The following is a 243,793-nucleotide window of genomic DNA, read 5'->3' as shown; positions in this document are numbered from 1 at the left end:
TGGAGCAAGTGGGAACATTGGAATACGACCAGAAAATTGGAACAAGACCGGTTAAAAGAAGAATCGCATATCCAGGACTGGTTTTGAAAATGCCCGAGGGGTAGTTACAGATCGGACACAAAACGAGAAAAAAATATGGATGAGGAAATTAAACGCTTTAGGTTTTCAAAGTTGTGAGATAAGCACCCATGGACACCGTGGAAGGACGAGATAAATAGGCTGAATGCGTTTGGTTGTAACGAATATATGTAAGTTGAACTTCTTTTGCACCATACGTAGCCAAGCGTGCCAATCGGAGGTGCACTCGTTGCGCTCTTTACACACTGCACAATGTAATGAGCGAGTTGGCGTGACGGAATAAGAATGCGCCGAGAGAGAACGGCGACATAGGGGAATGACTGAGAATTATGATAAGTGGGGGGGGGGGGCAAATGAATGAAGCAATGTACGTATGCTGAACTTCTTTCGCACCGTACATAGCGAACCGTGCTAATCAGAGGTGCGGGGAAAGGACAGCAAACTAAGGACATGTCCCAAGAGGGTCAGCTGTAGCAGTGACGATGATCGGTCTGCAAGGGATAGCGGAAGGGAAGAGGAAAGGAAACGGATTGGTTGGTGGGATAATGTTGAGCAGTCGGACTCGACACTCCATGACAGCCACGGAAGGTTCTACAAGATGAAGGGCATCTGTCATGACATCAGCCCTCGCTTATCACTAGGTGGGCAGATATAAAAGCCAGCGAGGATGCTAGTACCTGTCTCCATGCGAATCTTTAACAGCAGAGCAGACCGTTCATAGAGCTGGGGACCCCGGCAGTGATTATTCTCGCCAATGAGCCAGAAATGCACCAGTTCGATTCCTGAAACAGCCGCACAGTAATCCTGGCACCGAGTTACCAAAGCGCAGCATTTTGAAATAAAAATGGACGTTGAAGAGAAGTCTGTTGCAGCATTCCCAAGAGCAGCTAATCGTGTCCTGTCATTGTTGCTCGCATTTCAAATTCGAACCTCGCCTGCAATTGAACTGTATAAAATCTGTACCCTACTTGGCCTCGGTGTACTAGGAAAACTGCATTTTAATAAAGGACACTGGGAGGTGACCAATCTTTACCGCAATGGTGGTATATGCCTGTAATTCAGCAACTTGGTGATGGGGTTGGTTGTGTGGATCATACAGAGATGGATGGAATCATCACATACGTGAGACATTCGCCACCTGGAATTCAATATGCCTGCGGGCTGCAGTATAACAGTTACGTTTCCGACCGTGCTTGTAGAATTTGCGCGTTATCCATCGCGTGCCCTGGCTTGCCACGCACACCGATTTCCTCTCGCATGCAAACAAAAAAACTCAACCAGAAAGGTTACCAACCATCCCAAGCAGAGCTTTCTCCTGAAAAATAGTCCTGAGGATTTGCTCGGTGAATGAAGCATCGTGAAAACTGCAGGTGACGGGGCGGCCTCTCTTCAGGCTTGAGCTTCCCGGACGGAGGCCGAAGCCGACCAGGGCCAGCCACGAGAACCCTCCCCTCCCTCCCTCCCTCCTCACGGAGCCCAGGAGTTGCGCCCCTCGCTGGTCCTCGCCGCCACCCGGAGCTGCCCGCCCGTCTTCCCCGCGCCGCCGCCGGCGCGCCTCCCCTGCGACGGCTCGGAGGCCGGGTCGGGACGCGACCCCGAGAGGTCGCTGCGGGAGCCGGAGAGGCGCGCCAGGTTGGGTTGCGACGAGGAGAGGGCCGAGGCGTCCGTCGCGCGAGCGCGGGCCGCCGTGGACGCACGGTGCCGGGTGGGCTGGGCTTGCGTTGGCGCGCGGGACACGCGCTCGGCCCTCACGAACAGGCCGTAGCCCGGGTTGCAGTGGAAGTAGGGGCGGCCGTGCACCGAGCCGTCGTTTCTGCCTGCGGATGCCACGCAAAGACACGAGAGACAAAGATCTCCCCCGTGTAGCCTTAACGGACTGTTGGAGCAAGTGCTGTCACAGCGAGCACCTGTGAAGGCCGGCACGGCACACGAGGGGGTGGGTTGCCAGCGCCACGCCCGGCCGCCTTTGTCTCCCCAGTGGCGATGTTTACACACGCAGCAGGTGCTCGTTTGAGGCCGAATAAACCTAGGAGAGGCCCAGGATCAGTTCAGATATTCGTCACTTTGGTGGTCGCCGGGTTTGTAGTGCAGCGCGCCAACCACTACACTACCGCTCCCACAAAGCAAAAAAACACATACGTCACATACGTGTGCTTGTGAAGATAAAGATATCCCGTAGAGCCATACAACATTCATGGGCAAGTCCTGTTGGCAAGGACATCTACCTTTTTGGCCTCGTGGAATGCGGGGGGGGGGGGGGGGGGGGCAAACGTTGCGAGCGAAAATGTATTTTTTGGATTGACGGACAAACGGAACGCCGAGCTTTTATAACAGATGTCGACCTTATAGAGGCCCAGATGTTTCACTCCTGATATTGGCGGTGGCTGGGAATCAAACTCACGTCACAGGTTCATAACAAGTCATAATTACGCAGTGTTCGCCAACCACTACACCGCCTCTACCCACGCACAGCTACCTAACAACCACCGCCGTTCACTACAAAGTGGCGGTGACCTCACCACGGTGCGGTGAGGCCACGTGAATGCCGAAGGCACGCTGCCAAGAGGTCACAGAAAACCAGGTGCCATGTGTTGACTGAGGTGACTGGCAGATACACTCGCTGTGCTCCCCCACTGTGCCAACTTTCTGCGTTTTATCCGCACCCGGAGCTTTTCTCGTTGTTGTGAGCATCGCCCCTCTGCCCTCCATTGCTGATGGAGAGCGACTGCCTCAAAATCCCCAGCAGCGTCCTTCATGAACCTCCTACACAGAGGCCGATCTTAACACTGCTCGTACCAGTCATCGGCAAGTCCAATCTGCTCCACATCCTTCTGTATTACGTTAGTCCGTGCCAAGCCTATTTAGCCCCATCTATCTGGCCGAACAGAAGCTGCTTGGGCATGCAGTGGCTGGGCATGCGGGCTCCATGACCCAGCCAATGCAACCTCACCCGCCTGAGGAGCTCACTGACGGGACTGCGTCCAGATCTTTCAAGGATCTGCGAGTTCCTCACACAATCCAGTCTTGTAAAACCCACGATAGATCGTAGGCATGCTGGCCTGAATGTTTCAAACTGGTGCAGATGTTCCTTTAGGGGGCTCCACTTCTCGCAAGAAGAAAGGGAGCGAGCATAACTGAGGCTGAGAAGGCTTTTACAGGCCAGGTAGCTTCCACACAGCGTTATGCAGCTGATGAAAAGATAATGCCACCCGACTGATTCAGAGTGCGATACAGATACACGAAGAAAAGATCCCCCGTATAGCCTTAACAGACTGCAGGGGCAAGTGCTGTTAGTGAGCACCTATAAAGGCCGGCATGGCACATGAAGGGGAGGGTGGCCAGCACCACGCCCGGCCGCCTTTGTCTCCCTAGCGGCAATGTTTACACACCACACCAGGTACTCATTTGAGGCTGAGTTGACCTAGGGGAGGCTCAGGACCGGTTAAGATAATCGTCAGTTATGTTGGCCATGAGCGGGAATCGAACTCAGGTCGCCAGGTTCGTAGCGAAGCGCGCTAACCACTACACTACCGCTCCCCACTGTATCTTTGATACAGACACACACACACAAGCACACATATCACATATACATTCATACACCATAACAACAGTGGTCATTTACCACATTGGTCCATCTCTTCTCTAGCTTGTGACGTGCCCATTTAGCTCCATATATCTGGCCAAACAGGAGCTGTTTTTGGCATGCGTGGGCTGGACATGTGGGCTAAATGACCAAATCAATGCGCCCTCATCTGCCGAATGTCACAGATATTACAATGTGCCATTTACCACTGCACCTTCGCTCACATACGCACATTGCGCGAACACTTGCCAATGGGAAATCCGTAGGGCGAACATTTCCATAGAATGCTACTCAATTTTATCGGGGCTCATAGGCCGAGCCGAGTCCCAATAAGGAACTTTATAAAACTCGCAACTCTCACAGTCATGCACTGCTTAACCAAACGGCCACCCAACTGTATGCATTGTGATGACAGATTAAACACAGTAAAAAAAAACGGGATATTAAAAGGCAATGTGTAGAGACACGTGGGTCCTCCATGAGCGGAATCACCACAGCCCAGCGGTGGAATGACCTGAGCATGATATCGATGAGAAGTCAAGGTCTGAAAGATTGCCTTTATATTTTCCCTTCAGGGCAATGTTTTTTCTTTAATGTATTTTTAGAATGACTTTTTGTTATTATGTTTGAGATCCGTGTGCTTGTGTGTGACTGTGCATGTACGTTACGTGACTGTGTGTGTGCTTATATATGGAGGGGGTGTTTGTAACTGGTGTGAATGCGTGTGTCTGTATTAGTGGCACAGCACGTGTGCGCGTCTACATATTTATGGGCGATTTATTATGCGTGCTGAGTTTTGTGTGCGAGTGTGTAAATTAAAACCAATCTTCGTGCCGCAATAATATTGAGACGACCCCGTTCGCATGCAGATGATGTCAGTGTCAGGACGTATTCCACGTTGCGAGAATGGAGGAGGATGCTGCTGCACGCGGTGTGGCCTACTCCTATACTTCGAGAGCAGCGGGAGGCAACCAAAAAACCACGAAGAGGCATTTTTTTCGAATTCAGTAAAGAAACTCCATCTTTCGAGAACCGCAACGCACGTGAATGCGAGACGGTGGTCCTCAATGAATAACGTCACGACGCTGTCCCTTAAAGAGCCGCGTGCAGGTTGCCGACTCCTCATCCAGACGAGGATGCCCGTCAACGGCACCGTGCGCCTTCGTCAGATCTGTCGTGGTCAGATCTGTCGTGACGCGGGCCTAACTCTGCAGGAGGCACTCTACGGCAGCGGTGGAACGAGGACCACTGGTTGACGAAAAGGGCCTTCGTCGCCTTCACGTTGCTGATATTGACGACGATGATGAGTTATAAGTAGACACAAACACTCAACACACTGTGCATGCCACCCTCTACGCTCCCAGTCTCTACCGTCTCTCTGTGTGCCTCCCTCACCCTGCGCCTAGTTACACAATCCAGTCATTTTCCCTTTCTGATCCCCCTTCATTGGAACAAACTCTCGCTGCATATTAAACAATCATCTTTACTGTAACCTGCTTCCATTTGTCCCTTGAAACAACCCCCATCTCTACTCCCGAGCCCATCATCCTGCCACCGCTACCCCCCACGCCCACAGCTATGACCAGGCCTACCAACAACCCCTCCTTTATCACTCCCACCTGTCCCCCTCCGAACTGTTACCATAACTATACCACTACACTTTTTTAATTTTCACCAGAATCATCTTACGTACAATTTTGTAATTATTGTACAGCGCCTTGGACGAAGGCGCTGCATAAATCTATATCAGGTAGGATAAAGAGATGAGGCCCATGACGATACGATGCCACTACCCAGACCTCCCTGTCCCTTCACCACTACCCAGACCTCCCTGTCCCTTCACCACTACCCAGACCTCCCTGCCCCCTCGCCACTGCCACCGCCGATCAATTCAAATCGCTATCGTAAATAATAATACTCGCGACTTTGCGAGTATTATTATTAACGCCGCTCCCACACAACCTCAATGACTGGCGGCACCTGTTTAGCTTCTTCCACCCGGCACTGGGTGGTCTATAGTCTCAGGACAACTCCATCTCTCGTCGTGTTCACGGGGGAATCTCAAGACAAACTACACGGCTTCGTTCGTCCACAAACACGATCACATTCACTGGCAGTTGATGAACAAAAAATATATTTCCGGAGGTTAATAAAATTGTGATGCTCATAGTGTGCAGTTTGTAGGTTTTGAAGCTGGTAAAATCTATTCATCACTTGTATTGTGACGTATTCTCCGAAAGTCCAAGATAAACCAGTGAATTGAATCCTCCAAAAACCTTCCTATTGACATTCTGATTGTAATGAGCAAACAGGTTGGATATTTAGAGCTTTCTGTTGGAACAGTGACAATAATTTCCAGAACATATTTATTCACGATTTTCATATGGCAATGGGTAAATACTTTAAACAAAAAAGTCTAAAGTTCGCTCATGTTAAAATGAGAATGGGAGAGCTGTTAGCCAGTGGTGGAGATTCCATATTGCTATGGCGAAGGGCCCAGTCTCCGCAAAGCACACAACCCACTGTTGAATTCCCACAAAGTGACATTCATCTTATCTGCTCTAGAAGGATGATGGGCAAGTCGACATTCGGGTAGGATTCAGTCCAGTCACCCGATCCTGGACAAACAGTAGGTAAAACACGGGAGCGAGTGGTCTACACTCATCTTGCAGCGCTTCGAATATTGTGCTCCCCAACGAGGTACTGCACAAGCACAGGCTCTGCATCCCTGATGGACTGCCTTGGAGATTACGGAGCCGTTGACGCGGCCGCTTCGCCCGCAACTGGTCGACCGTGGGGTTTATTTATTTAGAAATCTGCGAGACCCCCCCCCCCCCGCGCGGGGGCAAGCAGTCGTGTCTGGCTTCGCTGACAGCGGCGAGTGGTCGTCCTCCTGGGGTGCTCAGACTTCCGGAGATTTTTCCTGTTTCAAATTACGTTATTATTGAAAAGAAGAAAAAAAAACGCCGCATCCCTAACGATAGCCAGCGTTGCCACGATATTAAAATATTAACGAAAGTGCAAACAGAGAGAGGGCAAATTTCAAGGTTTTTTTTGTGTGGTTATTATCTCACTTCTCCTCCATCTTCACTCCCGTTTATTGCCGTGCGGCACCCGCGCGCGTGAACTTCCCCAGAAGCTGCGTGCGGCTCACAAAGTCGCGGTTCGGCCATCCCCGGCACTACGTCGGCAAGTCCCAAACCCTGTCCACAAGCGCAGAGACCGGCAGCTTCAAAATGAGATGAACTCAGATTGTTACTTCCCTTTGCGTAAACGCAAGTTTTGCACGCATTTTCCTCCCATCGTGTGACATCAAATGTGCGGTTTTTTTTGTTGCCGATGCAGAGTATAAAGTCGTCCGCCGTATTAACTATCCTGAGATTGTCCACAATATAACCAGATTCTCATGAATAGCAACGTGGGCAGTGCGACCCAGACATTGCTCCTGCTATCTAAATGTCAAATGCACTGACAATGCTGGACTTGCTGCCTTCGTTTATACAACGTTCAAAGACCCCTACAGATGGACGTTGCGAATTAATGAATGGATGGGCAAAAAACATATAAATGAACACTCAGTAATTTCAAGTTACGTAACGCGATAAAGCGGCTATTCTCAGGAGACAGAAGAGTCCAAACAATAGTGGTGGGTCAACATAGTATCGATTCGTCAAATGTGATCAATCTTAAGCTCATGATACGAGCACAACATCGCTGGGTACGTTGATTTTGATCTGATTGTAAATGTATGTCATGAGTAAACGTGACCCCTGTAGCCATTAGATTTAAGCAGTCCAGCCCAATTATATATTACACACACAGTATGTACTGCCAGTAAAGACGAGTACATGTATAATAAGTCTGTTTGTATAGTTATTACTCTGTGCTCTTTTGCACCCAATTTAGTTAAGATCGATTGGTCGGTGAATCAAGAATAAATCACACACGCGGTTTATGGCTGGTTCTGGGTGATCTGTAAGCAGTGCTGGGTGTAGTAGTGGTAGTGCTGGGTGGTCTAGTGGTAGTGCTGGGTGTTGTAGTGGTAGTGCTGGGTGTTGTAGTGGTAGTGCTGGGTGTTGTAGTGGTAGTGCTGGGTGTTGTAGCGGTAGTGCTGGGTGTTGTAGCGGTAGTGCTGGGTGTTGTAGTGGTAGTGCTGGGTGTTGTAGTGGTAGTGCTGGGTGTTGTAGTGGTAGTGCTGGGTGGTCTAGTGGTAGTGCTGGGTGGTATAGTGGTAGTGCTGGGTGTTGTAGTGGTAGTGCTGGGTGTTGTGGTGGTAGTGCTGGGTGGTCTAGTGGTAGTGCTGGGTGGTCTAGTGGTAGTGCTGGGCGTTGTAGTGGTAGTGCTGGGTGGTCTAGTGGTAGTGCTGGGTGGTCTAGTGGTAGTGCTGGGCGTTGTAGTGGTAGTGCTGGGTGGTCTAGTGGTAGTGCTGGGTGGTCTAGTGGTAGTGCTGGGTGTTGTAGTGGTAGTGCTGGGTGTTGTAGCAGTAGTGGTGGGTGTTGTAGTGGTAGTGGTGGGTGTTGTAGTGGTAGTGCTGGGTGGTCTAGTGGTAGTGCTGGGTGGTATAGTGGTAGTGCTGGGTGGTCTAGTGGTAGTGCTGGGTGGTCTAGTGGTAGTGCTGGGTGGTCTAGTGGTAGTGCTGGGTGTTGTAGCGGTAGTGCTGGGCGATGTAGTGGTAGTGCTGGGTGGTCAAGTGATAGTGCTGGGTGTTGTAGTGGTAGTGCTGGGTGGTCTAGTGGTAGTGGTGGGTGTTGTAGTGGTAGTGCTGGGTGGTCTAGTGGTAGTGCTGGGTGGTCTAGTGGTAGTGCTGGGTGTTGTAGCGGTAGTGCTGGGTGGAATAGCGAGCCCAGGTAATACTGTGTAACCGACTGACGGTGTAGAAAGTAGGTTAGCTTTGAGGCATTACCCCTGCAAAGGTCAACTGAAGCATCCCTCTGATCTGGATTCAGCGAAATTGAGATCACATTCGCACAACGTCCTTTTACAGCCAGAGCGCGGTGCCCCATGCCGAGACCATCCACCCCGCTGCCCGCCGCGTGAGTTACGCGCAGATGGATGGATTCCTGGGAGTTGAACCGTGGACCCTGGCGGTGCGCGCTCCGCTCCTGACAGACGAATCAGACCCCCCTGAGAGCCACCAAGCCACCTCGAAAGTTCGCGGCTTTTTTTCTTCTTCTTCTTCTGCAACTTTCGCATATAAAGTTTCATCCATATTTCCCAGAGTAATTACACGTCAAGCTATACGCTCGCTCGCCCGCCCTCTCAGTGTGTGTTGATTACAAGTTAGTAGAATTGGAATTTCGTTAAACTAATTGCGTGTAGCACTTCTTTAATCATTATTTTTGGTTTGCACTATAATTACGGTAAAAATAAAGTGTCAGGCGGTTATTTCGGAAACTATCAAGTTAAACTGGGGGGAAAACAATTAAGATTAATGCGCACGCTTAAGATACGAGCGCACATGTGCACACGCATGCCTGCACGCGAGGCACAGGGCCACACAAGACAAAGATCCCCATTATAGCCTGAACAGACTTTTTGGGGCAAGTGCCGTTAGCGAGCGCCTATTAATCCCGGCACGGTAGCGGCCAGCACCACATCTGGCCACTTTTGTCTCCCAAGTGGCCAGATTTGTATACATTGCACCACGTACTCATTTGAGGCTGAGTCGACCTAGGAGAGGCCCAAGGACCGGTTCAGATAATCGTCACTATTGTTGGCTGTAAGTGCGATTCGAAATCGGGTCGCCGGGTTCGTGGTGCCGCATGCACACTCCCACACTTTGTTTAGCCGAACAGACAGTCAGGGGCCAGTGTTGTTTGCGAGTGCCCATTAAGCCCACACGGCACACAGGCAAGCGGTGTGGCATGCAACGCAGCCGGCAGTCTCAGTCCCTCCAGCGCCAGTGCGTAAGTGCGGATGAGCGCAATGCAAAGATGAACTCAATTTTAAGCTGAACTGACCTAGGTCAAGGGGTGCAAACAAAAACATCAATAACAGTGCACGTGGCCTGGGTTTTGAGCCACGGCCATGGGACCATGAGAGCACGGTTGTCTACGTCCGGTGTGTACAGTGAAAACTAAATTCAATAATAGCGCGCGTGGCACGAGTTTTGAACCACGGCCACCGGACCGTGCGCACGGTTGTCTGCGTACGGTGCGAAAGAGATTCAACGTACGCACGTACATACATCACGGCACATTGTGCAGATCACCCTGCCGCCAATGTTGTGTTTAACATACAAAGAGAGAGGACGGCGTGACGGGAGCTGTGGCGACCGGCAGCGTTTCGTGGCGCGCAGGCAGCATTGCAGAAGCGTCTGCCACAACAGAGCGGCCCGGGGGGTGCCTTGCACGTGGGAGAGCGCCCAACAAGCAGGGCACCGCTTAAGGCCACAAACTCTCCAATTTGTTTTTTTCATCAGTCACTTGAATAAAGTGTACGAGCACAGCACCCAGAATCTCATCAGATATTGCAGCCTAAGCAGGGTTCAGCCTGAAAAGCGCTCAGGATACGTTACAAAATCACAATCCTGTGCCACCGAGCCGTCTCTCAAGGGTCTCCCACCCCCCCATACCGCTCCTCCACCCTTCCCACACCACTGACTACAGCAAACGAGAGCACATCCAATAGCCGTCATGGCTGAGCGGCGTTTCTCTGTAGCTGCCACCTGGAACTCTCTCCCACTGTACACACGCAACAGAATCTAAGCACCGACCACCTTCACCTGTCCAGGCTCTCACCTGTCCAGGCTAGCAAACGAGAGGCTTTTCTCTCTGGCTCCGCAATATTGAGTTCTCGATCTAACATTGCGTCCGATTTGTGAAATACGTTCGTGTTTATCATTATCATTAAGATGGGCGACGACTATGTGTAACAGGTGTTATAAGCTTCTGCGGGGCTGCGTGCTTGATGGGCAGTGCAGAATAATTAATTGTGGGACTGTACTTCTGTGCTTCCATGCCTGTCTTCCCTGCCCTTCACCATCCCACGCTGACCAATATGGTCAAATAACCCCCACGATCTAAACGGCATGGGGAGGACCTCATCCAGCAGTGGATTAAAGAAGGGCCTGCACATGTACTTTAAGATGTATTGATATCCAGAGACCAAGCACGCTGACAGGCGCTTCCCTCTGATGGGTGTGATGATAAAGACCACACATTGTCATCATGAGCTCCAAAGCGCTTTGTAACTAACATATAAACTCAGGAGTAAATCGGCTATCACACCAGGTCAGTGAATACAATTCAGCCGAGCAGTCGGCAGCCAAGTCGTCTACATTGCCTTGAGGTCTGGGGAAATTGGCGCTACAATTGGGACCAAACTCTGCACTGGCTGGCTTTGGGGGTGGATGCCGATGTGAACGGCTGTGGTATGGAGGGCCCTGATGTGGCCGTCCGTGCCAGTGCAGTGCTAGTGGCTGCTGGTGGCTGTCGGGACCCTGAGAGGGCATTTAGTTTCTGCCCACGTGGAGACAGCTGTGCCTCTTATTGGGTGGAAAATGAAATGGGAGCCAGAAGAATGAGATTAACACGAAGCTTTGCTAAAGGTCTTGACATGTCAGACATTCTGGTGAGCAACGGCAATGGAGATTTCAACATTTCCATATTCAAAAGCTCAGTTGTTTATTTTTTTGGTATTAATTATTTAGCCCTTGCCACCCTTTTCACAGGTGTGCAACTGCATGCAAGCGCATGCACGTACGCACGAAGGTGCTCGTATATGCACTTGTGTGGAGCAATGGTGTGGCGGTGAGCGCAATGCGCGAAGAACCGACCGACCTGGGTTTGATTTCCAGTCGCGGCCAACATCGGCGGCCGGTGGTTATCTAAACCGGTCCTGGGCTCTCCCTTTGTCGACTCGGCTTTCAGCGAGTATATGGGGAAGTGTGTAAACATCAGCACTGGGGAGATAAAGACGGCGGGGCATGGTGCTGTCCACAGCACCTCCTTGTGCACAGCACTGGTTCTAATAGGTGCTCGCTTGCAGCACTGTAGCTCTGTAGCCTTTGAAGGCCACACACGGGGCGATCTTTGTGAATGAACCTCGCGCGCGTAGAACTGCGTCACGCTCACCTGCGGGCAGGTCCAGCTCCACGCCGACCCAGGTCCCCGGCGCAAACTCCGCGCTGCCCAGGAAGCGCACCGTGCCGGTCTGCAGCTCGCTGCGGTCGACGCTCACCGCCACCCCCACCGCGAGCCAAGGGGGGAGCTCCTCCTCCTCCTCTTCCTCCTCGCCCACCTGGCCCACGCCGCCGCGACTGCGCCCGTCCCGCCACGGGCCCTCGCCATCGCTCGCCAGCGAGGCCGGCGGTCGCGCCCGGCCCTTCCCCGCGCCCTCGGCCGCACCGAGCGGCGGCGCCTTGCTGGGCGCCGCTTTGCCGGGCGCCGCGGCGGGCGACGCGCCGTCCGAGGCGTCGCCGCCCCCGGAGTCCGTGTCCGAGTCGGAGGCCTCGGGCTCGACGCAGGACAGGAGCTCCTCCAGGCTGTCCGCGCTCGAGTTGCGGCGCTTGAGCGCGGGCGCGGCGCGCCTCTCCGCGTCGCGCTCCCGGTCGCTCCTCGCGCTCGCCGCCTCCCCCAGCTTCTCCTCGGCCGTCGACGGGCCCCTCTTTGCGGCGGGCGTCGCCGCGCCCGGCCCCGCCACGCCGTCCTCCTTGACGATGGTGGAGAAGGAGGCGAGCGAGGAGGGCCTCACCTTTTCGATCTTGAACGACGCCAGGCCCGGGAATACTGCTGTGGCGGGCACGGTGGGTGCTGTGGTGGGCACGATGGGTGCTGTGGCGGGCCTGGTGGGTGCTGTGGTGGGCACGGTGGGTACTGTGGTGGGCCTGGTAGGAGCTGTGGTGGGCACGGTGGGTGCTGTAGTGGGCCTGGTGGGTGCTGTGGTGGGCACGGTGGGTGCTGTGGTGGGCACGGTGGGTGCTGTGGTGGGCACGGTGGGTGCTGTGGTGGGCCTGGTGGGTGCTGTGGTAGGCACGGTGGGTGCTGTGGCGGGCCTGGTAGGAGCTGTGGTAGGCACGGTGGGTGCTGTGGCGGGCCTGGTGGGTGCTGTGGTGGGCACGGTGGGTGCTGTGGTGGGCACGGTGGGTGCTGTGGTGGGCCTGGTGGGTGCTGTGGTGGGCCTGGTGGGTGCTGTGGTAGGCACGGTGGGTGCTGTGGCGGGCCTGGTAGGAGCTGTGGTAGGCACGGTGGGTGCTGTGGCGGGCCTGGTGGGTGCTGTGGTGGGCACGGTGGGTGCTGTGGTGGGCACGGTGGGTGCTGTGGTGGGCCTGGTGGGTGCTGTGGTGGGCACGGTGGGTGCTGTGGTAGGCCTGGTGGGTGCTGTGGTGGGCACGGGTGGTGCTGTGGTGGGCGCTGTGGTGGGCACGGTGGGTGCTGTGGTGGGCCTGGTAGGAGCTGTGGTAGGCACGGTGGGTGCTGTGGCGGGCCTGCTTGGTGCTGTGGTGGGACCGGTGGGGGCCGTCTTCTGACTCAGGGTGGTGGCCGAGTGTTTCGAAGGGTCCTGCTCACTCGTCCCTTTAGTCACCTCAGCTTCTGCCGTCATCTTGGTTGGCGCGGTGGCCGACTGAACATTTGCCGAGGGTCTCGTCAGCGTTGCAACTGGAAGGGATCCGTTTGCTGTCTGCGGGACATCAGCAGCCGCCGCGGTTTCTGCGTGCGTGCCGCCTTCAATCCCCACCGCCGCTCGCGACGGTGGGGATCTTGCCGCGACCTTTACCGGCGACGGTGCCGCCCGTGCCGCGGGCGCGCCCAAGCCTGCCGGAGCAGTCCCCGCCCCCGCAGGCGCGGCGCCTTCCGGTGCCGCCGTCGCCCCAGCAGCGGAGCCGCAGGCGGGCGGCGCAGGCTCCGGGTTCGGCTCCGTCGCCGAGCGCTCGGGCACCGTTGCGGCCGTCGCAGGCTTCCGAGCGCCGAGGGCGTTCGCGGGCCGAACGTCTGCCGCCGCCCCCGCAATCGTCGCTCCGGGGGGCGGCGTGGTAACCCCCGCGCGTGCCGGAAAATCTGCCACGGTCAATTCCTCTTTGGGTCTCGCCGAGGGGTCCGACCGAGCGACGGACGAAGGATGCGGGGACGCCACCGGTGCGGTGGACTGCACGGGAAACGCTGACAACGACGAATGTGCTGCAGCAGCCTCTGCAGCTGCAGATGGTGATTTAGCAGCCTCTGACATTAGTGATTGTGTTTTAGCAGCCTCTGACATTAGTGATTGTGTTTTAGGTGCCTCTGATACTACTGATTGCGTTTTAGCAGCCTCTGCTGTTACCGGTAAAGATGCGTCTGCTCCTGGTAATGCCGAGGGAGATTTCCCTACCTTTGCTTTGACCGACGGAGGCTCAAGTGCCTCTACATCTACTGCCCGGGTTTTAAACCCCTGCGACGTGAGCGTTGAAGCTGGCGCTGCAGCTCGTGGGCAGGTAGGATCATCGGGCGTTACCGACCGTACCTGAGACGTTGCCGTCGCTATAGGCAGGGCGTGAATTTCCATCTCTGGTGCCTTCTTTACCACCGATGTCACATCTGGTGTTACTGATGCAGGCTTAATAATTACCTCTGGCATTACTGATGGAGCCTTATCCACGTCTCTTGTCACTACTGGAGCCTTAACCACCTCTGGTATGACCGACGGAGCCTTAACTACCTCTCTTGTTACTAATGGAGCCTTAACTACCTCTCTTGTTACTAATGGAGCCTTAACTACTTCTGGGGCCTTAACTACCTCTGGGGCTTTAACTACCTCCGCCGTCACCGTTGGAGGCTTAACTATCGCTGGTGTCGCCGAGGGCCCTTGAGGCGCTGCCAGGGTGATGGACGGCACCCCTCCTCCGTATTGCGGCACCTTGGACGGCAGCGCAACGAGCCCTGCGCCGGCCGGCTTGGGCGAGGACGCCGGTGTGGCCGTCCTCGGCCTCGAGGCCCCCGACGCGGCCGGCCGCGCCAGGGTTGCGGGGGGGGCGCCGCCGGCGGCCGCCGGGACCTCAGGGTGCGGCGGCGGCGGCAGCCGGTCTCTGCTCCCGCTGAGGGCGCCCAGGCGGGAGGAGGTGCGCTCCTCTTTGGCGATCTGTCGGGGAACACGGACGAGAGGACTTGAAGCCGACCAGCGGCGGAGGGGAAGTCTCGCACGCCGCTCGATCTGCAGAGCGGTGTCGCGCGCGAAAAGCGAATCGTGACGCACGGCAGATTAATGGGACAAATCGAGAGCCAGCATGCGGCATCGCAATTCACGTCATGCGCAGCGCGATTACGAATACAATTTGGATCTATCTTTCATATAAATGCAACCGCATCTCGAGCCGCTGTACAAAAGCCATGCAGGTTACTTGTTGATTTTGCATCGCAGTTATAGGCAAAATGGAAAAAGGAGGTTCGCGAGGCTGGACAGAACGATTGCAGAAAGCTGGGAGCACGGATATCTGGGGGAAGGGAATTCCAGACTATGGTGGCAGCAGAGGAGAATGAGTGATCTCAAACTCAACTAAGGTTGACTGGGGGGCTTCAACAGAAAACTTTGGGTGCCGGAGCGGGGAGGATTGTGCATGGAGAGGAATGAGAGGAGAGCGGTAAGAACGTTTTGTCACCAAACAAAAAAACTCGGGCTATTTTTTTTTAAAATTGTATTCACATGAACCGTAATGACACTGCTAAAGCCCACTGGACGTGCACTGCTTTTTGCCACGTTCACATAGGCCCGTGGCCGTAGCTGCAGCTTTGCTCAGGTCTGGCTTCTGGATCTCGTGGGCGAGCTCAAAGCCGTGGTTACCTTGAGCTTAAGCTGGGCACTGATTTGTAGTAGGTGGCATTGAGCGGCTCAACTCTGGTGTCATCCCGTCCATGATGTCCACAAACCACACATTAAGATTATGGGTCGATGATGACGATGATGGGACTATTCGTAACAAAAATAGGAATACTTACGTGGATAGTGATAATTAATAATGGTATCCGGTGTACTGATGATTGCATGAATGACTATTGTGAGGCCACTGAAGTTAATGGTACGAAACCATAGCTGATAGGATGGGCATAATGATGGCATTATGACAGTGATAAGACCAATATAATATATCTAAACAATGATAAAGATGAGGTTAGTTCTCCAGACTATCTGGCACAATGAAGTCCTTAACAAACCCTTCAACGTCAACCGTTCAAAGCGCGGTCACACTACAATGCCAAAACCTTCACAATGCCAGCAACATGATCGGCATTGGTGAATCCACTGCTGGATGAAGCCCTCCCCAGGCTGTCACCTCTTATAATCCTGTGATCCTGTAACAATCCACCTCGGACCCTGCGCATGGTGTTTGTGTGTTAGGCACACGGAGCTACGGTGCGGGGTCTTTCAGCTTGTTATGGTCGGACAGACGGGCTGCGATTGAGAGGCAACAATCACAATGTATAGCGATCAAGTTATAGCTACGCCACCGATGTCCAACGCCCCGCTGATTGAACAATGCGTAAGCGATGGCTCCATACGTTGGAGGCGACAGTATTCCGAGATTGAATAGTGTCTATCGAGGTTAGTGGGAGACACGTAGTCTGCCACGAAAAAAAATATATAGTTTCTCCCAATTATTTTAGCAGGCTATCTATATAGCTGGATCAACCTGTACATTTACAAACACACATCACAACAGAGCTTAGAACGCCTCTGCTCCTGAGCTGGTGACTATCGCGAGGCTGTATTGTGGGATACGCACAATGCATGCGATGTCATTGGCGTGCAAGGCATGCTGGGATTCCTTCGAAGCTTTGATGATGACGAAGACTCAATTTTAAGTAAAAATTATCTATTGTTTCCAACATCTGCACACGTTTCGTCTCACTGTTGCATTTAAAATGCTTGAATGGTGCCACACAGTTTATGCAAAGTGGTGACGTCCATAACAGGCTGTTGAGCAACCTTTTGAGTATTTAACAAAGTTGTACGCCATGAATGAGACCCATTTAACTTCAAGTCTCACATGACACCGTTGTGTGCTTGCCAAGGGTCTAGCCGGGCGTTAGTGGCTATGCACGTGGCACTGTGGAGGCGAGGGTTGGTGGATCAGCACACAAATATTGTGAAACTCGTTTCCCTTGGGCGTCAAGGAGGAGCGATACCCTGACGTGCCATGAGAAGGCAGTACAACAAGTGGACTAACCGCCATCTTTTTCTACCTGTACGGGGATATAGTGTTGCCCCCTCAAATGCTCCGGTTTCCTGCCTCATTTTTTTTTTATATCTTAAAATAAAAACCCGATGCAGGACCCTGCTGTAAAAGAGGACTACAACGCAGTGTGGCTTTGCTGGATAGATAAGTAAATTCTATTTTAACAATTATTATTACAGCGAATATTTGGAGGAAGTGTTGCAATTTGATCTTGAAACTGGATTTCTAGGTCGATACACGGGATATGAAATATGATGGAAGGATCCATCCCGGCTAATCGTTGACGGGGCAAATTCACGTTTCATTTCGGATGAGCATTGTTCATAACCGGTCGGAACATCTTTGAAAATTTTTACTGAAATTGAAGGTACGCGTACATGGGACAGCAGTGGAGAGATGTTAACTACCTAGCCTGCTATACAGGAGGTCGTGGGTTCGATCCCGACTCTGACACCTGCATGTTTGGAGTTTGCGTGTTCTCCACGTGGTCGCAGATCCTCCGGTTTTTCCCTCCACATTTAGAAACGTACGTTGAGAGTATTTGGCTGCTATCAATTTCCGCACGGTGAGTCACCTTGTAGAGTTGTCATTTGTGATAGCCAGGTCGCTTATGAAAAAGAGCTATATAATTCAGTGAGACCTTACCTTTTAAAATAAAAAAAAAAGATTTTTTGAATACATTTTGATTTAAAGCTTGCGTGACTGCAGGGATTCATATTCTTGGTTCTTTCGGTAAAGTCACGTATAAGGGAAACAATAAAATAATAAAAATATAAAACAATAAAATTCTCACGACGTTTCAACCACAGCAAGAAAATTTTCTTGCTGTGGTTTTCACACCTGATGATGATTGCTTGTGCTGCAGTCGAAACGTCGTGAGAATTTTATTTTTTATATTTTTATTATTTTATTGTTTCCCTTATACGTGACTTTACCGAAAGAACCAAGAATAGTTTTTGATTAGTTTAGTATTATGAACAATCGCAAACATTTAAAAAGAGAATTGTCCACATGGCCTCGTGGGTCATGGGCATTGAGCAAGTAGAATGGAGAACATGAGGACTGCACTCTAACTGAATAGAGTGTCAAGGGGAGGGAGAGTGGGGACCGTTTTCAGATGATAGCCACGCTCACGGCCACGGTAACACCGCAGCAGGGGGTGCGGAACGTTTCCTTTTCGAGAGCCGAATAGGATGTAGGCGTTGGCACGGATGATTATCCTTCCGATATTAGGAAGCCGCCGGAGCTATGCACGTTTAAATCTAGATCGAAAACGAACTTCTTTGGAACCGAATCTTGACTTAAAGCTTTCGTGACTGCAGGAATTCATATTCGTTGGGTCTTTCGGTAAAGTCACGTTGATAGGTTAAACAAAAAGGTTAAAACATTTTTTTTGTACCTATCTTTACCGAAAGACCCAAATAATATTCTTTAGAACTGCTTTTTGTGTTTAGTTTGTCGTCCTTCCCCCGCACCTCCGATGAGCACCGTCGGCTACGCACGGTGGCGGAAGAAGTTCAAACGTACGCACGTACAGCTTGGCAGCCACCACCTGTCAGTGTACCAAGTCTCCCAATGAAGCTACCGAACTGAATAACGGCATACCCCTATGCAGTGCGATCGCACACGCAACATCCCCGAACAAAAAGCATCGCCACTCGGCGCGGAGGGAATACAATAGCAAGGGCTGATGCTCAAGCCCTGCACTGAGAGATTCGAGAATCCATGGCTGCGCCTCCATCTCCCGGGCCACCTCGCGTCCAGCTACTCCCGGCAGCATCCCACTCAAGCAGCACCCCGGCTCAGGCCCTGTGGAGCTGGAAATGTAACCCCCCCGCCCCCTCCACCGCGCACCGGGTAATGACAACGGAGAGTGCAGCAGTCCTTGGGATAAAAAAAAAAGAGCAGAGCCAGGGAAATCGCCCCCCCCCCCCTCCGTCGCCCCTTCCTCATCAAATGGCACCGTGGTTTGCGACATGTTTCTGGAACATCCTCCACTGGCTCAAGCATCGTAAGACCGTTTAAGATGGGTCCTGGTCACCGACGTTTGGTAAAGGAGTATGCTGTGCACGCGAGAGAACACCCGCACGCGCACATCGGGATTTTGGCTTATCAACGATTTTACCGGAACCACATCTCAAAAAATTACGCAAATAGCGGGAACAATGCGCCGCCTCGTCCAAATCGACGGTGCGGTCGACTTGCCTAATTCTTTACGGGATTTGTGAAGTATCATCGGGCGTTATCATCGGGCGATTTGACAGAATATTCTGGCAAATCGGCCGATGATGCTGGATGTAATTACCAGAGAAACGCCGTACTACTCAGATTGTAAATGTTGTGGATTTACTCTCCAACACACCGGTGGGCTGAAGTAGCAACAAATTGCCGTTTTGTTTACATGACAAATCCCTTACTAATTGGCCGTGTCGGGCGGTGGGAGGGTTACGACGCATTTATATTTACGCGATCTAACTCAAAAACCTTTATCATGAATAATATTGGTCGCGAAAGCCTACGTGTTAAATTGCCGAATTCTACCCGTCGTACTACGGGCACCAGCGCTGCCCCAAACCATTCTGACCATTCCGTAATGATGAGAAGCTCGTCAGACAGGGAAGTATCTCCAGGCTGGACACAAGAGTAACAATCAGGCATGCAGACGGTGAGTTTCTGACAGCAAAAGGTGCGATTGTGACCATCTGACGAGCGAGGTCCTCCCATCATGCATCACATGTCACGTGACATGAGCACACTGGGTGGATTTAGAACACCAAAGGAAACAAAGAGGCCGCTTTATCATTGGACAGGAGCAGCATCACAATGTGGCAACTGTGTGCAGCCTTCATACGCGATGCACAATTTGTGTCGTAAACCCTCCTCCACCCGACACAGACAATTATTAACGTTGTCACGGGAACAATCGTGCCGATTAATTGCTGCTGCTTCCGCAGCACCACCGGTGTGTTGTTAATAAACTGGCACTTTTGTTCACGTGACAACTTCATTAATTGGCCGTGTTGAGTGGTAGAGGGTTTTACGACACAAATTTTATTTACGTGTTCCATTCCCCCCCCCCCCAAAAAAAAACTATTATCAATTGTAAAATTGGTCGTGAAGGCCTGAGTGTTAAATGCATTGTCATCCTTGTTATGAATCACCGGTGCAGCGCCGTGTCGCACCACGAACCCACTCGGCCTGGTTGAGGCCCGCATCCGGCAGGATCGACAAAAAATGGCCATGCAAGCAGAGACCGATATCCTCGAGCAAGCAAAGGCAGGAAGCGTCGATCGAGTGCGGGGGTTCAAAGGAAGGAGGCGTTCGAGGGGTTGGGGGGGGGGTGTGGAGGGGGGGAGTTGGTAATGACCTGGGGAGCTGCCCCTGTGCCCAGGGCCCGAATCCACGGAGAGAGCCACCAGGGACCGGCCGCTCTGCAGGAGGGAGGAAAGAGCAAAGCACCACGAGACCCACGGTCACCACCATCAGCGAGGAAACCCAAGACGGGGGGGGGGGGGGGGAGGGGGATGAGGGAGCGAGGTGCGCGTTGCCGTTACCCGGCTTACGCTCTCGCTGAACTCCCGAGTGCGGCGCAAGCTAGGAATGATGGCAGCGTCGACGGCAATACTTGCGGGTGGGCGTGCGTGCGCGGTCCACGACACAATCAGCTGCGGCGCCGTAGCCGCCGCGTCTGTGGCCAATTCGCCCCCCAAAATGCGCTCCGGCCTTGTGAGACCTCTGAAGCCAAAGCAGGTTTGAGTCCGGAGTGCGCTTGGATGGTTGCTAACCACGCACGCATAAGAGGGCGGTGCAGGAAGGGCCAATGTTGTACTTTACTTCTGTGCTCCTGCGTCCATGCTCCCCGCCTCCACCAAACCCACACTGACCAGTGTGGTGGAGCGTGGTGGTAACCCGCACGGCATGGGGAGGGAGGCCCTCATCCAGCAGTGTACTGACAAAGGGGCTGTAATTGTACTTGCTGTAACGACACACGTAGGCTGTGTGTCCTGGGCTCTGTGACATGAGTTTGAAGCTTTATTAAGAATAATGAAAAATAAACTTAAACTAGAATTGAAGCTTTCGTGACTGCAGAAATGACTATACTCATTGTTTTTTTCGGTAAAGTCACGTACATGGAAATAAAATAAAGTTTAAACGAATAAAGTAAAATTAGATTAAAATAAATCACGACTGTTTACGTTGGTATGTTCAACCCAGAGGACAAAAGATTGAGCAGCCGACTGGTCTGCATCACATTATGTTTCTAAGGTTTGTTCAGTTCGCGTCTCCCATCTTCTTGCTGTGTTTGCCTCCGTGCAGTTTGGCGTTCGCTGCGTGCTATGTGCGCGGTGTCCCTCTGTGCGTTCCCTTGCTGTGTGTTTTACCCCATTTCCACCTGATGCTGAGCGCTTGTGTTGCGTTCGAAACGTCGTGATTTAATTTAATCTAATTTTATTTCTTTACATTTTATTTTATTTCCATATACGTGACTTTACCGAAAAAAGCAACGAGTATAATAAACTTAAAATTGACTTTTAGTGACGTAATCATAGCACTGCGACGAAGCATTAAACAAGAACGGCGATCGTGTTACTTTGCATCGATGTTACGAGAGAACTGCGTAGCCGCACGTCAGTCGCTTACTTACAAATGCTGATCATTAATGGAGATTAAGCTCACGTCTAATGCCCAGGATGCACAGCCCACGGACATATCTGCACGGTAACCAATTGCTTTTTTGGTCAATATTTCCACCACCCCCCCCACCCCCACCCCAAAAGAGAAGCTCCAACCAAAACAGCAAAGCGGTCATCGTTAGTCTGAGCAGCTGCCAATGAATGGGCACCAGTTTATACCGGGTGTTAGTGCGTCCAGCGATGCAAACGTAGTGGGACCATCAGCACAGTGGCTCACACACACTTCACAATCGGCGAAATGAATACAGACATGTGCAAACAAACGGTGTGTGTGCGCGCACGGTGCGTGTGCACGGTGTGTGTGTGCAGTGAGTGTGTGTGTGTGTGCATTGTGTGTGTGTGCACGGTGTGTGTGCGCGCACGGTGTGTGTGTGCAGTGAGTGTGTGTGTGCATTTTGTGCAGTGCGTGCACGATGTGTGTGTGTTTGTGCACGGTGAGTGTGTGTGTGCATGGTGTGTGTGCACGGTGTGTGTGTGTTTGTGCACGGTGAGTGTGTGCACGGTATGTGCGTACACGGTATGTGCATACACGGTGTGTGTGCACGGTGCGTGCGTGCGCAGTGCGTGCACGGTGTGTGTATGCAAGGTGTGTGTATGTGCACGGTGTGTGTGTGTGCACGGTGTATATGTGCATGGTGTGTGTGTGTGTGTGCACGGTATGTAGTTCGTGAAGCCTTCATTAGCTGTACCGGGGGAATCTCCATTGGTACAGATATAATGGGAGGCTGATCGATGCCCGGGTGCGGTCAAGGGATGACTCCCTATTGCTCAACCACGTTATGTATGCCGGTGATTTGGTAATAGCTGCTCATTCAAAGGAGGAGTTGAAGACGCTGCTGCTGAGACTGGAGCGTGCCACTAAGAGGTTGGGGACTTACCATCAGCCCCACCAAAACTAAGCACCTGCCTGGGTATTTTGTACCATCGGACACTCCACCCCCACAACTCCCAATCGGTGATGGGGCAGTTGTGGAGAGAGTGGAACGTTTCCCATACCTGGGCAGTGTGCTTATGACCGGCTCCAGTTTAACAGCAGAGGTCTCACTCCGAATCAGTCGAGTGGCAATATCTTTTCACCGGTTGTGTAACGCTGTGTGGAAGCTACTTGGTCTGTCGCTCCGCACTAAGCTTCAGGTCTTCTCGGCCACGGTCATTCCCTCCCTTCTCTACGCTTGCGAAACATGGACCCCCTTAATGGAACATCTTTGCCGGTTAGAAACATTTAGGCTAGCCTGCCTACGATCCATCCTGGGTTTAACCAGGCTGGATTGTGTGAGGAGCTCACAAATCCTTGAAAGATCTGGGCAAGGTCCCATTGGTGAGCTCCTCCGGCAGGCAAGGCTGTGTTGGCTGGGTCATGTAGTCCGCATGCCCAGCCACCGCATGCCGAAACAGCTTTTGTTCGTCCGGATCGAGGGGGCTAAATGGGCGCGGCACGGGCTAGAGAAGAGATGGAGTGATGTGGTACAGGAGGACGTGGAGCTGAGTGGACTTGTCGATGACTGGTACCAGCGGTGTCAAGATCGGCCTCTGTGGAGGAGGCTCGTGAAGGACGCTACTGGGCAGTTGGAGGCAGTCACCCTCCAATAACAACGGAGGGCGGAGGAGCGACGCTCACAACAACGAGCGGAGCGCCGGGTGGCTAAAGCACAGCAGGTTGGCACAGTAGGGGGCACAGGTGGTGCATCAGCCAGTCATCTCAGTCATCTCAGTCAGTCGACCCGTGGCACCTGGGTCTGCCCCGTGACCTCCTGCCAGCGGGCGTTCCAAACTTCACGTGGCCTCAAGGTGCACATGGCCTGGCACAAGCGTCGTGGTGACGTCACCGCCACTTAGTGGCGAATGGCGGTTGTTGTGTTGTGTGTGCACGGTGTGTGTGTGCACGGTGTGTGTGCACGGTGTGCGTGTGTGTGCACGGTGTGTGTGCACGGTGTGTGTGTGCACGGTAAAGTGCGGAGGTGAGATCAAGATGTGAAGAAGGAGGACAAGGGATGAGCAGGGACGGGTGGGGGAAGGAACAGCAGCAGGGTAACGGTGAGTGTATGGAATGTGTCGAGGTAAGTTACTTTCAGCCAGCAACGATTCATGCCCACGAGGGGGTGGTGTGGTTGGCACCACCACTCAGTCGCCTTTGTCACCCCGGTGCCGCAACCAGCTACTTAATTTGAAGGCTGAGTTGACTCAGAGGAGGCTTGGGACCGGTTCTGATGACACTTGCCAGCGATGTTATCTATGGTTGGGAATCGAACTCGGGCGACCGCGTTTGTAGCACGATGCGCTAACCCCGACACTACCGCTCCCTACCCTGTCTGAATAGGCACTGTGCTCGCAAAGGCTGCACGTGAAATCTCTGTCTTTGGCGCAGAGTGAGGACAACAACTTGTCACGAGTTTCTTTTGCCTGCCCAGCTTGAAACGAAAGCGAGCATCCCAGGAGGGTTAGCCACCACCGACACTTTCCCAACAAGCTTCCAACCGCACCCACGTCCGGCGCCTCTCAGGCCAACGCTGATCGCCACGTTCTCAACTCTTGCCAGAGTCCCGACGAACAGACGATACCCGCCTGTGAAGCAAACCGCCTTCGTGCAGACCCTGCGCTACCAAACGTACCGATCATTGCCAGTACGGCATTGTCAGCTGCCGTGTGCAGATTGAATGCTGACATTGTTTCAAGTCGCACACAAAAACGGACGCAATGGAGTTGCCACCCTTGCCTCACTGTCACGCCACGGCGAGACGCAGGTCCGGCAGAGGGAAAGCTTGCAGAGGCAACGTATGGCAACCGGAGCAACACTACAGAATGTTGGGGCAAGTACCGTTAGTGACCACCGATACACGAGAGGGTGGCTGGCCAGAACCACGCCCGCGGCTGCCTTTGTCTCCAAAGTGGCGATGTTCATACATCGTAGCAGATACTCATTTGAGGTTGAGTCGACCTATGGGAGGCCCAGGACTGGTTCAGATCATCGTCAATGGTGTTGGTGGCCGTGAGAACTCGAGTCGCCAGGGTTCATAGCGCAGAGCGCTCATCGCGACTCTACCGCTGCCCACACTAAACACACAGACAGCACATACACAGACACTACCGCCTTCCACACTAAACACACAGACAGCACATACACAGACACTACCGCCTTCCACACTAAACACACAGACAGCACATACACAGACACTACCGCTGCCCACACTAAACACACAGACAGCACATACACAGACACTACCGCCTTTCCACACTAAACACACAGACAGCACATACACAGACACTACCGCCTTCCACACTAAACACACAGACAGCACATACACAGACACTACCGCTGCCCACACTAAACACACAGACAGCACATACACAGACACTACCGCTGCCCACACTGAACACACAGACAGCACATACACAGACTCTACCGCCTTCCACACTAAACACACAGACAGCACATACACAGACTCTACCGCCTTCCACACTAAACACACAGACAGCACATACACAGACACTACCGCCTTCCACACTAAACACACAGGCAGCACATACACAGACACTACCGCCTTCCACACTAAACACACAGACAGCACATACACAGACACTACCGCCTTCCACACTAAACACACAGACAGCACATACACAGACACTACCGCCTTCCACACTAAACACAAGGACAGCACATACACAGACACTACCGCCTTCCACACTAAACACACAGACAGCACATACACAGACACTACCGCCTTCCACACTAAACACACAGACAGCACATACACAGACTCTACCGCCTTCCACACTAAACACACAGAGAGCACATACACAGACACTACCGCTGCCCACACTAAACACACAGACAGCACATACACAGACACTACTGCCTTCCACACTAAACACACAGACAGCACATACACAGACACTACCGCCTTCCACACTAAACACACAGACAGCACATACACAGACACTACCGCTGCCCACACTAAACACACAGACAGCACATACACAGACACTACCGCTGCCCACACTAAACACACAGACAGCACATACACAGACACTACCGCCTTCCACACTAAACACACAGACAGCACATACACAGACACTACCGCCTTCCACACTAAACACACAGACAGCACATACACAGACACTACCGCCTTCCACACTAAACACACAGACAGCACATACACAGACACTACCGCCTTCCACACTAAACACACAAGACAGCACATACACAGACTCTACCGCCTTCCACACTAAACACACAGACAGCACATACACAGACTCTACCGCCTTCCACACTAAACACACAGACAGCACATACACAGACACTACCGCTGCCCACACTAAACACACAGAGAGCACATACACAGACACTATCGCCTTCCACACTAAACACACAGACAGCACATACACAGACACTACCGCCTTCCACACTAAACACACAGACAGCACATACACAGACACTACCGCCTTCCACACTAAACACACAGACAGCACATACACAGACACTACCGCCTTCCACACTAAACACACAGACAGCACATACACAGACACTACCGCCTTCCACACTAAACACACAGACAGCACATACACAGACACTACCGCTGCCCACACTAAACACACAGACAGCACATACACAGACACTACCGCTGCCCACACTAAACACACAGACAGCACATACACAGACACTACCGCCTTCCACACTAAACACACAGACAGCACATACACAGACACTACCGCCTTCCACACTAAACACACAGACAGCACATACACAGACACTACCGCCTTCCACACTAAACACACAGACAGCACATACACAGACTCTACCGCCTTCCACACTAAACACACAGACAGCACATACACAGACTCTACCGCCTTCCACACTAAACACACAGACAGCACATACACAGACACTACCGCCTTCCACACTAAACACACAGGCAGCACATACACAGACACTACCGCCTTCCACACTAAACACACAGACAGCACATACACAGACACTACCGCCTTCCACACTAAACACACAGACACTACGCACACAGACACTACCGCCTTCCACACTAAACACACAGACAGCACATACACAGACACTACCGCCTTCCACACTAAACACACAGACAGCACATACACAGACACTACCGCCTTCCACACTAAACACACAGACACTATGCACACAGACACTATGCACACACACCCATTATGCAGCGTGATGTCAAGTCGGATGACTGCGTAGCAGTGTGCACACAAGCCAGCACCGGACAGCAGCAGCAGCAGCAGCAGCCAGCAAAGCTGGAGTAAAACATCGGACATCGTGGCCGAACAACACTTTGGAACAACCCGGAAACACAGAGATAGCAGTACAACAGCAGCACCACCGTGAAAACCTGCGTAGTTGTAAATAATCATCTCTCGAACGTACAATTTCAATGCGTGTCGCACTCATTGCATACAAAGTGATTGCCACAAATGAACCACAATACCTTACTCATCTCGTAAAGGAGCAAAAACCATCATCACACGAACTCTGGTCATCCTCGAAGCGGCTTTTGGCTGGCCATTGAACAAAGACGGTCACTGCATCGCGCGCTTTCAGATGAGCTTCTGTGGCCGTCTGGAACGCTCTTCCATCCGATATTAGGAAGCCGCTGGAGCTACGCACTTTTAAATATAAATTGAAAGCTCATTTCTTTCAAAATACTTGTTGTGTTTAGTTTTGATTTAAAGCTTTCGTGACTGCAGGGATTCATATTCTTGGTTCTTTCGGTAAAGTCACAAAGAAGGGAAACAATAAAATACTATTTTTATTATTTTATTGTTACCCTTCTACGTGACTTTACCGAAAGAACCAAGAATGTTGTTTAGTTTGTTGTCTTTTCCCCATGCCTCCGAATCGCACAGTTGGCTGCATACGGTGCGAAAGAAGTTCAACAAACATACACATATATACATTCCACTGGGAACGGTAACCGATTCCTGCCTTTCAGAGCCGACAAATGATTATGACAAATGGTTACCGGTTTACCAGTGTACCGATTAACAACCCTAACAAGGACCACATGTCTGTAGCTGGCTGTGAATTCAACTCAAAGAGTGCAGGGAAATCTTCCACAACTCGTATGGCCCACTATGTGATCACAAACTGGGCACATTACATTTCACCCAAACCACGTTGCCTAATGAATGAATGCAACTGTAGTTCTATACTTCTACATTGTGGCTTGGTGAAGACTGGGAGCAGACTGGGAGCAGTCTTCACCAACCCGCACTGCACACACGTGGTCAAGAATTTGTACTGACCCACTAACTGTGGGAGGCCTTCCTCCGGCAATGGATTGGCAAAGGGCTGTGCGTGGACACTGCCTGCAACCCAGATCTCCCTTGCAAAAATAGTTCAGTCCCAGTGGATTCTCTCCTGAGGCCCGAGTATACAAAATGTATGTAAAATCCGAAAGGCAGCAATTGGGGTAGGCTCCGACACTGCATAGGTGAAAATGAAGAGGATTTATGCGCAGCCTCACGAGACTGTAACGCTGGGCACGTGGCAGTGAGACCGTTTGGGATTACATCATCACTCCCACTCCACCAGCCAATCAACTGCCAGGAAAAAAAAGTTGCCATGCAACATGGTCGCCGTGACGTCACTGGTCCATGCGGTAAGCCATATATTTATGTAATTAATGCGTTTTAACATGATGTAAGCGTGATTACGTGAATTTAGTTGTGCGGGCACGTGAGAACGCGCGTGTACAATTGTTCGAGTGCGTTACTTTGGGTGGGACGGACTTTATGTCAGCGTGTTCGAGAGAGTTTTTGTGTTTGTGTCCATTTTGTATCAATCATGTGCATGCCAGCCTCAACAGGTGCTTACTCACAGTTTTGTTACGAGGCAATGTAACAGCACGTGCCCTGTGCGAGCAGAGCATTTGGGATGCGATTCGTGCACACGTGTTTTTGCGTGAGAGAGTATGTGAGAGTGTGTGGCTGCGTGCATGCGTCTCTGCATTTGTATTTGTGGTGGCCAGGCGAGGTGTATTCTGGTGTGGGGAGGACGAGTGTAAGCGGTTCGCGCACTGCGCTACAAACCCAGAAACCCGAGGTCAATTCCCGCTCACAGCCAACACCAGTGACGATTACAATTATCTCATCCGGTCCTGGGCCTCCCCTAGGTAGACTCAGCCTCAAATAAGTACTTGGTGTGACGTTTAAACATCGGCACTTGGGACACCAAAGGCGGCCGAGCGTGGTGCTGGCCACCCATCCCCTCAAGTGCCGTGGCCGAGTTTCTTCGGAGCTCGCTAACAGCACTTGCCCCCAAGGTGTGTTTAGGCCATAGCGTGTGTCTGCTTGTGAGAGCACGTGTGTGTGTGTGTAGAATATGAGCAATTTCTTTATCGCAAGTCCCGTGTGGAACTGCAGTTAGGACAAAACAAGAATTCCTTAAATCTATCATTACTCAGGCCGTTGATAATAAAGCTCATGTACATACTCGTACAGATGTGTGTAGTTGTGCGTGCAGAATCAGAATCTTTAAATATACTGGAGGAGTTCGATGAGCTATAAAGCATTTTTTTCCACAGATGCTCAGTCGGGGCAGGTCAGTAACGTTACAACAACAAACACAACAAACACAAGGATTGCAAATTAAAGGCAAGCAGTGGGTGCAGCAGGTGGGACAGCAATATGCGTAGCAGGTGGGACAGCAATATGCACAGCAGTGTGTGCAGCAGGTGGTGCAGCAGTTTGTGCAGTAGTGTGTGCAGCAGTGTGTGCAGCAGCGTTCGCAGCAGTGGGTGAAGGCGGTCGCAGCAGTGGGTGAAGGCGGTCGCACCTTGGGCGGGGATATGAGCTGGTTCTGCCGGAGTGGCGTGAGGGGCTTGAGGTAGCGAGGGCTTGGCCGGGACCCCACGGGGGACCCCTCCGCTGCCCCCCACTCTGTGGAACGTGGTTATGGGGGGGGGGGCACAAGGGACATGGCAGTGGGAAGGAAGTTACATTAATAATGCAACGCGCGCACCGCCACTTACGCGGAGCCGTGAATCCATTATACGCTCTACATGAGTCCATTACACACAACTGCAGAGATCCCTCACGTAGCCTCCACAGGCTGTCGGGGGCAAGTGTTAGCGAGTGCACGCGAAGGCCGGCTCGGGTGGGTGGCCAGCACCACGCCCGCCGGTTCTATCTCCCCAGTGCTGACGTTCAAGCATCGCACCGGGAATTCATTGACAACTAGAAACGAAACGACTTTTATTTCACCAGGTAAGCTCCACCGACATTTTCAGAAGTCACCTGGCCACAATTGATTGCTCAATGGAATGGCTTATCATGCGCATATTCATAGCATCGAAATACTTCCAAATCCAAATTCATGCTTCTAAATGTGGAGGGAAAAACCGGAAGACCCAGGATAAATCCACACGACCATAGGGAGAACATGCAAACTCTAAATATACCGGTGCCAGGGTTGAGATCGAATCCACGACCTCTTGCATGCTAGGCGAGGGTTGTTAACATCTCACCACCGTGGCGCTCTGAGTAGACCTGGTGCAGGTTCAGGACTGATAGAGACATTCGCCACCGATGTTGGCCTTGAGCGGGAATCGAACTCTGGTCGCTTGAGGCAGGTTCAGGACATGTGTGGATATGCAGCAGTGATGATGATGATTGTGGCCCGATCGCCGAGTTTGTAGCGCAGTGTGCTAACCGCTGTGCCACCGCTCCCCACAAATTGCACCATTACGCAGCACTCTACAAACAACGCTGTTTGTTCGGCCACCAACCTGCACTGACAAACACACGGCCTGTGGCTCAATGCGTGTCGGTGAAGAAGAGGCGCACAGACGTGACAGCAGAGGATTATAGGCCCTCTGCACTCCATGCCTCCGTAGCCGCAAGCGCTTGGAGGCGGCCGAGAGGTCACCCACAGGCCTTGCGAACACGTGTCACACATCGACCGTTGCTGTCGAGACTCCGGGATAGAGGGAAGAGGGCGCTAACTTGGGAGCGTGCCCGGAGAGACGCTAGGGGGGGGGGGTTCACGCTGGAGGGTGGGTGTTGGCTGCTAAGCGCGCTGTCACAGCATACGTGCCCACACTCGCTCGATCACGTGTGCGCCGCGTGTGCTGCATGCGGCGCACACAGGATCAGGGCAATGGGGAATGTGCTACATCCTGTGCACTGCAAGCACCGCGTTGGTGAGATGTTAACTCCCTCGCCTGGCATTCAGAGGGTCGTGGACTTTTCGACGGGTCCTCCGGTTTATTCCCTCCATATTTAGAAACATGCGTTTTTGGAGCATTCGGCTGCGATAAATTTCCACGTGACAAGCCACATCATCGGGCTATCATTTGTGGCCAGGTCGCTTCTCAAAAAGAGAGCTAACGCAGCTCAGCGAGGCCTTACCCCGGAAAAATAAAGAAGATAAAAGTTCCGTTTAAAGCTGCCGGCGACGATGCGCGCGGCGCGTCCTGTCCACTGCGGGCGCTGGGTGTGTGCTCGCCTGACAACTGGCTGCGGGCTGCGCTGGGTGTGCCCAGCGGACGCCGCTGTACCTTGTCCCATGTGGGGGGTGGACGTGCGGGAGGAGGCAGCGTTCTGCGGCGGCGACAGCTCCTGGCAGCTGCGTCGCATTGCTGACGAGAGCTCCAGGGTGCTGCCGGGGAATCGCTGATGGGGAAGGTAGAAAGGAGGGTAAAAGGTGTGGCCACGCAATTCATTGACGGAGGGGCCCCTCCGCTAGGGGGGACCCCGAAAGGGTGCTTGGTCTACTCTTCCACGTTGACCACCACAGGCGACCTGTCAAACGGCTGAGCTCTGACGTAGCCGTTAACGTTGCGGGCTTGGACCGAGGGTACGGGAGGAGTGAGTTTGAGAAATGTGACCCTCCTTGTTTCAAAAACTTCACAAGAGAGCACCTTCATGTATTCACGTTCACGTGCGCACACACAAGTACAACGAAAACTCAACTAACAGCACTGTGATTAACAAAGTTTTTTGGGGTTAGATCTCGTCAATGTAAATGTTTCGCTAGCCCACCACCACTACCCGACACATTCAACTAGTAAGGTTTGGTCAAGTGACAAACCTGACTCATCGGCTGTGTCTCGTGGTGGTGGGTTAACGACACTTAAATAGATATATACAGTAAAACCTTGGATTGCGAGCACAATTCGTTCTGGAAACGTGTTTGTAATCCAAAGCACTCATATATCAAAGCGCTCGTATATCAGTTGTGATCACGTGACGCTCGGCAGACAAAGCGTATACGTGCTACTCGTATTGCAAGACCTCGCTCGTTCATCAAATTCATATTTATTTTAAGAAATTTCTCGTCTTGCAAAACACTCGCAGACCAAGTTACTCACAATCCAAGGTTTTACTGTATATCCGCGATCTAACCCAAAAACCTTTTTGATTTAAAGCTTTCGTGACTGCAGTGATTCATATTCTTGGTTCTTTCGGTAAAGTCACATTGAAGGGAAACAATAAAATAATAAAATATATAAAACAATAAAATTCTCACGACGTTTCGACTGCAACACAAGCAGTCATCATCAGGTTTGAAAACCAACGGCAAGAACATTTGAAAGAAGTGGCGGTTTGTATTTATTTTTAAACGTTAGCGCCACGGATAGCGATTTGACAGTTTGTTTAGATGGACGAGTCCATCTATGTTCGGAAAAGAAGAGGGGGGAGACGAAAAATTAATGTATGCTGTCTGAAAGCCACCGTAAGCGTGAACAATCAATTAAGACCAGAAATGGTTTATCAAATCCTTCCAATGATTGCTAAGCCAGAATCCATCTTCTCGGTTGAAATTGTCTCTGTGTTTGTATATGTGGATAACCTCATGAACGAATCTCTCATGGTAGCCAGATGGCTTGTTTCCCTTCAACATGGCTTTACCGAAAGAACCAAGAATACCAAAAACCTTTATGATGAAGATTTGTCGTGAAAGCCCACGTGTTAAACAGCACTGTGGCCAAAAGAGGAAAAGGCATAACAACAGGTGATGTTCCGGGTATTGGGCCTTCTTCAGAGCACGTACAATGAGAAAATAAAATTAAAAAGCTGACGAGTGCACAAAGGAGCATGGAGAGATGATGCGTGCCTTGATTTACGCTGAGACACGGAGAGAGGAACACACACGGACTATTACACACGGAGAGTGGATTGTTTTTTCATTCATTTAATCTGTAAGGGACATTTCCCAACCGATCTTCATGTAATGGAGTGAGCAACGTGGAGCTTCAACCACCATAAGACAAGCCGAAGTGAATTATTAATGTCATGTAATTACCCATTACTTTGACCGATAGCAGCTTTGACATTTGGCCATGGCACGCATTAGTGATGCGTCCGTGTTTTTCAGTGTAACAGAACGGCAAGTAGGACTCGTTTAGCTGGGACGCAAAGCCCTTTGCAGAGACACTGCACAATGAGCTGGAGTCACTCTGGGCCTCTGTATAGTCAGATCCTGTCCAGACGTTTACGCACACACAGGGACCTCTTTCGTCTCACAGACTGCACGGGGACTGCGCTGTTGGCGGGAGCCTTGCAAGCGTCGCAAGAAACGTTCAAAGTCATACAAAATATAAAGACGTATCCGCGAACAAGCACCCGCTACCGCAATTCATGCGCAAATATAACCTTTTATTGAATGCTTAATTTATTTAAAATTTCACGAATATTTTTGCCAAGTATTTCACTCATCATGCTATCAGGGGCGGAGAAGCGACGTGCAGTGGTTTGTGCACTACACTGTAATCCCAGCGACCCCTTTACTATGAGTCACTGTGTTAAGTAATTAAAACCACTTATCAGGGTATGTAAACGCTCGCCATCTTGTTTGGAGTAGAGGAGGCCTACTGAGGTGAGGTAGAAGTAATCACGTGCTATCATCTGCAGGCATCTGTCCCTGAAATACTTTCAACTAAACTATGAACTCAACTGTCTTTAATTTCACCCAGGTAAGACCCACTGAGCTGTATAGCTTTTTTTCAGGAGCGATCTGGCTATACGAATGATAGCTCAACGAAGTGGCTCATCGTGTGGAAGTTTAGAGCAGCCGAACACTCCAAACGCCACGTTGATTCCAAACGTCGAGGGAAAAAAACGGAAGACCCTGGAGAAAAATCCACACGACCACAGGGAGAACATGCAAACTCCAAATATACAGGCGTCAAGGGTCGGGATCGAACCCACGACCTCCTGCATACCAGGTGAGGGAATTAACATTCATAACTGGCGGCGCCCCCCTTTGATTCCCTGCGGACTAAACCACATTTATGTGAACCATGATGCGACAACAATAACACAATGTGGATATGACTGGCACTAAAATGCAACACTTGCAATGCATATTATTATAAGTAATGAGTTTAAACGCAGAAGAATTTCTAACCTGTGTATTAAAGTGCGGCAGAATTGTTAGACTGTAAAATGAGACTGAGTTGAGTAAAAACAACCGCCCAGATTGAGCTGTCATCACCGAGCGTGAAGCTACGACTGGACGCAGACGTTCATGAATGATGCTCAACTTGACCCGACATGGAAAGCCACGCCGTGCTGATTAGTAATGATTTTTTTTAAACGTTTTTCACTTCCCGTCAGAATGCCAAATCGCAGACGCTACTTCACATTCACGAGTTCCGAGAATGAGCGACGCAGGCCACGTCGGGCCGATGTGGGTCTAGTCCATCACAGATGCGCATTGATCACACGTTGACCTAGAGATGTTTCTCTCCATCCGCAAGTGGTGCCTCACAACCCGCGCACACACTAATCCACGGGAGGAGACCCATCTCGCTCTCAACACCGTCACAGACATCAACCGCCAAGGCACACCTTGACGCGTTCGCTACCCACAGTTCCCGAACGATAGCTGCAATGTTAACTTGAGCATTCGGCTCACGGCAAAAATTCGCAATGTTAAACCCTAACACTTACTTCTTGCGCTAAAACATAATCCCAACGTGGATTCATGTCCTGATCTTTATGTTATGCCTAACCGTATTCCTATAGACCCTTCTGTCAATCCACTGCTGGATGAGGCACTCCCCACATCGTGTCAGTCGTGGGGGGGTTGTTTGACCATACTTCACCAAGTCTGATAGCTGGGAAATAAACTAATGTCGCTCAGTTCATCATGAAGTGCACTGACCACCGCGCCACCACTCCCCCAACAACGATCTAAGCTAATTAATAATGCTCATGTTGGCCTCGTCGCTATGCTTACTAAATCATTAACACGAACGTTAAACCAAACACTCGTGCTCAACAAAAATCTTAACCTAAACCTAACGCTAATCCTCGAATTCTCGCTATCCTAAACGATACACATAATCTTCTTAGTTCTTTCGGTAAAGTCAAGTAGAATTGAAATAAAATAATAAAAATAAAACATAAAATAAAAATTCTCACGATGTTTCAACCACAACACAAGTAGCCTTCCTCAGGTGAAGAGACATTGAAGACTTGGTTCATCAAGGACTGCATACTGATGTACCCCCCCTGGTGAGACACTGCTTAACCAACACATACTTCACCTGGAATGGGACTTTCTACAAACAAACTGAGGGCACCCCAATGCCCCCCCCCCCATCTCCGGTTGTAGCCAACGTTTTCATGGAAAAATTTGAGACTGATGCCATCCAGACTGCCACTCTACACCCGACCTGATGGAAGAGGTACGTGGATGACACTTTTGTCATCTGGTCACATGGCCGTCCGCTCTAGACAAATTCCTCGACCACATTAATTCCATACACCGAGCCATCAGATTTACCATAGAAGTAGAAAAAGATGGCAAGCTAGCTTTTTTGGATGTCCTAATTAAAAGGAGACCTGATGGTTCAATGAGCCACTCTGTCTACAGGAAAGCTACCCATACGGATGCTTACTTAAAACCGGATTCCCACCACCATCCATCCCAGAAGAATTCCCTCATCAAGACTCTATACCATAGAGCCCAATGCATCTCCGACCAGGAACACATTACCAGTGAACTCAAGCACGTACACCAAGCTCTCAAGGCTAATGGTTACTCCGACAATCCGCAAAGCCATCACTCCAACCATGAAAAAGGATCCTCTTGAGGAGCCATTCAAATCTATCACCTTACCCTACATTACGGGGGTCACAAAAAAGATCTCCAAAATCCTGAATAAACACAAGATCCAGGTCCGATTCTACACAGTACATAAAATCCGTGATCTGGTTTCGTTGGTAAAAGATGTGGTTCCAGACATACAGTACCCGGGCGTCTACAAACTAAGTTGCCTCTGTGGTAGCAGCTATATTGGAGAACCAAACGACATATCTCGGACCGCATCCGAGAACATAAAGCAGACTTGAAACACGGTAGGACGAACACCTCAGCCGTGGCAGATCACTGTTATAATTCAGTGGGCTCACATGACATTGACTTCTCCAAGACGGAGGTTCTCTGCAAGCCATCCGGCTACCATTAGAGATTCGTTCATGAGGCCATCCACATATACATATACAAACACAGAGACAATTTCAACCGAGAAGATGGATTCTGGCTCAGTAACCATTGGAAAGACGTTATAAACCATTTCTATTCTTGATTGATTGTTATTTTACGGTGACTTTCAGACCGCAGTCCATTTGCTGGCACTGCCTCTTAGTACCTTTCACACGACGGTCAATGGTATGGTTTATAGAATGTTGTATAATAATACAATAATATAACAGTGTAATGTTTAACATAATTCATAAGGCAATATATAGTATCGTAATTGTATAGTGAAGATACAGCAGTGTGGTACACAGTAGGGTTGGTAGAATAATACATAATGTAATATTACAAGTCTAATATTTTATAGTCTAAAGTATAGGGTAGTGTATAGTAACGCATTGTATAATTCAAGGTTGGGGTTTGTCTATGGCAGTGTATATTAAGGTGTATAGTCGTGTAATTTACAAAAAAAGTTTAGTTTGAGGCATATCAATATAATGCATAATGTTAGAGCTTACATTGGGCTGTGTATACGATATTATACAATGTAGTTTAGATTGGAAGGCACAATATTTTAACGTATAGTAGTCTAGTTTGTAGCATAGTAGTAACGCAACACAGGACAGAGCAGCGCATCGTTGCTGTTTCTTCTCTCCCCCCTCCTCCGTTCCAAGGATAGATGGACTCGTCCGTCTTAACAAAGCTCGTCGCTTTCCGTGGTGCTAACGTTGCAAAGAAAAAAGAAACCGCCACTTTTTTCCGACATAGTTACATGCTAATCCCTCACACTAACATCATGCTAATCCCCCAGTTACATGCTAATTTCTGACTTTAACATCATGCTAATCCAACACATTAACACAGCTACTTCAATGCTAAATTATTCTGTTGATAAGTAAACTCCTTGGTCAAGGCGCTCTGCTCCTCCCACCCAGCTTAAAAGACGTGGCCAACGCTTGGCTGTGTTCACTGAAGCGCTGTCTTCCCGACAGTTCTGTCTCTTCACCTGAGGAAGGCTACTTGTGTTGTGGCCGAAACGTCGTGAGAATTTTTATTTTATTATGTTTTATTTTCATTATTTTATTTCAATTCTACGTGACTTTACCGAAAGAACCAAGAAGATGAATCCCTGCAGTCACGAAAGCTTTAAATCGAAAGATACACATAATATTTATGCCAAAGTTATTTTGGCATAAAGGGGCACCACGGTGGCGAGATGTTACCTCCCTCGCCTGGTTACGCAGGAGGTCGTGAGTTCGATCCCGACCCTGATGCCTGCTGTATATTTGGAGTTTGCGTGTCTCTCTCCCCGTGGTCGCGTGGATTTTTCTCCGGTTTTTCCTTCCACATTTAGAATCAACGTGCATTTTGAGAATGTGGCTGCCGTAAATTTCCACATGATCAGCCACTTAGTTGAGCTATCAATGGTCGCAGGTAGCTTCTGAAAAAGAGCAATAAAGCTCAGTGGGTTTTACCTGGTAATATAAAAATATTAATAGTTCCACATTTTTATTTCTGACCTTATAATTAATCGAAAGTTCCACACAATTAACACAAGTGTTTAACCTAACAGAATCCCCAACGCTAATTTAAATGTTAAACCAGGGTTGTTGAGTGACGATAAATCGGTGTCTTTGTTCAGAAAGTCCGCAAAAGTCAGGGACCAGGAATCGCTTTCAGTACCCTGTCGCCCCTCAGTACCATCTATGGCTGTCATAGGCAGGGGCGTATGCACAATCCGCATACGCCCCTGCCATCTAGATCATTCCATTCAGGTCACCGCTACATAAGCTCCGTCAGGTGCCGCGAGTGAAAGAGCTCTACAAACATAAATTAGATTAGTTTAACACGTAGGCTTTCGCGACCAATATTATTCATAATAAAGGTTTTTTGGGTTAGATCGCGTTTATTTATAAATGTGTTGTAACCCTCCACCACCCGACACGGCCAATCAGCAAAAAAAGTGTCACGTTGACAAAAGACAAATAATTCACTACTTTAGCCCACCGGTGTGTTGAAAAAACTGTAAATGTGGATTCACTCTTCAACACACCGGTGGGCTAAAGTAGTGAATTATTTGTGTCTTTTGTCAACGTGACACTTTTTTTGCTGATTGGCCGTGTCGGGTGGTGGAGGGTTACAACACATTTATAAATAAACGCGATCTAACCCAAAAACCTTTATTATGAATAAATTAGATTAGCAGAATTTTAGTACGAAACGCATCGATTGGCACGCGCGAGCGTGCTAACCGCACGGCGGCGTCCACCTTGAGCAAAGTGTAACGGCGCAGCCCTGCAATTTACTCACTCACGCCACTGCTGGCGGAAGGGTCTCCTCCCTCTAGATGGAGCTCTGGAGGTCACTGTTTTTTGCCTACTCTTTCACACTGACCAGAGGTGGGCGTACCCCACAGTTTAACCCCACATGCGCGACCTGCTGGCCCAACTGTGGCGTAAGAAGCGTACCCATCGATTCAACTGCTGCGCCGGCAAAAGGCGGAATTGAACCGGCGACCAACAGATCGCAAGTTTAGCGTGCTAACCGTTACACAACACCAGCTGCCTTCGTTGCTCAGTTAAAAAGTTAGAACAAGTTATGTTTATTGCTCTCGACATTCACACGTGTGCGGCAAACCGGTAACCAGTCATCGGTGTGATTGTTTTCTTAATTGCCCCACACTAAACTCAGTGCATTTCACGCTCGATGATCCATGGGCAGATTATTTGGGTTAGGGATTCACCACGCGCACGAAGCAAGGACTAATTTTGACAAACGTTGGTCAAGAACGATCGGCTGCTCACTCGTCGGGAGTCAGCGACCCAGCGCCCACTCGACCACAAACATCTGCAAAGTCAAGAACAACGCGAGGTTGTTGAATTATGTCCTCAATGTGCAATAACTTAATGTACATAACTTAACTTGATTTACGTAAAAAAAACGGTGTAGAAGAACGATCAGGTTTTACATTTTCACCCCGTTCTACCAAAGTAAACCATAAATATATTCCAATTCATGACTGTGTTTTGTGTTATCCGTGTTTTTTCATGATAAAAGTTTTTGGGTTAGATCGCGTTATTTATAAATGTGTCGTAACCCTCCACCACCCGACATGGCCAATCAGCAAAAAGACAAAAGACAATTAGTTCACTACTTTAGCCCACCGGTGTGTTGAAGAGTGAATCCACAACATTTACAGTTTGAGTACGACGTTTCGCTGGTAATTACATCCAAAGACTAATTAGAGAATCCATTGAAATTGAGAGGAATAAAAAAAAATAACTTTAATCGCTCTGACAGCTACAGGCTTAGGGCGGCCTGGAAGCGTATTATTAAATAATACATATTACAATTCCTTATAGGGGAAACATATACTAATTAACGGATTACTAACATAGCATATAATCACTAACACACATTACAACTAATTACTAATCTACAACTCATTACTAATCATAACCATTGACTGATTACTAATCGATTACATAATTACAATACTCCCTCCCCCTCCACCTCAAATCACTGCACCTGAAATGAGTTAAATGATGACGTCACCCTGCTGCTCTATTTAAGACCGGGAGCAAGCAAGGGCTTTACCATGCTGGCGAATTGCCCGATGATGCTGGATGTAATTACCAGCGAAACGTCATACTCAAACTGTAAATGTTGTGGATTCACTCTTCAACACCGGTGGGCTAAAGTAGTGAATTATTTGTCTTTTGTCAACGTGACACTTTTTTTTTGCTGATTGGCCGTGTCGGGTGGTGGAGGGTTACGACACATTTATAAATAACGCGATCTAACCCAAAAACCTTTATTATGAATAATATTGGTCGCAAAAGCCTATGTGTTAAACTATCCGTGTTCTGTTTGATCTGGGCCATGCCTCCGTATCACTACCCCAGAAGATTCAAAATTGACCGTAATTTTATTCATATGAAGCAGACAGAATCCTCGGATTCTTCGGGAAGATGCCCTGGTGAAGCACTCTATGTATGCAAGTGGAACTTCTTTCACACCGTACGTAGCCAACCGTGCCAATCGGAGGTGCGGGGGAAGGACAGCAAACTGAACACAAAAAGAAGTCCCAAAGAAATGAGTTTTCGGTCTAGATTTAAAAGTGCACAACTCCAGTGGCTTCCTAATATCGGAAGGAAGAGCATTCCAGGCGGCCGCAGAAGCGCATCTGAAAGCGGGCGATGCCGTGACCGTCTTTGTTCGATGGCCATCCAGAAGCCACTGCTGCTGCCTTGGACATTGGATAACATGGAACAAAAGCTTATTATTCTGTTGACGGTGCATGTGTTATTGTTAAGGATAACCGGTGATAAGAATAACCGGTGACTGTTCCGCCACTTCTGGGTTATGACTCTTACCTGTGCTAGAGCACGCATATTAGAATGACAAACGTAATTCAACCACTGTAGCAGCGGTGGCCAACGGAGGATGACTGGAGTTCCCGTGATGATGGTTTATGCCCCTGTCGACGACGTGATTCACGAGGGGGTGGCTCTCACCTTACTGTCTTCATCCTCGTAGCCACTGCTCAGGTCCAGACGGCTCCCAGAGAGCTGAACGCACGCACACACGGAATGCGATGGTGAAGCATGATTGTTCCTATTCTATTGTGTCTGTGTATATAGCTGCATGTGCACGTACATTCCCCCCGTACTACTGGGATCTGAAGTAGGGGGGCATGGGGTGCCATGGTGGTGAGATGTTAAATACCTCCCCTGATATACAAGAGGTGGTAGGTTCGATCCCGACCCCGACATATTTTGAGTTTGCGTGTTCTCCCCGTCCTCTGGTTTTTCCCTCCACATTTAGAAACGTGCATTTAGAGTATTTGGCCGGTATACATTTCCACGTGATAAGCCACTTCGTTGAGATTTAGCATAGACATTTACTGAACAATAACCATGGACGATGCTAGGATGGTGGTGCTGCACTGCACCACAAAATGTCCTTCAAGTTCACTTTCCTTAGTGGTGAATCACTGCTATGGCCCCCTCTTAACAGCTATCCTGCCCGCCCCCCACATCCGCGAGGGGTTGCAGCCAGGCCTGGATAGAGCCCTTTACCTTTGACCATATCACATGGAAAGCACCCATCTCCGAAGCTAAGCAGGCTTGAGCCTGGATCGTGTTTGCAAGGACAACCACTGGGCATAAAATTGGATTAATATCACAGGCTGCTGCTGCTGCTATCCCAGGGCTACTTCGTGGGCAGCCGAGGGCAGTGCTGCAAAATCCATTGCTGAACTGTACTATGCTCCCACCGTCATCCTTGCTTCCTGCCTTTGCCAAGCCGCAATGACCGGTGTGGAGAAGCGTTGAAAAGTAACCCTCACGGACCCCACAGGTGATCTTCATCCAGCAGAATGAAAAAAAAAATGGTGTACCTGTGTTTGTGTGTCTGTAGCGGAATTGTCGTGTGTTAGTGCAATGCGCTACGAACCCGGTGACCCGAGTTTGGCTCCCACTCACGGCCAACATCAGTGACGATTATCTGGACCAGTTCTGGGCCTTCCCCCTAGGTCGATTCAGTCTCAAATGAGTACCTGGTGCGGTGTGTAAACATCGCCTCTCGGGAGGCAAAGGCGACCGGGCGAGGTGCTGACCCACCAACCCGATCATATGCCGTGCCGGTCCTCATAGGTGCTACTCGCTAACAAACCCTTGCCCAAACAGTCTGGTAAGGCTATACCGGGGATCTTTTGTCTTTGCACAAGTGTGTATACGTGGGTGTGTAAGTGTGCGAGTACTCTGTGCGTGCGAGTTACCGCGTGCACGTTCGGGGTACTGCAGCTCTTGCGAACGTGCTTCCCCTTGGCTGTCAGACACTCCATCAGAGCCACCTCCTACACACGAACACACACGTGCACCCGCACGACGACATCGTCATCAGCGCTCACCGCTGAGCTCCAACGCTCTCGGCAAGCACCCGTCCTCGCCCACGACTGCTCAACACCGCGCGTCGGCCCGCTTCGAGCGACGCCCCGTCGCTGTCGGCGCCGCCGGTGGCCGCGCGTTGCGGCGCGGCGTGCGAGTGAGCGGTGCGCCGCGCGCCTGTCTCAGCCGCTCCATGTTGAGCAGGTTTCCGAGCGCCAGGATGCGCCGCGTGTACTTGTCCATGTAGCTCTCTCCGTCCTCGCCGCCCTCGCCCCGCGCGGCCAGGAGAGCGAGCGCCGCGCCGTCCTCCCACTGCTCCGACGCCTACGCAGCAGCAGCAGCGGTGGCGGCAGCAGCAGAATGAACACGATCAGCATAAAGCGGAACCAATCGATGCATGGCATTAACACACAATCAACACATTCAACAATGTAAACATTACCAACACCGTCACGGGCAGCATTAACGGCAACACCGTCAACACCGTGAATACCAACCACTTAAACATAAACAACACCTACACCACCACCAAATAAAATGACAAAGATCCCCCGTGTGGCCTGAACAGATTGCCGGGGCAAGTGCCGTTAACGAGCAGCAACTATGAAGGCCGGGACAGCACACGAGGGGGTGTGTGGCCAGCACCACGCCCGGTCGCCTTTGTCTCCCCTGTGGCGATGTTTACACACTGCACCAGGTACTCATCTGAGGTTGAGTCGACCTAGGGGAGACCCAGGACCGGTTCAGATAATCGCCACTGTTGTTAACCGTGAGTGGGAATCGAACTCGGGTTGCCGGGTTTGGAGCGCAGCGTGCTCACCGCTACTACACTACCGCTCCCCACACTCCAGCACCAGGAACACAAACATCAGTACTGTGCACGTTAAGACTTTGATCTCGGGTCACCCCCTTTCAGTGCCCATCGTTCCTATCGAATCGTGCTGTGATACCGATCGCCCTGTTATCCGCCCGTACACTCTTCCAGTTGTCAGTACTGTTGCATCGATAAGAAGAGTCGCCTAAAGTTAACTGCAAATACATCCAATAATCCGCCCTTATCTGTGGATTTGACATGGCCTGAAACTAGTGGACAACCTGTAACAGACGAAAAGTACCAATGAGTTCTGTCAAGGGCCAAGTGTATATATGTATAAGTGTATCTATATTGACAGTTTCAGGCACAGCACAGGAGACATTCATCATTCTTTGCTACTACTGTGATAGCCCGTTCTACGTTAGGCCCCTTCGACAGAGCCGCATGTGGTGGATTAAAGAGCCGCATGCTGCTCAAGAGAGGCCAGTTGGCCACGGGTGCTACAGTGGTTGAATTGCGAACATCATTCCATTATCCGTGCTCTAGCACAGGTGTAGTGTAATAGCGCCGGCTGGTGACCAGCAGCCGCAACTGCGGTGGACAAACAGTACACACGCCAGTGTGTCGGCAGGGCGGAAGGACTGGGGCAAGGGTCACAAAGGGCCCCATCTGGAAGCCCCTGGAACCTGCTGGTGGGTTCGAGAAGGGAGGCGCGGCCAGGGCAGAGCCAGGCCGCGCTGGTAGGATAAAAGGGGCCGAGAGCGGGGAGCTCGAGGCTGCCGTTGTGGGAACTGGATCGTCGCTGTTGTCGCTGTCGTCTCGTCGCCATCGTCACTGCCATCTTCGCTCGACATCGCGCTGATAGGTAAGCCTGTCAAATGTCTTGGTCAGCGCCGCCGATGCTAGACGGTTAGTGTTGTGTCATAGGCTAGCGAGCACGGAGTGCGTGCAGGCGAGATCGTGTGTGTTAATAAAAGAAGGTGCCTCTACAAATATCGTCTCCGAAGTCACTGCGCTACACAGGTAAGAGTAGTAACCCAGAAGTGTTGGAACATTCACCCGTTATCCTCAACCACCAACAAAACCACAAACACCGTCAACAGAATAATAATAATAAAAACACATATCTCCACGCTTCTTTGCGCACTTTTAGGCTTTTGTTCCATTTGATCTTACGTCCATTCTTGTGATCCACAAGTAAGAGCAGGTAGCATCCACTGACGAAGCGAAACAAATCATACTTGTCACATTAGGTTGAGATCAGAGTTCAGAGGTCGCCGTCGGTTTGTTCTGCCGGGGGGCGGGAGTTGAAAGAATGTTCGAAAAGCCTCCCCTGCCGCCACCGTCCACCCAAGAACACAAACGGCCAACCGCCACAGGTAGTCCCAAACGACAGGCCGCGTGTGGTGGGGGTAAAGTGTGGGTGACTCCCACCTCTCCCCAAGATGTGTGGCCAGCAATGGAAGAGCAGACCAAAGTACCACTCTAGAGGGGGCCGCTCGAGAGCTCGCTCCAGTGGAGGCCTTTCCGCCAGGAGTGGCACGAGCGAGAGGTCACTGGGCCTGTGACTTACTCTACTCAAACGAACGCAAGGGGGCAGTGATTTGAGTGAGCAGAGGAGAGCTTGGGGGAAAAGTGGGGAGCGGGAGGCTGCACGTGCCTTGGGGATGTTGGAGACCACCTCGTAGGTAACTGCGCTGGCCTGCAGCACGGAGCCCTTAAAGGACATGCGGCGCTTGAGGTATTGGCCAATGCTCTGCGGGATAGGAGAAAACGCACGGCAAGCGCTCCGTGAGTTCGGCTCGGCGCAACACGGCAACACGAGCCAATGGAAGAGAGCAGCAAAACAACACAATTACAGCAACACAACTTTTTGCAATAAAGCTACACAATTCATTAAATCAACACCGCTGCAGAGAACAATGCGGCAACACAACTCTATGCAGCAGTATAATAAAACAATACGTACATAGTAATAAGCAACACAAGGGATATCTGAAGACAATAAAACTATATTTTTTCACGAAGTAAAACATATAAATCATCATAAAATAATGTGCTAATGCACTGAAATTTTTTTTAAAGACAAAACAAACACATCTCGACTGAACAGCACATTACCACGAAACCTAACCAAGACAAGACACCACTACAATCACCACCACCCAAAAATAACATCGCTGTGAAGCCAGTTGAAGGCAAAAATACAACAGTGCAATTATTTTCAAGATACAACAAGGCTCAAAAAGAGGGCCTTTATTCCGAGCGTCCCATTCCTTTTTTGATGATGAGCGTGCGTGGGTGCATGTCAATGTGTAGTCGGGAGCAAAGTGCTATTTAGGGCACTGCGCACTACAAACCTCATGACCCGAGTTCAATTACCGCTCAAGGCCAACACTGGTGAGGACAATCCCATACTGTCCTGGGCCTCCTCTTAGTCGACTCGGCCTTAAATTATCAGCTGGTATGTTGTGTAAACATCAGCACTGGGGAGACAGAGGTGGCTGGGCGTGGTCGTGGCCACCCACCCACCGCTCCGTGTGCCGTACCGGTCTTAAAAGGTGCCCACTAGCAGCACTTGCCCCAGCAGCCTGTTAAGAGGCTATACGGGACCCATTTGTCTTTGTCAATGTTTATTCATGCATATCCAATGTGTAGAAGTCCGTGCCCACGCACGCACGTCTGAGCAGGCCTACGAGTGTGTACATGTCCATGTGTGTTTGTACAAATAGGTGTGCACGTGAGTTTCCATGGACGAGCGTGGTGGGTCTGCACGCGTGTGTGCTCATGTGTCGTTCTGCACATGCATTCGTGTGTGTCCGTGCATGTGCGTATCCATAAGTCCACGTACGTCTGCCCACGCGTGTGTCAATGCATTTGCATGAGAGTCTGTGCCTGTGAATTTTAAACCATATCCTTTTCCCGATTGTGCCACGTCTCAAGATGATGTATGAATGTGCAACTTCTTTCGCACCGTACGCAGCCAGCCGTGCTAATCGGAGGTGCGATGGATAATCCAGTGGGATCTCTCACACAGCAGGGCAACACTTCATGCAAAAAAATGGCCCACACAAGTGGATATCAGAGAGCTACCTCTGAGAGCCCTTCAGATGACCTGTGGTCCACACAGTGGGCGGCACCACTATTCCACCAGGAGAGTAATGTTCGTCGCATGACAGTGAAATTGATATTTTTTTAATCTTACAATCGGAATTTTTGCAAAAAACTAATTTAATGTGATGGGGCTTATTTTTGTGAGGTCATTGGTAACCGCGCCGTGACCATGGGCTCACTGTACTTGAGGACCCGGTTTCTTAACGGGAAATTGACTAGAGTCACACCTCTGATCCACCTCGTCTTTGTGAAACTGTAAATGCATCTGCAAAAGTGTGTGTGTGTGTGTAGCGTCTCTCTCCACGTATCCGCGGGTCAGCGTGTGTGTGTGCGAGCCGTATGAGGAGCGGTAGTGTAGCGGTTAGCTTGCTGCAATACGAGCCCGGTGCACCGAGTTCGATTCCCGCTCACGGCCAATATCAGTGGCGATTATCTGGACCAGTTCTGGGCCTTCCCCCTAGGTCGATTCAGTCTCAAATGAGTACCTGGTGCGGTGTGTAAACATCAGCGCTGGGGAGCTAAAGGTGCCTGGGAGTGGTGCTGGCCATCAACCACTTCGTGCGTCCCCGTGCCGGCCTTCATTGGTGCTCGTTAACAGCACTTGTTAAGGCTACACGGGGGATCTTTGTCTTTGTGTGAGCCGTACCGGCTTCGCTCCAACGGTGAGGCAGATCCTCTTGCGGAGGACGACCTCCACGCTCGACGGGGCGCTCATCTGCACCGTCACCTGCGCAACAGGGACAGCATCGCAACGTCAAACGTCAGCTCAGCCAGCACCACGCACGCGTTCAATGCAGCAACCATGCCATCATAATAATAATAATAATAATCATTCACAGCCTTTTGTCGATCTACAGCTGGATGAAGGCCTTGTCGGTCTTAAGAGGTTTGTACGACCGAATTTCATCTCGCTTACTCGGTGACGGTTAGTGGAGGTGGAGAAGGCCCAGGACTGGTACAGATATAATTCACTGTTGCTAGCCATGTTCAGGAATCAAACTACGGTAGCCTGGTTCATACTCCACGTTATGTTGAACTTCTTTCGCACCTTACGTAGCCAACCGTGCTAATAGGAGGTGCGAGGGAAGGACAACAAACTAAACACACAAAGCAAGTTCGAAATAAATGCGCAATCGCTCCATCCAACCGCATGGGAGTTGAGGTGAAGAGCCCTGCACGAGAGGAAAACCCCGCTGTTGAATACTCATCACGGCATGAATTTGAAACCTTCTCGAGGCCTTTACCCACCACTGGAACTCTCACCACAGACGTGCACAAGCGAGAAACCGCTGCTGACACGTGCATCGCTGCTGAGGCTATACTCTAACCAAGTGCTTGACACCACAGGTCTTTATGAGATAAGCCCAAAACCGTCAGTCACAGTACTGTGCCTGTGATGGTTATTGTGACAGTGTAGGGTCATAACTTATGGTTCTACCACTCAGGGCGCTTGTATCATCTACCGTCAAATCATAATTTTTGCAAGGTATTATTATTATTATTCAAACTGAGCTATCCACCTACTGTCCCCAGTCTGGAACACCTTTCCCCAGCCATCTGTGCTGCTGAGTCTCTGCCTCCATTCAAGTCCAGGTTCAAGACCTCGTCATGTCTTCTGCATGACCAATCCCTTCCTGTCTATTAAGTATCGATAATTATAAATGTCTCCGATTCCCAGGATGCCCGTGTCCCGCTGGTCTGCACAGGGACACGTGGCGCTGTCGTGCGAGTCCACGTTGTATTTTACTGCGACGGCCACACGGTGGGAAGGCTGGGAGGGGGAGAGCTGGGAGTGCGGTTGCGGCCGCACCTTGATGATGGCGTAAACGACCTCGTTGGGAGGAGTGACGCGGTTAAGGTGCGGCGAGTCGTGCACGGACGCGTCCCACGATGCCACCACCTGCACCTGTTGTACGCACGCACAACAACAATAACAACAACAACGTGTGTCATTCGCCACGAAGTGGCAGTGATGTCACCACGGCGCTTGTGCCAGGCCAAGTAAAGTGTGGAACGCTCGCTGGCAGGAGGTTACAGGACAGCCGCAGGTGTCGTGGGTTGTCTGAGCAAGATCACTGGTTAATGCACCACCTGCGCTCCCAGTTGTCAACTTTCTGCGTGTACGCCGCCCGGCACTCCGCTCGTTGTTATAAGCGTTGCTCCTCTGCCCTCCGTTGTTGTTGGAGGGCGACTGCCTCAAATTTCCCAGCAGCGTCCTTCACGAGGCTCCTCCACAGAGACCGATCTTGACACTGCTGGCACCAGCCTCTGACAAGTTCAATAAGCCTTAAATGCTCCCGTACATCATCAGCCTATTGCTTCTCTAGTCTATGCCATGTAGCTCTCGAGAACCGGCCAAACAGAAGCTACTTGGGCATGCGGCGGCTGGACAAGTCAACGAAATGACCTCAACAACTCGACAATCAAAGAAGGAGGCCATACACATGCATACAACAACCACCATGGTGCTTGTGCCATGCAATGTGCACTTTGAGGCACGTGAAGTGTCGAAGGCTCGCTGGCAGCAGATCATGGGACAGACCCAGGTGCCATAGGTTGACTGACTGAGATGACTGGCAGATGCCCCCTTACTGTGCCTACAAACATACACACACAGACACAGGCACAACTGCATACACATTAGCAGGAACACAATCATGACAGCAAAGCACACAAGCTGCAAGGTGAACACCTGCAGGCACGCGCACACACACGCACACACGCGCACACACGCGCACACACGCACGCACACACACACACGCACGCACACACACGCGCACACACACACACACGCGCACACACGCACGCACACACACACACACGCACACACACACACGCGCACCCCCCACACGCTCCAAGTGGAGGCACACATTCAGACTTGTGACCACACTCACCCACTGTACTTGCCCAGGCAGTCAATCTGGACTGTATTTTTTAACAGCTGCCAGTACAGGTGATGCTATTTACAGTGATAAGCCATGAAGTTGAGGAACCCATAGCAAGACAGGTGCATATATGAACACGATCAGGGTAATTGGGGCCAATACTTTAGCCCAGGCAAGTGGCCCCTGCATAGGTTGTCCGGCCTGGCACGGCCCCCCTCCGAGATCTGGGTCTAAAAAGCTACGCTTCGAAATTCGAAAAGGACTCGCCGCCTTCGTCACTTCAGTGTCGTCGCAAGCGCACGAGCACAGCACGGTGCTGTGTTCGTGCGCATCCCTTCATGAATCCACTGCCGGACGAGTGGCCTCCGCATGTCGTGCGGGTCGTGGGGATTATTTGACCGTACTTCACCACGCTCTAGTCGGCGTGGGTGGGTTGGCGAAGGCAGGGAGCGCAGACGCGGGTGCGAAGGAGCGAGGTGCTGCAGTGCACTTGTGCTGCACTGCTCTCTGCTCCACACAAAAGAGCACTTATCCACCAGCGCCTATAACAACCTGGCATGCATGTTTGGCGGTCGCCTAGTCCAAGCGCTGTCCAGGTTAGACGCTGCTTAGCTCTCGAGATATGATGAGATTGCGCGCATGCCGTGCCATTTGGGTCGGGAGCATTTAGGGTTCTGTTGAGTAATGTTCTCCGAAGCGGGGGGTGTGTGTTTGTGTGCGTGTGTGTGCACGCATCCTGGTGTGGGAAGGGCGAGTGTAAGCGGTTAACGCGCTCCGCTACAAACCCGGCAACCCGAGGTCAATTACCGCTCACGGGCAACATCAGTGACGATTATCTGAACCAGTCCTGGGCCTCCACAATGACAAATCAGCCTCAAATGAGCACCTGGTCCGGCGTGTAAACATCGCCACTCGGGAGACAAAGGTTACCGGGCGTTGGCGCTGGCCACCCAATGCCTCGTGTGTCGCGCCGGCCTTCATGGGTGCTACTCGCTGACAGCACTTGCCCCAACAGCCGGTTAAGGCCACACGGGAGACCTTTGTCTTCGCGAACGCACCCGGTGAATGTTTATTGCGTGTGGCAGCAGGTGAGCGCTCAGCCCCGTGCGCAAGGTGAGGCCGAGCTCCCACCTGATCGTCGTCGTGGCGCACGATGGGCAGGTAATAGAACTGGCTCCCGTACTCCCCGGGCAGGAACGCAGTGAGGCCCGGCAGCGACTCCTCCGAAAAGTTCTCACCGCAGCTCAAGTCCTCTGCAGCGAAACCGCAGGCGCCGATTAACAACGGCGCGGGCCTCTCCACTCCACAGCGTGGGCTCAGCACACGCAACGGGCTAGCGGCCTGACACGCGCGGAAATTAAAACGCACGCACGGCTTCTTGACTTGACGCGCGCGTGTTCAGACGACGCGCGGTTCAACAAATGCATGGCCTGCACAGCATTTAGCCACGAGCATGCAGAATGAAAGATTTGTGAAAGTACCCACGAGCATGCGCTGTAGTAAATCACACACGGCGGAACTTCTCTTATCTCCGTGACTGGTCCCCACTATGCGTGGATCATATTATCCGAGGAGCAAACTGCAGAGGGGAAAGAAAAAAAAGGAATACCAGGAAGAATGTGCCACTAATTCTGGGTCACTTCCTCTTTGAATGTTTCAGCACTTGTGTGTAATTTTACTCGAATTGGCATGAAGCATCAGATGACCCGGAAGGCCGCAGTGGTTCAGAGACCTCTTCCCGGTGACTAATCCACGCAAAAGGCTCAGATAATAGAAATAATATACCGATGGTTCTAGGTACCATCCTCTTACCAGAGGCTGGGATAATGGGGGATGATGGGAAGGTCTGTGGATTACTTAGGGTGCGTGTTTTGAAAGGAAAATGTATGATAGGAACTCCGATAATAGGTGTTTTAATCAAACACAGCTCAGCACACGCAGCAATAAACCACAGACATTACCCAGAACAGCATAATAATGGCAAAGAGCCACATTTGATCCATAATTAATTTTTGGGCCAGCTTGCATAAGTATATTGTATGTTATGAACCCTCCATTGTTTAAGGGCGCCCTATACATCTAAATTGTTCGTTGTTGTAACATTCTGACCTGCTTCTACTGGACATTAGTGAAAAAAATATGTACAGCTCATCGGATTCCTCCAGTCTGAATAAATATTCTGAAATCATTATAATACATTAAAATGATGTGGTGGTGGTGGTGCTGCTGCTGAAGCAGTAGTAAATTGGCATGTTTGTTCACTTACTAACCTTATTAATTGGCTGTGTTGGGTGGAGGAGGGTTCAATCTAGATTTGAAGTTTTTGTGACTGCAGGGATCCATACTCTTTGGTTCGTTCGGTGAAGTCACGTAGGTAGAAAATAAATTTAATTAAGGAGGGTTTACAACTCACGTCTTTTTTCACACGACCTGATCCAAAAATCTACTACGAATCAATATTGGTTGCGAAAAGCGTGAAGTGTTCAGCCCCATTTGACTTGTGCTGTCACAGCAAGCACCCACTGAGGCTGGTGAAAGTAATGGAAAGTGAACGTGAAACGTGAGGGAGCAAGACGATTCTATGGACTGTAGCCATCAGTGTTACCCAGCAGTAGAGAGAAAATACAAAAGTAAGAGACCGTTTTGGCCAGGAGGCATGGAAACCCAGCACCCATCTCACAATCAAGAGGGCATGAGTTACAATCCCGGGTCAGGGGTCGTCTCAGCTCATTCGCTGGTTCTCAGCGGAAGACAAAATTGGTATCACTTTGCGAAATGTGGAGACTCCCAACGAATATGGAATGCTGACCGGACTTTCACCGCTGATCAATGTTAATGTTGTACATTAAATCCTTGACGGAAACATTTGTCAATTAAGGCTTTTGTTGTTGTTGTATTCAACAATGACTAAGCGTGGTTGAAAACCATCAAGTATCAGAATCTTCAATTATTCATTTATCCTGGAGGAATACGATGAGCTATGGATATGCTCCCTTGGACACATGTCCAGTAGGGGCGGGTCAGAAAGTTTCAACAAGAAAGAGCACACAAAAAACTATTGGAGTGCAAATTATAGGACAGGTATAAAATAAATAAATATAATAACAATTAATTAAGTACAGTGGTACCTCGGTATACGTCGTGAATTCGTTCCAGAAGGTAGGACGACTCATACCGGAAGTGACGTGTACCAAACGAATTGTTCCCATAAGATATGAAGGGAAAGGAAATAATCTGTTCCAGAGTATAAGAAATGATATTTTATATGGCATAGTATACATCAATGGGGTTGTATTAAATAATTTAGACACTACTTATACTAAAATGCATACATAAATTAAAATGACAAAAAACACGTTACAGCAAGGGGGTTGTGCACTGAACGAGATCTACAGGCAGACTGAGGAGCGGCGCTTTGTCCAAGTCGTAAACGGGGTAGACGCGGGGAAGCGGCGACTCATCCCGACCCATACAAGCTCTAGTAAGCGCGTCGTGTCCCAAGCAAGACGTCGTATCACAAGCAAGACGTCGTATCTCAAGACGTCGTATCCCAAGCAAGACGTCGTATCACAAGCAAGACATATCCCAAGCAAGACGTATCCCAAGCGAGAAGTATCCCAAGCAAGACGTCATATCCCAAGACGTCGTATCCCAAGCAAGACGTCATATCCCAAGACGTCATATCCCAAGCAAGATGTCATATCCCAAGACGTCATATCCCAAGCAAGATGTCATATCCCAAGACGTCATATCCCAAGCAAGACGTCATATCCCAAGACGTCATATCCCAAGCAAGACGTCGTATCCAAAGACATTTTTTTCTCGTCAAAACACGACGTGTACCAAATTCGACGAGACTGAGCGTAGACGCGGACCGAGACGACAAGGAATAATCGCGTGACGAGGAGAATGATCTCACAAAGTCCACAGACGAGGCCTTGACTAAAACTCCGCGGGATGTCGTCGACTCGACTAAGACCGAAATAAATCACCGAACACTCATCGACGCTTTCCAACGAAGGTTTAACACACCGATTCTTTATCTCTGTCTGTCCATCTGGAACAGTGGCGGGGGGGGGGGGGCATGATATCTCTCATTCAGCATGATCCAATATGAATTCAACTTCAGTATAACGTTGCGTTGCTATTAGAAACTCACCCTGTTGAAAAGGAACTGATTTTCATCAAAGAAGTAGCCAAACTTTGAAGGCAAACCAGGGCAAAAATGACTACGTGCAAATATGCGAACAGGTCTTGCCCCGCACAGCTCCCACCAACGGCTTCCCTACCGATAATGAAAAACATGCCAAGGAACCGGCGAGCGTTGCAAGTGTGAAGCCATAGATGCACGCGCCCGGGTTTTTTTCCACAACTTATTTAAGCACGGCGACACTTTCTTTGACCTCTCACCGTGCGCACGGCAAGGAGCGGTAGAGGCACAATTTGTTCCCCCCGAGAATTCGTGTTCATTCAGAACGGATCGCTTGGGAAATGGGAATATTTGTGTAATTGCAACAATATATTTAAGGCTGTAAGATTACAATTAGTTTTTTTTTGCTGAATGCATGAAAACTGAGGCATAATACTACTTATTGTCGCCAATTAAACCATAACCATTTAATTGGAGTTAAAGATCGCTGTGTTATAGCCTTGTATGGCTAAAATGGTTTCAGATTCAACTTATTAATTGTAATGCTGGCTGATGAAGTGCCATGGGGATTATACAGTGTAGGCCTAATCCACTGCAGCTTTAGAGGCATCAGGAGTATTAACGGTCGCAATAACGATCTCGAAGGAATGCTCCGCCCTTCAGCCGATGTTTTCAAGTTAAGAATGGCATTAGAATGGCAGCAAGAAAGCCGACCTCCGTTGACATGTGAGAGGGGGGACTCAACCGTGCTGATCGGAGGTGCGAATGTGCGCAAAGAATTAAGAAGAGATGGATGCTAGACGTCACACTGATGGAAAGAGGAGACAATATATATTCGGTTGAAAATGCCACAATTTTAACCCGTGGGTAGGATTGAGAGCAACGCACGTCGTTAGGCAGTGGCAGGTGGGCGAGATTAAGAAATGAGTGTGCGGCCAAAGGATGGAACGTGCTCGAGAGAATGTCCACCACCGTTATGGATCAACGGGAACTTGGTGGTGGCCCATCCAAACACTATCCGCCCCCCCGAGCGGGTCATTCAGGGCCACCTGACAAGGCTCCAATGCGCACAGATTTACCGTTCAGATCCAGGAAGAGCACCGGAAAATGCTGCTCCATACCAGGGGCCGGCGTCCTGTGCACAACCACAGGCACAAATCACATGCACATACACAATTACACAAAGATCCCCCGTGTAGCCTTTAACAGACTGTTGTGGCAAGTGCTGTTGGCGAGCACCTGTGAATTCTGGCATGGCACACGAGGGGGTGGATGGCCAGCACCACGCCATACACACACAACAACCGTCACCACGGCGCTTGTGCCAGGCTAGATGCATATACACACATATAAATGTATATGGTATATACATTTATATGGACGCATGCATACAAGTGCCTATAGCCAAAACACCAAGTTTGTGGTTGAGTGGTGCAACGGTTGTGTGTGCACTGTGCCATCAACCCAGCGACCAGAGTTCAATTCCCTGCCATGGCTAACATCGCTGGCCATGGGCACCCACTCCCCCTTCACGAACCCGCATTGACCAGCGTGGTGAAGTATGGTCAAACAACCTGCACAACCGAGAGGTCTTCGTCCAGCAGTAGATTGTTGCTGGAATGGTAAACGATGATGATTATTATTGTTGTATATCATTTTGGGCGAAAGTTTCCAGTGAACACTCGCTATGACTGGCACGACAACAACAAACGCCACTAAGTGGCGTTGACATCACCACGACGCTTGTGCCAGGCCATGTGCACCTTGAGGCCACGTGAAGTGTCGAACGCCCGCCGGCAGGAGGTCGCGGGGCAGACCCAGCAGGTGCCACGGGTCGACTGACTGAGATGACTGGCTGATGCACCACCTGTGCCCCCTACTGTGCCAACCTGCTAGGCTTTAGCCACCCGGCACGACACACACACGCACACAGGCGTAGGGGTCAGCACCATGCGCCTGACCCCCCACCGTCTCCCTGTGGCTCACGGTGACGCCGACAGTTACAAAGTTTTCATTTGAAGCGAGATGTCCTCAGGGTAACTCATGCAGGGTGTAGATAAACATCTATAATTCACCACTGGACAAAGACAGAGATCACCCGTATAGCCTTAACAGGTTGCTGGGGCAAGTGCTGCTGTCCGCGAGTAGCAGCACCCATGAAGGCCGGCACGGCACACCACGAAGTGGGTTCAGTGTGGAATGTACAGTAACCACGTAAACCCTGCCGCCTTTGTCTTCCTAGCGCTGCGGAATATTTTTTCACAGAACCACACGTAAATGGATGCTCTGCACCGTGGCAAGGAGTGCTGTGGAGAAGAACGCTCATTCATGGATGCCAGTGTTGACTTTCACGAAGGAAAAACAACACCATGGGAGTCCCCTTTCACCACCATCAGCGTGGTACTTGCACCAGGCCAGGCGCATGTGCAGTGGAAAAACGTGGCCAGCTGGAGGTCACTGAACAGACCCAGCTGGCGTGGGTTACATATTTCAAGATGCTCAATGTGTTTGTGTATTCAGTTGCGTGTTAGGTTGTGGTGGTTCAGTTAATATGCGCGTGTGTGTATGCAACCCCCTGGACTACGATGACAACCGCCATTCAGTTATTGGCCGTGACGTCACCACGGCGTCTGCGCCAGGCCAGGTGCCCATGTGAAGTGTCAAAGCTCTGCTGGCAGGTCATGGAACAGACCCAGGTGCCATGGGTTGACTGACTGAGATGACTGGCAGATGCACCAACTGTGCTCCCCGATGGGCCAACTTTCTGCATTTTATCCGCCAGGCACTTTGCTCATTGTTGTGAGTGTCGCTCCTCTGCTCTCTGTTGTTGCTGGAGGGCGATTGCCTCCAACTCCCCAGCAGCATCCTTCACGAACCTCCTCCACAAAGGTCGATCTTGACACTGTACCACATCAGTCCATCTCTTCTCTAGCCCATGCCGTGCCCATTTAGACCCAGTCTATCCCTGCCAGAATCTGTTTTTAAAATGCAGTGGCTGGGCATGCGGGCTACATGACCCAACCAATGCAGCGTTGCTTGCTGGAGGAGCTCACGGATGGGACTCCGTCTAGATTTTTCACACAATACAATCTAGTTGAACCCAGGACGGGTTCACCCACATACACAAACATGTACCACGTATACAAAGAAACAAGGACTATAAAACAAAGCCAGTGAACATGGTCAGTGCATGTAAGGCAGGAGTGGGGAACATTTTCATTACCGAGAGGCGAATAGGATTTTTAAACGGCTTTAGTAAGGCCACACAATAACTCACTGCCAGTGGCCTCGTGCAGCGTTGAAATTAGAAACGCAGAATTTTTGCCAGGTTGAAAAAAAATCCCCCTTGAGTACTCGATTAGGGCAGGCAGAGACCCCTTGCCGTGACGGATAAATATCGCGGTGCGGATCGTTTCAAAGCGGTAGATTTTGTGCGGCCGCGGGCCGCATCAAATGAAGCCAGGGGCTGTACGCAGCCCGCGGGACCGTCGGATCCCCCCGCGGTCGATGCGAGGGATCACGGCCGTAGATCAAAGCCACCGTTGGGGGCAGCCGCAAAGCAGGTTGCTGAGAGAGGTGGCTTATATATTGAGATGCGCAGTGAAAAGAGGCGAGCGGAATGCGCGGGAGTCGAGACGAACGACGAAGACTGGCCGCCGGGCCAGAGCCACCGGTGACAAAACGCGCGGCAGGTTTCCGGCCGTGCGGCGGTGGACAGAGAGCGAGGCCGAGCGGTGACGCACCCCTCGGCGGGGGCCCCGGGCACTCCGCTGCCCGGGGCGGGGACCAGGACGGCGTTGCGCTCCTCCGTGAGGCCGACCCACTGGGACACGAGCCGCGACTCCCTCTCCTTCTCCACCTCCGACTTGTCTGCGTGCGCACGCACACACACACACACGACGACACACCGCGGCCCCCCACACACCGACATGTTTATATGCCGCAGGGGCTGCTGGGGAAAGTGCGGATCGCGATCGTCTACGAAGGGCAGCGTGGCATGTCGGGCGAGGTCACAATCGCGTGGCAGCGTGGCAACACCGGTGCTAATGCCGACATGCTGAATCGTTAAATCATTTCAAGAACCGGATACAAATTGTCTGTTGGCTGTTTCGAAGGGGTAGGCCTCATGTGGCCGTCGGGGCGTGTGAAAGTAAATCAAGCGCCATAGTTTCTTCATCCTTGACCTACGGCAATTAAAACTGGGGTTATGTGAGATGCAGTGATGGTGGACGTGGCTGCAACGGTTGAAGCGTGTGCGACATGAATTGAGCTGCAGAGGTTACACGTTCGGGTTTTAAGAGGTGTTCGGATAATACGAGTTAAGGACGAGAATTACATCGACATTCTCTTGCAAGTTCATTATTTTATTTTTTCAACAAATAAATTATGGCAGGTGTCAATGTGCCTCTGTACAATGCTTGCTTAAATCCGCCTAGTTATTTCAATGCTAAATTCTCCTGTTTGATTTGACTGGTCACTAGCAAATCACTCAGTTATTTCAATGCTTAAATCCGCCTAGTTATTTCAATGCTAAATTCTCCTGTTTGATTTGACTGGTCACTAGCAAATCACTCAGTTATTTCAATGCTTAAATCCGCCTAGTTATTTCAATGCTAAATTCTCCTGTTTTATTTGACTGGTCACTAGCAAATCACTCAGTTATTTCAATGCTTAAATCCGCCTAGTTATTTCAATGCTAAATTCTCCTGTTTGATTTGACTGGTCACTAGCAAATCACTCAGTTATTTCAATGCTTAAATCCGCCTAGTTATTTCAATGCTAAATTCTCCTGTTTGATTTGACTGGTCACTAGCAAATCACTCAGTTATTTCAATGCTTAAATCCGCCTAGTTATTTCAATGCTAAATTCTCCCGTTTGATTTGACTGGTCACTAGCAAATCACTCAGTTATTTCAATGTTTAAATCCGCCTAGTTATTTCAATGCTAAATTCTCCTGTTTGATTTGACTGGTCACTAGCAAATCACTCAGTTATTTCAATGCTTAAATCCGCCTAGTTATTTCAATGCTAAATTCTCCTGTTTGATTTGACTGGTCACTAGCAAATCACTCAGTTATTTCAATGCTTAAATCCGCCTAGTTATTTCAATGCTAAATTCTCCTGTTTGATTTGACTGGTCACTAGCAAATCACTCAGTTATTTCAATGCTTAAATCCGCCTAGTTATTTCAATGCTAAATTCTCCTGTTTGATTTGACTGGTCACTAGCAAATCACTCAGTTATTTCAATGCTTAAATCCGCCTAGTTATTTCAATGCTAAATTCTCCTGTTTGATTTGTACTAAGTGCCTCGGTGAATGTGTATGCTCTGACTTCAACGTAACTATTTCTGTGAGCAGTTACAAGCGAATCACTCAGCCATTTCAATGCTAAATTCTATGCTAATCCCGTTATCAAGGGGTGCCTCTGCGGATGTGTATGCCTTAATTTAGCTATTTCAATGCTAAATTCTATGCTAATTCCTTTTAACAATGGGTGCCTCTGCGGATGTGTATGCTTTAACTTTTAACATAGCTATTTCTGTGACCAGTCACAAGCTAATCATTCAGCCATTTCAATGCTAAATTTTATGCTAATTCCTTCGTCAAGGCTCTTTGTTCCTCTCACACAGCTTAAAAGCCGTGATCTGAACGTGGCTCTCTCACTCCAGCGCTGTCCTACCAGACAGTCTCGCTCCCTTCACCTGATGAAGGCCGCTTGTGTTGTGGCCGAAACGTCGTGAGAATATTATTGTGTTATTTTATTTTATCAATTTATTATTTTATTCTCATTCTACGTGACTTTACCGAAAGAACCAAAGAAGATGAATCATTGCAGTCACGAAAGCTTTAAATCGAAATTTAAATCGAAATTTAATGCTTGAGGAATGCGCTTTGTCTATGGGTTTCCTCAAGAAGGCGTTTCACAAAGAAACACGCAAACGAGTCGTGGGCAGGTGATGAGGCGACACCTGGTTTAGCGACGAGCTCCTGTATCTCAGCGTCCAGGTATTCCCGTCTCACTGACAACGCCTCCGACCACCGCTCGCGCAACGCCAGCAGCCCATCCTCCTGTGAACGAAGACATGGGTGACCCCGTGCAGCCCACAACAAACCGTTGACATTTTACGAGCAGCTATGAAATCCCGCTTTTTCTCCCCAGTGATGACATTAACGTAAGGTAAGCAAGGCAAATTCACACATGGTATGAAAGGCACATTTTCACAAGTAACACAAGGCATACTTACACATGGTACGCAAGGCAAACTTACACAAGGTACACAAGGCACACTTACACATGGTACACAAGGAACATTTACACAAGGTTCACAAGTTACATAGTATGAAAGGCACAAGGTACTCATTTAACGCCGAGGCGAGCCATGTTAGGGTTCAGGATCGTTCAGATAATCGGCACCAACGTTTGCCGTGGCCAGGAATCGAACTCAGGCTGCTGGGTTTATGAACCCGGTGAAAAAAGACAACTATCTATGTATAGTCACACGTACACACGGAACTATAAGCCCTTTCCCACACCGACAAAATGTGCAAACACAAATACTAAACTAAAAACTATTTTTCATTTTACCAGGCAAGGCCCACTGAGCTACGTAGCTCTTTTTCAAAGCGACCTGGCCACAAATGATATCTCAACGAAGTGGCTCATCATATGCACATTTATAGCAGCCAAATACTCCAAACACACGTTTATAAATGTGGAGGTGCAAAAACCGGTGGCACCGGAGAAAATCGATGCAAACACGGGAAGGACATACAAACTCAAAATATACAACAGGCGTCACAGGGTCGGGATCTAAACCATGACCTCATGTATACCAGGCGAGGTAGTTAACATCTCAAGTAGAAAAAGATCCTCAGTCTCGTGTCAGTGGCAACGGCTCGCCCATCCCATTAGCACGGTTGGCGACGTACGGTGTTAAAGAAGTTCAACATACGTACGTACAATATTCTGGGGCAAACACCTGAATGTCACAAATGCAGTGGGTGGGCCCAACCACCGTCTTTCCCGTGCTCCTATGACCGTATAGCACCAGGCACTCATTGGCAGGCTGAGTCACCCTGGAAGAGGCACACGCCAGGCTTAGATATACCAACTACCACTGGGCTTTGAGTGTCAAGGACAGGAAATTAAATTAATCTATGTGCCTGGGATCATAGTGTGCAAAGCACTGCCTCACCGCGTACCAACATGAAAAACAACAGCTGCCATTTTGGGTATGTATGCATGCATGTTGAACTTCTTTCGTGCCGTACGTAGACAATCGGAGGTGCGGGGAAGGACAACAAACCATGTCACCACAGCGTTTGTGCCAGACTGTGTGCACATTGAGGCTACATGAAGGGTCAAAGGCTCGCTGGCAAGAGATCAGAGGGCAGACCCAGGTGTCACCTGATCTCCCCACTGTGCCGACATTCTGCGTTTTAACTCACTGGCGCTCCACTCATTGTTGCGAGCATCGCTCCTCTACCCTCCGTTGTTGCTGGAGGACGACTGCTTACAACTGCCCAGTAGCATCCTTCATGAGCCTCCTCTCCATAAAAGGCAATCTTGTATGCATGTATGTTGAACTTCTTTCGCACAGTACGTAGCCAAGCGTGCTAATCGGAGGTGCGGGGGGAAGCACAACAAACTAAAGCACAACAAACTAAAGCACAAAAAGTGGTTCTTGAGACCGCTGGTACCAGTCATCCGCACGTACATACATGCACACGTACATGTGAAAGCGAGACCTACAGGCGTGCACACTGTAACTCATGCATTCACGCTGCTCAGGCACGCATCCCACCATACCTGGTAACTCACAATAGAGGTCTTTTTGGGTTAGAGCGCGTAAATATATAAATGTGTCGTTAAACCCACCACCACCCGACACAGCCACCTAGTAAGGGTTGTCACGCAAACAGAACGTGGCTAATTCGTCACTAGTACAGCACACCGGTGTGTTGGAGAGCCAAATCTGGCTGTCGCCTGATGAAGCTAGTTGTAATTACTGGCGAAACGTCGTACTCAGATTGTGTATGTTGTGGCTTGGCTCTCCAACACACCGGTGTGCTGTACTAGTGACGAATTGGCCACGTCCTGTTAACGTGACAAACCTTACTAATTGGCTGTGTCGGGTGGTGGCGGGTTTAACGACACATTTATATATTTACGTGATCTAACCCAAAAAAACCTCTATTGTGGATGCTATCGGTCGCGAAAGCCTGCTCCGTGTTCAACTTACCTGGTAACTGTCCACGTCTTCACGGTCCTTCTGTGAACAGGCACAAAAAACGCACAAAGCATGACCTCTTGAGTGCAAGTTTCCTCATGGACATCTCAGGAGTGACACAAGAACAGAAAGAAAAAAATGAAACCCACAGCCAGAGAAAGGAATGCGAATTGTCAACCTACCCATTATAATCGCATAGCTCTGTGGCCAAGAAGGAAAAGTCGCAAATGCAAAGAGGGGCCAAATCACGTGTTGTTGGGAAGGCAGTCGCTAGCAATGTATTTGAGTTACACCTGGTGTGGGGTTATTCTTCAATAAGATCGAGGCTGGTTACCGGATCTCCATCATGCAGAGCTCAGAAGAAACACGGCCAAAACTACCACAGGGTGCTCCGTCATTCCATCTGAACGAGCGATTTGCTCTCGAGCTACCGACGACTCATGTCTCAAAAATACCGGTCGCAATCAGGGTGTTGTTTCGAGGTCGTACGGGCTGTAACGAAGTGCCGGATCGCTCTCTTTCGACCCACCGCGTAGCTTATTCCGCCCACACCCCTCTCACCGAACGCCACCCTACATTCTGTCAAGACGCTCGAACTGCCCCAAAGTGCATCGCCGCATTGGTAAGCGGCAAACACAACCGAATCGCCGCACTGCTCACCGCTGCCCGTGACGTAGCCCCGCAACAAACCTGTCCTACGCACGGCCTCCGCCCACCCAAACGCTCGTCCAGCCTCAACGCTGCCTAGCCACTGCGACGCCGATGCATACCCGGGCGATTCGGGGCGCCCGGGGCGCCCCGCGATTTCGCGAGCTCTCGCGCGTTTCGGGGCGGAAGCACACGGGCCCCGGGCGCGCCGTCGTCACCTGCGAGCCGGCGCCCTTGGTGCTGCGCGCCTCGATGCAGCCCACGGAAACGGAGAGGATGCTCTCGGGCACGATGGGCAGGTTGCCGGAGCCCTGCACGGGGCTGACTCGCGCCAGCACGCGGCGCGAGCGCCCCTGCCGCAGGGCGAACACGCCGCCCGTGGACCGGTGCGCGTCGCCGCGGACCTCCACGGGGACGTAGTCGCCCTGCTCGCTCACCTCCTGCACCTGCACCCAGAGCTCCACGCGGCGCGTCACGTCGCTCCACCTGCGACGGCACGTCCTCCGTCGTGTCAGGCGATCGCCGGGGAAGCGCGAGCGCCAACGCGGGTGCAACACGCGTACAGCAACAAGCGCCGGCCCGCACACTGACGTGCTCTACATCGAGACACCTAAGCAGGGCCACCGAAAGGGTTTTTTGGAGGCCCGGGGCAAGATGCCAGATAGGGTCCCCGTTCTGTGGCCCCCTCGGCTTTTTCCGATCTGAGGCTCAAGGGAAAACTGCCGACTCTCTACAGCCCTGCACTTATGAGCTTGTCACGACTCCTAGCCCCCAAACTGCCGATTCCTTTCTCAGAACAGAATACGCTTCCTAGCGGGAGCGCGGCATCAGGTGGAACTGCGGAATCGTGCGGTGGGAGGGCAGCAGGTGAGCTGCACGGAGCCCAGTGGGGCATTCAGGCAAGAAGGGAGGACCCCATGGGGGTTCCCGATCGACATCATGATCACCATCATCTCTCTCGCGCGCGCGCCTCTCCACAGGTGTGATGGGCTCACACCTGGGACCCAGCACACATCTTAAAATGCAAATGGCTACACACGTGCAAATGCGAGACACTCCTGTAAAACAGTCTCGAGGCCCAGGCCTCAGCGAGTAAATAACAGAGGACAAAGCAATGACGTTACGCTGAATCAACCTGACTCGCGTTGCAGGGACCCCTCTACTTACGAACGAGTTAGGTTCAAGAGGTCTGTTCGTACGTCAACTTTACTCCTGTCGATTCCAAACATGTCATACGGCATGTACACTAATCATGGGGAAAGTTGTATAATCTCCTGTAGATGCAGATGCCACTGGTTCTTCACGTTCTGAAACTATAGACGCTACCACCACCATCTATTGCGCGGTGGTTGAACTTACGACTGTCGATCCGAACAGGCAACTTGGACATACGGACCAGGTTTGTTCCTATCTCTGAAAGTTTGTAAGTCGAATGTTCGTAAGTAGAGGAGTCCCTATAGTTCATTGTGCATCAAACCAAGGAATGAAAGGATTGGTAGGATTCTAGCACTTTTACTCTCATGCCACTGCTTCCCCCGTGAATATTAAACCCACAAGCAGAATCATAATATTTATATATACACTGGAGGATTCCAATGAGCTATAAAGCTCTTTCTAACAGATGTCCAGTCGGAGTGGGTTAGAACGTGACGAGAACAAACAGTACAAAAGCACAATAGAAGTGCAAAGTATAACAATTAAATACGTTACCCATTTCCTAATATGAATATACCACGCACACAACACATTTAACATAAACACAATCTAAACAAATATACAATGCGGTACAAAAACACGCAACCTATCATACACACATCCACAAAACATGTTACACACAACACACAATTTAATCACACCGATATATACATAGTACGGTAAAGCCTTGGATTGCGATTAACTTGGTCTGCGAGTGTTTTGCAAGACGAGCAAACTTTTTAAATAAATATTAATTTGATAAACGAGCGAGGTCTTGCAATACGAGTTGTACGTATACGCTTTGTCTGCCGAGCGTCACGTGATCACAACTGATATACGAGCGCTTTGATATACGAGTGCTTTGGATTGCAAACACGTTTCCAGAACGAATTATGCTCGGAATCCAAGGTTTTACTTTACAACACAAGCACGAAACACATGCAACACATTTTTCTATACAAACATTTTGCATGAAGAGTACACAAATATCATACGCAAAGATATACATTACACATACAGAGCATATACATCCAACAAAAAGACAAAGATCCCATATAGCCTTAACATACTTGTTGGGCAAGTGCTGTTAGCGAGCACCTATGAAGGCCAACACGGCACACTGAAGGGTCGGTGGCCAGCACCACGCCCGGCCGCATTTGTTTCCCGAGCGGCGATGTTTGCACACCGTACCAGCTACTCATTTGAGGCCGAGTCGACCTAGGGGAGAACTTGGACCGGTTCAGATAACCGCCACCGGTATTGTCCGTAATCGGGAATCGAACTCAGGGCGGCGGATTCGTAGCACAGCGCGCGGACAACTATACCACCGCTCCCCATACGCACATCACACAAACGCACAAAGACGCGCAATGCGCACGCTTGCTGTAATCGAAACCCACATGTCTGGGTTGCGTTCCAATCCAGACAAAGCCGTGCTCCTGGGACAGGTGTCAACGCCGCGAGTCCTTGCGAGTTCGCGTCAACCCTCAGGCTGCTGGGCCTGACAGAGCCGCCCCCCCCCCCCCCCTTGCTCGTCACCCAAAGCCTCGCAACTGCAACGAGCCCCGCACCCCGTGGGGTCTCATCGGCCGTGCAGAAATTTGAACCCGCAGGTGTTTCAATATCTGGCACAAAAAACGTGAGCACCACCCCCACCTCCTGCCCCCCGCCCCCCCCCAGCCTCCCCAATTACAGCAGCCTCTCTCACGGGGGCACTTCCACTTGTCAAACCGCCACAGTCCGTTCCCGGTGGTTGTGGCGTAAAAAGCTGGTTCCATTTAAACCATTACCGTGAGAGGTGGCTGGGTGGCTCAAGGCGGGGCGGGGGGGGGGGGCGGTGTGGCAGATGATGGCTGTGTGTGGAAACAATGATCAAGCGCCGCTGAGACCCTGGGTTCAAATCCCAGGCGTCTACTCAATATGCAATCATGCGCATCAAGAGTTGCGAGTTGCACGATGCCCCCCACCACCCGCCCGCCCCGAGGCAACCTGACAGCAACAAAAATTATCCGGGCAGGGCGAATTACCCGTCAGTCGTAATAATCCTGCACTTTGCAGGGTTGATGGAGCACGCAAACACTGCAAAGCGTTTGAGACGTCGGGACCGTGACGGGAACCCAAGGATCTCAGCAGTGCCGGTTCAGCTCTCTGATATTTGGGGGTTCACCAGGCCAGCTCGTAGAGCTGTATTTGTGACACAGCATAAACGTGACTTGTCAGGAACCCACCCCCCGCCCCTTCCCCCACACTTTCCTGCCCTGTCAGCATCACAGCTCCTGCAACAACAGCAACAACAACAACAAACTGCCGCCATTCGCCTCATCAAGCGTTACGGCGACATCACCACGGCGCTTGTGCCAGGCCAGGTGCACTCTGAGGCCACGCTCTTGCAGCACACACTAACCCCCCATCTGTGTAGCCTGTAACAGACTGTTGGGACAAGTGCTGTGATCGAGCACCAATGAAGGCCGGCACGGCACACGAGGGGGTGGATGGCCAGCAATACGCCCGGCCGCCTTTGTCTCCCCAGTGGCGATGTTTACACACCGCACCAGGTACTCATTTGAGGCCGAATCGACCTAGCGGAGGCCCAGGACCGGTCCAGCTGATCGTCACTGGTGTTGGCCGTGAGCGGGAGTCAAACCCGGCTCGCCAAGTACGGAGCGCAGTGCGCGAACCGCTACACTGCCGCTACCCGAAAACACTTACGCACAACACTTCTCACCTGTCTTGCAGGGACCTCGTTTTTTCCTGCAGGACCGTGGGCTCCCACTGAGGCACCTCGTGGCCAATCTGGCTGGCACCGAGCCGGTGGCCCCAAACGTCCACGGAGAGCGCCTCCTCTGTGAGCACGTCCTGCAGCTCCTCCGACACTGGCAGCGAGAACTCCTGCGTGGCGAACGCGCGCGCAGCGAAGATAAAGACAAGATGCCCACCGTGTAGAGGCTTCCGACATTAGCACGGTTGGCTACGTGCGGTGCAACAAAAGGTTCAACATACATACATGCAGATGCTTGGGGCAAGCGCTGTAAACAAGCACCCGCGATGGCCGTCACGGCACACGAGGGGGTGGGTGAGCAGCACCACGCTTGACAGCCTTTGTCTACCCAGTGCTGATGTTTAGGCACTGCACCAGCCAAGCTGAGTTTGAGAAGGGCGGCTGAGAACCAGCTCACATATTTGTCACCAATTTTGTCTGCGAGTGCGAATTGAACTCGGATCGCCGGGCAATCCTAGCGGAGTGCGCTCAACACCGCACCACCGCTCGCAAGGAAACATACATACTCGTATGCGTCAACACAAACATAAACAAACACACTACACAACACCGGCCACCATTTGCACTTCGGGTTGGCGAAGCCACGGCACTTGGTGCAGGCCAAGCGCAGCTTGAGCGCACAGACTCCCCCCCGTCGTGCGGAACATGGGAGTTATTTGACCGTACTTCACCACCCTGGTCAGTGCAGATTGGTGAAGGCGGGAGGGAGCATAGCATTTTTTAGTACAGCAATGGATTGTGCAGCAGTGCCCTCATCTGGCCAAGGCGCAGCACCGCGGCACCTGTGGATGACGCGTGTGTGGCTGTTGGTCACCGTGCAGCACAAACGGGTCCCCCTATCCAGCACGGTGCCACGTACGCACGGTGCTGTAAAAGTGCCACCATGCGCCGGCACGCCACTTGCGCACCGGCACTTGTTTGAACGGTTCCTACTCCTAGGCTGCGGTGATTCCGCAGGGAGGGAACGGCAGTGACCGTGGGATGCTGCAGGCTAACACCAGGCCCCATAGCGGCGCTTCTACGCTCACATTTCCGCCGTTGCCTGTACATGCACACACGCACGTACAGGACGTCACAAAGACACCACATGTAGTCTGCACATACTCTTGGGGCAGGCGCTGTTAGCGAGCACCTTTGAAAGGTTGGTACGGCACACGAGGGGGGTGGGTGGCACCATACCAGACTGCCTTTGTATCCCAAGAGCAGATGTTTTACACGGCACACCAGGTACTCACTGAAGGCTGAGTCGACACAGGGAAGGCCCAAGACAGGTTCAGGCATTCGTCACCAATGTTGGGCGTGAGCGGGAATTGAACTCGTGTCACCGGTAGCGCGTTGCGCTAACCACTACAATGTACAAGGCTGAACAGACTGTAAGGGCAAGTGCTGTAAGCGAGCACCTATAAAGGCCGGCACGGCACACGAGGGGGTGGGTGGCCAACTCCACACCCGACCGCCTTTGTCTCCCCAGTGGCGATGTTTACACAACGCATCAGGTACTCATTTGAGGCTGAGTCGTCCTAGGGGAGGCCCAGGACCGGTTCAGATAATCGTCACTGGTGTTGGCCAAGAGCAGGAATCGAACTGGGGACGCCGGGTTCGTAGCGCAGCGTAGCGCTAACCGCTACTACACTACCGCTCCCCACACTACAATGTACACGCGCACACAGGCACGCACCTGAGTGTGGTCGAAGCGGACCGTGGCTGGGCCTGAGCAGGCCACGGGGGACGGAGAGTCGGGGTTGATCTGGGGCGGCACCGTCACGACCTGCTTGTGGCCCCACACCGAGTACTGGCAGAACACGAAGTGAGCGAGCTCGGCCGGTAGCCCCACCGCCTCCTTGATGCGCACCTACAGCACAAGGCGTACGCGCCCAGCGTGAGCACGCGCGCCCGCACGCCCGCACACAAAACACCAACACTAAGGGGCGCCACTTTCCCATTCGCCCTGCTACAAACACTCGTTCATCGCTCGACGGTCAAACCGAAATGTATTTTTTTACTTGTACAAATTATGCAGGCGACTAAATTGATTGTAATGTTCGTTTGTGTAGTCACTGGTGGCGAGGCTGAGACTATCAACTCGGCACAGGTGCCACGGTGGCGAGACAATGACTACCTCGCCTGGTATGCAGGAGGTCGTGGGTTCGATCCCGACCCTCACGCCTGTATATTTGGAGTTTGCATGTTCTCTGCGTGGCCACGTGGATTTTCCCTCCACATTTCGAAGAAACATGCGTTTAGAGTATTTGGCTGCTATAAAATATCCACGTGATAAGCCGCTTTGTTGAGCTATCATTTGTGGCCAGGTGCGTTTCTGAAAAAGAGCTACATAGCTCAGTGGGGCCTTACCTTGTAAAATAAAAAAAGTTTTTTTTAATTATATCTGGAATTTTTCCCCGGGCCTTCAAAAACCTTTCGATGGCCCTGCTTAGGTGTATCCATGTACAGTAACGTCAGAGTGCGGGCCAGCGCATCTCTCTGTACGCCTATCGCACCCGCGTTGGCGCTCGCACGCGCTTGCAAGCACCGACGCGCACGAGCGTTTAACTTATCAAACTGGGATTTGTGCACATTTTTTTTGTACGCAGCATAAACACACGGTGCTTTTTTTCTTGAAGATTTCAATTGTTTTTATAGAAGATGTTTAAATTTGCGTGCATTCTATTTTTAAATGTGTCTTGTAATTTTATTGTTTTGTTGCGGTTGCACCCGAATCAAGAGCCGAATGGCTCACAGGGTAAAACAAAATAAATGAAATGGGGAAAAAAAACCGAAGTGAAATGAAAACTAGATACAGTAAAACCTTGGATTGCGAGCATAACATGTTTACGGAAACGTGTTTGTAATCCAAAGCACTCGTATATCAGTTGTGATCACGTGACGCTCGGCAGACAAAGCGTATATACGTACTACTCGTGTTGCAAGACCTCGCTCGTTTATCAAATCAATATTTCATTTAAATATTTTGCTCATCTTGCAAAACACTCGCAGACCAAGTCACTCGCAATCCAAGGTTTTTTTACTGTAGTTTAGTTTAGCTCAATACGTTTCAGCACCCCAGGTTAATCACAGGCAGCAAAGCTCAGCGCTGCGACCTCGGAGCCGCACGGCCAATCCCCTGAGCCAAGTGCCCCTCGCGGGAGCGCACCTTGAAGACCAGCTGGCGGATAAAGCCGGCGTCCCCGCTGTCGCTGCTGCCATCCGACTCATCCGAGGGGTCATCCCCGCCTGCCATGCGGTCAGGGTCCGGCCCGCTCACCCGCTGCAGCTCCATGTGCAGGCGGCCTGCAACCTGTGCCCAGCGCCGCACACAAAGACAGCCTTAACAGACTGTTGGGGCAAAGTGTGCTGTCAGCGAGCACCTATGAAGGCCGGCACGGCACACGAGGGGGTGTGTGGCCAGCACCACGCCCAGCCGCCTTTGTCTCCCCAGCGGCGATGATTACTCACTGCGCCAGGTACTAATTTGAGGCTGAGACGACCTAGGGGAGGTCCAGGACCGGTTCAGATAATCGTCACTGGCGTTGGCCTTGAACGGGAATCGAACTCGGGTTGCCAGGTTAGCAGCGCAGCAAAGCGCGCTAACCGCTGCGTCACCACTCCCCACACACGCACAGACACACACCGCAAAGCCTCAGGAGTCAAAAGCCCGCGATTCATGTCACGACGGAAACCATTCTGCTGCCGCCGTGTGACAGCGTGACAGATGCGGTGGTGGGGGAGTAGGAGTACAAAACATTCCCCCGCCATTCGTCTCAATGCATTCGGCCACTTGCGGAACGCATTCTGCATGGCTGGATGCACTGGAGTGGACAGGACTGAAGAGCAGCTGGGGCAGGGCCAGCGAGAGGTGGAATGTCCCCAGAAAACATTGTCTCCGCACGGGGGGGGAGGGACACAGCATTCTGTTGCACGAGGGGGAGTGAACCGGGGGGGGAGAGGAGGCGTTGCGAGATATTTCACACTTTCCTCGACTTTCAATGCTTTCTGAATAACGGTGAAAGCATTTAGGCAGTGGCTTGGTCCGTGTGTTCATAACAGGAGGGGCGAGCACAATAACTGTCATATGATCCAATATAAATGAAACTGTTTGGTTGAACTTGTGTTGCTGTTGGGGACTACCTTGATTGAAATCCAAACCAATCGATCAAAGAGGTTGTTGTTTTGTCCAACACATGGAGACATCCACCGGAACAAAAAGCACCGTCGAAAAAAAGGCAAATGCATGCCGCTCCATAATCCAAACTTGTATTCAATCCGTTCGCAAAGTTGTCAATCAGGTAACAAAATTAAGGTTTTTTTCCTTACTCTTCCCGTTTCCCATTCATATTTGATGTGATAATGACAACACTAAAGTCATTTACAACACGTTTTTCCGACACACAACTGTAAAACACAACAGATCATGTGTACTATGTGATTATTCGTACTTGTGACAGCTATTGAAGCTGTCCTGAACACGCTTGTTCTTCATTTGAAGGTGGACCAAGATAAAAACGATGAATTAATGAGGTTGATCATGAAAAGCAACTTACCAATATACATACAAAAAGTTAAGGTTATAATCTGTGCACATTGCCGGCTATGATGCATAGATCTATAAATATGACATTGGTGAAAAATTTGGAATAAAAATAACCATGTGAGCAGAGCAGCATTGAGAGACAGGAAGAGGAATGTACAGCGTTAGAGAAGACCACATCGACTAAGAGCGGGCTTGGTCAGGACAAGTCACTCATAGGCCCATGAGTGAGCACAACGCCAGATTGGCAGACAGAGGAGGGGACGTGCCCGAGAAAACTTCCACCACGGGGATGGAGCAATGAAATCAGCTCGCGTGCAGGAGCTATAAGGATCGCTACATCGCACGACTGTGAGATATTAAACGAAACAGCTTGATTAATACTACCAGGTAAGGCTCTCACTCGGCTGCATAGCTCTTTATCAGAAGTGACCTGACCACAAACGGTAGCTCAACGAAAGTGGCTTATCATGTAGAAACGTATCGCACGTTTCGCAATGTGGAGGGGGAAAAACCAGGGGCCCCGGAGAAAAAATCCAAGCGACCACGGGGAGGCAGACATGCAACCTCAAAATACACGGGCACCAGGGTCGAGATCGAACCCAGGGATCTCCTGTAAACCACGCGAGGTAGTTAACATCCCGGCAGCTTGGGAAGGCCCGCACGCAGCAGCCGGCCAACTGACGAAGGCTGACGACAACGAGGACAGCGGCTCGCGCCCTCCCGGGGGCTGACGCGCGCGCGGCCACTCGTGCGGCCACTCGCCTCGCCCTGCTGGTTGACGATGGGCGCGGCGTAGGCGAGCCGCACGTCGTGCATCAGGCTCTCCAGGAAGAGGTTGGCCACGCCGATGAGGTCGTGCTCCACCTGCGCCTCGAAGAAGGGGTCGTCCGCGCCGCACTCCCCCGCGCCCTGAGGACGGCAGCGACGGAGGAGGAGGAGGAGGAGCCGGGCGAGCGGTGTTACCGCGACGACAGGCGGCAAGGGCGCGCGAACCTCCCGCCGCACGCGCTCAGCACCGCGATCCGTCCCACCGTACGCCGTTACCCCCGAGCGAATGTGGACACCACCGGAGCGCCCGGTGTCCGCTTTAGGCCGAGTCGACCTGCAAAGGGGCCGCGCCCACCGTGCCCGGGTTCGGACACCGAACAGCTCGGTGTGGCAGGAGGTATTCGCGCCATTCTTGTCGGGCGAGGCTATCACGAAGGTAGCCGTAGTTGCGCAGTACGGGGTGACGTCGCTTTTACCCAAGGGGCACCTCCCATGCCGGGTTCAGATACTGAAAGGCGCCGGCGAGGCCCAGGGACCCGGAATGAGCCAAAATGCACAAGGAGCACCCAACCGTCCCAGCTGAGGCCCGAGCGATGGCTGGGGAAAGCGCTGTTGGAACCACCCAGGCAGGTGTGCCCACTTGGTGGGGAGAAGGTGGAGGTGCCATGCCCCACTCACAGCGAAGATATACGAGCAGGTGGGCACGGTGAATTGCCATCAGATGTCGGTTCACAGATGCTGTGGGCACCACAGTACACACGCATGTACCTGAACACAGGTCAGTAGGTATTCGCGGCAAGCTTATTCCGCAAGGCCATCACGAAGGTGGCGGTGTTTCACAGACGTGGTGTGCTTTTATCCAGTTAAATAATTTTCCATGCAGGAAACATTTTTACTGCTGCAGCGCATTTGGGAAAGTGCAGCCTGGTGTGCGTGCGTGCGTGTGTGTACCATGTGTGCGTCACATGTGTGCGTGCGTGTGTGTACCATGTGTGTGTGGGGAGCGGTAGTGTAGTGGTTAACGCGCTGCGCTATGAACCTGGCGACCCGGGTTCGATTCGCGACGATTATCTGAAGCGGTCCTGGGCCTCCCCAAGGTCGACTCAGCCTGAAATGAGCACCTGGTGCGGTGTGTAAACATCGCCACCGGGGCGACAAAGGCGGCCGGGCGTGGTGTTGGCCACCCACCCCCTCGTGTACCGTTCCGGCCTTCAGCACTTGCCCCAACAGTCTGTTAAGGCTATAACGGGGGATCTTATGTACCATGTGTGTGTACCATGCGTGTGTACCATGTGTGTGTACCATGCGTGTGTACCATGCGTGTGTACCATGCGTGTGTACCATGCGTGTGTACCATGTGTGCGTGCGTGCGTGCGTGTCGGGTCACCAATGGGTCGTAGTTGCTCTGCTTCCAGTTCTGGTAGAGATCCCGCATCACCACGAGCCGATTCTCCAGCTTCTCCAGCGACCACAGCTGCGTGCCCTGCCCCTGCCGCCGCACCTGCACCGCCGGCTCGCTCACCAGCATGCCGCGCTGCACCCGGCGCACACGTCAGCCAAACCGCACCGCACCGCGTCTGCTCCGTTGCGCGGTCCTCGGCCGTCTCCTCAAACTTCATTGATCATGAAGCGTCGGCGAAGGACCGTTGCGCGCAAACGTGCGACCTCTTGCGACAGCGTTCGCCTGAACTGCTCTTGCTGCCGTACACCGGCGTCACGAGTAAGTTGTTTAATCCACGGTTCATGTGGGTGGGGTGGGTGGGGTGGGGGGGGGCACCACGGACGGGAGGGGGGGGGGGGTGGCGCCATTCCTTTGAGGGTCGCAGTCCACTGCGGACCTCGACCCCCAACTGAATGTGAAATAAAACCTCCTCCAATCTACTGCCCTCCTTCTTCTTCTCCTTGCCTGTGCCGCATGTTAACTTGCCGCGTCGTGCTTTGTGCTCGCGCTGTGTGCTGCAGTCTATTTGACGCTCGCCGCTGACAGAATCCTCGTCCGCGCAGACCGCGGTAGAGGGCACCACGTCACCAATCCTGGATCAATTTTCAAGATAACGCTCTCGCGAATCGGACGCAACGTTCCATCGAGGGACTCGCAGAGCCCGAGCTCAAAGTCCCTCATATGCCAGCATGCACAAGTGAGCCTTGAGCTGCTGCTAGAAGGTGGGTTGGTGCTTGGTCGCTGATTGTGTCCAGTGGGAGAGAGTTCCAGACTAAAACTATACAAATTTTTTATGAAGCTATTTTTATTTTACCAGGTAAGAAGCAATGAGCTATGTAGCTCTTTTCCACAAGCAACGTGGCCATAAATGATAACTCAACGAAGTGGCTTATCACGCGGAAATGTATAGCAGCCAAATACTCTAAATGCACGTTTCTCTAAGTGTGGAGGGAAAAACCGGAGGACCCTGAGAAAAATCCACGCGATCACGGGGAGAGAGACACGCAAATTCCAAATATACAGCAGGCGTCAGGGTCGGGATCGAACCCACAACCTCCTGTATACCAGGCGAGGTAGTTAACATCTCCTAGCCACCGCGACACCCTGGTGCACCTAGCAAACTTCAAGGGCCGCCCCTCCCCCCGGCGGCGCCGCCGCGAGCGTGGCTCACCTTGCTGTGGGCGCGAAGGCTGCCGGCGGGAATCTGCAGCGTCACCTGGAAGTCGGTGCATCTGCTCATCTCCTCGCTCAGCAGGTTCGCCTCCCACACGAGGGCGTCGGCACGCACGATCTGCTCGCGCAGTCGCGCCAGGCTCTGCCTGAACTGTTCATCCCTGGCGCAGGAGAGCGAAAGGTTTCGGGGAGTCGCAAAGAAAGACAAGAGGGGAGAAACGTTTAGTCGGGAAACCAACAGTCCCGAAGGGCGATTCATTTTTTTATTTATAAAATAGTAGACTCTCGATTATCCGCGTTCGGTTTATCCGATTTGCGAATTAACCGCGCACCTGAGATTTTGAGAAAAAATTAATACCTCATGGATTTTTCCCTTGAACCCCAATTAATAATGTAAAGGTAGTTATACATTGTTATTCTGGGAAATGTTTATTACAAGTCACGTGCTTAAACCAAACAAATATATGTGCTCCAGTTAATCAGAAATCCATGTGATTGCCTCTACAGTACAGTAGTTGCATATCTTTATAACAGTGGGCTAAGTTTGATTGATGTTGATTGGCGTGCCTCTGCTGTCATCCACTTAGTGGAGCGAGTCTTCTGCGCGGCAGCAGGAAAGTGTCATCACTGAGAACGCGCATCGATCGGTCGATCGTTAGTATGCGTTCAAACAATCGAAAGAGTAACAATCGAAATGGTCAGTTGTGCTTCATTTTGAGTGATTTATCCGACCATTTATTGTGCGAGTTTTAATTTATGAAACTGTGCAATGCCAGAGAAACCCCTATATTAGCGTTTTTTGGCAAAATGGTATTTTTGGATTATCCGCAATTTTGAATTATCCGTGGCCATCCTCCCCATCATTCACACGGATAATCGAGAGTCTACTGTATGAGCATTTATTTTTTTTATTTTTCAAGAGCCAAGGGACACGGTGGGAACCTCAAAGGGTGGGCGAGACGGCGTGTAACAAGATGTGCAATTGACATAGCGAGTCACTGCACCCTCGTGATTAGCGAAGGGACGAGTGAGGGCACCTGGACTCGCTGCCCTACCATGGCAGGGGCATAGATCAGGGACACAAATTATTTCAAGGGGGAAGGATATAGGAAAAGAGGGCAGGGAAGCGGGTGAAGATTGTTTCTTAGGGGGGGGAGTGAGAGAAACATGAATTCCTGGGGGAAAACTCAGATATTCAGCGGGGAACGTACAAGGTGCGTACGGCCCTCCGCGTGACGACGGCACCTCACCTCTCCTGGGCCCACAGGCTGAGGCGGTGCTGCGTGCTGGGCAGCATGGAGAGGCGCGGGGAGGCCCCGTGGCGCGCGCCGGGCCCCGCGTGCCTCTCGGGCGCCAGCGCCTCCCGCAGCGAGCGCAGCTCCGTCTCGTACATGGCCCTCTGCTCGAGCAGCGCCGCCTCCTTGTCCTGCTCGTACTGACGCTCCAGCGTGCGCACCACGCTCTCCACCTCCACGCGCGCTGCCGGGGGACGCAGGGGACAGCGCTGCTCAACGACCGCTCGCGCAAACTCGAGCCCCGCAGCGAGTGTGACGACGACGACGACGACGATGACGACGATGGTGATGATGGTGATGATGGTGAATGGCGGTTGCTTTGTGTGAATATATGCATCTACGATCATTTTTCATAAATTAATGTATATTCAAATAGCGGTAGTGTAGCTGTTAGCGCGCTGTGCTACACGCCCGGTGACCCGAGTTCAATTCCCAATGATGGTCAATACCGGTGACGATTATCTGAATCTGTCCTGGGTCATCTCCTATGTCGGCTCAGCCTCAAATGAGTATGTGGTGCGGTGCGTAAACGTTGAAACTGGGAAGACAAAGGCTGTCGGGTGGGGTGCTGACCACCCACCCCCTCTGGTACCTTGCCGGCCTTCACAGGTGCTCACTGACAGCATGTGCTCCAAAAGTAAGTTATGGCTAAACAGGGGATCATTATACTCTTTGGTTTTATTCGGTAAAGTGACGTAGGTAAAATAAAATAAAAGAAAACAAATAAAAAAAACAATTGAATCACGACGTTTCGGAGGCAACACAAGCTTCCGTCTTCAGGTGGAATAGTCACAGCAGAATATCTGTGTCAAGTGCACAGCTCTGAGATGATCGGGTTTATATATATGTTAAGGGGGGGGGAGGAGCCAGAAAGGAACGTGGGTGGGTGGGAGGGCTGAGTTAAGCCGTTTTTGAAAACGAAAGAAGCAGCTAAAGTTTGGCATACCACCACTGAAAATTGCTGTACAATTAAAAGGTAGCTAACGTTTGACTTGATTTATAACATCTTTCCAATGGTTGCTTAATTTGAAAGCATCCTCTCGGTTAAAGTTGTGTCTGTGTTTGTATATCTGGATGGCCTCGTGGACAAATCTCTGGTAATAACCGGGAGATTTGCAGAGTACCTTGGTATCGGAGAAAACAATATCATGATAACCCACAGCGTTGTAACAGTGATCAGCCACGGCAGAAGAATTCGTTCTGCCGTGTTTTAAATCTGATTTGTGCTCGCGAATTCGGTCAGAGATATGTCGTTTCGTCTCCCTGATATAGCAGTCACCGCAGATACAACTCAATTTGTAAACACCGGGGTACTGTAAGGGGGATCATTGTCTTTATCATACATTCGTGCATCTACATGTGTGAGTCTGCGTATGTGTAGATGTTTTTAAACACAGTTGCTCACCATGGGCCCAAATGCCCTAAACGTCAAGCGGCCAAGCGACCGTCAACGTTTCTCGAATTGAGAAAAATTCTAAGAGCTTGGGGGAAAAAAAAAATAGACAATGGGGAGGGGCATTCCCCAACGTGTATTTGGGCACGTGCGTGCGTGCGAGCAGCGGGCACCGCTCGTGCCGACAAACCCACCGCTGCTCGACGTCGGAGTCTGCGCGATCACCTCCATCTGAGCAAACTCGAAGGTGCAGGGGGGTTCGGGCGAGTCCTGGGCCTGCCCTCGACCCTCCGCCGGGTCCTCCCACTCCTCCGGCTCTTGGCCTTTCCCGGCAGCCGCCTCTCCGCTCCAGCCGGGAAAGCCCGTCGCCGCGGGGCTCGCGGCCCTCCGCTCACGGTGGCACCGCGGCAGGTTCACCCTGCACGAGTGCGCGCAAAGCCCGACGGGTTGGTGGTCAAGGTTGGGGTCAGGCTTTTCTCAACAGGCGACCCGCAGTCCAGATGGAGCACGACAAGGCCCCTGGGGAGAGCCGAGCTACGGCCTGCCAAGAGATGCGGCTCGCGGTATCGAGGTGTTAACTACCTCGCCTCGCATGCAGGAGGTCGTGGGTTCGATCCCAACCCTGCCGCGCGCTGTACATTTGGAGTTTGCGTGTCGCTCTCTCCATGGTCGGATTTTTCCCCTGGTACTCTGGTCTTCCCTCCACAATTTAAAAACATGCGTTTTAGAGTGTTTGGCTGATAGACATTTCCACGCGATAAGTCATGTCGTTGCGCTTTCATTCGCTTCTAAAAAAGAGCCGTGTAACTTTCTTTCTTTAGAGAAATATTTTTTTTTAATTTGTAAAGGGAAACAAATTATAGTGAGATGAGAGAGAACACATTCCTGTGGAGGGAGCTGGTAGGAACGTTGGGTTGCTCGATCAATGGCCAGGGTCAACGGCGGCACCACCACATGGTGTATTCCGCACAATATGCCCGACTGTTAGGGCGGGCACAAGCCGGCGTGAGTAGGTTAAACGTTGAGTTTTATAAGGGCACCACGGGGTGACCAGCCCCTCCCCACCCAGCCCCACCCCTCCCACCCAGCCCCACCCCACCCTCCCCACCCAGCCCCACCCCTCCCTTCCCACCCTCCCCTCCCAGCCCCTCCCTCTCCACCCAGTCCCTCCCCACCCTCCCCTCTCCACCCAGCCTCATCCCTCCCATTTTTGGATGCACGACGGACGGACGGACACAATAATCCCCTGTGGGCTGGTGTAACCAGGAGGTTCCTACCAGTATAAACAAGAGCTAGAGATGCGAGGACTGTAGACAAGAGATACAGACCAGTGAGACAGAACAGAGATAAAGCGATGTAAATCACAGACCTGGAAGCAAGTTGTTACGACGTCACGATGCCATGTGACATCACAACGGCTGTACAAGTGATACACGGTGTCACGTGGCCCATCGGTCCATGCAAACGTTTACAGTGGCCAGTTGAAGAAGCCTGGGTTAGAGTTGCATGTATGTATGTAAAATTTATTTCGCACCGTACGTAGCCAACCGTGCTAATCAGAGGTGCTGGATGTATGCATGTGTCTGGATGGTGCCAGCAGGTTATCCAGTGCAGCTGATAACAGGAGCGGAGATACCGGCAGAATATGTCATCCTGACATTTTTTTCTTTTGAATTAATAATAACAAGAACTAAAAATACATTACGATCATGAAGCACCTTTCTACAGGTTAATTAAGGTGCCGAGTACGTTTCAAAAACGCAGGACGGGTTTCACAGCGCGAGAGGGCGCAACTCACGAGGCCATTTTCAACGGGGGAAATTAAACCAATTGAGCTCAATAATTTGACTGAACCATTACGAACACAACACAGACTGCACGATTTGTCTCACAACACGGCACACACTGCAGCACCTCGATGGGGGCGGTTCAGCCTTTGATGAGAGCAGTTGCGTTCAACCAATGTGTACGAGCTCAGCCGCCGATGGAAGAGGCTGCACGTTGACTCGAGGCAATGAATGCCCACAATGCGGGAAGCCAAGAGCGGCTGCTTTACCCACAGACTGACTCCCGGCACAGGAGCTGGGAATTTCCACCACTGCCGACACCCGGACACTCATGTCAGCGGAAAGCCTCGCTCACTTTCGTATTCAAGACGCTAACCGTGGCCAACCCAGTATCACAATTCTTTGGGATCCATCATCCTGCCAGGTGAAGCTCAGAATGGAATATCCCTTGCTATCAAAACAATGCATTAAGCAATACATTTAGTTGAAATCAGCATGAAAGCACGTATCCGTGTAAAGCCTAATCCAATGATTTCATGATTTTTTTTGCAAACGGGATGAATTTCTGCATGGCTCCCAGATTGCGTATGTATCTGTATCCATTAAAATGATGATGATGATGATCATGAGGACGACGACGACGGAGCGGCACCTGAAGAAGTGGTTGTTGCCCCAAAGGATGCGGTCACCGTGCCACAGCTTTGTGGACACCGTCACGGCGGCACCGTTCACACACGTCCTGGCCCAGCGACGCAAAGCGCACGCACAAAAAAACAACGGGACCAATTTGAGCGAGGCACAGGTAAAGAAGGTGAATTGTGCTTTAAAATGTTAGACACGGTTATACGAGATATGTAATATGTAACTCTTCTGGAAAGGAAAGTGACTGGGCTAGCCACGATCGGGTGGGTGTCTGTCGCATACTGCAAGTGTGTGTGTGTGTCTTTTTAACAGATGCGGAGCACAGGCCCACAGGCCCAAAACGCCAAGCATCCATAAACAAACAGCACAATCAGCAGTGCTAGTGGATAAGAGTGAAGAGGTTCGTGGATAAAGCGCGACTGTGAGAGCTCAGCGAGCGAGGGGCTGAGTGGGCGTGGTACCGTGCCCCCTCCCGCGGGGTCAGGGTGACCGTGCCCTCGCCGTCCATGGTGATGGTGCAGTGCTGCGCCAGGATGCCCAGGCCACACAGCTGCACGTCCTGCGAGTCGTCCGCCCCCACCAGGGTGTGCTCCTGCTCGCGTACGCACGCACGCATGCAAAGACAAAGATCCCCCGTGTAGCTTTAACAGACTGTCGGGGGCAAGTGCTTTTAGAGAGCGCCTATGAAGGCCGGCACGGCACACGAGGGGGTGAGTGGCCAACACCACGCCCGACCGCCTTTGTCTCCCCAGTGGCGATGTTTACACACCGCACCAGGTACTCATTTGAGGCTGAGTCGACCTCGGGGAAGAGGTTCAGATATTAGTCACCAGTGTTGGCCGTGAGTGGGAATCAAACTCGGGTTGCCGGGTTTGTAGGGCAGCACGCTAACCGTTGCACTACGGCTCCCCAGGAAACGACAGGGCCCGCACAAGATGAACACAAAGATACGTCAATTTGCCTTTGGGATTGTGAGCGTGCCACATCAATCGAAGTCTCCATCACAAACAACGGGCCACGTGTTTGGCCCGTTTCGCCAATGACGTGAGCGTGCAATTGCGGGCAATTGCGTGATAGGTATGAAAAAGGTCCCATGTTGTGTGATAGATGTGTACACCGAGGTGGTCCAACACATAGTTGGAGGTGGTCACAGGCGGCGGGACAGCGTGCAACCGCTACCTTAAGGTAGTAGACCAGCAGCTCGTTGAGGGCCGGGTCTGCGTTGAGGTTGACCAGGAAGCTCTTGTCGTCGCCCACCTTGATGCCCGAGGAGGCCAGAGAGATTCCGAGGCTCTCCAGCTGCCGCTGCCGTTCCTTCAAAAGCGCAAAGGCAAAGGTCCCCCAGGCGGACGTTAATTGACCGTTGTGGCAAGGGGTTATAGCACATGTACACGCGGACACATTCAAATACAACAACCGCCATTCACCACTAATTAGCGGTGGCATCACCACGGCGCTTGTGCCATGCTTGGTGCACTTTGAGGCCGCGTGAAGTGTCGAAGGCTCGCCGCTGGCAGGAAGTCACGGAACAGACCCAGGTGCCATGGGCTGACTGACTGAGATGACTGGCAGATACGCCAACTGTGCTGCTCACCGTGGGTGAATTGAAAAACAAAGCTCAAAGACCCCCCCCTGTATAGCCTAAACAGACTTTGTTAGGGGGCACCTATGAAGGTCGGCATGGCACACAAGATGGTGGGTGGCCAACAACATTCCCAGCAGCCTTTGTCTTCCCAGTGGCAATATGTACGCACTGCACCAGATACTAATTTGAGGCCGAGTCGAGCTACACACGTAAATATACAGACACACACTCAAATACACTCATGTACCTACACAGACACGGCAGCCATCATCCAGCGGTGGATTCATCACGGTTGATGTGCGAGCTATGCTCTTTCAAATCTAGACTGAAAACTCATTTGTTTAGAACTGCTTTTTGTCTTGAGTTTGTTGCCCTTCCCCGTGCCTCCAATAATCACGGTTGGCTATGTACGGTGCGAAAGAAGCTCAGCATACACACACATACACACCTGTGCAACCTCCTCGGTTTTGCGTAGCTTCTGCTCCCAAGTGACGGTCATCTCCTTCATCAGCTTCTCGCTCTCCTGCAGTCGCTCCTGCAGCTCCGGGGCCTTCATGGACTGTGGTGGAGGGAGGCACACATAGACGTCGGGAGACGCCGGGAGACGCCGGGAGACGCCGGGAGACGCCGGGAGACGCCGTGAGACGCCGGGACACGCCGTGAGATGCAGTGAGACACCGCCGTGAGATGGCTACCGTGAGATGCCATGAGACACTGTGAGATGACGCCGTGAGATGCTGTGACGACGCCGTGACAACGACCCCCTGTGTGGCCTAACAGGGGCTGTCAGGGCCTACGCTGTCAGCAAGCGCCTGTGAAGGCCGGCACGCCGTGTGAGGAGGTGGAGTGGCCGGGAAAAAACTACAAATTTACCCTCTTGAAATCGTGCCAAATTGATTGCAATACTTGGCGATAAAAACCTAGAGAAAGCAGACTCTTTGAAAATACCAAAATGCATTTTCCCATACTGCTAATTAAATAATGAAAAAGGACAAGGATTTGCATTTAGCTGGCCCTGAAATGCCTACGCATCTCAGAGTGCCTTACGATGGCATCACATTGCTGTGTAGTTCTCTTCCAGTTAACTGTCTGTAATAAAATAAAAATGCGTGTTAAAAAGCGTTACATAATCCGCTCGTACGCATGGCTAATTTGTTTCTATCAGTCATTCGGATGACAATTGCTCAATCGACGTGGCAATGCATCCTGCAACATCTTCCCCCACGCATGCACAGCAATTTCAGTTTCATTTATTTGGTATAGCCCTGTGAGCCATTCGGCTCTTGAATCGGGTGCAACCGCAACAAACAAAAAACAAAAACATGAACAAGGAAACATCTTAAAGTGACTACGTGACTGTGCAAACAGAAAATCCTGGAAAAAACAGCACTGCACCCACAGTGAACTTTGAACTCTTCTTTAACCATAATAAAGGTTTGTTGGGTTAGATCGCTTTGATGTAAATGTGTCGTTACAACGGCCACCACTGACATAGCCAATTAGTAAGGTTTGTCACGTAATGAATTACTAGTACAGCACACCGGTGTGTTGGAGAGTAAAACCAACAACATTTACAATTCGAGTACGAGATATCCGTGGTGATTACAACCAGCTTGTTGTGGTTTTACTCTCCGACATGCCGGTGCGCTGAACTGGTAACTAATCGGCACGTTTTGTTTACGTGACAAACCTTACTAATTGGCTGTGTGACAGGTGGTGGCGGGTTTAACGACACATTTATATATTCACGCGATCCAACCCAAAAAAAACACTTTATTATGGATAACAGCGGTCGCGAAAGCCTCCTAACTACGTGTTAATCTACTTTAACCCCCCGTGTTGTGTCCTCCGCGACGCGATGCCTCATGGCGTCGCTGGGAGTTTCCGCTCCTTCCCGGGCCCCCCGCCGCGCTCACCTCGGCCTGGTTGAGCTGGCCCCTCAGCTTGTCCACCTCGTCGCGTAGCTCGCGGATGATGCGGGCGTTGGGGTCCTCGTTGACGACGGCGTGGTTGACGATGCGCTTGGCGCGGTCGGCGTAGCGCAGCGTCGACAGCGTCTCCTCGTAGTTGTCGGCGGAGGGGCTCACCGTGGCCACCATTGCCGTGCGGCTGTTCCCGCCCAGGTTGTCCTGGCAACGGCGACAGTCGGGAAGGGGGCTTTTGAGGACGTTCTAGGCGTCGCATGATTCGCGCGGGGGAAATCGATGTGGATCGGACTCGAACGCTCTCTGTCAAATGATGAAAACAAGCCCGTTTAATAACGCGTTATGACCGTAATATCGCTCTTTCCATAATGCCTTGCATGTCACGTGACACCACCACACTGCGTGTAGAATGCACACAGCCTTGCTTAGACCACCAACTCGAGTCAGCATTTGCTTACTTTATTTCGGCTACAGCACGACAACGAGACAACTGCATTCTGGGTTTTATTCCTGTGAGGAATCGTCACTACAACAACATTTCGCCATTATCGTCAGGTAATGCATCATGCCTCCGGAGCTGTAGGAGGACAAGTCCTTGCTGATGGCTAAACTGTACAGGTGATTGCGAGCAACACTGACACCTGCACTGAGGGGTTGTTTTTTTGTTTACAGTCCATGCAAAGTATATGGAAACTGCTGTGAATGTTACAATCATGTAAATAGTACGAACAAGACAGAGCATCAGAGATAGGCGATACAAATGAGACGTAGAAAATAAAAGGTAAAATAATCGATTCTTGACTTGATAGAACATCTAACAGTATTGTGGTACGGTTCAATCATGCATTCTTACGGGATACACACAAAGATTAAGATACCGCCATAGAGCGTATAACAACACTGTTGGGGCAAGTGCCGTTAGCAAGCACCTATTAAGGCCAACATGGCATAGTAGGGGGTGGGTGGTCAGCACCAAGCCCGGTCACGCCTTTGTCTCCCCAGTGGCGATGTTTACCACGCACCGCACCAGGTACTCATTTGAGGCTGAGATGACTTAAGGGAGGCCGAGGACTGGTTTAGATAATCGTCACTGGTGTTGGCCGTGAGCGGGATTCGAACTGGGTAGCTAGGTTCATAGCGCAGCGCGCTAACCGCGACACTACCGCTCCCCAAGCAAGCGCTCGCACACTCATCTGTCTTGCAGGGACCGTTATTGGCCGTGAGCAGAAATCCCCATCCGTTGTCCATCGCCCCGAACCTCCGATTAGCACGGTTGGCTACGTAAGGTGGGCGAACGAAATTTAACGTACGTACGTACGACGCGCACGCACACACACACACACACGCACCTTCAGGAGCCAGGTGAGCACAGAGTCGCGGTACGGCACAAACTTATTCTTGTTCTTCCCAGCCGCCTGGTCAGCGAGCGAAGAAATAACCAATCCCAGCGTGGAGAGAGACCTGCACAGGCAGACGGCGTGAACAGCGGGCATCGCGAGGATGTGGCGCCAACGTCACCCCCGGTGCCTGCACCACGGTTGGCAAAAACCCGCGTTCACACGGATAGTGCCGCGCGGCTTGTAGGTGCGATGGTGTAGGGACAGGCTCAGATATTATGGGACTGCTGGATGGAATGGCTGATATCACCATTGTCTCTCTCCCTGAGCCACCGCCTATAAACAAGGCACCCAAAATAGCCAGAGGCTCAGCTGGGCTGAGCTTGGACAATGCTTGGATGTAGGCCCACAATACATTGAATCGATGCAATGGGCTGCTTGCTGGTCTTTGACGTGAGTAGAGAATCCATTGTTGCGCCACTAGAGAGACAAAGGCGGCCGGGCGTGGTGCTGGCCACGCACCCCCTTATGAAGGCCGATACTGTGCACAGGCTATATGGGAAATCTTTGTCTTTGTATGTGTGTGTGTCAAGGCCGTAATTAAAATATATATTGGGGGGGACACATCCCCCCCAATATATATGAAAATATGCTCAAAATGTCCCCCCCCCCCAATATATTGTTATAAAATAGATTTCTGTTTATATGATTGTGGTTATGGTTGTACTTTATTAATCCCTAATCTCTGCCATTACATACAATGAAACAATGAAAGGTCAAAAAGAAAAAAACAGAGCAATGTAATACAATACACTATTAGACATTATTGTAAAACATAAATAAAAGGTCCATCCTATGTGTTAGCGATTTTTAAAAATCGTTTAGGCAGGAAATTCGATTTCAAATTTAGATTTTTTTTCCTGGGGGGGGGACCCCCAGACCCCCTGGAAAATTTTGTCCCCCCCAATGTTGACTCCATGGCTACGGCCTTGGTGTGTGTACGTGTGTGAGTATGTGTGAAGGACGCTACTGGTGTGAAGGACACCACTCGTGAAGGACGCTACTGGGCAGTTGGAGGCAGTCGCCCTCCGGCAACAACAGACAGCAGAGGAGCGACGCTCACAACAACGAGCGGAGCGCCGGACAGTTAAAATACAGCAAGTTGGCACTGCTGGTGTGCATCTACCAGTCATCTAAGTCAGTCAAACCATGGCACCTGGGTCTGTCCCGAGGCCTCCTGTCAGCAGCGAGCCTTCGACATTTTACTTGGGCTCAAAGTGCACCTGGCCTGGCACAGGCACCGTGATGATGTCACCGTCACTAAGTGGCGAATGTCGCGTATTGGTGTGTGTGTGGGTATGTGCGAGTGCTAGGGTATGTATGTGGCTATGTGTGGGTACGTGAATGTGTGTGCTGGAGTGTGTGAGTGTGTGTGTGTGCTGGAGTGTGTGTGTGATGGGGAGCGATAGTGTAGCGGTTAGCGCGCTGCGCTATGAACCTGGCGACCCGGGTTCGATTCCCGCTCACGGCCAACACCAGTGACGATTATCTGAACCGGTCCCGGGCCTCCCCTAGGTCGACTCAGCCTCAAATGAGTACCTGGTGCGGTGTGTAAACATTGCCACTAGGGAGACAAAGGCGGTCGGGCGTGGTGCTGGCCACCCACCCCCTCGTGTACCGTTCCGGCCTTCGTAGGTGCTCGCTAACAGCACTTGCCCCTACAGTCTGTTAAGGCTATATGGGGGATCTTTGTTGTGTGTGAGTGCTGGAGTGTGTGTGTGTGTGAGTGCTGGAGTGTGTGTGTGTGAGTGCTGGAGTGTGTGAGGGTGAGTGTGAGTTGTGGAGTGTGTGTGTGTGAGTGTGAGTTGTGGAGTATGTGTGTGTGTGAGTTGTGGAGTATGTGTGTGTGAGTGTGAGTGCTAGAGTGTGTGTGTGTGCTGGAGTGTGTGTGAGTGTGAGTTGTGGAGTATGAGTGTGTGTGTGTGTGCTGGAGTGTGTGTGTGAGTGTGAGTGCTGGAGTGTGTGTGTGTGAGTGTGAGTTGTGGAGTGTGAGTGTGTGAGTTGTGGAGTATGTGTGTGTGAGTGTGTGAGTTGTGGAGTATGTGTGTGTGAGTGTGTGAGTTGTGGAGTGTGTGTGTGAGTGTGAGTTGTGGAGTATGTGTGTGTGAGTTGTGGAGTATGTGTGTGTGAGTGTGTGAGTTGTGGATTATGTGTGTGTGAGTGTGTGAGTTGTGGAGTGTGTGTGTGTGAGTGTGTGAGTTGTGGAGTATGTGTGTGAGTGTGTGAGTGTGGAGTATATGTGTGTGTGTGAGTTGTGGAGTATGTGTGTGAGTGTGTGAGTTGTGGAGTATGTGTGTGTGAGTGTGAGTTGTGGAGTATGTGTGTGTGAGTTGTGGAGTATGTGTGTGTGAGTGTGTGAGTTGTGGAGTATGTGTGTGAGTGTGTGAGTTGTGGAGTGTGTGTGTGTGAGTGTGAGTTGTGGAGTATGTGTGTGTGAGTTGTGGAGTATGTGTGTGTGAGTTGTGGAGTATGTGTGTGTGAGTGTGTAAGTTGTGGAGTATGTGTGTGTGAGTGTGAGTTGTGGAGTATGTGTGTGAGTGTGTGAGTTGTGGAGTATGTGTGTGAGTGTGTGAGTTGTGGAGTGTGTGAGTGTGAGTTGTGGAGTATGTGTGTGTGAGTTGTGGAGTATGTGTGTGTGAGTTGTGGAGTATGTGTGTGTGAGTGTGTGAGTTGTGGAGTATGTGTGTGTGAGTGTGTGAGTTGTGGAGTATGTGTGTGTGAGTGTGAGTTGTGGAGTATGTGTGTGTGAGTGTGTGAGTTGTGGAGTGTGTGAGTGTGAGTTGTGGAGTATGTGTGTGTGAGTGTGTGAGTTGTGGAGTATGTGTGTGTGTGAGTTGTGGAGTACTTGTTGATGTTGCTGCCCTCTATGAGACGGTCCCCAGCTGCCCCGGTTTTGGAGGCGCGCTCGCTCCCTGCCAGGTCCACCAGACTTATCTTGCTGACCTTCTCACCAGATGTCTACACAAACAACAACAACAGCCATTCTGACATTACACATACATTCAAATACGTGCGTAGGGGCAAGTGCTGTTAGCGAGCGCCTATGAAGGTCGGCGCGGCACACGAGGGGGTGGCCGGCCAGCACCACGTGCGACCACCTTGGTCTTGGGGAAGTCCGGGACCGGTTCAGATAACCATCACTAGTGTTGGTCGTGAGCGGGAATTGAACTCAGGTTACCGGGTTCGTAGCGCACTACAGCTCCCCCCATTACATACAACAAAGACAAAGATCAAGAGTATAGCATTAACAGACTGTAGGAGCATTACAACAACAGCAGCCGCCATTCGTCACTAAATGGTGGTGACATCACCACGGTGGCACTTGTGCCAGGCCAGGTGCACTCCGAGGCAACTTGAAGTGTGAAAGGCTCGCTTGCAGGAGATCGCCGGACAGACTCAGGTGCCGTGGGTTAACTGACCGAGATGGCTGGTAGATGCACCAACAACGGGCGCCACTGTGCAGTCTTGCTGCCTTTCAGCTGTCCGGCGCTCCGCTCCTTGTTGTGAGCGTCACTCCTCTGCCCTCCGCTATCGTTGGAGGGCGACTGCCTCAAACTGACCAGCAGCGTCCGCGTCATGAGCCTCATCTATCGAGACCGATATTGACACCGCTGGTACCAGTCTTCAGTCCATTCACCTCTACACCTCTACACCCTCCAGCACTGCATCAGTCCATCTCTTCTTTATCCCGTGCCACACCGTTCTATCTGGCCAAACATAAGCTGCTTGGGCATGCAGTGTCTGGGCATGTGGGCTACATGAGCCAGCCAACGCAGCTTCGCCTGCCGGAGTTGCTCACTGATGGGACTGTGTTGAGATCTTTCAAGGACCTGTAAGTTCCTCACACAATCCATCCTGGTTAAACCCAAAATTGATCATAGGCAGGCCAGGCTGAATGGTTTTTAACTGGCGCAGATGTTCCATTGGAGGGGGTCCACTTTTCACAAGCATAGAGAAGGGAGGGCGTGTCTGTGGCCGAGACGACCCGAAGCTTCATGTGAAGTGGCATACCAAGTAGCTTCCTACAGCATCACGCAGCCGATGAAGAGCTGTCAAACCCGGAGCTGGTCAAACACAACACACGCACGCGCGCACGCATGCTCACTGACCCCCGAGGCGAGGTCGGTGAGCGTCTGGGTGAGCGTGATGGTGAACACGGCGTGCGAGCGGCTGCTCTCCTCGTTCATGTTCGTCGCCGCGACCGTCCGCGACTTGTTCCCCTCCGACATCAGCGAGTCGATGTCCTGCGATGCCGCGCACAGCCCACCATCAATCCCTGCGCTCGGGAGACGCCTTCGCATTGTCCGCCTTTCACGGACAAAAAGAGACGTCATCGTCATGATTGCCAGCCGTGGCCTATCCACCGCCGGATGAAGGCCTCCCCAACGCGCCACGATCCGTCACAGTCCAGCACCTGCACGAGGGCCGATCCCATTGCTCCGTCTCCGCGGCGAGCGACCTTTCGGGTGCATTCCCCCTTCTTTGGCTGCCGCTCGGAAGTCATTCCCGTCCAGTGGCCTTCGTCCCTTCTAGCGACATGTCCTGCCCAGCCCACTCCCTCGTCTATAACAATCCAAATTACGTCTTTATCCTGCGTGGGCTCCCGAACGCATCTGTTCATCTTTAAGACTCTAAATCTCATTCCGGGCACGCATCCCAGGCATGCTTCTATCCAAATAGAACCAAAATAATCCACTGCTGGATGAAGGCCTCCCCACAACCACCTCGGTCATGGAGGATGCTTGACCATACTTCATCACACTGGTCAATGTGGGATGGTGAAGGAGGGGACTCAATTCCAGGTCACATATCACTCTTCATTGGTGTTGTCCATGGCCAGGAATCAAAATCAAAATACCTAGAATTCATCTAATCCTATCAGCTATGAGAAGATAAGCAGGCCTGAGCCTGGATTATGCTTGGAAAGGTGACCACGAAGCATGCCAGAGAATCGGAGGCTCAAGTCACGGTGCTACTGTGGCCGTGCAACCCAAACTATGGACCGTACAGTAAAACACTATAGTTTAACAAGTAGGCTTTCGTGACCAACATCCTCCATAACATAGTTTTTTGGGTTGGAACGCATAAATACTCAGATTGTAAATGTTGTGGATTTACTCTCCAACACACCGGTGTGCTGTACTAGTAACGAATTGGAATTTTCTGTTTACGTGACAAACCTGACTAATTGGTTGTGTCGGGTAGTGGCGGGTTTAACAACATTTATATTAACGCGATCGAACCCCAAAAAACCCGATATTCTTGATAAAACACTGTTGTCTTCTGCACTCCTTCAATGGAGGAAGAGCAAAACTACACAAACTCTCTCCTGAAGCCCTCTCGAGGCGTGAAGACTACAACATTAGCATTTAGCTCCAGAACATATTGCTGCCATACGCCAGAATATAACACAGGCTCAAGAAGCGCTGTGCAACGTTGTCAGCGGCAGAGAGCAGGGCATAGAATACAACACACTACAACGTTGTCCTGTGCTTCTATGATCCGAAGCCTACACACCATTGCTAAGCCGCACTGACCAGCGTGGTGAAGTGCGGTAAAATAACCACGCCGACCCTCACGACGTGGGGAGAGGCCCTCGTCCGGCAGCGGATTGACAAAGGGATGGTACAAAAACCAGCTCCCGCGTACGTGTGTGACCGTGTGCATGCGTGCGCGTGAAGTAAGGAGGTGCGTGTGTTCGTGCATTGCCTGGTAAGATGTCACAGCCAGCTGGGAAAGGCCATCGACGTACGGACCGAATATCTGGTGCTCGCGGACCTTGAGTGCCGTTTGACTCCTGTGTAACACACGACAAAGATTCCCCCATGTAGCCATAACGTCGTTTTGGAGCAAGTGCTGTGAAGCGAGCATCTGTGAAGGCCGGCTCAACACACGCGGGGGTGGGTGGCCAGCACCACACCAAGCCGTCTTTGTGTCCCCAGTGGCGGTGGTTATACACCCCCTGCAGGTGCTCATTGGAGGTTGAGTCGACATAGGGTAATAGACCCAGTACAGATAATCGGCTCGCCGGGTTCGTAGCGCAGCACGCTAACACCTGCACTACCGTTCGCCACACACACACACACACGCGGACACGAGCGCCTGCTAAGGCTCGCAAAGCGCGCGCGTGAAGGATGCGAGGCCTGAACCAGGCCCAGCAGGAACTGTCCCCGCACCCCGCTGTACCGAGTGCTCGTCTCAGGCCGAGTCAAATTAAGATGAGGCCAAGTGATGTTCACTAACCAACTGGCACTTGCATTTCCGCATGGCCAGAAAACCGATTACCAAATAATAATGCAAATGAAACACCCCTCCCCCGACTACCATGGTTGGCTCCGTATGGTGCGAAAGTTCAACATACATACAAGTTCAACGTACAGGTTAGCAATGAATACGTCTGCATCGCCTAACTTACATTGGTGTTGCGACATCCGCGTATTTTCTTGACGCGGGCCAGCCCTCCTCCCTCCCGCCCCTCCCTCCCTCCCTCCCCCCGTGACCCTGCACAACGGAGCGTCTCCCGTCACCGGGCTGGAAACGATGACCCGCACCACGCAACGCAACGTTCCCGCGCGACGATGCAAGCGTGCGGCACCGTTATCAACGCGCTGCTGGACGGGGGGCGGGGGGGGGGGGGGGGGCGGGGGGGCAGGGGGAGCGGGGGGGGCAGGGGGGGCGGGGGGGGCTGGGGGAGCGGGGGGGGCGGAGGGGGGCGGGGGAAGCGGGGGGGCTCCCCACGCCGCGCGGGTCACGGGGGCGCCACTTGGTCACGGCACGCAGAAGCGCGTCGACGTAATCGCGGGCGCGCACCCCTTGGGGTCGAGGAGGTCGCGCACGCGCTCGTTGTAGATCTCCAGGTAGGAGACCTCCAGCTTGCAGGAGAGGTCGGCGCTCTGCAGGCGCTCGCGCCGCTGGAAGAGTTCGCAGCACAGGCGCGGGATGAGCCCCGGCTGTTCCGCGGTGCCCATCATCGTGTACGACTTGCCCGAGCCTGAGCACACGCACGCACACACACACGCACGCACGCACACGCACGCACACGCGCACACACACGCGCACACACACGCGCACACACACACGCGCACACACGCACGCACACACACACGCACGCACGCGCGCACACACACACGCACACACACGCGCACACACACGCGCACACAAAGATCCCTGTGTAGGCCTTCAACAAACTGTTGGGGCAAGTGCTGTTCGCGAGCACGAGGGGGTGGGTGGCCAGCACCACGCCCGGCCGCCTTTGTCTGCCCAGTGGCAATGTTTACACACTGCACCAGGTACTCATTTGAGGCCGAGTCGACCCAGGGGATGCCCGGCACCAATTCAGATAATCGTCGGTGGTGTTAGCCGCGAGCCGGAATCGATTTAGGGTCGCCGGGTTCGTGGCGCGGCGCGCTAACCCGCTACACTACACAGGCACCTCCCATTAGCACGGTTGGCTACGTACGGTGCAAAAGAAGTTCATAATACATACACACAAGCTTGTGTGTACACGGGCGCACACACACATAGGTGTACACGGGCGCACGCACAGACAGGCATGTACACGAGCACACACACGTGTGCACGCAAGGGCACACGCCACACACCACACGCGTGTACACAGGGGTGGCCGTGTACCGGTTTGCCCATAGGCGAAGATGCACGCGTTGTAGCCATCAAATGCGTTATCTAGGAGGTCTTCCCCCAGGCACTGGAAGACCACGTCTTGCCCTGCACACGCACAACCACACACACACACACACAAGAGTCGCTCTCGCCAGGACGCACACAGAGTGCTACTTGACATGCATTTGCTGCAACTGTTAAAGTAAATTTAACGTGTCTCAGTCCATCAAAAAAATACTCTCATAGCAGGTATATTTTTTCAAGATATATGTTATGGTCATTATTTTCCTCGTGGAAACCTTCATCCAGCAGTGGATTGAACGCGGATGACAATGATGGCGATGATGCTGGGCGGTGGTGGTGCACGCCTGCAATGCAGCACTGTGGAAGCTAGGGTTGGTGGATCGAACAGACGTTGCGAAACCCCCTTTCCGTATGTGGCTTGCAAGGAGAAGGCAGTACAGCAAACATGCAGACTCCACGTGTTCCGTTGGTATGGGATAGAGTGTTTCCCCCTTGCATGCGTGGGTTTTCTCTGGGTGAAGTAGGTTCCTCCCACATGAGTACACACTCGAGAATTGGCCGATAACACCTTAACTCTTGACCGTTCCGAGATGCATGCACGTTGCAGGGTGGGGGTGTCCTGTTCGCCTCTGAATCTCGTAACGCACAAGCGGTTAAGCGTGACTTTTCTATAGAGATGCATAGCGCCATTAATTTTAAAGACAATCGACTCACTGCAGAGAACCGCAGTGACACGACCGCGCTCTACGATAGCTCGCGCCCAACTGTGCCACACACCATCCCACATGGCCTTGCGGGAGCCTCAGTAGCAATAGTGATTTTATTTTTAGTTTTTCTTCCAGTTTAATTTTGATGCTGTACACATACGTCATCGGAAGCAGCAGCAGCAGCAGCGCGTTCCCCCCCCCCCCCCCCAGCCCGTGTGCCCACGCTAAGCGAGGGCGGAGGCGCTACTGCTCGCCACTCACCAGAGAACTTCTCCTTGTTCGTCTCGTCAATGGACCAGAAGCAGTAGTCAAACCTGAACGTCTGCAGGGACACAAGCGGGGGGGGGGAGGAGGGGGCACGTCCACCACACAGGTACATGCGTCCCACACGTGTCCCATACACACACACACGTACACACGTACACACACGGGTCCCATACACACACACACGTACACACACGTGTCCCATACACACGTACACGTACACACGTACACACACGTGTCCCGTACACACGTACACACACACACGTACACACGTTCACACGTACGCGTAAACAGGCCGAGCACACCGTACGCGAGACACATTCACCACACGGGCACAAACGTCCCACACACACGTACACACGTACACACACATACACAGGCCATTCACACCAGGGCACAATCCACACGACACGTACACTGCACGTGCAAATACACACATGCACTGGAGGTGACACCACCACACAAAGCACAAACACCACATGCATATGCACGCACCATGTACAACACAAACCACAAATGTTGCATACACCATACACTGATAAATATCCCCCTTATCGCCTCATAGTCTGTTGGAGAATATGCTGTGAGCGAGCACCTGTTAAAAAACCAAAACGAAAAAACTAAACAATTTTTTATTTAACCAGGTAAGGCCCACTGAGCTATTTGTCTCTTTTTCAGAAGCGACCTGGCCACAAATGAGAGCTCAACGAAGTGGCTCATCATCACGTGGAAATGTATAGCAGCCAGATAACTCTAAACTCGTGTTCATTCTAACTGTGTAGGGAAAGACCGGAGGACCCGGAGAAAAATACACGTGACCACGCAGAGAACATGCAAACTCCAAACATACAGGCATCAGGGTCGGGATCGAACCCACGTGCTCCTGCGTAGCAGGCGATGTAGCGAACATCTCCTAGCCGCTGTGGCGCCCCTGTTAAAAAAAGCCAGAGTGGCTCAGAAGGCGTGGTGTTGCCATCAACACGCTCGGCTGATGTTTGCACAGTGCAAGTGCAGCTACTCATTTAAAGTTGAGTCAACCTAGGGGAGACCCAGTGTCGGTTCACATATCGCTCATCACTGATAATTGCTATGAGTGGAGCGGTGGCGCAACGGTCCGAGTTCAATTCCTGGCCACGACTAGCATTAGTGGTGAGTTATACCTGAGCTGGTCCTGGCCCTACCGCTTCACAAACCCGCACTCACCAGCTTGGTGAAGTATTGTTAAACGACCCTGGTGACTGACACGACATCCACTCCGTTTTGACTGGATGAGATAAAATTCTGGTCAGGGGTCAAACCACCCTGCCATCTCTTTAGTATCGATGAAGTAAACATCGTCTTGGGTGTAAAAAAAAGCCAACAGTGGTTGTCCTGTGTCGAGACTTGCCCCTGCCATAGGAATGTGGAATTTCCACCACTGGCTCAGTGCTAAACGCAGTAGGTGAGTGCCACCCTCCATGCTGAACTGATTGTGTAACCCACTGGTTGTCTACGGACGCAGATTCCTTAAACCTTTCGAGCACACGGGGTCATGCACACACAAATAAGGACAAACCCCCCCCCACCGTGTGTGTGTATCGCGGGCATTCAAAGCTGTCCAAACATAACAGAACATTTCAAATGCGAGTGCAAAGCAACAAACCTTTGCCTGTTTGCGAGCATCGTTGTGGTAACTGTAAGAAAAACAAAAAATAGAGCAACATTAATCATTGCGATGCAAATTCCAGTTGTATTGTATGGGGTGGTTTTGTTTGTTTAAGCAATGTTAGTTGGCTATGGGTTTTTTTTACATGTGGCGCATAATTTTCTATCACCACATATTGCTCGGCAAACATCTTATATATATATTCTTGGTTCTTTCGAGTAAAGTCACGTAGAAGGGAAACAATAAAATAATAAAAATATAAAACAATTAAATTCTCACGACGTTTCGACTGCAACACAAGCAATGATGATGATTGCTTGTGTTGCAGTCGAAACGTCGTGAGAATTTTATTGTTTTATATTTTTTATTATTTTGTTTCCCTTTTACGTGACTTTACCGAAAGATCCAAGAATATGAATCCCTGCAGTCACGAAAGCTTTAAATCAAAATTTTACATCTTAAATATATAAAAAAATCAACAAATAAATAGCCATGTTTTTTGAAACTCAACTATTTTTTATTTGACCAGGTTAAGCCCACTGAGCTACAGTGAGGGAAAAAAGTATTTGATCCCCTGCTGATTGTAGGTTTGCCCACTGACAAATAAATGATCAGTCTATAATTTTAATGGTAAGTTTATTTGAACAGTGCGAGACAGAATAACAACAAAAAAATCCAGAAAAACGCATGTCAAAAATGTTATAAATTGATTTGCATTTTAATGAGGGAAATAAGTATTTGACCCCCTCTCAATCAGAAAGATTTCTGGCTCCCAGGTGCTCCTAATCTCAGCTCGTTACCTGTATAAAAGACACCTATCCACAGAAGCAATTAATCAATCAGATTCCAAACTCTCCACCATGGCCAAAAACAAAGAGCTCTCCAAGGATGTCAGGGACAAGATTGTAGACCTACACAAGGCTAGAATGGGCTATAAGACCATTGCCAAGCAGCTTGGTGAGAAGGTGACAACAGTTGGTGCGCTTATTCGCAAATGGAAGAAACACAAAAGAACTGTCAATCTCCTTCGGCCTCGGGCTCCATGCAAGAGCTCACCTCGTGGAGTTGCAATGATCATGAGAAGGGTGAGGAATCAGCCCAGAACTACACGGGAGGATTTTGTCAATGATCTCAAGGCAGTTGGGACCATAATCACCAAGAAAACAATTGGTAACACACTACGCCGTGAAGGACTGAAATCCTGCAGTGCCCGCAAGGTCCCCCTGCTCAAGAAAGCACATATACATGCCCGTCTGAAGTTTGCCAATGAACATTTGAATGATTCAGAGGAGAACTGGGTGAAAGTGTTGTGGTCAGATGAGACCAAAATGGAGCTCTTTGGCATCAACTCAACTCGCCGTGTTTGGAGGAGGAATGCTGCCTATGACCCCAAGAACACCATCCCCACCGTCAAACATGGAGGTGAAAACATTATGCTTTGGGGGTGATTTTCTGCTAAGGGGACAGGACAACTTCACCGCATCAAAGGGACGATGGATGGGGCCATGTACCGTCAAATCTTGGGTGAGAACCTCCTTCCCTCAGTCAAGGCATTGAAAATGGGTCGTGGATGGGCATTCCAGCATGATAATGACCCAAAACACACGGCCAAGGCAACAAAGGAGTGGCTCAAGAAGAAGCACATTGAGGTCCTGGAGTGGCTTAGCCAGTCTCCAGACCTTAATCCCATAGAAAATCTGTGGAGGGAGCTGAAGGTTTGAGTTGCCAAACGTCAGCCTCGAAACCTTAATCACTTGGAGAAGATCTGCAAAGAGGAGTGGGACAAAATCCCTCCTGAGATGTGTGGAAACCTGGTGGCCAACTACAAGAAACGTCTGACCTCTGTGATTGCCAACAAGGGTTTTGTCACCAAGTACTAAGTCATGTTTTGCAGAGGGGTCAATACGTATTTCCCTCATTCAAATGCAAATCAACAATTTATAACATTTTTGACATGCGTTTTTATGGATTTTTTTTGTTGTTATTCTGTCTCTCACTGTTCAAATAAACCTACCATTAAAATTATAGACTGATCATTTCTTTGTCAGTGGGCAAACGTACAAAATCAGCAGGGGATGAAATACTTTTATTCCCTCACTGTATGAGCTCTTGTTCAGAGGCGGCCTGGCCGCACACGATATCATCATGCTCACCGAAGTGGCTGACATCATCACACGTGGGAATTTACACTTGCAGCCCCGAAATCGAAACGCATGTTTGCAAACATGTTGGTGAACACGGAGGGAAAAAAACCGGAGGACCGGGAGGAAACATCCACGTGACAGTCAGTGGGAGGTTTCGAACCCACGACCTCCCGCGTACAAGGCAACGGGAGATCACGTCTCCCCGCCATCGCAGCCGCCCCCATTGGAAAAGACAGCTCAGCCAGTAACATAATTGGTGAACAGATTTTTGAGTGAAGTTGCACCGATTCGTCAAGCCCAGAGGATGGCGACAGTGCATGCAAGACAACTGCCGCTCTTGTGAAATGGATTACTCCGCACGAGTCACAAGACGTGAAGTAGCCCCCGCCGTAGCAATGGGGGCGGAGGTGCTGGAGGGGGCTGAACCCCCCTTGCTGAAGACTCAGCCCCTAATCTCAATTGTGAGTCAAGTCAAACAATGTTGGGTTCAATGTTTAACCCCAGTGCCAGTTTTTTTCTTCTTCAAAGATTCACAGCAAGAGCAGAACGCGTGACAGACCAAGGCGCGTCGCACTGTTACTCAATCTCTTCGGCGTGTGACTCTGATTTCAAGTTTGTTTAACGTGGCATGCGTTGTGTCCCACCATCCCCCAAGCCCCGCCCTTAGGCTGCAGACGTCTCCCGGCTGTCAACAGTCATGCTCCAGGTCCGACGTGGAACATCCTCCATGGTGGGAGAGGCCCGCAGCTTTGTGTTTCCTGAACAAAACAAAACCCTCGAACGGCTATCAGAGTGGGGCGGTGCTTTGGCCACCCACACCAGCCACTCCACGTGCATCCGTGCCCTGGTGTCCCCCATAACCGCCCCGACACAAAAAGCCTTTACGATTCATTCTTAAGTTACTTCCGAGTTAGATCGCCCTGTAGGTATAAAGCCATGTCTTTTTTTACTATAACCCTCCATCCATCCACCCGACACAGCTAATAAAATCAGGTTGTCGCGCGGGCAAGCGTGCCAATTGATTTGGGGGTTTTCAGCAAAGCCAGAGGAATGTTGAAGAGCAAGCGAGATATTGCACAAGTTTCATTCGACGTTCTGCTGGAGATTACAAACGGCATCATCAGGTGTTGTAATGAAAGCTGAGCTCTCGCGCGGTCCAACTCTACCCAACTTCTGAGTGCATTGCTAATTCACTACCGGGTGAAGTGTCCCCACAGGCCATGGCAATAATGGGGGGGGGGGGGGGGGGGAGTTGTTTGACCATACTTCACCACGGTGGTCAACATGGGTTGGTGAAGGGTGAAGGGGTTCACAATTTGGGTGGCCGGGTTCATCGTGCTAACTGTTGCGCCACCACTCCGGCGGTGGAGCGAAGCACACAGTCCCGGCTTGCGTCAGCCTGCTTCACAAGCACACGCCTGCAACAAGCGAGAACGCACAAACAACGACGCGGAGGACGGGGCCTCCCCCTCCATTGTCCACGAGGGCTCGTCAAGTTGTAAACGTCGGCCGTCGTGCGTAGGGCCCAAAGAAGTGGAAGTGCCACCCTGAGGAAGAGTTGTTACAGATTGCAGCAACAGTTTGCCCTGATGAACTCCGCACTACGCCGAGAGGTGCGTTCATCGCAGCACTGTATCTGCATGGTGCCTCCCCTCTGATAAACCTGGAATTCACCATTCAACGGCGGAACGCGTTCCCTTGCAAACAAGCGGTCTGCGCACACAATTAAAACCCTACGCCTAAGGCCTTTCCGTCCTATATTACAATGAAAACTTCGCGACGGCTTGTCACTTTCAGTAGCGTTTGTTGCTGTTGGAGATAAGCGAGTAGCCAAACTCTAACTCACAGCCATAACCAGGATCACTCAGCTGATGGGAGCCCTGGGCTGATGAGTGTAACGTGAATCCATCACCCAGGGCACGGTCACCTCCTCAACCCTTCAACCCTCCTGGGTCAACGAAACGACCACCGGCTGTCGAGGTTGCGCCGTTTGGTTGGAAGTGAAACAAGGCTATCGCCACGGTGGCAAGGGTCACCACGGTGGCGAGATGTTAACTACCTCGCTTGGTATGCAGGAGGTCGTGGGTTAGATCCCGACCCTGCTGCCTATATATTTGGAGTTTGCATGTTTTCCCCGTGGTCGCGTGGATTTTTACCCCAGGTCCTCGGGTTTTTCCCTCCATAAATAGAATTAACATCTGTTTATAGTATTTGGCTTTAAATTTCTACGTGATAAGCCTCTTCGTTGAGATATCATTTGTGGCCAGGTCACTTCTGACAAAGAGCTACATAGCTCAGTGGGCCTTACCTGGTAAAATGAAAAATAGTTTTTAGTTTAGTATTTGTGTTTGCACATATTTTCGGTGTGGGAAAGGGCTTATAATTCCGTGAAAGTAAAATAGTAATAAATAGTAAGAGTAGTAATAGTAAGGATAGACTGACCGATCGCACTGCACGAATCCGTAGCAACTTCTAACACAAGACCGCCAAACTAACCCTAACCCTTGGGCACTGCCTAATTGTGGAGCTTTTGGCAGACAGAACTCGATCACGGGAAGCGACACACCAATGTGCCTGGAGAGGAGGCGTTTCCCGACCGGCGTGTAATGCGCGCTTACGACACATGGATAAGAAACAAAGGCACGGACGAAGCATACGGAAAAGAACGAGTGACAAGCGTACGAAGGAGCAAGGAGAGACTCAGGTTTGGACTAACACACCAAGGAGGACAGGAGAAGGAACGCGTAAAGTCAGCGAACACGCGCGAGATCAGAGGCCAGAGGCGCTACAGTGGCGTGGACTCTCAAGAAGAGGAAAGTGGGCCGGGGTGGGACACGTCGCCGATGGTCGAGATCAACGACGGAGTTTGCAGCGTAAACGGACCGGGCGGAGGGAGCGCGCCGGCCGCGGAGACGGACGAGGCGGCGAGCGCTGCGTGAACTTGTCACGCTGCGAGACCGTGAGAGATCGTGGAATAATGTCTTGGGAAGGCCCACGTTAAGCAGCGGGCAGATCATGGCCCAATGATGACCAGCCATGACCTGTGGCTGATCATCAGTCACACGATACAAACACGCAATACAGTCAAGTTCTGTAATGCTGGGACACGAGAAAACTGTAACTTTTAGAAGACATTAAAACCGATCTGTGCAGGCGACTGCACCGAACGAGCATAAATTCGCAACATTTGGCTGTAGCAAGCTGAGCGGGTGGGGGGGAGGGGGGAGGTTTCCTTGAACGGCGTCAATGGACAAGCTTGGGCTGTACATTCCGAGCGGTGGCCGTGTTTGAAGAGGAGAAACTGGCAGAGCGGTCAAACAGGTACGGGCAGCACGCCCCGCACACAGCCATCCCTCCCGCAAAAGCCTCAAGGCCACCAGACATTGAGCCGCATTTGCATTCGGAAGCAAGTGTAGACTATTCACACACACACGGCAGTGTGTAGACTATTCACACACACACACACGGCAGTGTATAGACTATTCACACACACACGGCAGTGTGTAGACTATTCACACACACGGCAGTGTGTAGACTATTCACACACACCCGGCAGTGTGTAGACTATTCACACACACACACACACCCGGCAGTGTGTAGACTATTCACACACACACACGGCAGTGTGTAGACTATTCACACACACACACCCGGCAGTGTGTAGACTATTCACACACACACACCCGGCAGTGTGTAGACTATTCACACACACACACCCGGCAGTGTGTAGACTATTCACACACACACACCCGGCAGTGTGTAGACTATTCACACACGGCAATGTCTAGACTATTCACACACACACAGATCACACACACACATGGCAGTGTGTAGACTATTCACACACACACAGATCACACACACACATGACAGTGAGTAGACTATTCACACACACACACCCGGCAGTGTGTAGACTATTCACACACACAGATCACACACACACATGGCAGTGTGTAGACTATTCACACACACACACACGGCAGTGTGTTGACTATTCACACACACAGATCACACACACACATGACAGTGAGTAGACTATTCACACACACACACACCTGGCAGTGTGTAGACTATTCACACACACACATGGCACCGACTCAGACGAAGTGACGTGGTAGGTACGGGGGGGGGGCGGGACAGACGCTTAATACTGTGTAGGAACCTCCTGGTTACACCACCAGCCCACAGGGCATTATTGTGTCCGTCCGTCGTGCATCCAAAAATGGGAGGGGTGGGGCTGGGTGGAGAGGGGAGGGTGGGGAGGGGCTGGGTGGGGAGGGAGGGGCTGGGTGGGGAGGGAGGGGCTGGGTGGGGAGGGAGGGGCTGGGTGGGGAGGGAGGGGCTGGGTGGGGAGGGAGGGGCTGGTGGGGAGGGGAGGGAGGGGCTGGGTGGGGAGGGGATGGTGGGGAGGGGCTGGGTGGGGAGGGGCTGGTCACCCCGTGGTGCCCTTATAAAACTCAACGTTTAACCTACTCACACCGGCTTGTGCCCGCCCTCACAGTCGGGCATATTGTGCGGAATACACCACGTGGTGCCGCCGTTGACCCTGGCCATTGACCGAGCAACCCAACGTTCCTACCAGCTCCCTCCGCAGGAATGTGTTTAATGAGTCGAGAGCGGTTGTTTCTCTTGCGGAGGCATGAGTTTCGGGATTCCAACCTCTTTACGTGGCAAAGAGCTGCAAATTGTGTGCTATCCGTTTGAAACGAGCAGGTTTAATCAAGCGATTGACCGCTATTAGCCACATAAACAAATTGGCACGACTAATGTGTTTGCGACCCGAGGTGGCAAACCCATGTCTGCTCTGGCCCGTGGACTCAACTCGGCTGCGAACGCAGCGAGGGTTGAGCCATTGCACAAAAGGGCAGCGAGCATTTTCATGAAGAAGAAGAAAAGATCGTGAGTGTAAATATTCCCCCAGTTTGCCTGCAACTTTAAAAGTTCAGGTCAAAAATCAGCTTCTGATGTTTTACGCAACTGGGGCACAGCAATGCAGCAGGGATTTTTCCACTGAGATGCATTACAATCACTGCTGGATGAGGCCCTGCCAACGCCATGCGGGTTATGGAGATGTTTGTCCATACTTCACCACGTTGGTCAGTGCGGGTTGACGAAGGGAGGGGGCATCAAAGTACAATGGTGTTGCCGCACTGCACCATGCTGCTATGCATGATGGTCGCCAACTCAGACACTATGCAGGTTCAATCCTGCTTAGCTTCTGAGGGATTTGGGCACAGGAAGATTGTGTTTAAGTTGGGGAGAATTTGGGGAGAATGCTTTCGAGAGCGGTGTGGAGAGCTGGGAAAGTAAAAAATAAACAGTGGGATTATTGTATTATTATAATGTAGAGTCCGAGCAGATGGGAAATAACTCACAATGACAGCAGAACCAAGTTCAACGATCAGATGAACATTAATCACAAGCAGAGGAGGCATAAGTCTGGATTTGTAACAGGTGGAGCGAGTCACCATAAGAGCGGGTTAGGGGCTGTCCATAAATGACGTCACGCACCTGGGGGGGGGGTCAGATATTTGTGACGATGTGTGATGAGGGGGGGGGGGGTTTGAGAAATGTGATGTCACATCAAAATGCGCAACTTTAAATAAATATAGATATATAAAATGGATTCTGACTTAGCAATCATTGGAAGGATTTGATCAACCATTTCGGGTCTTAATTGATTGTTCACGCTTACAGTGGCTTTCAGACCGCATCCATTATTTTCGTCTCCCCCCTCCTCTTTTCCGAACATAGATGGACTCGTCCATCTGAATAACTGCCAAATCGCTCTCCGTGGTGCTAACGTTAAAAAAAAACCCGCCACTTTTTCCAATTTTCTTGCTGTGGTTTTCACACCTGATGATGATTGCTTGTGTTGCAGTCGAAACGTCGTGATAATTTAATTGTTTTATATTTTTATTATTTTATTGTTTCCCTTCTACGTGACTTTACCGAAAGGACCAAGAATATAGACAACACGTTCTACTTAATTAAATAGACTTTTTAAATAAATGCTTTCTCCTACAACATCAGAGTGCAGCGGTACATTAAATACGCACTACAATGACATTAGTTTCAAGCGATTTGAAGCATGTTTTTTTTTTGGGGGGGGGGCGGCAGAGCTTTGTGACGTCATATTCGAGGGGGGGGTCTGACTTTTTGTGACGCCGTGTGACTAGGGGGGGGGGTCAAAAATCGTCAAAAATCGCGTGACGTCATTTACGGACGGCCCCTTAGCAAAGACTTCGTTTGCCAGTCAGCCAGCGTGATGGAGTCACAGACCCTAGGGCCAACAGGACTGAGAAGGAGCAACCTCCTAATTGAGCAGAGGCTGTGATAATCCGAGTTGATATGACTGCGTCTGCACGATGTGCTCGAGGCCTGTCTGAAGGGCGTTTTCCTTCTTTGAAAGCGGCGAGGCCGCTGCAGCGTTATGAACGGAAGAAACTCGAGGGCAGACGATGCACTGTCAAACCTGGGTTCTCCCAGTTCCCGAGAATCTGCAGGCCATCAACCGTTCGGCAGGAGATGTCACTTCCGCCGCCCTCCGCCTCGCTGACACGTGTCGCGGCCGTGGTTCGGTTTTTTTTCCGCCAGGCATTTTTCAGTTAGGCGATTCAGGCGTGCTTGGGATTTTGAGAGAATTGATTGCCCGTAACACCAGCACCGTGGCAGCGGCGATGGTCGCGGTGTCGCACAGACGTTGTCAAACTTCCCTTCCCGCTTGGGTGTCGTGGTGCCCAGGTGTCTGGCTCGTGTTGCCGGCACGCCCTGGCCTTATCCTCCTTGGATCATCAATGGACAATAAACAACGCGAAGTTCGGAGAAGGTGCGCAGACACTCTGCGCTGCGTTCTGTCCTCCGGAGAAGTGCGGGGCGGGGGGGAACTCCACGACAGGTTTGTGAAACGGCGACTTTGTATCTCAAAAGTGTTCCTCCAAGGGGCCATTTGCGTATCCGCAATCGTGACCAGGCATAGTCCTGCCACCCCCCACATAACACAACCCCACGTGCTCTCAATAGTCTACTCACTGCTGGGTGTGTCACGTGCTCTCAATAGTCTACTCACTTGCTGGGCGTGGCCTGCTGTGCAAGTCAGATTTAGGGGTCTTACCTCTGATCATCACTGCCTAAACTTATAAATAAAAAAAATAACCGCACCTGCCTCTCTGTAGCAATTGCAGCAACACGTAGCAGCGTGCACAATTATACGTGCGATTCGTCACAGGTATTGCTCACACCGGCTATGCTCGCCAGGAGAAGGCGGTACAGCAAACTTGGACTCCCATCTGTTCCATCTGTAGGGGGACAGAGTTGTCCCCGTCGCACGCGTGGGTTTTTGCCCGGGCGCTCCGGTTTCCTCCCACATGTGAACGCTCGTTCAATGGCTGAAAAACATCTTAAGTGTATAGGGGACCGCAGAGCTTGGGCAATTGTTGGTGCCGCCGGCTCACCGCCTGGCTGCCTTCCCCGCCTGGGCTGTGGATTCCTCACGGCCTGGAGTCGTTCTCAAACGTTGCGAGTTTGCAAATGCTGTGCGGCGACGCGTCACAAGCTGAAATGATTATCGTTTGCTAATGAAGACATTGCGACAGCACTTCACTCGGAAGAACCCGCTGCAGTGAGGTATTGTCTTAAAATATGCATCACAGCACAATCTTGTAACGTGTTGCTTAATGTGAATATTAACCGCTGTGGTTGCTACAGCTGTGACTAACATGTGTGCTTGCTAGACACTCTTTTTGTCGAGTGCGTTACGAATGTCCATGAGGACTTGCGGCGCTTGTTCATGTATTCCCTTCAGACACACACACACACAACCACGTGTGAGCTGTAAAACACGTCAAGAATAATAACACACAACACTCATCATCGCGTGGCGTCCGATTTCCAGAAGATGCCACTTTTGGCGTCACACCTCCCGCCTCCTCTCTGTCTCCCGCTGGTCTCACCACGCGGGTAGGCTGCATCCCCGTCCACTCACTCATTTAAAACCGCGTCACCTGTCCGTCGCCCACTTGGCTCGCGGTCTCTAACCTTGTACTCGTGACCTCTCCTCGGAAGCAAAATGCACGCAATAAAAAAAAACACTTTTTTCTAGACGGCACAAAAAGCGCAATTGCGACCGCCGGATCCATCCTCCCTTCTGGTCAAGCGACATCGCCCCCGAGAGGAGAGGACCGAGTCGCTGGGTCACAACTGCATCTTTCACCGACCAGTCGCCTTTTGCGTGCACTATCACTACTCTGTCCGACATGGGACCCCACCGCCCCCCCACATCGGCAGCGGGAGGAGATGAAAGGCCGCTCGCAAGATACGGCGCGCTCTCGTGCCACGCGACACCGGCACATCGCGACGCCGCAACGCGACACCAAGCGGCTATCGCAGCCATCGCCCCGACACGGGGGACCGTGAAGGGAATACGAACGCCCCGTCTGTGCCCGCGTCCTGTCTGCCCACTGGGGGTGAATCATCACAGCCACGATCAATTTACTGCTGGATGAAGGGCTTCTGCAAACTGCTGCTAGCGCCAAACCTTCCTGAAGTGTAACAATACATCTAAGCGCCCGCATGTAAGCCGATTTTGAGTTTCCGCGGTTGCCCAGCGAATTGGCTGCCACTCCATTGCTGGCCTTGACCACCGGCCATGATCACTTACAGTGACAGGTCCTGTCCAGGCAGTGCCGGATTAAGCTAGTGCGGGGCCTGTAGCAAATTATGTTATAAAGGGGCCCTAAATTAAAAAAAAAACCACACAAATATTAAAGCACAAATTTGTATTTGCATCGTAAAGTAATTGCATTTTTTCACTTGCTATACGAGCAGATAATACGACAAATCGCTAACCTTAAACACCCAGTCGTTCATAAAAGTTGAAGGCAGTATAGTACCACAGTAATAGAGCAAGTACAGAATCGCTGAATCGGAACGGATAGCTTGAAAGCATTTAGCGCGGTGCCCTTGAAAGTGCGGGGGGCCCGTGGCTACATATGTAGCTACTTTTGCTACGAGGATAATCCGGCACTGTGCCCAGGGGCCCATTCCCGTTTTTTTTATAATCATCATTCTGATGTCATTAACTTGCACATATTCTCCAGTCCGCGCGTGCTCCTCTTTCTACTCCTCGACGTTATTCCATGCGTGCATCTCTCCACGCTCTCTGTGCACTCTTCAGCAACTCGTGCCATTTGTTCTGGTCAACGTTTCCGATCCATACGTCGTCACATCGGGCGATGTGCGCCGACGAAAACACTTTCCCCTCTTCAGACATTTCTGCTTCACCGAAGGCGTTCTTAGCCCATTTAAAATCCACCCAGCCAAGTCCTGGATTGGCCTTCCCGGTGTCGAGCGGTGAGACGGTGCTGCGGTGACTCCCGCCATGATTTGACGCGAGAATAATTCTTTTGAGGCGAAACACTCACGAGGGCGGACACCCCCAACCGCTAATCCCGACCGCGGCTGCCCCAACACGCACGACTGTAGGAGGGGAGCGAGGAGTCGTTTTTTTTTTTCTGAGTGCCGCACCGTGAGCACACACACTCTAAGCTAAACTGAACGCATGTTTTCGTTTTACCAGGTATGGCCCACTGAGCTATATAGATATTTTTTCGGAAGCGACGAGGCCACAAATGAGAGTTCAACGAAGTTAGCTTATCATGTGGAAACTTATATCAGCCAGAGACTCTAAGCTATAACGTAAATTCTAAATGTGGAGGGGAAAAAAAAAAACCGGAAGACCCGGAGAACTATCCACACGACCACGGGGAGAGAGAACACGCAAACTCCAAATATACAGCAGCAGCAGGCGTCATGCTCGGGATTAAACTCGCACGAGACCTCCTCACCAGCTGGGGAGCTGCCAAGTTCACCACAGACAGCGCACACTGTGTGCACACAGTAAGGCGTTGTCCTCACGACAGCTGTGGCGTTCTGCCACAGCTGTTGTCGGTGTGCATTTCAGGCAGGGTCCTTCCAGCTGCATCGAGTTGCAGCGCTTTTCCACCTCTCCACCCGAACGCCACTGAAAACATTTATTTCTGCGCGCAATTTGGTATAAGTTCCAGCGCTCAGAATTGAAATGTCGGTTTGGCTGTCGTGCAACAAAACATTACCCTCAGTGGCAGAGTGGGTGGGGGGAAAGTGCTGCCCTCTGCAACGTGGACCAGATGTCACTTGAAGGAAGGGACCTCACAGGTAGCCCCGACGGTATCCTCTTCCGTGGGCTGATCCCTAACGTGAAGTGTTGCACTGCTCTGCGCTAATATACGAATGGTTCAGCAGTGCCACTGCTGGATAATTGTTTCCGCCCGAGGACGACCGCTTGTGTTGCGATCGAAACGTCGTGATTTATTATTTTGCATTTTTTTCAAATTTTATTTCTCTGCCTAAGCGACTTTGCCGAAAGAACCAAAGAGCATGGACTGTTCGTCTCGTGATGTGACGCCGATCGCGCAGATAGAATAAAATTGTGGGAATGTCATATTTGTAAATCCAACACAGAAGTAATTCGGTGTAAAAACTCCTCTGAAATCATTCCCTGGAAAATAAAAAAAAAATCCTCACTTGTCTGCAAGTCGGAGGGTCCAGGATGCACAACTTTTCCATGGCACTGGACTCCAACAGGACATGGGCCACGATTGTTACCGGCCACTATAGGTGCTGCAAGGCAACACACCACTCAGAATTCCACCAAACCGCGTTGCGTCTTCCACAGTGCCACGTGCTGTTCACGACACGGTCGTGGGCGTGCCGCCGTTCACCCTCAAGAGTCGTTGAGCCGGCCGCCGTCTCACCCACGAGCAGATGTTACAGATCCCATTAATCTCTCGGGGGAGGCGGGGGGGGGGGGATCAGGGCTTTATGGCTGTGACAATGCGGGATTAGCTGCGCCACCAGCGCGGAATTATACAGCGTCACTTAAATGCCGCACTTATGGACCATCGTTGCGTAATCGCATTCGTTAACCATCGCCCCATGTCCAGCACCAGCGTGGTGACGATGGCAGAAATTCAGAATGGCAGAAATACAATTATCTACGGTGCTAGGGGTCACAGTATCGCAGAACCTGTAATCCGCGACGCACCGCAGAGGTTACTTCTGTAATCCGTAAACAAAAATGTTTGGCACCGAGGCAGTGTATGGCGGATTACAGGATAAATTGGCCGTGCAACTCCATACATCTACGAAAACTTCACGGATGAGAGGGGAATCCGTGGCGCTTGACAAGCGGTTAAATTAATCGATGGTAATTTCTCATTTTGCGAGGTTCCATGTTTTTCTAGAACCCAAATGCTGCAAAACTGACGTAAAATTTAAACGACCCTTTCTTCTTCTTCTTCAAGCGTACGGCAAGTCAATCAATCAATTATTTATTTCTATAGCACTAATTCGTGCAAAAGATGCAATTGAAAGTGCTGTACAGATAAAATAAAACAATGTTTAAAAACTAAATCGCAGAACAATAAAAGCAATTTCCACATAAAAGAAATTGCATTATAATAAATTGCTATCGAAGGCATATTAAAAGCAAATACAGTAAAACCTTGGATTGCGAGTAACTTGGTCTGCGAGTGTTTTGCAAGACGAGCAAAAAATTAAAATAAATATTAATTTGATAAACTAGCGAGGGTCTTGCAATACGAGTAGCACGTGTACGCTTTATCTGCCGAGCGCCACGTGATCACAACTGATATACGAGTGCTTTGATATACGAGCGCTTTGGATTACAAACACGTTTCCGGAACGAATTATGCTCGCAATCCAAGGTTTTACTGTAACACTACATAAAATAATCTCAAGTAAAAGCAAGTTTAAAAAGGGTACGTTTTTAGATTTAACTTCAAATTGCTTCATGATTGCGAAGCCCTCAAGCATTCGTAAATGATACATCCAGGTCTAAGCTTCTGAGCCATGTGACGATAGACTTGGAAGTAGCGGGAATACCGCTGTCTAATCCGCCCCGTGAGCGGGCCGAGTGCAATGCAGCTGTTCGCGAGACGGTCCAATGTTGTCTTCGAGTGGCCACAGAGCCCACTGCACTGCGGCTCATCGTTCATGTTGCACTTGTGGAAGAGGTGCGCTCAAGTGAGTTGGTCGCTGTTTTGAAGCGATTAAACTATTTTTTATTCTACCAGGTAAGGCCCAGTGTGCTATACGGCTTTTTTCATAAGCGACCTGGCCACAAATGATCGCTCAACGAAGTGGCCCATCACGTGACAATGTATAGCAGCCAAATACTTTAAACGCATGTGTCTAAACGTGCAGGGGAAAACCGGGGGCCCCAGAGAAAAATCCACGTGACCACGGGGAGAGCGACGTGCAAACTCCACATGTACAGGCGTCAGGATGGGATCGAACCCACGACCTCCTGTATACCAGGCGAGGCAGATAACATCTGTCCACAGTGGCACGGTTGACCGAGCCACCACAGTGTTCAGCGGTGGAGCCCTCGACGAGGCTTTTACGAAGGAACCTCGGCACAACTCCACAGCGTGCATCCAATCGTCTCGCGTGGCGACACCCAGATCGCTTTCCGGGATCTCAAACGAGTTGGTTGGGTCGAGGCAGTGTTGGTGTAACACGAGGTTTACACTTCCTCGGGATTTTCCCCTCCTGCTTGATCCGACGGTGGTTTGCCGGTGCAATTGTAGCCGGTGTGATTGTGTTCTTGGTTCTTCCGGTAAAGTCACGGAGATGGGAAGTAATACAATAATACAAATAAAACGATAAAATTCTCACGACGTTTTGACTGCGACACAAGCAATCATCATCAGGTGTGAAAACCACGACAAGAAAATTTGAAAAAAAATCAAAACGCCGCTTTTTTTTTCTTTCAAATTTTCTTGCCGTGGTTTTTCACACCTGATGATGATTGCTTGTGTTGTAATCGAAACGTCGTGAGAATGTGTTTGTTTGATTTGTATTATTTTATTATTTCCCTTCTGCACGACTTTACCAAAAGAACCCCTGCAATCACGAAAACTTTAAATCGAAATTCAGTGTGGTTGTATTCTTGATAAATGGTGCGTATATTCGCACCACAGCATCAGGGAGGGTGTGTGAGACACGGGTCACGTGATTATGGCTCGAACGGGGAGCCACCTCGGTGGGAGTGCGTTTTCAGTTCGCACGTTATTGTTCAAATGGCACTGTTCATCTGGATGCCCCAGGTATATGTGTGGGCGCTCATACCTGCCAACCCCTTATCAGTGCCCTATCTTATTACAGACCAATTCAGACATTATTGGTAACCCCGTGCCCCTTATAAACCTCAACGCTCATCCTACAAAGTCCCATCACAAGGGAGAAACACAACGAAGTAGAAAAAAAATGTTTTGCCCATATAATTGAAACGGCTTTTTTCGCCGTATGGACCTGAGGACTCAATTTCCCTGCACAAGAATACAGGTGAATCGTATGGGTTGATAGCTATGGGCTCCTGAAGACCAGACTGGCGTGCAATACTCAGCAGTGGAAAATACGAGTGCGACCGTACGTAGAGTTTAGCTTTTTGTCACTCCACTGCTGGATGAAGGCCTCCCCCCACGCCACGTTAAACGCCGAGGTTGTATTTCGCTACGCTGGTCAGGGCTGGCTGGCCAGGACCGGTTCAGATATCGCTCACCACCGACGTTAGCCACGGCCAGGAATCGAACTCAGCTTGCAGGGTCTACGGTCGCATAGTGAATAACGGCGCTTCCCCGCAGAGGTAGTGCAACACAACCACGCAGGCGCCAACCGACAGCGCACAGCCCCGACTTCTAAAACACATACCATCACAATGCAAAAACGCGGTTCTGACGTCACTCGGTTCAACATTCTGCGATGCGAGTCTAAACCAAACGAGTACTGAAGATAAGGCTTTTGTGTATCGTTACGGGGGTGGGGGGAATGCACAATTACCTTCAAGTTAAACGCCTCCACCCAGGAAGGATACGCGAGTTGTTAATCTGTCGGACAAACTTGTACAGCAGACTTCATTTAAACTTCACGCGTTATTCATATTTTTCGACTGTAAAACTCCCAGCTCATCTGCAGCGGTGCTGACTTTAACCACGGTGGTTGAGACCGCATTGAGTGTGAGAAACACGCGTGATGATAATGTGTTGAACATCGCAGAGTAAAATAATTTCCTCCAGCTATCAGCTACAATTTTCCCGCCTGCTCTTTCTCTCTCCCCGCTGTGGAGCAGAGCCATTGCCAGCACAGCTAGCGACGGCGGTGGGAAGACATTTTTACGAACAGGACAACCGCTCCCTGTACCGCTGCTATCTCACCTATCAGCGCCATGCTGACGGGCATTTGGTCGTGCAGGTTAAGTTTATAACACTTCAGAGCAGTTCAAAGTAAAACCATCAAGGTTGTTTGATGATACATCACTCACTAATTCACTGCAATTACTTCCCGGTGGTCAGTCACCTCCCTATCACTATGCTATCGCTACTACCATGGTTACTGTTCCCGTGAACGTCACTCATTGATTCCACCATCCAAGTTGAAGGCTCAGTCTACTATATATGTTGAGCTTGAGCTTGTTTCGCACAATATTTAGCCAATAGTGCAAATAAGAGGTGAGGGGGAAGGATAACAAACTAAACACAAAAAGCAGTTCTAAAGAAATTAGTTGGTCAATATAGACTATTTAAAAGTGCATAGCTCCAGTGGCTTCCTAACATTGAAAGGAAGAGCGTTCCAGACGGCCACAGAAGCGCACCTGAAAGTGCTCTGACCGTGTTCAACCACCACACTTGCAGGTCAAAACAATCTCTTTTCTCAAGCTCTCATAATTTAAATATTTTTTTCTCAATCAAGAAACGTGTTCACTAACTCTGATGGTGTCAAATGTTGTTGGACACTTGACGTTTCGGGCCTTTGTACCTGTGCTAAGCAACTGCATTTAAAAAACAAACAGTAGCACGCAGTCCTCTCTCGGTGGTTCTATAGAGGTGTCTGTGCCCCAGCGTCCCCTGTAACCTAGAGCGGCACGTGACAGAGACGCACACGGGGGGCTATAAACACTAAACACGGCCCGAGTGGTTGGCTTGTGTTACCGGTCTGAACGCATACAGTTCTACGCGAGTTAATGTTTATAGAGACCGGTTTTGCAAAGGTGAACTTTAAAACCCACCCTCGACTGCACAACAGGATACGGGTGCCGGTGTAGCGTGTGGTATCCTTGTGGTGCAGCGTTATGCTCTGTTGGCATGGGGAGCGGCGGTGTAGCGGTTAGTGCACTCTGCTACGAACCCGGCGAACCGAGTTCGATTCCCTGCTCAAGACCAATAACAGTGGCAAGTTAAGGGCCTACCCTACGTCGACTCAGTCTTAGAAGAGTGCCTGGCACAGTGCGTAAACGTAAGCACTGGGGAGACAAAGGCGCAGAGGCATGGTGCTGACGACCCTCGGGTGCCGTGTTGGTCTTCGTATGTGCTCGCGAAAAGCAGTTGCCCCAACCGTGTGTTAGAGGCTATACGGGGGGGGGGTCTTTGTTGTGTTTAGTAACGCTGGCCCTCTATTACCACACTCATCCTCTAATGATCTCCAAGTTGTCTTGGCTCACACTGCCACTGTCAGAATCCGACATTGTTTTATGACAATACAGCGCACTCACGGGGCACAGACTGCAGCTCGGGCGTTAACTCTCAACACAGTCAGAGCTTCGAGTTAAACATTGGCCCTCTGACACAGTGACATTGATTCGTCCGTCCATTATATTAACGGAACGCAGAATTATTACACCATGCAGAAATATTTACCCTCTTAGATTCGTGTGACCAAATCACTCGGCATGCGCCGGGTCCCGTCGGATCTCAGAAGCTAAGCGGGAGGGTTTGAGCCTGGAGAGTGCTCGGGTGAGCGACCACCAATGCGTACAGCACGTGCCGCAGGCTGCTGCGGGCCTACAGCCGGGCGGTGGTGGCTATGCACGCCTCGAGTCCAGCACAGTGGAGGCGTGTCTTGTGAAACTCCTTTCCCGTGGGCACGGAGGCGCCATACGCCGGCACAGCAGCGAAAAGCAGTACAGCAACTGCGGACTCCACCCGTTGCCTCCTGTATGGGAATCGAGTGTTGCCCCCTCGCACGCAGGGGTTTTCTCTGGGCGCTCCAGCTTCCTTCCGCGTGTAAAACGCTCGTTAATTGCCTGATAACACCTTCATTATACAGAGGGCCGCAGAGGTTGCAGCGAAATTTGCTTGGGGTGGAATTTGGTACGGGCTCACTGCGTGGCTGCCTTTCCCGCTTCTCTGTCATTCCTCCTCGTGCCTCCGAGTTGTTATCTCTCTCTTCGAGAACGAGCGAGTACTGTGCGGCGATTACGCATTCCAAGTTTAAGTTATTATTACGTTCTGGGCAGGAAAGTGCGGTGCAAACAAATCCATGCTATGCTCCAGCGTCTACGCTACCCGGCCTTTAACAACCCGCAATGATTAGCGTAGTGAAGTGTGGTCAAATAACCCCCCACCACCCCCACAGGGCATTGGGAAGCCCTCATCAAGCAGTGGATTGACAAGACGGGCAGCACCCTGTACAAAATACTTCATGTACAGTCTAAACAAACTGGCTCTGTTTAAAAGTATGGAAGTTTTACCCACTGTTATTATAACTGTTCAATTTTATGGATGCGTTCTTGACAGTGTTTTGCTTCTCTGAATGCTGGGATTAGTTTAAAAATGGAGGTCACTCCGACGATCAAACCAGAGTCCAAACACTGAAAAGAGAACCGATTTTAATTGGAAATTAAGGGGTTCATCCGAGGTGTCTGGGTGGCTCAGAGGTCAGAGAGCTGAGCTAGCTGAGATTCTGGGCTCAAATCCAGGCAGCTGCCTGTGATGGTCTCAGCCCGGTCGTTAATGACCACACACAAAAAAACCCCATCATGTTAAATCTTGTTGGGCACTTAAAAATGGCAAAATTTCAGTTCTATCAATCTATATATCGGCTTCACTGCCAGGCGATGAACTCCACTCTCGCATGAAAAGTGGGTGAGAGAGTGCCGTCCTCCACTGCGTGGTGGACCAAAGGTCACTTGCAGGGATCTCAGCGGTAGCTCTGTAACTTAGAGTGCTCACAGGTCACTCCTGGCCCTCGCAGCGATGGAGACTGACCGGCGCGTGTTCACGTGCGGTTGCCCACCGAAAGTATTTTCAAGTGCTACTCGGTCCTCGATGAGGGGAAAGGATTTCCCCGCCCTTGCTCTAAACCAAGGGGTCGGCAAACCAAAGTAAAAAAGAAGAGACGTTTTTTTTCTTCCCAAATCGGTAAAAAAAAAACACCTCAATATTTCAAGTGCCGCAATTCGTGTGCGAATACGAGATGGTGGTCCGTGTGATAAGCAACGTCACGAAGCGGCCCTTCAAGAGCCCCATGAGGCTCCGGATCCTGCAGGTCGCCGGTCCCCGCTCTAAACCATGGGAAGGGGCCGATTCTAAATCAACACGAAAAGGGCTCCCCCCCCCCCCCCCCAAAAGGTGTCCATGGCTCTTGATTGCACGAGCCAGATTCCCCCGCCCCGCAGTGTGTTCCTGGCCGCACCTGCGCGCAGCACAATTCCACAGGTGTGTGTATTTACACGCTGCAGCCATCCATCACACACGGTGGCAGCGTTCGGAGGTGGAGGGAGGGGGGGGCAATGACTAAACAAAAAAGGAAAAACCGCATCTTCGCACTGCAATGGTGCGCAAGCGGCTCTTTATGGCAGTAACCTGCGAAGGAACGGGCACACGTGCTCTGCAGGCGGATTAACGCCCCCCTGTGTGTGTACACGCACGCGACAGATAACGGATCGACAGTTTTCTTGTGCAAAAAGCAGGATTATAGTTTCTGTCCCGGGGGGGGTGGGCGGTGGGTGGCGAGGGCAGTTGTCTTCGCAGAGAGCTACGGGACTGAGAGTGGTGCCTGGCAGACAAACACAAAGACCCCCGTGTATGGCCTGAACAGACAGTTACGGGAAAAGTGCTGTTAGCAAGTACCTATTAAGGCAGGCACGGCACACGAGGGGGTGAGTGGCCAACACCACGCCCGGCTGCCTTTGTCTCCCCAGTGATGATGTTTACACACCGCACCAGGTACTCATTTGAGTCGACCTAGGGGAGGCCCAGGACTGGTTCAGATATCCCTCACCCAAAGGTACGAAATACTGGACTGTGACAGAATTGGCCAGACAGGAACGCTGGCAATACAGATACAAGTACACGAGCAGGCTTTAGGGTGGTAAAGACAGGTGTTTCTGTTTATACTGTATTACATTAATATCACCCCCCCCCCGCCGCCACCAAATAATGGACACCAGGAATCCATTGCCTTTCAGAATTTACCCAAACCCTTTAATTCTGCACAGAAGCCGGGCGGCAGATGTTGTGGGATTTTCAAAGCCTCTCCGCCTGAAGCCTCTAAATGCGTGCCTTACCGAGTTTGTTTCAGCCCCTGGAAACAAGTGTGGACGCCTCCCTCCCCCCCTCCCCTCCTCCCCACTGTGTCTGTCAATCCGCTGCTGGGTGAGGGTCTCACCACACGGCGGGTGAGGGTCTCACCGCACGGCGGGTGCGTGCCGTCGGGGTTATTTGGACCATATTTCACCACCACGCTGGCCAGTGCCGTTTGGCGAAGGCGGGCCGCATGAAAAGAGCAGCAAGACGGTGGATTGTGCCGCACTGCTTTCCACCGCAACGTTGCCCCGCGGCCTATAGCACCTGTTATGCATGGTCACGGCTCAGTCAAGCACAGCTTTGTGCGTTTAGCTTTTTGACCTTCCCCCCCGCGCACCTCCGATCAGCGCGGTTGGCTACGTACACGGTGCGAAAGGAGTTCAACATAAATACTGTCCAGGCTCAACCGTGCTTGGTTTTGGACATATGACAAGATCGGGCACATCGCACATATGGTTGGTCGTAGGCTGAATTATCTTAAGTGAAATGTAGTAAAGCCCAACCAACGACCCTGATGGACCCAATAAAATGAGCACCACTTTGTTGGACGTCAAACAGCAGATTTTCTTTTTTTCCATGAAGAGAATGCCCTCGTCAGAGGAATGTGGAAATTCCAGCATTGGCGCAGGGCGTCCAAGAGATAAGCACCATCCCATGCTCACCTGAGCAGAGGGACACTTTGACTTTGAGTCTATGAACTAATGTCACCGAGCAGAGATTATTATTGTTTGGTGTAAGTTTTGCCCTGGCAACAAAACAGGTTTTAGGATTTTAAATTTTGATTTAAAGCTTTCGTGACTGCAGTAATTCATATTCTTAGCTCTTTCGGTAAAGTCACGTTGAAGGGACTTTACCGAAAGAGCTAAGAATATGAATATAGGTTTTAGGATGTTCAAACACCAAGTAGTATCCTCTTGCATTTTCGGGATACTTGAAGGAATATTTATATTGCAGTCTCTGACAGGTATATATATACGTATGTTGAACTTCTTTCGCACCGTAAGTCACCAACCGTGCTGATCAGAGGCATCGGGTTAATAAAGCATTCCGCAATCTGGATGCTGCAGTGCTGGATAACAGAGCTTTTGCTGAATTTGTCACGAGAAAGTTCAGCATTGGTTGTAATACAGACACAAAACAGCTGTGCGAGCAACACTTCAGACAATGTGTCAGTATTGGCCAGCCCACTGAAATAAACCACTCTCACAGCTGTGTCAAACAGCGTTACGCGACCCAAACCCCCATCATGAATAAACCCGTGAATCTTTCAGAGGCGCAGTGTCGAGTGTGCAGAGCTCATTATCAGAATGCTTCGAGTGAGAAATCCCTGGTCAAGTTGACCTTCATCATTCAGCGCGGCCAGTACAATGGGGTACCAACTTATGGAAAGTCAACAAGGGCAGACGTAATAATAATAATTTGTGCATTTGGTATTCGTGGCATTCTTATCGCGTAATGCTGGCATCGCTCACCACTGATGTCAGTTCGGTTGAGAATTGGACTCGGGTTACTGGGTTTTAGCGCAGAATGCTAACCGCCGTACCATCACTCCCCGTACTATTGACACACAAACATGAACAAAACACAGCCGCAAGTCTATTAACGCAGCCATTGAAAATTATTAAGGAGAGAGCATTTTTAATATCAGAGGTGGCTTTCCCGGGTGGCTTAGGCTTATGAATACTTCCACGGAATGTTTATCATTTGCAAACAGTCCCACCAACTGACAAACGTTACGTGCCCTTCGTATAAATGACCGCTGGTTTGTAGGTGTGGCTGCCATGCAGCGCCAAAGGCACAAGAGTCTGTTGTCGTTCAAGGACAGGAGCAAACTCTCCCATGGAGGACAGCGGCCAGACCAGACACACACACACACACACCGGAGCTACCAGTGGAAGCCCACGATCTTGGCGCAGAGGCCACGGTGGCCGCGGAAATCCTGAACAAAGTACTTCGGTGAAATCTTGGCAATGCCCGCAGAGAGACGCGAGATGACGCGCTCCCTTGCAAAACCGCCGTACGTCACGGCACTGTGACCGGTGCTGGCGCCGTGGCGTGCGACGCCACGCGCGCCGGCTGAAGGGGCCCGTGAAATGAACGACGAAACTGTTTTACGAAATGTTGGGCACCCTCTTTCATAAATACGCCCCGTCGTCCATGAGGTCAGTGCTCAATAACTTGTATAATAGACGACAGTTTGAGTAACAGCTCGTTGTCAGAGGATGAAGCAGCATCACTAAATTATTATTTTTCACATTAGGATCTATTTGGGAATTTCCCAGCCCTCCACTCCAGGCGTAAGGACTTACGGACAAATGGATGAACAGACAGAGATGGACGGAGCTAACGCATTCACTACATATTTTTTGGGTCTTTCGGTAAAGCCACGTAGATAGATCAAGTAATACAAAAATTCAAAAAATAATAACAATATCACGACGTTTCGATCGCAACACAAGCAATCGTCATCAGGTGAGAATCCACTACACTTTCACTCTTCAGTGTAAAGTGTACAAATACGCGTTATCTTACAAAGTACAACAGGGGCAGGACTCCCATTCGTGAGATGATCATCATTCTCCTGGGAAAGCATTAATCTGGAAGGCGTATACAACTGACGGTTTAAATGCCATTTCCTTTCGGTGAATAAGCTTTTTGTCTCTTACAGTAATGTTAGCTGGTGAAAGTCTATTGATCATTAACTCTTTCCTGCTGAGTAAGTAGGGCACTGTGCCCCAACGTGACTCATTTAAACCTTCAATGCCAGGATCATCTCCACACAACGTAACCAAGAGTAACCACAATCAACACAAGAGGTGACTTACAGATGGCAAGAGGTGCGATTGTGAGCACAGGCTCTGACCTCCCATCACGCAATGCATATATCGTGTGGCTGGCAAGATATGCATCTTGTTCTGCGCTTAATGTCAAAAATGTCAGCTTTCCGGAATTCAAGGACATTGGTTTAACAGTCATTCAAAGAGCATTGCTCTGACGTGCTAGCGTCGGTGTAAAAGTGCTGACCTCTACTGTGTAGAGCAGAGGTCCCGTGAAAAAGAGATTTCAATGCTAGTTCTGTGATATCCGGCTCTGCGGGCCATTCATTAACACGGGGTGGCCGTACTGCTCTGTGAGAGATGCGAATTAATTTCTTGCCTCATGACGGGATGCCGAGAGTACAATCGGTAAAACATTTGGGGGGGGGGGGGGGGTGAGAGAATCTGAAAACAATTCAAAAATGTGTGACATCATTCACATAACGACTCTGGCAATGTGAGCTGGTGTCACACCAGTGGGGTCAAAAAGTGTCTGCAAGACGAAACCAAGTCTGGGGTAGCAGCGATCGCCATTGGCCGCTATAAACCACCTCCACATTATTGTGGCAGGAGACATTCTTACCACTAGACAAGCAATTGTTGTCTCCTGCCAAAGTGTTGCCCGCTTTTGTCAAACCAAGTCGGACGAAGGGCCGAGTCAATTCCCGACCGGGATTTGAACTTGAGTTTCCCCTGTGTGTGTCAGTCGTGACCGTGGCGTAAACAAACTCTGACATTTCTAATTGTCCCACGATCATATTGAGAACTGCCTGTGACCTGCAATGTACCCAATCTCATCAGGAGCTAAGCAAAGCAAAGCCTGAATTGTGCCTGGATGAGTGACCACCATGCATAAAACAGGTTGTCATAGGCTGTTGCGCGGTCACATGGTGCCCGGCAAAGGGCAATGCAGCGATATCTATTGTTGTACTGTACTATAATACTCCCACGTCTATGCTCCCCCCCCCCCACCTTCATCAACCGGCACGGGGAGGCCCTCCATCCGGAAATGCTTCGACAAAAACATCCGTACATGGATGTATTGCAAACTATCACTCGAATGACAGTTCACGCCTTAAGACACCATCCCAGCTCTGCCTGCAATGGAGATGATGCATTTCAACATGCACTCACTCGCCTGCTCAAATAAATAAGTGTTTTTATTACCGGAATTTAGCAACAGAAGCTTTTAGATCTCTGCGAGAAGCTTCGTTTAACCGCTTTGTTGGCAAGGGCTTCCCTATTTTTTTTTTGTTCGGGTGCAAACACCAAATTGAATGCGGTATTCACGTTCACCGTTTTAGTTTATCGTTTCAACGTTCACATTCCAAATGGGAGCCGTCAACCGAGGGACGAAACCCAGAGCCTGCCACGGGGTAAGGGGCCGCCGCCTCTCTAACCGTGGGGGCGAGAGGCGAGGCCCCTGGGCGGGGAACGTTCTCATGGTTTTTCCACGCACCCGCAGTTACTTTAGCCCGGAAGAAGGAAACTTAAAAACGGTTACCCTGCGGTTTCCCACTATTGGGAGGGAAGGGACACAGAATTGGCCAGACAGGAACGCTGGCAATACAGATGCAAGTACACGAGCAGGCTTTAGGGTGGTTAAAGTCAGGTGTTTCTGTTTATACTGTATTACATTATACTGGTAGGAACGAAGTTGTAAACTGAGTGTACCAGCCTGCAATAGATTAATGTGTCCATCCGTCCGTCCCCTTTCAATACTTTAACGAAGTGAAATCTCGTGCTGTTGGGTGTAAAATCAGCAATAGACAGCGCAGAGACTTGATATGTCTTATTGCACCCAACATTTGGAAGTCACATTATCTCATTTGCGAACTTCTACCAGCCCACCCTGCAGGGACCTGTTACCCGCTCCCACCACAGCTCAGATGCCAAGCAGGGGGTTTGAGCCTGGAGTTGCAGGGCTGCCGTGTGAGCCGCGTTGTTGACAGTGCAGCAATATCCATTATTGTACTGTACTACGCTCCAGTGCTTGTGCACCCCCCCCCCCCCCGCCTTCACCGACCCGCACCGATACGGTCGAACGGCCCTCGTGCCCCGTAAGGTGTTGGTAGGCCCTCGTCGAGCAGCGGAATCGCAACGGGGCGTGAGGCCATCGTGCGAGGCTTTTTTTTTTCGTCGGGAAAGGGAACTGCGCCTTCACCCTGGCAATGCGGTGTTAAAAATAAAAAAAATTACACCGCTAAAATTACTGTGCTGTATGGCCAATGGCACAAAATATACGTTGGCTGGCATGAAGGTTATGGGGTGCCCTTGAAAATAATCTCCATGGAGCCCAACGGAGTTAGTGATGTACACGGTAATGGGGAAAATACAATCCGCGAGGCTTGCCTCTGTTCAACATTCACTTGTGATAGAGGTCACCGAATTTACACCGAGAGACAACGTGAGGATCCCATGGATTAGATAAGCATACGGTCGTGAGCTATCACTAAGTGGAAAAGTAAGCGAGTTTGAGCAAGACACGTCAGAGATGATGCCCGGTGGTCGAGACTAAAATCAGCCTCGGCAGCCCAAGGCAGAGAACGTGGTAGAGAGGAGGCCCATGGCTGAGACAGAGAGATGAAATCAGCTCGTGTGCAAGTGCCAGATGGATTGGGAGCGGTAGTTTAGTGGTTAGCTCGCTGCGCTATGAACCCGGTGACCCGAGTTCGATTCCCGTGCACGACCAACACCAGTGACGATTATTCGAATCGGTCTTGAGCCTCCCTTCGGTCGACTCAGCCTCAAATTAGTACCTGGTGCGGTGTGTAGTAAACATTGCCAATGGGGAAACAAAGGCGGCCGGGCGTGGGACTCGGACTGGGGTTGATCTTTATCTTTGTTACATCACGAGACTATGATTAGTCTTCAACCAACAAACTAAGACATGATCAGTGAGAGGGCCGCCACACACTTGAAACCGTTAGGGTTTGTGACAGGCACGACGACGGGGGTGTTGTCACGTGTTGTGTGTATTGTTGTCACGTGTTGTGTGTATTGTTGTCACGTGTTGCGTGTATTGTTGTCACGTGTTGTGTGTATTGTTGTCACGTGTTGTGTGTATTGTTGTCACGTGTTGCGTGTATTGTTGTCACGTGTTGCGTGTATTGTTGTCACGTGTTGCGTGTATTGTTGTCACGTGTTGCGTGTATTGTTGTCACGTGTTGTGTGTATTGTTGACACGTGTTGTGTGTATTGTTGTCACGTGTTGTGTGTATTGTTGTCACGTGTTGTGTGTATTGTTGTCACGTGTTGTGTGTATTGTTGTCACGTGTTGTGTGTATTGTTGTCACGTGTTGTGTGTATTGCTGTCACGTGTTGTGTGTATTGTTGTCACGTGGTGTGTGTATTGTTGTCACGTGTTGTGTATTGTCAGGGGCCACACTAAAGGCCACCAGGTGCCGCCGGTGACCCTGCGGGCCTTGTGATGAAGAACGCCGAGCGACACCGAGTGCGCCGTACAGGATTCCTTCCGGGACACCACTACGGAGGGGGAGTCTCTCCCCAAGGCAGACTGAGAGAAGGGGACCACAGCAAGGGTCACCACGAAACTGTCCCGGAAAAGCCGGGTCATTCGCTCTCCACGACTAAAGCTCTGTGTGCGCGGCACCCCTGTCAAATGAATAGGTGCATGCGTGCACGCAATCATCGCCGAAGTCGCACATTGCCCCCGGGAATGTAAAGGCTGGCTTGTGAATACAGATTTCAATAACGACAAAAAACGCCATTGGACGTTAATGAATAGCGGCACGCGTGTCGCTAGAGCCACTGTTAAACTACGCATGGCCAAACGCTCAAATTAATATTGCGGAGAGAGCAGCTGAACTGCTCAGCGCTGAGCCGGCCTGCCCTACTCCAACGGCTATAATCCCACAACTGCCCAGTGATTTCTGCAATGAATTACGCTGGCACATCTGCTCTAAAAAAGGGACTTTCAAAAAAATCCCACGTGACCAAATTGGGGACATATAGCTTATGTTGACATTCTTTGGTTTCGATTGCATCACAAGCAATCATCATCAGTTGTGACAATATTTTTTTACTGAAGTGTGGTTGTCACACCTGATGATGATTGCTTGTATTGCAATCGAAACGTCGTGATTTAATTTATTTTTTATTATTTTTTCTTCACCTACGTGACTTTACCGAAGGAACCAAAGCATATGGATCCTTGCAGTCACGAAAACTTCAAATCCAGAATGAGCTTATGTTTAATTTTTCTATTCAGCGGACAATGCCCACATTTTCAGCCGTTCTCGGGTTCTGGCTAAATTGCGTCTGTTCTATAATCCGCGCGTCCCTCTTCCTGTCCCTCAGTGTCGTTTCCAAGCGCGCTCCTCTCCACGCTGCTCTTTGTGCACTTTTCAACTCTTTGTTCGACTGCCTTTTTGTAAAATGGCAAAGTTTTAACAATCCGCAAGTCGCGGCAGGGCATATGCTGCGGCAGTATGAACAATTCCCTGACTAAGGAAGTTTGGGTAAACCAAAAGAATGTCACTGTAAAATTCTCAGGCCATCAAATCAATGAAGGGACAGTTTAAGTATCTGCTAGTAGAGGTGATGTCAGGTCACACTGATGCGAGTTGCATTCAACGCAACGTCGAAATAACGTTCCATCCAAGACGTTTCGATTGAATGCAGTATATATGCTCAGAGTAAGAACAGGCATGTATAAGGGAACTAAAGCCAATTTCAAACGTAACATTAATCGCGAAGAGATGCAAGTCGGCTTGAGCAGGACCCAGGGCTTAGAAGCCGATGGTGGGTGATGGATGAGACTGGGAATGGAATGGCAGCCACAGGAGGAATCACCACTGTGGAGATGGAGCCATGAAATCACAGGAGTGAAATTAATCATGGGGCCTTCATTCAGCACTGGTGAGATAATGCACTACACCATACACTCCAGTTTTTTTTATTTTTCCCATGTAAGGCCCACTGAGCTATATTGCTCTTTTTTACATAAGCCACCTAACCACAAGTGATAGCCCAACGAAGTGGCTTATCATGTGAAAATGTATATCAGCCAAATACTGTTAAACGCATGATGTTGATTCTAAATGTGAAGGGGAAAAACCAGAGGACCCGGAGAAAAATCTGCGCCACCACGGGGAGAACATGAAAACTCCAAATCTACAGCAGCAGGTATCAGGATCGGGATGGAACCCACGACCTCCTGTATACCAGGCGAGGTAGTTAACATCTCCTAGACACCGTGATGATGATGAGAGAGAGACACGCAAACTCCAAATATACAGCAGCAGCAGGTGTCAGGATCGGGATGGAACCCACGACCTCCTGTATATCAGGCGAGGTAGTTAACATCTCCTAGACACCGTGATGATGAGAGAGAGACACGCAAACTCCAAATATACAGCAGCAGGTGTCAGGATCGGGATGGAACCCATGACCTCCTGTATACCAGGCGAGGTAGTTAACATCTCCCAGCCACTGCGGCGCCCAAATAATGGCTGACGATGATGAAAGTAGCAGCAATGATTACATTAAAATGACAATTATTGTATTCTTCAACGAGTCTTGTTTGATTTACGGGATATAAGGATATCTATGTATAAAATAATATACGTGTAAAAATGTTTTACCTGCGTTCGTCTGTGCATATTTGTTTATCCCATTCTCAAAATATCCTGACCAATGCACATGAGCGTACACAGGGTTCCACATACGATGTCTTAACACGCATACACGATTTGTGCCTCCGGCGAAATCACAAGTCAGTTATAAATTTAGGTTAAATTGTTTTAATTGTTAAATAAAATAAAATTTAAATATGCCGGCAATTGCATACATTTGATTTGTGAAGTCTTTAACAAGCACACGGCAACACTGGTCCGAAGTGATCGGTGCACGTGTTTTGACCCAGCACTGCCAAGAGGCAGCGTCGGGCTTTTGATATTACACATTGATTTTTACACATTGATTTTTACGCATTGATAGCATAACAAATTTAAATGCCCCCTTCTAAAGTGGTCTGCTCCAGAATTATCACCGGCTGGGCATGGTACGAGCCAGTCAGCAGTGGTACAGCACGCGGGGTGGTACATTCCACTTCCTGTTGGGAGCTGCAGAGAAAGGTGGAAAATATTTTTTTTTTATTCCACAACGGGTGGCTGCAGCGCTCCAATTATTTTGACTGCAAATGGAACAACGTGCAGGGTTTTACGTTCGTTTTTCCGCTTCTGCCGGCCGGCAGAAGAAAAAAAAAGCCAGGGTCATGATAAACAAAACTCGACAAAAGGGGCCAAAGACGACCCAGCAAAAGAAAAAGCCGCGTCATGTGCCAGCATAAACCCCACCCAGCATTAGTGCTTTGGAAGGGCTTTTTCTGACAGTCTACAACAGTGGTTCTCAACCGGGGGGGGGGGGGGGGCGCGCGGACACCCCCCGGGGGGCACGTGAAGTAATTTATAAATGTGTGAAATTATATCACGCGTGAGATTCACCGGTGAATAATGTTGCATGCATCTGCAAAATATAAAATAACTACGATAAAATGTAAATCCTTATGGTAACCTATAACGATGTAAAAAGGCCTTTCTCAACTCATCGATCGTACACAATGCGGGTTTTGCAAGAGTAACCGGGCGAGCATGAACACATTGTGTCACGTTGTGCGGAGCGTCCGTTGACTTCGTTTTTTTATTCACTTGCAGTTAACTAGCCAGTTAGGACGCCTCGCAAAATGGACAATTGGTGAAAATATTGACGCTCGTCATTCATTCGTTGATTTCTCAGAACCGTGTTGGGTCAGGCGAGGGGAGGGGAGGGGGTGGGGTACCCGGTGGAAACTAAAATTCAGCAAGGGGTGGGTGGAGGGGGGGGTGGTGCAGTAGCCACAGAAAAAAATGTTGAGGAGCCAATTGGTCTACAACACAACAGCCATTCTAAATCCAGTGGGGGGGACGGGGGGACGAACGACTGTGAGGAGCGCATGAACGCCGTGTCTACCTGCAACTCCAGGGGGCCAGCGGACTGCCCACTCTCAGAAAGCTTCACGCGGTCGGAGCCCTCTCCGCCTCTACCCCGAGTGCAACTGCTTGTAAAGCCGCAGCTTCCTCCTGCAGTCGTGACCCGTCCGGCTTCGGGGCTTGCGTGCCCTCCTCGTGCGCCGAAATAATTCAACTCGCAAAGGTGGCGTGGCTGCCTGGGTGGCAAGGGTGTCTTGGAAAACCCCCACCCCGAGTTGGTGGATCATGCGGAATTGGAGACCTCTGCAAAGCACCTATTTTGCAAGGGTTACAAAATGCTTGCGTGGGAAACTACAGCAAGTAGGTTCTTGACAATCGATCTGTGTGTGTGTAAGTGTGTGTGCCTTTCCCTGAGAACTGTGGTTTCCTCCCACAAAGCAACAATTCTCAAAAAAATTATTAGTTGAAGGTATAGAAGCAGGACCCGTTTAAAGGAAAATACCAAGACTCAAGCGAGGCTTTCATTGGTAAAGATATGCATTATTACTTTTTAACACGTAGGCTTTCGCAACCAATATCCATAAGTGGATTTTTGGGTTAGATCGCCTAAATATAAAAGTGTCATTAAACCCGCCACCACCTGACACAGCAAACTAGTAAAAGGGTTGTCACGTAAACAGAACATGCCAATTCTTCACGAGTACAGCACACCGGTGTATTGGAGATCCAAGCCACAACATTTACAATCTGAGTACGATGTTTCGCCAGTAATTACAGCTAGCTTCATCAGTCGACAGCCAGATTTCGTTCCTTATATAGAGGCATAGATGTGGTGACCACGCTTCTGTGCTCTTGCACCACGTGGGGGGGGGGGGGGATTACTGAGTCAACGTACATTACGCATGTGCATTATGCGAGCCCTTTGATCTTGTCCTTCCAGTCTAGTGTGTGTATTAAAACAGCCGTACCCAACGGTAATCCCTATTGAAGTAAGCTGCCCTTCATAGGCATGCATTTAAATAATGTATTGTTTGATTATTCGCTTCCACGCAGCACTAAGGCGGTAGCTATCCGAACGGTTACAATTATTTTTATTTCTTTCAAATTCGATAGATTCTCTAATTAGTCTTGGCCAGTAGTAGCTAGTTTTGAGACACAGGCCGTTGGGGCAAGGTGCTGTTTGCGAGCAGCACCTACGAAGGCCGGCACGGCACGTGGGGGGGTATGTGGACAGCACCACGCCCGGCCGCCTTTGTCTCCCCCAGTGGCGATGTTTACCTACTGCACCGGGTTACTCATTTGAGGCCGAGTCGACCTAAGGGAGGCCCCGGACCAGTTCAGATAATCGTCACCGGTGTTGTCCGTGAACGGGAATCGAACTCGGGTCGCTGGGTTCGTAGCGCAGCGCGCCAACTACTGCACTGTTACTCCCACGGTGGGCCACACATTAACACACACACGCTGAAACACCTCGTTCACTTCTGCCACTGCAAGAGGCCCTTGTCGTGATGGAAGTGAGTGAGCGTGCTAAAGTTAGAAACACACCGTGGCCAAGTCATGAATGTGCATTATTTCTTGTGTTTTTTGTTGCTTGACTTGCATCACACTGGGATTTTTTGCACACAGCGTTGGTGTACGGTGCTTTTTTTTCAGGAATATTTGGCTGTTTTTACTCTTGGATTTTCTGTTTGCACAGTCACATAGTCACTTTAAGATGTTTTTCTTGTTCGTGATTTTGTTTTTTTGTTTGTTGTGGTTGCACCCGATTCAAGAGCCAAATGGCTCACAGGGCTATACCAAAATAATCAAACTGAAACTGAAAGGTCCCTGCTGGCTAAGGTCCCTGCTGTGATGTATAAATATAATTTGCAGGCCGCTTTCATGTGGTCATACCCATATGACGACGGGCTGAACAATATGAACTCGCAAGCTGTATCTGGCCAATAGGCCATAGGGTTCCCCAATCCAGATTTAGATGCTGTATAGGATGTTGAAATTGTGGTTGTGGTTGTTGTTGTTGTTTGTGATGTGGGGGACATGAACAACTTCTCCATCCATACCTGGTGTCGGTCGTGCCGAGGGTCGGAGGTGACAGCACAGTCTGGGTATCCACCATGTCCACCACGCAGCGGGTGTTCCCAGACAGCTCTACAATGCATAGCACACACGCCACACCGGTCACACAGCAGCACACCCACGGTCACAGCAGCACGCCCACGGTCACACAGCAGCACACCACACCGGTCACACAGCAGCACGCCCACGGTCACACAGCACCACACCACACCGGTCACACAGCAGCACACCACACCGGTCACACAGCAGCACACCATACCGGTCACACAGCAGCACACCACACCGGTCACACAGCAGCACACCACACCGGTCACACAGCAGCACACCACACCGGTCACACAGCAGCACACCCACGGTCACAGCAGCACACCACACCGGTCACACAGCAGCACACCACACCGGTCACACAGCAGCACACCCACTGTCACAGCAGCACACCCACTGTCACAGCAGCACACCCACGGTCACACAGCAGCACACCATACTGGTCACACAGCAGCACACCACACTGGTCACACAGCAGCACGGCCACGGTCACACAGCAGCACACCACACCGGTCACACAGCAGCACACCACACTGGTCACACAGCAGCACACCCACGGTCACAGCAGCACACCACACTGGTCACACAGCAGCACACCCACGGTCACAGCAGCACACCCACGGTCACACAGCAGCACACCCACGGTCACACAGCAGCACACCCACGGTCACAGCAGCACACCAGTCACACAGCGCCACAGTGCACAGTGCCACAGCAGCACACCCACGGTCACACAGCACCGCAGTCCACGCCACCACAGCAGCACACCCACGGTCACACAGCACCGCAGTGCACGCCGTCACACCAGACACACAGCACAGCAGTGCACACCAAACGATATAGCACAATAACACTGCACCACACTGCTCCACACTGCACTGCACACCATCACACCCAATCACACCCAATCACACGTAACTGCATCACACCAAACTAGAAACATATCACTACGCCACACTGTGCTATGAACCCAGTGACCAGTGTTCGATTGCCAGCAAGTGATATCAGTAGGGAGCGATACCTGAACCGGTGCTGGGCTACCCCACCTTTACCAAACCACACTGGCCTGTGTGAGAAAGTATGGTCAGACAACCCCCATGTACGTATGTGTAGTGTCAAGGATTCAGAGAAGAGAGTTTTTAGAAGGCACTTTCTCTATTAACGACTTTCACAGTCTCGTCCGCACACTCTCCACAGTAGCTCCGCCCAGCCTGTACACAACACTAGGCGTCTAACACTGACGGCGCTGACTGAGATAGCCAACTCCTATCCTTAGTAGCGCAACATCTAGCGGAGACGTTTAGCGACGACGGCGATGAAACGACAGCAACGACGAGACGACTCCATTCCCAGAACCGGCAGCCTCGAGCCCCCGCTCTCGGCTCCTTTTATGCTCCCAGCGCGGCCGGGCTCTGCCCTGACCGCGCCTCCCTTCTCGAATCCGCTAGCAGGTTCAGGGGTCTCCAGACGGGGTCCTCCGTGACCCCTGACATAGTTCCTCCCCTCTGCCCACACACCGTGCACGCCCTCACCGGACGTGTGTACCGTCTGTTCACCACAGTTGCCGCCGCTCTCCACCAGCCGGCGCTATTGCACTACATATGTATAACTTGTTTCGCATCGTGTGTAGCCAACCGTGTTAATGGGAGGTGGGGACAGGCACAGCATCAGATTGACAAAGGGCTGCAAAATTTAAGTAACATTTGTTTTACGGATTGCGGACAAATCTCCGTTGTGACAACACCGTTCACAACTAGAGGGAAATCAAAATATCCAGCGCACTGCGGTACGGAAGAGAGTTGGTGCTGCGAATGACCAAACAGAAAGCAGCCGAGGGAGTTCCTTTCAGCGGCGCCCGTGACGTTGACGCCGCCGTCTCGACAACCGGCACGGCCAGGCAGGACCCCACTCTGCCCAGGCGATCCATCGCTCAGCGAGAGCTCCACGTGTCGCACTTATTCATCAGCCAGGCGCATTGTTCTGGCAACACGTGACGCAGAATGATGCAGCGGTCTCGCGTTCGACCTTCACTTCAGCATTGGCATCGTTGGCTATGTACGGTGGGAAAGAGGTTTAACATACTCCTGTACTTACAAACAATCGACTTACAAACTTTCAGAGATACGAACAAACCTGGTCCATATGTCCAGTTGCCTGTTTGGACCGAGCGTCGCAAGTTCAACCAACCCCACGCAATAGATGGGGATGGTGGCATCTACATCTGCAGAACGTGGAGAACTAGTGGCATCTACATCTGCAGAACCTGAAGAACCAGTGGCATCTACATCTGCAAAACGTGAAGAACCAATAGCATCTACATCTGCAGGAGATTATACAACTTTTAAAGCCATTCCCTGTGATTAGTGTACATGCCGTACAACACATTTGGAATCGACAGGAGTAAAGTTGGACTCATGAACAGACCTCTGGAACCATACTCGTTCGTAAGTAGAGTCTCTGTACTTACATCCAAAGCCTGTTAAAGAACGTTCGAGTGGAGCCTGTTGCAGATGTCATAAAATTCACCACCTGAGCAAACCCTTGAGACAACACAAATATTTACACGAAAGCTTGACGACACAAAGCTATTAAACACACAGTCAAGCCCATACACGGATGAAATGAGAACACAAATCATATACTGTAAGAGTGTAAAAGGGGATCTTTCATTGGGGCAGAGCAGTGAGTGACGCAGTGGTTTCGCGCACTGCGAGATGAACCGGCAACCTGAGTTTGATTCCCGGCCCTGGCTTACATGAGTCGAGAGTGATATCTCGGACCGATCCTCGATCCCCCCCCACCACCACCAACCCATACTGACCAGTGCCGTGAAGTATGGTCGAATAACCATCATGATTGACACGATGCGAGCAGACCTTCATCCAGCAACGGATTAAGAAAGGCCTAAATATTCTTGGTTCTTTCGGTAAAATCACGTAGAAGGGAAATAACAAAATAATACAAATAAAAACAGTAAAATTATCACGACGTTTCGATTGCAACACAAGCAATCATCATCAGGTGTGAAAACCACAGCAAGAAAATTTGAAAAAAGTGGCGTTTTTTTTCTTAACGTTTTTTTCCAAATGTTTCAAATTGTCTTGCTGTGGTTTTCACACCTGATGATGACGATTGCTTGTGTTGCAATCGAAACGTCGTGAGAATTTTATTGCTTTTATTTGTATTATTTTCCCTATACGTGACTTTACCGAAAGAACCAAGAATATGAATGCCTGCAGTCACGAAAGCTTTAAATCGAAAGGTCTAAATGTTTATTCATTCCCTTACCAATCATGGTCCATAACGTCACTGTGAGGCTTACTTTGGATAATCAATTCTCTTTGGTGTCTTGATACTGGAGGTTGCAACCACTGCATGATATATGATGCTCTTTAAATATAGCCAGGTGAGAGTCTGTTGGGATAACCCCTATTGCATGTGAAGCCATAGTTATTCATTATTCACAGTAATACAAGCACGTTCTTGTAGACAACGTTTCATAAATATTGATCATGCGGATATCACTCCCAACGTATTTTTTTATGCCCAAAAAAAAAGCTGAAGTCAAAATGGTTAAAGTTATAAATGTTGAAAAAACAAAACAATTACCAGAGACAGATAATAATCTTTTGTAAATAAAACATCCGAGAGGGAATTTAACTCAACGTAACTTTCAGGTTCAAGCCCGATTTGCACGGTTGTGCTTTTGGGAACTTGCCACTGAGATGAAGATACATCTTGGGAGAATTTCTTCCATCAGTGTTGCATCAGCTCACATCAGGCCTCAGATGACGAAACCACGGACTTCTGATTTTACGCGTATAGTCTGCTCTTGCCCACTGCATGGAAGTATGTGTGTTAAACGTCTTTCGCACCGTGCGTAGCCAACCGCGCTAAACGGAGGCGAGGGGGAAGGACGACAAACTAAACACAAAAAGCAGTTCTAAAGAAATTAATTTTCAACCTAGATGATTTAAAAGAACACAGCTCCAGTGGCTTCCTAACATCGGTCGGTAGAGCGGTCCAGGGGGACGCAGAAGGGCATCTGAAAGCGCCGCGCGATGCAGTGACCATCTTTGTTCTACGGTTAGCCAAACGCTGCTGCGAGGATGACCGGAGTTTGCATGATGGTTTATGCTCCACTTCTATTAACGATAAGCAACCTATATTCTTGGTTCTTCCGGTAAAGTCACGTAGAAGGGAAATAATAAAATAATAAAAATTTAACAATTAAATTCTCACGACGTTTCGATTGCAACACAAGCAATCGTCATCAGGTGTGAAAACCACAGCAAGAAAATTATTTTATTATTTTCCTTCAACGTAACTTTACCGAAAGAACCAAGAATATGAATCCCTGCAGTGACGAAAGCTTTAAATCGATAAGCAACCTGGTGTTGTTGTTGTTGCTGCTGGCAGCCTGCAACTTCCCACTGCTGGGCAAAGGACTTCCGCAATTTGTTTCCATTCCTTCATTTCCAACATGGTTCTTGTCCAAAAGCAGCCTCTGAATATTATTCAATTTCATCTTCCATCATTACCTCTTTCTTACTCGGCTTCCTTAGCCTTATCTTTTGGCAAAGTTAATGTCTTTTTGATTTAAAGCTATCGTGACTGCAGGGATTCATATTCTTGGTTCTTTCGGTAAAGTCACCACGTAGAAGGGAAACAATAAAATGATAAAAATATAAAACAATAAAATTCTCACGACGTTTCGACTGCAACACAAGCAATCATCATCATCAGCAAGAAAATTTTCTTGCTGTGGTTTTCACACCTGATGATGATTGCTTGTGTTGCAGTGGAAACGTCGTGAGAATTTTATTGTTTTATATTTTTATTATTTTATTGTTTCCCTTCTACGTGGTGACTTTACCGAAAGAACCAAGAATATAAAGTTAATGTCCTTGGCTGCCATTTAGAGTATTCAGCGGTTTTAAGAGTCCTAAAATTGTCTGGTATAAGAGCTTGCAGTAACCCGCAGTAACCCGCAGTAACCCGCAGTTCTTCGACGCACTGCGTGCGAAGGTGTTTCTCTGCTGCGATGGCGCAGCAGGGGATTTTTACAAATTATTCCTCGAAAAAAGTCGCTTGCGAATTTCTGCACGTCACACCTAAACTAAACTAAGGCTAAACATTTTTATTTTTATTTTATCAGGCGATATAGCCCGCCGAGCAGCATAGCTCTGTTGCCGAAGGGACCTGGCCACAAATTACAGCCCAATTAAGTGGCTTATCGTGTTAAAATACATAGCAGACATATACTAGAAACGCATGTGCAATCTCCAAAAATGCAGGCGTTAAGGTCGAGATGGAACCCACTACCTCCTCCACACCAGGCGAGGTAGTTAACATCTCGCCACCGTGGCACCAAGGGCTCAGCCGAGTCTGTTTGACATAAACGTTCCATTTCGAGCCAATGCACGGACAAATCAGAGATACAAATGGATATGATCTGACCGAATTTTTCATATCTCCTGGTGAGTGAAAGTAAAACTATCACTTAATCTATTTCGTTTTGTCGCTAATTACGTCTCTGTCCTGAGGGCTAAAGTATAAAACCACGACGAATTACTGAAATGTGGAAAACCACCGAACAAGAAACATTTGCAGAGGGGAGGAGTGCTGTGGGTGGCACGCCATCAACCCAGCCACCTGAATTTGATTCCCAGGCACGGCTATCATCAGTGGCGAGTGAAATTTGATCCGGTCCTGGCCGTGCCCTCCCATCTACCCTGTCTCCCTGCCTCCCCCCCTTTATCAACCTGCACTGACCAGCAGAGCAAAGTATGGTCCAACAAACCACCTCTGTTTGGATCAACAGAGGTGCTGTGAAAAGTACCCAGTTGGCTACAACTGTATCAAATAAACGATTCTCCACGACGTGTGGACGCTCGCTCGCACCGTTGCTCAGACGCGCGTAACGTAACGCCTTTTCGCACCGCGTGCACACCCGCACACACACACACACCATGCACACGCGTATATAACAAAGACAAAGATCCCCCGTATAGCCTTAATCGACTTGGGACAAGTGCTGTTAGCGAGCACCTATGAAGGCCGGAATGGTACGCTAGGGGGTGGGTGGCCAGCACCACGCCCGACCGACTTTGTCTCCCCGGTGGCGATGTTTACATACCTCACCAGGTACACATTTGAGGCCGAGTCGACCTGGGAGAGGCCCAGGACCGGTTCAAATAATCGCTATCACTGGTGTTGGCCGTGAGCCAGAATCGAACTCGTGTCGCACACTACGCACACACACTACACACACACACTACACACACACCACACACACTACACACACCACACTACACACACACACTACACACACCACACACACACTACGCACACACACACTACACACACACACTACGCACACACACACTACACACACTACACACACACTACGCACACACACACACTACGCACACACACACTACACACACACTACACACACACTACACACACCACACACTACGCACACACTACGCACACACACACTACACACACACTACGAACCTACACACACACACTACGCACACACACCACACACACACACCACGCTGCTGCACACAAACTACACACACCACACACACACTACGCCCCTGCACACACACACACACTACGCACACACACAACGCACACTACACACACACTCTACACACACTACACTACGTACACACACACACTACACACACACACTACGCCCCTGCACACACACACTACACACACACTACACTACGTACACACACACTCCACTACGTACACACACACCACACACACACTACACACACCACACACACACTACACACACTACACTACGTACACACACACTACGTACACACACACTACACACACCACACACACTACACACACACACCACACACACACTACGCCCCTGCACACACACACTACGCACACTACACTACGTACACACACTACACACACCACACACACTACGTACACCACACACACACTACACACACCACACACACTACACGACGTACACACACACTACACACACCACACACACTACACACTACGTACACACACACTACACACACCACACACACTACACACACACACTACACTACGTACACACACACGCTACGTACACCACACACACTACACACACACCACACACTACACACACTACACACACCACACTACACACACACTACACTACGTACACACACACACTACACACTACACTACGTACACACACACACTACACACACACTATACACACACCACACACACACACTACACACACTACACTACGTACACACACACTACACACACCACACACACACCACACACACTACGCCCCTGCACACACACACTACACACACGCTACACTACGTACACACACACTACACACACACTACACACACCACACACACTACACACACCACACACACACTACACACACCACACACACCACACACACCACACACACTACACACACCACACACACTACGCACACTACACACACACCACGTACACACACACTACGTACACACACACCACACACACACACACTACGTACACCACACACACACACTACGTACACCACACACACTACACACACCACACACACTACACACACACCACACACACTACACACACCACATACACCACGCACACCACACACACACTACACACACACCACACACACACTACACACACACCACACACACACTACACTACGTACACACACTACACTACGTACACACACACTACGTACACACACACACACTACGTACACCACACACACACACTACGTACACCACACACACTACACACACTACACACACACCACACACACACTACACACACCACGCACACCACACACACTACACACACACTACACACACACCACACACACACTACACTACGTACACACACTACACTACGTACACACACCACACACACACACTACGTACACCACACACACACACTACACACACCACACACACTACACACACCACACACACACACTACACACACTACACACACACACCACACACACTACGTACACACACACCACACACACACACTACGTACACACACACACTACACACACACTACGCTGCAACCAGAGACGATTGCGTAACCACCTGGGCTGCCGCAGCATCGCTTTTCACGACGCGATACCAATTTTAACGAGACGACCAATTATAATCGTGATACCCGTTTCCTATAATTCTATAATTGCACCTTGTGTATATATTGTTTTATTGCACTGTTGTTGTGTCTGTGCTTCGCGGTACAGTCTGTTCTCCTTTAACGAGGTAGTTTTTGCGTTCCTGAAGGAAGACTACCCGCGTTATGGAAAAATCGCGTTCTAATAAATAATAAATAATCTCCATATATAAAAGGCAAAGTTGTGAATGTGTGTGTCTGTTCAAAATGTATAGCGTGCTTCCCGACATGCAACAAACTTGAAATTTGCCATGTGGGTACTTTCCAGACTGTACACTATGCAAGCATTATAAAAATACATTTTTTTTGGGGTGGGGGGAGCTCAATAATGCATTTATTTTTTGCACGGCAAGTGAGCTGTGACGTCAAACCTGTCACGTGACCCGCGCACGTGGAAGCGTAACGCATTGTAGTGGTTAGCGCGCTGTGTATGTGTCTGTGTGTGTGGAAGCGTAACGCATTGTAGTGTAGTGGGGGGGTTGAGAAATGTGACATCACATCAAAATGCGCAACTTTAAATAAATAAGGACAACACGTTCTACTTAATTAAATAAACTTTTTTTTAATAAATGTTTTCTCCTACAACATCAGAGTGCAGCGCCACATTAAATACGCACTACAATGACAATAGTTTAAAGCGATTTGAAGCATGTTTTATATTTTGGGGGGGGGGGGCAGAGCTTTGTGACGTCATATTTGAAGGGGGTCTGACTTTTTGTGACGCCGTGTGACGAGGGGGGGGGGTCAAAAATCGCGTGACGTCATTTATGGACGGCCCCTTAGATTGTGCATATATAATGCCATTTGAACTATAATCCACCACCGACTGACAAAACCAGTAAAATTAAATTGTCACGTGGGCAAATATGCAAATGCATTTTGGCTAATTTATTAAAAACTAATGACGTTTGGCTGGGGATTGCAACCAGCATCGTCAAGCGTGCAAATGTTTTACCAAAGAATGAAACTTCTCAGCATAGTTTAATAACCGCTTCAGAATCAGAATCGTTAATTATCCGTGAGAAATCCGATGAGCTGTGAAGCTCTTTTTGCACAGACGTCCAGTAGGGGATGGTCAGATATTTACCACAACAACAAAAAACTATACAAACAACAAAAAACAATGGGAGTGCTAAATATCGAGAAAGGTAAGCACACTGCTGAAAATAAATACACGGATTACACCAACAAGAAAACTGACTCACAATTGAGTAGCATTCCTTTCTCTCACATTAACTTTGCCCGGACACGGGCAAAGTACGGCCCGTTGGGCTTTTTAATCCGGCCCGCCGAACTTGTCCAAATATTATTATTATTATTAAATTAAATTTTCCCCTTCTCCTGTAATGCCCCCATTTCCCCATTAGATGGCACACTTTGACCGGGAGTTACGACACGTTTTTTGTATTTTTTTATTTAAAGCTTTCGTGACTGCAGTAATTCATATTCTTAGCTCTTTCGGTAAAGTCACATTGAAGGGAAACAATAAAATAATAAAATATATATAAAACAAAAAAATTCTCGCGACGTTTCGACCATAACACAAACCGACACACCTGATGACGACCGTTTGTGTTATGGTCGAAACGTCGTGAGAATTTTTTTTATTTTTTATATATATTTTATTATTTTATTGTTTCCCTTCAACGTGACTTTACCGAAAGAGCTAAGAATATGTTTTTGTATTGTTCATGTTCGTGCAATTTGTTAAATTGCCTTGCAAATAAATGCTTTGCTACCTGTTAAAGGCCAAATTCTTTCATGTAATGAGTTTTACATGTCATTTATATTAGTTCACACAAACACTCCATCCATCTGTTCCTGGCCCGGCCCCTCTGTCAAATTTTAGAACCCATTGTGGCCCGCGAGTCAAAAAATTTGCCCACCGCTGACATAGCCACTTCCGTGCCCTCTAATTTCTCACATTAACATCACGCTAAACCCTCACATTAACATAGCCACTTCCGTGCCCTCTAATTTCTCACATTAACATCACGCTAATCCCTCACATTAACATAGCCACTTCCGTGCCCTCTAATTTCTCACATTAATATCACGCTAATCCCTCACATTAACATAGCCACTTCCGTGCCCTCTAATTTCTCACATTAACATCATGCTCATCCCTCACATTAACATAGCCACTTCCATGCCATCTAATTTCTCACATTAACATCATGCTAATCCCTCACATTAACATAGCCACTTCCGTGCCCTCTAATTTCTCACATTAACATCACGCTAATCCCTCACATTAACATAGCCACTTCCGTGCCCTCTAATTTCTCACATTAACATCATGCTAATCCCTCACATTAACATAGCCACTTCCATGCCCTCTAATTTCTCACATTATCACGCTAATCTCTCACATTAACATCATGCTAATCCCTCACATTAACATAGCCACTTCCGTGCCCTCTAATTTCTCACATTAACATCATACTAATCCCTCACATTAACATAGCCACTTCCGTGCCCTCTAATTTCTCACAATAACATCATACTAATCCCTCACATTAACATAGCCACTTCCGTGCCCTCTAATTTCTCACATTAACATCATGCTAATCCCTCACATTAACATAGCCACTTCCGTGCCCTCTAATTTCTCACATTAACATCATGCTAATCCCTCACATTAACAACCACTTCCGTGCCCTCTAACTTCTCACATTAACATCATGCTAATCCCTCACATTAACATCATGCTAATCTCTCACATCAACATAGCCACTTCCATGTCCTATAATTTTTCACATTAACATCATGCTAATCCCTCACATTAACATAGCCGCTTCCGTGCCCTCGTCCAGGAGGCCGCTCTCCTCCTATCTTACAGTTACACGCTAATTTCTCACATTAACATCATGATAATTTCTCACATTAACATCATGCTAATTTCTCACATTAACATCACTAGCCCCGGCCACTTCTTTATGATCCTTGAGCTACACCCATTTCAAACCTTTTAAAAGTCCGCCTCAGCAGCAGACCAAGGCTTTCCCACCTGATGACGGATGCTTGTGTTGCGCCCGAAACGTCGTGACTTATGTTATTTTATTTTTCTACCTACGTGACTTTACCGAAATAACCAAAGAGCATGGTTACTGCAGTCACGAAAGCTTCAAATCAGATTAACATTCCTGCGTTTGTTTTCATTCAATCGGCAAGAAATAACTACGTGACAACATATGGTGAGGTGCCTCTGAAGACTGTTAGAGGCAGTGCAGTCGGCTGGCTTCTGACCTATCTGTGGACACTCTGCACGTTATGCCCCGATAAGCACGGAATGCTCACAGCTATTCAGGCTTTCCCCTGCGTGTAAAAACGGCTGTAATTCTTTCAAAGGATCCGTAATTTAAATGTTGTCGAGACATCGTGAATCTTTCATTTGCCGCAGGTATAGTTAAGATTTGGGATTTGGGTCAGGCACGCAATGTCATAATCTTGCAAAAAACAGCACCGTCCTTATCCCGATGACATTATCAGGTGCTGGTGAGCTGCACGCCATGCAAGGGAAAGCTTGGAATCTGCCTGAGTGGTACTAAGCATGCTAAACACGTGGCTCACCGTCTCTGCAACGCAAACTTAAAACAGTAATAACGATAAAGTGCTGCCCATTGTCAATCCACTCCCGGTGCCACATTCATCGTTGGGGTTTGACCGTACTTCTCCACACTCGTGAATGCAGATTGGTGAAGAGGAGTGCCCAAAACCAGGTCAGGATTTGGCTGCTGTAAATAAATGTCCACACGATGAGCCACTTTGTTGCGCTACCATTTGTGGCGGCCAGGTGGCTGCTGACAAAGAGCTGCATAGCTCAGTGGGCCTTACCTGGTGAAATAAAAAAATATAGTTTAGATCTTAAACTTGATTTGAAGCTTTCGTGACGGCAGGAATTATTCTTTGGTTCTTTCGGTAAAGTCACGTAGACCCACCTCTCTCTCTGCCCCCCCCCCCTCTCTATTTAAGGCCTCGACACAGAGGCATTGGGTCTGTGTGTGTCTCTGTGTGTCTCTGTGTTGTCTCTCTCTGCTTGTGTGTCTGTCTGTGTGTCTATGTTGTGTGTCTCTCTCTCTGTCTCTGTGTTGTCTCTCTCTCTGCTTGTGTGTCTGTCTGTGTGTCTCCGTGTCTGTGTTTTGTCTCTCTCTCAAAATGTAGTTCTACCTGATGACGGTTGCTTGTGTTGCAATTGAAACGTCGTACTGTATTTTTTTTATTTTCTACGCGAGTTTAGATCTTACCACGAATGTTAGTCGTGACCAGGAATTTAAGTTGGCAGGTTCATAACACCAAGCACTAACCGCTACGCCACTGGTCCCTCTGCCAAACAACACACATGCACAAAGGTGGCTTACACGCGAGCATACGTGGGGGTGCATTTGTCTGAGGTTTTCAAGTTACCACTTTACAGCCTGAGAAAAAAAAAACCCAAACACTATGTACAATGACTGGATACGTCTAAATGACATCACTCTTAAAATTGTGGCGCGCTGCATTAAGGCATTTTAATCTGGCAAAACATTTCATCCAAAGTCATGAAATAAAAGCAGGCGAGGGACCAGCCGAGATTCCTGAAAGTAATTTGCAAAGGAAGGATTTACCTTTCAATTTTATTTTGGGGATTTGTTTTCTATTTCTGGATTTCCATATGGTGTCACTTTACAGCTGATTGCGTAACTTGGGCATTCACGGTGAATTACAGCAACTACCCACTTTCATATAGCCACGCCCCACTGAACCACTAGCGCCACCCACACAGTGAGTGACTTCTTGCCATTGGCACAGCCGACTGCTCATAAGCCGTACCTTTGCCTCGTAAGACCAGGGTATTTGTAACCGGGCCAAATTCCCATCGAAATAATTTGGCGTGACACTAGGGCAGCTTTTCCTGAAACCTGGACTTTCCTTGGCCAAGTTGGGAAGTATGGTTCCCCTAAGCCAGGGGTCAGCAACCTACGGTTCCCCTAGGCCAGGGGTCACAACCTACGGTTCCCTAGACCAGGGGTCACAACCTACGGTTCCCCTAGACCAGGGGTCAGCAACCTACGGTTCCCCTAGACCAGGGGTCACAACCTACGGTTTCCTAGACCAGGGGTCACAACCTACGGTTCCCTAGACCAGGGGTCAGCAACCTACAGTTCCCCTAGGCCAGGGGTCACAACCTACGGTTCCCCTAGGCCAGGGGTCAGCAACCTATGGCTCCGGAGGCTCACGCGGCTCTTTGAGGTCCGCTGCTTCACGACGTTATTTATTAAGGACCACTGTCTCGTATTCACATCCGCTGCAACTCTTGAAATATTCAGTTTTTTTACCGAATTCGAAAAAAAGAAAATCACCCTAGATTCACCCTTCCAGGAATGCATCGGAGACGCAATTTCTCGTTCTTGCGAGGTGATTTAAATTATGTCACTTCCCATTCTCGCAAGCCACACGGTGAAGGAACAATGGGGCATCAAACCAACAATACAACTACAACCGCCATTCACCACTGAGTGGCGATGACATCACCACGGCGCTTGTGCCAGGCTATGTGCACTTTAAGGTCACGTGATGTGTCGAACGCCTGCTGGCAGGAGTTCACGGGATAGACCCAGGTGCCAATAGTGGAATGACTGAGATGGCCGATGCACCACCGGTGCCCCCCACTGTGCCAGCTTGCTGTGTTTTAGCCGCCTGGCATTCTGCTCGTTGTTGTCATTAAACACACAAATAATATTTACACATTTCCGCCCTTGGCCATGCAAAACAGGCTTGATTATGTTCAATCATGAAATTACATCACAGGTTATTGGTGTCCAGGCTGAGAACCCATCAACTCCCTTCACTTGCGAATTTTTTTTGACGAAAAGTTTGCCGGCCGGATAGGCGCCTCGATGTCGTCTCACCACATCTACCAAGATCGGAATCTGCGAGGCTCGCGTCAAACCGGTCCCACTGTATTGCGCTGAGACGCAAAAGTATCCTGCGGTCTCAAAACAGGCTACAGGGGTCTTCCCCTTCCACGTGTGGTGTCAGCGGACAGCCTCTTGGCCCCAGACGGTTCGACTTTGCTGCGCGACACCGGAGGTCTTGTCGAGGACCGGCCTCCTGTTCCGACAACATCGTCCGCTCAAGGTGTGCCCATCGTCTGTCTGGCCACGCTGCAAGAAGAGAGGACACCTCCCACCACACACCGTGCCCTACGTTTATCCACCCCAGACGAAGACGGGATCTCGACCGTCGCCATCGCGACACGGTCTCGTTGACCGTCCGAGGATCCGACGTGATCCCGGCCTTGCCTTGCAGGAGGAATTCTACAACGCAGTAGAATGCGGGCACACTCTCTCTCCCTCTCTCTGGTTGGTGCAACGAGGCCTTCATCAACTCCGTGCTCCTCTACATGAATGCGTGTGTGTTTAACTTCTTTCGCACTGTACGTAGCCAGACATGATGAACAGAGGTGCGGGGGAATGACAAGAAAACTAAACACAAAAAGCAGTTCTAAAGAAATACGTTTTCGAGCTAGATTCAAAAGTGCGTAAGCTTCAGTGGCTTCCTAGTGATGTTGATCGTATTTATCAAAGGCAACTGCTGCATTTTAAGCAATTCTAACAATTCCTGTAAATGAGTGTTAGAATGAGTTTACTGTCACCATGATGCAGTGCCAGACTTCCCCGTGGAACGTGGAGTGTAACTTCGAGGACGAACCAACAGAGGTATCGAGAGAAAACATTTTTGACACTCCTGCGCTGAATCTTTAATAATGTCGTAAAGTGGCAAGCAACCAGGATAATAATGCTGTCACCTGTCCCTGTAACTTCCCTAGTGCCGTTTCGTCTAGATGTCAGAGAAGCCGGTGTTGCCCTAGGCGCTGGCTCAACGGCAATACCTGTTTGTGAAAGGTTTGGCACTAGGAGTTGCAACACGACAACAGTGCACAGAACAAACACTACAGGGGAGACTAAACACAGCTTCAGCTGCGCACACGCGTTCACTGATCCACACACGTGGGGCGCCACGGTGGCGAGATGTTAAATAGCTCGCCTGGTATACAGGGGGTCGCGGGTTCGATCCTGACCCTGACGCTTCTATATTTGGAATTTGCACGTTCTTTCCGTGGTCGCGTGGATTTTTCTCCAGGTCCTCCGGTTTTTTCCCTCCACATTTAGAAACGTGCGTTTATATGTATTTGTCTGCAATACATTCCCACGTGGTAAGCCACTTTCGTTGCGTTATCATTTGTGGTAAGGTCGCTTCTGAAAAAAAGAGCTATACAGCTCAGTGGACCTTACCTGCCAGAATAAAAAGTTTAGTTTAGTTTTTCGCTCACATATCAGGATCATGCCATTCGCAGACAACAGCAGCCGCCATTTGCCATGAAGTGGCAGTTACATCACCGCAGTGCTTGTGCCATACTAGGTGCACTTTGAGGCCATGTGACGTGTCGAAGGCTTTCTGGCAGGAAGTCACGGGACAGACCCAGATGCCATCGGTTGACCGAGGTGACTGGTAGATGCACCACCTGTGCTCCGCACTGTGCCAACTTGCTCAATTTTAGCAGTCCGGCACTCCGCTCGTTGTTGTGAGCGTCACTCATCTGCCCTCCGCTGTTGTTGGAGGGTCACTTCTTCAAACTATCCAGTATCCTCCTTCACGAGCCTCTTCCATAGTGGCCTATCTTGACACCACTGGTACCAGTCTTCGGTAAATCCACTAAGCTCCATATCCTCCTGTACCGCATCAGCCCATCTCTTCTCTAGCCAGTGCAGCGTTCGTTTAGCCCCCGATAACCGACCAAACAGAAGCTGCTTGGGCATGCGGTGGCTGGGCATGTAGGCTACATGACCCAGCCAGCGCAGCCTCGATTGCCGGAGGAGCTCACCGATGGGACTATTCTCAGAACTCTCAAGGATCTGTGAGCCCACACAATCCTGCATGCACGCGCACGCACACACACCGGCACTGCACGACCAATGCCTGACAAACACAAAAGCGTGGATACAAACACATGGATACATGTACAGACCTTCTGTCGGTCCACTGCTGGATGAGGGCCACCTCACTCCATGCGGATCATGTGTTGGGTCATAGAAGTACAGTACAACAATGTTTTTTTCTTCCGCACTGCCTCCTGCTGCGCAAAAAAAGGTAGCGCAGCCTCGCAGCCACCTAAGACAACCTGGAATGCATGGCGGTCACCCACCCAAGTGCTGTCCAGGGTCAAATCTGCTCCGTTTCCAAGATCGGATGAGATTGGGCGCATTCCGGGTGATTTCGTTAAAGCCAAAGACGTGCCCCTATGGAGCGTGAGCTGCGGTGCGCATTTGGCTCTGACACACAAAAAGGAGTAAAAGCAGGCGCGCTGCCAGTTGTGTTATGTCAGCCAGATGCATGCTATGGGAGGCCGGAGATAACGCAGAGCGCCGAGCACTGACCGGGCAAGAAAGCTACTCACCACCTAGACCAGGGCTGGGGAAACATCTCCTTACTGGGGGCTGGAAAGGACTTTCTCATATCTGTGGGGCATTGCGCATTAACACACCCCTTGATAATTAAGCACTAATCACGAGGAAAATAACGTGCACGTCGACCGAGTAAAGGATCCCTTGCAGTGATGGAAGTGACCAGTGCGCTGTAATTAGAAACACACTGTTGCCAGGTCGAAAATATCCTCCTCCAGTACCCGATGAGTGTGGCTGAGATGCAGTGACAACTATCGTTTGTGGGCAGTTTCAAATTGGTCGGCTCCATGTTGCCACGGGCCGTGTGAAACGAGGCCGTAGGTTCACCCACCACGAACCTCAATTATACCAAGTACCCATCACACAGCACACACCCACCATCAAGTACCCATCACACAACACAGACTCACCACCAATGACCCATCACACAACACAGACCCACCACCAATGATCCATCACACATCACAGACCCACCACCAAGTACCCACCACACAGCGCTGACCCACCACCAAGAACCCACCACACATCACAGACCCACCACCAAATACCCATCACACATCACAGACCCACCACCAAGTACCCATCACACATCACAGACCCACCACCAAGTACCCATCACACATCACAGACCCACCACCAAGTACCCATCACACAGCACAGACCCATTAACAATGACCCATCACACAGCACAGACCCACCAACAATGACCCATCACACAGCACTGACCCACCACCAATCTTAACCACCCATACCAATCTCAAATCGACCAACCAGCATCAACCGCCTCTCGGCAAAGCGACTCAAAACGCTGAATGATCAGCAGCTAGCAGCCTCCCAAAACCGGGAAACCCATTATGGGTCCATTCAGGATCCAGCGCCCAACCGGTACCCAGAGCTCATCAGCAACCAGCACCCGCAGAGCACCTCGCAGTCTTCCACCAAGCACCTACGCAGGACCTCTCGGCAGCGAATAACACCCAGTTGTCCACCTGCTGCCCAGCACGGCAGACGCGGCGACATCCTTCCGCACCAATGAACGATGAAGAGCATCCCATAGTGCGACTGGGGTCACAAATCTCCAAGCGTGGAGCACACAATGACTCGACTTGTCCACTTCCATCATTCGCCGGCAGAGTTTCACGCGGTCAGCAGGCTACTGGTGAAGCCGTCCACTGGCTCACTCATTAACCTCCACGTGAACATATGAATGCTGAAAATCCACTTCCACTCACAAGCACACACACACACCACTCACAACCACACACACACACATCACTCACAACCACACACACACATCACTCACAACCACACACACACATCACTCATAACCACACACACACATCACTCACTACCACACACACACATCACTCACTATCACAAACACACATCACTCACTACCACACACACATCACTCACAAACACACATCACTCACAAACACACATCACTCACTACCACACACACACACACATCACTCACAACCACACACATCACTCACTACCACACACACACACATCACTCACAACCACACACACACATCACTCACTACCACACACACACATCACTCACTACCACACACACCACTCACTACCACACACACACACATCACTCACTACCACACATCACTCACTACCACACACACACATCACTCACACACACCACTAACAACACACACACACCACTCACACACCACTCACACCACTAACAACACACACACCACTCACACACCACTCACACCACTAACAACACACACACCACTCACACACAACAACACACTCACACACAACACACACAACAACACACACAACAACACACACAACACACACACAACAACACACACAACACACACACAACAACACACACAACACACACACCACACACACACAACACACACACAACAACACACACACAACACACACACACAACAACACACACACAACAACACACACACACAACACACACACATAACAACACACACACACAACAACACACACAACACACACACACAACACACACACACACAACACACAACAACACACACAACAACACACACAACAACACACACAGAACAACACACACAACAACACACACACACAACAACACACACACACAACACACACACACAACAACACACACACAACAACACACAACACACACACAACACACACACAACAACACACAACACACACACAACAACACACACACACAACAACACACACACACACGTCACTCACTACCTCGCAGCTCAACTCTCCCTCCTCTCGCGTCCTTCGGGCCTCACCTCTCTTGTTGAGAGGCCGCACCCGCACCGCCACCTTCACCTTGGAGTCCGACATGGCCGAGATCGCCTCCTCCGCCTCCTCCTCCTCCTCGCCGCCGCAGAGCCCTGCAGCCCGCCTCTACCTCCGGCGGCGCATGGAGACGCGGCGGGCCCCCCCCCTCCTCCTCCTCTCTCTCCCCACGCTCGCTACTCACAGCCCCCCCTAACACAACCCGCGCCCTCCACTCAACACCTGCAGACTGTGGACTCACACCTGTAGGAGCGCGCCCGCCTCACCGGCTCGCGATAACCCCCCCCACCCCCTCCTAAACCCCACCCCCTCCTACAACCACGCCCTCTTTTTCCTCGCGCCCCACCCCCTCCACTTGTCTCGCCCCGCCCCGCCTTGACACGCGCCTGCCGGAACTGCCTCACCGGCTCGCGATAACCCCTCCCCCTCCTAAACCCCCTCCTCCTCCAACCACCCCCCCACCTAACCGCGCCCCTCCTCCAACCCCGCCCCCTTTGCCTCCCGCCCCCTCCACTTGTCTCGCCCCGCCCCGCCTTGACACGCGCCTGCCGGAAATGCCTCACCGGCTCGCGATAACCCCTCCCCCTCCTAAACCCCCTCCTCCTCCAACCAACCACCCCCACCTGACCACGACCCCTCCTCCAACCCCGGCCCCCGCCCCCTTTCCCTCCCGTCCCGCCCCCTCCACTTGTCTCGCCCCGCCCCGCCTCGTCACGCGCCTGCCGGAAAATGTCCCGCGCGAGCGCCCGCGGAGGCGGGGGGGTTGGTAGGGGGACGAGAAAGCCCCGCCTCTACCAACCTCCCCCCGCCCCCCTTTTCTCCCCCCTCCCTTCGCCCTCCCCTCCAAGCCACCCCGGCAAGCCCATTGGCTGGGAGCGCGCGCCCCCACGTGACCGTGTCCCACCGCACCCACTCGGCCGGTGACGGTGATGATGGCTGCTGTGATTCTCAAGCGAGGTCCACATCGCCATCACCATCGTCATCCATCCCTGCCGTTGACGTTGTGTCCTTGCCCGGGCACGCCGAGGAGAGGTTTGCCGAGCCCCAATGTGGGTTACGGACACGGATCGGCGCATGCCCACACGCCATATTCTCCGTCCGCCTGCTCACACAGCAGCGGTGTCTAAAGAATATCAACTGAACCCGACATCTCTTGCTTTACCGACTTGGCTAAGGTCTATGGGTACCGTCAGTCGGCAAGGGCTCAAGGTTGTTGTTATTCGTGCTTTCTGGGTCCCTGACCCACTGCTCACAATAATTGAGGACTTTCATGAGGTGCGCGGGACCGGTTAAGGGGCCGTCCATAAATGACGTCACGCACCTAGGGGGTGGGGGGTGGTCAAACATTTGTGACGATGTGTGACAAGGGGGGGGGGGGGGTGACAAATGTGACGTCACATCAAAATGCGCAACTTTTAATAAATATAGACAACACGTTCTACTTAAATAAACTTTTTAATAAATGTGTTCTCCTACAACATCGGAGTGCAGCGCCACATTAAATACGCACTACAATGACAATAGTTTAAAGCGATTTGAAGCACGTTTCATTTTCAAAATGTAAATAAGGTTTTTTTGGGGGGGGGGGCAGAGCTTTGTGACGTCATATTTGAGGGGGGGGTCTGATTTTTTGTGACGCCGTGTGACGTCAGGGAGTCTGAGACATTCCCTGTTCACCTCGGCACTGCGACAGGGATGCTCTCCGACTCTTACATTGGCACCTGGTTATGTCCCATGATCTGCCGGCAAGCCTTCGATAACTTTACATGGCCTCAAGGTGCACCTAGCCTGGCACAAGCATCGTGGTGACGTCAACACGAACTAGTGTCAAACGGAAATCTCTGTGTCTCTGTATCCCTGAGCGTCCCTGAACCTCCATCTCTGTTGCTCATGCAGGGCTTAGGACGATTCGCACGGTTGGCAAAGTGCGGTGTGAAAGAAGTTCAACAAACGTACAACAGACGCGTTGGTCCTGCGAGGAGAAAAAACCGGTCTAGAGTTGTGGTTTTTGTTTCACCGCTGCCCGTTGACATGGACACACTCCCTGAACATTATTGACATAGACACACTCCCTGAACATTATTTACATGGACACAATTCCTGCACATTGACATGGACACACTCCCTGAACATTATTGACATGGACACACTCCCTGAACATTATTGACATGGACACACTCCCTGAACATTATTCACATGGACACACTCCCTGAACATTATTGACATGGACACACTCCCTGAACATTATTGACATGGACACACTCCCTGAACATTATTGACATGGACACACTCCCTGAACATTATTGACATGGACACACTCCCTGAACATTATTGACATGGACACACTCCCTGAACATTATTGACATGGACACACTCCCTGAACATTATTGACATGGACACACTCCCTGAACATTATTGACATGGACACACTCGCTGAACATTATTGACATGGACACACTCCCTGAACATTATTGACATGGACACACTCCCTGAACATTATTGACATGGACACACTCCCTGAACATTATTGACATGGACACACTCCCTGAACATTAGTGACATGGACACACTCTCTGAACATTATTGACATGGACACACTCCCTGAACATTAGTGACATGGACACACTTCCTGAACATTATTGACACGGACACACTTCCTGAACATTATTTACATGGACACACTTCCTGAACATTATTGACTTGGACACACTCCCTGCACATTATTGACATGGACACACTCTCTGAACATTATTGACATGGACACACTCCCTGCACATTATTGACATGGACACACTCCCTGAACATTATTGATATGGACACACTCCCTGAACATTAGTGACATGGACACACTCCCTGAACATTATTGACATGGACACACTTCCTGAACATTATTTACATGGACACACTTCCTGAACATTATTGACATGGACACACTCCCTGCACATTATTGACATGGACACACTCCCTGCACATTATTGACATGGACACACTCCCTGAACATTATTGACATGGACACACTCCCTGAACATTATTGACATGGACACACTCCCTGAACATTATTGACATGGACACACTCTGAACATTATTGACATGGACACACTCCCTGCACATTATTGACATGGACACACTCTCTGAACATTATTGACATGGACACACTCCCTGCACATTATTGACATGGACACACTCCCTGAACATTATTGACATGGACACACTCTCTGAACATTATTGACATGGACACACTCCCTGAACATATTGACATGGACACACTCCCTGAACATTATTGACATGGACACACTCCCTGAACATTGACATACTTCCTGAACATTGACATGGACACTCCCTGAACATTATTGACATGGACACACTCCCTGAACATTATTGACATGGACACACTTCCTGAACATTATTGACATGGACACAATTCCTGCACATTGTTGACATGGACACACTCCCTGAACATTATTGACATGGACACACTCTCTGAACATTATTGACATGGACACACTCCCTGAACATTATTGACATGGACACACTTCCTGAACATTATTGACATAACTTGACTGCCATTTAGGAAGTGTCTCATAACTTGACTAGAATTTAGGAAGTGTCTTATAACTTTACTGGCATTTAGGAAGTGTCTTATAGCTTGACTGGCATTAGGAAGTGTCCGATAGCTTGACTGGAATTAAGGAAGTGTCCAATAGCTTTACTGGCATAATGGACGTGTCTGATAGCTTGACTGGCATTTAGGAAGTGTCCGATAGCTTGACTGGCATTTAGGAAGTGCCCGATAGCTTTACTGGCATTTAGGAAGTGTCCGATAGCTTGACTGGCATTGAGGAAGTGTCTTATAGCTTGACTGGAATTTAGGAAGTGTCTTATACCTTGACTGGCATTTAGGAAGTGCCTTATAGCTTGACTGGCATTTAGGAAGTGTCTTCTAACTTTATTGGCATTTAGGAAGTGTCTTATAGCTTCACTGGCATTTATGAAGTGTCTAATAGCTTGACTAGCATTTAGAAAGTGCCCAATAGCTTGACTGGCATTTAGGATGTGTCCGATAGCTTGACTGGAATTTAGGAAGTGTCTCATGACTTTACTGGAATACAGGAAGTGTCATAACTTGACTGGCATTTACGAAGTATCTTATAACTTGACTGGCTTTAGGAAGTGCCTTATATCTTGACTGGCATTTAGGAAGTGTCCGATATCTTGACTGGCATTTAGGAAGTGCCTTATAACTTGACTGGAATTTAGGAAGTGTCTTATAGCTTGACTGTCATTTAATAAGTGTCTGATAGCTTTACTGGAATTTAGGAAGTGTCTTATAACTTGATTGGTATTTAGGAAGTGTCTTATAGCTTGACTGTTATTTAGGAAGTTCCAATATCTTGACTGGAATTTAGGAAGTGTCCGATAGTCTTGACTGTAAGTTAGGAAGTGTCCGATTGCTTGTCTGCCTTTTAGGAAGTGTCCAATAGCTTGACTGGAATTTAGGAAGTGTCTTATAGCTTGACTAGCATTTCAGAAGTTCCCGATAGCTTGACTGGCATTTAGGAAGTGTCCGATTGCCTGACTTCAATGATCAGATCGCTCAGGGGATCAACAGCATGCCCTCGTACTGAGCCAGTACCGCCCACCGAGATCGATTTTCAATTCGAATCTTAGCAAGCACTTGCGGTTAAATGGGGCTCTCAAAGTGTAGCGAGTTGGCCTCAGACCAGTCGCCAGTGACCACATAAACATTGTTTTGGGCTTGTCCCTTTATTTGGCAGATTCCAGCTCTGATGATCAAAACTTTAGGCTATCGACTTGACCTTTTCCCCAGAGTATATGATCTGCACATCTTATATAGCGCTTAATAAGGACAGGGTATAGGGAGGGAGGTTACTGAGTAAGGGAATTACGGGGGTACGTAAAAATAGAGAGGATGGGTCAGGGAGAAGAGGTGGGTCTCGAGTGAGGAGCCGAAACTAGACGGGGAGGGTGCTTGCTTAATGTGGAGGGGAAGGTTGTGTCAGAGAGATGGGCCAATTGAAGGGATTGAAGTTGTGAGACGTCTCCAAGGCCATTCTGATAAAAAAAACGGTGCACTGATCTGCGAGTTGTAAATACAAATTCGGTCTCATCACATCATTAGTATGTTGGACTATAATTGGGAGGAAAAATAATGTATGTATTTTACACCAAACTTTGCAATCTTGACCCAGTATTTATTTTTATGTACATTGTGAATGTGCGCGTTTAGGCAACAGCAACTAAGAGTAAAACATTTTTATTGGTTACCCGTGAACATTTTTGCAGAATGCCACTTGATGTTATGAATCGGACGTCTTCTAAGCCAAGGGAAATCGGAGCGGTGAGTGAGCTGGGGGTGTCCAAGCCCATGACCTCATCTTCTATCCAAACAAGTCTCAAAATCCATCACCGGCATTAAAAACCCGATGTCAAAGTGCCATAATTTCAGCTCGTTACCTGTATAAAAGACACCTGGTTGCCAGAAATCTGATTGAGAAGGGGTCAAATACTTTATTTCCCCCATTAAAATGCAAATAAATTTATAACATTTCTGACATGCGTTTTTCTGGATTTTTTTTGTTATTATTCTGTCTCTCACTGTTCAAATAAACCTACCATTAAAATTATAGACTGATCATTTCTTTGTCAGTGGGCAAACGTACAAAATCAGCAGGGGATCAAATACTTTTTTCCCCCTCACTGTAGCTTCGTGGGCCTTACCTGATCCAAGTAAAAAGCTCAGCTGAAAAAAAATATTCTTCTGTATTGCAACTGCGAATTCACAATTCCAGGAATTCCTGAAAGGGCGACTCTCGAGCAAGGGTTGTCAACCAAAATACCAAGACGAGGCATTCGTTTTAGAATTTGGTAAACTGAATATAATGCAACACGTGGATACGGAGACGGTGGTCCTCAATAAATAACGTCACGAAGGAGCAGTCCTGAAAAGATCCCACCACATGCCGCTCCGGAGCCGCAGGTTGCCGATACCTGGGGCTTTGCCGGGTGCTGTGTAGGCATGGCGCTGCAGGGTGTGGCCACGAAATGACGAGAGCTGAGAATCACATCCACGTAGGGGTTCGTGGGGGTTTCTCCATTCGTTTATTGGCATTGGCTGAACATCCCAATGCAGCATCCTCCTAAAGAGCCTTGAGACTCAGCGAGGCTTGCAACGTAAAATATTTGGGATGACTTTCATTACAATACACATATGGCATAATGTCTATTTATTGCAGAAATGACAATTGGGAAAAAAAAAATTGCAAAAGACCACGAAGCAGTGCAATGTAAAACAATAATCTTTATAACCACCAATTATGAAATCATTTCCCAACTTTCATCGAAATTCAAGCGATCCCTCCGAGCGAACGTTTTCAATGACACCAGCAACTGGCGTTGCTAAATGCTCACTTCAAGTCCCTCGATTGGCATTCACCGGTCACACCAAATAATTGTACGCAGTTTGATCCGAAGTAAAGCCATCAATCCTGGCTCGAATCCCAAATCCGAGAGAACATTCCATTAAAAAACAAGACCTTGGCACAAACCACAGTGGCATCGTTCGTCTGAGTAATCCAACGCAGTCGGACCATCTTCGTTAGAGATTTTGAAAAATCATGAGATGCTTCTGCGAGGTACAAAAGTGGCAAAGAGAGTTGTTGGGGCGTCCGCCTGGCTGCTTGCAATCTTGGCTCAAGTGACGTTGGGTCAGATCTGAAACCTTGAAGAAGCGGCCGATTCAGATCTTCCCCACCCCCCCCCCCCCCCAAATAAGACTTTCTTGTAGATTATCAGCTTTTGTTGCAGAGCACAACACAAGCGTAACCTCTAAAACCGTAAGGGGCACAACATGACGTGAACCTGACCCAATAACACCGTAAAACACTGCCGCCAATTAATTTCTGTTAAAAAAAAGGAAAAAGCCGACCTGAAAATTAAAAGAAAAAGTTAAACAATTCCCCTCGCACGTGTCATACGCTGACACCAATGTTCTCCGCCACGGCAGATATTCCATGAAAGCACAACATCCTCGCGATGCGACTGGAACAGCTCGTAATTATATGTAAAAAAACCAATTTCAAACACTAACACAGGTGGCCGCACAGGGGGAAAGGCTTCGCATGTCGTGACATTCCCTGCGCAGACCCCAAATTTCGACACGTTTCTCACAGCGACGCGTTCCACTAAATTTCGTTTTATAGCGTTCCACTAAGTTCGCACGAACTCGGCGGCATCTGAACATTTTGGTTAAATTGCACGCTTGCAAACCTGCAAACTTTTTTCCCACATACGCAACTATGGCATATTGCTGGAGCAGCCCTCGGATGCATATTCCCAGCGGAGGGTTCTCGGGTAGAGGCGGCGTCTCAAATAACCGGGAGGGGAAGACATTGGAGGCTCGCGGAAGAGCCACTCTAGCCTCGGTAGAAGAGGAGCGTTGGGGTCAAACCTCTACTACTACACCCACACACACGGGGAAGGATCAACAGGATGGCGCTCACAATTTACTCCGTCACCGAGAGCTGTTAAGGGACAGTGACGGTTCTCGCTTTACCACCGCATAGCACGGGCGCCGATGGCCAAGTGTCTGATAACTGGGCCAGGGGGGTGATGATGGGGGGGGAGAGGCTTGTTGGATTAGCTGTCCAGCGAGTGGCTCGGTGATTGTGTGGGGTGCATTCCGGGTGGAGAATGATGCTAACAAGAGGAGGCCATCACGGTATACGTGTGGCTTTTCCACTGGCTATTAGCAGGAAACAAATTGGGATAAGCTGGCCTCACAAGGCATCCGAATCTGGCTCGGGCCAAGCAGGGCCAGTGGGCAGGGAGGCGGGGGGGGTCGGGCAGCTAATGACTCATTCAACTCGTCCACGGTATCGCTCAGCTCCTGCAATGGAAAAAAACATCCTGGCACGTCGCGAGCACCGGGTTGTCTCGACACGGCACCGCTGCGCTTTCAGATGCGCTTCTGCGGCCGTCTGGAACGCTCTTCCTTCCGACATTAGGAAGCCACTGGAGCTATGCACTTTTAAATCAAGATCCAGATTGACAAACTCACTCTGCTTTTTGCCTTTAGTTTGTTGTCCTTCCACCAGCCCGCACCTCCGATGAGCACAGTTGGCTGTGCACGGTGCGAAAGAAGTTCAACGTACATACATACATACATAGCGGTTCGGACGTGCCAGAGAACAAGAGGTAAAAAAAGGCTCTCTCCACATGGCTGCAGGTCCAATTCCGAGGCTCTGGCGCGAATAGCCCCGCAGGAATTTGGCTACTGCACGGGCACTTGTCGGACACGCACTCAAAACGATGACAATCACGGCTACAGTTACCTCCCGTCGTCGGGGTCGGGGGGCGGGAGGGCGGGGTTCGGCGAGGGTGTGGTTCAGCGGGCAAACACCGCTCGCGGCTCCGGCGATGGCGGATTGGCGGTACCGAAACTGCATGGGAGCCACGCATTGCGGTAAACGCGAGCACCGTGGCAGCGAATCGCGGGGATGCGGTGTGCAACGCGGTTACCGCCGCGTACGAATGGGACGCGAGCGCGCGCGCGGTATTTTATTGCGACGCGTTGTGCTTTTTTTCCGGGGGCGTGGCAAAAAAGACAATCATTCACTCCCGCCGGGTCTCTGCTCCGCGCCTTCACCGGACCCCCGCACTGACCAGCGTGGGCAGAGCGCGGTACAGACCACTCCCACCCCCCCTACCCCCTACCCCCCCCACCGCGGCAGAGCGGCGACCGCCCCGACCGCAGTGGCCGATGGGGGCAAACGTCACCGCGCGTCGCTCTCTCGCTCTCTCGCGGGTCACGAGCGCGCCACCACCAGCACGGTGTGCTGCCCCCCGCTGGAGGCGGCCAGCACCCGCACCCCCTCAAGCTGCTTCCCCTCCATGCGCTCGGGGCTCCAGGCGTCCTCGTCGTCGGCGCGGCCCAGCTGGTGGTTCGTGCCCATCCCCCACGCGTACACGGAACCTGCAGAGGGGCGCACAGCCCAAAAGGGGGGACACGTTCGAACGCGGCGCCGTTCACACCAAGGCAAGGCTCCCGCGTTTGGCCTCAGCGGACTGCTGGGGAGAGCGCCGTTTAGCGAGCAGCACCGACGAAGGCCGGCAGGGCGCACACGAGGGGGCGGATGGCCAGCAGCACGCTGGGCCGCCTTTGTCTCCCCCAGTGGCGACGTTTACACACCGCACCGGGTACTTATTTGAGGCCGAGTTGACCTAGGGGAGGCCCAAGACCGGTTCAGATAATCGCTATTACTGGTGTTGGCCGTGAGCGGGAATCGAACTCGGGTGACCAGGTTCGTAGTGCAGTGCGCCAACCGCTACACACTACCGCTCCCCACGTTTATACAACAACAACCGCCATTCGCCACTAAGTGGCGGTGACGTCACCACGACGCTTACACACACACAGACGCGCACGTGCGCCACCGTCCTGCCCTGGCAGCGCAGGGACAGCGTCGAGGGCGAGCGGTAGCAGGTTTTTCCGCTTTTGTTGCCAAGGTTCACGGTTCGTCACCCGCGGCCCGCCCTGCCTACAACGCCGGGTGTGTAAACCGTACAACGGGTACGCTCACCATCTGCTTTCACAGTCGACGTTAAAGGTAAGTTGGCCTTCAATGGGCAGCCACCATTGATAACAAGGTTGGGAACCACTGGAATAAACGAAAACCAACGAGAACCAGGACGTGGCTACAATTCCACAGCCAGTCGTCGACGAGACGACAACAACCGTGAATAAAATGCAATAATTCGGACCGAATCGGCGCTGCGTGAGACCAGTGCAGAGAAGCCACCTGAGCCAAACGCTGCACTGCTAGCCACCAGCACGATCACGCGAAAAGGAGACGCGAGGAGGGAACAAAAGAGGCAAAATGCATGGGGAGGGAACACGAGGGGCAACGTATGACGGGAGAACACGCACGAGAGGGGAACACACGAGGGGCCAAAGGAGCGAACACGCGTGAGGAGGGAACAGGAGGGGGGGGTAACGAACGACGGAGGGTAACGCTCACCGTCCTTGGTGACGGCGTAGCTGACGCTAGCGCCGCACGCCACGGAGAGCGCGGGGCCGAGCCCCGGCACGAGCATCGGCTCCATGGCCTCTGCCGCGCCCTCCCCGAGGCCCAAGCGGCCGTAGTCGGCTCGGCCCAGGCTGTAGACGCGGCCTGCGGTGGGAGGGGAAACGCACGGGCGGAGAGCCGATCACGGGACAGTGGGAAAACGTATTTAATAGAGGCAGTCGGTCATAGTTCCTTATGGGGGGGTGCTAAAAGGTCTCTCTGCGAGTGCATACATCACCACCGGTTGCTTTATTGATATAGCCTCCACATGCTGGCACATCTCAAGATGCCGGATAAAAGGCAGCAGTCCGTCATACGTAGAGGGGAAAAAAGGCCTTGAGCCTAGACTAGAACAGGGGCAACGTGAGTTCCAGACTAAGATGTTGAACTTTGTTCGCACCATACGTAGCAAAGCGTGCCAATCGGAGGTGCAGATCGTGCCAATCGGAGGTGCAGATCGTGCGAATCGGAGGTGCAGATCGTGCCAATCGGAGGTGCAGATCGTGCGAATCGGAGGTGCAGATCGTGCCAATCGGAGGTGCAGATCGTGCCAATCGGAGGTGCAAATCGTGCCAATCAGAGGTGCAGATCGTGCCAATCGGAGGTGCAGATCGTGCCAATCGGAGGTGCAGATCGTGCCAATCGGAGGTGAGATCGTGCCAATCGGAGGTGCAAATCGTGCCAATCGGAGGTGCAGATCGTGCCAATCGGAGGTGCAGATCGTGCCAATCGGAGGTGCAGATCTTGCCAATCGGAGGTGCAGATCGTGTCAATCGGAGGTGCAGATCGTGTCAATCGGAGGTGCAGATCGTGCCAATCGGAGGTGCAGATCGTGCCAATCGGAGGTGCCATGTGAGGGCAGCATAACAGAATGAGCGATGTCCCACTGACAGAATGGTTCACTGGGAAGCCTCAACAGAAGCCCTCGGTTCCTGCAGCGAAGAGTGCACGGAGGGAGTAGAGCGAGCCGAGACGGGAGGGGGGGGTAGCGGTGAGGCCGTGGAGAGGATCAGGCGCGAGGCAGTCCCAGTTCAGTACCGTATTGTAGAGCCGCTACTGTGGCTCTACAATACGGCACTGGGTTGCACCTTCCACAATTGCCTTGTTTGAACATTTCTGGTGATTTCAGTGGGTTTTATATTTACCTTTTATATCGCCTTCATAGCAAACACATATATAGTATGTTATATCGTGTAAACGTCAATAGATATACGATCACAAGCTGTAAATAGATTCAATTTCCTCTTATGTGAAAATGGGGTTTTATTGGGAAAAATGCAACTTCGTAGCAGTGGCAGACCATAGGAAGGGGGGGGGGGGGGAAGAGTCAAAGATTTAATGGATGGGAAAAATAAATGGGAAACGGAAGAGAAAGGATAAATAATGGGAGAGGAAAAGGAGCAGAGGAACTGGAGCAAAGGGTCAGAGAGAGAGATGAGGATCGGAAGGACGAGGCTACACGAGGGCCTCGACACCGCCGCACGGAGCAGCAGCAGTGACCGTTTCCACAGTGGGCGGTGAGGAGAGGGGGCGGCCGCTCGGCAGTCACGTGACATTTATGGGAGGCGTGAGCCAATTCAGAGAGATAAAGTAGAGCCCCTCTTAACGACCACCCTTGTTAACGACTAATCGCTTAACGGGCCTCCGTAGAGCCCAATGTGAAGTGTATAGTGTAGTGTATAGTAGTGTACTGTATAGTATAGTGTAGACAATAGTAGTGTAGTGTATAGTGTAGTGTATAGTTGTGTAGTGTATAGTGTAGTGTATAGTAGTGTAGTGCCTCCATAGAGCCCAATGTGTTCACTTACCAACCATTCCCCTGTTAACGACGGGCTGTTGTAGGTACAGCAAATAATGAACGCATTAATTAACCATGTCTCTTTTAATATTCTGTTTATCATGTTGTTAGTATCGGCATGTATTAATAGCCATTGTTTAAATATTATAAAGTACGTTTTTTGGGTGAAAAAGGGTAACTTTCGATGCAGCCGGAACTAATTAAGAAGCCCTTTAATGTGAATTTCCTATACTCGCTTAATGACCAAATCACTTAACGACCGGTCTCGTGGAACCAATTAACGTCGTTAAGTGGGGTTCTACTGTATAGACGGACAGACCGGGGGAGGCCCCCCCCCGCCCGGTGTTTGAAGGATCCGCGGCCAGCACCTTCCGAGTCGAGGCAGAGCGAGTGATGTTGCCCTCCGGCCAAGTGGCTCCATTTGTTGGTGGAGTTTTTGAACGCGGCGAGCAGCTTCGGCACAAAGAGGCACTTGGTGCTGAGGGTTCCTGCAGAGGGAGGGGGGGGGGGGGGGGGGCAAACGCACGCGCGTTGGTACTTTGCGAAACGCGACGATGCGCTCCGTTAGTCGGGCAGAGCGGCGACTAAACGGATAGTGCGGTGTGGAAAGGGCATCAAGTCTGCACACACTATATTACAGCATCCCCCTCCCCCAGAGATAGCGATTAACGATGCAGCCTACGCAGGACGGTTGCCTTAACAAAGTGGCGAAAACGTGACATATCATGCGCACGCCTGTCAAGCCCTTATCAGTGCCCCTACCTTATTACAGACCAACTCAGACCTTATTGGTCATCCCGTGCCCCTTATGAATCTCAACGTTCATCCTACAAAGTCCCATCGCAAGGGAGAAACACAAATAAATAGACAAAAGAACATTTGCCCGTATTGAAACGACTGTACGCCGTATGGACCTGAAAACTGAATTTCCCTGAACAAGAATATTGGTAAACCGTGTGGACTTGACAGCTACGAGTAGGAAATAAAGTTAACGATAACCATGTCGGCAGCTTTGCTAAATATAATCGCGCTTTATGTCACATTTATGTTATTTCCTGACGAAATATTTGGGAATGACAAATATCAAAAAACAGTTAGAAACAGCTCCATTATCAGAAACTATTTATCCTGGAGAAATCCGATGAGCTATGAAGCTCTTTTGTTCACAACTGTCCAGCAGGGGCGAGTCATTAAGTGTTGGCAGACTGCTAGCCTACACAGATGGTATCATGGAGAATGTGCGAGTTGCCTATATGTGTGCGAGTGTTGTTCCCCGTTAGGATTTTAATTAACTACAGGCGCCCCCTTGCATAACGCGCGACATGCATTCCTGGCAAACAGCGCTCAAGTTGAATCACGCTGGATGATGCCTATGTTCCCACAGACATACATGTTATACGGGGGAGTGCGTTACCGAACAAAATTAAGTATCATTACAATAAATTTTAATTTAAAGCTTTCGTGACTGCAGGGATTCATATTCTTGGTTCTTTCGGTAAAGTCACGTAGAAGGGAAACAATAAAATATTTATATTTTTTATTATTTTATTGTTTCCCTTCTACGTGACTTTACCGAAAGAACCAAGAATATCATTACATTACTTCAACCCTGGATTTACAAAATGCATATAAATTCATACTTAATAATATTATGAACATTACAAAAATTGCTTCACAATGAGTTCAATAACAAATAATAATAAAAAAAGATAACAAAATTTATACGTACAAAGATTACTTCGTAATTATTAACTTCAGGATCTTCCTGAATGCGTCCGTGAGCTGCTGGGCACTGCCTTTGACGCGGCGGTGACGCCATCAGAAATACTTTGCTGCTTTTAATTTTCATCATTGAAATTAATAGTTGATTTAGAAAAATGTAAATGTTACGCATTTTTTTTTTTTTTCTGAGCGCGTAACTGTGAAGTGCACGGCGTGAGTGTAAAAAAGTATGTCCCTAAAAGATAAATCGCGGAATTGCGAATTCACGCTTTGGGAAGGGCACATTACGTGAGGGACGCCTGCGCTCTGGAATCTTCGTACGTGGAATTGTCCAAACATCCCAACACAGGACCCTCCCAAATTAAGAGTCTTCAAGCAAGGCACTGATGAATAAATGCATTTACAACAGATGTTAACGTGTACACTACAGCAGGGACGTGAGGCGCTTTTGTCAATGCGCTGCTGGATAAAGGCCCCTCCCCATGCTGTCAGTCGTGGGGGTTTTGGGTGCTGCACGTCACTACGCTGGTCACTGCAGCCTTGTGAAGGGACAGACAGCATTGGGGTTCAATGGCCCTGTAGCGATCCACGTCTTCTGGTTCTTGACGCGGTGCGCCAACAACGACGGCCACTGCTCTACCCGCACAGTGCAATATGCAGCGGCTCAAGCAGAAGCAGCTGGGTTCCGTAAGAACTATCACCAATCTGCTGCATTAGTCATTAATTTGAGAGTTAAAATTCAAGTGCACTCATGCTTTGGGTTACCCAGCGCGTGCTTTGGGTCACACACGAGTGCAATTACACCCAGAGCCAGAGGCACAGTACGGTTGGCATGGGCCCCGGTAAACGAATGCAATGCCACCCCCCCCTCCCCCGCGTCTGATTTCAACCCCTCTTCGTAGCCCTGCGCCCCCGAGCCTTCTGGCACCATAGGCGCCAGTGCAATTGTACCGCCTGCACACCCGACAGCTACGCCACTGGCCAAAAGATGAACCACCCTGGTAACGTTTCACCGGCACGGTTCACACTGCCCACCACCCCCCTGGGTACACAGGCACCCCCTCCCTCCCTCCCCCTCTCCTCCTCCTCGCCGTGGCCTCACCCAGCTGGTAGTAGTTGGAAAGGCCGAATCCGTAGACGTGGCCGTCGCGCGAGATGGCGAAGGTGCAGTAGGCGCCGCAGAAAACGTCAGCAAAGCGCAGCGCGCCGGTGCCCTTGAGGGCCTTGAAGCGCAAGGGCTGAGGCACCAGCAGGCGCTCTGCTCACGCGCGCGCAACAAGGGGAACGGGCACGCGGGTGCGCGTTCTGCTCAGCGCTGGTGCAGAGGAGACCCCGCCGGGCAGTCAGCCCTCCGTCAGCAGACGTCGCATTGTCGAGCACTTTCCTGACGGTGATGTGCGCCAAAAAGTCCGAGAGGAGAGCTATCCGTCTCAAGAGCCACGAAAGCCAGTCGCCCCGCTGCAGAATGGTCCTTCAGTCTGTTGGCTATAGATTACATCATCACAGGCCAGTCTAGAACTGAGACAATTAGGACTGGTTTCAAGTCGAGTAAATGTCGATAAACTGTAATCGACTAGAGTACGAGTGTTTTTGCTTCATCTGTCCAGCCCTCTCCACAATTAACCCAGGCATAATCAAGAGCTGACTGTGCGTTTATTATGATTTTCTGCACAGTGCCTAGATGACCTGGCTAAGGTCACCAACTCGTCAAAAACGAGTCCGGCTGCTCAGTGGAGAGGGAGAAACAGCAGAGACACACAGACGGGAGAGAGGAAAAATCGTTGAGAGTTGACCGCCAACGGAGATTCTAAAATTCGAGACGCCGCGCTCGCCACGCTTACCGAGGCCCCTTCTGCCGCCACGGGATGAGAAGCATTCTGGGACCCTTCCCAGCTGGCCCTGCTCCCCACAGCCCAGCGTGTAGAGGTCTCCGGACTGGGACAGCAGCACGAGGTGATCGTTACCTGGGTAGAGACGGGGGGGGGGTGATGGGGCAGCATTGGGGCCACACGGCACGTGTCAGGGCCTCCTGACATACTCACGTCGACGATAACGTAGCGAAAGTGTTTATAGAGGCTTTACGCCCAGCATGCGTTCCTGAAAACCAAAATGTGAAATAAAAAGAACTTCAATCGAATGAAAGAGATGGTATGGTGGATCGTAACATGGTACCTAAAAATCAGAGGATGCGCTCAGGAACCCATTGCCCATCTACACTGGACCACCATTGGTGTGAAAAGTGTATATTGTTGATATATTACCCTGTCGATTACACTATGTATTATTAGTTGTTTACGATACAAAAATAGTTTACACTTGACTAAAAATAGTTGGCACAAATGCGGCATGTGGGTAAATCAACATGAACGGGGTACGTGTACACACGAGACTACTGTAGTCAGGGGACGCTAAAGCATGGCGCCACGCGGCGCTTGAATGTCGCCGTGCAGCGAAAAACATTTGGGTCTTCGCAGTAAAGTTCGTAAATCTTAAGTACGTCATGGCGAGGTAGAGCCAAGGTACGTAAATCGGGATTGGGTGCCAGTAATTTGAGTGCGTTAGAGCGAAAGTACGTAAAGCGGGAAGGGCGTATATCGGGGTATGGGAACCATAGTGGCGAGATGTTAACTCCCTTGCCTGGTGTACAGGTCGTGGGTTCGATCCCATCCCTGACGCCTGCTGTATGTTTGGAGTTTGCATATCTCTCGCTCTCCCCGTGGTCGTGTGGATTTTTCTCCGGGTCCTCTGGTGTTCCCCTCCACAATTATAATCGTGCGTTTTAGAGTATTTGGCCGCTGTAAATGTGCACGTGATGAACCACTTCGCTGAGCTACCAAATGTGGCCAGGTCGCTTCTGAAAAAAAGCTATATACCTCAGTGGGCCTTAACTTGTAAAATAACTATAGCAGTATTACTTTACATCATCATTTTGTCAATAACGCGCTTCGGGATGAGGGCCTTCCCACACCTGTATGGGTTGTGGGGGTTGTTTGACCGTACTTCACCACGCTGCTCACCGAGGATTGGGTGAATGTGGGGAGCAGAGATGTGGCAGTGGAGACAACGGTGGATTTCCCTGCGCTGCCTCGCCTCTGCGTACTACGTTGAAACCTCATATCCTGTCTTGGTGTAATGGTTTGCACACTGGCAATGCAGAGGTCGCCGGTTCGATCTCCAGGCACAGCAGTGGATATAACCCGAGCAAGTTTCCCAAATCCCCCCCACCCCCCCGCCATCCGCTGTCCACCTACGGCAGAGTTGGGCAACCTGCAGCTCAGCAGCAGCACGCGGCTCTTTAAGGACTGCAGCGTGGCTCTCGAAATTCGGACAAAAATGGCTCTTCTTGTCATTTTGGTTGCCGACCACTGAACGTGGGAGTCCAGTTCACCGTGGGCAAGGGTCGGCAACCTGCGGCTCCAGAGAAGCACACAGCTCTCCAAGGACTCTTTCGTGATGTTATTTATTGAGGACCGTCTCGTATTCACAGTCTCGTATTCACCGTCTCGTATTCACATGCAGGGGCAACTTTTAAAATATCGGGGGTTTGTTTTTTTTCTTCCGAATTTCTTCTCGTCTTGATTGCCGACCCCTGACCTAGGAGAATTAGTGAGTTCACCGCCGTAAGTCAATCGGCAGGTCGCGCGCGGTGCGGTAAACTGCACGCCCATCTCTTCCAAGACGTCTGTCGAGCGTGGAAGATTAGACCAAATACCCACTCGATGGGGCTCCCGAGAGCTTCCTCTAGCGGAGGCCCTTCTGTCAGCAGTTGCCCAGCAGTGGCCTGAGCGAGGCTGCATCTTTACCTGTTACCACAAACTTTGCCCAGCAAGGAGTGAACTTTGAGATGGGGGCGAAGAGCCTCTTACCGGACGCCACCTTCACGATGGGCGTCTCCAGGGGCAGGAGGGCCGGCAGAGGACACTTCTCCATGGGTTTCAAGAGGCCAATCACACCGTTGTTGTCCTGCAAAGCAAGCGCACACGTCCGAAAATTACAGGCAACTCTCGATTCTCCGCAGGTGGATTATCCGAGTGGTGGACAAAAAAAATATTTCGCATGCACACCGGTTCACGAGTTGCTCCTCACTCACCAAAGGTTGGCTACTGGGTGCCCACGTGACTGCAAACGCCTCCGGCAAATAAACGTATTACTTTAAAAAGCAATAAAATTAGACTACGCATGCTACATCTTTACCCTTATTCTAAAGCCCAATTTGCATATTTTGCATTATCTCTGTTCGTGTTTCATCCAGGATACACCTTATCCCCCACCACCCACCGTGACCCGAGAATAATTGACAGTTGTGAGTTATAGAAAAAATTCTGTGCAGTTCATGGTGACCTGCCTAAGATGATTATCTAATTTTCATCTCAGGGTCACATATAAGCAAGGCTGGCTGCACCAAATGATTAATTAACATTGCCCACAGCACTGGGCAATGCCTGCTTGTGTGTATGTGGGCTATGGAAGCGCCATACCCTAACTTGGCAGTGGCTGTGTGCGTGCGTGTGATGGATGAGCAACGAGATTGTGCACGTGTGATGGATGAGCGTCGAGTGTGCCCTAGATGAGCGTTGTACGTGTGTACGTGTGTACGTGACTGCCGAGTGTCATGCGTGTGGTAGATTGTTGTGTGTATGTACGTGTGTGTGTGTGTGTGTACGTGTGTGGTGGATGAGTGCCATACGCGTGCGTGTGTGTGTGTGTGTGGCAGATGATTGTTGTATGTGTGGTTAGACGACCGTCGTGCGTGCTCACGCGTGGGTGCGAGATTGCTGGATTGGCGGCGTACCCGGAAGGTGCCCCACACGTAGACGCTGCCGCTCTGCGTGAGTGCGGCCGTGTGGCTGTCGCCGGCCGACACCTGCACGACGCGGTCGGCGAGCTGCACGACGCCGGCCACCGCCTCGTCCTCCTCCTCGGCAGTGACGCGGCCCAGGGCCCCCTCGTCGTTACAGCCAAACGTGAGCACCTGGCGGAGGGAGAGAGAGAGAGAACGGCGGCCCGCCACCACCCCATCCACCATCATCATCATCATCATCTGCAGGAAAACTCTCGTGACCGCGGGACTTCGATCCGTTGTCTCGCAGCGGACAAGAGCTGCCGGCAAGCGAGGGCGAATTCATCATGTCTGTGGTGGTCGTTCCTAAAAGCTCCCCCGAATTGCATTTCACAATCCACCACACTAAGACAGGTGCCCTTGCGCATGGGGTAGCGAGGGATAACTATGCAAAGCTGGAACCTGTAAGTAAGCTGTAATTTGTAGAAAGCCAGAACCGATGGCAGGCTGGAATCTGTGGCAAGCCAGAACCTTTGGGAAGCCAAGACCTGTGGCTTGCCAGCACCTCTAGCAAGCCAAGACTCATGGCTAGCCAGAACCTACAGCAAGCTGTAATTTATGAGAAGCCAGAACCCATGGGTAAGCCAGAACCCGTCACAAGCCAGAATTTATTCCAAGACAGAATTTATGAGAAGCCAGAACCCATGGCAAGCCAGAACCCGTCACAAGCCAGAATTTATTCCAAGACAGAATTTATGAGAAGCCGGAACCCATGGCAAACTGGAGCTTGCTGCTCGCCGGAACGTGCGGCTAGCCGGAACCCGCGGGGGCTAAGCCGGAACACGGAAGGCAGGGCTGTGTTGTGGAGGCGTACGTCCGCGCGGTGCACTCGCCTGCCCGCTCTCGGTGAGCACCACCGTGTGCATGCCGCCGGCCTCCGCCTGCACCGCCTTCTCGGAGAGCGGCACAAGCGCTGGCCGCTTGCGCTCCGTGACGGCCGAGCCCAGGCCCAGCTGCCCCACGTCTCCCTCGCCCAGCGCCAGTACCTCCCCGGGGCTGTGCGCGTGCGACGGGTGCGACACTGGTGGTCCACGCGCGTGCGCACACACACACACAAAAACGCGCACGCACATACATACAAACACGCACACAGAGATCAAGGCAGGCACGACACACGAGGGGGTGGGTGGCCACCGTCACGCCCAGCCGCGTTTGTCTCCCGAGTAGAAACGTTTTGACACATCGTACGAGGTATTGAATTGAGGCCGAGTGGACTTAGGGGAAGCCCAGGACCGGTTCAGATAATATTCATTGGTGTTGGGCGTGAGCGCCATAAATTGTGCACACACAGACACTAGAGAGAAGGGCATCAATACAACTATAAATCTCTATTCAAATGTTAAGCAAGAATGCCTTGCTTCGTCAGGAGATTCATGATTACAATGTGTAGACAATTCCTCGTTGCATATTCCTTAGTGTGGCAGGAAACCTGGGTGCCTACAGCGAGCGCACAGGTAGAGTTTGGAGTTTTAGCACGTGTAAATGCCACCGCAGCTCAAGGACCCCCCCCCCCCCACAGAAACATTGTGCACATTTATTTTAAATAGAGAGAGGAAGTCGGTCATAGGCAGAGGAAATAAGCAAAGGAAGCTCTTGAGCCCGGACTTTTGTAAGGCAGGGGAGTGGACTTCACAGATTGGTGGTGGAAGGGAATTCTATATTGTGGGGGGGCAGCGGAGGAGATTGAGCGACATTCCCTAGTGAATGTTGCCTGGAGGTTTGGGGGCTTCACACAAGGCTTCCCGTAGAAACCTACTGCCATCAATTACATTTTCCACAAGGCACGGCTCGGCTTTCTCTATTAATGTGGTGGCATATATTAATAGCAGCAGGTCTCGTTGGCTTGGGTCTACAGAGACAAGGATGAACAACAAACGCGGCCCACGCACACCAGCAGTGCACCTACCAGGGATTTAAGTATTTTCCCCCGGGGAGACGATAAAATTGCACGCGCGTTTCAGGTCACCGTCGCACCGCCACCATTAGGTGAAAGGTCGACGCTTCACGAGAAGCACGTGTTCATTGCGCGCGCCCTTCGTTCAGCTCGCGGAAAGAGGGGTGGTGTTGTGTTTTAGCAACCGAGGACACAGCTTATTTAAGCGTCCGTCCCATACTGTAGCTAGGTTAGACATACATTAATATGGCACAGGCGGTGAGCTGGCCGCAGGGTTTAAAGCATCTGACGAATGCCTGCGTGACCACCGATGGAAACATTGTTGACATTCAGCGCCCCCCCCCCCCCCGTGACAGCTCCCACACTGCCCAGAAAACCTGACCAAGCGATGCTGCTCAAATAAACGCTCAAGTGAAATAAGGTTGGTAATCGATTGTTTTAGGTAGCTTTTTTTTTTACTGGATCCATTTCTGAATGCAATGATCGATTCTAATAATCAAGGAATGAAATAATTGAATCCAGCAAATTTTTTGCAATAATTGAACAGACATGCAGGCACGGACGCTCAAACTGCACCGTGTTCCAAAGTGGATGGTCACGTAACAAAACATTTCATACAATATATACCACATTCGCCAGATTGTAAGACCATTTTTCTTCAATATTCTAAAGCAAAGGTTGGTACTGCGTCTGCCTTATAGCCCGGTGTAGCCTGAAATCTGGTGCCCGTACATGGAAGTTACAACTGCGCTCAGCGTCCGACCAACTTGCCACCCACGTCTATGTCACCGTCAACAACACCACACAGTCTATGGACCACGCTGTACATACGTCATACGGTCTAAACGCCGCTCAAGCCTAAACGTCACTCGGTCCGCAGAACGGATTTTAGGAAGTGACTGGAGAGGAAACATTTTTACCAGTACTGTACACAAATCACTTATGCAATTTGCTTTACTTTTCCATGTGAAGACACACAATGGGCGTTCTGCCAATATATTTGAATCTGGCTTGGGGCCGAGCAGGGCCAGGTGTGGGTGTAATGTCGCATTCATTGTGGGCGACGTCAGTCGGCACACTATTGAGGGCAAAGCATTGCCACGTCGTCTTGTGCGCGTTCCCGCTCGTTCATTGCGCTCGACATCAACGGCACGGCTCGGGTTTTGCAGTGGAAAAACAACCCGGCCCTTCCCGATCCGCGCCGGGGCCGCGTTGGCACGGCGCCGGCATGGCTCAGGTGAACAGTGGAAAATAGGAATTAAAGAGTCCCCAACAAGAAGGTTGTTAGCAGGTGGGTGCGTGGGTTTCTCTCACCTTTTATCTTCTTGGCATCCGTGTGCTCAACCGAGTTCTCATTTTTGGGCAACTCCCTCTTGAGGGACGGACGTCCCCGCTTGCCAGGCATGCTGGCCGTGCCGCTCCCAACGCTCACCTGTGGACGTGATGGGAGATTGGCCTCACTCACACAGCTGCTGCCATCATCCAGTGCATTGTGTCTCCAGCTCTCGCTCGTGTACGAGCACCGCGAAACGCGTGGCACGAAGAAGGCCGTGTTGGAAGCTATCACAGCAACACCGTAGAGGAACACACAACAGCCAAAATTGGGACTAAAATTCAGCGGTAGTTTGTTTAAGCATTCGTACATGTACAGCCCTTGTGTCACCCCGCTGCTGAATGAGGGCCTCCCTATGCCGTGTGCAGGATGTGGATGTTATTTTGCCATACTGGTCAGAGCGGACTGCAAACGGGGAGCATACACAAGAAAACAGGTGGAGAGTACAATTGATTTTGCTACACTGTCCTCTGCTGCCCACCCACATAATCCTGCAGTCGATGAAAGGAACAACTTTGTTCACGTGGTGACTCACTCAAGCACTATCCATGGCCAAATCTCCCAGAATGCTCCTGATCTCGTCACAACTGAAAGGAAACACTCTTTCATTAACAGAGCTATTTTGAGGATGGTCCTGCCAGGTTTTTGCAGTCGGGGTCGATGTTCCGATTTGTAATAATACAAATCGAGTCATTTGCAGGTCGTTTTTCGGCATTGAGATGTTTGGCCAAGCCCAGTTTACACTGGCATGTATAAAGGGCGTCCGAAAATGAATACACAGGGGGGGGGGTCCCTGATATACGTCACCACGACGTACGTTGTCAGACATTTTTTGGGGGGAACGCAACGTAAAATGTCCCCACACATACGCCGTTACGTCGTTTTCGACTCGGTTCAGCTTAATATAGAAAACGTACAATTCGTATTTTGCGCATAGGTATTGTTTACGCACTTACGGTCCCCCTATCCCCCCCCCACCCCATTTTCATTACTTTTTGTACAGGGGAAAAGTCCCCGTTATACATTGTTTCGTTATAAGTATCAACTCATCGGTCCCTAAGCCCGATGTATATCCCTGCCTGGTACGCATGGCCAGGTCGCTTCTGAAAAATAAGTTAATGGCTCAGTGGGGGCCTTATCTAGTAAAATAAAATATAGTTTTATTTGTATATATTTTTTCAAGCAATTCGTTTACCTTGCCTATAATTTGCACTCCTATCGTGTTTTTGTATTGTTTGTTGATGAATTTGCTCTCCAACACACGGTTGTTCTGAACTAGTAATGAATTGGCACGTTGTTTACGTATTTTAGGGGATAACCCAAAAAAAACTATGGATATTGGTCGCGAAAGCCTATGTATTAAACTGTCTTTTTTTACCTTGTGTTTATATATTTTTGCAATATAAACATTACAAGCTGAACATTTATTCGACTGAGTAAGCATGGCAATAACGGAGATTGCACACTCACTGGACACTATTTCCAGGGGGAATTGTACGGTCGCTGTTAATTCCACATTCCTTTGCCAGGGCCCAGTCTCCCCGAGTCGAAAACAAGAACTTCCCCCATGAATCCTTGCAGTCACGAAAGCTTTAAATCGAAATTCCCCCATGAAGTTAAGCCAGATGCGCCGTACCTCTCCTTGCACAATACCTCTGGTGGGCAGCCACGAATTTAACAAAACGAACCCAGCCATGTATTGCTCCTGCAATGAGCCCTCAAAGTGAGCGATGGAGATGACCGAACATGCAGGGAACTAGAAATGCTCTGCTGCTAGGTAGAAAATGTTCCCCTCTAGTTCCAGCACTTGATTGGTGTTGATACGTAAACATAGTTTGTTGACCTAATAATGCGGCCCGGGGGCCGAGTTAAATGAATTTCTGTCCTGCCGGGCCGGCCCGTAGGGTTCTCAAAACGGTGGAAGGCGATTTAGTGAGCGCACGGCAGTGCGACATTTTCCATCTCATTCCCGTAAAACTCTCCAATGAAAGTTCTTCGGTGATTATGTTATCGGTGGAGGTGCCTTGGCAACTTAGGGCAAGACGATGCAAGTGAAATGGCCTTGAGCAGCAGCAACAGCTGGCGCCGCACCACGTGGTGGTATCACAAAGAGCGCCCTTGTGTGAGCTTGCCCCGTTGCTGCGTTAGACCCGTGCATCGCTGGCCCAGCAACAAACCAAAACCAGACAACTAAACTATTTATTTTATAAGGGAAGGCTTACTGAGCTACATAGAGCTTTTTTTTCTTCCCATACGCGACCTGGCCACAAATGATAGCCCAACGAAGTGGCTTACCACGTGCAAAGTTGTAGCGGCTAAATACACTACACCCATGTCTTTATGTGTGCAGGGGGATAAACCGGAGGGACCTGAGAAAAATCCACGCGACCACGGGGAGAGAGAGACACGCAAACTCCAAATACACCGCAGCAGGCGCCGGGGTCGGGCTTGAAGCCCACGAGCTCCTTACGTACCATGCGAGGTAGCCACCACTCACTGTTGTTGTATTACACTGCAGCCCCACAAACGTTTGCTCTAGAAGGGAGGTTTCGCCTGCCTCGTTCATCGTCGTCAGCCATGATCAATCCACTGCTAGATGACGGCATCGCCTTCCCCCCAAGCCGTCACAACCTCTCGAGGTGCTGCGATGTTAACGACCCCATACAGTTACCGGCAGATTGTTGTATAGAGGGGTGTGTTAGCCATGCGGGAGGTGTGCTCGCGTGCATGTTGTGAGGAGTGTGCACCTACTCCGTGTGGCAGGGGGTGTGTGTCTGTGTTAAGCGTGAGGGTTGCGAGTGTGTAAGAGCGGTGGCGAATCGGTTAACCAGCTCGGCGATCCGAGTTAAGATTCCCGCTCACGGCCAGACGCCAGCGACGAACATTTGAACCGGTCCCGGGCCTCTCCTCGGTCGACTCGACGTAAAATGAGTTGAGCACCGGGGGAGACAAAGGCGGTCGGCGCGTGGTGATCAGCCACCGACCCTCCGTGCTTTGCCTCACCGGAACACCGTTCGTGCTCACAGCATTTGCTCCAACAGGCTTGCTGAAGGCTTTCGCGGGGGACCTTCGTCTGTGTGCTCCGTGTGGACCCGGCTCCACGTGTCGCCTGCGACAAGGCCGCGCGCCGCTCCCGCCAAAGGAGGCAGCAGTCGCCTCGCCTCGCCTCGCCCGTTCTCATCCCTCGCCTAGTCGCAGCCCTCTCACCTGGCGAGCCTCACCTGAGAGGCGGGTGGAGAAGGAGATAGGAGGAGGGACGCGGGATCTGTTGTTGTTTGTTGTTGTTGCTGCTGCTGCTACCACCACCGCCGCCGCCGCCGCTGCTCCCGCTCATTCATTGCGCGCCGCGACCTCTGAACTCTCAACCCGGACGCGAATCTCGACACGTGCCGCACACCACGTGGGTGCGTGGGGGGTGCCAGGGGGGAGGGGACGCGGGGATTGGAGGGGGGGGGCACGGAAGGTGAGGAGGGGGAGCTCGTGGGTGGGTGGGTGGGGCTAGTGGGTGGGGGGGGGCTAGTGGGTGGGTGGGGGGGGGCTCGTGGGGTGGGGCTCGTGGGGTGGGTGGGGGCACGGGGAGCATGGTGGATGGAGGAAGGCGTGGAGGGTGGGGGTGGGGTGGGGGCTCGTGGGTGGGTGGGGGGGGCTCGTGGGTGGGTGGGTGGGGGGGCTCGTGGGTGGGGCCGGCAGGGGGCGCTGCGCTGCCACTCGCGTGCGATCACCCGCGGGAGGCGGGGCGTGGTGGGGGCAACGGCGAGCTGTCGGGGGCGGTCGCGAGGTGGCAGCGCTGACCCCAGGGCGAGGTTCCGAACGGGATTGTCGGCGGTCATGATGAGCCGCTGGGTGGTGGTGGTGGAGTGGAGTCAGTAGGGTCACAATTCTGGGCCGGATGAAGATTGTGTGGGCCTCTGGGCTACAGGTACTCTGTGAGGGCCCCCAGTAATATTTTCAAAAGGAAAACAAAGTTGAAGAAGAATTTTTTTTAAAAATGTCTCTTTACAGGAATCCATGCTCTTCGGTTCTTTCGGTAAAGTCACGTAGGTGGGAAAAATAAAATAAATAAAAATACTATTTCACGACGTTTCGAAAAAAATAATCCAGCAGTAGAACTGCTAATAAGCTTACTCGCTATGATGTTAAACATTTACAGTAAAATCTTGGATCGCGAGCATAATTCGTTCCGGAAACGTGTTTTGTAATCCAAAGCACTCGTATATCAAAGCACTCGTACATCAGTTGTGATCACGTGACGCTCGGCAGACAACGCGTAGACACGTGCTACTCGTGTTGCAAGACCCTCGCTCGTTTATCAAATTAATATTTTATTTAAACAAAAATTTGCTCGTCTTGCAAAACACTCGCAGACCAAGTTACTCGCAATCCCAAGGTTTTACTGTACATTAAATTCGTGTTAAGCTTAGTAAAACTTTGCAGGCAACATAAGTCCAAGTCCAGCGTTTTTTCTCCTTTCGTGTGGTGGATTGGCAGTGCCCCTCGATCGTTCCATTTATGCAGGAAATATCCGCGCCTTCCATGCGTCTTCACAGTAAAACATGACTACGGGATTACATTGCAACACTTGAATTCCATTGCAATAAACTTCATCTGGTCTGACCACGAAAGTTGCCCGCATTCGATCAGCTTCCAACAACACATTGGCATTCGTGAGTGCCATGAATTTTATATATATATTTTTTTTACCAGGTAAGGCCCACTGAGTTATAAAGCTTTTTTTCAGAAGCGACCTGGCCACATTTGGTAGCTCAGTGGTTCGTCACGTGCACATTTACAGCGGCCAAATACTCAAAAATGCACCATTCTAATTGTGGAGGGAAACGCCGGACGACCCGGAGAAAAATCCACGTGCCGACAGAGAGAGCACACCAACTCCAAATAGACAGCAGGCGTCAGGGTCGGTGATCCTACCCGCGACCTCCTGTATACCAGGCGAGGTAATTAACATCTCATAGCCACCGTGAAGAGAGAGGGGGACGACACCGGCACGACGAGGAACGGCAGACACGCAGGGAAACAGCCGCGCAACGAGCCGGCACCAACAAATTGAGTGTTTACAAATATGCAGCAGGCTGCTCAGGGTCGTGCTCGAACCCACGCGCCCCTTCCATGCCAGGGCAAGGCAGGTTAACGTCCCGAATAATCGGGTAGCAAGGGGGAGGGAGGGAGGGTGGCACTGTTGGCGCTGCCCTTGGGGAAACACGCAGGGCTTAGGGGCCTCCGCCTGGCTGAATGAGTGGAACCCACCTCCCTCACCCCCAGCAGCTGCGAGCCATTGGCCGAAGGGGGAAGAGACGCGTGGGAGGTGGAGAGTTGGCTGTGGGGTGGCCGGAGGCGTCACGAGCCTCGGGTCAACTTTCACACATTTACGGCCGTGCTCTTGCCGCGCACATTGCAAGCCAGCCGGCTCCTCCCGTTTCAGACGTGGGTAATTCCTCCCAGCCTACCGCGACGTTGCCAGCCCGCGAGCACTGATTCAGGGACCAGCCCGACTTTGCTGACGAGGCGCCGAATGTCGAAACCGGTGCCGCAGAGTGTTGCTTGCGCTGAACCGGCCGCTGGAACGACGCGCTCGTCAACAAGTCCGTGTGGCGGGTGGGGATGTGTATAGATGAAACTGCTTATTCATCATGGGAGTGCTTTTATGTTGCTTTCTGCGGGGGGACAGGCATGGCGATAGAGCGAGGGGAAGAAGCCACGCTGTCGGTCAGCGTATTCACCTTGCAACTTAACGTTCCCCCGTACCGACGCCAACGGTTGTTGTGTATCTCGTGCGCGTGTGGCTGCTGTGGCTGCTGTTGTTGTTGTGTGGCCAGAGACGAGACGGAGCGAACGCGCGAGGCAGCCCTGCGATGAGGCTGCTGCTGGCCGAGCCGGAGTTCATCATCGGCGCCGTCTTCCTCCCGGGCTGCCTGCTGTTGGCCCTGCTCATCCGCGTGTGCATCCTCCTCATAGCGCACGGTACCCACAGCTCCCCACGGCGGCATCAGGGGCCGTCCATAAATGACGTCACGCATTTGGGGGGGGGGGGTTTGAGAAATGGGACGTCACATCAAAATGCGCAACTTTAAATAAGTGTAGACAAACACGTTCTACTTAATTAAATAGGCTTGTTAAATGTTTTTTCCTACAACATCAGAGTGAGTGCAGCGCCACATTAAATATGCACTACAATGACAATAGTTTAAAGCGATTTGAAGCATGTTTTATATTTTTTAGGGGGGGGTGGGTAGAGCTTTGTGACGTCATATTTGAGGGGGGGGGGTCTGACTTTTTGTGACGCCGTGTGTCGAGGGGGGGGGGGGGTCAAAAATTGCCCAAAATCGCGTGACGTCATTTATGGACGGCCCCTTTACAGTTGAGGGAACTCCAGTTGAATAACTTTATCCGGACTTGAAACTACATCAAATAACAAAAATAAGATAAAAATGCGACATCCAATCATTCAGATATAATATAAATGTTTACTATAGCCCTCCACCACCTTACGGAGCCAAACAAATCAAGTTGTCACGTGGGAAAATCTGCCCATCGATTGAGTTTTATCAGCAAAACTAGAGGAATAATCTTGATTTGAAACTTTCGTGACTGCAGGAATCCATACTCTTTGGTTCTTTCGGTAAAGTCACGTGGGTAGGTATAAAATGAAATAAATCACGACGTTTCGGGCGCAACACAAGCGTCCATCATCAGGTGGGATGTTGACATCTCTGTTGCCAGTTAGGAGCAGTTGCACAGCCAATTCCTCGCAGTAGAGACACGCTGTCCTCATGCGATCTGCTCAGCAACTTGTGGCGACGTACTTCATCACGCGCTGCACATTCGCGATCACTTATTTGGTCGTTATAATCCCGAATGCGCGATTATTTTATTTCCTCGTTGCGCAACTGCTTGCTTCGATGCGGACAAAGCAGCCGCAGGTGATGAAGTATTTATCATTCAGAATCAGAGATACAAATGAATATTCTGATTCTGAAAAATAAATATTCTGAATTTGCGCGATTTCGAGAGCGATGATCGCTCAGCCAAGGCAGTTGGCGTGACTTCACGGCTGGAAAGGAGGGTCACGATTTCTCCCGGCGTCGTGCCGCCCTTACCCAGAGGAGCCTCCGGCCGAGCCGCGCCCTGGGCTTGCGCGGGCGCTGGAGCTGGGCTGCGAGCTCATCCTCGGCACCGGCGCGGAGGCAGCGGAGCGCGGCGGCGGCGCCCTCGTGAACGACGCGCTGGGCGGGTGGCTCACCCCGGCTCACGCGAGCAACCCGCGTAGACGTGGCCGGATCGTTTACCTACAGGCACGCACGCAGATACGCGCGCGCACGTGCAGACAAAGATCCCCCGTGTAAACTTTACAGACTTGTCGGGGCAAGTGCTATTTAGCGAGCACCTATGAGGGCCGGCACGGCACACGAGGGGGTGGGTAGCCAGCACCGCGCCCGACCGCCTTTGTTTCCCCAGTGGCGATGTTTACACGCAGCACTAGGTGCTCATTTGAGGCTGAGTCAACCTAGGGGAGGCCCGGGACCGGTTCAAATATTCACCACTGTTATTGGTCATGAGCGGGATTCAAACTCGGGCCGCGGGGTTCAGAGCGCAGTGCGCTATTGCACTACCGCTCCCCATACACGCCCATGCGGGCACACACAATTCTGGCAAAATCACCCGATGATACTGGACGTAATTACCAGCGAAACGTCGTACTGAAATTGAAAATGTCGTGGATTTACTCTCCCAACGCACCAGTGGTCTGAAGTAGTTACAAATCGGCACATTTTGCTTAAGTGACAAACCTTACTGGTTGGCTGTGGCGGGTTAACGATACATTTATTCTTACGCGATCTAACCCAAGAACCGTTATTATTAATAATATTGGTCAGGAAAGTCTACGTGGCACACACACAGCCTGCATTCAATGCACACCCATGCAGTCCACGTCAACGTATCCCAATCACAATCCTCGAGACATCAACAGGCGCAGTACGGCAGGTGCTATAGGCTTGGCGCGGGGCTACGTTGTTTGCAATGCAGCAAACATCCATTGTTGTACCCAACTTGTATACTCCCGCATCTATGCCCGCCGACTTCACCAGCCTGGACACGGACTCTTGTGGGGAATTACGGTCGAATAACGCCCCTATGAAGGCACTCATTCAGCAGTGGGGCTGGTCAAAGTCCTCGATACTTTACGGACAGTGCAAATCTACTGCACATGTTGTCTAGTATTCTTTGGTTCTTTCGGTAAAGTCACGTAGGTGAACAAATAAAATAAATTAAATCACGACGTTTCGATTGCAACGCAAGCAATCGTCATCAGGTGTGACAACCACAGCAAGACATATATATTTTTTTTTTTTCGCCTACGTGACTTTACCGAAAGAACCAAAGAATATGGATCCTTGCGGTCACGAAAACTTCAAATCTAGAATGTCGTCTCGTGTCTAGGACGCTCGTTAGTGCCGAACCAATGGGTGTGTGAAGGTTGAATGACTATTAAAACACAACGACCGAACATAATTAGCTCGAGCCGGATACGCCATGAAACAGCCTCGGGCTAATTCGTTTCCCATGGGACGTGCGTAGCGCTGCAAGCTTCGCAATGGAACTGCCCTCCTTGAGTGCTCGAGGTAGTGCCTTTTAATAAAAGCTGCGTGTACACAAGCACAAGCTAGCGTTGTTTATACTCCGAGTAGAGATGGCGGTCCGGTGTGTGTCACCTGGTGCGACGTGGGTCAGAAAAAAAAAATCGGCGTTGACAAAGAATTGTAAATGGGAGGAAAAAAGCCAAAAATTTGCACAAAGAAGCATTTCGAGATGCATGCTTGGAACTGAGAGGACATCCGCATAATATTAACAAGCCACAGGAGCTATGCGCTTTACCATCTATGTTTAAAACTAATTTCTTCAGAGTTTATGTTTGTGTTTAGTTTGTTGTCCTTCCCCCGCATCCTCCGATTACCACCGTTGGCTACGTACGGTGCGAAAGACGCTCAACATACATACATACATGTTGGAGACGTTATAAGATTGTTAATACAAATAAGTGGGCTTGGGCAAGAAGATGTTCGGGGAAGGGGTAATGGCCGGTGGTCAAGGACAATGACGGAGTGGCAGCCAAAGGATGGGAACACGCCCCAAGACAACATCTTCCGCGGAGATGGAACGATGAATTCAACTGGGGTGAAGGTGCTAGATAGATCAAGACCACGAGGGTTGGCGACGGATAGTGAAGGCCTTTCTCCAGCAGTGGATTGATCATCGCCGGTGATTATAGTGACCTGTCGTCCTTTGTGTGTCGCCCTTTGTTACATGGCGCTGTTGTGCTACAGGAGTGAGGTACTTCGTCCGTGGCAATTGGGATCAATACGCTAGCATGGGCCACTCGAGGTAGAATCGGCGATGCGCCAATTTTTGTTTTCCTATTTTTACTTTACCAGATAGGGCCCGCCTCGTTGAGCTACCGTTTGTCTGTTTATAGCGGACAAACACTCAAAACGCACGTTGCTTTTTACGGAGGAAAACACCGGGGGACCTGGAGAAAAATCCACGCGACCGCGGGGAGAGAGACACGCAAACTCCAAATATACAGCAGCAGGTGTCAGGGTCGGGATTGAACCCCCAACCTCCTGTATACCAGGCGAGGTAGTTAACATCTCACCACCGTGGCACCCCAATGCATCAGTCCTGGGAAGACAAACACATCCTGGGGTTATAGTGATAGCTACAATAGCTCCTTATGGGTCTCGCCTGCCTTAATAGAAGCTCACTAATGGCATTTCTTCTCTCTGGGCGGCGCAGTGGGAGAGTGAGAGGCTCGCAGTAGGAAGGTTGCCGGTTCAAATTCTGGTCGGTGGCTGACTCAGGCCCCTCATCTCTCGAGGGTCGATGCAAGGAAGTCCGCTGTGGAAAGACTCACCCCCGTCGTGGCAACGTGGAAATGTCGCCACTGTCTTAGCACTGTTAATATGAAGTCAGCGCTGCCCTATGATTGTTTGAGTTGGAAACCACTGTGGCTGTCAATGTTTTCCAACTCAGGTTGAAGGTTGTTTACGCATCAGCTCTGTCCGTCCATGGGGGGGGGAGGAGGATTATAAGTCTCGTAACGATGGTCCAATGCGAATGAACTAGAAGTTGTGTTGCCATTGGGGATTTACACGTGTGGGGGAAGTGTTACCTAATCCATGCGTTTGTAGTATTTTGCATTTTTTAAAAATAGAAATCCGTCCCAAATGTCCCTTCAAGGCAGATTGACGGCTCTGTAACAATGGCAGTGTCCGGAGGGAGTTGCCAGGTCTGATTATATGGAAAATTAATGTTACAAACAATCCACACTTCAATAGAGAGTTCCTGTAACTGTGCTGCACATTTGATGCTTCTGTGTAATATTTTTTTAAGGTGTGTGTTATTTAGCGATGGGCCATTTGTGGAGAGAGTGGAGCAGTTTCTTTACTCGAGCAGAGTATTCATGAGTAGCTCCGATTTGGCAGCGGAGTACTCGCTTAAAAGCAGTTGAGCGGCATGTTTTGATCAGCTGTGTAGAAGCTGCTAGGCCTGTCGCTCCATACGAAGCTCCTCGTTTTATCAATCGTAGGTTATCTCACCTCAGTGCTTAGAATCCGTGGAGGACCCCTTTACAGGAACGTCTGCGGAGGTTGGAAGCGTTCAGATTGGCCTGCCTACGATCCATCTTGGGGTTTATCCAGGACGGATTGTGTAAGCTCACAAATCTAGATTTGAAGCTTTCGTGACTGCAAGGATCCATACTCTTTGGTTCTATTCGGTAAAGTCACGTAGGTAAAAAATAAAACAACAAATATCACGACGTTTGAAGCTCTGTTGTCCCGACAGTTCTGTTCCTTCACCTGAAGAAGGCTACTTGTGTTGTGGCCGAAACGTCGTGATTTTTGCTGTTTTATTTTTTACCTACGTGACTTTACCGAATAGAACCAAAGAGTAAAGCTCACAAATCCCATATTAGTGAGCTCCGGCAGGCTGTGAGTCATGTAGTCAGCATGGCCCAGCCACCGCATGCCCAAGCAGCTTCAGTTTGGTTCAATAGAGGGGGCTCAACGGGCACGGCACGGGCTGGAGAAGAGATGGGCAGATATGGTGCAGTGGTGTGTGGAGCTTAGCGGACTTGCCGATGACTGGTACCAACGGTGTCAAGCTCGGCCTGTGGAGCAGGCTCATGAAGGACGCCACTGAGCAGTCTGTGGTGCATCTTCTTGGTTCTTTCGGTAAAGTCACGTAGAATGGAAATAAAATAATAAAAATAAAGCATAATGAAATAAAACTTATTTATTTTATTATATTTTATTTGTATTATTTTATTTCCATTCTACGTGACTTTACCGAAACAACCAAGAAGATGAATCCCTGCAGTCACGAAAGCTTTAAATCGAAATTCAGTTTGTGGTAGTTGCCTTCCAACACCAACGGATGAAGGGGGAGGCGCCATGCTCACGACAACGAGCAGAGCGCTGGGCGGATAAAGTGGAAAAAGTTGGGATAGGTCGTGCATCTTCTAGTCATCTCCCACCTCCGATTAGCACGGTTGGCTATGTACGGTGCAAAAGAAGTTCAACGTACATACATCTCAAAATTATCTGGGTTGTGTCCTGTGACCTGCCAGCAAGAGCCTTCCACAGTTCACGTGGCCTCAAAGTGTACGGAGCCTGGCATTAGCACTGTGGTGATGTCACCGTTCACGGTCTGTGTAAGACAGTCTGTGTAAGACGGTCTGTGTAAGACGGTCTGTGTAAGACTCTCTGTGTAAGACTCTCTGTATAAGACTCTCTGTGTAAGACGGTCTGTACTCTTTGGTTCTATTCGGTAAAGTAACGTAGGTAAAAAATAAAATAACAAAATTCACGACGTTTCGGCCACAACACTAGTGGCCTTCATCAGGTGAAGGGACCATGCTGTTATGAGGACAGCGTTGGAGTGAAAACAGCCAAGCCCAGGTCGCATCCTTTAAGCTGTGTGGGAGGAAGCAAAACGCTTTGACAAAGGAATTAGCATAAAAATGAGCACGATGTACGTAGGAGGTGCAGGGGCCATGATGGACCAGGAGCGGGTGGGGACCATGACGGACCAGCAGCGGGGTGGAGTGAGTGAGTGGAGGGAGTGAGTGAGTGGAGTGAGTGAGTGGAGTGAGTGAGTGGAGTGAGTGAGTGAGTGGAGTGAGTGAGTGGAGTGAGTGGAGTGAGTGAGTGGAGTGAGTCAGTGAGTGAGTGGAGTGAGTGAGTGGAGTGAGTGGAGTAGAGTGAGTGGAGTGAGTGAGTGGAGTGGAGTGAATGAGTGAGTGGAGTGAGTGGAGTGAGTGAGTGGAGTGAGTGGAGTGGAGTGAGTGGAGTGAGTGAGTGGAGTGCGTGAGTGGAGAGAAATAAGCAGCTGTGAAAGTTTGGAATACCACTACTTGAAATTTTTGTTACTGTACCATGAAAATTAGTTTAATGTTTGGTTTGATTTAGAACATCTTTCCAATGATTGCTTAATTTGAAACCATCCTCTCGGTTGAAATTGTGTCTGTGTTTGGAAATCTGAATTGCCTCGTGGATAAATGTCTGATAAAAACCCGTGGGTTTGCAAAGAACCTTGGTATCGGAGAAAACTATATCGTGATCACCCACAGCGTTGTAACAGTGGTCAGCTACGGAAGAAGAATTTGTTCTGCCGTGTTTCAAATCTGATTTGTGCTCGCGAATTCGGTCAGAGACATGTCGCTTCGTCTCCCCGATATAGCAATCACCACAAGTGCAGCTCAATTTGTAAACCCCGGGGTACTGTAAGTCAGGAACAACATCCTTCACGGATGGGATCAGGTCACGGATTTTGTGTACTGTATTGAACCGGACCAGGATCTTGTGTTTGTTTAGAATTTTGGAGATCTTTTTCGTAACGCCTGCTATATATGGTAGTGTGATGGTTTTGACCGGAGTATCAAGTGGTTGTTTCTGTATGGAGGAAGGAACAGCTTGGCGGATGGTACGGTCAGAGTATCTGTTTCTCTTGAGGGCCAGGTGTACATGTTTAAATTCACTGGTCAGGTGGTGTTGGTCCGAAATGCAATGTGCCCTGTGGTATAACGTTTTGATGAGATAATTATTTTGAGCTGGGTGGTGGTGGGAATCAGGTTTCAAGTAGGAATCTGTGTGGGTGGGTTTCCTGTAGACAGAATGCCCCAGTGAGCCATCAGGTCTCCTCTCAAACAGAACATCCAAAAATCACGACAGAACATCCAAGATGTTCTGTCGTGATTTTTGTTATTTTATTTTTTTACCTACGTGACTTTACCGAATAGAACCAAAGAGTATGGATCCTTGCAGTCACGAAAGCTTCAAATCTACAAGACGGTCTGTGTAAGACGGTCTGTGTAAGACTCTCTGTGTAAGACTCTGTGTAAGACTCTCTGTGTAAGACGTTCTGTGTAAGACTCTCTGTGTAAGACTCTCTGTATAAGACTCTCTGTGTAAGACTCTCTGTATAAGACTCTCTGTGTAAGACGGTCTGTGTAAGACGGTCTGTGTAAGACGGTCTGTGTAAGACTCTCTGTTTAAGACGGTCTGTGTAAGACTCTCTGTGTAAGACTCTCTGTATAAGACTCTCTGTGTAAGACGGTCTGTGTAAGACTCTCTGTGTAAGACGATCTGTGTAAGACTCTCTGTATAAGACTCTCTGTGTAAGACTCTCTGTGTAAGACTCTCTGTATAAGACGGTCTGTGTAAGACTCTCTGTGTAAGACTCTCTGTGTAAGACTCTCTGTGTAAGACGGTCTGTGTAAGACTCTCTGTGTAAGACTCTCTGTGTAAGACTCTCTGTATAAGACTCTGTGTAAGACTCTCTGTATAAGACTCTCTGTGTAAGACGGTCTGTGTAAGACTCTCTGTGTAAGACGATCTGTGTAAGACTCTCCGTATAAGACGGTCTGTGTAAGACGGTCTGTGTAAGACGGTCTGTGTAAGACTCTGTATAAGACGTTCTGTGTAAGACTCTGTGTAAGACTCTCTGTGTAAGACTCTCTGTATAAGACTCTCTGTGTAAGACGGTCTGTGTAAGAAGCCCTCGCGAGAACACCAGGGGGCCAATACTCCCTCTCCTCTCCTGTCCCGCAGCCCCCTTGTCTCATCCATTCACTTTACGTGTTGCGCCAAAGGGGAAGGAGAGAATTAAAAAGAAAATTCCCCTCACCAGTTGACAATGGATGGAAAGTTGACGGTGGTGGAAAGCTGCCCCCCCCCCCACCCCATTGCTGATGGAAAAACAACTCCCAACAAGCCTTGGGCGAAGAGCTAAGAAATCTTGGCTTTTCGCACAATGTCACTGCAAGCTGCTCGTGCAACGAAGCAACGCAGACGTTAAAGATGTGTGTGTGTGTGAATGATGCTTGCTGTTTGTGACAATGAAGAATGCACCACGAGACTTGATGAAGCCTTCCTGTCTGACTCCCAGAGCAATGATGAATTTTAACTATCACTCATTTCTCATAGACTTGTGCCTCAAGGCAAATTCATGCTTTGAAATATTGTATTTTATTAACGTGACAAGACTGCTCAGAAAAAAAACCCAACACTAACATTAAAAGCAATCATATTAATGATTTTAGACAAATGCAGAGAAGAATCAGGTTTCAATCCTCTTGAAGTTACATCTCCGCAAGTAAAATGATTTGCTGTTATCCTGTAGTAAAGTAGATTAGATTATCTTGAAACATCCAGTTAGTTTAACACGTAGGCTTACGCGAGCAATATCATCCATAATACTGGTTTTATTTTTGGGGTTAGATCGTACACACCGGTGTGCCGTACTAGTAACGAATCGGCACGTTCTGTTTACGTGACAAACCTTACTATTTGGCTGTGTCGGGTGGTGGCGGGTTTAACGACACAACATTTATATATTTACGCGATCTAACCCCAAAAAAATACCTGTGTTATGGATATTTTTGTTTAATGTCAGAGTTCCCTCAACAAACCCCTCTGTAGAATATAAAACTGACATCGTGAGGGCCGCCTGTGAGGGTCATAGAAAAGCATGGCACTGTCCTGAACGTTCTAGCTTCATGGGTGAGCCTTTGGGGAAGGGTTGCGGGGAGTGGAGAAAGCAACGAAGAGGGGATTGATGAACGAGGGAACTTGGACAGAAGTGAAGGGAGATTTTCGAGGGAGGAGAGAAAGCTGTGAGGGCGATGGCGTGAGCGCGGGGCCATTGCGCGGGGATAACCGAGGGAAGGAGTGTGTAAGAAATGAGTGTGTGAGAAACGAGTGTGTAAGAAATGAGCGTGTAAGAAATGAGTGTGTAAGAAATGAGTGTGTGAGAAACGAGTGTGTAAGAAACGAGTGTGTAAGAAACGAGTGTGTAAGAAATTAGTGTGTAAGAAATTAGTGTGTAAGAAACGAGTGTGTACGAAATGAGTGTGTAAGAAATGAGTGTGTAAGAAACGAGTGTGTACGAAATGAGTGTGTAAGAAATGAGTCTGTAAGAAATGGGTGTGTAAGAAATGAGTGTGTAAGAAATGGGTGTGTACGAAATGAGTGTGTAAGAAACGAGTGTGTAAGAAATGAGTGTGTAAGAAATGGGTGTGTAAGAAATGAGTGTGTAAGAAATGGGTGTGTACGAAATGAGTGTGTGAGAAATGGGTGTGTAAGAAATGAGTGTGTGAGAAACGAGTGTGTAAGAGTGGACGTGTGGGGTGAAGACTGCTGGACAATAAAGTACCTATTCTAGATTTAAAGCTTTCGTGACTGCAAGGATCCATACTCTTTGGTTCTATTCGGTAAAGTCACGTAGGTAAAAATATTGTTATTTTATTTTTACCTACGTGACTTTACCGAATAGAACCAAAGAGTATGAATAAAGTACCTCTCACACGTGGACTCAATTTACATGTCTGCATACATGCAGAGACCCGAGCATATTTATACATTGCAATACTGTATGTGTACACAGTACGCATAAATATGCATGTACATATATTTACGCAATCATATGTATGTCTACATATCTACATCCATCCATACGTATGTCTACATGCATATTTATACGTACTGTATACATACACAGTATTTCAATACTCTGGCATCTCGCGTCTGACCGGAATACAGGGAACATTCGACTTAGAAACTTTTAGAGATACGAACAAACCTGGTTCGTATGTCCAGTTGCCTGTTCGGACCGAGAGTCGAAAGTTCAACCAACCCCACGCAATAGATGGGGATGGTGACATCTACATTTGTGTAACATGAAGGACCAGTGGCATCTACATCTGCAGAACGTGAAAAACCAGTGGCATCTACATCTACGTTACAGGAAGAACCAGTGGCATCTACAACACGTTTGTAATCGACATGAGTGAAGTTGGACTTACGAACAAATCCACTTACGAACAGACCTCTGGAATCTAACTCGTTCGTAAGTCGATGAGTCCCTGTAAAAAGCTAGGACACCGAGACTCAACCAGGACGCATGGAAGCCCCTCCCTCAATCAGCCCCATCCAATATGCCTGCCCACGCAGTGAGCGGATTATCTCTCATTCTGATGTTGACCTCCGCCGACTGCTCATAGACACCCAACCACTGCCACAATAACCCGGCCCACGATTCAGGTAAGGTCGGCCCACTGCTCGGGTAGCCCCGCCTACTGCTCAGGTGAGGCCGGCCCACTGCTCGGGTAGTCCCGCCCACAACTCAGGTAAGGCCGGCCCACTGCTCTGGTAGCTCCGCCTACTGCTCAGGCAAGGCCGGCACCACCGCTCGGGTAGCCCCGCCCACTGCTCAGGTAAGGCCGGCCCACCGCTCGGGTAGCCCCGCCCACTGCTCAGGTAAGGCCGGCCCACCGCTCGGGTAACCCCGCTCACGACTCAGATAAGGCCGGCCCACCGCTTTGGTAGCTCCGCCTATACTGCTCAGGTAAGGCCGGCCCACCCATCGGGTAGCCCCGTCCACCCATCGTGTAGCCCCCGTCCTTTGCCTGTATCACCAGTCAAGCATTGGGGTCACGACATTTTAAAAGTGTGGCAAACACAAAATAACTCCCGATTTTCACGAAAGCTTTGGGTGAGACCGGCAGGACAGTGAACCCGCGACGTTTGACAATCTTTACTCAGACTCTGCAAACACCACCCAGCCCTGGAAGCCCCGACACACACAGCACGCGTGCTGTGCCACATGCCCTTACTATAGGGGAGCTTTTCATCGCTGCGCGTGGACTCGGAGTTGACAGAACCTGGCGCGGGACCCGCATGGCGATGTCACCGATGCCCGCGGATGAATGGGTCGTCTTGTTGCTGTGTGTGTGTGTGACTTGTAATGGGGGAGCGGTGGCGCAACGGTTAGCGCACCGCGCCGCGAACCTGGGCCACCCGAGTTCGTTTCCCGTTCACGGCCACAAACACCGCTCGGCCTCAAATGAGTACCTAGCGCGGTGTGTCACCATCGCCAATGGGGGGGGGGGGGAGACAAAGGCGGCCGGGGCCGTGGTGTTGGCCACCCACCCCCTCGTGGTACCGTGCTAGTCCTTCAAAGACGCTGCTCGCTAACAGCACTCGCCCCTACAGTCTGTTAATGCCATACGGGGTGGGGGGGTGGGGGGTTGTGAATCTTAGCCTCTGCGTGATCTGTAATGCCAGCCGTGGGGGCAAAAGGCGCGTGTGGGTGTCAACTCAGAGAGTCTTGCACGCCATGGAGACAGAGGAGCGGCCCAATGTTGTCGTGCCCAGCAAAGCAGAGGAACTCAGCTGACGCCGACCCTCAACACGCGCAGGGTGTTTCAATAAACACCCGGCAATTTTTTTTTTAAATCAAAAGTCATGCAACGCAAAGCCAACGTCTCGATGTTTTCGAACCAGCTTTGGGTCGCCCACCCAGTGCCGGATGACGCTAGTTCGGGGCCAGTAGCAAATGGTGTTATAAAGGGAGCCTAAATAAACATTGGGGAAAAAAACCGCATAAATATTAAAACACAAATGTTTAACTTGCATAGTAAAGTAATTATATTTTTTCATTTGCTATACAGCCAGATAATACGACCAATCGCTAACCTTAAACACCCGGTCGTTCATAAACGTTGAGCAAGTGCAGAATCACTGAACCGGAATTTATAGCTTGAAAGCATTTAGCGCGGGGCCCTATAAAGTGCGGGACGTGTAGCAGCTACATTTGTAGATACTTTTGTAGTAGTAGTAGCTACATTTGTAGTAGTAGTAGCTACATTTGTAGATACTTTTGTAGTAGTAGTAGCTACATTTGTAGTAGTAGTAGCTACATTTGTAGATATTTTTGTAGTAGTAGTAGCTACATTTGTAGTAGTAGTAGCTACATTTGTAGATACTTTTGTAGTAGTAGTAGCTACATTTGTAGTAGTAGTAGCTACATTTGTAGTAGTAGTAGCTACATTTGTAGATACTTTTGTAGTAGTAGTAGCTACATTTGTAGTAGTAGTAGCTACATTTGTAGATACTTTTATAGTAGTAGTAGCTACATTTGTAGTAGTAGTAGCTACATTTGTAGATACTTTTGTAGTAGTAGTAGCTACATTTGTAGTAGTAGTAGCTACATTTGTAGATACCTTTATAGTAGTAGTAGCTACATTTGTAGTAGTAGTAGCTACATTTGTAGATACTTTTGTAGTAGTAGTAGCTACATTTGTAGTAGAAGTAGCTACATTTGTAGATACTTTTGTAGTAGTAGTAGCTACATGTGTAGTAGTAGTAGCTACATTTGTAGATACTTTTGTAGTAGTAGCTACATTTGTAGTAGTAGTAGCTACATTTGTAGATACTTTTGTAGTAGTAGTAGCTACATTTGTAGTAGTAGTAGCTACATTTGTAGATACTTTTGTAGTAGTAGTTACATTTGTAGTAGTAGTAGCTACATTTGTAGATACTTTTGTAGTAGTAGTAGCTACATTTGTAGTAGTAGCAGCTACATTTGTAGATACTTTTGTAGTAGTAGTAGCTACATTTGTAGTAGTAGTAGCTACATTTGTAGATACTTTTGTAGTAGTAGTAGCTACATTAGTAGTAGTAGCTACATTTGTAGATACTTTTGTTACGAGGATAATCCGGCACTGAGTCTCCCCCGTGCCCAACACAACTGCGACTGTTTGTCATTCAGCAGTCGCCGCTGGAGGCCGTGGAGATCGTCTTCTTATTGTTCTGCTCATTTATCTCTGCATGGAATCCATCGCTCGTGGCTAGTTTTGAATCTCACTTCCGTTCATTGCGTCCGAAATGCATTTTCTTGAAACTATGTATATGTAAAGGACTTATTCATTGTGTAACCTCTCCGTGAGGAGGATACAAACTAGAATAGTTTTTTTTCATTTTACCAGGTAAGGCCCACTGAGCTGTATAGCTCTTTTTCAGAAGCGACCTGGCTGTCACAAATGATAGCTCAACGAAGTGGGTCATCGCGTGGAAATGTACAGCAGCACAAAGACTCTAAACGCGTGTTAGTTCTCATTGTGGAGGGAAAAACTGGGGGACACAGAGAAAAATGCACGCGACCACGGGAAGATAATTCAAACTCCAAATACACAGCAGACATCGTCAGGGTCGGGATGGAACTCACGACCTCCTGAATACTAGGCGAGGTAGTTAACATTCCACCACACGTGACACCTGATGACCTGCGGAGAACCAAGGTTCTCTTTTAAAACAGCTGACGGCTGATTTTTTTGAAACCGCATCTACAAATAAACTCAAATTATAACAATAGGTTTTACCCTATTCTGGCAATAAAACAGGTTTTAAGATGTTAAAACACCAGACAAAATCATTTTTCAAGGAATCCTGTCGACATCAACCACACGTACTTGTGGTGAACATGCAAATATAAAACATGCTCTAATAATATATATGGCATTGCCTTTGAAACGGATTGGTCCACACCAGAGACAGCTTTCTTTTGAGCCTCGTCTCAAAGTGTTCGACGAGAGAACGCTAAAAGGCGAGCAGCACCAAGACAACGCCACTCTCAGGACATTTATATCTCGGGGTGAGCAGCTACAATATGGGACCTTTCTGGCCAATATATATAAAAAAAACTCAAATTGATAACGTTTTTACGCGTTCATTTTTTGCCGTCCTATCGTGAATCCAAACAACTTGTATTTATATAAACCGGACATGTTTGAATACAGCGGCGAATTTGGTGACAGCTGGCAAGTGACTTAGCCTTAATAAACCAACGACGCATCAACACAACGCTGCAAACCAATGGGCGATTTCAGACTGTGCTTGGCCGATGCTTGCAGTAACCTAAGCAGCAGATGGGGCTAGCGTGTTCTCCACGCAGTGCAGTGAGGGTACGTGCTTCTGTCAGGCGATGTTGGGCGTCAACGGTTTAGCTCTTGAGTTTGTGTGGCAAGTTTGGTTTTTATTCTCATTTGTGACCAGTGCCGGATTATCCTAGCAGCAAAAGTAGCTGCAGATGTAGCTGCTACGGGCCCCGCACTTTCAAGGGCCCCGCGCTAAATGCTTTCAAGCTATAAATTCCGGTTCAGTGATTCTGCACTTGCTCTGTTACTATAGTACTATACTGCCTTCAACATTTATGAACGACTGGGTGTTTAAGTTTATCGATTTGTCGTATTATCTGGCTGTATAGCAAATGAAAAAAAAGACAATTACTTTGCTATGCAAGTAAAAAATTGGTGTTTTAAAATGTATGTGTTTATTTATTTATCTTGGGCCCATTTATAACATCATTTGATACAGGCCCCGCACTAGCTTAATCCGGCACTGTCTATTACTCAAGTACTATACTGCCTTCAACTTTTATGAACGACTGGGTGTTTCAGGTTAGATGTCGTATTATCTGGCTGAATAGCAAATGAAAAAATACAATTACTTTACTATGCAAGTAAACAATGTGTGTGATAATAGGTTTTCCCCCTTTTTCTGGCAACAAAACAGCTGTGTTAAGATGTTAAAACACCAAACTGAAACCTTTTACAAGGAACCATGTCTGCATTAACCGCAATACTTGTGGTCAGAATGCACACACACAAAAAAATAATACTCTGCGATAACATTTATGTGCTTTTATATTTATGGGGTTTCGTTTTATAATTTAGGGCCGCTTTATATGCTACATATTCTACAGGCCCCGCCCGAGCTTAATCAGTCACTGGGGCCCGTGCCCAGGCAAATGCAATCGTGTTCATCCTGCCAGCACTGCCACCCTTCAACCACTGCCTCTTCGTAACCTGGCGCCTGAGCCCCCACTTCCAAGGGGAACCCCCCCCCCCCCCCCCCCCGGTGCAGTGTCACCGACTGCGCGGCTCGGTGGCTACGCCGAGCCGCTGCTGCTTCGACGGACGGCGACCGACCGCTACAACGCCCAAACCTCAACAACACCAACAGCAGCAGCAGCAGATTCATGGCCAAGATGCCGCTGAGGGCGGCCCGGTGACGCTGTCTTCGAGTCCAGCAACGGGGCAGCGTGGACCACACATACAGCGGGTGGTGCGGTCACGTGTCACAACATGGGTGCCGGCAAGGCAGCAGTACAGCAAGTAGGTTTCCAAATGCTAGCTCTGCATTTTCAAATGCTTTGCGGGTTTTCCCTCTACTCACGATTGAACAAACACAAAAGGGCTTGAGGTGGCCGGGGCAGGGCCACGCCGAACGAGTCTTGGGTCTCGGTGAGGCTTTCCCGGAAGAACATTTGACATTGTCTCATCCTTCGAGGTCCTGAGAGAGCTAACGGGGAGGACTTTGGGGTTCTTCTCGCAACACACGGAGAAGATTGGCGCATATAATAGAGTTATACCCCAATAATCTGTTTTAAATACTATTCTCCATGCTTAATTGATTTGAGAAATCAATTGAAAAAAGGTAATAATACATTGTAGCCCACTGTCACTCCACTGCTGGATGAGGATCTCCCCACGCCGTGCGGGTCATGGCAATAATTTGACCGAAAACTTGGCAGGACCCTCCTGAAAAAAAGAGAGTCCTCAGACTCAGTGAGGCTCTCCTGGTGAAACGAGCCGAGTAATAACTTCATCATGCTGGTCAGTGGGGGGGGTGGTGAAGACGTCGAGCGTCATAAGATAGTGCAGTCGATTTTTCTGCACTGCACTCTGCCCCCATATCAGCCCTATAACACCTATCATGCACGATGGTCGCCTATCTAAGCGCTGTGCAAATTATGAAATCCTTTTTTTCACCATATTAACAGACCTCGATTTCCCGTTGATTGGGTTTTCAGCAGCAACTTTGGCCTAATTAACCAGGCGATGTCTCTCTTGGCTTATTGTGATTTGATATGAGTGTCTGTTTGGAGAAAAATTTACCAGGAGTGAATCAATCCACAGAAGCGGAATTTTGGCGAGCCATCGAACAAAGATGGTCGCCGCATCGCGCACTTTTAAGATGCGCTTCTGCGGCTGTCTGGAACGCTCTTCCTTCCGATATTATCTTCGTCTGTTCCCTTCTATATGCTCGTTATCGATGATGGAGCCCAAACTAATTTCCGCCATGGTTCTCTTTCGCTACTCACTCTTAATCCTGGGGTCCTCCGGGTTTTCCCTCTACATTTAGACTCAAAATGCACTTAGAGTATTTGGCTGCTATATATTTCCGCATGATAAGCTACTTTGTTGATCTATTATTTGTGGCCAGGTCGCTGCTGAAAAAGGGCTTTATAGCTCAGTGGGCCTTACCTGGTATAATAAAAAAAATATAGTAAACAGTATTAGGAAGCCAATGGAGCGATGCACTTTGAAATCTAGATCGAAAACTCATTTCGTTAGAACTACTTTTTGTCTGTATTTTGTTGTCCTTCCCCCACACCTCTGGTTAGCACGGTCCGCTACGTACGTGCAAACGAAGTTCAACAAACACATACACACACATAAAGCTTTTACTTAATGGGTTTTTATTGTTCCGCGGCCCTACCCTGGCCAAACGTCAGAGCGGAGTGCTCTGCGTGCCGAGGGCATTCACGTCGCTCCACCGCGCCCCCCGGGCTCCTGCGCGCTTCCAATCAGCTACGTTGTTCTTTTCATCGTTTGTCACGACGTCCGCGTTGTGCCCCGCCTGATCGCAGGTCAGATCGTGAGATCAGAGGCAGACTTGGCAAAAAGTAACGTGCGATTAGGAACCGGCTTGCGTGCGGCGGCGGCGGTGGTGGTGGTGGTGGTGGGATGTTATGTCTGCTTGATAGATGTATCACGGATGTGAGCCACTTGCCACCTTCGCATAGGTGGCGGTACAGCAAGGAGGTTGATGCGCTATCTGCGCGGGGTTTGTTTTTGCGTGCACGTTTTCTCCAGACGCGCTGGTATTCTCCCGCAAAGTGCATACATCGGTTGGCTACGTATGGTGCGAAAGAAGTTCAACATACATGTCCAAAAGCAGCCTATAGATCACTCTCCTTAAAGATACTCAGTGAGGGTTTCCTGGCTAAATAAAACTGAAACAATATAATAATATAACAAGCTGGAATGCCAATTTATTAGCGCTCAGAAAACAGATAGCGATACAGGACTCTTCTACTTACGAACGAGTTAGGTTCCAGATGTCTGTTAGTAAGTCGATTTGTTAATAAATCCAACCTTACTCCTGTCGACCAAACATGTTGTATGGCATGTACACTAAACACGGGGGATGGCTTTACAAGTTGTATAATCTGTAGATGTAGATGCCACTGGTTCTTCACGTTCTGCAGATGTGGATGTCACTGGTTCTTCACGTTCTGCAGATGTAGATGCCACTGGTTCTTCACATTCTGTAGATGTAGATGCCACTGGTTCTTCACGTTCTGCAGATGTGGATGTCACTGGTTCTTCACGTTCTGCAGATGTAGATTCCACTGGTTCTTCACGTTCTGCAGATGTAGATGCCACTGGTTCTTCACGTTTTGCAGATGTAGACGCCACTGGTTCTTCACGTTCTGCAGATGTGGATGTCACTGGTTCTTCACGTTCTGCAGATGTAGATGCCACTGGTTCTTCACGTTCTGCAGATGTAGATGCCACTGGTTCTTCACGTTTTGCAGATGTAGACGCCAATGGTTCTTCACGTTCTGCAGATGTGGATGTTACTGGTTCTTCACGTTCTGAAGATGTAGATGCCACTAGTTGTTCACGTTCTGCAGATGTAGATGCCACTGGTTCTTCACGTTCTACAGATGTAGATGCCACTGGTTCTTCACATTCTGCAGATGTAGATGCCACTGGTTCTTCACGTTCTGCAGATGTAGATGCCACTGGTTGTTCATGTTCTGCAGATGTAGATGCCACTGGTTGTTCATTTTCTGCAGATGTAGATGCCGCCGGTTCTTCACGTTCTACAGATGTAAATGCCACTGGTTCTTCACGTTTTATAGATGTAGATGCTAATTCACTTTGGGGTTCGTGGTTTCCTCTCTACTTTCCTGAAAAACTTACCAAAAGATGTCTGCACAGTTGCTCTCTTCGCAAATCAACTTGTAACAGGCATTACCATCGTGAACAGCTGCAACTTGACATGCGTATCTCTGAAAATTCGTAAGTGGAATGTTCGTAAGTAGAGAAATCCCAATATATGTTTACTTGACCAGGTAACAACAACAATTGCCACTGCGTCGCGATGACGTTACCACCACTATGAGATAACCAAGCAAGATATTGAGACGCGTTTCTCTTTTAAGAGAACTGAGAAAACGTCAGAACAATGTGAGCGTTTGTCATGCTCCATTCTGCTTTCAACGTCTGTGATATGCGCCTTCATCAACCCGCACTGACCAGAGTGGTGAAGTATGGTCAAATAACACCCACGATGCGTGTGGCACGTGTAGGACCTCATCCAGCAATGGATTGACAAAAGGGCTGTTCATATACTCTACATACACACATTTATTTCATACATGTTTATTATATTGAGTTACCAATCTGCCCCCAAAACTAAAGGGTTGTGGGAATTGACTTTCGCAAGCTGAGCGGCGGGTTTCGTGACGATCGCTTTATGGGTTTTGTAGCCTTCACGATAAACATGCAAAGTGTCCACAGACAGACGGACGGGACAACATCGGGCCTGGATTCAACGTCTCGGGCGAGGCAATCGGCACGCCCATTGGCCACCCGTGAAATGTTGCCACATCTAAAGTTAACATTTGCAGAGAGCCACAAGTCGAATTTTACCACCACTTACCCGCGCTCCTTGTCTTAGACAAATCATTATTATTATGCAACCTGTGCTTCGGGAAAAAATAAATCTCGTGAAAGTGTCACTTTTTTTTATTATAACCGCCATGGGCTTTGTGTTGTACAGCCTGCGGCCGCAACCCCTAACTGCACCACCGAAACTTGCTGCTTATCAAGCCCTGTACCTCCCCCCGCCCACCCGCCACTGGCCACAATAACCCCGCTAAAACGCGCACTAAAAACAGGACGGAGAACAACGCCTTTGCCGCTCTCTCGACGGCCACGAACGCGACGCACGAGGGAAGTGGTGAGACCCGAGTCAGCCACGCGTGGAATGGGCCAATAATCCCGCAGCTGAATCGAGCGGGGCAGGGTTCAGGGTCGCTCGTGGGAGCCGTGCAAGCGAATGTCTGTGGACCCGAGGAAGGGAAAACGCCCAATGTTTAATGCGATCTTAGGCCCCAGAACAACTGGCACTTTTTGGCTGTGCCTGATCACCACGCGCCCGACCTCGTCAGCCTGGATAAGCGCTTGGATGGGCGGTGACCACCACCATGCACAAAGAGGTGCTGGAGGCTGCTGTTGGGGCTGCGTTGTGGCCAGCAGCGGGCAGTGCAGCACAATCCATTGTTGTAATGCACTTTCTGTGCTCCCCGCTTTCTCAAACTCGCACTGACCAGAGTGGTGAAGTGTGGTCAAATAACCCCAATGACCTTCCCATGATCCCCTCGCCGATGACCTCCCTATGACCTTCCCATGACCTCCACATGCCCCCCAATGACACCCTCATGACCCCCTCTTGACCTCCCCATGACTTCCCTACGATCTCCCTATGACCTCCCCATGACCTCCCCATGACCCACGTGGCATTCAAGAGCCGCATGGTTCACAGGGCTATACCTAATAAATAAACTGAACCGATGACACCCCCATGACCCACCTGCCATGGGGTGGCCCTCATCCAGCAGTGGATTGAGATGACGGGCTGTGCGTGGAGGCGGGGTTGGTGGGTCACGCAGATGTAATTTGCGTACGTGAGACTCCTAAGCTGCTGGCTCGTGAGCTGGACAAGACCTGGCAGTCCAGCAAATAGTTTAACGAACGAACGAACTCGTGCGGCTTATACCCTCCTACGTGTGGGGTGCATAAACACAGGGATTGGTTTCTCACGGTCGTGTGGTCAGAGTCCTCACATTCCCGATGAAACAAATGCCAGTTTCACGGATTGCGAAATTTGGTGACGGACGAGCTGCCGAAGAGTTTCGGTGGCCTCTGCCTGCAGGGGTCCACAATTTCCCCCCACCCCCCCCCCCCCTGAGCCACCTTCTGCAGTCCATTTGGGGCCGTCCATAAATGACGTCACGCGATTTTGGACGATTTTTTACCCCCCGTCTTCGTCACACGACGTCACAAAGCTCTGCCCCCCCCCCCCAAAACCATATTTCCATTTTTGAAAATAAAACACGCTTCAAATCGCTTTAAACTATTGTCATTGTAGTGCGTATTTCATGTGGCGCTGCACTCTGATGTTGTTATAACAATTAGTGCTGTTATAACAATTATATATTTATTTAAAGTTGCGCGTTTTGATGTGACGTCATATTTCTCACCCCCCCCCCCCCCCCCCGTCGTCACACATCGTCACAAATGTCTGACCCCCCCCCCACCCCCCAGGTGGTCACTGAGAACTCTTGCCGGATCACCGGCGTGGTTCGTGTTGCGGATTCACCCTGGGGGTGGGTAGGGGAGGGTCACTCGCACTCTGCTGCTGCTGCTCCTCACTCGTCGAGGGCTTCGGTGAGGAAGTGACCACCGCCTAAGGGCGCATCGCCCGATTCAGCGTCGCGAAACTATCGGGACTGTTACGGTTTCTAAAAACAAAAGCCTCGTTTAAAAAAAAATAATAACTTAGTTTTTAAACTTGCTTTTAATTAGGATTCTGTTAATGTGTTGTTATTTTTTTTTATCATGCCTTTGCTAGAAATGTGTTACACCGTGATTACATTTTGCATACAATTTCACGTTTATTGTTCACGGCTGTAACAAGCACCGTGCATTGCATTTTATTTTGCACGAAGAGTGCTATGGAAATAAAGTTTGATTGATTGATTTGCGCCGTGCGATCGGCATTGTCCGCGTTTCTGTTTAAATCCACGCCATCCCTCCCCATGGCCCGCTCACCATCGCGTGCCGCCGACTGCTACGAATGTTCTCAAGTGCATCGACCTTCTCACGCAACCAACTCAGGTAGTAATTAAAGACCCCTGAGCACTCCGCGGCTACTTCCCGCACCGAGGGTGCAACCAGCTCGCGGTCGTCTGCGTGTGCTGAGCGCATTTAAAACAAATGACGAAGATCCCCCGTGTAGCCTTTAACGGACTGTTAGGGCAAGTGCTGTGTGAGTGAGCACCTGTGAAGACCGGCACGGCACACGGTGGGGTGGTGTGGCCAGAACCACGCCTCGCCACCTTTGTCTCCCCAGGAGAGGTTCAGATATTCGCCAGCGATGTTGGTCACGAGCGGGACTCGAACTCTGGTGGGCGGGTTCGTAGCGCAGCGCGCTGACCGCTGCACCGCCGCTCCCCAAAACGTTAAAAAACCATCACGGGCACGCAGAGACCCGGCGAGTGATCATAGAGCTACCAGCGGGTGTGGCGGATGAACACGCAGCGCTTAATAGTGAATCGTCATGGACATTCAGCAACGTTGCAATCCACTGCTGGATGAAGGCCCCTCTCCCGTGCCGTGTCTGTCGGGGATTTGTTTGGGCCATTCTTCACCACTCTGGTCAGTGCCGGTTGGTTGTGAATGGGGCTGTAACGCCGCATTATTTGCGATGATAAGTTGCGATGACAAGTTTTATGACTGTGGACCCACGGTGTTCTAAATGTGTAATAGGTAACATTATACGATTATACTTCTTATCCAAAAGCGGTTAATGAACAGCCGCGCTCGCAAGCAAATATGACGTGGCATTGTTTTATTTTTGTTAAATCGCATTGTCTCATGAGATTTAAGAGTCGTTTACTTTCAACAAACTAACTTGATAAAGCTGGCGAAAATATGAGTATATACTTTTTTTGGTTCTTTCGGTAAAGTCACGTAGGTGGAAAAATTATTTAAAAAATATATATAAAATAAATCACGACGTTTCGATTGCAACACAAGCAATCGTCATCAGGTGTGACAACCACAGCAATAAATATTTTTTTCATATTGCACCGATAAGGTTAATGTCTCAGAGCACGGTTCTTTTTATGAATGTAAGATCGTTATTTGGTGTTGAGCTGACTCAAACATCCTTGCACGTTAATTTATTTACTCCCTGTTTAAATGTGGTTATCATTACTGTTCTTTGCCCAGCGATCATTTGAACTAATAAGCTCAGTAGTTCCAGTCAATAGTGATTCAGGAATGATCAATTTGGACTGCCAAGCCACCTCAATGCACATGTTCTTGACGGTTATGGTTGTACGTATGTTGCATTTCTTTCACACTGTGATCATTTAGCAGGTGCTAATCATTTACCAACCATAGGATCATGATTCATGTGTGGTGATGGACGACGGTGGCTGGAGATAGAGACGGTGATGACGTATGTATGTTGAGCTTTTTTCGCGCCGTACATAACCAACCGTGCTGATCGGAGCTGCGGGGGAAGGACAACAAACTAAACCACCCGACAAGCAGTGCTCAACAACAAAAATGAGTTTTCAATCTAGACTTAAAGGTGCATAGCTCTAGAGGCTGACTAGTATCGGAAGGAAGAGCGTTTCCAGACGAAGCCCATCTGAAAGTGCGCGACGCGGTGTGCATCGCTGTTCGATGGCTCGTCAGAAGCCGCTGCTGCGAGGATGAGTTCGCGTGATGATGGTTTGTGTCCCTTGGCGAGATCGGCAGCGAGGTATTGCGGTACATTCGTGGCAAGCGCTTTGTGCTCAATGGGTGCGACCTTTCCGATGCAGTTATTTATTTTACATTCAATAAGCGCACCGGTGGCACAGCTGTGGAGTGAACCAGCGTCAACGGGACACATGCCAATCGTGGAATCGTAAACTGGAAATTGTACAACGAAGGAGTGCTCCTTTGCAAATGTTGAATTAAAACTTTCGTGAGTGCAGGGATTCATGTTCTTTGGTTCTTTCGGTAAAGTCACGTGGATAGAATTAAAAAAAAATAAAGTGAATAAAAATATCGCGACGTTTCGATCGCAACACAAGCGCTCGTCGTCAGGAAAAGGGGTTCGCCTCTAAAGGCAAACTATTTAAATGTTTATAAAGGTTTGGAGATTGGCGTAGCCCAAGCGGATCAGCAGCACCAGCAGCATGGGCGGGGCAGCAATGCCAATGGCGTCCCTTTGCTGCCCCGACCATGCTGCTGGTGCTGCTGATCCACATGGGCTACGCGAATCTCCAAACCTTCATAAGCAGTTTGCCTTTAGAGGCGAACCCCTTTTCCTGACGACGAGCGCTTGTGTTGCGATCGACACGTCGTGATATTTGTATTCACTTTTTGTTCTTCTTCTATCTACGTGACTTTACCGAAAGAACCAAATAAAATGAGTTCCTTTGCAAATATTACAAGAAAAAACCCCCCATCGGGCTTCTTTTTAAAAATACCTTAGAGGGCATCTCGATGCAGTGGTAGAGCTGCTGGGTGTGTCGGCGGTGCAACTGCACCACGTCCCGTGGGGTGGAGGGGCCCAGAAACTGGGCTGCAAAGAGGTGGGGGAATTGTCACGTGTGCATGCAATATCACATTTAAAGCAAGTGTGCGTTGTGAGTTGGTTTTAAATGGGGAAAACATATATCCACTGAGCGTTTGCTGGTTTAAAGATGTAAAACTGTAATCCACATCTGCTACAGGATCACGGATTGGCAAAGGAGCCAAATTGTCTAAAGATTCCACGAAAATTCGACACCGTTTTGAGGCTGAATAAATGACCCATTGGGCGCATTGTGCAGCTCAGTGAAGCATCCGTCCAGTAAGCACCATCGTGGGAACCAGTCCTTTTGGCTGCGCCCGAGTTCGCTTTTTGGAGAAACAATGCTGTCCTGCCCCTATTCATGTTTTACACACACCAAAAACGACACCAGCCCTGCGTGAAATGAATAGATAATACATTGAGCATAGCACTTGTATTTCATGTAACGTTACCAAACGTCTTGGTTTGGCCAGGTCAGTTAATGGTTTCAGAAAGTTTGTCCCGGTGTCACCCCCGAAGAAATTTGCGAAAGCCAGGATTTTGTCCCAGGTTTAAATATTTTCTGGCTTCATGCTCAGTTACATGTATGGGCAAAGTGCAGGGCTGTCGACGTCGTGGGCATGGTCAGCAGATGCGTAGGTGGAGCCGATGAGCAGTAGGTGGGTCCAACATCAGAAATAGCGATAGCATTCCCTTGTACGTGGTTCGGGGGATAGTGATTGACTTGGGCTTGGCTGCGTAAAAGTGGACGTGACTGATGGAGGGATTTCCGGCTCTTTATTTGTCCTGGTTGAGCCTCCCAAAAGATTTGGTTTATATAATTTAATCCCAAAATGCATTGGCGATGAGTGGAAATTTGCACGTAGCTACCCAGTGCCCATTTCCTCATTTACTGGGCTGGATTGCCATGTTTATATCTTTTATTTTTATTATTCATCGTATTTTCCTCCAATGTTTATCCTGATTGTGCCATTGGTGCCATATCATTCTATGAACCATTCATTTGGATCTCTCGCTGAGCAGTGCAACCCTCTGGATCAGAGAATGGCCCACAGAAGAGGATACCACAGAGCTATCTCTGAATTATTTTAAGTGATGTCTACTCCATGCAGTAGGGGGCAGTACTTTTACACACATCCTGCCACTGATAATGAAACTAAACATTTTCTTTACCACTGAGCTATTTGCTCTTTTTCAGAAGCGACAAATGATAGCTCAACGAAGTGGCTTATCTCGTGGAAATTTATATCAGCTAAATACTCTAAACGCATGTTTCTAAATGTGGAGGGAAAAGCCGGAGGATCTGCAGAAAAATCCACGCCATGACGGGGAGAACATGCAAACTACAAATATACAGGCGTCAGGATGGAGATCGAACCAACGACCGCCTGCATACCAGGCGAGGGAGTTAACATATCTGTCCATCACATGACGGTCCCACTGATATAAAAAAGTGCAGAACCTTCTTTAATGTAATGAGTGTTTTTGTGTGCAGTCATTGCTGAGTGCACTGAGGCTATGCCATAATTACACTTAAGAGCCTGGTTTAATCACAGCTTGCTGCTTGGATTCGAACTCACGATGTTTGTAGCGAGGGGAGCTGAGCCCTCTGACACCGGGTCCACCCGGCCACCTTCTGCTGTGGAAAACGTCAGCAGGAATCTTTCAGAAGGTGAATGTCAAATCCAGCCCGGCTGGCAGACGTGTTGTTGACAAAGTTCAGCACTCAGCAACAGCAACAACCGCACTCCCCACAAGCCTAACGGTCTCATTCTTAAGATTCTTACGTACGTGCGCACATCACGCTAAAACAACTACACTGACCTGGAAAAAGAAGAACCTCCCCCCCCGACTAACACTACCCTCGCTTCATGTGGGAGAGTGCATCGGCTGCAAAAAAAGTTCTCCACATTGGCGCTCAAGTTGAGAAATTAAACTGAAATCCCGTCTGATGGAACGGAACTGTCCGCTTCACGGTTATCGCCACAGGTTTGCCCCAGAAGTGACCGTATTAAGGAAACTTAAGATTGAAACCAAACTCAGGCTTTTTACTTGTATTTTTTTTTTTAATTTCGATGTTTACATTCAGCATAGAGATAAATTACCTATTGCAATGATTGATGACGGACAGCAACTGCCTCCCTGCATTCCATGCACAGATGCGCATCTCATAAGTATTCCTTTAGCTGCCACTGTTTTCATGGTCTCTTGCCCTTCAGTTAGTGGGTGACATTCTCTCAGCACAAGCTTGTTCAATCACTCTGATGTTCAACTGACTCAGGGCTGTAAACAGGAGGTCAGCGCAACCTCAATACTCACGTGAAAAGGAAATCACTTTGACTTTGACCGTGCGGACTTCCTTATGGTCAGGGCCCTCATGCTCTGAGTCAGTGTGTGTGGAGTTCCTGCAGATGCCACATAGCTGTTGTAATTTAGTGACCTGGAAAAAAAACCACGATAACCTACAAGATCTCAATGTCCTGAGAGTCTTAGGCTGTGAGGTGAGCAGAGGAAAATCACCGAGTCCAAGACTCAGTGATTTTCTGTTCAAATGAGCAATAATGCGGTGCTGACCTCCTGTTTATATCCCTGAGCTAGTCCACGTTCGTATGGCAGGGATGAGTCTATACATACAATTACCACTTGAGTATAACAAAGTGGTAGTTATATTATCGATGATGGGCAGAGTCAATCCCAAGAACAGGATTTGAGCTCGCGACCTTCCGATTACCGGCCACTTGCTTGACCGCTTAGCCATCTGGCAGGTTTTTTTTTAATTAAGAAACTGAGAACATGATGGTTGTTGCGATCGCTTTGAAACTAACGACTGACGGACGGGAAGAAAGGAGACTGACGATAATCGGCGGTGGTGGCAATGCAGATTAGCCAGAGGCCTACCAGAATACCGGAGGTGGCCTACAATATTTGCTTAGTGGGGCTTAACAACGCAGTGCTTTATTTGAGGAGGCCTGATCTGTGGTTTCTGGGTCACCACCCTCCTTACTCAAGAGTTGGCCCTTCCTGTTCAGGTTCCCTGCTGTGCAGAGACCCATGACGTGAATCAACAATGTCGCTTGCTTAAGGCTTCAGTGCCTGGGTCTTGACATGGACGTTTCTTGCGTTTGTATGGAAAGGACATCAGATGCTTGTGGCAACTTCATATTTGGAAAGTGTTTGTTCCAGCGAGGCCGTGTCTCATCTTTGCGTGTATTGCAACGCAGGCTGTTAGAGCAATCCTTTTAATGTTACAACCTACCGTCAAATATATATGGAACAGTTAAACTATATATGAATACATTTTTACTGATGATCTTTAAATTTCGATTTAAAGCTTTCGTGACTGCAAGGATTCATATTCTTGATTCTTTCGATAAAGTCACGGAGAAGGGAAATAATAAAATAATACAAATGAAACAAAATACATTATCACGACGTTTCCATTGAAACACAAGCAATCATCATCAGGTGTGAAAGCCACAGCAATATTTTTTTTATTTTTTTGCTGTAGTTTTCACACCTGATGATGATTGCTTGTGTTGCAATCGAAACGTCGTGATAATTTTATTGTTTCATTAGTATTATTTTATTTTTTCCCTTCTACGTGAATGCTGATGTACGGGCCCTGGTGAGACACTGCCTCACCAATACATACTTCACCTGGAATGGAACCAATAATATAATGACCTTTACTTAAATTGGTCATTCTATTGATATGTATCATATCTTTTGCAAAGGAGAGACAGCGCTCCAATGAGCTCCAATGAGCGCTGTCTTTCCGACAGTTCTGTTTCTTCACCTGAGGACGGCTGCTTGTGTTGTGGCCGAAACGTCGTGAGAATTGTATTTTATTATGTTTTATTTGTATTATTTGATTATTTCCCTTCTACGTGACTTTACCGAAAGAACCAAGAAGATGGGATCAGATCACAAATTTAATGTACTGTGTTAAATCGGACCTGGATCTTGTGTTTGTTTATGATTTTGGAAATATTTTTGGTTACCCCTGCTATGTATGGGCAAGGTGATGGTTTTGATTGGATCCTCAGATGGCTCCTTCCTCACGGTTGGGGTGATGGCTTTGTGGATTTTTTAGTCAGAATAGTCATTCGCCTTGAGAGCTTGGTGTACGTGTTTGAGTTCACTGGTTAGGTGTTCATGGACGGAGATACATTGAGCTCTATGGCGTAGCGTTTTAATGAGGGAATTCTTCTGGGATGGGTGGTGGTGGTGGTGGTGGGAATGAGGTTTTAGGTAGGCGTCAGTATGGGTTACTTTCCTGTAGACAGATTGACTCATTGAGCCATCTGGTTTCTTTTTGATGAGGACATCCAAGAAAGGTAGCATGCCATCCTTTTCTACTTCCATGGTGAATTTGATGTCTGGGTGTATGGAATTCATGGGGTTGATGAATTGGTTCAGAGCCGGTCGGCCATGTGGCCAGATGACGAACGTGTCATCCTAGTACCTCTTACACAAGAACGGGTGTAGAGTGGATGCCTGGATGGCGTCCGTCTCAAAATTTTCCATGAAATTATTGGCTACAACCAGAGATAAGGGAGAACCCATTGGGGTGTCTTCAGTTTGTAGAATGTTCCATTCCAGGTGAAGTATGTATTGGTGAGGCAGTGTCTCACCAGTGCCCGTACATCAACATTCAATCCTTGTTGGACCAAATCTTCAATGATTGCAATGGTATGTGGAACAGGAACTTTGGTGAATAAAGAAACATCGAAACTAACGAGCAAATCACCTGGGGACAGTGAGATGTCTTTAATTGACGATACCAGGTGAGCTGAGTTAGGTACAGAAGAGGTGTTCTTACCAGTGAATGGCTGCAAGGTCTCAGACAAACATCGGGGCCAGTTTTATTCACTTTCTTTCTTATTTTTCTATCTACGTGACTTTACCAAAAGAACTAAAGAATATGAATTCCCCAATCTTGATAAATCAGACTTATATAATAAAGTAATTTATAAAAAAAAATATATATTTATATTTAGTGACTTGCTTACCATTTTTTTCTATTTTGCACTCCTATCGTTTGTTGTATTGATGTGCTGTTGTAACTTGCTGACCCGCCCACACTCGACATGTGTGAACAAGAGCTTCATAGGTCATTGGATTCCTCCTCCAGTCGATATAAAGATTCTGATTCTGAAAAACTATTCTGACTTAATGCCGTGGATAACGACAATGATGCGGGCAGACCGGCGGGGCCACCTTCAGTTTCAGTTTATTTTGGTATAGCCCTGTGAGTCATTCGGCTCTTGAATCGGGTGCAACCACAACAAACAAAAAAAAACAAAAACACTAACAAGAAAAAACATCTTAAAGTGACTATGTGTGAATGTGCAAACAGAAAATCCATGGAAAAAAACAGCAAAAAAATTCCTGAAAAAAGCACCGTACACCAACGCTGTGTGCAAAAAATCCCAGTGGGATGCAAGTTAAACAACAACAACAACCACTACCTGGGCAGTGGGCGGGGCTACCTGAGTAATGGGCGGGGCTACACGAGTAGTGGGCGGGGTTACACGAATCGTGGGCGGCTACTACCCGAGTAGTAAGAGGGGCGACTTGTAAAGTGGGCGGAGTTAGAAGAGCAGTAGGTGGAGCCAATGAGCATATGGTGGGAGGCTGACTTCAGAAAGAGCCACCAGTTACGAGGCTGCTCAATGTAAAACTATAAACTATTAAGGCCGACTGAGCTATATAGATCTTTTTCAGAAGCGCCCTGGCCACAAATGATAGCTCAACAAAGTGGCGTATCATATGTGGAACTTTATAGCAGCCAAATACTCTAAACGCATGTTATCATATGCATGTGCAAAAACCCAAAACAACCGACCACTATCCTGACACGGTTCATGTGCAAACGGACAGTCAGGAAGTGGGTTAAAGCCCTCTGAATTGTGCAAGGAGGCCTCAAAGAGGATTGGTTAGGGCCAGAGAGTTGAACTGATTGGTGGAAAGATTCAAACGCAAAAGGCGGGGAAATGAGGGTGGACTGTCGGGGTAACGGTTGACAAGTGTCAGGGAAGGAGGACGAGGATTGGCTGAAGGAAATGGGGGTGAGCGAACCTTCGAGAAAGGAGGGCTCGAGGAGTATAAAATGGAGAGAAGCCGAAGTTCAAGCATCAAGAACTGAAGCCTGGGCTTAGAGTTAGTGTTGTGTCCAAAATAAAAGCTGGAAGTAAAGCAAGGAGGTGTGTCGGCGTCACTACATTATCTTATCCTGTTCTCCATACATCCTGCTATCTACTGAGTCCACCTGATCAACAGTTCCTCGTGTTATCTATTAAGATCTAATTATCAAGATGTCATCATTGTCAATGCTTTTGCTGCCTGATGACATCTCACCAAATGCTTTGTAGCCTCTGAAAGGTGTCACAGCTGTTACGCGTTAGACACCTCCAAGATCTGCATTGATAGCTCTTCTTTTAGCTTAATCTCGAGGAATATAAAAGACGAAGGCCAAGCGTCAAGAACCGAAGCCCCGGGCCTAGGAATAGCGTTGTCTAAAAAAATAAAGGATCTTAGTGAAGCAAGGACGTGTGTCGGCGTCACTACCCATGCACAAGTCAATAACAAACTCACGGGGATTTCCAATAAGTCTAACCGTGATCTAACGGTGATGTTCACGCGTCACAGGGAGCCAAGGCCGTAGCCATGGGGTCAACATTGGGGGGGACCAAATCTTCCAGGGGGTCTGGGGGTCCCCCCCCCCAAAAAAAATCTAAATTTGTAATCGAATTTCCTGCCTAAAATATAAAAAATTAACTAACTCATAGGATGGACTTTTAATTTATTTTTTACAATAATGTCTAATAGTGTATTGTATTACATCCCTCTGTTTTTTTCTTTTTTACCTTTTCTTGTTTTATTGTATGTCATGGCACAGATCAGGGATGAATAAAGTGCAACCACAACCACAATAATATAAACATAAATATATTTTATAGCAATATATTGGGGGGGGGGGACATTTTGAGCATATTTGAATATTGGGGGGGATGCGTGTCCCCCAATATATATAATTACGGCCTTGCAGGGAGCTATAGTCTGCGCTTGTGTATGAGCCGTCGAGTCATCAGTGCTGATATTTCTGGGTTCAAACGCAGGCAGCCACCCACGATTGCATGATGATCTCAGCGTGGTTATCAATGATCGCACAAAGAAACGGCTGTGGACATTTGGCATTTCACTTTAATTGAGCTCTGCTCTTGAGCTCCAGAACGCGTTGAATCATAGTTCCATAGTTCATTTATTTGGTATAGCCCTGTGAGCCATTCGGCTCTTGAATCGGGTGCAACCGCAACAAACAAAAAAACATGAACAAGAAAACATCTTAAAGTGATTATGTGACTGTGCAAACAGAAAATACAGGAAAAAATATCAAAATATTCCTGAAATAGCACCGTACACCAACGCTGTGTGCAAAAATCCCAGTGGGATGCAAGTCAAATAACAACAACCACAAGACAACTAAGATTAAGGCCATCAGTCTAACTCCGTACTACAATAAACAAAAACATGGGCAAAACAAAAAAAAACGTTTTAGAAATCACCAAAATAAAAGCCATGAATGCAATGTAACTGTGATCATAGGGACTGTGACCGAATTTTTAACAATAAGCTACATAAATAAATTATAACACCAAAATCTAGAGCCATATTTTAGGCCACTGAATAGCAGTGGCAGCTAGGGGTGTATAACTCCTCTAGAGCAGTTTTGAGTGAAGATCTCATAGGTAGTGATTCAACATGCATCCATCGGCAGCCAAAGACACAGATCCCCCGTGTAGTGTTAACAGACTGTAGGAGCAAGTGCTGTTAGCGAGCACCTATGAAGGCCGGCACGGCACACGAGGGGGTGGGTGGCCAGCACCACGCCCGGCCGCCTTTGTCTCCCCAGTGGTGATTTGCCAGGTACTTGTTTGAGACTTGAGTCGACATAGGGGACACCCAGGACCGCTTCAGATCATGGTCGATGGGTTCGTAACCGCGCTACACTAACGCTGCACACGGTAACCCATCCAATCGCCCAGAGGCACAGACATTGCTTCTGTGAGACCCTGGTGAGCTGAGGAGCTCTTGTCGACTGGTGTCCATTCGACGCTGAGGTCGGCGGTGGCGGAAAATTTCAGAGGAAGTTACACAGCTGGATACATTAAACAACGATATGTATACTCAATAATGCGTACGCTTAATCAAAGATAAACTCGGACGAGGCAACGGAATAATACAGTGGACGCAATAAGAGCGAGCGTTACAAATTACAAAACGGATCAAATAAACTCGCAAATTAACGGTTCATTATAAAGGTTTTTGGGTTAGATCGCGTTATTTATAAACATTATGAAAATTATTGGTCGCGAAAGCCTACGTGATAAACCAAATTAGCGGTTGTCAAATCACTCCTGCATGTCACAGGTGCAAATATCGCTGTAGTTGACATGAAGGGAGCCAGGCCCAAATCCTGCTTACCATACGAGATCTGATGAGATTGGACGCATTCCGGGTGATTTGCCGATAGGCTGCTCAGCGATGCAGTGTGATAAATAAATAAAACCGTGAAGGGAACACAAGTCAGTACTGTGCACCATTGCGCAGTAAACAATGTTACATTGCTTTGAAGGTTGCTTGGTGTACGGCAGTGGTCGTATGCACCACAGTGTTGATTGTGACTTATCAAACATATTTTGGAATAAATAACATTGAGAGACTGTAACGTCAGGCATGGCTCACTGATGAGTTGGTAGGAGTCCTCGGCTATGTGGAGGCCGCGTGGCTCGGAGGTCGGAGCGCTGAGCTGGCACCTGGGTTCGAATCTTGGATTCCGCCACTGCGTGTGATAAAGTGAGTTGATGGTCTCAGCATGGTCACCGATGGCTGCACAAACAAGCACCACATTCAATTGCTCTGAACTTAATTTGGCTAAATTACAGCCCTGAGAATTAAAATATTAGTTTGGCTGTCATTACAATGGACATTGCTCTCTGTGACAGTGTGGCTGGAAGATTGCTGCCCCTACCGTGTGGGTTAAAGGTCACTTGAAGGGAACTCGAAGGTGGCTCTGATGTCCGCTTCCCGTGGGCCGTTACTCAGGGGTTGCATTGCTTTAAGAGAGATCCGGATGGATTCTGCGTCTCATGATGGCGAGAGGGCAGTGGGAAACCCCAGATTTAACCCTCGGGGCTCAGTCATGCCAGCTCAGCCTTGTCAGCCACACGGCTGCCCCTACAAGAGTACGTACAATAACGTGCAGTCGCTACCGCATTTAGTCTTGGTGAGACTGGGCATTGGTGAAACTAGGCACTGGTGAGACTGGGCATTGGTGAGACTGGGCATTGGTGAGACTGGGCATTGGTGAGACTGGGCATTGGTGAGACTTGGTATTGGTGAGACTAGGCACTGGTGAGACTGGGCATTGGTGAGACTAGGTATTGGTGAGACTAGGCATTGGTGAGACTGGGTATTGGTGAGACTGGGTATTGGTGAGACTGGGCATTGGTGAGACTGGGCATTGGTGAGACTGGGCATTGGTGAGACTGGGCATTGGTGAGACTAGGTATCGGTGAGACTAGGCATTGTTGAGACTGGGCATTGGTGAGACTGGGCATTGGTGAGACTAGGTATTGGTGAGACTGGGCATTGGTGAGACTGGGCATTGGTGAGACTGGGCATTGGTGAGACTGGGCATTGGTGAGACTAGGAACTGGTGAGACTAGGCATTGGTGAGACTGAGTATTGGTGAGACTGGGCATTGGTGAGACTAGGTATTGGTGAGACTAGGCATTGGTGAGACTGGGTATTGGTGAGACTGGGTATTGGTGAGACTGGGCATTGGTGAGACTGGGCATTGGTGAGACTGGGCATTGGTGAGACTGGGCATTGGTGAGACTAGGTATCGGTGAGACTAGGCATTGTTGAGACTGGGCATTGGTGAGACTGGGCATTGGTGAGACTGGGTATTGGTGAGACTGGGCATTAGTGAGAGTAGGCATTGGTGAGACTGGGCATTGGTGAGCCTAGCCATTGGTGAGACTAGGCACTGGTGAGACTGGGCATTGGTGAGACTAGGTATTGGTGAGACTAGGCGTTGGTGAGACTAGGCATTGGTGAGACTGGGCATTGGTGAGACTGGGCACTGGTGAGACTGGGTATTGGTGAGACTGGGTATTGGTGAGACTGGGCATTGGTGAGACTGGGCATTGGTGAGACTGGGCATTGGTGAGACTGGGCATTGGTGAGACTTGGTATTGGTGAGACTAGGCACTGGTGAGACTGGGCATTGGTGAGACTAGGCATTGGTGAGACTGGGCATTGGTGAGCCTGGTCATTGGTGAGACTGGGCATTGGTGAGACTAGGCATTGGTGAGACTAGGCACTGGTGAGACTGGGCACTGGTGAGACTGGGTATTGGTGAGACTGGGCATTGGTGAGGCTAGGCATTGGTGAGACTGGGCATTGGTGAGACTAGGCATTGGTGAGCCTGGGTATTGGTGAGACTAGGCATTGGTGAGACTGGGCATTGGTGAGACTGGGCATTGGTGAGACTGGGCATTGGTGAGACTAAGCATTGGTGAGACTGGGTATTGGTGAGACTAGGCATTGGTGAGACTGGGCATTGGTGAGACTGGGCATTGGTGAGACTGGGCATTGGTGAGACTGGGCATTGGTGAGACTGTGCATTGGTGAGACTGGGCATTGGTGAGACTGTGCATTGGTGAGACTGTGCATTGGTGAGACTGGGCATTGGTGAGACTGGGCATTGGTGAGACTGGGCATTGGTGAGACTGTGCATTGGTGAGACTGGGCATTGGTGAGACTGTGCATTGGTGAGACTGGGCATTGGTGAGACTGGGCATTGGTGAGACTGGGCATTGGTGAGACTGGGCATTGGTGAGACTGGGTATTGGTGGAACTAGTCACTGGTGAGACTAGGTATTGGTGAGACTGGGTATTGGTGAGACTAGGCATTGGTGAGACTAGGTATTGGTGAGACTAGGCCATAAAGATGGCTGTCTCTGGTGTAGGCCAATCGCTTTCAAAGACTATGCCCATATATTATATTATCAGTACAATGTTTGTTTGCATGTTCACCACAAGTACCGTGTGTGGCTAATGCAGACATGATTCCTGGCAAAAAGGTTTATATTTGGTGTTTGAACATCTTAACACTTGTTTTATTGCCAGAAAGGATAGCAACTATTCTTATGGTTCATAATCTTTCATTAATTTACGTATTTGCAGGATATAATTGTACCCGTATATAATCCACGGTTCCCGAAATATTGTCATCATTTGAAGGTGGCGTTTCCCCAATATGTAATTTTTCTTAATAAACCCGCACCGACGATTATCACGGTTGGCTATGCGCGGTGCTAAAGAATAAGTTCAACATGCATACTGTACATACAAACCATGTGACGTCCGTAGAGATTTACAATATCTTAGCCCATTTACAGCTTGCAGTGTGAATTCAATTGAATTCTATTTTATAATGGTATATTGTATAATTCCGGAAATCACTTGCGCTTCTATTTTACAGACAATTCTGCACACACAACAAAACTGACTTCGTGAAAAAAAGTGTCGCTCATCCCGACGGGGTGCCGCGGCGAGCCGGAACTCGGACACGCGAATTCCGAATAAAGATGAGGAAAAATAATTCCCACGCGCTCAAAGTCCGAGGGGCGAAGAAGGCCTGCCCACGAAGACACAAACGTGGCAGCGTTTCATTTCGGCGTTGGGTCAGCGGAGGCGTCGGTGGTAACCCGCTCGACTCGTACGCGCGACGATGTGCAAGCCCCCCCAGAGGGCCCACTGCGGTGGCGTTCGGACGGTGTTTGACAGCAGGCTGTCATCACCACCCACGCAGGTGTCTCGTGCATCGCCGCACTTTCCAACGCGGACGTGCCCGACTATACGTTTTTTTTTTTGACGAGAGCTACAGAGGTGGCATTCCTAAGGTGTTGTGTGCATACCAAAAAACCGCCACTAAGTGACGGTGACTTCACCACGCTGCCTGTGCCAGGCCAGGTGCACTTTGAGGCCACGTGAAGTGCTGAAGGCTCGCTGACAGGAGGTCTCGGGGCAGACTCAGGTGCCATGGGTCGGCTGATTTAGATGACCGGTAGATACACACCAGCTATCCTCCCCACTGTGCCAGCTTGCTTTATTTCATCCGCACCGGGGCTCCGCTCGTTGTTGTGAGCGTCGCTCCTCGGCCCTCCGTTGTTGTTGGAGGGCGACTGCCTCCAACTGCCCAGCAGCAGCAGCGTCCTTCACGAGCCTCCTCCACAGAAGCCGATCTTGACGCCGCCGGTACCAGTCGTCGGCAAGTCCACTCAGCTCCACGTCCTCCCGTACGGATGCACAAACAGCCGGAGGAATGCGCGGAGGGCCGTCGAGGTTAGTCTCCACAATGAAATTCCACTCGGAGACAGGGGGGCGTCTGAGTGCCAAATACTCAAGGTGGGGGTGGGGGGGGGGGTTATTTTCTTTTTTGTTGTAGCTTTCAGGAACGACCGTTTTCCGAGGGTTACTTATAACACCGCGCGCACGCGCGTCTTCATCCCTCGGAAGTTTCTAGGGAAAAGGAAAGAAGAGCGACATCACTGAATGGTGTTTGCGGTCAAATGTGCTCTGCGTTAAAAGGGGGCTTTAAAAGAGAACAGAGCAATAACGTCACTCTCTCTCTCTCTATCTGACCATTGAAATACAAAATTCCTCTGAGGCTAATACGAACGAGAAACATTGCGCACATTTTAGGTCTGAAGAGCTTTCACAGGATTACGGGCGAAGCAGTACGGCGCACACGCACTTTCAAAGTTCGTTGTGAGAATTTCTGGGATAAACGCTCAGCAGTTCCACATCGTTAGCGACAGTTACGACTTATTGCACACACACTGTACGTGGGAATCCGCAAGATCACCCTTTAAGCCATCTGTCGGGCAATACATTGACCGCAGCGTTGAATAGATTTTTTCAAATTGTATTTTGTGTCGCGGTGTAAAGTTACTTACTTGAATTGTATACAGTGCTGCGATGGATTATGTGATTTATGGTCAATTCCAAGCAATATAATACGGTGAATGTATGACTCACGTTGCATCTGGATCTGAGATAATTTTCACTTAACCGGGCATGGTGGTGCACGCCTGAGATCCAGACCTCTGGAGGTAAGGGTTGGTGGATCCACGCAGGATTGTGAAACCACAACCCGCTGGGCTATGAGCTGGGCCAAGAGATGGCAGTGCAGAACATCGTATTATGAAACCATCTGCGTGGAGCCTTGAGCGTTTTCTCCCTTGCTTGGAATGGGGTTTGTCTCCAGGTCACGCTGGATTCCTCCAACATGCCACTCATTCGTCGAATTGGCCGAAAACAGCGCAAGGGCAGGACCATCATGGACACAAAGTCTTGAGACAGACAGTAAGGCTTGCTGGATAAACAACGGTCATGATCAATTGTACTGAAGCAGGTGGTAATCGAGGAGACCACAAGAGCCTCCCTTGCAAGAGAGAGATCTGTGTCACCAAAAATTACAAAAATAAATAAAAAAAGGGGCCGTGAAAATATAAGTCGGAGACAAAAAAAAAATAACCGCGTCACGTGACAAATAAAATATATTGCACAAACGTAATATATTGTTGTATGATACATTCCTTGCAGCGTAAGTCGACTCCAGGCGATTATGTCTCAGATTGATCATAGTTCACGTATAGTCGATTACACTGCATTTAAACAATGAAAAATATACCGTACAATATGCAACGTAAAAAGGGCTATTGCCTGAAACGTCGCTAAGCTATATTATATAGCATTATACAGTGCGCGGCGGTGGCGAGATGTTAACTACCTTACTTGGTATGCAGGAGGTCGTGGGTTCAACCCCGACCCTGACGCCTGCTGCTGTATATTTGGAGTTTGCGTGTCTCTCTCTCTCATCATCATCACGGTGTCTCGGAGATGTTAACAACCTCGCCTGCTACACAGGAGGTCGTGGATTCAACCCCGACCCTGACGCCTGCTGCTGTATATTTGGAGTTTGGGTGTTCTCCCCGTGGCCTTTCGAATTTCTCCCTCCACATTTATAAACGACGAGTCGTTTTAGAGCATTTTGCTGCTCTGAATTTCCACGTGATGAGCTGTCATTTGTGGCCAGGTCGCTTCTAAAAAATGGCAATACAGCTCAGCGGGGCTTGGTAATATAAATAAATTGTTTCCTTTTAATGCCACTCTTGTTGTTCCCGGCGGCGTCCAGTTCCAAATTAACGCAGGTAGCATAACGAAACACGACAGACTCATCTGCATGCGTAAAGCATGCAGCATGCAATCGCATGCGGGGTCACTCCACACACACACCAAGGGCTTTTGCTCCGCCTCTGGGCCGTACCAGGTCCCCCGCCTCCACACTTACAACTTTAAAGCGCTGCTGCTGCTGCTAGTCCGGCACAGCGCGCAAGGTGGGGACATTACTCTCTGTGGCGAGCAGGGGGCGGACACCGAGAGCAGGGGAGACACGGGGAGGACACACGGGGAGAGAGACGGGGAGGACACACGGGGAGAGAGACGGGGAGAGAGGAGACACGGGGAGAGAGAGAGAGACAGAGAAGAGACACGGGGAGAGAGACGGAGAGAGAGAGAGGAGGAGGCACGGGGGTAGAGGAGACGCAGGGAGAGAGGAGGAGGAGGAGGCACGGCGCTTGTTGCCATGGCCCGGAGCTCCCGTGCTACCACGAGGGGTAGCAGCAGCAGCGGCTCTCTGCTGCTCGCCATCCCCACCACCACCTTCACCACCACCATCATCATCTCCACCACCTTCCTAGCCTTGCTCTGCTTCGCTGCGCCTTGCGGAGGAGCGCAGCTGCTGCAACAACAACAGCATCATCATCAGCATCATCACCGGCACCAGCTTCATCGCCCGCAGCACGAGGAGGAGCAGCAGCAGCAGCAGCGGCAGGAGGTGGTGGTGGTGGAGGATGCGGGGGGCCACAGCCTGCACCCCCCTTACTTCAACCTGGCCGAGGGGGCCGCGATCTCGGCCACGGCGACGTGCGGCCACGAGGCGGGAGGACTGCCTCGGGAGCAGCTCTACTGCAAGCTCGTGGGCGGGCCCGTGGCCGGGGACCCCGCGCAGACCATACAGGTGGGGCGTCAGTATGGGGGCAGGGTGGTAGGGGGGGGTAGGGGGGCAGGGTGGTAGGGGGGCAGGGTGCTAGGGGGGCAGGGTGGTAGGGGGACAGAGGGGCAGGGGGGCAGGGTGGTAGGGGGGTAGAGGGGCAGGGGGGGTAGAGGAGTAGGGGGGTAGAGGGGCAGTGGAGTAGGGGGGCAGGGGGGTAGAGGGGCAGGGGGGTAGAGGAGTAGGGGGGCAGAGGGGCAGGGGAGTAGGGGGGCAGGGGAGTAGAGGGGCAGGGGGGTAGAGGAGTAGGGGGGTAGAGGGGCAGTGGAGTAGGGGGGTAGAGGGGCAGGGGAGTAGGGGAGTAGAGGGGCAGGGGTGGTAGAGGGGCAGTGGAGTAGGGGGGCAGGGGGGTAGAGGGGCAGGGGAGTAGTGGAGTAGGGGGGTAGGGGGGTAGGGGGGCAGGGGGGGCAGGGGATTAGGGGGTAGGGGGGTAGGGGAGTAGGGGGGTAGGGGAGTAGGGGGGTAGGGGGCAAGGGGGATAGAGGGGCATGGTTGTAGGGGGCAGGGGAGTAGGGGGATGGGGGGTGCAGGAAGGGAAGCGACACGTGCGGAGTGTGAGAGCCGGGATGACCGCACCTGCATTGTGTGTACAAAGACAAAGATCCCCCTCATTTAGGCAGCCTGTCTGCGAGCAGCTGCGATTGTCGGTGCTGATGTGTCCACAGAGCGCCAGGTGGGAGTCTTTGTAAAGGCTGAGTCGACCTGACATTGGCCGTGAGCGGGAATCGAACTCGGGTAGCCGGGTTGGTAGCGGTGGGGGGGCAAACAGCTACATCACACACAGCACACACATCACACACACCACTCACATCACACATCACACACAGCACACAATCACACACAGCACACACATCAAACACATCACACATCACACACAGTCACACACCACACATCACACACATCACACACATCACACACAGCACACACACAACACACACATCACACACAGCACACACAGCACACACCCAACACACACAACACACACATCACACACAGCACACACAACACACACAACACACACATCACACAATCACACACAACACACACACAACACACACATCACACACATCACACACAGCACACACACATCACACACACACAGCACACACAGTCACACACACAGCACACACAGTCACACACAGCACACACATCACACACACATCACACACATCACTCACATCATTCACATCACACATCACACACATCACTCACATCACACACATCACACACACATCACACACACATCACACACACATCACACACATCACTCACATCATTCACATCACACATCACACACATCACTCACATCACACACATCACACACATCACACACACATCACACACACACATCACACACACAGCACACACAGCAGGGACGTGCGGGCAGGAGAGGCAGGGCCTCCTCCATCTGTCATACTCCAATGAAAATAGCTGTTACGAAAAAAAACAATAAGAAAATAAAATAAATGGTTAAGATTTTCCCACTGATCTGTGTTATAATTTATGTACGATTCCAATCATTTTGATCGTCAAAATCGCCAAATCTGCGGAGCTCCGCTGCAAATAGAGGGAGAGACGAGAGGTGAGGCAGCGACGAGCTCAGCCTCCCCTCTGATTGCGCAACCGCTCAGTAACTGGATGGAGCGCGGGCAATAAGCGCGTGCCTGTTACTATCTCTCTGTATGTCACCAATGTAATGTTTGTAGACCCCTTCATTTTATGTCCTCGCCTTCCATACGCCAGGTAACTTATATTACGTATGTGTGTAAAGATATTTAGGCTCGCTGGTCTCGTCGTGAAACTGCAATGAAAAGTGTGATACACACATAACCACCCACACCTGTTGTATGTATACACCCGTGTGTATGTATACACCCGTGTGTATGTATACACCCGTGTGTATGTATACACCTGTTGTATGTATACACCTGCTGTATGTATACACCTGTTGTATGTATACACCCGTGTGTATGTATACACCTGTTGTATGTAGACACCCGTGTGTATGTATACACCTGTTGTATGTAGACACCCTGGTGTATGTAGACACCCGTGTGTATGTAGACACCTGTTGTATGTATACACCCGTGTGTATGTATACACCTGTTGTATGTACACACCTGTTGTATGTATACACCTGTTGTATGTATACACCCGTGTGTATGTATACACCTGTTGTATGTATACACCTGTTGTATGTATACACATGTTGTATGTAGACACCCGTGTGTATGTAGACACCTGGTGTATGTAGACACCCGTGTGTATACACGCGTGTGTATGTATACTTAATGTATACACCTGTTGTATGTATACTTAATGTATACACCCGTGTGTATGTATACACCTGTTGTATGTAGACACCCGTGTGTATGTAGACACCTGGTGTATGTAGACACCCGTGTGTATACACGCGTGTGTATGTATACTTAATGTATACACCCGTGTGTATGTATACACCTGGTGTATGTATACACCCGTGTGTATGTATACACCTGTTGTATGTAGACACCCGTGTGTATACATACACTCGTGTGTATGTATACACCCGTGTGTATGTATACACTTGTTGTATGTATACACCTGTTGTATGTATACACCTGTTGTATGTATACACCTGTTGTATGTATACACCCGTGTGTATGTATACACCCGTGTGTATGTAGACACCCGTGTGTATGTATACACCTGTTGTATGTATATACCTGTTGTATGTATACACCTGTTGTATGTAGACACCCGTGTGTATGTATACACCTGTTGTATGTATACACCCGTGTGTATGTATACACCCGTGTGTATGTATACACCTGTTGTATGTATACACCTGTTGTATGTAGACACCCGTGTGTATGTATACACCTGTTGTATGTATACACCTGGTGTATGTATACACCCGTGTGTATGTATACACCCGTGTGTATGTATACATCCGTGTGTATGTATACACCTGTTGTATGTATACACCTGTTGTATGTAGACACCCGTGTGTATGTATACACCTGTTGTATGTATACACCCGTGTGTATACACCCGTGTGTATGTATACTTAATGTATACACTTGTATGTATACACCTGTTGTATATATACACCTGTTGTATGTAGACACCTGGTGTATGTAGACACCTGGTGTATGTAGACACCTGTCTCTAATGCAAGGCCGTAGCCATGGAGTCAACAACATTGGGGAAGAGCAAATCTTCCAGGGGGTCTAAGGGCCCCCCCCCCCCAGGGGAAAAAAAAATCTAAATTTTAAAACTAATTTCCTGCCTAAAATATAAAAAAATTCACTAACACATGGGATTGACTTTTTATTTATTTTTTACAATGTCTATAAATAGTGTATTGTATTACATTGCTCTGTTTTTAATTTTTTACCTTTTTCTTGTTTCATTGTATGTCATGGCAGAGATTCGGGATTAACAAAGTACAACCATAACCACAATCATATAAACACAAATCTATGCATTGTTGCATGAAGTCAAGTCCACATATTGTGGCCAAGGTTTAGTAAATTGTTCTTTTTATTTAAATAGCATAGCAATTATTGTTTCAAAAATATTATTTATAGCAATATATTGGGGGGGGGGGGACATTTTGAGCATATTTGAATATTGGGGGGATGCATTAGAGCAAGGCCGTAATTATAATATACATTGGGATGTGTGTCCCCCCCAATAGATATTATAATTACTGCCTTGCTCTAATGCATACACCTGTCCGTATGTACCAGGTTCTGGTATGCATAGACCTGCCTCTATGCACGGACCTGTCTGTATATACCTCTGTGAAGCGTGTGCCGTGTGTAGTAATATCAGCAGTCCGCCGCCAGCGCACAGGACAACCGCGTGGCCGCATCCTGCAAGTCGTAGCTCGTGTTTGTTGTCCGGGTCAGAACGTGCACGTGCTGGTCGAGACGTGACCTGAAGCCTACACCTGAACGCCTCAATGCCGCACGATTTACCAAAGCGCAGTCGATCCGTCATCACTCTGTCGTCCGGTTACCACTCGATTCATTGTACAATTAGTTGCAACTCAAATTCTGGGCCTCCGTTAGCACGCGTGCCTCTGGACGGGAGGTTAATGGGCAGAGCCTGGTGACGCCGTCGGTGGCATCATCATCATTGTCCCGACTGGGCGTGGCTTGTAGGGGGTTTCCCACCTTCGGTAGGTAGTTTATGAGGGTGAAGCGCCAGCAAGATGATAAAGACAAAGACCCCAAACGCCCGTGTAGCCTTAGCAGACTGTTGGGGCAAGTGCTGTTAGCGAGCACCTACGAAGGCCGTCACGGCACACGATGGGGTGTGTGGCCAGCACCACGCCCACCCGCCTTCGTCTCCCCAGTGGCGATGATTTTACACACCAGGTACTCATTTGAGGCTGAGTCGACCTAGGGGAGGCGAAGGAACCGGTTCAGATAATCGTCACCGGGTGTTGGCCGTGAGCGGGAATCGAATTTGGGTCGCCGGGTTCGTAGCGCAGCGTAGCGCTAACCGCTACACCACCGCTCCCCACACACACAGACACGCCTGTGCACATGCATATCACTGTTCTACACACACGTCAGTTTCACACACACACCTGTGTCTTCATGTACCTGTCGACAAATATATCTATCCATAGTTTAGAAATACTTGCTGTAGTCGTGTATTTGGCTTGTCGGTTCTTTACCTGTTTTGGTGTGGGTGAAGTATGGTCAAGTAACCCCCCCCCACCCCCAACGCCGTGCAGGGGCGTCGGGAAGGCCCCCCTCATCCAGCAGTAGATTGACAAACAGGTGTGTGATTTACTTTATTTTATACCCACGTGACTTTACCGAAAGAACCAAAGAGTATGGATCCCTGCAGTCACGAAAACTTCAAATCTAGACTAAACAGGTGTGTGTGTGTGTACACGTACTCTTTGGTTCTATTCGGTAAAGTCACGTAGGTAAAAAATAAAACAACAAAAATCACGACGTTTCGGCCACAACACAAGCGGCCTTCATCAGGTGAAGGGACCAGACTGTCTCGAGGTCCCTTCACCTGATGAAGGCCGCTTGTGTTGTGGCCGAAACGTCGTGATTTTTTGTTGTTTTATTTTTTTTACCTATGCGACTTTACCGAATAGAACCAAAGAGTATGGATCCTTGCAGTCACGAAAGCTTTAAATCTAGAATTGTGTACACGTACATGTCTAAACGTACCGGTCTGTTGTAGTTCTACAATATCACGTGTGCCATCTCCCAACGCCGAATTTCAGCCGCAGCAGCCGCGATGCTGTTCCGGGGATTGTTTCGGCACCCCACAATCCATCCTGTCTAATATCGCCCCATAATACTTAATCTACATGATAATAATAATATAACAATCACGTCAACTTGTAACGCGCTGCACAGGCGGGCGGCGAGACGGTACCAGCAGTTGCCCCCCACCCCACCCCCCCCCCACAAGCTCTGCAGTCCTCTACGTGTTGAGGTGTTATAGGCCAATTAATGAGTGTTCACATGTGGGAGGAAGCCGGAGCATCTGGAGAAAACCCACGCTTGCGAGGGGGATACACACCGGTGCTTATCTATTAGAGGAATCCGCACTACAATACAAGGCCGAGAATCTCCACTCCAAGCAAGATTAAGCCCTGGATTCACCTCTTTGCATACTCCTGAATTGGCTATGTGCACCTCCCTCCACGCACCTGTCTGCATGCGGGGACACGAAATACGGTCGGCCTTCATGTGCCCGTATCACGGTCCAACTTACCACGATTCAAAACTACACCACTCAGTTACTCAATTGCGGTCACACACGGCAGAAATCATCGTCTCCTACTGGTAGCCTAATGCCCGCTTGCAGGCCAAGGCGCTAAATCACCCCTTGCCGCACAGGAAGAGCTGCCGCTGGGAGTGCCCCAAGGCTAGACCACACAGCAATCGGCCTCCTACTGGTAGACTAATGCCCGCTTGCAGGCCAAGGTGCTTGGAGAGCTCTTTGGTCTTGGCCATGGTGGAGAGTTTGGAATCTGATTGATTGATTGCTTCTGTGGACAGGTGTCTTTTATATAGGTGACAAGCTGAGATTAGGAGCACTCCCTTTAAGAATGTGCTCCTAATCTCAGCTCGTTACCTGTATATAAGACACCTGGGAGCCAGAAATCTTTCTAATTGAGAGGGGGTCAAATACTTATTTCCCTCATTAAAATGCAAATCAATTCATAACATTTTTGACATGCGTTATTCTGGATTTTGTTGTTGTTATTCTGTCTCTCACTGTTCAAATAAACCTACCATTAAAATTATAGACTGATAATTTATTTGTCAGTGGGCAAACGTACAAAATCAGCAGGGGATAAAATACTTTTTTTCCCTCACTGTACCTTACCCCTTGGCATGTCGACACCTTTACCTTTTACCTTTACCCTTTTACCCGGTAAAAAGGGTAAATTACCTTACCTTGCCGAGGCCTAGTGACGAATTAATTAATGAATCTCTCTCTCTCTCTCCACGCCGATATGCGCATTTGGCAGTGGCAGTGCGGTTCCTTGGTTGCCCGAGAGGACATGAGTCTCAGAGTGAGGCAGCGAAGGCTGTGGATGGCTTGCCTGACAGTTCCCAGGCACGGCTGCATCATGCAAGCAGTATGCACCAAGTCTAGAGTGTAAGGGAGAGAGAGAGAGATGGTTGCGAGTCATTTACATGTTTACATTCAGTTCTTGCAGTGTGCTAATAAATCTGGAAATACAGTGCAGTGCACGTATGTTATTGCGGTTGTTTTAGTTACAGCCTACGTTTCTCTTTAATGCCAGCGCGATGCCAGACTGCAAACCACGAACAGGAATTAGGGTGGCTGGATAGCGCAGTGGGTCCTTGCATCTGCTGCTGAAGAGTTGCAATCGGCAGCTGCATCGTCAGGATGTTCAGTTCCAAGAGCCAGACCCATCGTTTTCCCATCGTCCATGAGTCCAGACCATATATCTCACTTGGCAGTTCCACGTGAGGTGGCACGAGTTTAGTGCCTTCCAGTCCTAGAACGTGGCCAACAACAATTCACATTCACGACGCGGTGACCTTTATTACACGAGTGTGGTTCTCAAGCAAAGCAGCTCTCATTAGCCACGTACGTGAATCGCTACGAATCAAGTTTTTTTTTTACTGTTAGATGCTTACCGATGATTTCTGCTCTGGCCCAATGGAGCTGTGTGCTGAATTACTAAAGTGTGCCTGCCACCTGCTGTAAGATGAATGTTGAAGAGCAAAGACCCTGTGGTTGAATTCGTCACAGGAGGAAGACGCTCCTAAAATCGCCAATACCCCGACTTATTGATTCACCTGCGGCTGCTTTAAATAAAGGATCCCGCCATTGCAACATTCACTTTGCTTTTTGCTGTTTCCCGGGTGTTATTTACACGAGAGATGATGAGTCACAGTGGGCTCTTAACCTCGTTAAATTAAAAGTCAATAATGTCTCCCCGCTAAATCGGCGGGGTTATGTTGATCTCCTCTCGCTTCCTTGAGCCACGATTCAAATTCTGCATTCCTATAGCGTGATCGTTTCTATCCGTTTCTATCCGTAGAACAACCAGTATTCCCTTCCAACCTTCCAACCAACACACCGACACACCACCGACACACCGCTAACACATCACCGACACACCACCGACACAACACTAACACACCACTGACACACCACTGACACACCGACACACCACCGACACACCACTGACACACCGACACACCACCTTGAGCCACGATTCAAATTCTGCATTCCTATAGCGTGATCGTTTCTATCCGTAGAACAACCAGTATTCCCTTCCCGTAAAGTAGGCCTCAATTTATCGACCCCCTAAAAGGTTGATGGGCTGAGTCAATCTCCAACCGGGATTTGAAACTCGCGACCCTGCCTGATTCTGTGTGTCGCAGTGTTACATAACTCCATTGCCACATGGCCGGGCGGTTGAATTAAGGGGCGCTGATGGATGCTCCTGCGCACACCAACACACCGACACACCACCGACACACCACCGACACAACACTAACACACCACTAACACATCACCGACACACCACGGACACATCACCGACACACCACTGACACACCACCGACACACCACCGACACAACACTAACACACCACTAACGCACCACTAACACACCACTGACACATCATTGACACACCACCGACACACCACCGACACACCACTGACACCACTGACACACCACCGACACACCACTGACACACCACTGATACACCACCGACACACCACTGACACACCACTAACACACCACTGACACACCACTAACACACCACCGACACACCACTGACACACCACTAACACACCACTGACACAACACTAACACACCACTGACACACCACTAACACACCACCGACACACCACTAACACACCATCGACACATCACCGACACATCACCGACACACCACCGACACACCACTGACACACCACCGACACACCACCGACACACCACTGACACACCACTAACACACCACTAACACACCATCGACACACCACTGACACACCACTGACACACCACCGACACACCACCGACACACCACTGACACACCACTGACACACCGACACACCACCGACACACCATTTGCTTTTGAGCAGACCTGGTGATGGTGCAAGGTCTCAGCAGGAATAAGCAAAACGCTTTACGGGCCCCATCGGCTCAAGGGCCCCGAATTTCATTGCTGAATACGCCGAGTGCGTCTGTGCTTGTGTGAGCTCGCGTCCTCTGTCACTGCGTCTCCTCGCTGCATCTCTCACTTCACGACGGTACACAGACGCACGTACGTTGAACTTCTTTCGCACCGTACGTAGCCAACCGTCTTCAGCAATCTTCTAATCTATATCTTTATCTTTTGCCCGCATATTTCGCTTCACACTACATTTCCATTTAAATAACTTTTTACACCTTTCATCTCCGTGCATTTGTATCTCTCGGCTGCATCTCGTCTCTCTCATAACCTCCCGGCGTCTTTTTTGTTGAATGTGAAAATGAAATAAAAATGATACACGGTGCCACCACCTCCGCTGGCTTTCAATCAGCCCGCTTTCCACGCTTGCGAGATTTGGGCTGGACCGCCGGTGGCTGCCCGATGTTGGAGCCCAGAACCTCGACAGTGCCGGGCCTCTGCTTGGGGATGGATCATTGCGAGCTCTCAAGAAGAGCCTCCTTTTAGCGGGTGTCGCATTTTTCACGGGAAGCGTTGAAATGATGTCTCCTAGACACCGCCCCGAGCCAAAGAACTCGCAATCTCCTGTCAGCCGGGTCGGCAGCTCTGGGCTTAAAAAGAATAAAATTAAACTACGGTGGCGTTTCTGTGCGAAATAAATAAATCCAAACATGAATGTTCTTTTTGGCACGCGCAAAGGATGTGCGAATTTAAATGTATGTCCGTCTCGTTTTGGATATGAAACAATTGCAGTGCTATCGCTCTTTGTAAACGTATTTCTTCAACCAAATGCCAAAAAAGGCAAGTGTATGTACGTGCGTTTTGTATCTGATGAATGTCAAAAATGTCACATTCTGATGTTACGGGACAGCCGTACAAATTGGCACGAGGGTGGGAACCGTAGCCATTTTCTGCGGGCCTTTTTTTTCCCCAGGAACAGGGTTCACGTGCTGACCGGCTGACGATCGCCACGCAGGGCAACTCCACCTGAGAGTGTTGTGCGTTAAGTAGGCCGTGGAAACAACCGGACCGATGAGTGTTCTGATCCGATGTGAAACCAAATTGAACTGAAAACTGTATTTCCCGCAGCTTCATTGGCAGCCTTTTTTAAAAATCGTAAGTGCTGCGGTAATGCAATTGCTCGAGTGACCCTTAAGCAGTTGCTCTTTTCTTTTTTGATAGTTTGTTGTCCTTCTCCTGCAACTCCGATGAGCACGGTTGGCTACGCACGATGCTGAAGAGGTTCTGTACAATTTCGATTTGAAGCTTTCGTGACTGCAAGGATTCATCTTTTTTGGTTCTTTCGGTAAAGTCACGTAGAATGAGAATAAAATAATAAATTGATAAAAAATAAAATAACACAATAATATTCTCACGACGTTTCGGCTGCTTGTATTGTGGCCGAAACGTCGTGAGAATATTATTGCGTTATTTTATTTTACCAATTTATTATTTTATTCTCATTCTACGTGACTTTACCGAAAGAACCAAAGAAGAGGTTCTGTACATTAATGACTGGGCACTGCCTCGTGACCAGCTGTGGTGGTGACGCATGCTTGTTATTCAGGAAATTGTTAGGGCAGGGTTGGTGGAGCGCGCGTTGATGGGTACCTGCTTAAGATATTCTTCTAATGGGAGGGTCAAGTGTCCAAGTGGGAGACAGTACAGCAAGTATGCTTTGTGACCTGTTCGCACAGTGTGATTGAATGTTGTTTTCCCCATGCATACAAAGCACTTGAAATAACCACGTGATCGATCGTGTACCGCTGTGTAGCATTGCAGGCTCGTGACAACGCACGGATTTGGCAGCTATACATTTCCACGTGATAAGCCACTTCGTTGAGCTATCAATTGTGGCCAGGTCGCATCTGAAAAAGAGCTGTATAGCTCTGTGGGCTACCTGGTAAAATAAAAATTGTTTAGTTTGGGATTCCTTGATTATAACCGATTATTAACGCTCATAAGTGCAATTATTCGTCCGTGTGTTATTCAACCGCAGTGCAGATTATATTCTGGTGTTCGAGTTAGGCTCGTTATGAGTTAAAACAATTTTTGAAATGACAGAGCAAGGAGGAATTCATACAAACGCGATGGTAAAATGAGACAACAACGATTATTTATTTATTTAGAAATAAAACCATTACCTAGAATTGTAACGATTCATCCGCTTAGTGCGGTGGGTTTGGGGCGAGTGGGTGAATCTAACATGCCTCTACACCCGCATGTCGTCCACACAGGTGCACATACCCACATATACCCAAAGACAAAGATCCCCCGTATAGCCTTAACAGACTGTTGGGGCAAGTGCTGTTCGCGAGCGCCTGTGAAGGCCGGCACGGCACACGACGGGGTGCGTGGCCATCGCATTTGAGGCTGAGTCGTCCTGGAGGCCCAGGACCGGTTCAGATAATAGTCACCGGTGTTGGACGTGAGCGGGAATTGAACTCGTGTCGCCTGGTTCGTAGCGCAGCCGCACTCATTCTGACCCACGTCACATACGTACGCTGTGGTTCCACGCCAGGGGATGAGTTTGAGATACGTTTGTTTTTGATGTACGATTGTTGGATACCTATGCCCAATTTTGGGGTTTTATTTTTGCATTTCCATATGTTCCGATTCACAAAACTCAAATAAATATGAATTGTCTATAAATGTAACAATTGGAAATGCGGTATTAATGATTACATTGATTTATTTTGAACACAGAGTTACAGATAATTAAAGATGATGTAAGACATTCTTTCAGAAATAATGCAATGCCGTTTTTGGCGGGAAAAGCAACGGGGGGTTGTGTCACATTTTTGGATCGATCTGAAACATTTGCGTCAATCCGAGATTGTTGATTCTCGGTCCGATTTAAAAGAATATATTTTTCATTACTACAAATACTGGGGACCAATATCCTCCATTAGCGTTGCATCTACCCATAAGTCCGATATGGTACCATATTAGGCAACGCCCTGGTATAGGAAAAAAACACGAGGCAGTGTTATGCAATAAGGAACCATTCCCTTATTGGGCAATCGCATTAAACTTCAGTACCATGTGATGCCTGACACCGATGCGCTGGTGTGACTCTATTCAGGTAATGGGCAGTTGTTAAGTGTTAAAGAATTGGACAACTTGGCACTACCATCTTAATTTTAAGTTGGTAGATTAAAATAAACTGAAATCGTTCTGAGGAACAGTGCCTTCTTTATTAAACTGTCCATGAATGTCCGTCCACACTTCAGCCTGTTCTCGCCTTGCGTTTGGCAGAATGTTTCAGGAGCTAAATGCCAATGCCGCGGTCTGCTGGCCACGGCGGGAGGGCTTCAGGGGGGAGAGGGTTTGTGAAGTTTTCTTCCTTGAATGAGCGCAGACCTCAGTGGCTTACTATACACGGCCCATAGTTTGGGTCGCGTAGCCACGGTCGCGGCTCGCTCTTTAACGTCACGTCTACGAAGGAGATGTGTGTGCAAGCCTGTGTGTGGCCTCATGCGGTTGGGATATTTGGGTCTCTTAATCGATAGACTTCACTGTACTCTTTGGTTCTATTCGGTAAAGTCACGTAGGTAAAAAATAAAACAACAAAAATCACGACGTTTCGGCCACAACACAAGCGGCCTTCATCGGGTGAAGGGATCAGGCTGTCTCGAGGACAGCGCTGGAGTGAAACACAGCCACGCTCAGACCGCGGACCTTTAAGCTGTGTGCGAGCAAACAAGGTGTCTTGACAAAGGAATTAGCATAAAAATTAGCATTTGATTGGCCGACTTTAGAAAAGAGGTGGTGTACGTGCCGGTAGACTTGCCGTTTGGCGCAGGGGAGGGGGGGGAGTTTACCTATTGATGGTGTAAAAGGGAATTTATAAGAGCTGCGAAAGTTTGGGGTACCACTACTTGAAAAATATACTGTACCATTGAAAATTAGTTTAATGTTTAGTTCGATTTAGAACATTCACTGTGTCATGAAGAGCACCTCCGATAGCACGGTCGGCTACGTGCGCTGCGAAAGAAGTTTAACCTACACACAAACACACATTCGAGAGCAGTAAACCAACGTGCCTGAATGGGGGGGGGGGGTTCATATTAAGTTTCACATCGCCTGCCATGTGTGACCTACGGATTGGGAAAATGGACATTCAAGTAAAACGAATTTAACACCGCGTAGGTGACGCAAGTACTCGCAGAGAGAGACGCGTGCTTGACTATTATCGTTGAGAGTCGCAAAAGCGGGGCAAGCCGTGAGAAGGGGACAGCCTTGGTTTTGCAGCGCGACGGGAAGATTGCCCCTTCTGGAAGGGTAGGTTTTACCCTTTCTGGCAATAAAACGAGTGTTAAGATGTTAAAACACCAAACAGGAACCTTTTGGAAGAAATCACAACAGAGAATACGTTTGTTTGCATGTTCACCACAATTACGTGCGGTTAATGCAAACATGATTCCTTGCTGAAGGTTTCTGTTTGGTGTTTTAACATCTTAACACCTGCTGTTTGATTGCCAGATGGGGCACAACCTTTTCTTATATTTCGATACTGGCAAGAAGGGTCCCAAGTTGCACCTTTTGTAATGCGCGTGCGTGTGCGGGTGTTGTGTGCGTTCTTTTTTGTTTAAGTTCAGAGCATAAAAGGGCTCCGGTGTGGCCCGTTTCCATAGACGTCGCGGAATTCCTGGGATTGCTCGCAGCCACTTTGAAATGCCCCCTCCTGGCAGACGGCTAAACCCCGGCGGGGCAGCCGCAGCGAAGTGGAGAGAGGGCAAGCCGGGAGAGAGAGAGAGAGGGGGCAGCCGAGAGACAGAGGGCAGCCGGAGGTTCACACCACCCCCCCCCCCCCCCCCTGTGTGTGGCGTAGGGGTTAGCGCAGCCCGTGACCCGAGTGACGATTATCTGAACTGTTTCTGGGCCTCCTCTAGGTCGACTCGGCCTCAAATGAGTACCTCGTGCGGTGTGTAAACATCGCGCATCGCGCGCTTTAAGATGCGCTTCTGCGGCCATCTGGAACGCTCTTGCTTCCGTTATTAGGAAGCCACTGGAGTTGTGCACTTTTCAATACTCTAGATTGAAAACTCATTTCTTTAGAACTGCTTTTTGTGTTTAGTTGGTTGTCCTTCCCCCGCACCTCCGATTAGCGCGGAGGGCTACGTACGGTGCCAAAGAAGTTCAACGCACTTCACCGCTGGGGAGACAAAGGTGACCGGACCTGGTGCTGGCCACCCACCCCCTCGCGTGTCATGCCGGCCTAAATTGGTGTTTGCCAACAGCACTCGCCCCTACAGTCTGTTAAGGCTATACGGGGGATCTTTATCTTTGCCGCGAGGCCTCCCGAATAACGCATGCGTAACGTTTGATAAATGCGATGACTGGCGTCCCAATGTGCACAACGTTTTTGTTCATGTATTTTTGTTTGTCGTGCCCGAACACCGCGATGCATTACAACATTTTGCCGGCTGGACCAGCCGATGCAGCCACTAGGGCGGTGTGGAGGGTGGGAGAGCGTGCCTCCACCCTGCCTTGTGAATGTAACACCTCGTGAACGTAACGCCTCGTGAACGTAACGCCTCGTGAACATAACTTCTCGTGAACGTAATTCCTCGTGAACGTAACTCCTCGTGAACGTAACTCCTCGTGAACGTAACTCCTCGTGAACGTAACTCCTCGTGGACGTAACACCTCGTGAACGTAACTCCTCGTGAACGTAACACCTCGTGGACGTAACACCTCGTGAACGTAACACCTCGTGGACGTAATTCCTCGTGGACGTAACTACCCCATTACATTGTCAGCGTCCGCCCACAGAGCTGCTCTCTAATTTGGAGCGTGCGGTGCCACGTGATTTAAAAAAAGTGGCTTCATTCAAGTCTCTCACATCCAATTGGCGCGGTTGGCTACGTGCGGCACGAAGGAAGTTCAACACACACACACACCGCATTCAACCGCTTAAGCCTTCACAAATGCGCTATTCAAGAACCTTTCAACAACACCATCGTCGTCAGCCACGATCTATCCACTGCCGAATGAAGGCCACCCCCCCCCCCAAGCCGCCGCCGCCGCCGTCGCCATCTCTAGCGGTGCCGCGACACAACGCATCGAGAACCGGCGCGCGAACGGACTCCACGGCTCCGGCCTCCGCGATGGACGGGACCCTCCGCGGGCGCGTCTCCTCCGTTCGTGCGACCGCTCCGTCGTTATCCGCGACGGCCGCGCCGCGCCCCCAGCTGGCTGGCTTCTTGACGGGCAACACGACGTCTTCAGCCTGCGCGTGCTTCCTCCCTCTCGTAGCACGTGCTTCCTCCCTCTCGTAGCACGTGCTTCCTCCCTCTCGTAGCACGTGCTTCCTCCCTCTCGTAGCACGTGCTTCCTCCCTCTCGTAGCACGTGCTTCCTCCCTCTCGTAGCACGTGCTTCCTCCCTCTCGTAGCACGTGCTTCCTCCGTCCGCTTCTCAAGAGTGATTCCGAGCGAAAGCAAAGAACTTCCCCCCACGCGTATTTGCATCCTTTTGACACGTTCCGTTCCATTTCCTTTGCTAACGATCACCGCGGCACAGTGGTGAAAAGCTTCGAGACTGGCATATTGTTTCTCGTCGCAGTTTATTTAATCTTTTCTCCCAGAAGGGCACTCGAACACGCTCTCTCGTCCGGCCCGTCATTCCGTCGCTTTGCTCGCGCTCCGCGAGGATCTTTGTCCCGCACAACGTCAGGCCTGGTTTGGTGGCGCGCGCGGCTCTAATCCGCTTCACTCGAAGGCAGGGGTTGGTGGGACCGTTGGGAGATGGAGCCGCACGAGGCACGGACCTGTGGGCAAAGCGGTGTACGTATGGAACGCACGTTGAAGTTCTTTGGTGCCCCACGTGGCCAACCGTGCAAATCGGAGGTGCGGGAAAGTTGCTACCCTTGACTTAAAGCTTGCTTGACTTGCAGGAATTCAAATTAATAATTGTATTAATTTTTTATTAACTTGAATCTATCTACGTGACTGTACCGAAAGACCCAAAGAATAAGGTGCAACCCATTAGAGGCGGCACACCAAATTGGTTGCCGACTTCACCGTGTGGGAGTGTTAGCCTCTACCGATTGAGCGTGAGTCTTCACCCGGGGAAAATTGTAAGCGCCCAATTTCGCCCGACGTCCCCAATCGCGAGGCTGTCTCAGCTTATGCGCGATTTAAAGTGCAGGCGACTTTAAATGCCAATCTTTCCAACTGCTTTAATTTTGGATCGCGTACGGCAATGATTTCGGTAACACCGGTGCCAGTGTCCCGCTTGGCACGGCGCACGCACGTCTCATGGGTTGCACGCTCTCGGTCTCGCTTGATTTTATCGCTGGAATTTCTCAGATTAAATAACAGGTGAGTGGACACGCGTGGCCAGGTCCCCCCTTATGTAAATCCACTGCTGGATTAGGGCCTCCCCACGGCGTGCAGGGCAGTTTTATCCGACCGTGCTTCTCCGTTGGGCGGTCCGTTTGTGAAGGTGGGCAGCGCAGAAGTACAGTGCAACAAAGCAGTACAGTGCAACAAAGCAGATTTGACGCACTGCCCACTGCCACAATTTACTGTATCCAGTGATCAGAAATTAAACTCACGATTTGATTCTGTTTCCACTGTGTTGGCGGTGGTCCAAAAGCACAATTAACAAAACACTCAACACATTCGTTCAATAACAGTGACCATTAAAATTAACTAAAAACTATATATTTGTATTTCACCAGGTAAGGCCCACTGAGCTATGCAGCTCTTTGTCAGAAGCGACCTGGCCGCCACAAATGGTAGCCCAACGAGAAGCGGCCCATCACGTGGAAGTCAACAGCAGCCGCTTACTCTTAAGCGCACGTTGATTCCAAATGTGGAGGGAAGAAACCGGAGGAGACCCGGAGAACAATCCACGCAAGCACAGGGGGAGAGAGAGAGCGACACGCAAACTCCAAATACACAGGCGTCAGGGTTTGGGAATCGAACGAACGACCTCATGTATACCAGGAGAGGTAGTTAACATCTCGCCACCGTGGCGCCCCAAGAGAACAGCATATAGCAGGCGACGTTTTAGGCAATCACCCTTATTAATTGCACATCGCACTCCACCTCTCTGCCCTCTCTATGCGCTGTGACGAATAGGCCGTACTCCATTGAACACTGAACTATAAATTGTATAATGGATCTAAACCGTGACAATTTAAAATGTGGCGGGGGAACCAATCACAATTTCACCCCCCCCCCCTGCTCGAATCCGCATTGAGGAGGTGCTCATCTCCCGTTCACAGCCCTGAGCCAGTAGGTGTAAATTCCACATTCCTATGGCAAGGGGCTGAGTCTGTCCATTGGAAAACCGCCGTTGACTTCCCCACAAAGTGTTGCTCGTTTGTCCAAAGACAAAGGGAGGGCACTATGAAGGCTGACAAGGCACGCAAGGAGGGGGGGGGGGGTGAGCTGGCCAGCACCACGCCCGGCCGCCTTTGTTTCCCGAGCGGCAATGTTTGCACACCGCACCGGGTACTAATCTGAGGCCGAGCCGACCTAGGGGAGGCCCAGGACCGGTTCAGACAACCGCCACCGGTTCACTGACGGAGCCAGTGGGTGGGGTGGCACGTGACCCCCCAATGATCCGATCGAAATTAAGGATTTCGATCGGATCATTGGGATTTATTAGTAATAAATTGGCATTTTGCGACCCCCACTGCCACTGTGTAGCATATTATTACGTGCCAGGGACTCTATGAGATGATAGGACAATAGTCTGAGTCCATAATTGGCAATAAGTAACGGCAAAGCGGTTATAAGTGACTCAGAATTGTGCGCAGTTGCGTATAGAGTAGACGACTTCCCTGAAGGCATTCACCTTCAGCGAGCGCGATGCCGATCACACAACGCGGTTCGAATTCGACCCTCGATCGATGGCTGTACCATCGCCGCACACGCGTCGAATAAAAAGCAAAGGACAGGTCCTTACTAACAACTCCTTACTTACTAACGACTCCTCTATCATTTTTCATTGCTGGAAGGGTTGCCCCCCTCTACCTGAAAATCCTGGCTCTGCCATTACACCGGTTACGGCCGTGAGCGGGAGGAGGAGTCGAACTCGGTTCGCCCGGGCATCGTAGCGCCGACCGCTACGCCACCGCTCCCCACCCACCACGCTCGTCTGTCCACCCCGCGATGAACGAGCGAGTGCGCGAGTCGTCCACTTTGGGCCCTTCTGCTGCTGACCGAGAGCGCCTGCTGCTGCTGCTACTGGGACATGAGCGGCTATGCAGTGGTTTAAGATCAGCGGTCCCCAAACTTTTTGGCACCAGGGACCGGTTTCGTGGAAGAGAATTTTTTCACGGTGGGGGGGGGGGGGGGGTTCATCATTGGGTCTTTCCCCCTTTTCAAAGAAGCTCTCCAGCGACGTTTGTTTTTTTACTCATTTTGGCTACTAGGGGTCAGCTTGTGGGGCTTACCAACACCGTGACTGAGACGAGTGCGCAGTGCGGGAAAGAGGCGCGGACGGAATTGGTAAATAATAAAATATTGGGGGCGGGCCACGACGGGACTCACCGCTCTCACCTCCTGCTGCTGTGCGGCCTGGTTCCTAACAGGCCACGGACCGGTACCGGGAGGTTGGGGATCCCTGGCTTAGAGCGCACACCGCGCGCAAGCACCCGGCGAGGCGACTTTGATGAAACGCGAGAGGTGAACGATATCCGAACCCGCGCCTGGGCCGCTTTTCCCCGTCGCATGCTGGCGGGGGGGGGGGGCTGCGTGAAGCAAGGCCAACACCACCCCCCCCCCCCCCCGATGTCCACGACGGCGTGGGGAGGAGGGCCATCTTTCGGCGGCGATTTGACAAATAGATGGCTGTAAAATAATGGGTGTGGGGTTTTTTTCAACGGTTTTACTGAACTTGACTCCTGTGTCGTGGTCAAATCTTGTAATCAAAATTTCGTCCACTTCCCGTTGTCCAATCAATGCCACATTTTGCACACGTGCTCAGATCCGGTGACAATGCATGCCTGTATCAACATCGGCATCAATTGATCAATTAATTAGCTCTCTTAAAGCAATTCACATTTTGTATGGACGGCTTATTAATAAAATATTTATTTGTGCGAGGTCAAAAAACGCCGCGGTGCCTAAACCGTGGCATCGCCTCGCCCAAGAAGCAGGCGCCGCGTGCCTCTCGTCATCAAGATGTCGTCCCACTTCCCATTGTCCAATCGAGTTATTTACTTTTTAGTGCCCTTTAAAATAAAACCGTTGTTTAAAAAAAAAATAACTTTTTTAAGGAGTTTATTTTGTTTGCCGAGAGATGACAAATATTATTGGTTCTTTCGGTAAAGTCACGTAGAAGGGAAACAATAAAATAAAAATATAAAACAATAAAATAAAAACGCCACTTTTTTCAAATTTTCCTGCTGTGGTTTTCACACCTGATGATGATTGCTCGTGTTGCAGTCGAAACGTCGTGAGAATTTTATTGTTTTAGATTTTCATTATTTTATTGTTTCCCTTCTACGCGGTGACTTTACCGAAAGAACCAAGAATATGAATCCCTGCAGTCGCGAAAGCTTTAAATCAAAGAGAGATGACAAATTAAGTCGAGTAGGAATTCAACGCCACGGTCTGCGTCGCCGCGTGCAATTCACCCGCTGGCACTTGAGAGACGGCGCGCTTGACGTGTGTGGCCATCCGAGATGGCAGGGGCCAAGTTGGTTTCGAGTCGGAGGAGGTCTGCGTGCCCATTCTTGCAAGCCTGACTGCGATCATCGCAGCGTTGTCTCGTCATGCGATACTCTTATTTTGGGGCGCGTTTTTTTTTGTTGCCTGTGTGTGTGTGCGTGTGTCTTCCCCCTATCTCTTTTTGGACAGCGTCCACACGCTACATTACCCGCGAAACATTATTTGCAACAATTCGAGAAGACCGCTTCGGCACCACCGACCAGAAAATCGGGTTTCACGTGCACGCACAAAAAAAAATTTGCTTTTCAGGAAAGCCGCGTTTGAAACGCTGATTGGATGAGCGCTGCTATGTCTCCGCTGATAATCCGTGCGTGGAGATGGGTTTCCAACGATGTCCGCGTTCACGTCTTGCGTGGCCCAACAAAAAGGCCCTCGAAGGCAAGCATCGTTGTGAGCAGTTGCGGGTGGTAAGTGTTGCGTGGCTGATGGGGGGGGGGAGTGTCTTTGAGGTTGGCTTTACGTTCTCGGGTGTTGTTTGCATGCCGAGGCTGGACAAACAGTTTGTTGGCTCTTGATTTGGAGCTTTCGTGACTGCAGGAATCCACACTCTTTGTTTTTTTCGATAAAGTCACGTAGGTATAAAATGAAATAAATCACGACGTTTCGGGCGCACACACAAGCTCAACCCCAGACCAGATTCTGACGTCTTGTGACCGCAGCGTATCGCCGTCTGGTGCCAGCTCGGCACGACAAATAGCCAGTGGAGTGCCACTTGGTGGTCCACGTGCTGGCACAGCTCGGATGTGCCAGTGGAAAAGAGGTGCGGGGGGGATCAGAACGGTCGGGCCCGTGCGCTGACTTGGCTCGGGTCAGGAATGCACCGCAGTCGGCTCGCGTGCCCCATCTGAAATGTCATTGTTCAAGCCCGGAGTCCTTGTTTTGACTGTGGCCAACCCGCTTCCTGTGCCTATCGACAGATACTGATTCGCGTGAGCTGTCGTTGGAATTCGTGAGCTTCCCTCCCGGGCAGACATAACAGGTCGGCCGCTGCGGGCGTCTGGCATGCGGATCGAACACAGCCCGAGCTTTCGTGTCGGGGCGAACGGCGCACAAGGGTATCGCTGTAACCGCCAAGCTGGCATTTGAGGCGTTCATTCATTTATCGTCATCAGTCATGATCTATGCACTGCTGGACGAAGGCCCTTCCCAAGCCGTTGGCCATCTTTCACGGTTCTGCAACGTGGCAACGCACCCAGGGCCTGCACGTGAGCTGCTTTCGTCCAGTCTTGGGTGTCCTCTCACTTCCACGGTGGCTAGGAGATGTTAACGCCCTCGCCTGGAATACAGGAGGTCGTGGGCTCGATCCCGACCCCCCGTATATTTGGAGTTTGCATGTTCTCCCCGTGGTTGCATAGATTTTTCTCCGAGTCCTCCGGTTTGTTCCTCCACATTTAGGATCAACACGTGTTTACATTTCCTACATAGATAAGCCACTTCGTTGAGATGTCCTTAGTGGCTAGATCGCTTCTGAAAAAGAGCTATGTAGCTTCGTGGGCCATACCTGGTATAATAAAAAAAAATAGTTTCATTTTAGCTTTTAAATAAATTTGGGTAAGGAAATGAGATTGACTTCTTCACTGATGCCCATTGCAGCACGTAGGTGCAAGAGGAGTGACCGTTCGATATGCAGGGGTTACTAAACCGCGACAGTTTCGCTGTAACATTTATCTTGAAGATTCTCGTGAGCGCGCGTGTGTTCCTCCGCAGGTGCGGCTGTGCATGCCCCGTCTCAGTGGTGGTGGTGGTGGTGATTGTAGTTGTTGTACATTCTCCCGCTATCGCCGGTACCGTGAAGTCACCGTGGTAGTCCGCGGCGGGAACATTCCGAGTGCGATACACCGCCCACCCTTGCCGGCCTCCGCTCGTGTCCGTGTCTAAACTAAACTTTTCCTCCAAGCCATTCATTTATTTCATTAACTTGCAATAGTTCACAAGAGCGATTGATTTTTTTTTTAAAGTCCCGCGGTGGTGGTGGGGGCGGGGTGGTTTGGCCAATTTACTGACTGAATATTTCACTTTTTTTTTTTGCTATACGTGGGTGGACATCAGAGTACCTGTAGATTAACGCTCAAACCAATAACACTTGAAGACGGCATGGGTGGGCCATTGGCACGCTCGCTGCGCACCCATCTCCGATAAGCACGGCTTGCCTACGTAGGGCACGAAAGAAGATCAACGTACATACGTACATCTCCTCGCCACTTTGCAGCCCCAGCGGGTTTGGGAGTTTCTCACGCACAGATCTCTACGTGGTCCACCTACCCTGCCCGTGAAGTGCCGATCTCAGACACGTGCCGCCACACCCAGCTGTGTGACATTACACTTGAGGGTTCGTAATAAAATGTTCACGCGTTGTATTGTTCACCAGTTACACTATATATTTATATACACACGAGGGGGTGGGTGGCCAGCACCATGCCCGGCCGCCTTTGTCTCCCCAGTGGCGATGTTCGCACAGCAGAGCAGTTACTCGTTTGATGCTGAGCCGACCTAGGGGAGGCCCAGGACCGGTAAAAATAATCGTCACCGGTGGTGGCCGTGAGCGGGAATCGAACTCGGGTCGCCGGGTTCGTAGCGCGGCATAGCGCTAACCACTACACTACCATGCGTTACGCTTCCACACGCGCGGGTCACGTGACAGATTTGATGTCACAGCTCACTTGCCGTGCAAAAAATATATTAATAATTGAGCCCCCCCCCCCCCCCCCCAAAAAAAAAGTGTATTTTAATATTTTTGCATGGTGTACAGTCTGGAAAGTACCCACATGGCAAATTTCAAGTTTGTTGCATGTCGGGAAGTACGCTAAACATTTTGGACAGACACACATATTCACAACTTTGCCTTTTATATATATGGAGATATACACCTTAGCCTGTGTGTTCTGTTAACATCCGCAGTAGGACATGGAGGTGTCGGTGATGAGCCTGTGAGGTTCAATCTAACCCATCATCATTAGTTCAACATACATACAGTATGAAAATAAGAATAGGTGTTAAGATGTACTTGTAGTGAACATGCAAACAAACATACTCGATCATGTTTAACACGTAGTCTTTCGCGACCAACATCCATAATATAGTTTTTTTGGGTTAGAGTGCGTGAATTTAAAAGGCAACACCTGATGAAGCTAGTTGTAATTACTGGCGAAACGTCGTACTCAGACTGTAAATGTTGTGGATTTGCTCTCTAACACACCGGTGTGCTGTACGAGTAATGAATTGGCACGTTCTGTTTACGTGACAAACCTTACCAATTGTATGTCGGTGGTGGCGGGTTTAACGGCACATTTATATTTACGTGATCTAACCCAAAGGGACCTATATTATGGACACTCTGATAATAGGTGCATTGTCTTTGAAACTAATTGGCCTACACCAGAGACGGCCTTCTTTAGGGTTTAGAATCACCACCAGTGTCAGACCAGAGAACGCCCAAACGCGAACAGTACAAGGACAATGGCACTGTCAGGGCATTTCTAGCTCGGGGTGAGCGGCAACAAGATGGGACCTATTTGCCAGTATCAAAGTACGAACGTTCACGAGGCACGGTGAGGCACGGTGAGGCACACAACCCACCCACCACCGCCATAGCGTCCGCATCAGCTAGCTCAGCCGGCAAAATAATGATAATGCATCAGTTTTGTCGTCCTTCCGCTGTGCCTCCGATTAGCACGGTTGGCTACGTACGGCGCGGAAGAAGAAGAAGACGTTCAACGTAAATGGATACTTGCGACGAAGGGGAAGAGAAGACCTAGGGGCAGATGGTGGGAGACTGCGGGGTCAGACCATGGAGGTCGCTGCGTGTCTACTGCAGGAGCAGCGGGATATGGCGGAGGGCGGAAAGCATTGGCATCGAGGTGCAGTGGCATCAATGGACAGCTTCATGATCTCGATTAAACTAAAACTAAACAATATTTTTTTGTTTTACCAGCTCAAGCCCACTGAGATATATAGCTCTATTTCAGGAGCTACCTGGCCGTAAATTATAACTCAACGAAGCGTGTTTCTAAATGTGGAGGGAAAAACCGGAGAAAAATCCACACGACCACGGGGGGAGAGAGACACACAAACTCAAAATATACAGCAGCAGCAGCAGGCGTCAGGGTCGGGGTTGAACCCACGACCTCCTGCATACCAGGCGAGGTAGTTAACATCTCGCCACCGTGGCATTATAGTAGGATTTTGCCGTGGTGTCCTGCAAGGGGCTATCGTGCCTCTACCTAGCGTACCTCTTACCTCCACACGGCACTTTTCTTCAGCTGTGCCGATTAGCGAATAGTTAGGTCTGAAAAATCTCTCTGGTAAACTCGCATTGTTGATAAATGTCTACTCACGTGAGAGAGAACAAAAAAAAACACTTCGCTTTCAATCCAATTGTAATGACGTTTTAAATGTGAGCACATCGCAAGACGTTATCTGGTTGCTGTGCATGTGAAGCCGGTTTGAGTCGCAGCAGGTGTCTGAGTGAAAACCTGAGATCTTTGTCTTGCCACCTTTGTCTGCCCAGTGCTGATGATTGTTCCTGATACCAAGACGAATTTTAAAAGACGTGCCAGGTTTTATTTTTAGGCTCGCCGACCGCGTATGAAGTACAGACTAAATACGGGTACCGATAAGCGCCAGCAGTCGTGTTTTGTATGACGGTGTGTTAATAACTTTGACGGCGGCATATAAAGTTGCGTTCATGAATTGAATGGTCACAATATGGGTTCGAACAAAAACGTGTACAAACAATCGCCTTCCACGCGTAGCGGTGTATTAATATCAGATCGACGATGTCGGAGCGGAGGAGGGCCCGGGTGGCTAGGAGGCGAGAGCGCTGAGCCAGCACGGCGCCGCTGTGACCGTGGGATCCGGGAGAGCGGCCGCCTGTGATCGAACCGCGGTCTCAGCCTGGTTAATGTCTGCACACGAAAAAAAGACAAAGATCCCCCGTGTAGCCTCAACAGACTGTAGGGGCAAGTGCTGTTAGCGAGTAGCACCTATGAAGGCCGGCATGGCACACGAGGGGGTGGGTGGCCAGCGCCACGCCCGGCCGCCTTTGTCTCCCCAGTGGCGATGTTTACACACTGCACCAGGTCCTCATTAGAGGCTGAGTCGACCTAGGCGAGGCCCAGGACCGGTTCAGAATATCGTCACCGGTGTTGGCCATAAGCGGGAATCGAACTCGCGTGCCTGGGTTCTTAGCGTAGCGCGCTCACCACTACACTACCGCTACCCATATCTGCACACACACACATATACGTAGAGGACATTACATTTAATTCTGGACTTAATTTGACAACATTCCAATTTCGAGAATTAAAAATATCGGTTGACTGTCATGTGACGGACAATACTGCCTGTCAGAGCATTTGGGAAAGTGCTGCCCTTACACTGCGTGGACTGGAGGTCACTTGAAGGGATTTCAGAAGTAGCTTTTTGATCTCTGCTTCTCTGGGCCGTTCTCTCTGAACAAGAAGGGCTTGCATACCGCTCAGTGAAAGATCGGAATAGATGCTTCACCTATTCCGAGCTTTCACAATTGAGATGAAGAGGAAGAACTCAGTAAAGAAATGTGGAGTCATCACGCGAGGTGACTGCTGGAGTGGATTTGGCACGGGCAGTCCTCAGATTCCGACTTGATCATCTGAGTTTTGATGAGTGCTCCGCACGGAATTAAAAACAGGAATCGCATCCAACAAACTCCCTCCCAGCGGGCCTTCTGCATCAAATTAATGCTCAATTTGGAAATGTCGAGACTGTGGCTTGCACAAGATTATTTCTCTGCACTGCAAGTTCGGAATGCGATGGCAATTTGCGTCCCACGTGACACAACGTCTCCTGGCCAAGCGCACTCGCTGTTCTGAACAGTCCGTATGAGATCTCACTTCCTCGGTCATCCTCGCAGTGACTTATGGCTAATCATCGAACAAAGACGGCCGCTGCATCGCGCGCTTTCACGTGCGCTTCTGCGGCCGTCTGGAACGCTCTTCCTTCCGATGTTCGGAAGCCACTGAGAGCTGTGCACTCTTAAATCTAGATCTAGATTGAAAACTCATTCCCCAGCATCTCCCGATTCGCGCTGTTGGCAACGTACGGTGCGAAAGTTCAACGTACGTACGTACTGTACGTCCCAATGCTGCACATTCGCAGCAGCAGCAGCAGCAGCGTTCAATCCACGTTGACTTTGAAGAGACTCTCAAAGGCCCCGCATCTCCCGCCTGGCTTCCCAGTGACACTGAGCTTAGCCCCGCGCCTCAGACTCGATCATTTCTGCCTCCGAAATATTGTTTCGCGCGCTACAGACTGCAGTGTCATTATTATTATTTGTGCTATCGCCCATTCGACCCGCACAGTGCGCGGGGCAGGTTTTCCTCCACTCACAATGGTCTGTCCGTGTACAATGCCATTGGGTTGGGTGGAAGGTGGATAATTTGCAGGGGCCCTATGCCCTTCCGATACGTTTCTAATGCGGCTCTTAACACCGTTGAAATCGACTGTGGGACTGGCCGTTGCATTTGAGGCAGGGCCGGTGGAGACGCTTACAGCGGGGGCAGCAAGGCGGCTGTGGGACGCAGTTGAGCGAGGAGCTTTTTGCTGATGTCTCGTCGCCGCAGAGTGTGGGAGCCGTTTAATCTTGAGTGTGTGGGCTTTGCTAACTGCAACCCACCCCCACCCCCCCACTAGTTTCCTCCCACACACAGCAAAAAATAAAATACCCAAGAAGACGCTGTGCCTCGGAACGCTAAACAGAGCCCTCGTGTGCAAGTCTTTAGGAATTGATGAGACATTGCGCGATAGAGATTTCAAAAATTATATATTTTTTTGTTACAGGCGATCAATTATATAGCCCTTCATCGACCTTGGACAAACATCAGCCCGAGCATTAACCGCGGTCTATGGATTGACTCTCAGAAGGGGGCCCGCTTTAGGTTATGAAGCCAGCTCATTTTTTTTAATTAACGTCGCACGTGGGAGGGATCCGTGACGCCCAAAGAAAACCCCCTCAGTGCGATGTGCTACTGCCACAATAAAATCCACGCAAAACCTACTTGCCGTGCTGCCTTCCGTGGATGCCACTTTTTTTTCTGATCCGTGTGCCGTGACAGGCACTCTTTTAACTTTGCGCTCATTAAACGCAATGCGACTCGGGGGTCCAAGCCAAGGTCGCCACATGGCTGGCTTTAACCCGGCACGTCTCTTCGGGTGGCAGCAATTTATTTGTACAGGGGTCTGGTGCAGTTACCGCAGAACACTGCAGCGTTGACCGAGAGTTGAGCGGTGGCCAACCGGCGTCTCCCAAAGCCGCATGCGCCTCTCAAATCCACCGCACGCGCCTCTATCGGAGGGGGCGTAACGTAGAACGCGCAATCACAGCGGTAGCGAAGAATACTGAGTGTTAGCCTTAACAGATTGTTGGGGCAAGTGCTGTTAGCGAGCACCTATTAAGACCGGCACGGGTGGGTGGCCAGCAACCACGCCCGGCCGCTTTTGTCTCCCCAGTGGCGGTGTTCACACACCGCACCAGGTACTCATTTGAGGCCCACGACCAGTTGAGCTAAACGTCACCGGTGTTGGCCGTGAGCGGGAATCGAACTCGGGTCGCCGGGTTCGTAGCGCAGCGTAGCGCTAACCGCTACACCACCGCTCCCCACACATATATGTATACATATAGATGGCTCTTTGCAGAACTCACGGGTACTTCTTGATCTGTTACAGGTTGGCCACCCCTGATCTAGGCTAAACTATTAAACTTGTTTTTATTTCACCAGGTAAGGCCCACGGAGCTATATAGCTCTTTTTTTTGAAGCGACCTGGCCACATTTGATAGCTCAACGAAGTGGCGTATCATATGTGAAGCTTTGAAGTGATTTATATTGTTGAAATGTATAGCAGAAAAATACCCTAAACTCATGTTTCTAAATGTGAAGGGAAAAACCGGAGGACCCGCAGAAAAATCCACGCGACCACGGAGAGCGAGAGAGAGACATGCACACTCTAAATATATAGCAGGCGTCAGTGTCGGGATTGAACCCACGAACCTCCTGTATACCAGGCGAGGTAGTTAACATCTCGTCTTGCTGACTGAGAAATCTGTCCGGGTTTTGTCTACAGTGGTTGCAACTGCAGCTCCATTATTGATGGAAGAAGCAGGGAGTGAGCATTACTGGGTCATGGGTGCGCTTTAACACAAGCAAGGACACTCCGTGAAAGGGACGTGTGTAGTGGTGCTGCAGTCATTTGGCTTTGCAGCTCCGTTGGCCGAGTGACAAACTAGCGCAAGCCCAGGGCCACATGAGCCACATGTGGAAATTGATGCAATTTTCTGTTTATGTATCGAGTAGATAGGCAACTTGTGCGTGGGGTGCGTGGGGTGTGTTGGGTGTGTATGTGTGGTGTGTGTGGGGTGTGTGTGTGTGGGGTGCGTGGCGTGTGTGGGGTGCATGGGGTGTGTGGGGTGTGTGTGTGTGTGGTGCGTGGCGTGCGTGGGGTGTGTGGGGTGTGTGGGGTGTGTGGGGTGCGTGGCGTGCGTGGGGTGTGTGGGATGTGTGTGTGTGGGGTGTGTGGTGTGTGTGGTGTGTGTGGGGTGTGTGTGTGTGGGGTGTGTGTGGGGTGCGTGGGGTGTGTGGGGTGCGTGGGGTGTGTGGGGTGTGTGTGTGTGGGGTGTGTGTGTGTGTGGGGTGTGTGGGGTGTGTGTGGTGTGTGTGGGGTGTGTGTGTGTGTGTGGGGTGTGTGGGGTGTGTGTGGTGTGTGTGGGGTGTGTGTGTGTGTGGGGTGTGTGGGGTGTGGGGTGTGTGGGGTGTGGGGTGTGTGTGTGTGTGGGGTGTGTGTGTATGTGGGGTGTGTGGGGTGTGTGTGTATGTGGGGTGTGTGGGGTGTGTGGGGTGCGTGGGATGCGTGTGTGTGCGGGTCGTGTGGCGGTTTGCGCGCTGCGTTATGAACCCGGCGACCCGGGTTCGATTCCCGCTCACGGCCAACACCGGTGACGATTTTCTCAACCGGTGTTGGGGCCTCCCCTAGGTCGACTCGGCCTCCAATGAGCACCTGGTGCGCTGTGTAAACATCGCCACTGGGGTGACAAAGGTGGCCGGGCGTGGTACTGGCCACCCACCCCGTTCGTGTGCTGTGCCGGCATTCATAGGTGCTCGCTAACAGCACTCGCCCCAACAGTCTGTTAAGGCTACAAGGGGGGATCTTTATCTTGTGAGCCAATGTATATGTGCAGGCTCCATCGTTCGATTTACTTTTTGCAATACAATGGAGCAGGCGGGTGAGCGTTCACCTCATGTCGGTGGTGATTTGATTAATTGTCCCGGCCTGGAGTTGTACAATTAGAACGAAGAACCTGAGTCTCTTTTGGTTCGTGTCTGGTTTGTATTGTTTTGTGTCTGTATTGTTTCGTGTCTGTATTGTTTCGTGTCTGTATTGTTTCGTGTCTGTATTGTTCACACATAGACCTCAACGTAACGTTAGCACACGGTTCGCATCACATTTTCATATCTAGGAATGAATTCTTCTTCTTTCGTACGGCCGATGTAGACGCAGAGCAACGGCTACAATTTCACATTCAGGCGGCCAAGTCAGATAACCGAGTCAGGAACCAGCGGAGTGCATCATCGCTGTGATGTCTACTTCGGTCCGTTCTGGATGGCCACAGTCGCACACCGGTGGAGAGTTTTTCACCGTCCATTTGTTCGTTGATTGCCGATCACGCGGATCGATTTGAATCAGTAAAACTACGCGCGGTTTACAAACCCCCAGCGATTGCACCTCGCTGCGTCGCCGCTCGCGGGGGAAGCGGCGACGCAGCGGTCCGTTCGCCCAGAGCCCGCCAGCGGCCGTGGCCAACGTCGGTGGCGAGCGACATCCGGAGCAGCAACGTCCGCCGCCATCCCTACTGGCGGAACTCGCGCCCCATCGCAAGGCCGGCGCAGCCTGCGGGGGACTGCCGGCTGACACTGCGGGTCTGCGGCAGGGCAACATTGGCAAGGGTTGTTGATTTGAGATGCGCGACCTGAAGTGAGTTTTCCGAGGGCGCTTGTGCAGGCGCCCTCTGCGCGTGCAATGTCCCTCACGTCGGCAACTGTGGGTGGGGGGGGACGAAAGTAGGGGGGCCGCTGTGCGCCGCTGACCGCTCCCCAGCCCCTCGTTGAGCTGAGAGCATTTGGCCTACGGGGGGGGAGGGAGGGAGGTGGGGGGGGGGGTGCCGAGTGGGGGATGACCTCCGCCCGTGTCTTGAGTGAAAGATATTTCTATCTTGATTTGAAGTTTTCGTGACTGCAGGAGTCCACACCCTTTGGGTCTTTCGGTAAAAGTCACGTGGGTAGAAAAATAAAATAAAACAAGAAATGCTGGTTCAGCAGTTCTACTGCTGGATACATTTGTTTTTTTTTCCACCTGAGGATGACCGCTTGTGTTGTGATCGAAACGTCGTGATTTATTGCTTTTTATTTTATTTTTCTAACTAAGTGACTTTACCGAAAGGACCAAAGAGTATGGATGTTTCTATTTATTTTTCTGTGGCGGGACAAGATGGTCGGATGCGTTCTGCCTGCGTGCATGTTCCCACTCTCTCTATCTCTCCGAGCCGTGTCCTTTCTCAAAGAGGTTGGCGTTCATGGTCTCCCTCACATTTAGCTGCGTCCGTGATCTTTTTGTTGGTTCGACATTCGTACATACAACTGCTTTTTTGTGTTTAATGTCGCTCTCCTTCCTGGCATCTCCGATTAGCACGGTTGGCTACGTACGGTGCGGAAGAAGTTCAACATAACATACATTTACTCAATGACTTTGCTTTAGACACTCCCAGTTGTGTCTCGATTTGAAGCTTTCGTGACTGCAGGAATCCATGCTCTCTGGTTCTTTCGGTAAAGTCACGTAGGTAGAAAAAATTATAAAAGAAAACACGACGTTTCGGTAGATGATTTTCTCACCTGAAGACGGACGCTTGCGTTGCGACCTACGTGACTTTACCGAAGGAATCAGAGAGTATGGACTCCCAGTTGTGTCCAGTTGTTCAAATTGCTTAAGTGGCTTCAGTTGTTTTCTTCCCCAACTTGTTGTGGTTTCTTTAATGTTCCCAGTCAAAACGTTTATATTCAGTTCCTTGTTTTCTTATCACATGTCCAATAAATCTAACTGGCATTTTCCAAATTTATTCTCATTAATATTCTTGTTGTGTTCCCTGCTGCTACCCGTAATAAATTCACGTGACTCGTCTTGTCTGCCAGGGAAATATTTTACATCCTCCATCTTACAGTGAGGGAAAAAAAGTATTTGATCCCCTGCTGATTTTGTACGTTTGCCCACTGACAAAGAAATTATCAGTCTATAATTTTAATGGTAGGTTTATTTGAACAGTGAGAGACAGCATAACAACAACAAAATCCAGAAAAACGCATGTCAAAAATGTTATAATTTGATTTGCATTTTAATGAGGGAAATAAGTATTTGACCCCCTCTCAATCAGAAAGATATCTGGCTCTCAGGTTTCTTTTATACAGGTAACGAGCTGAGATTAGGAGCACACTCTTAAAGGGAGTGCTCCTAATCGCAGCTTGTTACCTGTATAAAAGTCACCTGTCCACAGAAGCAATCAATCAATTCGATTCCAAACTCTCCACCATGGCCAAGACCAAAGAGCTCTCCAAGGATGTCAGGGACAAGATTGTAGACCTACATAAGGCTGGAATGGGCTACAAGACCATTGGCAAGCAGCTTGGTGAGAAGGTGACAACAGTTGGTGCGATTATTCGCAAATGAAAGAAACACAAAATAACTGTCAATCTCCCTCGACCTGGGGCTCCATGCAAGATCTCACCTCGTGGAGTTGCAATGATCATGAGAACGGTGAGGAATCAGCCCAGAACTACACGGGAGGATCTTGTCAATGATCTTAAGGCAGCTGGGACCATAGTCACCAAGAAAACAATTGGTAACACACTACGCTGTGAAGGACTGAAATCCTGCAGCGCCCGCAAGGTCCCCCTACTCAAGAAAGCACATATACATGCCCGTCTGAAGTTTGCCAATGAACATCTGAATGATTCAGAGGACAACTAGGTGAAAGTGTTGTGGTCAGATGAGACCAAAATGGGACTCTTTGGCATCAACTCAACTCGCCGTGTTTGGAGGAGGAGCAATACTGCCTACGACCCCAAGAACACCATCCCCACTGTCAAACATGGAGGTGGAAACATTATGGTTTGGGGGTGTTTTTCTGCTAAGGGGACAGGACAACTTCACCGCATCAAAGGGACGATGGACGGGGCCATGTACCATCAAGTTTTGGGTGAGAACCTCCTTCCCTCAGCCATTGCCAAACGTCAGCCTCGAAACCTTAATGACTTGGAGAAAATCTGCAAAGAGGAGTGGGACAAAATCCCTCCTGAGATGTGTGCAAATCTGGTGACCAACTACAAGAAACGTCTGACCTCTGTGATTGCCAACAAGGGTTTTTCCACCAAGTACTAAGTCATGTTTTTCAGAGGGGTCAAATACT

At 50.0% G+C, this 243,793-nt stretch overlaps 4 protein-coding genes across 6 annotated transcripts in view; 2 read left to right on the top strand and 2 right to left on the bottom strand.

The window, feature by feature from the left end:
- Nucleotides 1-1,525: 1,525 nt before the first annotated feature.
- LOC116945274 (kinesin-like protein KIF13A) lies at nucleotides 1,526-145,458 on the bottom strand. Its single transcript, XM_032959657.2, has 39 exons — nucleotides 145,231-145,458; nucleotides 126,236-126,323; nucleotides 93,856-93,886; nucleotides 92,211-92,271; nucleotides 91,231-91,323; nucleotides 90,409-90,589; nucleotides 89,308-89,395; nucleotides 87,708-87,842; nucleotides 86,444-86,556; nucleotides 83,551-83,662; nucleotides 82,193-82,405; nucleotides 80,725-80,835; nucleotides 79,871-80,005; nucleotides 79,153-79,283; nucleotides 78,702-78,788; nucleotides 76,457-76,680; nucleotides 74,825-75,053; nucleotides 73,573-73,735; nucleotides 72,348-72,494; nucleotides 70,955-71,101; nucleotides 68,816-68,959; nucleotides 67,343-67,516; nucleotides 65,611-65,774; nucleotides 61,910-62,177; nucleotides 61,056-61,085; nucleotides 58,782-58,881; nucleotides 56,555-56,681; nucleotides 53,891-53,946; nucleotides 49,793-49,914; nucleotides 47,587-47,682; nucleotides 46,423-46,503; nucleotides 44,323-44,418; nucleotides 42,026-42,172; nucleotides 41,740-41,817; nucleotides 40,475-40,528; nucleotides 31,027-31,141; nucleotides 29,304-29,407; nucleotides 11,737-14,716; nucleotides 1,526-1,895 (listed from the first exon to the last, which is right to left on the bottom strand). The coding sequence occupies exons 1-39, from the start codon at nucleotides 145,283-145,285 to the stop codon at nucleotides 1,546-1,548; spliced, it is 7,830 nt and encodes a 2,609-aa protein (XP_032815548.2). The 5' UTR covers nucleotides 145,286-145,458; the 3' UTR covers nucleotides 1,526-1,545.
- A 6,081-nt stretch (nucleotides 145,459-151,539) lies between these two features.
- RCC1 (regulator of chromosome condensation 1) lies at nucleotides 151,540-170,344 on the bottom strand. 3 transcript variants are annotated; one of them, XM_032959656.2, is made up of 10 exons: nucleotides 170,120-170,344; nucleotides 166,894-167,011; nucleotides 164,519-164,706; nucleotides 163,638-163,817; nucleotides 162,712-162,808; nucleotides 160,687-160,809; nucleotides 159,948-160,103; nucleotides 157,492-157,611; nucleotides 155,278-155,430; nucleotides 151,540-154,232 (listed from the first exon to the last, which is right to left on the bottom strand). In XM_032959656.2, the coding sequence occupies exons 2-10, from the start codon at nucleotides 166,982-166,984 to the stop codon at nucleotides 154,066-154,068; spliced, it is 1,275 nt and encodes a 424-aa protein (XP_032815547.2). In that variant the 5' UTR covers nucleotides 166,985-167,011; nucleotides 170,120-170,344; the 3' UTR covers nucleotides 151,540-154,065. The 3 variants fall into 3 exon arrangements, with proteins under 3 accessions (XP_032815547.2, XP_032815546.2, XP_075925135.1); XM_032959655.2 differs by having other exon boundaries at nucleotides 170,134-170,344; XM_076069020.1 differs by lacking the exon at nucleotides 170,120-170,344 and adding an exon at nucleotides 169,916-170,090.
- An 11,764-nt stretch (nucleotides 170,345-182,108) lies between these two features.
- Nucleotides 182,109-194,162, top strand: LOC142925658 (uncharacterized). The gene is made up of 3 exons (XM_076068890.1): nucleotides 182,109-182,113; nucleotides 185,055-188,438; nucleotides 193,728-194,162. Exons 1-2 carry the CDS (start codon nucleotides 182,109-182,111, stop codon nucleotides 185,989-185,991), a joined length of 942 nt encoding a protein of 313 aa, XP_075925005.1. The 3' UTR covers nucleotides 185,992-188,438; nucleotides 193,728-194,162.
- Nucleotides 194,163-211,265: 17,103 nt separating this feature from the next.
- The window catches only part of LAMA5 (laminin subunit alpha 5), a 232,150-nt gene continuing 199,622 nt past the window's right edge, over nucleotides 211,266-243,793 (top strand). Inside the window, exon 1 of the mRNA XM_032959653.2 lies at nucleotides 211,266-211,915. Within this exon, the coding sequence (XP_032815544.2) occupies nucleotides 211,481-211,915 (435 nt within the window). The 5' untranslated portion in view covers nucleotides 211,266-211,480. The remainder of the gene's footprint in view (nucleotides 211,916-243,793) is intronic.

This window comes from Petromyzon marinus, chromosome 23 (assembly GCF_048934315.1).
Source record: "Petromyzon marinus isolate PM22_M1 ecotype Great Lakes invasive population chromosome 23, UKy_Petmar_22M1.pri1.0, whole genome shotgun sequence".
Lineage (NCBI taxonomy): Eukaryota > Metazoa > Chordata > Hyperoartia > Petromyzontiformes > Petromyzontidae > Petromyzon > Petromyzon marinus.
The sequence above is the reverse complement of the archived record's forward strand: the minus strand, read 5'-3'. Positions and strand labels throughout refer to the sequence as shown.

Bases quoted from the DNA above. Each gene is read 5' to 3' on its own strand.
- RCC1 (XM_032959656.2), bottom strand. From the start codon at position 166,984: ATGCCTGGCAAGCGGGGACGTCCGTCCCTCAAGAGGGAGTTGCCCAAA. The intron at 164,707-166,893 runs GTGAGAGAAACC...GTGGACCACCAG, and splicing joins GGATGCCAAGAAGATAAAAG to TGTCGCACCCGTCGCACGCG. The intron at 163,818-164,518 runs GCGAGTGCACCG...TCCCTCCGCCAG, and splicing joins TGCTCACCGAGAGCGGGCAG to GTGCTCACGTTTGGCTGTAA.
- LOC116945274 (XM_032959657.2), bottom strand. From the start codon at position 145,285: ATGTCGGACTCCAAGGTGAAGGTGGCGGTGCGGGTGCGGCCTCTCAAC. The intron at 126,324-145,230 runs GTGAGGCCCGAA...TATGCATTGTAG, and splicing joins GCGGCCTCTCAACAAGAGAG to AGCTGTCTGGGAACACCCGC. The intron at 82,406-83,550 runs GTGCGTGTGTGT...CGCCGTTGCCAG, and splicing joins TGCTCACCTGGCTCCTGAAG to GACAACCTGGGCGGGAACAG.